The following is a 288358-nucleotide window of genomic DNA, read 5'->3' on the forward strand; positions in this document are numbered from 1 at the left end:
AAGTTGATAAAGAAATTTACAGTAGGATGCAAGTTAAACAGGTACTAATCCCTTTGTGGAACTATAAAGTTGGTACGTATGATGATGACGATTATTATTTTCCTCTTATTTCTCATATCGTGCATAATTTTTTATTCTAATTATATAAGAAATCTTTTGTCTTCTCTTTAAACTTCCTCTTCGGTGCGATCTGATAAATAAGAAATTAATAGGTGTAGCATCTGATAACCATGAATGATAAAATAAGTTACCATAATGAAAGTAATTTATTCGTAACTGTATATTTATACTACAAACTATGATATATATATATACATATGTATTTTATAAAATACATAATAACTTCATGATATCCTTGCAGATTGAACACTAATTTAATGTTTAACTATGTCTGGATAGGTCCTTGGCAGTCAGAGAATTCTTGTAGAATTTATAAAATTCTAATTGCATAGTTAGTTGCGCAATAAATTGATTAATTTGCAAGATATATGAAAACTTTATATAAATATATATATAAATAAATACTCATGGTTCAAAGAATTATTGACATTTCTCTACCAAAGTACGTCAGTAGTCCGTTGTATCGAAAAATTAGTTATTTAACGAATGGAATTAGGTGCCTCTATAAATGACTTGGTAGAAAATGAAATTCTACAATTGGTTTCTACTGATCCATCAATATTTATATCTATATTGGCTCCGTCTTTGTTAAAAGTACAGTAGAAAGTTCCAAGATACCTAGAATTTATGCGAATAATAAATAGACCTATGTATAAAATTTATACAGTTCTATTTCTGCACTATCTCAAAATATTTTAATTTCTTTCTAAAAAGGCCTATTTTTCAGTCTACATGAGAATAGAATTATCACGCTTCGTTCGCTCTAAAACGAATGCCATTTTCTGAAACATACAATAGTATAGCAAAGCCGAAGTTGAGCGTAAATCGGCAGTAAATTTATTGTACCAAACAATTTTATTTCGGCCAATTAAACCTTAAAATAGGTGCGCCTTTGAATCGACTAGACCGTTGAAACGGCCAATATTGCACTGTGTGACTCGTTCTTAGAAACAAGTACCCAGTACTCGTAGCGGTACTTCAGCATTTCAATGAGAAGCTGTTCTTAAGAAGTGAAGGAAATACTTAATGATGCTTTTCGTTATCTCGGAGAAATATAAGGGCCTAGTAATTATGGTAATACAGTACCTTTTTACCGATCTTACGTGTGATGCAAACTTTACAAAATATACTAATATAAATACATTATATACATAAAAATAATATCTTTCATCGCTTTCCTAAAATAGATAACCGTACACCGCGGCGATTCTTTCATACACGGTACATTAAACTAATGAAACGCAATTAATTTTTGTTCGAAACATTGCACACTTATGCCGAGATAATTATGAATCGACCGGGTTAACATCACAAGATATTCATCCAATTAATGTCATGAAATTAACATTGTGTAATCGATTTTGATGATAAAACAGACATGTTTACTTTATGTGTTCACGGCGTTTGACGAATGAAATAGAACTCTTTTAGTTGTTCAGTTTTATGACCAGTGCCATACTTGAGATTCATTTCATGTCTCTGCGTGTTTAACGTGTTGTATCGATTTTCGCGGCTTTTCCAACAAACGCGTAGACATTATAAGTTTATTAATTAAAACCACGAAACCGTTCCATTACGTTAAATTGACAATATTCGATACATCTAAAAATTCAATTTATTAAACGATGAATTACAACCCGTATAGATAGAACCGATAAATGCAATTAGAAAGGGGTGGAGTGTGTTTGGTTTCAGCCGCATGTCTAGCACGGTCTCGCAACGCTTGTTGCATCTGAAATAGTATGTAGGGTATAATGTGTCTATAGTACGAAATTCGAAGCTGGCCACGGCATTGTATTCGCTGCACTTGCTCTAGAATAGTGCAAATGGTGATATAGCGAATTAAGTCATGATCAGCTTTCGGGCATTGGCCATCGTTTATTTATGTGCGCATACTCGTGACACATCGTACATGCTATCGACGGATATCTGTCTCCGCGACATTTCGCTCTTTGATCGAGCTTCTTCAGAGTTCGTATCCTTTTATCGAAATTCGAAGGATTTTTCGTATTGTCGTATTACTTGAGGTGAGTGAAAGAAATTGATTTCTTTTCTTCCATCTGTCTACCACTGTGTAACGCTTGAATTGCGAGCATTTGCGTACAAATAAGTCGATTTTCAAATAAACGGACTTCGTTAAGCGCGATAACAAAATAGAGTAAAGATTACGCGTGATTAAAAAATCATAAACAACGAGACATGGTGTGTTAATAATCGGTTTTCAGTATCGATGAATCGAACAAGTGTTTGACATGGATTTTCGAAAAAAAATTATACACAATTTTGCACTCACAAGAGACACTTAACGAGTCACGGGTTTAAGTATATCAAATTATCGCGTTCAGCTTTGTTTATAATCATCTATTGTTATCTGTTAATCGAGTTAACTGATGACTCGGATCCTTAGTTTTTTAAATATAATAATTTCTTTATTTAAGAATCCCGTATCTTTTTATGTGTAGTTTTATTTATACCGCAAATAAGTTACGTGATATTAAGGTTTGAAGAATTAAAATCGATCTATTTGAAATAGAGTTGCCTTTGTGAACATTCACTCTCGTGATTAGGGAAATTTCTAATTAAACGAGGATTCGATTAGGCTAAAGGGTTGAACCTCTGTCACCAATTTTATGTTCTTTATAAATTGAAACTGTTAGTACATATACATTTCTATTTTTAATTTCGTCAACGCTGCATAAAACGTTGGAAAGTACTGCCCCGATCGTCCAATTTGTGGAAATGTTTGACTGACTTTCTTCCTACATCGTATCTCATAAATCGACTAAGAAACTTTCCTACAAACTCCACTTCCGATAAATCGTTAAACGATCGGTAGGTAACTTCCGATTAATTGCAAGATTCTTGTTAACTTTTTCATCCTTGTGCCTTGAAAACTTTCCAATAACGCGTATAGTAACATTCTCTGATAACATTTAAACGTTTGGAGTTACTTTTACTGAGAGGAAATACACAAACACCTAAGATACTCACAGTGAAAAAAAGATCGATACATAATATCCAAACGATCGATATTAAAATAGAAGAATAAAAAAAACTAAAACGAGTTAATTATCTATCAGTGATAAAAAAATTTCCTCAATATACAGTTTACCTTTATGCTAATTTCGTTAGTTACAATGCATCGTAATTTCACTTTACGGTAAATTTTCAAAATTCTTTTTACGTAATTTATTTTTTACAACAGTTTCAAAGAAGAAAGGTTACTGTACTTTAACGATTTCTATCACTGTACATTAATTTGCAACTGTTTTTAATTATATTATTAAATCTCGTGTCTTTGTTACAGGCGATCATCTTTCAATTACTATGGACGTTGATATAAAACTCTCTAGAAGCAGCAATCAAGCTTGGGGCTTTCGATTGTCCGGAGGGGCTGACTTTAGTTTTCCGATGACTGTTGTCAGAGTAATATATAGCATGTACTTTACTCTAATCTACTAATATTCATTGCAATCGTACAAGAATCGCGCTAGTAAGTCGATTAATAATTCTCATACGTGTTAAATACATCGTGTTTTTCGATTAGAAGCGTGGATCGCGCCACAATTCGATAATATCGTATATTTGGAAAAAACTATCGCGGAAAATATTCACGTTTTCTGCTTTAGAGATTTTTATCGACATTGCATTCGTATCGGATCGCGTGACCTCGTTTTCCTTCGGCCTGAATCCTACGGCCGGCCCAGCGGAACATCGTTCTGAGAAAAGAGGAAATCATTAATCGAATCGTAGATGAGAAACTGCTGGATATTTGTGAATCTCAACAAATTTTCGTCGGCGGTAGTTTCGTCCTTGGCTTGCATTTCGCTGTTACCTCGAGTTTCCACGGCGAGATCTCTAATAGCAAAATTCGACTTCGCTATAATCACTTTGATAACACATTTTCTCTGAAGCTTTTTTATTCGATTGCAAATCTTGTAAGTTGTAGCAGTTGCTATGATGGTATCTACAACGCATGTAACAATATGTGACTGTAGTAACGTTTTAGTGAAAGTATGCAATGTTCGAATAATCATTGAAATTTAATCAAATAAAACGTCTTCTTTTAATTAAAAGGTATCTCTCGGGGGATTGGCCGATCAAGCTGGGTTAAAAGCTGGCGACATAGTGACTAAAGTGAATGGCGAAGCTATACAGCATTTGAGGCACTGCGAAGTTCGTGAACGCCTTGTCAATTCCGGAAATGAAATCATGTTGTCGGTCGTGCGAAATCTGAAATTTAAACGAGCCGTTTAACGAAAATATTCATCAACACGCATCTCGCTGCGCGATACCGATAATCATTCTATTTTTGTAAACAATACGATGAGGATAAACGTTTTATTATTGACAGTCAATTGTACACAATATTAATTAGCTACAGGATACAATCGTATCAATATTCCTTGATCAATATTAAACTCCAATTTTTACGATCTACAAAGTTTTGTTATTATTAAAGTATATTGGTAATCATGCTCGATAAATCCGTATCATTGTACATACCTTGTATCAACATTTTACCATACCACGGTGTTGACTGGTAATTGCAAAAGAATTTCGAAGAAGAAATAAATCGTCAACCTACTCAAGAGTAACCGAATGTTTTATTTTCGATTGTATTAATCGATGTTACCTTTAATTTGAAACTGTAATAAAAATATTATTTGTTGGCTATTTTTCATGATGGTTCTGGCATCGGTAATCAAGGTCCATCGAGACAAGCTTGCAACATCATGTTGTCGTTACGTGTCAGCGATTGACCCACATTGCAAAATACAATTTGTCAACTATTGATCCGGCCTCCTCTATGATCGTACATACCTTCTCTGGCTATGAGTCATCAGTCCGTTAAGGTGACGTTTTAAAGTACAATTAATCGTTCTATTCAAATGACGGATCAAGACTTTGTATTGTATTGCGCTTAAGAAGAATTAATACCAAAAGGTCCCAATTGCATATTTTATTTTTATATCTTTACTATTTAACATCAAATTTATAATTGATAATCCATATACGCCGTATATTATCTAGTTACATGACATCGAGAATGCTTCTGACAGTTGAAATATGTAGAACAAGCGGAATATTGCAGATTGAAAAGATTAAAATGTAGAGATCGAAAACTGATGAGTATACATATACGTATAAATTTTAATATTTACATCTAGCACAACTGTAGCTTTCATTTTACTTTTTATCTTTATTGTATAATTAGATCGTCATAATTTAGTAAAATCGTATATACATACATATATCTTCCTTTTGTCAAGAGAAAGGCAACAGGTGATGGATTTCGTATTTTTAGTTGGAGTGGGATATACGTAAATCGGGGCAATGAACTTTGTGGTGAACTTGTAGTTCGAAAATTTTTTATATTACTATCTAGATAATTCTTTTCTTTTTTTTAATCTAACAAGTTAGTTGCAGACAGAATATGGTAACAAACATTTTTTCGACAGTATACTGTCTAGATTATCTAGAGTATTAGATACGGTAAACCGTACGAATGAACTGAATGAATTCGTGTATCAAGTTGAATAAAATATTCATATGGTTTCTTTATTTAACATAGGCACCTTCGCGAAACTCAATGATACATTAACATATTAAGAATACTGTAATTCCATGCAATACGAATATTTCCTTCGAAAGTTTAGAAGAAATAACGGGGAAAGAACGTTTTCCGATTATCAAAATAACGAAAAGAAAAAAAAAAGAAAGAAACGCAAGCGTGTAAATTATTGTCACGTATTAAAATTCACGTGTTAATGAACAAACTCAGAAGTAAATGTATCAGTGATTTTTTAATAATAGAAACACGTGATAGAATAAAGTAAATATTAATTGAAGAATCGACATAAATTTTAAGTGTGAAAATATCGTATCGATATTGCAGAGGTAAATTTTCGAAAATAATCTTTTATAAGACTAGGTTTAAACGTACATATACATATATGTATGTATGTATGTATTAATAGTGATATTTACTGGTGTTACAGTGCATTCAATCTATAGGATATGATTTGAAAAACGGGAAAATAAAATGACTAAAGATAAGTTATAGATATATCACATAATTTAGTCTTGTTTTAATATATTAAATGTTCGGTATAATATATGACTCTCATACTATATGTTAAATCATAACGTAAACAACATACACGCTAAACAACTCCATTTTGACGTATCAATAATTTACACGAAAACTGTACATTATATCGCTTCTGTAGGCATAACATTCACTCGCACTGTAACAGACACACGGAATAATTTTTATCACACTTCTTACACATTCCTACTCCAATTATAGAGTCATTGAAATTGACAATTCATTAATGATTAGAAAAAAAAGAACATTCGAACGATAAAAGGAACATATATAAAATACGGACTACCAATATAAGTAACGATCACACGCGAACGAATCCTGAAGTGTTTTCGTCTTCGCAAAGCTACGTTTCTACCTTGAGGTTGGATATGTAACTCTGACAATATGCAACACTGCGAAATCGACAGAGGCCTTCCAAAAAATGAGTATCCTTCGATGATACAAATGGATATTTAGTAAACAAAAAATTTACTAAAATATCATGCTTGCGACGCACCGCCTAGCCAAACGTGTTTAAACTTCGCCTTTTAACGTCATTTATTTAGTTCCAAGCCTCGATATATCAATGTGTGTGTGCCAGTGTACAGATCACTGATATAACACACAAGTCAGAATTTTTAACAACATTAATAAAATCGCAATGATATGTTCATTCTTTTGATCCGTAATTTATGATAATCGTTAATATACATTTACGATATAACAAGAACTTGTCTATTCGAAATTATAGAGACACATATTATACAGACGTGGCGTTTCTTACAAATATTTCCTAAATCTTAATTGTTATACTCTGAAACGATAGCTTTGCGCGAAGAGGAAAACGATTACTCGAATCTAAACGATGTTACAAAACATTCAAAATAAGCAAGATAAGCAACGAGAAAATTAATTCCCGTTACATCTAATCACTAATCGTAATAATTAGCACGCGCAACAGCATTTGAAATCGTTGCGGTATCGAGTAATAAAAATCACGATTGGCCTTTATGTATAAACGTACACTTTGGTTTATGAATACATTATATAATTACACGAACGACTCGATCTTGGTCGGACGAGTCCATAAATCGGAGACAAGTTCCCTGTAAACGCGATCTCAAGACAGAACTGTGTATTCTTTATCCGCATTTACGTAATTATCGTGGAATCATCTGTCTCGCTATAATTGAAGACCTGTAATTTTGTCAAAGAACGAGATTCATATACACACATCCTTAACATCTTATAAGCATTTTTCTACTCACTTTGTTACTTATGTATTTACAGTTTCATATCTTATTTACTAAGAATTTAATAAGCCATACTCGTATAAAATTTGTATAACTATCAATGTTCCCTGTTAACAAAAATAAAAATAACGTCGTTTTCTTATCGCTTAAAATACTGCAAACGGACATATCTACAACATATTATAATTACACGTATAATGAGAAAAATGAAAGTAAATTTTGGACAAGCGACTCTTTGATCAAGCAATACATACTTTGATAATACGCATTTTAGTTTCAATACGTATTCAAAATTCAATTTCGCGTTTTTACTTGTTCCATCTCGTTTCGCGAAAGGCTTTGTTTAGATTTTTGAATAAAACAATGTCATTGTCATTTTATGAGTTCTACGAACGAAAAAAGAAGGAAGAAAAGAAGCGTTTAATGAGCGAACAGTATTATTTTATCTACTTCGATAGCACCGTCATTTCATCCTTCGCATGAAATTCTAGTGGATTACGCAATTTTATATATTTCCGCTGAAAAATACATTGCCGTAATTAATCGTCGATATTATATTTATACGTAAAAGCATAAAATATGTCACAAGCCACAGGTCTTCAATTCGCAATAGAATTCGCACACGAAGAGAAAAGAAGCTTTCTACGATCCTATTGGATTTCTCATATTCTATCGTTCTTCTTCTTCGTCCTCTCTGGACATCAAAGATCTGCCATAGTAAGTATACGTACAATACGATCAGGTACAAGAGTAGCATCTCGGGGTTGATCTGTTTTTAGAGAGGACGAAGCTTCTTGATCGTCTTAAACTAATCACCTTCAGCCTCCTTGATTTCTCTGATTTCATCGACCAACGTATAAAGCGTACACGATAATCTTGCTAGAAATAATTTTTATTCTTTTAAGATACTCGAACGAACGTAGGACGAATTATTTGCATTAAATTTCGACTTGGAATCACATGCAAATAAATAAAACTGGCAAACATTTGACACATACGATTAACGATCCATCGAAACAAACGAAGTTTTACATATGGCTTTGAAGAACTTTTTCTTTATATTTGTAATACTATGAACCATCGATACAAAGAACGTGCCGCGATGATCAATATTAATGAATAAATTAACTCACGATGTTTGTAATACCTAGTATCGAGACGAAGGTGTGAAGCTCTTCAAACGTATGACAGTGATCATCATCTGCTGCTCCCTTTGACATCGTGTTCTGTTTATTCTTCGTTCTAAAAAAACAGGTAGAAACTATCCGTGTACATTTGTCTCCATTTCATGTTTCCGCGTCCATCGAAGTAATGACTACTGGTCCGCCTGTTCCCTAGTTTCTTCGGTATCGGACACTGACAGCGTCCTATCGTGATTCGTGCAGTTGTCTGTTTTACATTTGGATTCCGCGATCTCGAGCCAATGTTGTTTATTCTTTCTAACACCTTCGACCAGTGGTTCCAATTTATCCGATAATAAAGCGAATGCCTATTTACAAAAGGTCACTTTATATTTAAGGACGTTCGGTTTAACAATAGCAGGAAATATTTGTAACGTGTTGAAACAACAAGAATCCAAATACTAATTTATCGAAACTAACAGCGTGTAATTAATTCAGGCAAGATGAGATTATTACGAAAAGTAGAAAGCATTGCGCTAAACTAACATAAAGGAAATAAATAGAAGACTATCGTATATTAATGAAACGAGACAATAAAGAAATCATAGAAAAGTGGCAAGTCAATTTCGATTCTAGTGAAATTATTGTATCATTTTGTCATCATTAATCATTATCAAGTAACGTTGTATTTACTATAGTAGGTAAATATTAAATTCGTGAACCTTCTCCCCCATATTTAATGTAGTGAAATAACGTAACGTGAAAGCAACAAAACTGTATATAATATTGCAGATGGATATAATGCTAAAACATATTAGTTTACGATTTAAAAAGACAGTATAATTTTTTACAACATTTCTGATTTTGTGAACGCTACATTAATGTTAATATACAGGATGATCCACGCGATTGATTCGAGTTATAACTTCCTTACCAATGAAGTTACAGAAAAGTGTTAAAAGAGAGAGACGAATGGAGAGATGAAAAGAGTACTACACATTCGTGGGACCATGTTTGTTTTTTCATTTAGAACTGCAATGGTGAATGCGCAATCAACAACTGTATTCTTTTTCTAAATGGAAATTTATATCCTTTTACATAGACAGAGTCCTCTTATTTGTTCTACGTAGAAAGCTACTGGCATACAATGGTGAAAAAATTAGTTACTGAGATATTTTAAAAAAATGTCTTTATCGAAGAAGATGCTCAAATGCTTCTCCATTGCACTGTAAACATTTCAGACAATACTTTCCAATTGTTTCTATAACTGAGTTAAGGTGATCTCCGGTTATTGCTACACACTGCAATATTATCCGTTGCGTTGCATCCGCTGCAGAATTTATGGCATTTGAAGCGATGAATCACTATGAAGCGTTCGAGAATCTCCTTCGATAAAGATATTTTTTTTTAAATATCACGATTATTAATAGTTTCTTTAAAACTGTACTTATTGAAGTATTGACTTTTTTACGTAGAATGACAAGAGGAATGTATCTACGTGAAAAAATGTATACGTTTCCATTAAAAAAAAATAACGTAATTGTTGATTGCACATGTACCATTTAAGTTCTAAAAAGAACATGATCTTTTTCTTTTAATATATTTCTGTAACTGCACCGGTAATGGAGTTATAATTTGAAGCAATTGTCTGAATTACCCTATTATTATATTTCTTTTACTGGTGTATTAACTTAAATGATCGATAATATGATTTAACGATAAGTTAAAAATTGTAACAAATATGATTGCTTTTTAGATGGTATTTTGCTATTGTCGATAGCGTAGAAAGCTAGTTACCTCGTAAATAGGGAGGCATATCGAATCGATGAAGCCAACTTGCATCATTGGCAGTTGGTCCTCCTTTTCCCGGTTCATAATGTCCTGCAATATCATATGAGTAACGGTGCTATTTTTGAATCATGAATAATTAACTAATTGTAATATGTACAATATTGTAAGCAGAAATAACTTATAACTGTTAGTAGTAGTAATAATTAGAAAATCATTAGTTATAAAATAATGTATTATATCATGCTGGATTAAAATAAAACAAAATATATTAAGTAGCAAATGGTTTATCTATAAAAATTTAATAATGACTTCTATCAAATATACCTTTAGTTGATACCACAGATTTTTATTAGTAAGAACAAGAATTATTGGTTTACCATAACATGTTATTCTTACTGTTTTGTATACAATTACTCAAAAATCAAAGAATTAATCGTCTCAATTTTAAATGTTACGTATCATTAGGTCTGATTTTCTAGTACTTTAATATTATATTATATTTAATAATGCGCGATAGAAAAGTTCATTTCTCTACAAAAACTTCACTTAGAAAGATACATAATACATCTAATGCTGTTATTTTAATTACTGTCTTTTATAATTAGGTTAATGTCTACATTGTTTCCTGTTACTTATAACTACGTTATAATTAAATACTAAAATTTAATTTAGCGATACATACAATAGGAGTGATATTGAGAGTCCGCCTTTCGATATCTCCTTGTTCAAAAAATTCGCTGCTAACTAATTCTGCCACTCTCTTTTCAACATCCCAAGGCTTAGTTATGGCTGCCAAATCACAAACGGTCATCAACATCCCTCTTAAAAGTTCTCGCTGATCACTGTAAGCCCAATTGTAACTTCCACCTTGAGCTAAGGTAAGGAAAGCCCCTCTTCTTCGGAAGTAAACCGCTAGATCGGTAGAGAGGATTGCTTCTTCGAGAACTTTTACCACACGAGAATATTCTTCGGGAGATAAATTTGATAAAATTTGATTTCCTTGACTACTTAATATCATAAGACACTGATCAAAGTGATGATGTTCCATCGTTGAAGTTGAGTAAAGCTGCGCCAATGGCGATGATGCTCTGTTAGTCAAAGATTTTCCCCCTTTGTATTACCTTAATTTTTTACTGAAGCAAAAATATGTTTTCTCCTCGGAACGTTTGTACTTACTTGATTTGGAAAGAATTATTCGTGCCCCGGTGGTCCAGATCGTGACACAAACAAGCAATAATTAACGCGAGACATTCAATTTCTCCAAAAATTTTCCACCATTGCGTGGCCTAAAAAATAATACAAATTTATCGTTCGTTTTTAACATAATTCCATTCAATTTAAACTTAATGGCATTACGTTTACTTACAGTTAGAATGGCAAACATCATCTGCGCAACATTGAATGCGTGACGCCAATTGTGATATGTGACGTTTCGGTAATTCTTTTTTACACTAAGAAGCCAACGACAAAGAACGTCGTAGTCGATATGAAAACGTTCTACGAAGTCAAGATCCAAAAACATTCGAAGACAAGCTGTTAGAGTTTGATTGTCTTCCATATGAATGTCATCGAATTTAAAATCGTGCAATTTAAAATACGCTGCAGAAGGCACTCTTAAACCCTAGAAGTGGGAATCGGATTTATTTTGTGCTATATAAAGTACGTGAACGTCATTCAACAGTAATTTTCGAATTCTTTGAAGAAGAAATAAAAGAAAAGTCAAATACGTTTGATCTTTACTATATCCAGTTTATAAAGCTAGACTTACCCTTAATCTTTGTGCATCTTCCAATGATGCAGAAGCATGGTAACTGAGCACTTCTAACGTGACACTCTGTTTGGCCATCGCTATTACAGCTTTCTCATACCTAAAGAAATGATTAAACAAAATCAATCCTAGGGAATTCATTCGTTCCAATCGATTAATTATCAAACGGTTTCAACAGTTTATTTCTTGCATATTTACATGTGCGTATTGTGAATTCCCATGCCACAGAAAATAGCAAATGCCTCGACGAAGTTCTCGTCATTCTTCGTAAAGAGAAGATCGTCGAACTTGTTGATGAGTTGAATGACGCCGATAATCTGACCCGATGAGTTCTTGATGGGCATGCAGAGAATAGTACGATGTCTAAAACCAGAACCATCATCTACTGAAGGATCGAATCTTGGATCTTCGTAGGCGTTCGGTATATTCACGGTCTAAGGAAACGCAATAAAATATTTTCGGTTATAAATTGTGAAATCGGACAAAGTATTACGATAATACATTGCTCTGTTAACCAGTGCATTTACCTCGCCTGTAGTAGCGACATAACAAGTGATGCCGACATTTATAGGGAATCTGCCCTCGAATGGACTGCGTGAACAAAACCGAATACATATAAGGTTTCCGAGGAAATTGAATTATTGCTGGTAATTGAGTGAAGAGAAATGAGAACGTAATTACAAACTTCATTCACCTAGTGCGAGAATCTGAATCCTCGCCGGTGAGGTCGTTCGCCTCGAAATCAAACACTCGTGAGAAACTGCCCTTTGATGCCTTATGCACGAGAAGAACCTGTACAGAATATTGGATTTTACATTAAAAATGTTCTCTTCTCTGTATACGATACAAAGTACGTATATACCCGAGAAGGAGAACGCGTTTACCTGTACTCGTTGACACTGTATCAAGGATTGCGTATGCGTTAGAATCCTTAAAACCATATGTTCTATCGTGCTCTGCTCTTCGAAAATCATCCTAGCCAAGTCCAACAGAACCTACACAGTAGCGAATAAAACACGCGTTTAAAATCACCAGCTTGTATCAAAGGCACAAAAGAAAATGGAAAGACCATAAACACGAGATTATAAATAATCTATGCATTATTCCTTATATTGTTTCATTATTTGTTACTCGTTACACGCGTGTAATTTCACCAGTTACAGAGTATTCCGTTTCTTCATCAACTGACCTGATTTCTTTTCACTTCTAATTGACTTTTTTCATACAGCTGCGCATTCCTTAATCCAATTCCACAGAATTGCAAGTATCCAGCGAAAATCTTTTCGTCTTGCGTAGTAAATTGACTTTCACCACCGAGTTTGTTGATAACTTGTGCAACTCCAATAACATCTCCGTTGCAATCCTTTATTGGCATACATAAAAGGGCTCTGGTTCTGTATCCCGTTAATGCATCAATTTCACGATTGAACCTCGCGTCCTAAGAACATATCATATTTATTAACATATAAGGAATAATTACACGATACAATAAATAATGCTTCGGATAGTCATTTGATTCGAGGAATAGCACTAATTTTCAAACCAGTCCTTGTGCAAACGTATATATACACAGCTTCACTCGAATTATTCGAACGACACACGTCTTTTATACATCTCTTTGCTTCTACTATAAAAATTACGTAAGAGTGCTTTGCTATTGTTGACGCATACGATTCTTTATTGGAACAATGAACACTGTCTTCATTGTACCATTAGTTAGAAATTGTACGTGTCATAGATTTCAATTATTCGAGAAATGTACATCGACTATTGATATCGTTCGTACAATTGTGACCACTAACACAAGTTTAGATGTATAGTAAGTTATTGGATCGACGCAATAGTAAACTATAAACAGATTTGAAATTTTGGAACTATATTATATTAGAGAAGATAGAGGAACAAAATTAAGAGCTTCTAAATATGTAAATATCAATTAACCATTTTATACACCTTGATACAGAGTTAAAATTTTAATATTTTGTATCGATCTAGCAGTTAAATTTTATCTTGCAATACACGTGAAATCGACGAATCAATTCTCCATAGAGAAATAAATTATAGCTGATAATTCGTAGATCTGACGTCTAGGGACTAATAATTGCCGTAGTAAAATCACTTATCGTTGGTAATGTTATACAAAGAAAGTACAATGGAACAACGATAAATAAATAAAATAAGATCTTTTAAATATTGATATATAAGTACGAAACTCAAACGCAGTTCTTGATAGTTATTAGTTGCGCGGTAATTAAAACTAAAATAAGTTAAGTATTTAATTAAACTTAGATACTTCAGAAATACGACGTCTTAAAACGTTATGAGTAATTGATTATTAAAGAATTTAATGGAAACGTCGATAGTTTGAAGTTGGAGAACTGTAACGAAATAAGATTTCAAGAACTTTAATAATGTGCTTTAGCTGTTACCAGTTTTCATTGGAATAAGAAATACAACTACGTAACTTCAGAAAGGTAATAAAATGAAATAAAATTCATAATTGGAAATAAACGAAATGTAATTTTAACGAACATTATTATTCTATGGTATTTTATGTTATTTAATATTTAAAAAAAGGATTAATTTGTAATATTTACACATATTGCGTTACTTGATTTACATATAATCATTGATCCTTCTATTTCAATCCTTTCTTAGGTATTGGTAATTACACTAATTAATTATAGATTAATTATGTTAGTATACTTCTTAAGCTCATGGTACGCGAAATATCAGACGAAAGAATATTTGATAAGCATACAATACTTAACAAAAAATAGAAACATTTTAAATTTTCAAGACTGAAGTCCTTACAACGAATGCTCTCTGTGAATTCTAATTAGTTTTCAATTTTTACTAGTTTGACATTTTATGTATTAATATTGTAATGATGCTGATTTAAAATATTCAATGTATTAACGTGTTTCGTATAATTTTCGTTTTTTTCATTCAAATTACTGCGTCACGATTATATTACGGAGCATAGATTTATTACACTAAATAATCTAAATTGATTTTTTTCTATCCTCGAGTTTACAATTTATTCAGATATGGATATTCGGTAATTGGTTTAGCGATTAAGTAATCTAAATAGGATTTGAAACCGATATATTTCAAGGTGTTAGAAATGAAAATGTCGAATAAAACTGTTGCGCGGTTCTAGAATATTCAAAACTGTGGCAATTAATGCCTCTGTTCTCCTTATCTTAGAAAGTAAGAATGTTACTAATCGCAAATATGTTTGCCGTAGTTATTAATACGTTTCGCATCGTCTATCGAAAATACAAAAAAGAAGAGTGAGAAATTAAAAACTGGACAAACATTACGTGGCGGACTAAAAATTTTGACACTACAGTAGAACCCGAGCGTTTATCGTATGTTTGCATTTGGATTTACAAACACAGATTTTTGGATTTGCCAAAATATTATGAACGCTTCGTTATACAATAAAACCGTATTACGCCACAACTGATGAAAATATTGGGGATACGTCAGACGTAACGCACAATTTAGTCGGCTACCAACGCAACTTTAACCTGCGCAAAATTTATTGGCGTTTGCTCAGTTTTCCTACATTGTACCTAAAAAAGCAAAGATTAGGTAATCCATCCTTAAATAACAATTAGAAACACAGTTTCACTTAAATTATTCTCTGATAATATATTTCTCCCAAAACATTGATATTTAATAAAATACGTCCTCTCTTTGTTTCTTTTATACGTACTTAACAGATAAATAAAATCATAGTGTATAAATCAAAATATTATATAAATAAAACTACGGATCATGTTATTGTTAACTGTATACAGTTAAAAATATGAGAGAGATCCAGAAAAATGTTCTAGACGACGCTTGTAGAATTTTCGTATAAGGCACAGGAAGGCTGCGACTAAATTTTCAAATGGAATCTTGTAATCCCTTATCATTGTCTTTTATTTCTGTAAACAGTAAATTTTTTCGTTTCTCCGATTGTGAAATACTTTCGAAAACACATATATAGTCAGTCTAATATATTACGTTATCTAATACCTATCTAATATCGTCATACAATCTTGTACTGGTTTTTGCAAAGTAAATAGTAAATCCCCTTGCCTTGTAAGCGTCTGGTATGTTAACAGGTTCTCCGCTTTCGGCGACGTAACCGACAATTCCCGTGCCCCACGGAATTTTGATCTCGTCCTTTTTCTCCATTTCGAGCAGTGTCGATCTCGAACATACGTCAAACAACTTGGACACTAGGCATCTGCTTCTCGAGTATCCTGTTCCACGTTGCTCGGAGCTTCCGTTTCCCGTTTTCCCTGAATTTGCATTATCAGTCGAATGGTTCGACGAGGAATCGTAATTTTGCGAAGAAGGCATGCAACCGCCGCCTCTTTCGCCTTGAACAAGGAACAGAGAACCACGATCGGCATGTAGCAAGGTGCTGACATTCTGCAAGATCTTGTGACACAGCGATCTCACGTCCAACTCGTTACAGATATCCTTCACCTACGAGCAAATTCGTTGTCATTGAATATTGTTCGATGGAAGCCAAGCATCGAGGAAAATCACGCCGAAACACCATTTTCTCTGCAACGATACTGTTGTACCCAACGTACTGTTGTGTACAAGTTTTTCAAAGCAAATAGAATTCTGTCCCTTCTATTAGTTACGCCTTGGTAGTCTTGTATCAAAGGCGTCAATTAATTCCTACTACTGGAAAACTCAATTACCAAACTTTCTAACGTTGCTCAGTAAGTAAATTGCAAGTTTTAGAAGAAGCTGTCGATGAGTCGAAGATAAAGAAAAACATCGTTGAAGTGCCGTGTAATTACGTCTGTGCACTATACCGTTCGTTTAAAAGTATCCAACCAGTTGATTATTTCTAACAGTACGAAACTCGGGCAACAGGAGTGAGAATTACAGACGAAAAGGTCTGCGATGAGTTTACTCTTTACCGCTATCGTTGCGTAGATAGGGTAGAATATTTAATAAAATTGATTTTAGAGACCAACATGAAAAATTAACGTTTGTGCGTGTGTAAATTTTATAAATTGCTTTGACAATTGCTTGTAAATGCTCTGTGATTGATATTTGATGCATCGACAAATCGTACATTTAATTAATAAATATACGTCCCTGGCAAGTCTTTTAGCAAATTATTAAATTTGTTATCTTATTATTTTTTATAATCATTAATTTACTGTTATTAAAAAGCAGACATTTCAGTGTTTACTAGAAATCAGACAATTCAACCGGATACACAAAATAAAGTTTATTTAAGAATATTTAAGGATATATCGCATTTATTCTAAAAAACATATGTAACTTCACTAAGCTTCTTCACATCGTCAATAATATAAACAATCAATAAGCAAACTTGTAATATCAAGTGACGAAGAAAAATGTAGTCCTTGCAAATGGGTCAAAAGCACAGCTTTAAAGCGGCAAAAGGTAGACGAAAATTTCATTAAGCAATGATTTTGAATGATGTATCATATAGTGCACATGTACCTAAAAGCGAAGATCTTTTGTAAAAGACAAAAAATCTAGTTTTAAAGGACCTACTTTTAAATTTTATAGTACGTTTGGTACATTTTTTCATGTCCCTCTTTCCTATAAAAATGATTAATACAAAAGTGCAAATCTTTAATTGCCAAATTTTAGCATATTACTACTTTGATACCTTATCCAGTCTTTTAATTATTTCCAGGTGCACTGATATATTTGTACAAAGAACAAAACACACGATCGATGATCGATGTAACAAACAATATACTTTCATTTCGCAAATATATCGTCGATCTCTAATTCCTTAAAAAGGTCTGCACCTCTGTTAAAACATATTCATCACGTAATGCACCGTTCGAAACCATTTCACTTTTTATCTTCTACTGTTTCAAGATCATAGCTTCGCTCACTTCTGTGGATTATTCTACATACAACATTTTTATACTCCAATTTACCGTTAACACGTATCTTCGGCGATACTGTGAAAAAAGAAAAAGTTAAATCCTATCGGGATTTTGACTTATAATACAGAAGAATATTATCAAAGAATCATTTGGTCTAATTTTACTTGCACTGTACGTTGCTTTAATTGGTTGAAATAAAGAGTTATACTGCGTGCGTATGAGATACATATATCTGAAGTTTAATAACGTTTCAATAATTTTCCGTACGACAGCAATTAATGATTAAGGGAACAGAATCTTTCAATTCGGAAAGCTAAAAATTGTATAACTATAAAACGTTACGTTATACATATATAAAATTAGAACTGTTTAGAAGCTGAAAGGTTGTCGGTGTTCCGCGAGGAAAAGGTGTTTCAGATCATTAAACGAAGACGAGTAAGAAGAGAAAATCAACGAAAGCAATTGGAGCACGTACCAATTCAAAAATGAGATCCTTCTCATCGAGATGCCTCAATTCGTGTCTGGACCGTCTCTGAGGTCTGCCCGCGTTTCCCGAGCTAACCTGCTGACCTCCTGGTTGGCCCGAATCCCCGGGCGAAACACTCAGAAAGGTGGGCGTCCCGTCGATCGTGTTCACGATCGGCTTTAGTAAACCACCGCGTTCGAACTCGTGAGCTGAGATTTTTCGAACAGGCGTTGTGGCACCTGATCCGCCAGAACCACCCCGGCCGGAAGATGACGTGCCACCTGCATGGGTGGGACTGGATAGCTCCATGCAGCTGCTCGACGATGATGTTGGCGTTGCGTGTGAGACCAACCACATATCTACCGTCTGTCTCGTCACTTTCCTGTCGAACGATCCAGGTTACAATCTTAAATGAACAGTGCTTACAGAAAATACACTGTAAGTGCCAAGAAACGAGTTTTTCAGGAGCAGAAGAAACCTTATACGTTAATGTAGACCAAATTCGTGAAAAAGACAAGTGTATCTGTATAACCTGTGTGTGCTATCTATTAGTTGTAGAGAAAACTCAATATTCCATTATTTAGTTCCATTTATTAGATTATTTAGAAAAGACAAGGAACAATTGATTAAAGTTTATCGACGCTTATATATAGCTTGCTCTATACAGGCAACGTTGTGACACCATTTTCTAGCATTATTAATAACTACTTAGAGATGGAAATTACACTTGAATTCTGTAGTAGAGTATTCTCATTGATATATAGAACACTTTCCAATAAAGAGTCAAATTTTTCAATTTTGGCACTTACAATGTTTGCACTCTTAAAATGCCTTGTTTATTTTATCATTATAATATCATGTGACAGTTACTCTTAGATTTTGCGCCTGTCTCGTCACTTTCCTGTTCAACAATTCTCGTTACAATTTTAAATCCTTCACTTGTTTATTTTATTATTAAAATATCGTGCGATTTAGTTAGTCTAAAAAAATTCGCGTTTATCGTATTAATCGACCCGCGACAGAATAACGAAATATTGTAGAAATATTGTATAAGCCAATTATTATATTATTTTTTCCCTTTATCGATTTCACTTTATAAATTCTGTTTATCATGTAATCCTTTCCAATTCCAAATGGTAAACTATTTCTTAACACTGAAAACTAGATAAGATGTTTTTTGCCGGTAACTGCTACTTGTAAATGTAAATTTATACACATGGGTAACTGACCGTACGGCCTGCAAGACTCATACTACTTGAAAACATCGTATCGTCAGTTGACAACATTTATCCTCCCTTTTTTTTTGCAAATTAACGCATTAGTTTACGACGAAACTTATACGTTATGGTTTCATTTTTAGCCACATTGCTTTAGATACGCGTAAATTATTGTCGCTCGTACTCTTAATAGCTCTTTAAATGAGTACAACAAGAATCAGATATTAGGAGAAGATTAGTGAAAATTATATCTCTACGAAAGCAGCCAATGAACATTAAGAAGCAACAAATGAATAATAGATGCCTGTAATTTGTACCGCTCCATTAAAAGTAACATATTTGGAATATAATTACACGAATTATTCTTAATTGGTTGATAAAAAGAGTATTTAGGAATAATAAGGCTGTTCTTAAAATAAAAAAATAGGACGGTAATTATGCCTCGAGTATTTAGTCCATACGTTATACGGGTAACGGAAAACGCAATTTATAATACGCAATTTAGCTTTACAGGAGGTTCAGATAAAATGACAATTTAATTAATACAATTAAGTACGTATCCGAAAATAAATTGCATCCTTGATTCCATTCTACATTTTTATAGGAATATAATTATATATTATTTATATGTATTAAGAGCAATAATTCCATAGAAATATTACACTAAAGTTAGACAAAAAAGAAAAAATTCATAAACACAAAGTATCGTTTATTGTATCTAATATGTAGATGGAACTAATGTCACAAAAAAAATGTTATAAAAAATTATGTAGGGTTATGCATTTAGTGTTTTAAGGCTTTAAGATAATATCATATATTTTATGATTTCTGATTCATATTTTATGATTAATCATAAATATCGTATATTTTACTCAATAAGTGATCACGAAGACTTGTAATGAAAAAATATTAAATATAATGAATATAGTAAATTCTCAAAAGATTAAAGCAGGTAATTCTGATAACTGTAATCGAGTTATTGTTACTTTGCTTTTCTATCGGAATCTGACGGCCACCTTCGGTTTTTGACATAAGATGCCGCAACATTTCTTCTCGAATTCGGATAAAGCGACAAATTTTACGTACTACACTTATTTAAGCAACTAGAAAAATACGGCTTGAAAGCAAATGATCGCGAGCGCATAAATTTCGCTAAAGAGTATATTATAACAAACTACTGTCACTTTCTATAAATCTATGATCAATGCTAACGAATCCAAATTTAGATTAATATCAAACTAAAAGGTAAAACGAAAGTTACTTGGAATACATAGCTGCCAGTGTAAGACACGATGATGAATTGATAATATCGCATGGAGCTACTTGAGTAATAAATAAGTTGGACAGTTACCAAGTATCGAAGGAAAATGTATAGCAGCAAAATATGTAGATTTATTGCGAGAAAATGTATTTGCATCTAATGAAAAATTCATAGAACACGGGATATATAAAAAGTATATGTATTAGCTGTGAAGATTGTTAAAAAAGTGATAGAAAGAAAAATGATATATCGTTGGTTGTTTGGCCATGCAGTATTCCAAACTGAAATGCTATTCAGTAATTACCGAGACGAATTAGATATGCAAATATCGGAAACAACTTGATACCATTGCTTATTACTACTATTTAACAAAATCTACCATTATTATTTATCACCCCGGTAATTATAAAATGCAACTACGTAACCGTCATTTTATCACGATTTTCTAACGCTGCGACTTCCTTCATGATAAGCTTTACCTTCGATTCGAGCAAACATGTTGTTCGTTAATTTTGCTATTAGCCCGATATTCAATAAAATTATTTCCTTCGCTATTAATTCGGGGGTTGAATATTTTTATTGTTATTATATTTATGTATTTAATACCGTATCAACCTTTGTTTGCATTTGTTTTCATACTTAATTTTATTACACGTTCTTTTTCCCGTTATTTTATTCAAATGCAAAGTCTAATTAAATACCAACGAGATTCTACAAACGAATTGACTACAGTAGCAAGAAGACAATCAAGTACAATTCTTAGGTACATTCGCTACCAGCGTTATATTGGGTCGTAACATAAGTAAGTTCCGTTAAACTCAAGATTTTTCTTTATTTGACCGAACTTACTTGAAGGTTTCTTGTAGGCAACGCTGTAAACGCAAAAATTAAAACATGTTTTTTTTATCGTATAACGTCCTACATATCAATGGGAACACTGTAGTACAGAATTTAAGAGCAATTTCTACTTGTAATAATAATGTTGAGTTTTAAAAAAGTAAAAATTTCTAATAGTGTTAAAAATGGTGATGCCACAGATACGTGCAACATCGCTTCTATGCCATTAAGCGATGAACATGACCGAATACTAAATACTATCAATTTCATAATTCTTACTCGGAATATTATAAAATATGCTTTTGTAATAAAAATTTTGTAATAAATATTGAAAAATATATTTTTTGTTTTTATACATGTTGTCGAGGTACAAAGAAGATCGGTACTTACCATGCCAGCAAATTTAAATGAATGACACATTTGGTTTTCTCTGCAACTAATAAATGACACATACAGACTTTTCTACAAATGCATTTCTTTTTCTGACGAATTTCTACTATATTAGTCCAAAGAATAGAAAACTTTATGACGAATTTGGATTGTCGTACATTTAAGACCGTACAACGATCAGAACAAATTAAATTTCAAAAATGATTTGAAGTCAAAGAAGATACTTCACTCTCCTATAAAATTCGATGTCTGCCACTTACACTGTTGCCTACAAGAAGTTCTCATTTATGTTACAACTCGATATACTTGGTGTTACAAGATTAATTTAGATTTAATTCTACTTATACTGCGAAATAAATAAACAATGCAATTGGTGCGTTTGATTAACAAAAAGGAATGCACTGCTACTGTTTACAAAAGTATATTGTACAAAAGTACAAGGAATAAAACGTATCCTTCGGTGGACGTTATGGTGTACCATGTACCTGCTGTACTAGCAAACACATTAATAATAATAAGTCACCTTTATCTTTTGATAAAGAACTTTCATAGACGCAATGATTATCAACCCGAACTCAATATCGTAATAACGTATCTCAAACTATATGATCATTTTGATAACAACCTGAGAAAGTAGTCGTTGACGAAGTCGGGATGTTCGTCGAGCCAAGCCTCCATGCGGGCGTATTCCGGGTCGTAGACGGCGGAAGTCGAAGAATAGTAACCACCGGCGGACTTTCCATCTTGCACCTGTTGCAACGTACCCTGACCAGCCATAGCAGTTTGCACCCCTTGCATCCCCTGCACACAAGGAGCTGCCGTCTCCGCCGTCATCCTCGGTTCTTCGATGCTCCGCAAGTGCAGGCCTACTTGACAAACCAACTATCATCGTTACGTATTCTTTTTTGCGTTTCGATTCTTAAACTAAAAAGCAAACTAAATTTCGAAAGCAGATTATTTCATCGTTGAGATTTCTTCGTTGGGAAACATTGCAAGAAATCAATGAAAGACACATCCTCTTGGCAAATAATGCAGGTTGAATGCGTTCGCGTGAACAAAATGAATGAAATAAAAAGAAACGAAATTAAAATATAAGCTTTCCTATGGCGTATCGAAATTGCTATTCTCAGATTTTGTTTGCATACATTCAACGATGCAATTCTGTTTTCATACGGTAGATAGCTTATCGAAGAAAACGTTGAAAAATACAGTGCATATGAAATAGTAGAATAGAAGATTGCCGATGTAAAAATCCAATGTAAAATAAATACTAAATTGGTTTTAAATAAAAATCTTCGATCAAATTTTTATTTTATTTGTATTCGTTGTAGTACAATGTTTATTTCATACGCTTGTAAGGATCATTATATGTAAATATATCAAGTAAATTATCCTTCATAAGGAAAATAATAATTTCATCAATTCAAGAATACAAGACTACAAAATAATATGTCCTAATTTAAATACGAAATGGAAGACCAAAACTAATGTATCTATTAAAGGTGAAATTGGGGAAAATTCGCCGTAATTTGATGTATTGAAAGGACTTTCGGAACTTGATATTGCCACTTTATTCCGCGACAAATAGGTTTTCCATAAATGTAGAGGGGAAAAAGAAACAGAATAAAAAGAAAAAAGCGGCGGGTAATTGAATTGTCCCAAAAAACTGAAACCAAAGTCGAAGAGCAAATACAAGAAAAAGGTACCAAAAAAAGTTTAGAGTATATAAAGAGATTAAAAAAAATACGTGCTAAATCAAATTTAAATGTGTAAAAAATGGATTGTGAGAAATAATAATATAAATAATAATATAACGTTCTGGTGTAAATTCTATCTGGAAAACAATTTAGGTGAAACAATCACTGCTCACAGTAAATTATCAATTACATTGTAGTATAAACAAAGAGTAAATAAAAGATAAAACATTTTTATATGTACAAAAAGATTGTCTCGAAGCCTCGCGATTTGGAAGTTTGCGCTACAAGAATTTTCTCTCGGCAAATACATTATTTATAATTTCGCATTATACTGCAATAACTCATTAATTAAAATTACATAGACCTTTCTGCTTTAACGTGTTGCTCTACATGTGTAGGTATTAATTGATACAACAGAGAGATAAAGAAATTTTAATATGAATAAATATAAATTTATGAATATTTTACAAAAGTACGTGATAAATTATGTTTAAGATTATGCATGATAAATGCCTATGTTGCTACGTGCAAATGCATATGATAAAAAATTCTGCCAAAATATAAACATCCGCGAACATGAACGTATGCACTCATAGAATGAGAAAGAGAAGAAGAAAGAGAAAGAGAGAGAGAGAGAGAGAGATAGAGAGAGAAAGAGGGAAGGAGAAAGGTAAGTTAGTAAGTACCAGATTGAGATCTTTTTAATGCTGGCAATTAGCGTCCACAAATCCTTGGGACGATTTGCAACAGCGTGCACCACGCAAACTATCATAGCACAAATGAATATATTTTATGAGAAACGAAACGTTGAGGTATGTTGGTATATTTACACATATTTACAAAGGATATATTGTTCGCAGTATACGTTTGTGAATTTCTTTCATACCCAATAAATTTCGAATTATCAGACTCACATGTTAGTCGTTTTAAATAAAATTCCACGCACGACCTGCTGAGTACAATGATTTATTCAAGAAATCTTGACAGATGAAATTTACTTCTTAATTGTGGAATTGATTCAATAATACGTAGTAATTTGCTATCATTACTCGCCAACTAATTAGTTTCGCGGTGTCAAAATGTCACGATACGGGGTTTAAAGGACTCATAGGTAGTCTTGAACTTCCACACATTTTTAAATAGATCGTTAAATCGAAGTTAATATCCATATGCAGATTACGCCGCAAATCTCACCTGTCAAAGTTATTTCAAAGTTACATAGAAGCAAATGTCTCCTTCTCTTCATGTTCTATGTGATTTTGATGTGAGAAACTGGTCTCTAGAACAATGTTTAAACAAATCTCACGCACTGTTAATATTGTATCCTTTGTAATTATAGGTGTTCTAATAAACAGGATGTCGATAACTTATTCTATTTAGGAGATATTCACTTGTAACAGGTTATGCAACTCATCATGCATCGTTATAGACAACATCGTGGTCACTTTCTAAAACTTCCCATTGAGATTCTGAAGACTTACCCTACAGTCATCTTTAAAGAACAATAAAACTTATTTAGCTTATTCGCGAATTACACTTTTTATTGGAACAGAATCAACCTATCACCATGAACAACCTCTTTAGAAACCAATTCGTAAATAAAAAATACACGAGAATTCTTCTCTCGGGTAATATATCACGTCACTCAGTTCTTTGCATTTCTACCACGTAACGTCATATCGTGTTGATTCCGACGCAATTAAATACTGTTTAGAACGTAAGTACAAAACGCAATGAAGAAGGAACTTCAACCTTAATTTACCGTAAGATATGTTCATTGTTATACCTTAGAAATAAGAGATACTTGGAATAGATTTTATAATAACTGCGAAAATTACATAATTCGTAATCTTTCTTCTGAAAAATATTTCGAAATAGATATAACGTATTTTAATTTCAAGCAATTAATGAGGTATCAATTAGTACAACCTTGCACCTGTATTGTATGCCTTATAACAAACAAGCATTTTCTTTCGTCATCTGATTTTACGTTACTTAAATCATAAATGAAAGTCGATAAAATTTCTGACAAAATTCGACAAAACTTCTAGAATTTAATAGGATTTTCATGCCATTCTTTTTACGATTAAAAGTTTGCAAGTTGCAAACTTCCATAAACATGGATACGCATTTTGTCGTAAAACAAGATTATGTACAGTGAATGTAAAAAATATTCGTACACTCTTTAAAACGCAATAACTTTTCTAAAATTAGATCAAACGACTTGAGGGTTTTTTTTTTTTTATAAATTAGAAGAATTAGTTTGCTAGACAACGAGTAAAAAAAATTGTTAAAAATTGCAATCGGAATTGCGAAGAAAAAGGTCACTTTTTACAGATTTTTAAAATCTAAACCTGTAATAAAAAAATTTAAATAACACGTTCTGTAAATATATTTCTTCTATTACACGCTGAAAACATCGAAATCGATTGATGTAGAAACAAGCGAAAGGCATCGAAAGGTGTAGATTTAGTAGATCGAAAGTCGTGAAAAGCTGCGGCTTTCACCATTTTTAGCCGTTTATAGCTCATAGCAACGTTAACCGATTTCGATAAAATTTTCTATATGTAGATACATATGACCAACATAAAACGATAAAACGTACTTTTTAAATTTTCATTTACATTCCATAGACTCAGATAAGAAAGTCGTAAAAAGTGATCTTTACTATTTTCGTCGCTTTTCCGACCGATTGCAATTTCCTTAAAATTTTTTTTACACGTCATCCATCTTTTACAAGTTATCATCGTAAATTAATTCTTCCAACTTTTCGAAGAAACTCAAGTGGTTTGGTCCAATTTGTAAAAAGTTATTCTGTCTAAAAAAAAAAAAAAAAAAGAAAAAAAGGAGCGTACGAATACTTTTTGAATATGCTTCCTGTGTTGTTTTCATGCGTCTTTGAAACTTAATTTCCATACGCTTCTGTTCCACTATATTTTCATACGCCAATATAAAAAAAAAACATCTACCAAATAAAGTAAAACTCTTTTATGTTGCAATAAAATAAAAACGTGTCAACGTGCTTTCTTGTTTTCACGACTTCTTACTCGTGATCCTTAAAATGTTTCCGATACAACGTATGGAGACATGACGGAGTTGCATAAAGTTTCAAAGGCTACGACAAAGTCAAGAAATGGACCATTATTCCGAAATATCTCTGTCCTTCCGAGCATTTATTTTTTGAGCACAATTTTTTACAAGAATAATTGAAACGTTGCTTGAGCAGTTTGCATGAGATTTTCCATTTTAATCCAGTGGCTACAAATAGCTCTCATAGATGAAAACCATAATAAAAGTATGATATAAGTAAACCATTGGTAATTATATCAGAAATTTACTTAAAACGCAACGAAAATATCGGTTGATTATGTCTTCCACTTCCGATCAAACTTCAGAACGACGGCGAAGCTGAAAATGACATAAATGAGAGCTTAAAGGTACTTCGCATCTGCTTCAACGATCAAATGACAAACCTACGTTGGTCTAATAATTCTCAAAAAAATTGGAAGGTATTGGAAATCAAATCAGAATTTGATAGAATTTCTATAAATGCCCAAAGAAATAATTTTTCTTCAGAAATACTGTCATTACATATGTCATGTATTCACGTTATATTATATTAGTTACAACGGCTGGTGAAAGTATTCGAATACTTGTGGATATGTTTTGTGAATACGATACATTTTGAAATTCCACTATCATCGAAACCACACCTAATTATCACGGTTATATTAGTAAAATTTTTAACGATCTCGAAAATATTTTTATATTATAAGTAAGATATATGTTACAGAAATGATGGAAGTATTTAAACAAGCAATCATCCACGATAATGATAAGTCTCGGTATCTAGTGTGACCATCTTTAACACTCTCTATACGCTGACTATGGTGACTATTAATACTGTATATTACTGTTTTACTGGATATAAGATTGCAGTAAATACTTTGCAACTTCTAAATATATTTTCAGTTTAGATTCAAATTTTGGCAATGTACGACTGGCAGTCGCATCTCGTTATATTACTATTATGCTAATAAAATATTAAAATGTTTTATACGACACGCACAATATGCACATACAAATTTTCTATGGTATGTATGTAGGCCTATATAAGTAAGATCAAACGCATAAAGTATTAATTAACCAAAATAAAGCGTTACAGAGCTTCTAGGCTACCTTTCGTTGATATTAATTTGCACACAGAAGTTTTTGTTATACGACGACCTCGTTAAATTGTCGAAAGAGCAACGAAGATGGAATATAAATTGCAAGATGGTAGTGCAGCAGCAATGCCGGAAATTCCGAGACGGCATGGCGTCGCGATTAAATTTATATTCATTTCACGATCAACTGACTCAACTTTTGAAACGTTCTGCGCTATCAACACAACCGTTACAAAAAAAGGCACAAATTATGATATACTAGAGGTTTGCATACAATTCTATGTGATGTCAGTTGCAATAACCTCCCAAAATTTTCTTTTTTTTTCAAATTTATACTATTTTGATTATATTCTAAATAGGAAAGTGACGTAAATAAAACGATATTTGAAATTACACATTTTCGAGAACAATCTAATGTTCTACTACGAACATCTGAAATACAGCGAAGTTTCCTAACTATCCACTTCGTAACTTAAAATTATTATTTCAAATTTTCACTTTTAATTTTAAGTATATGTTGAGTACAAATACGGCAGGTTATTAGAAATTGCACGATAAACTCTATATTACGAATATCAAACACTTTTCAACTATTTGAAACTTAAATATTGAGATATTACGTAACTAATAATAACACAAGTTACATGTTTTGGCAATAACTCAAAAATATGTATATGTGCAGAATCTTTTTAGTTATGCATGAATTGTGAATACAAAAGTATTGACAACGGATTCAATTTACGATTCAAATATTTTATTTGCTTCATTTAAATATTTGTGATTGGCATATTGATAAATGCATAGTCGGCGAGAGCGCAGTTTCAGAATTTAGAACAGATATAAAGGAAATAGATATTTACTAACAAGGAGATGGCAAGAACTGCGTAATCTCGAAACAGTTGGCTGTATGTACATACCTCAAGTTGACGATAAAACAGCCCCAAAAATATCTGAGTATATAACTCTTTGTTTTCCGGAATAAACCCTTGTCGATTATATTTACTTTTGTTCAATCCGAAATTAGCTAAATTTAAGTATACTTGTCAAATCTTCAAAGTCGATTATCTCGAAAATAAAGCCTCGGATGACAAAATATTGTACCAAATCTTTTTTTTTATGTTCTACATGTAGAATCACATCCTGCTCTGTTTTACTACGGTTAACCGTGCCATCCATATAAAGCACATAAAATAAACTGCAAAAAACCAGAAATACGACGTTGCGAACGCAACGATTCGTGTCTTTTCATGCTCAAGTATTATACGTAGGTACAATAAATTTTTATGACGTGATATGTGCCATAAAACAAAATCGGAGTATACGATATAAATTCGATACCGTCCTACAATGAGTCGCATGATTTTATAGTTAGGAAAATTTGGAAATCTTAATCAATTTGATACGAGCGAAGAAAGATCGTTCGTTAACGTAAATAATATTACGTGTTCTACACAAGAATATAAGAATAAAAATATAAAAAAAATGGCAATTTGATGAAAAAAATGTTCGGTAAAAAATATCTGGAAATAGGTATAACGGAAATATAACGTTCGGCTTATGTTGACTCAGAATAATAGAAAATTATAGTACGCTTTTATGTGTCTATCAATCTTGAAATTTGCGTCAAACAAGGAACATGAAATTACCATCGTTCCGGCAGCCATGAACGTTGCGTCGCAAAGAAAACGAAAGAAAGAAAAGATACGATATCATAGTTGACAAGGTGATTTATGGCGCCATGAAACTAATCTCATGGCTTTTTAAGATATCGAAAAAGATTGCAAATAAACCGTGTTACTTTGTTCTATCGAACAACGCGAATAAAGAATATAGTTAAAATCGGGTAAGTGGCTAATACGATTTTACGAGTAATTAACTTATAGTTTAACCGAATACGAGAAGCTGCTTACAGTAAGAAACGTTACTTACAACAGCAGATTCCTAACCCGCAAATTCCGAAAGTTATGAAACTTAGAGTATATGTAAAGAATATATAGGTATGTATTATGCATTTTTCCTTCCTCTTTTTTTTTTTACTATCCAAATTTACCCTAAGGGAGTAAAATTGACCCCTGAGAATCCGTCCAATTCCCGCTTTTGCGATATAACTCGCGAACTGTAAAAGATAGAAAACAGGTTTTCAGGCAAAAGCTACTTCTTCTGATTTTTTAGATCACGGATTAGCAGATATTGGATTAGGAGCTGATAAAGAATTTATCAAGAGTTATAACGCAAAGGCAGAAAATAGCCGGATTTTCAGGTGTCAATTTCACCCTTAGAGTGAATTTGCGCAGCAAAAAAACAAGAGAAAATGCATAATATATACCTATATATCTTCTACTCTATCTCCAAAGTTTCATAACTTTTTAAATTTGTATATTAGCGATCTTCCCTTGCTACTTTCGCGGACTTCACTGACGTCCATTGGAAACATCGAGAAATAACTATTTCGTATAGGAGTTAGTATTCACGTCTGGCATATGATAATAGCAATCGATATTGCATGTTCGTCAACAGCAGTAAAATACTTTACGATACTTTTATGCCCCCATGATATATGTACGTTTATATGACTCTTACTATACAATCCTATTACATATTTATATACTTGAAGATATTATTCTATATTGTATATTTTAATATAATAAAATAAAACGCAACTATTTAGCACATAGAAATAAAATTTTTCTAGGTAAATCTTCGAAACTGATATTGTAGAATATAGCCACACTCTTTGTTATGCTATATATCTATACATAGTCAGTAACTTTCCTATACATATTCAATTTGCAAATAGCTTAACAAACGTTAAGAATATCATTAAATTCGGTCGTGAATGACTCTTAATATCATTCATACACCTTTGCATATAATATTCATATAATACACATTCTTATAAGTATCGAAATACCGAACATCGAATTACAAATATTTAAGTGAAAGTTATACATGGTTTTACGTGAAAAAATAAAACCAAAATGTAGAATATGATTTTCTTCTATGATATTCTATTTTCGAGTAAAATTGATTCGAAATATTACATATTTATATACTTGAAGATATTATTCTATATTGTATATTTTAATATAATAAAATAAAACGCAACTATTTAGCACATAGAAATAAAATTTTTCTAGGTAAATCTTCGAAACTGATATTGTAGAATATAGCCACACTCTTTGTTATGCTATATATCTATACATAGTCAGTAACTTTCCTATACATATTCAATTTGCAAATAGCTTAACAAACGTTAAGAATATCATTAAATTCGGTCGTGAATGACTCTTAATATCATTCATACACCTTTGCATATAATATTCATATAATACACATTCTTATAAGTATCGAAATACCGAACATCGAATTACAAATATTTAAGTGAAAGTTATACATGGTTTTACGTGAAAAAATAAAACCAAAATGTAGAATATGATTTTCTTCTATGATATTCTATTTTCGAGTAAAATTGATTCGAAATATTACGTCTTAATTACTTAATTACGTCTCGGCTTAAAGCATCTTGCTGTAGATTAATGTACTCTCTACTTACGTTTATGTTTATTACGTTGGATAATGCGAAGCACAAAATGGGACACATTCAGGCATGATAAACTTTGTTCCAGATTAGAAACGGATGAGAACATTTTCTATACCGCTTAATATATAACTTTGATTCTAGAATTGACAACAATTCCTATAAACGCTTATGATACCGTCGCTTTGCTTCGATATTGGCACAACTGGAAACTTCGGAGGAGGGGCGTTTTAAACTTTACGAAGAAACGTCTGTCGGTTCAGCAACATTATAAGGCTGACTTAACGCAAGATACGCCACTACTCGCGAAAAGAACACAACGCTTCAGTTGTAGCGTTAAAAACGACTGAAGATGAACACGTGTAGTTGTAAAACTAAGGCCATATTGATAGCAGCACAAGTAAGTAATTTCGCCTACTGACGTATAACTGATGGAATTATACATATACATACCGCTTTGCATGATAAAAGTAAAAACATAATATATACCTTCTATTCGATAAAAAAAAATTTGAAATACTTTAAGTTGTGCCACTATCAAAGCAAAACAGCGATATGTTCGATGTTTGTAATTCGTTAAAAGTACAATTTATCTATGGCCGGGCATGAAATAGAGCGAAGCAAAACAAAAAGCATCAACCATATTTAAGGCAATTTCTTCTCTATGAATAACTTTTATTTTATGTTTTCCATTTTTCATTTCTCGTAGAGCTATTTTTCTTTCCTGATCGTAGTGTCATTGTATCTGCACGCCGCGTATTTGCGAAACACACGAACGAACCACCTTTTATAAATATTAATTCTGTTACTTTTAAAGAGACGTAGAAATGTGATATTCGTATAAGTGTACATTGCAGTACTAAAAATGTCAATGAAACGGCGCAGTGCTACACATGGAAAATCGTAGTCCTTGATTGTGCGTGAACGAAGAAGGTACACCATTTCCTTAACGCTACCAGATCGTAACTCTTCATTTCGCGAGAGACTAGCCGGCGAAGCTGATGAAAACATTTCACGCAATAACTTGCGAAGATACAGAGGCCCGTACCGAACGAACCGACTTCATTTCTCCCTAAGATACATTAAACCGCAAACATTTGTAGAAAAAGGGAACTAACTTGATTTCGCGCCAGTTTAAATTAGCGCTATATCAAACGGCTGTGCGCGATTCCACGCGGCTAATCAGTGTATCAAGAATTCTTTTCTTGGTCTTCGATAATACAAAATCTTAAGAGAGCGACATCATGGGAACAGATAGCATTAATCGAGTACGTACGATTTTACACGAGGAAGGTAATTATGAAGAACAATGTATCAACAATTGAGTACATTGTGAACTGTAGATAAAAAAGTAATGAAACTGTAGAGAAAATAGGTTACAAGATCACGATTAATCTTTCCACTGTTTGTTTCAAAGAAATTACACATTTAATGTAATTCACACAGGGTGTTTCAGAATACTTAACTCGAAATCTAAAGCAGATATGATCTTACATGTGTGTATTTAAAAGTTAAAAAAATGAAAGTATGTAATACAAATACAATTTCTAAAGCTACGGATCGTTACACTTCAGCACTATTCGTTTAAAATATTACTTTCGATAATGAGGAAGTTATTAAATAAATATGTTTACGTACGCGTGTGTATATAAGTGTAATCCTATGCCAATGTACGTGGTAAAACTCGATTATTTTGAAAGGAAGATTTCTCCGCCGCAAATTATCGTAATCTTTGTAAAGACTTGATATTTACATTAGTTTCGTAAGCCGATCATGTCGCCGAGCTATCGACAGGCAGCAAACTCGAGAGTTATGAAGGTGTGTGATTTGTGAGCAAGCTGAGAGTGCCCTTGGTAATTAAGTTGGTTGATTGGCTCTTGGAAGATCCACTTACCTGAGATGAACCACAAGACCTGTTTCTTGTGCGTAGGCACCTACGTACGTACATGCGTATCGTCACAAAAATTCATCGCTGACGCATTCAAGATTCGACGAACGTTTTCCTAACAAAAAGGATGCCATTGATACAAAGCTAAAAGTTACACGAATTTCTTGACGTTTCCTTCCTATTTTATTCAATATCATACAACTTTTCAAAATCTACGTATCAACCTTAACGCTTGAAGAGTGATTAACGATTAAAATAAATACACTTGTCCCTAAGTTTCTTGTCGATACTTTCCCAAGATCCAACATATTCGTACACTTTCACAATCGGTACTTTCCTCGATTCCCTAAAGTTGAAAGTTGCTTAAAATGAATTTAGTATAAGAGTGAACCTTTTACATACTAAAAAAAGAACAACATATCGATTACAAATGGAGAAATATATTTTGTACTAAAATTACTACTTCCACTTTTTTCGTGTCTCTTTAAATTTCGTGTCTCTTAAAAATTATTTTAATTTTTTGGAACAACCGTACGATCCTTTTTTTATTAGCTGAACAATCTTATTTTTGTGGTACCAATTCACTTTCGCTATTAATTTTAAGTAACCTTTAACTGCGCTCAACATTTTTAACTAGGAAGAGCCTTCTGGCTGCAAAATAGATTTTCAATCTATTTCGCGTGTCTTTCTAATTGTTATTATAAAATCAAGTTTTATACATCTTTTGAACATCTTAACGCTCAATTCTTCAAATTATTTTTTACAGCATTCAATAAAGCATGTACTTTCATACTTACAATGTAATTACAGAAACTGCGCATTGACACGCTGTACTTGTTGCACTGTATGGTACTATATCATTGTTGGTATATGTAGTTACGATATTATTATTCAATGTGAATATTATGGAATATATGCGGTTGATATGGTCAACGCATATATTGTTCCAAAATGATGGAGATTAATGGATGATTTAATTCAAATTTATGTTCCAATAAGTTTATTGTTTCTATAATCGAATTTGCGAGAATTTAAGATATAACCAAATAAATGTTTTAATTATCAATATGCACGTTCTTGATATCTCGTAATTGCATGTATTTTAAATGGATGAAACTAAAAAACGTATGTAGATACGAACCGTTTTATCAGTGCAATTTCAGTAGCAGGATATTAAATCAGTAATTTCACTATGCTTAATTACCAGTGTGTTTGTTGGCATAACGAAAATTGTTTGTCACATTTTCTGAGGTTATTATGATTATCATTATCGCGAACAGAACATATTCTTTAGCAACGTGCCGTATGGATATGTAAAAGAACATAAGCGTTAACAATAACGAGTCCCGAAACCTCGCTAAAACCGATGGTAATGTCTATTGTTCCGTCGAATTCCATTGCAGTCGTAAACACTACCTTTCTTATAATGGCTACATCACACATGCAGTCCATATACGATAAGCACATCATAAGAGCGGTTACTTTCGTGATTCGATCGTTATTTAGCATTCGATCGTTTATTTAAACGATTATTTCTTATTCGATGCACGTCCAAAGTCATTTGGACACGCCAATATCGCAAAAGGAATTCTTTGAACCGCTCGCATGCTCTATTATACCTATCAGTTTACTTGTAAAGTTAATTCATTGTGATCGTTTAATCGTTATCGATATTTAATCAAAATTTCATTTATGTATTTGGATAAGAGATACGCTTCTGATAGGATGTGTATATTAAAATTGAATTTAATTATAAATGGTCTAAAATTCTGTATAAACGTTTCAAGAATTGTTTCAACCTCTAGGATATCTTTTATATATATATATATATATATATATATATATATAAGATATATATATAAAATATATATATATCTTTTAATTATCTTTGAGTTTTTAGAATTTTCAGATGTGGACATTTGATAAATTGGTTTAACAATGTTGTGACCGTAGCACAAAGACGTTTATTTCACTGGAGAAGCATCGATAATAATTGCATAGATGCAACTGCGTCATCTGGAACAATATTTCGAAAATAAAATAAGTTTGAAAAATAATGGTAAGGTATTCAAAATATTCGTATGGAAATGAAGTATCTATATATTTTGAAAGCTACCATGGCCATTTATATGACGAGAAATTATCTAAAAAGAATTTCATTTTATCCTTTTATTCAGGATTTAAGCACACAGTTCTATTAATTACATAAACCTATAAAAATGATCATTTAGGATTTATTTCCTTATGTACACACTTCTAGCCATTTATTTTAAGCACGCCATCCAATTAAGAGTTACTGTGTATACGTGCACCTAAAAATCATATACATGGAAATACTCGTACATCGGTCTATAATATCAGCCTATCCTATTTCTGTTGTATCCTCATTACTACCACTTCCGTATAGTTCACAATGTTTTATTGTAACATTAATATACCTATATTAATATTATATTACACATTTCTACGTTATAATAAAAAATTGTTAGAATAACTTTTTAAGAACAGATCTCTTTCCTTCATTTCCTGTTTCGCTACTAACGTCGTACAAATCAGTAACGACTTGAAAAAGATAAGCGAATTACGTTACCCTTAATTTTACAATTGGAGTTAGAAACGGTTCGAGATTGTGAAAAAGAAAGGTACCAAAGACCCTGACTGCGTCGCGCTGAGAGATTTCAAAAAATTCCCTCGCAAAGAAAAAAGTGAATAGAAGAATAAGTTGTGTGCACTCGTTTTCTCCCTTGGACTGATACAAAGGTTACGAAGGTTTATTACCATGTCGCGGCATCCCCTCTCGGTGTAATCGGGATCCAAAGCTCGACGTTGCGAAGGATCATGAGGCGTGCTAACTCATCCGTGATGAGTTCTCAAGCGTTCAACGTTGAATTAGCATGGGACTTTTTGCAGTGGGAACAAACCAGCAACGTAGGAATTTTACCCGGTAAACCGTAGCCGTGTTTTTCCACAGGTTCCGTCGGCTCCGATTCGCGCTGTCGCATCGGGATTATTCCGTCCTTTTGTACTTTAACCTACAATATGTCCCCGACGAAATGCATCAACAGGAAAACGGTTGCATACAAGCAACGACTTCAAAATCTTAATTACGTTGTAATTCTTTATAGCATCATGTAGCTTGTACAAGTTAAATACGTATCTTTTAAATCCCACTATGTTTATCTATCGCTATATCATCGTGTCTTATAATAGTCCGTTTGTAACGATTAGTGCTTTTCAGGCCTCCGATCGAAGTAAAAGATTGCGACAAATTGTCATTTTTGTTCTTTTCAATGGACAAACAAAATTTCCGTTGCGGAGGGTTAAACTCCTCTTTGACCTATTTATAAAAATTGATTTATTCGAGCTTTGAAAGTAATTCGATCGGAATTAATGATAGATCTCGAGCCAGACGATAAACTATCGTGTAGTGTAATAATCACACCTATTTCCATTGTTTCATTCTTATCATTTGCAAAGGATTAAGCATATCGATGATTTTTACGAGTGAACGGACGAATATCTGAAAATATCTTGAAACCTATAATCGATAAAGATACTACGCTACGGCCAATGTTACGGAATTTAACACCGATATTAATTTCTTTCTAACGTAGTGTTTTATACATACACATATACATACGTGCATCTACTTCAAAACGCATCTAATACGTATCTAAATCACGTATCCAATACCAAAAACAGACATCGTCCTGCCTTGCCTTATATTATCATAACAACGATGTTTGGTTTCTACCGAATGACGCGATGTTGTTTGTAACATGCCGGCAAGAACAATAACCAGGATACTTTCGATCGTCGAAGCATTTGGCTTTGCTTCGACGCACCGAACCCCACCTTTTCCAGCACGTTTTGCATGTCCGTGCGTATGCTCTTTTCTTCTGCTGTCCCGCTGTCGCTCTTTTTCTTGTTCTCTCTCTCTCTCTCTCTCTCTCTCTCTCATTTTCTCCTTCTGTTAATATGTATACGGTCAGACACGCGCGGTGTACGCGTATGGATGTGAGCGGATGTTGCACATCAGAGAAAAACCGTGTGTCGTCACTGTCATACGACCATCAGGCAAGAACGATCTCTGTCATATGCCTCGTGTACAACATACACGAGTCCTCATCAATTTCACTCGAATCAAACATGATGCAATATCGACGATATGAGAGAAACGATAATTTATGATTAGAGTAGAGACATTCAGGCAGGTTAGCTCATAATTCACGATTATATATGTGGATTATTCCAGATTTGTACGAAGGAGACTATTTTCAATAAATATCATGATACATTGCGCGATCAACTGGTTTCTAAGTTACTTACGAATAAGCATATAAATTTAGTAAAATGCCAATGAAATTTACCGAATATTCTTCTATCATATGATCATGACGACAAAAAAAATGTACATATTTGAGTATGATTCAATCGAAGTTTCCTTTGAGATGTTATAAGAAAAGTAAAGAATGCGAAGGGGATTGTAATTTGGCGTCCAAGTTTATCCGATTCCCGTTTTATATCTGTTTTATATTCGCCCTTTGGTTTTTACGTATGAAGAAATTTGCAACAAGAAAAAAGAAAAATAATAAATCAATATGAAGCGACGTGATGATTGATGGATTGAAGCGAAGAACAATGAAAATGAACTTCGTATAGAGAGGAATTCAATTTCTTGCCATTGTCAGTGTTGCGTCGATTGACGGGATTGATGAACATTTTGAAATAGGATACATATTATGCGATAGACGATTACATTCGTTGTCAATCTACTTTTCTTCTGTATCACATACTAACTATAAATCCACTACCACTTCTGTCATATTTCGTATTGTTATCGCTATAGCTTTCTGATCAATTTTCTATAATATTTTTTTTATTATTTATACGTACAGAACAGACTGATAAGGTTTGGCCAAGAAAAAAGAGAACCAAATGCTTCATATCGTAGACTGTTATACAGCGTGTCCGAGATTTTTTCAGCTAAACGTTGTCGGTACATTCTATAAGTCAAGATAAGAAAAATCATCATGTAAGTGTAATTAACATAATACAAAATAGCGGTAATAAATGTGCGGTACAAGGTATGAATTGGTGAAAAATATTTACATCTGGCAGTACAGTTAGAAGGTATCACGATAACTTCTCCACTCCAACTTGCACGAGTTATGAACGAGATCTTCAAAGAGTAATGAATTTTTTGTCGCTGTCAATCTTGACAGAAAATGGACTCGTTCAAGTATTATGATACTAGATGTAAATATCTCTAATCTATTCATATTTTGTCGAAAAGACGTTACTGAACGTTATAAATCTTTAAAAATGGCACGTGTTTATATGACACTTTTTAGGAATATACCTTTAGAATAAACTTTTAGAATAAACTTTTAGAATATACCGACATCTTTCAACAGGGAAAACCCGGAACAGCCTGTATAATGGAAAATAGTTTGTTAATTTTCACACATTGTTACAACTCTCGACTCTCTTGTAACACGGCACTCTGAAAGCACAATTTCGATATAACATGGTGCAAAAATTGCGACAGCCCTCCTATAACACGGCTTCCATACAACGTGAAACGATTCAACCATGTTATAGAAATAGTTGACTATATTTTACTAAAATTATGTAACTCTAACCGCGATTGTCTTGGCACGCAAAAACAGTGGTATGTACCTATACTTCGTGCCAAATTTAATGCATTATTCAAGTCGTATTGTTTTTTATCAATCGATCTAGAAATTACTACAAATGGGTAAAACGTTTAATTAAAGCGGACTACAGCAAGAAAACAGGATGTCTATTAGGACGAGCAAACTGGTTGCACAACTGAAGTTGCTTTCTGTATAGTAAGTTTCGCCGTTCTGCCGATTCAAAATAAACGTCCATTACCGTGCTACCTCATTATCACGCCATAACCAGAGTTCGTCTCCGTTAATAGTTTTGGAAATAATCCAGAATGGTATGTGGTAGAACAGACGAATAAATAGTTTTTGTACCATAATACTCGGTATGATAATTCGCTAGACACACATGTTTCTTACATAAAGTGCTTCAATTAATATTTTTATTTCGAGTCTGGAAAGAATATCGACTTGTTTCAACAGAAACTGGATTCTTTACGATATTGGTTTGCCAAGTTTAAATTTTATGCGCGATTGAAGTTTTTCAAAGAGAAATCTACAGAAAAGAAAAGAAAACAGTTTCTGAAGTTTTGTACTTCATTTTCTCTTCATTTAATCTAATCGATAGATCTTTCAATATGTTTACCACTACGTTGATTATATAAATATTAATTTTTGTGTTAATTAATGGTAAAAAACCTCGCAACGTATTTATATGCACAGGTAATGCAGTACATGAGAGAATGTATTGTTAAAAAAATGTTGCACCCATCCATGTGAACCAGTTACACGTTCGTGTAAGGATAAAGGCACGTATGGAACGAAGCCAGTATAACCGATCGTTAACCATGATTACTGACGGAGACGCGCATTAGTTATAATTAATAGTACACGCCATTTTCTAGACACCACAGGTATGGACATGTCTCACTGCAATCTTCGCATACTCGTATACTACGTATTGCCGCACAAAGCTCGTCGATCTTAATAAAGACAGATAGGACGACTGGTAATTTCGATAATACCAGATTAGAATGGGAATGGCTACGCATAAAATACAAGACAAGCTTTAGAGTGTACAGTGCGTAAAAACATTCATAATAAAAAATCCTGTGCTTTTAACTTGATATTTTACGTAGGCCTGCTTCTGTAAACAAAACTTATCTTTATTTTCAACAGTAGAAATATTATCCGAATCATTAAAGTATCATATCTCTTGATACGTATGATTACCATTTTTCTGCTATTTTCATTTCGCAATCCTCTTCCGACCATTTTTTTTTTTTTTTTTATTTTCTTACAGCCACTGAAACGCGAACGTTTCGGACTAGAATCGGAATCTCCTTTGAAAAATTTATGATGTCATTTTTAACGTGCACGTACTACCGCATTGTCACTAAGAATAAGATGAATCGTTTCAGCAACTTCTGCAGCATTTTTATTCAACATATATGGAGCGTTTCGGAACATGTGGGATCAACTTCAGGAGCTGACAGAGCACACGAAAACAATGAAAAAAGTTCATGTTATAAGCACGTGTCCTATTTAAACTTGTTTCGAAGTCGTAGCCAGGTTTGCGTTACGATAATCCACGGAAGCGTATCTTCATAGAAACTTGCTCGAAATGGCTACCTTTGCTTGTATTATTCGACAGACACCCGGAATTATTGAAAGATTGCGAAATTCTTTGACACGACGACTACAAACTTGCGTACGAACCGAGAGTGATCATTTCGAGCACCTCCTATGAGCACAAGCTATCGCGGATTACTGTAACGCAAAAGTGGCTGTAACTTTGAAACACGATCAAATAGGGCACATGTTTATGTGAACTTTTCTCATTGTTCCTGTGTGCTTTGTCCACTCCTGAAACACGTTGTATCTACTGTATTGATCAATTACAAATTTATCTTTATATGTACCGACATATACTTTTTACTTTATCGCAATTAGAATGCTAAACAATTCAATGCTAATGCACACTTTTTGAAAGTAGATTCGAAAATTCGAAATAGCTATCATTTAGGAAGCTTTAAAATTTTACATTCCAAAACATATTAATCCACTTTTTGCCGTTCATTAGGCTTTCCGTTTTATATGGAAAAGGTTCTCTCGGGGACGAACAGGCCATCGGGGACTTTGGGAAAATTCCTGGTGGGCGGGTAGAGATTTGGGATCGCTCTACATAGGATTTAATTAATGAATTAGAAATGGAGAGTCGACGATGTCGGCAATCTCCCGGTAAAAGTTTTAATCCACCTCTGGCTTCCCTTATCGGTCATATTTTGTGCAGAATCTTTTACATAAAATGTACTGCCATCTATCTGATACTATTTATCAAACGAGTGATAACACTCGTTTCATCGTCGAAATTGTTAGACTGTCCGTCGATTGATCATCGATTGTTGGAGCACTGTTCTTGAATTACCAAATTATCGAACACGTTGATTCATACTCCTAAATATTTCTCGTTTCCAACTAACGACAACACCAACGAATGAATTATTCTCGACGACTACGTCGCTTGTGAACAAAATTTCTCAGACTGGAAGAAATTTCGTGAATTTTCCTCATGATCGCTAAATCGTTTGGTTGATTGCGTGGAATCCAAGCATTACCCGTTACCGCTAATGGTGACAGTGCCAGACGCATTATGGTGCTGCCGGTGTTGGGTGGCGAGGAACAGTAAGGTAGCAAACACGAACATGCGACCAAGCGGCCTTCATTCGCTGCGACTCGGCTTGGTGGCGCCAAGCTGACCTATCTGTTCCACCAGCCACGATTGCTCGGTTTGATTGCTTGACTTCCTCGAGAATAGCTGCTTGACTACGCAACGTTTATCTTCTTCGTTCGTCACCAACGTGGAATAACGAAACAGTGATCATTAAGTATTCTAATTTCCTGAAAACTTCCAGCAACCTTCCGATAGAGATACGTGCGTATATCTCAACTGACGTTGCCGCGTGTTTCTAGCTGATATTTACGTTGTTTCTATCTTGGCCATGGTATTTTTGTGTAATATAGAAAGTTTAAATTTTAAAGGAAATTGTAATTGGAGCAGATCGATGAGTGAACCGCTCTGATTTCTATGCGTACGTATAGGGAAATGGTAATAGCAGAAACGAAACGTAGACGTAGACGTTCGCTTCATTATTCTTACATTTCTCATTATTTTGTTTCTCATCGCTAGTTCAATTAAACTGTTTTCGCAGTGGCTTGTAAAAATAGACGTAAACAAATTTAAATACCCGTTCTCAGATCAAACGCGAGAACGCCTTCTTGAATGAGACTCGAGTAAACGAGTCGGTGAATCTTCAAGCAATTTTATGTAAAATTTCTGTTTTATTTCCAGAGAGAAATAAGATTTGTGACCAGCGTAATTTAAAAAATGATAAAAACAGTAACCTTATTTGCAAAATGAATCGTGAAAAAATAACTCTTTACGATTAGCTTTGCTCGTCAATAATACGCCCTATTTTAACATAATTTGTATTATGATCAGTTTGAATGTATTTTATTTTATTTTATTTTACATAATCCTCCCCTTTCGCACAAACTTTTGAACAAATTTCCGGTTTTTATAGTCGGTTACATAAAATATAAAATTTTCAACAACTACGTATATACTTTTGATCGGTTTGGTTCGAATATTTTGATAGAAAGTAAGAACACAGTTCTTAACTCGATAAAATAAGTTCTTCAATCGAATTATCTTCGCACGGTATTTTACATATTTTACTACGCAAATGGTAGTTTCTACTGCCGAATTTTAATCCGAGTCTTAAATTATAATTTTAATTTTGAAACGCTTCGCTTCTACTTTACTTGCGAGGTTAGTTTGCTTTCGTTATTCCTATCTACAAATTTTTATCTTTCAATTCATTCTCACCTTCTCTATATGAAAATGCAGAAAGAGACGATTCCACATAAACGATGAAGATTAAAAATTAAAAAGAGAAGAATAACCGACGAACAGAGATACGTCATGAGTGAAAATGTACATTTAGGATAATGAAACTTTCATGGATGGATGTCTTCTAGTAAATGACTTGCAGTTTCGATCTTCGCACAAAGCATTCAAGTACGAAGTTCAATAGTTACTTGCCAACTATAGTAAGCGCAATCGTAATGGGAAGATAAACGAAAATCGACTCACTGTCAGTACTAAATTACGCTGGCGCCTGATAAGCATTTTCGACGAATAAACCGATTTCCATAAAAGCCGTTCATTTCTCTTTCCCTTCTTTCCTTTTTGTTTCTTTTTTGACCTATGTAACTGTTTCGCAATAACAGGACTGCTCCTTTCGTACAATAGCATACGCGAAACGATTACGATAATCGATCGGAAATCAGACCGATCTATCGCTGTGAGTACTTTCTATCTGATTACTTGATCGTGCGCGCTGTTTCCTCTAATCATCAGGTTTCATAATGCTACATAGCACAGCATAATTATTTCGAAAAATGATCGGCTACTAGCGATATGTATTGGCGTGGTAACATCGAGGTCGTGCAATAAATATCAGCATCAGCCTTGTTTTCCTATCGTGTCATTCGATTTTTTGTGTTTCCCACCGCTAAACTACGCTTCCGGGAAATACTCTTCCCTGCTGAAACTAGTACGTTATCGAAATTTTCACCCGTAACAGATAAGATGAGACCTTTCAGGAAATAATTTTTACGCTTATGATAATATGGAAAATACCCAATCTAACCCGTATTCCGTATAAATAGGACCAGTTGCACGTGTATACAACTTAACTGCGTTATTTTTAATAAAGTAATTCCTACGGATCTTTGTACTATCTACAAGGCAAAATGGACACCATAGATAGCAGCACTGTGGGTAGCCTCGCTTAAAAACATACATTTTTCAATAGTACTCGTAACTTAGCCTATTAACTTTACCTATGTAGAATATACATATTTTTATTCATACATAGTTTTATGTATGTATCAAATATTTTTTCTCGGAATTACGTATATCCTTTTCGTAGGGTCGCGATCGCTGACAATTTACAGGAAGATGATTATTGTTAAGAAGATGTCTTAAAGTATATGCCATTATTTTACATATCTCATTGACTGCAATCGAACGCATATTAATTATGTCGACGAGTAAAATGATATATTGTGTTCATGTTTGTATTAAATCAATTCTTCTGTAATTTCATTTGTGTGCTATACTATCGTTTCTTTCGTATCTATTCCCGTTTTCTCTGCAACATTTTATCATCGTCGTAAATTAAGATGTTGGAAGAAACAAGCAGAAGAGAATACAATCACGTTGCATTCGTTCATTTCTAGAACGTTAACTTCTTAATCGATTCTGTACAAATTTTTGATAAAATGTATAATTCAGTTCAATACGAATGATCATCGAGGGAACATGGTCTGAGAAGCGTTTCGCTGAGAATGAACAGCAATGTCTATTATACATACAGGGATGGTCTATCACGTTATATCGCTATACGACGAAATGAACCGATTCTCGTAGGCGACTGTACCAAATTCATCGCTGAAATGATAGTGCTTCGGGTAGTTGGTGCATATTAACCGTGCAGGCACGGAATGGTAACCGGAGATACTTGGTGTTTATATTACCAATTAATTTCGAGTAGCATAATATGTAAGAATAGTAATTTCCCGTCTCGCGTAATGACTCTCGTTTGATAATATGTATTTCTACATTTATCTCTGAAACATCTAGTCTGACATAGCATTATTATTGCACGAAGATAATGAGCAAAGTAGGCGTCGTTATATTGTTCAGAAGCAGAAAAAGATCTGACTGAAGCTGTTAGGTACTGTTTAATGGTAACAACAAATTTTCGGAATACCTGTATATCATTCCAATGCACTTTTAGACAAAAAAAAAAAAAGGAAAAATTTCATCGAAGAAGATACTCCGCGACTCCTGATTGTATCTGGATGTAATTCTTACTATTCGGGACTGTTTGTTCAAACGCGTTCCAACATCTTTAAACATCATATCGTATCAGAAAACCGGTGTATACCTAAAACCTATCTAACATACCTCAGCACATTGAATACGCTTATACACCGGCTATACACCGTTAGCCACAAACATTAGTATTATAACGAAATAAAAGATTCTTATTGGTCTTATTTAATTGCACAAAAACGTTTGTTTGGACGATCCTGTGTCGCTACGGCTTTATATCCGGAAAGACAGTAGACACGTATAATCGAATTTCGTCGCTCGAACAAAGGAATGGTTTCCGCCGGTTTGGATCTGCGACGGCGCATGATTTCACTGACAGTGACAATGCGTGGTTCGGTTGGTAGCGATGGTTGGATATCGAAGAACAGTAAGCCAGCAACAAGAGCATGCAACCGACCGGCCTTCACTCGGCTTGCCTCGGCCTGGTGGCGCCAAGCTGACCTATCTGTTTTCACCAACACACAACTCGCCTTTGCACATCGGCTTGCCTTGCTCGACTGGCTGCTTCGCAGGAAAGTGCAGACGTGCTCGCGCAACCATGTTTTTCTCTATATATCGTACGTCCGCTCTCACGTGTGCGTGCTTCAAACGATTCGAGCGCGATGCGCCTCGTAATCGCACCAACCTCAGTATCGCCAACTTTTTTTTCTCGATCTGCACAAGGTCCATCAATTACCTCCTATACTCTCTGTGTCGTTCATCCGAGAATGATTTTCGCGCGAGCTTCCTCCGAACTCGTGACATTCTTTTTAGCCGCGTTTCTTCTCACCCACCCCCGCTCTTTTTTTCTTTTTTTTTTTTTAAGGCCTATAAACATCCGAGTATCTCCAAGCTCGTTGCACTGTTGTCGGTTGGATATTTTTTCTACTCTTTAACATATATGTAGAATGACATGTTAAATCGTCAGTATGTTACATTCGACACGCGATCAAAAAAAATTGCAACTTTTTGTAAAATGTTTCTCAAAACATGTTCTTACTAGATGTGCATCAAAGATTATTTATACAGTATATGAATGTTGATACGAATGAAACGTTGGTTATCGTCGTAATATCGAACATAATATTATTGTTTTCTATAGGACTTCGGTAAGGAGTAAGAAACGAACTTAGTATCTCAATCAGCGGAAGTCCATGTCTTATGAATTTTCACAGATAAGGGCGGGAAGATAAATATTTTACAAGCATTTCATATTATCGATAAGTGGTAAAATGTCATTACCGGATATATTTCGCAACAACAACAAGGCTTTACATACTTTACCGTTACAACGCACAAGCTGATCGTGAGTACGCCGTGTACATCAAATTATGTTTTACGAGCGCTGCGACCGATAAGAATTTATTTACAATATGGTAGAAAAACCTGGCAACATAGATACGAAACGTTCATGTTCAAACGTGAAATTTACGACAGTGTTTCACGTCTTCGGAACTATCATTTATCGTAAAAGCAAAAAAAAAAAAGAAACATGAAAAAATATGTTGCTCAGTTATGTTACATTAAATATATGTAAAACTAATTTGCTATGTTTTTTTAACGTTATGCAAATAATTCATATGACAAGAGTGTCTCTCACGGTTTCATCAACAATGAAACATTGAACGAACACATGGGCATATGTTTCTTTTACTTTGCGAATAGAAAGAAGAAAATCATTATGAATGAGCCCATTACGCAGATTGTCAAGTGTGACACACTTATGTCAGTAAACGACGTGTACGAATCGGTTTCTCCCCGAGGCAGTGTCCTACGGTCCGGAAACGGAGCCAGCGAATATCGCTATGATTGCAACCGTCTCGCGTCGATCTTGTGTCTGCGATCGTGACAAGGTCGGAAGGATCCGAAAAAGGACAGAAAAGCGGAACGAACGGATGAAGAAGGATTTATCGCATCTCGTTCGTCGATCTCTCTTCGTGTCCGTCGGGGGCCTCCCACTCCACCTTTGAGTTTATACGAACAGGCCACCGAAACCTGCTTTTCGACCGGTCGCCCTCATCATCTCCCCTCTTCGAATCCCGGTAGCACCGGTCTTCTTCTTCTCCCGCAAAGACCACGGTACTTCGTCGTCGTGTCAAGTTCAATGCCACCGTTTTTCGTATCTTGCTCCCTTCTTGTACGTTGCTTTGACTCGTTATCTCTTTCTTTCACCTTACAAGTCTGTCTCAATTGCACCCTTGCCCTAATTTCTCTCTGTCCCTTCTATCCGTTACTATTTAATTCCTCGATAATTTTTTACTTTTATACGTACTTCTATTTACATTCTCCTTTATCCTGTCCATGTAATTCGGAATTTCCTGGTATCTCTTATCAAGTCTCGTTTAATCAATCATAGTTTTTTTCTTATCTTTTCTTGGGAAAATCCAGATGCGTCGATATAAATGTAAATGTAAACGTCGGACACGATCTTTCGGCTATTTAATTTCTCTCATCGCCCTTTACGGGCGAAATAATTTTACCACAAATCGCTTTTCTCTCTTAGCCACTGCTGTATCCAATTTCGAATAGCACACCGCTGTCGGTTGCTTTCCCCGTAACGTTTCTAGAGCATTGCCAACGGATCTTTATCCCAATTCTGCATCCAATTTTTACCCTTCCGCTCCCGAATTGTGCTCATATTTTTCCTCCGATCGCAATTTCTCGTACGCAATTTCAGCAATGCCACGAATCTCCTGTACACGTTGCAATCGCTTCTGTTCCGTCTGTTCGCCAACGTGTTCGCTCGTTTTCTCTCTCCCTCTCGCTTCCTACACGGTCTTCCTGCTTGCGTATCTCTTTCTCTTGGAATCTCCGTTTTTGCCAGTTCTACGCACACCTCCTCGTTCGACAAACTGCTTATATCTTTTTCTCGGAGTGCGGTTCTTTCTCTCCTTCCGGCTGACTACCGTGCGTCAAAGCCTCATTCGTACGTCATTGATAGCCAGCTGAGCAGCTGCCGAGCTACCGGCTACCATAATCGCTCTCCGCCTGCGATTCGTCGTCCCCTACATTCGCGTTCGTGTATACGTTCACAACAGCCGACCGAAAGCGGTGGGGTGCGAAGGAAATCGAAACGACGATTCGAGAAGAACGCGTTCGCGTGGCGCGCCCGGCCTTCTCGATTGCGATAATGCGTTACGAAATGGCCAAGCGTTTCCACCCTCTTTTCTCGCTGTATCTTCCCCGCCTGATTTTATACCGGTGTCTCATATATATGTATATATTTTTATCTATTTTATATATTTTGTATGTATAATATAAATATATTTTTATGTATTTTATATATATATATATATGTATGTGTGCGCGTGCGTATATATATATGTATATATAATCATAATATTATAATAATAATAATATATTCGTACCGGTCGCCTTCGACGATTTCTCGCTTGTTTAACCAACTGTCAACCGCGACATGTCAAAGATCGTTTACTTGCTACAACGTGTCAAAAGAGCGTAAAAGAGTGAAACGTGTCGGGAGGTTAGAGCAGCGACGACATAAAAAGGATGGCGGAGACGCGTACATAACGGAGTGTTGGTTATTCGGTGCTTTTCTCGCGATTTAAACAGATCTTTGAATGTATTTCAATGATAATGAAGATTACACGTCAGATACTCGAAGCTAGATGAAATTGTATGAAACGAGCCTCTTAAAGCCTTTTATCTTAATCTCGGATCATGCATAGCTGATTAAAATTTGTTAAGGTATTTATCAACACACGTTTGTTAGCCTGACCTAAATTCGTGTTTACGATTGCTCGTAAAATGAAACGTCGACTTACGGTAGACAGTGAAAATTCTCTGGAAAATGAATACAAAAATCGCTTCGAGTAAATAAAACTTCGAGTAAATAGCAATGACTCAGAATTTTTCCGTAAATCGATGGCAGCTTATTTTTATAGAATAGAACTAAGAAATAAGCATTACGCGAAAGCTTTTCAAAGAATTTCAAAGTTCGCTGTCTTTTATATGACACGCGCTATTTCTTCATCCCTAATGGAATATCGAGTATTTAAAGGATTTCAGTGATTTACAACGAGCGTAAGCTCGTTCGTTAATTGAACGAAACAACGAGCTTTAGATCGTAACAGATACTCGAAGCGATACACATTTGCGTCGACGCAAGATTTCAATCGCTCGATTTCTGAACTCCGTGTACGCTTCTTATCGTTTCACAGGCTGTTAAAGATTCTTTGTTCCATATCTTGTGGCGTTTTGTTGGGTTTTCCTAATACGCGATATCTTTTAATGTTTCCCAAGGACGTAATTCAATGACTTCTTCGTAATTGTTGAAAATCTATTGACGTTACTGAAAGAAAGTTTCAAATTTCTATGTCATTTTTTTCATCTCGATTATTCGACTGTATTATTTACATCCCTATCATTTCCATGCTATGTTTCGTCTCGCGGTGATTAACAACGAGACAATGTCACGAGTATGTGTAAAGTAAACACTTGTTGCGGCATGTTCTACAATCAATCCGGAAATGATGATAAGGATGTGAACTTCAAAAATATAACGATTGCAACGTTTCATTAATGCAGACAGTCATCGTTTCAAACATCTTTTATGATATTAGACTATTTTACTCTTTTGCTTAGTATTAATCGTCCTTGCGCGGAAGATCATTGAAATTCTCTAAAGACCTGCTACTCAACTGGGAATGAAAACCTATAGTATACCATTTAAAAATTCGAACGTAATCTTCAGAAATTCTTCACCTGTGGAACAGCTATTATTGGAATGTTATTATGAATAAACTACCTTTATTTGTGTGCTGTACAATTTCTATAAATAAAATCTTCTTACATATAAAAAGAAGATATTTGAAGCGACTAAATTTATTAGGATATCGTATATACGAATAAAAATAGAGAACACAAGTATTTCGTTGGCGTCAAATTGTATATGTAGGAAACATTTAATTTTCCTATTAGTTAAATAGTAATTCTACTAAAGGGAAAATTTTGCACTTTTTTCAGTAAATATCTCAATACGAGAGATTATAATATAAAACATAAAATGTTATGTTCAAAAAACAAATCAAATTCGCAGAATGAAAGAAATACATAGAAACTGTCGCGTAAAGGAACAATTCGAAATATATCTGGTCGAGAAGGGAAGATCGTCAAGGGACGTTGACGAGTTTATAAATGAGAACGTTTCTCGCCAATTAATATAGAAAAGTCGTTTAAAATAGTTCGTCGATTATTAATGTAAAGAGCGAATATTACGACAGAGTGCTCGAAAAAGATCGTTCATTTCAGAAGCAAATACACAAGGACTAGAAATAGTTACGAGATATGTAAACGGCTATAAGAAAGATTTTATTAAAATAAAACTCAACCTATTCGAACACCATGTCCGCAATCATCTGGTAATAAACCGGATAATTTCGTTCGAGTTCGTAGCATGGACGTGTATAGTGCCCGCAATTCATATTGCTTTAAGATGCCACTAATTGAAAACCTTTTACGATATAGAATGATCTCATATGGCGCACCGTTGAACGAGTCTTATCAAACGTTATGTATAAATCAGAGATAAAGCTGATGAGAACAATGAAAGAGCGGAAACGTTTAGAATCAAACGGAGAAGCACTTGGATAACTGAAAAAAAGACTGAGAAGTTGCTTTTAATATTTCAGGAACTAATCATGTTCGATCGTTTTATCGTATTTTCTTAAAGCGAATCTTATCTATATAACTAGAAATATATATATATTTCTATCTACAAAGCAGTGATGCGGCTGTAAAACCCATGTAAGTAGACATTGCAATTTAAAAGGAAAGATATAATTCTAAAGATTCCACTAACATCTTTTTCTAATCACAATCGAAAAAGAAATATCGCTTGTTCCAATTGCGTAAATCGCTGTTGATGTATATTTAGTGCAAGAATCGTTCCTGTATATATATATATACATATATACACATACTAAAATTTCTAAAAACATTTCTCTAGTCGCTTGATTTTGATCCTACTAGCTACGTTTGAGCAAAACTAAAATCTAAACTCTGGAAGCATAATTTAACAAATGTAGAAAGCTAACGAATAAAGCTGCAAGAATGGATTAATACAAAGTTCTTTGTAAAAGAGTTGATAAATTTTACGATGCTACGTCTTTGCTCATTGATGCTAAAGACTATGTGACAAAATATGAACGTATTAAATCATGCACAACATACGTTATAATCTAATTCAAAATTAAGAAACGCTTCCATAATTAATTATTTATCTAATTTTAAACGCGTCTAGGAAACGTACATTTCTACAAATTTGAACATTTGTTTATGAATGTTGATTATCGCGCGCCTCTTTCGTAAACAAAGGAACGTGAAACATAAAGTCTAACCTGCCGTGTAATCATACTCGTACGTGTACTTGTTATTCCGCATTTAAACAAGAACTTAGATAATATTAAACTGCCACAATAAACTCGTCTGAACACAATTTTTAAGTTTCTCATTCTTGATTTCGTGCAGACAGTTTTCATATAGCTTGCTGCTTTCTTATAAAAAATGACGTAACTGTACGTCAGAGATATCTAGCTATAACTTCTAGAGAAAGAAAGAGAGAGAGAGAGAGAGAAGAAAACACATCCTTACGTCAGTGGCGAGCAGCTATAGTTTATGAAAAGACAACTCTACGTTAGTAACTGCGAATATGATAATACTCGTAATATATAGGTCTTAATGCATACGTGTCACATATACCTTACACTTTACATATTTACGATAAATTCGACAGAACGCAAGACGTTTCTTTTAAAAGCATTCTAAACTTTACGATCTAGTTTTCATAGCTCGTAAAGATACAGTCATCATATAAGTTCCTCTGACTTTTTTCAATGTTGGGTAATACGTGAAAAGAGATCTAATACCGTGTATTACACGTTGCAATTGAAATAAGAGTAATGGCACGGTTCGTCTGGTTCTCACTTAGTAAACGGCTGCTGTCGGCAAGACAGTGCGTATGTTATATGGCTTGCTGTGAGAATGCTTTTTTTTGTCTATATGTATAATCGTTGACTGTCTGACACGAGAGTTATCACAACGGCCTACCGGTGATCCGGAGCGGCGTCGTCGTCAACTTACGGAAATGTGGCGCCAAGATATTCGTTACGTACATACAGGCTCATTTCACGTAGGTATGTAATACTTACGTACTTACTTTGCCGTATTAACGTTGCATATCTTTCAACGCACATATTCTCGGTGCGTAGCCAACTTTCCATCAATGTAATAGTTTCTATGTACAAGCGATACATTCGGGTAAATATATAAATCGTTGGTTGTATTTGTACAAGGTATCGTGTGTTTAAGATTAAGGCAAAGTTTGATTTTTCTGATTCCGCGACGCGCACACCGTGTAATAAGTCCTAGATAACTGTGTTACTAGTTTTGTTGAAGTAAGTTTTCAGAAATATGGAAATTCTGATGTAAATAATTTTAGCGAATGTTTCCACGCTTGTATGTAACGGAATATACTAAGTACTACTATAATCTAAGTAGTGCTACATTAAGTAAAGCTCTGATCTAACTTCGACAGTATGAGAATTACAGGCGAGGAAAGAGGAGGGAAATAAAATTGAACATTAGCTTTTGGAAATATTCAAAATAGAATTACAGAAAATTCGAAATGAACTTCTTAAAGGATATATCTTTTATTTATTTTAACGATAATATCCGAAAAGTGTATTGTTTAACGAAGAATACTATAATATGTCGAGAAATATTTAAGTGTTCGAACAATGGAAGAAAGGATTTTTATGTTTTTCTGTAGTCCCTCTATCGACATAACATACGCATACTATGATATCGGCAAAGCATCTATAATGTTTATTGAACTATAATTTTCTAATACATTATATCCTGCTGTCATTAAAACAACACGCGTGTGTTACATAATTATGTAAAATTAATACGTATACATGCGTGAAAAATATTCTTGTAAACACGGCTGTAGAATATGACTGGTAAATGCGAAATAGAAAGTTGCGATAGATAAAATAAGGAGAGCTTAGCAAGAAAACAAGAAGTAGCAGAAAAATATTTTCTCGGAAGTAAACGTAACAAATTTCTGTTTACTGTGCCGTACACATTACACGAGTATACGTATGTATACGTATGCGAAGAAGGTGTATCGCGGTGATTTACAAGTTGAATCCATTGGTAGAAGAGTCGTTGTAGTCGAGGAAATACGTGGCCGCATTGGTGCACGTAGCGATGGAATTTTCATTCAAGCCAACAATTAGTATTCTAAATGTTCTTAGCATGGACTTTCAACGCACGTCATTCAGATTCCTACTAAACTCACAATCAGCTCTTATCAAATCACAGTTATAGCATATGCGGAATAACAAGTTCACCTCTGAGTTTTCGAGGTTCTCTGACGAACATAAGTCGCATAAAATACAACTAAAATAGTAACTGATATAAAAAGAAATCTAGTAACTTGATATCGATTTACGAGAAAGATACTGTTGGACGTAACAGATTTAAACGACAATTTAAGTTTCAATAAAATCGTTTTTAACGATTCGAAGCCTGATACTTTCGAATAATTACGCGGTATTATCTTTTTTTTTCGCAGAGAAACTCGCAGAGATAAATGTATGGAAATACAAAGCTCGATATTATAATTTCGTTCGATAAATCATTTATTTTCGGAAATTTTTGATACGCGTGAGAGGACGTGGAACTTCCATGCGCGAACAAGTACAAGTACAGAAATTGTAATTACCGAACGACGAATATGCACGGCACAACAGTCAGTGATAGTTAACGCCGACAGGCAGACGTTTTGCGACATCGCAGTATCATTATCGAATATCGGCTTGCACTTCGTGATTTATGCGATAATTCGACTGCCCTGTGATTTACAGATTTAACATATTACGATCGGTTTCGAATTCGATTTCTCCAGCTCTGCTCGACTAAATTAAAATATCAAACCGGCGAGTAATAAACCACAAAACCGTAAGTAATTTCACGAGTCAGTGAGTGCAAGTCGCTTTTCAAACATGAAAATACTCAAGAAACTTAATAGTAAATGTAGAAAATGGTATATTTACATTTGGGAAAAGAAGAAAAGAATGTATAGTCTATCGCGTTTGACGCGCAGGAAGTGTATGTTAAGTCTTAAAAAGTTGAAACAAACTGCTCGATCATTTCATCTTAAATGGAGCTTCCTAAGCTGGAAGTTTCTCTGAATCATGTATTTGGATTTTATAAGCGCAATCAAAGTGTTACCAGATCTAAATAGAACCGATAGATATAAAACTATAGAAATAACATAAAACGAAATTATAAACCACTCGCCAATATTAACAAGAACACGATTATTATCTGGATTGCTTCTCACTGAGCTGGCAATGAAAAAGCATATTACCATAAAAAAACAGTAATGCTTCCTTCAGTCGAAACACTAACTTTAATCTCGTATCAAGATCCTAGTATAACTACATAAATATTATTGCAAAAGAAGAATAAAAAGATGTAGAATAAATGACTAAGCCATATTCATAAACAAAATTCATAATACAGAACTTTTATCAACCAAATATCCTGCTGCAGTATGAATAATATTAAAATTATACATGAATATACAAAATGGAATCATCCTGTTGTAATTATCGCTATAATCAGAAACAGTCAATCATTCACTATATATATGCGAGATCATCGTAAGCAAAATGTAAACTAAAAGATACATCGGAACCTGTAGATTAAAATCCAACTTCATCAACATAATCGAAACACGATTTGGTCGAAAAGCGGAAAGTTTTAGACAAAATAATTTTTGCCGAGAACTTGCCATATGGTAATTACTAGCAAATTTTATGCGTATCTACTTTAAACCATTGATTTATCAATTTCTGTTTTCATGTAACGAATCAATTATATTAATAGCATTTGAGATATTCAAATTCGTATTCTTTCCTCTTCTTGCCTCTTGTCCACTGTCACCGTCTCGATAATGGAAAATCGATAATCGAAAACAGAGAGTATAGAAATTTAATTAATAATTCGGCTTCTATATCGCACAAAACACTTGTTTTCAAAGTAAAGAATTTCGAACCTAGGAAACAATGAAATTGGCGCTTGAATTAAACCATAGTAGACAATGGAAAAAATAAAAAATCGACGAGGATAATATAATACATTGCTCTTGTTTCAGTCAGTTCCGTTAATTTCAACAAAGCTTCGGCATTAAAACTTACAACGAACGAGGAAGAAGAACAGCTAACTAACCTTGTTTCGAACTCGCCTGTATATTATACATATTCAAATTCGATCGCTACGTAACGTATGGACCGAAAGTACATGTGTCGAACAATTTTGGCCGTTAGCATGACATTGTTACCGAGTACGTAATTTCATATTAGGAAAAGAGACGAGAAAGAACAATAGGAATAAATCTAACCTTTATAAACGCGTTATGCAAATTGTTACCGAGTTGAAACGAAGAAAAGGAATTTTCCAACACGCGTTGAATTTTGAGCGTGGCGTAACGTTGAACCGAAGCATCTGCCGCTTCAATTCCACGCCGACGTACCGTCTGGCTTGACGGTATCGACAAGAGAAAAATAAACGCGTTCACGTAGCGCGGACGAAGCGAGCAAGAATCGTAGTGGTTCGTCGTCGAGGTCCACTTTCGGTATGCAAGAGGAGAACGCGGCACGACGCGTGTCTATATTAAACTCGCTCGAAAGTCGTGTGCGTGCGTAAGCTCTCGGTAAGCCTGCAAGCACAACCAGCCTTTCCCGTTTAACCCGAATCAGCCATATTCTTAATGGCAATGCTCGATTTGATATCCCTCGTTCAATTCTAATTTCCCTTTTCACCATTCATGTTCTCTCTACGAGCGAAGATTTGAAAACTAAACATTTAAACATTGTGTTAGATTTACGAGAAAAGAATATGACTACCTCGATAATACATCGACCTCCGACATCAACGAACGAACGGTTCAGATTGCGCAACGAAATGGCATTGGTAACGTTCGGGAAGATTTGACCTCGTCGCTCGAATTTTCTCTTCGTTGGCATTTCTTGCAAGATCGATACGTACAAACAACGTCAATCAATTCCGCGCAATGACGATACGGTTTGGGTAACCTGAGAAACGAAACAAGTCTGTGGCGATTTCTTTAATTCGCAAAAAATCCGACGTAGTGGACGGAACATTGGATTTCATTGATTTGTAATTTGCAAGAAAATTCGATTAGAGGGAACGAACGGATCATCGAAGCAGCAGCTACGAAATCAAGCTTCAAATTCGATTTCGTTTCATTCATTTTATCGGCCGTGTCTTTCATCGATTGTTCTTCAATTTCGTATCAGCTAGCAAACACAGGCCGATCTACGTGTTCAGAATTTTTAGCCTACAATTTCTACGGATGACTCACAACTTGGAATCACAAACTAGTTAGTTGGAAAGCTTCCAATTTATTAGGGACACCTCTTCGGGAAAATCAAAAATATACGACAAAGAAAACATTAAGATAAAACGTTCATCACCAGTCAATTCTTAACTATGCTTATATTTTATTCTTCGTTCTAACGACTTTCCTCTGTTCCATAATTATCCTGCATCAGTCAACGTTTGCTTTTAATTAAAATTATATTCCTTATAATTTATATACGTAATATCTTAAAAGAATCTTTTTTCAATTGTAACGAAGATACAAGAATACGGATTCTAATTAATATACGAGCAAAAGACATTTACGTATCTCAAAATTTATTGAAACGGTCTTTGTGGTAGAGTAAATGTGAAGTGAAAGAGACACATATTGAACAAGAAGACACTACAATTATCTGAAACATGACAGATCTTCCCATGGAAAAGATATATTCGTAGCTCCACTAATACATATTCATACGTAACTTCCAGCTTCCAGCATTTCGTGGAAGATAGCGATAGAGGATTATGTTTTTTAGCTTCGAGGTAAGTTTTTAGTATTTTCTAGAACTTTTTTTTAAGTACTGCTATCATTGACTAATTTCTTTATTTCTCATTTGTTCTCTCACATATTTTTTCGAGGAATTTACGAAGGAGACACTATACGGTTTTTTCCAAAAACAGAAAACGAGACAAGCAAATCTTTAATTTTGTTGTTATATTTATGAATAAATACTTCTTAGTAATTGTCCTCTACAAAACAATGCAGTACTTGCAAGGAAAAATATTTAAAAAGCGTTGAGGATTGACATTAATAGAAAAAGTAACAAATGGGCACATTACAAATGGAAATAATATAAGAGTGGGTCTGACCTTTTTTGCTCAGTATGCCATTAGCCAACTCACTTACAAACGTTCAGATTATGTGATTAATTAAATTTGAATACCACTTTTTCAGTCTCGTTGTCAATTAAGATATTTTGTCCTTTGTTTTCGAATCGCAGGATTATTTTTATTTTTCAAGTATTCTATAAGTGTAATAATATTACGATAACCTGTAGAATGAAATAATATTAATATTACTACATTTTCATACACTACCTCGTAAACTAATTCATTTAAACGAAAAAAAAAATAAAAGATAAAATTGTAAAAATATTAATTAATATTTAATTAACGATGGGATTTAATGTTTATTTTAAAGGAGTAAAGCTATAAAATAATGTCCAATACTATCTGCAATATGTAGAATGACATTTCATAAATTATCTTCGCTACCGTGTTCTACAGCTGAAAATGACACGAAGATAAATGATTTTGCATAAAGAAAAGATCATAAATCGCTTGGAAAATTCATTAGGAGCCAGAAAAGTGGCATCACCGTCTATCATATACAGAGAAAATAAAGATAAACGCTCTTATCATGATTTTCTCTGTTTTTCAGATATTTTGAGGAGTACCTATAAACAACAAGAACAACAATCAAACATAGCTAAACAATGGCTTTTTATGCATCAATGCAAGTTAGATTTACCAATGTAATTGTTGGCATGTGTCAAATAAATTCAATAAATTCGATATTGATCGTAAGATTGTATCGACACACACGAATAACACTTGGAAATGCAAAAACGTACATACATATACGTATATCTATGTAATATAACATCAACTGAATTTATTCAATAAGCCAATTTGTTACTCAATATATACTTGACTCGGCAAATCGATATGAAAAAAAAGGAATGTCATTTTTCTATGTATATCCTATCCCGTGTTACGTTAGAAAAATCCATAATTACTTTAGCTTTCTTTTTTTCTTGTTCTCTTCACGGTCTATATTTTTTATCATAATCTTTTAATAAAACTTGTATGGTCCTGCGTTTACACAACATTTTCATCTTACTCTTACCTATGGTACGTATTTAGCAGAGTATGTGTAGAGAATCGTCGCGTGATATCCTGTATAGTACGCTTATATATTAATAAAAGTTGTTCATTCTGCTTGCATCTTAGCAGCAATGAGAAAGTTGCTGCTTTTCTGTAACTCGTGCACAACTAAAAACATTAACGTGTGTAGTTTTTAGAAATACGCAGAATGCTAGCCAACTTAAACTTTGGAGCTTCTAATTAAAGAACTTTTCCAACTTCGCATCTCATGCCATGGTATGGTATATAGGAACACACGTGACCGACGTAAACTTTTTATCTATCTTTTGTTTTAATAACGAGATAAAAGACAAAAATAAGAAGGTCGTGTTAAATCTGTTGACTTCTTCCTGAACCTTTTTTTATCTTCTACAACAACACAAAGGGAGTGGAGACCACGGAGGCACATCCACGTAAGCATGGATTTCTCTCATGGAGAATACTAATCTATACGGCATATTACGTATGTATAATACCTTAATAACGAAGGAAAATGAGATTCATAAGAATTACTCAAATTTGTATTACGACTACTAACTAAGCTCTATGCACGTTTTAATAAAATACTTATTTTTATAACTGTTGATAATTATACTCGTTAGATAAATTGCTATGCAAATTTGACCATACTCACAATAATTTTCAAGGTCATGTAAATGTTCCTACAGTATTTTGTACAAAAATTATGCATGTACATGCGATATCAAGGTAACTTCGAATTGTTTAACAAGTAATAACTGGAGCGCGAATTTTTATGTAAATTTATGTTTTTGAGAAATAGACAGAATCTCCGTAGAATATTTTTTGGTCTATCAAATAATACAGGAAGCGTTACATTTTCGATATATTACATATCGTTTCATATTACCTATATCCTGTGCAATATTGCACTTTCAAATTTCTTACAAGCGCAAGGAATCCGCAGTCTAGTAATAATTCTTTTGCGTTATTATACACACCACACACGTAATATGTGTATATAGATATTTAAAAACGTTAATTAACAAATTATTTATATAAAATAAAAAATTTGTTTCTTTCTTCCACAGTATTATATATCTCTATAGCATCCGACATTTGTAGGTACAGATTTTTTGTAGAATGCATTTTGCAGAATTTAATGGCTTATAAAGAAAGAAAAGTTTATGACAAACGTACGTAAAAGTATATCTAGGAACTAGAAAGCCAAACGCGATAACGACAATACGTGCCTCAAAGTTCTTCAGATTTAACTATAAAATATAGTAAGCAGAATTCTGGTACTACTCTAGATCATATCTTGGTACAAAAATTTTCTATCAGGACCATTATTCTTTCTTCTCAATGTTACCATTGTGAACGAAGAGAGCCATATTTGCAAAAATTAGTTCCAATTAGTATTCTGTGATTCTTTTACTTCTGATTACGTTCAATCATACTGTTTATATCCGAGGTAAATCTTGGAAAATAATCGAATATACGAAAGTCTCAACAAATTATTAACGTCACTCTCTATCTTCAAGTACGTTTCTATGTGAAATCAACAAAATCATGCAAGTACTTGTACGATCGTGTAACAAATGCTGTGCTTTGTAATTAAATGCGTTATAATAAGGCGCAAAAATAAATAATCGTGCTATAACAAAACAATTAAATATAAATCTATTTTATCAATTTCTCTAAAAAAAGAAAATATATATTTATCATTGAAGATTGCAAGCAGTTACATCTGAATACGTAGCGCAACCCGACCTGTTAGGTAGTCAAAAATAAACCGATTATAACATATAAAGTTGCAACTAACTTCAACAAACGGAGATATTTTCAAATATTTTCAAAGATACCCGATTCGCTAACAGACTCTAAAAGAAGAATACCACCTGCATATGTAAATGGAAAATTTATATACGGATAAAGAGCTTAAATGCTTTAAGGTATCAGTGCATCGTGTACATGCTATTTTACATTTAAATTTAAAAGAGCGTGGGTTTGTTATACCATCCGATCGGGCTTGTAACCTTTGGGTATTACGTTTTCTTGGAAATAATTCTGGGGATTGAGAAGAAAATAAACTTGGAAAATATTTTAGACAACGTATCATAATATAAATACATTTATACGTCTGTGCAAACGAATACAAAACATTTTAACTCTAAGGGATTTACTTGCTCCTAAACTATCGCTTGCTGAACTGTTTGATTCTTACTTCCATTCAACTTTTCGACGTTATCAAGAAACATAACAATCCTCTAACATTTACCGTGATCCGTAGCTCAAGTTTATTCATTGAATAAAGCGTAATAATCCTTTGAAAAATTATTTCTTCTTTTACAATTATCGCATTTGTATGTACGCGTCTTGATTTTATTCGTTGCATAAGATGTGATAATTCTGTGGAAAATAATTTCTTTTCCTTACAATTATCATTGTCGTCGTTTTGTATTGTTTCCTAGAATAATTGTGATCGATGGTAACAGCGCTATTTTCGATAATGATTTCTTTATCTTGTCGTTATCAAGAAATTTCCTGTCGTTCACGCTGCACTCGATTATGTGTAACAAACAAATGAAGGTGAATACGACGCTATTTCTATAACATTTTCCTATTCATAGTTGGCAGTGATTAGGCGATTATAGCGAGCGTTTTAGACCAATAACGACGTTTATTTCTTCATTGCCTAAAGTAATCGTCGCCATATCATAACGCTGATTCCAAGAAACAAGAAATCCTTGTTTGTGTATTCAGTATGATTTTAGCTAACGTGGCCATTCGCGAACATCAACGCGCTGTCAATAGATTTAACAGTCCTTCAAGCATCTAACTAACAGCTTTCTCTATTCCTGTAATACTTCTTTCCAACAAAAATTCATGGTGAATACAAAATGTTTCGGTATTTTTTCCTGAGCAAAACTTTTTTGTTATGTTTAATGCGTAAATATGGATCATTAGATGTTTTTATTAAAAAGTTAAAAAAAGAAAGAAAGAAAAGGAAAGGAAACATCGATACTTGGTAGATTTATTTTGACAGTGCTGTACGTGTAAGTTCATTTTCCTTTGTTTTGAAATGTTGAAGTGTTTGCGTTTCCATCGATTGAAAAATCCTGATAAAGTCTATCCACAATTAGTTTATCCACGTCTCTGTGTGTTTAAACAATTGAAATACAACGTCATATGAATTGTTGCTAGACGATAACAAATTGCAATATAATAATATTGAAAAGACTAAATTCGATTAAGTTTGCAAGCCATGATTGTTTAAAGCATTATGAAAACATTCCTTTTTTTATTTTATAAGATTACAAGCTGTACGTATCTCACAATAAAAAATACAATGAGCATCTGCTACCAACGTTTTTCCTTCTATAGAAAAAACAGACATTAATATAATTTTTCTTTTTGAAAATGTAAATTAAAAATTCGCGATAAAAGGCCAAATGTAACGACTTACTTAATTCAGGCGATAGCACTACTTTTACTTTGGATTATTTTTTGTAAGAATACTGAACGATTACGTATGATTAAGGAAACTTTGTTTTATCCAAGAGTGAAGACGATAAAATTGTTCGGGGAAATCATTAAAATTCATCGAATTTCTTGTTCGGGTAAACGAATCGGAAACGAACGTGCGAAAATTCTATTACAGAGAAAATATTATTTGCCGAATTTATATCAACGAACAGATGGCAAACAAGCGAAATTGAAATTGTGCTTCGACTGTCACAAACTTCCGGTTTTGCTTTCGGCCCGTCTAGCCAACTGTGTTGGCCTAGAGCAAATATTTTCGCCACAAAATGATAAACGATGAAGCAGCTTTTTCGCGATGGTGTCCACAAAAAATGTCAACCTTTCCGGCAGGTAGAACCGCAAACAGAAATCATACCGTTCCCTGCTAAGTTTTATCGAGGTAAAAAAAAAAATAGATGATAAGAGCTGTATTTAGGGTACAGACATTCTAGGGCAACGAATTCAGAAAAAGTCGAAGTAATTGCAGCGATGCGAGTATCCAATTACGATTTCATTTCAAGAGAGTACTGTTGCTCGAAACCCGTTCAAAATTACTCAAGCACGTTCTTGTTATCCTTTTCTAGTCTCAAGTTGTATCGCCACGTACAACGCTACAATTTTAATTAACTAATTGTAAGGTAGTAACGCATAGTACTTTCGATGTTGCTCATACGTAATTATGCACGTTTACTTAAATTATAACACGCGCGCGCGTATGTACAATATTACTAAATATCATAAATATTTATTAAAGAAATATTTGTATAAAATATCATAAATATGCATACAGTACGCGAAACAACACTTTTGATGAAAAAAGATAGAATCTTGTTATCTTATGAATGAATTTAAGAAGAATGGATGCAATTTTAATTTCGTTACGTTAATACATTCATTTTTGAAAAATGTGTGAAACAACAGTTACGTAAAACAAGATATTGGTTAATTTAAAAGTATTAAATTTTAGTGCCTCGATAAAGGAAATTCTTCTTCTTTAAATAAAATTATTTGAAGCGTCCTATTACTCTGTTCTCAGTAATTCACGAAACTGATCACTCTTTTTTGTTTGATCTGGTTTCCTTCTTTGGCAATTTCATACACGTTTTATGACAATTATGGCGCGGCTTTGTTTATTACGAGAGTTCTAAGAAATTGATGAATTAAAGAAGAATGACAAGTAAACATTCGTACCAAGTTTTTGAACTTGTTACAACTATTACTAATTGCATCATTTTCTTAAAAATACCTGGGATATTGTTGTCTCAATTAATTAGTTACGAGCTCCTCTGCGAACTTTTGTGTCTTAGTATTCTTGTAGATTTGCGTATGTTACCAAAGGTGGTCGAACGTATTGTTAAAAATTTTCATCGCAATCTAATCGAGTAAAATGTTATCTTTACTTCGGATTACTCGAATATTGGTTACAAGATACTAGATTATATTACGTAAATGTGAGAGGTGCACGTATTATACTCCTGTTAAAAATTACATCATTCGCAAATGTTATCTTTCAAATTTATGTAGCCTCTTCATTTTTTGTTGTTGTTTTTTTTGTTTATAGATAACGAACAATTATCGGCAATTAAGGCAATTATCCCCTACCTATTCATTTTATCACATACAACTAGCACGATTTTATAGGCCTGTAAATAATACTTCATTTATCGTCAATCTGACATTTATTGCAGCATTATATATGTACTATGTATAAGACACCTGTTCTCTGATGAATTCGTCTTTGATAAAAGACATACTATATCGGGGATTTAGATATCGTTCGCTAAAATAAAGAAAGACTTACTTCTACGAAAGACGATAAGTATGCGTATAATATTATAGGGTGACTTATTTTACTAAATTCGTTTTAAATTTCAAATTGTATTGAAGATAGATATTTAACCATATCAAGCGCTAAAAAAGAAACTATATCGGAAAAACTACAACACTACATAGCTAACGCAATATTCTTCTAATTAATAATAAACGTAAGATAAGCAAGAGCAAGACAGGAAGCGATCATCTTAAACTGTAAAATGTAGTCTGTAACGTAATGTGTGTAATAATGTGTGTTATGTAAAATATTAAAAGTGTAACCAACATCCACATACATAGAACTGTTGAAAATTACTTTCTTATCACATCTCTGTTAATTTTGCTTCAACTATTTGTCTCTCAAAATGTGTTTTTAAGCATCGCATCACAATATCTGTGCGAGTGACGATATCCTAAAACGTAATTAATAATTACATATGTATCTCGCAAAGCATTCTTATTTAGAATCTTTTCATTCTGCAAAATCATATAAAGATCGAAATCATGAAATCAAAATCGAGACAATGAAACTCTTTCTAATATTTAAATAACCACTCCGACAAACTTTCCCTAATGTACACATCGCGCAAAAGGTGTACGAATCAGAATTATCCCATACGTCTCCCCATTGATTGAAACAACAGTCGAATGCTTTTTATTCACGAACTCATTTACCAAGTTTCACGATTGTTGGGGGAAAAAATCCTCTCTCGATACGTTATTGACGCGTGATACTTTGCATATCATACGGTTGAAACAACATTGAAACGAACAATAACGTTGATCGACACAATGATAGTTAAGCCGTTGATAGGGGTAAACAAGCGATTTAGCGAAAGCGTATCGAGGAAGCAAATCGAATTTTCTATAATTTCGAGCGATAATATCGTTATTCTGACCGAACATCCGTATCAAGAGAGCAATACGCCTAATCACGCGATTTCATTTTCTTCGAATCGAACGACCGAGCTATCGACGGGGCTGCCGCAGCAAGAAAAAAATTAGTCGCAGGTAGTGAACGCGGTGATAAAATTCGCGTCCACTGTGAAGATAGGCGAATATGAGATTTATTCGGTGACACGAATCGCGATAGGGGAGCGAGTTATCGTAAAGAGGCTATGGGTTTTCGCGATACCTTCTAGTAACCTGTCGAGCTATTACGCTATTACGACCTGGGGGCCACTAATGGGGCCCATGCTGTGCACGAAGGAATCACGTTACGCACGCATGCAGTTACGGTCAGCCGTGTGCACGGGTCTCTCCGCGCTCTGCGTAGAGCGTACAGCGTGTAGAGTAGAGCATAGAGGAGCACAGAGGAACGCGTGGCTATGCCATGCACCGCAGTTCGACTCACGGCTACGTTTATTGCAGCGTGCACACAGCCAGCCACCGGTGCAGCGTTCCGCGGGGAACAAACGTCTACACGAAATACAATACTTTCGTACGTGCCATTCGAGCAAGCCTCTGCATTTACAGCAGTCCATGATACGCCTTCGTTCCTACCAAATACACCAAACTTTTCCATCGAGACGATACTATATACACGTCCGAGCCGACGCGACACGCTGACGTTCCTTTCTTTTTCTACTATGTAATAGAAACGCTCGCTGCTCTTCTACGAGCGGATCTAATTTATTACCCGTGCGATTGCACCGAGCTATTGATAACGGAGCTGCGACAACTACGTCGCACTACGTACACGTTCGTTCATGCTTCTTATCTATCGACCACGCATTCGTCTCAACTGACTTTTTTCCCGACACGTTCCTTTCGCTGCCAATGATTAAAGAACACGTTTTGTCTCGCGCGACTCATTTACATTTTTTTCTCCCTGCGTAGCGCCAGTCAAAGAAACCAATCTACGTATACTAGGCGCTCGTATCTGGACGCTTTCTTTCTCTCTCTCTCTCTCTCTCTCTCTCTCTCTCTCTTTATCTATCACTCATTGATTTTTATACAGAAACAGTATTTAAGACAAGTATTACAAACTTACGACGAACTAACAATTGAAAGTAATATTTATTAGAAACGAATGATTTATTATAGGAAATTTATTAATATTATTAGAATTGAAGAAAAATTCTTCGCCCTTATCCCATAAGTGTAACCACCCTAGTATTCCTAGCAGTTTATAAAAATCTCTTCGTCTGATCCGTAATTTAAAATTAAATAGACCGATGATAAAATATCGCAACACCTTCATAAGTTTCATCATACAAATTTTAATCTTTCCATTGCAAGTGGATGAATGATTTTTCGTGTAAAAAATCAAACTCGCAGTAACGTTATGCTACATGTAATTACGATAGTATCGATTAGATAACTAGATCATTACCGGTACTGTCACTTGTAATTTACATTGTGTTTTGTCAAACACAAGCAAATGCTTGGATACTTTTAAACGTTAGCACAACAGCGGACATAACACTTTTGGACAGGAAGACTGCTTCGCACGAGTATTAATCTATACGATATCTTACACATGCACACAACTTCGTGTACACGTACGTGTACGTACGTGAGCAGATGGCGAGCGGAAACAAAGAAATTAGTACATCCGTGAAAAGAAGAACACCATTTCTCGGTCAAATACTTTGAAAAGAAAAGTTTGTCCAACGACGTTCAGTTAATGAATTGTTGATAGATTTAAATATTGAACATTAATTATACAGAACGCGGTCGAATAATGTCTGGCGTGAGATAATTTTTTACGAGAAAGTAAGAAAAATATGGAACACAGAATAATAATACAGAACAGAGAATATAATTATCTCTGTCCGACGCATAATTTTCGAGAAAATCGAGTTTGAAAATTTATCAAGTGTACTCGAATCTGGCTAATTCCACATTGGACAGGAGTAAATAAATAATCGACAGCGGGTTAGTCTACGTAAGAAAATAAGTAAAAATTGTAAAATGAAATATTTTCACAAGACGCTCCGTTTCCGAGAAAAATAAATTTGAAAATTTATCATACATGTGTAACAGGCCGATTCTTAACTAAACACGTTCAAACTCTGTTTTCTTCGCGATAAAGCCGTAAATAGAAGTATTTTGTTCCACACTCCTTACTTGTTCTTGGCTGTAGAATTTATTTCTGCCATTATTTATTTCTGTCCAGCCTGGAATTACCCAGGTTCAAGTATATTTGACAAATTTTCAAGCTCGGTTTTCTCCAAAACAAAGAATTTTATTCTACATTCTCGTCTTATTTTTTCATAAGGAATCACATTATGCCTGTCTACAATGCGATTAGTTATATATATAACGTTATTTTTGCCGAGTTCCATCCGGGGCTTCTTTAAATTCATTCATAATTAATTTTGACTGAAGAGAAGTAAAGATGGTCAAAACTTCTACTATCGTTACGGTTTGCATAGCTAAATATATTTGAAAATGTAAAGAATATAGATGAATTGAGCGTACCGTATTTTCATATAGCAAGAATTCGAAGCAAATTTAACTTGGAAAATAAATCTTAGCAAGATATACTCGTACAAACTCATGTCGAATTAAAATCGAGTTATATTATCCGTCGAAAAGTGAGACAATAGCGACACGATTCAGATCATCAAATATTATGCAATTTAATGTAACAATTTCAGCATAGCAATCAGTTTGAACACATTGTATTTCGGACATGCATTTATTATATTTCTAGATAAGAACGTCCACGACGTCAACAAACAATAATTATTTCCGTAAAGCGTGCATTATGTTCAGACAACATTTGACCTCGTAACAAGCAATCTTGTTCTTTCGTGAAATTCTCTACTCTTTCGGAAAGAAACATATCATTTCATATGTGTCGTGAAATTTTCGCTCGCAAATATTATGAAAATCTTTTCTAACAGATACTAATGGAAACCTTTTAGTTCTTTAAACACTGTCTAATACAATGAATTCTTCTCTGTTTGCAAAACGACGTGTCTGTTCTTTTCCCTTTCTTTCTTTTTCCTCTCTAATAATAATGCTATATAGAAGGGGCCTTTTACAAACAAATACGAAAACATTATCAACTGACAGTCACTATACATGATGGAGAAATATTGTTCTTACATCTAACGTTGTCGGGCATTAACTGATACTATAAACACTGTCTTTGAACTTGAACGGAAGCATCTCACTATCGTCTTGTGTCTGAACAGGTACTGTACACCACTAACTTTTATAATCGCGGTACAAACGAAGTATGCGCAAAATGTACAACTACAATAGCCATTCCAATACGAAGAAATGATTGGACAATGTAGTATAACATTGATAAAAACGTATTACAGTCGATATAGAATAGCTGGAAACATCATCGTCTCGGTTACTTTCGACAGCTGTTTGTTGTCCGTAACCTCGAGTGCGTTTATCATCGTTCGATCTAGGCCCTATCGGTATTGTACGTTTGTGTCTTGTATGTACCTAAACGCAACAAAACACGTATCGAGTTAGCAAAAATTTGTCGTATCGTGAATCTAAATTTCTCGTCGTATCTTCCTCTACGAGAAGATCGCAAACGTTATTCGAAAAACACTTTTGACTTTCCTCTCGTTTTTCGTTCAAGACGTGTTACGAGTTCGTTACAATTAAAATCCGAGGTTCTAAAAATAAAAGAGGTAACAAAGAAAGTCGAAATTCGCCGAGAAACTTTCATTCACCGGGAATTGGTTTTAAAGTAGTTAACCCTTTGAGAGTTAGTGGTTTCAGTCCCGCAATTTCGTCTTATTTCTTTCAGCGATTCTCCGTATTTAAAACAAAATTACTTCCAGCTCTTTGCTTCTAAAGCTTTTTTCAGCACAGTCTCCAGCAATTACTTTGATACTTTGCAATATTACTGTCCTTTCCGGTTTTCATTATTCGCATCTGCGCTACGTTCTTCCTTCGGTATGTACTGCGTATAAATGCGTATACTGTTCTACTCTGCACATTTTTTTCTGTCAAGTAAAATATTGCATGTCATTTATGTTGCGTGTGATGCAGTTCGATAATTGAACTACTGAGCCAGGGTCTAAGTAACGTAAAAGAAACATATTTTTGAAATCTCTATTACCAACCATTATTTCTAATTATTCTTACGTATAACGGATCTCTCTCTCTCTCTCTCTCTCTCTCTCTCTCTCTCTTTTGTTCATAGACGTATCGTTTCGTACTACGAGCTGCAAGAAGTTAAACACGAAACAACGGTGTACACGAATAAGAAGGAAAATGGAGGTGAAGGAAGGAGCAAGACGAAGGAGCAAGATGAAGAAGCAAGAGAACGACAGTGAAAAGAAGAAGTAAAAGAAAGAGATGGAGAAGCAAAATCGGCAACTCACATTGATCGAATATCTTAAGCATCGCTTTCTTCAGCTGCATAATCGTGCGCTGAGTGTGGCGGGGCGCCTCGACGAAATGGAACAATCAGGTTCACAAGACAGCGTGGTCGTCATGTAAGAATGAGCGCTGCTCTTCTCGCACGCAACTCGTTTCTTCGACAGAGCAGTCCATCCTCCGGTCACGAAAACCGCGGTGTCCTTCAAGGAGCGACCGTGCGTCTCGCAGGACGCTCGGTCGTCCGGCAGCCCGCTATTCTCCGCCACGACCGCATCCTTGTTCCTCGATGCCTTGCGCCGCTTCCTTTTCTTTCCCCTTTACCCCTTTCTTCGTCTTTCTGTGCCGCGCGCGCGTTCTTCTCTGGAACCCGTGTGCTCGTTCCCTCTCACGATCAAAGCTCTCTTCTACTCTCTACCCGGCGTTTCCCGTTCCACACGAAACAACTCTGCTATACACACGCGTTACACGCGGCTCTCTACAAAAGTCGACTATATCGCACTCGTGCGTGCGCGAACTTCGGGGAAGCACTCTCGTCTCGTCACTTCCGGTGCGCTGGAATCCGTACGATGAATGAACTGGCTTGTGTTGTAATCGCTCCCACGTTGCGGACCGACCTCTCGGGGCAAATTTCCTTCGATAACATCCACGTGCCTCGACGGTTCGACACGCACGGAGTCTGGCCGCCGTTTCGTGACGCTGGTAAACAACCAAGCGAATAATTACTTTCTGACGATCGATATGCCGATCCGATGTCGAAAACGTCGCTCGTCGGAGACGACGTTCAATCGACTCGTACACGAGCTGGAAGCCGACTGCTGCGCCTCCGATTCGCGACGTCCATCACTTCTGCATCTCGGGGAAGATCGTTAATCGTAAAGAATGTTCAACGATCTATCAAACTGTTCGTTCGAAGACGTGGCACTAATTGTTAACACGGCAGGGAAAACGAAAGAGCAACCGGTTTTCGCAAACAGCGTTCGATGGATTCAACACCCTCGAGACGAGCGCCGTATCTTCGTAGATCCAGTCAACGATATTCGACCGACTACCTCGTTTCCAGAGCTGCCGTCACGCTCGTCTCGCGATTACCACGTGCGCACGAAATGCGATGTAAAATACTTGGAACGATCGAAAGTCCATAAGGAATTAGCGCAGCGCGCTCTGCCCCTCGACAAACAGCTGACTTTCAAACGTATCTCGTCCAACTTCTTTTCACCCCGATCTAAAACGCTTATTCTACGTTCGACACGGAATATAGACGAGAAACGAGAGATTTACGAGCGCACTCTCCTTCCCGTCCACGTTTCCCTTCTTCTTTCCTTTTCTTTTTTCTTCTTTTTTTCTTTTTTTTGCTACGTCAAACAAGGATACACGAAGCGTACGCCCTGTCTTTGACAACCCAAGTCTTTCAGTCGATTTCAGCTGTCTTCTCTTTGTTCGACGAGCTGCGACTTAACCTTATCATTTCGGTACGCGCACTGTTCCAACAGAGAAATCGAGCATTCTCCTCGTCCACTTCGTTGGCGATTTCGAAAGCGAGACAATTTCAATCGCGATTCTTAACGGTACTAAAATTCGCAGTTCCGAGCAAACGATTTTCCTTCTATCGAATTCGACGACTTGCCGCGAATCGAAACGTTGCACAGAGCACTTGCCGATCATGAGCGGGCGCACATGGCGTACACGACGACGGTGCACGCGCGCAGCTTGTTTACTTTCTCACTTTTGTGTCACCAGACTTTGATCCCAATTCGAACGTCAGCCGTTCTCTTACGCCTGTCGATTCAATTTTCACCGCCGAACGAAACGCGTTTGGGACCGACGCGGTGAGAATTTCGCAACACGGCGAGGTTGTTTTCGTTGCGCGCTGAATTTGACGTTCGGCCGTGCACGGCAACGCGTTCGCGCTTCGACGACGGGCCAGGCTCGTCAAAACCGCGATTCTCTTTTGCTGATCTTCACACTCGGACGAATCGACTCTTTCGAACACTGATCAGCGTGTGCGATGGAAAAATGAATTCCGTACGAGGCAAACCACTCTTGGACTTGCACGAGCGAGAAGCAAAAAGCCGGCCGTTACTGACGGAAGACGTTTCTTTTTCTCCTCTTTCGTTGCGTTATGAATAACGCGCGTGACGCGCAAATCGCACGTAATGCCTCCTGCGCGAGTTTAACCGCGACTGCCGAGTCGAAGCGAATCGAGTCAGTCACGGTCTCGAGAGCCGAACAACCTAGAGAGAGGGAGACCGGGATGGATAGAGAGAGAGAAAGAGAGAGGGGAGAGAGGAGCGCGTATAACCGACTGCGATAGGCGGTTAAAAAGAGAGAGAAAATCGGGAGTAAGAGTGGGGGAGAGAAAGAGGCCGCGACAATTGTGCCAAAACGATTGACAGAGACGGTTCCCGAGGGCATCGAGGGGAAGAGGAGAGAAAACACGTAAGTAAGAAAGAAGAAGGGAAGATGGAAAAATTGGTGGCAAGCGAAAAGAAAGGAGGAAAGATTTTGAAAGTTATAGAAAATTGAGGAATTCGAAGCAAACGTGTATATAATATGAAATTTAGTATCAGGTCGGTGACGCTATGAAAACGTAACGCTCTTTTTATAGTCCTTTTCTTTTTAATCAAAATTCTTGAAAGAAAAGCGTATGGGAGAAATATAGGAGCGACGATCAAGAAAGATAAAAACGCGAGTAGTTCGTTCGTTCGATCGAATTAATGCGTTTCTACTTATTTACTAGCATTAGATTTAGTTTCTTCGAGATTCTTGCGAGCAATTACAAATACACGGCGAACGGTGCGAGCTAACATGTCGATAGCAATTACGAAACATGTCAATTTGCAATCTGATTATCGCCGATAAACAAGAGTATATAGGATAAACAAAAGACAGGAGATTAACGATACAGAAACCAATAATCATTTAATGCGCGAGAGTCGATGTCCAAGAAAATGGCAAAAAATCAAAAGCAGCAAAAAATCCGATTTGACCTTTATGCGAGTATTTAATGTGATTTGAAATTGCGGAAATTTACCGCGTTTTAACGCCGTTGTTTTGCTATGTACGTAGGGGAAAAATGTTTTCGCGCGAGAAACTTATTGATTACGGATAATACGAGCTTTCCAGTTGCAACAACCGGAAGCTTGTCTATCTTTGAAAATCCAGCTGCCGATAAAATAGCAAAGTGCACTGGCGTCACCAAAGCAAAAAAGAACGATGGCTTCGAAGACAGGCGACCAGATAAAAAATTGTTATCTATTCCGTTGGTCGACGTGTTGTGCTTACATCGACTTTCGTCTGATAACCGCGCGCACGTTCATCTATTTACATAAGTAGTGGCTTAATAAGTGGCTGGTATGAAAGGAGAGAAATTGAAGGTGGAGAGAAGAGAGGATTTTATGCAAATTACACCTGCTTTTTGTTTTACCACAAATACGCGAAAAGCCGGTCAATTTTTCGGCCGCTCTTCTTTGACGCTTTTTCGAGCGAATGATTAACTTCGCGAAGACGATCCTGCTTATCTCGTGATACGCGAAAGACGAGATCACCAGTGTGAGAATTTGTATACGTACTTCGTACCGGTACAATTAAATTTGTTCGCCGCCAGGCGTTTCGTTACGCTGCGGTTGCGTAAAAGAAAATAAATTATTACGATGAAAAATGCAATTTATAATCTGGTTACATATACGTAGGGTGACTTTATGTATTGAAAATACAGACCAGTTTCGCTAACGATATCTAATTAGGCTCGCCGGCGTTTGGAGGCAAATATTAGACTGCAGTTTTAACGAAGCAAGTGCAATAAACTTTATGAAATTAACGACAAACGCGTCAACCGATTCACACGTGGTTTCGTGTATACCTTCTGAAAGAAAGCTTGTAGGTACATGTTTTACAAGTAAATATTTTTTTGCGTCAGGTATCTTTCTGCTTTTCCACCTTCCTCCTCCCACACTCGAATAAACTGCTTTAAACTCTGCTGCTTTACGTTGGCGAGTTATTAATTAAACACTTGCTTACGCCTGACGAAATAAATACGATGGTGTATAAAGGTTGAGCACAGCATTGAGTTTTCAATGAACTCTGCCTAACAATCTTTCCATCGTGCCACCGTAGGCCGAAATAACGTCACAGCGATTAGTCATCGTTAAGTGTTTTCACGCCAGAAAAGTTGCGATACTTTTCTATTTTTCCTATTTCGCCCGTTTAGTGTGTTAAACAAGAAGCTAACGAGTCCATAGTTAGACTGATCTATTTGAATTAATGAATGTTAACCGCGGTAAAATTACACGTGAAATCGAATCAAATCTTAGACAGTTTTAAGAATTAAATAATTTCAGACTTTTCGGAGCTATTGGTAATTTCTTACAATTTATAACGGAACGAAGTCTACGGAATACGTGGTGATGCCACGTTATTTACAGAAAGTATTTGCTTTTGTCCTCTCTTTTACTCGACAAATACGATAGATCGAAGTTTCTTGCCCTAGAATAATGACTTTCTAAAAATGACAGTGATACTTGCTGATATAGAATTAAATACGAAAGACCCGTGTCCTTTGTACCGAAGATATTTTGTTACCTAAATCAAAATCGTTACAGCTCGTGAAATATTTAAAAACAATTAAACTACGAAAATCGGATCTACCATAATTTGTAAAGATTCATCGTAATCACAACATAATTCCCTTTTCGATTAAACTTCCACGTTGTATCTTTTGTTGTTAAAATGTGGAGCTGTTTAAAAAAACTTTGGAAAATATTCAATTTCATAAATCGATCATTAGAGTAGATGCACGAGTAGAAACGCATAAATAGAAGCGAAAATTTAATAATACCAAATTCGTATACTGTTTATAAATTCTGTGGTAAATAAATGTTTATTAATAGAATAGGAATGAACGTAAGTAATCGTCGTTGGACGGTGCACTGGGAATTTAACGAAGAATACTTCGCGTGAACCTGCAGGAATCGTTTAATTAACTGAGTTTCGAGTTCTGTTTCATTACATGGTGGTCGAAAAATTTCTAACTATACGTGACGCAAAATTTCTAAGAGATAAGAGAAGGAAATGGAAGTTTAATGTTCATATTATTGTTATCTTGCGTGCATTATAATCCCATATTTTTACATGCCTTAAATAACGTCTGCTCGATAAAATAATTATCATTATCAAAATGTTTCGCCCGCTTTGATATTTTGTCACTCGGTATATACGTACGTACATATTATAGAAAGAGAACAAATGTTTTGGGCCTTCATTTTTTGTATCGAGTGAACTTCACTAGTCGTAAGAGAAAAAAAGCTTAAACATATGGTAGCTTGAAGAAGACGAATGATGAGAACGAACGGAAGAAGGAAAAGCGCAGAGGGACTCGTGATATCGTCCACACGCGTGAACCTGTATACTTTCATTCAAAGAATAAAGTAAAAAAGAGGAGAAACAATAAAATACGTGCCGAAAAAGAACGAGAAAGAGAACAAGAGCGCAAGACAGAGAAAAAGAGAGAGAAAGAGCGAGAAGAGGTGAAAGGGAAGGGGAAGCGAAGAAAGAAAACGACAGCTAAGTTGTTGGCTATTCCGTCACGTTTTCACGCGGTAAGCACACGACGCACGCGCGCGAGCGCCAGCATAAGCACAAGCGCAAGCGCGGACGCGAATGCGAGCGTGCGAGTATTACCAAGGGGTCTTCGTGTACCTACACGACTTTCCTCGATTATGCAACTGATGAGCTAGAGCCAGCTATTTCGGACTACCGTGCTGATATCGTTGATTATACGTGGGTCATATAGACCCCCTCCACCTTTCTTTCGCTCTTCTCACTTGTCGTCAGTGAAACTTTCTTTTCTCCGCGTTAATATTTCAAATCCTACAACAGGATATCATTAGGCGAGTTTATTAAACGTTACGTTGCGTGTAACAGCTGCTAGAACGAGACGAGTCATCAGTTCTTGATCCGATGGAATCGAAAGTGTTGATAGATACTACGCAGATGATAAATTTCGATAACTGCCGTTCTTGCGAACGCGCGTTAACGAGCTAACGCCGTTTTAATGAAAGCCTGTTGAAACGTACGATTTTCTGACTGCGCGTGAAAAGACTGGTTAAAATAGAACGGACAACGAAATCAGAAAGTAATCCGAAAATCTGAAGAACGACGAAGGAATTGCAATTACACAATCTATTAGAAGATTCCCGCGGATGTCGCCGCTTTTGACGACTGAACTAATGAAAAACGGCTGGAAGCGCGGGCGTGTCCGGTCGTACTAGCACTGAAATGTCGGCTGCAGATCGGGGATTACCTCATGTTTCAGGAAACGTTGCATTAACCTCTTGTCTCTCTCTTTTCTACTCGACTACACGAAGTACAAGAAAAAAAGTCGTCAAACGTGTCTACGATTCTTCGAAGCAGCTGTCCTATTCAAACGTATAGTAGTATTCAACGTATTTTAATTACGTTCAGCTTCCTTTTGCTTCGCAAAAGTCTGGCCCGCGAGAGCAAAGTTACATGCAACGAAGATTTAATAGGATCATTGCATAATTAATGTGCACAATCTTTTCAGCGAGAAATATCTCGAACAAACGCGTAAACGAGTCACAAAGTTCCTGGAAAACTGTGATTACATATGTATAATATAAGTTGAGATAAGTGAGCAGATGGATTCTTACCGCGAAATCACATTTCAAATTTTATGCCAATAGAAATATAAACGTGGAAGAAATTCCGCGAAAAATCTATGCTGCTGTCTCTATTCTTGGATGCGATCCAAGAATGACTTCGTCATGATCTTTTTAAGAAAATTTAAAAATTCTATTACATGTCTTAAGGAAATATCACCTACGTCCTATTTACAATTCGTATTAGAAATTTGATCTACATGGACTGATTATTCTTGCTACGATTATACCGGAGGAGCTCTGCGTTTTAAAGCTGAAACCAAGCTTCTTCACGGAACATTATCAAGCATTGTCCTTTTGCTGGAAAAGACCTTTCATTTGCGAGCTAATGATTTATAAAAGAAACGCGATGCAAACAGTTGTAAAAGACATAGTTAACATCGAAATTATCGATATGTATAAATTATTTAATGCGAAACGTGTCTCGTAAAAGTTGCAATATCGATATTCAAGGAAGCAAGAATGATATCCATAAAGCGGATATTGTAACATGTTCCGATAAGGACATTGTAGGCTTCGGAGAAACATTACAATGTCTGACAATGAGAAATGAATGAATGTTCCGGCAAAGTAAAAGCGTTTCGTTTGAAAGATAAATTTCATCGTGGCGCGGAGTCTGACGAATACGCGATTTCGAGATCCATCTGGCGTGCTCGCTATTACTCGACATGACCAAAGAGGAGGAACGAAAGGAAGAAGATTTCTCTTCTGAAGTCGCGCGTGTCACGACCGTTACCTCACGACGACCGGCAGTTGCAACTCTCTAATCGACCGGGTACTCGTTAAGGAATTCTCTTAGCAGCGATCTCGTAATTAACCCGTGCATCGTTTTCTCCTCCTCTTACTGCTAAGCTTGCATTTTCGTGTCACAGTCTTAAGTAACATTCCCATTTTACACTTCTATGGTTCGCAAACAAATTTCTTTCCTGATAACGCAATATGACCATTCATTCTTTCCTGTATTTCAAAGAAAAGAAAAAGAAAACAATAAATAAACAAATAAATAAAATCGTGGCAATTTTCAATCAAGATTTTAACGCATTCTATTACTGTGATATAAAGCGCTTGGTAACCTTCAGCAAAGTTGGTTTGGATTGTTAGAAACTTTTTAAATGATGGAAAAAGAACGCGAAAGAAAGGAAAGTATCGTATAAACACTAAACTGATAAAATTTATTGGGTCAAAAAAGGAAAAAGAAATGATAATGATAGTTTTATCAAAAGGTCATAAAAAGTGGTCAAATTAGATAGAAAAATATATCAGTTGAGTTAATGATTTTTTTTTATTTAACAGACATAACGGTATATGACGCAAAAATGATTAACATAACTAGCGAAGCCTAGATTAATCTAATCTAATCTAACATTAATTTCTTGTACTAAAAATTGTCTGTATGATGAATGTTACAATATATCAAACGAATCAATGAAGAATCAAAGAAAAATTAATTGAGTCTTGTACCCACTTTTTACACTGCTTTTTGTACCAGTCGAACATAATTTATCATTCTGTACACTAATTGTCGCTAATTGGGGCTCGCTATGCGTAATAATATTACGAGACCTATGTTAATAAAACTTCGATATATTTGAAATTTTCAAAGTTAATTTGTAGTTTGCACAAAATGTGTGCATATCCAATAAGGAACGAAAATCTCTACTATATCCTAACTTTTTAATTAGATTTAATATATGCTACATAATTCGATATGCTATACGATGTTCGCGATGCCTAAGAAGTTTTGATCATATCTGTGAAAATGCTATATAAATAAATCAGCGTATATATGTATACAGACAAGGCAGTGTTTAGAATATTTAATCATTACGATATGATTAAAAATATACCGTTATATATAAATAATTATTACCCTATGTTATATCAACCTTACATCCATTTGACAAAATTACAGAGATATTAGTTGAATATGTTTGTCGATTGCAATTACATATTATAATTAAACGAATAAAATATGTAGCACCTTTGAAAAGTTACTTTATATGTGAATACTTTATATACATATATTTTATTAGTACAAAAATAAATTATAAAAAATATAAATAGTTTGTGCATTTAGAATATATTAATAAAACTAGTTACAATATATATATATATATATATATAATAAAATAATATATATATATATAATAATATATATATAATAAAACTAGTTATAATATATATATATATATATATATTATAAAAATCACATTCGCATAACAATGATACATATATATTAGAAAAATCACATTCATATACCATAATAATCAATATATCGCGAAAACTAGTTTCATTAATATATCCTAAATGTGCAAACTATTTATATTTTTTATAATTTACTTCTGTACTAATTGCAGATATAGTATTTAGGCACCGTAACAGATACATTTTAGAATTCATTTAAATCTACGCTACATATAAGGACCCTTGACAAGGAAAAAATGTACTGTCCCATTTTGATTAATATCCTTTTGAACGTATCTCCTGCATGGACAATTTGCAAAGTAATAGGGACAATTGTAACGATGAAATGATATAGCTGTTTTCCGGGATAGGTATAAACTCTTTAATTCAAAGAATTTCTTGGTCAGAATTTCATTTCATAATCTCGACGGCTGGCTTTCAACAAGATCCTTCCTTCCTTTGTCGACTTTGATCCTCGCAGCTGCGCTTCTTCGAGCAGAAAACGCTCGAACGGATATGTCAATTAGGACGCCACTAATTCCCGGAGGTTGTGACCTTCCTCTCTCGGCCCACGTACGGGCCAAAGTAATAACATAACTTGTTTGGAACACGAGATATATCGTAAGACAGGATCGGCAGAAAGAGAGAGGGTAAAAGATCGGTCTGAAAGCGTGCCTCGAACCACGCTGCCATTGGCATTGACAAGCGTGTCAATGCCGCGGGAACGCTTGCCTCCATTTTCTGTCGCTGCTAGCTCCAACAAGGTCACGGTAGTTTCTTCGTATCATGATCGAAAGGTCATCTGTCATTTTTCATTCGTTTCGCTCGAACTTTTCGGATTGTCATATGTTGTATTATACTTACATTAATCATGTTATATTTGTACGTATTTGCTCCAAATGTCGCTCCTTTCGTGTTTACCTTCGTTCATTTTGCTCGTGTTACAGCGCGAGATTTTCACATTTTTCGTTTTGCGGATAAGCAAGTTTGTATATAAAATACGATAAAAATGTACGTATGCGTATTCATTCATATAGCACGTATATTAATTATTGATTCCATGTAAAAGAGTATGTTTAAATACATATGTGTATAAATATTTCTACGCAGAAATAAAATATTTACAATTGCACGCAAAAGTGTTCGTACACTTGGCGACGCCTTTTATGAACATATCGTGTCTGTTATACGACACATTTTGAAATTGCATTGGCACCATAATGGCGTCCAACTGGCATAATTATATATATTGATAAAATTTTAAACGATTTTGGAGATGTATACACGAGTTACAAGATGTTTCTTTTTTTATCTTTATCTTATTATAATAATTTTGAGTACTTGTCACATCCGGTAAATTTCTGTAGCAGGTTTGGAAAGTGTACCACGTAGCTCTTTTTCTCGGCAGAAAGCAGTCGTGCAGAGAATTTATATCAACGTTCTGTCATTACGGAAGAGGGTCCTTTGGATGTTTTTTATGGAATCTTCTGGGTAAATTAACCGTGTAGAGATCCTTGGCTGTTATTGTGAAAATACGTCAGTCTGGTATTATATTTCCTTAGGTGGGTTATTTCTTCGGCTATCGTTGGAATTTCTTCCTAAATTCGTTGTCGCGTATGTGTCACGGTGTGTCAACTATTGTTCCAAGCACTATGGATACGAGGTATTTGATATAAGTGTATTTGCAAATCTATTTTACGCAGACTACAAAATCACGTATATATACAGTAATCCATAATATTAATAAGTCTCTGTATCGAATGAGATCATCCTTAACGCTTATTGCATGCTCAAAGTGACTATTCGTATTCATACTATTCATATGTATACTATTAGTATACATCAATGTATTAACTTTGTCAGATATCAGTTTGTGATAAACAAACCTTGCAATTTCTGTGTAGATTTTCAGCTTCGATTCAAATTTGTCCAATATTATCGTGGCACTATAGCGTCTTATTATAGTGTTAATAAAACTTCAAAATGTTTTATATAGCACACACGATATACGCACGTAGGTAAAAGTTTTCTATACAAAGTGTACGAATACTTTCGCAAATCACTGTACATAATATTCGTCAATAGGATTGGTTTCCCAAAAATTATCGTTTCAATCAGTCCTTTCTTCGAATTACTACAGACAACTATGAAATTCGATATCGAGAAAAATTCGATGTAATCTTTGAATAAATAATATCTAGATTTCTGAACAATGAATGTTGATGCAATGTCCGAATCTTCAACGTTCTAAACGTTTCTAGTTCAAACAATCCTGCTTTTATTAGTATGGTGCAATCTGTTCCGAATTGTTTCGTACACGTTCCAGTTCTTCGATGCAGATCTGAAACGTGGAAATGTTGCAACAAAACGCAACGTACATACCTATTATTAAACACACGATCGAATCCGAAGCACTGCAAGTTATGTGATTTAATAAACTTCGTGAAAGTTAAAATTTAAAAACCGTAAACAATTGTTTTATTTATTTTTGTAACTAGAAATCGTCGCATACCATTAAAATAAATGATTTAGTCTCGGTATAATTCTATGGAAGTCTTGCAATTTAGGATCAGTAAATTAAAAGGAAAAATATATCGTTGAAACGACGATGCATTGTTATTAATTTTGTAAATAAAACTGTGCGTGAAATCTTAAATTATTACCTTTTTATTATTTTTTAATTATTTTTTAAATACCATTTTGTACTTTATAGAAATGATTAAAACTATCGTTATATCTTTCTAGTATTTTCTTAATACATTCGTTCAAAAAATATAGACCAACATTCCTCATTTCTTTAAAAATAAACTCCTTTTATGTTATACCTAGTTACATAATTATTCCGTATTGAAAATATACATATAGTTTCTCACTATAGCGTTGTACCTATTATTATGTATCTTATCTATCGTCTATCGTAACATATATTTTGCTATTTATTGAAATATTTATGTTGCATATTAACCGTGTGGTTTTTAATGCTCGTTTATTTTACGTTCAAGCATTGCCTATTGAATTAACATTAACATTAAATCGAAATAAGCGTCGATATAAACCATGTTTCGAAAAAATACGAACGAAATATATAGCTTTTTGAAGAACAATTATACGATATATATTAATTGTAGTCCACATTATATTCGCAATAATTTTGGTTAAAACGAAGCGCGTAATTAGCGAACGTGTGCAAATAAAAGTCGTATTGCAAAATTATTATTATTGCAAAATCTATCATTAAGATATATGAAACGTACGATCAGTTATATGCTCCAATCCCAAAAGACCTCTGAGAGTTTGCGAATTAACTGGCCAGGGTCAATAAGTGGGGGTCAAACGAGCACGGCTCGTATCAAATTAGCCGGTCGCGGAGAAATTAACCCCCGGGCCAATTGCATGCTTCGCGGCCGCAGCCCTGTCAGATGCGCGACGAGGACGAACAACCAATCGCTGCAACGTTACATTAATCGCCAACGTTGTCTCTTTTTTTCAATCGTATCTTTAAACTCGTGCAAAAGCTATTCGAACGACACAAGAAACCGTCGTGTTTTACTTTATAGGAATTTCTATCGCGCAACAGTACAACAAAAGTTACCTTTTTCTCCAGACGATACTGTTTTACATAACTGCGTATTATTTAATATGTTTACAATCTAAATGTACTCTTTATCATACTTGAACTCTTTACGAACGAATACATCATTATTCCATGTTATCTTTGTCATTAATGCATTCAATCAACTGCGATATTCAGTTTACTGTCGCTGGATGGTACTTCAGATTGGACGTAAGAAACTGCCACCGAAGAGGCATAAACATTAAGAAGACAAATTTATTCTAATGATAGCAATACTGGATCTAAGTAACCGGTAATATGGAAAATCGCATTCTCCCTGATTAAGTATCGATTAAATAATTCCTTATCGCGCCATATAATATTCCAAACGAGTTCTTTGTCTTAATTTGACAATTTGAAAAATTTGAAATGTAATCTGCCTTGTTTCATCGTCATCATTGGTTTTTTCGTCGTAACTTTCTTGGCATTTTTATTCGTTACTGTGACTAAGAGTTAAGATAGATTCTCCTTGTCGCTCTCCTCGACTAACAGTAACAACTTGGAACCACCAGCTCGCAATAATTGCACTTTCGCAAGAAACCGAGCAGGTGATGCGAATGTTCTCTTGGCATTTAGTTTTGCCGTTAAGCACGGATGTGAAATGAAAATGCGAGTAGGAAATAATATGCGTATACATATGGACTTACCGGGCTTCCTGCGCGAGCTCCAAAGCACAGGAGGATGCGCGGAGGCGGCGACGGCAGCGGAGGGGTTACCGGCGGAGGCAGCCAGCTTGACTGCGTTCCGCGTACCTAAAACAAAATCAAAACAACGTTCATAACCGTGTGCGGTTAAGCCCTCGATTCGATACATATTTTTTGTCTTTTTTTTATTTATTATATGAAAGTGTGTCGCGCGGTTGCTCGAATAGTAAAATACGGTAAAGCGTCATTTTCTCCTTTCTTCGCGTTTTCCTTTTTCCGTTCCACTGTATCAAGGAGGAAACGAAACACATACAAACATATACATACATACATATATACGGTTGAACCTTCGAATTAATAAAGAGAAAAGAAGGAAAGCTTTCGGATGGGAAGAATATTTTGTTCCGAATCATAATTATTTCATGTTGATAAATTATTTTACCGTTAAAGGTATTTTACCGCTGAATAATGCAATGATCTTTTTACTCCGCGTCTCTTTCAAAATTTATCTAAAAGTTCTTCTTCAAATATCGTAAACGTTTCAATGCATCTTTACGGTTGTGTCGCTTGGGACGCATCTCCCGTTTCACTGCGATAGTTAACATAATACATTTTGTTTTCCAGCTGATTCCAATATTCGTACAACAAAACATGTTGATCGAACGTTGGAATGTGTTGGTAATAGATGTTCAGATAATGAAGATTTCGCTGTACCTGTAACGTTAATACGTACTAGGTATCGTTAACTATAGCGATTTGTAAGATTGTCCGACGTTTGTGGTTATGCTACAATGTGCACTAACGGGGCGTAGGTGAAACTACGATGAGGTTTTGAAAGGTTGTTCAGAAAGGTTGAAAGAGTTTTGTTGAACCATGCTTCTGGTGATGTTGATATGTACAAAATGATGTTAAATATATGGAATGTGGGTATATGTATACATAATCCCATGACGCGTGAGGATATGGACGTTACTGGCGGATTTTCAAATGTGGCGGAACTGGGCAGAAATTATTGTCGCGGAAGTATACCATCCGTAAAGTGATATTTTGATCGACGTGATGGTGCTTTTATGGTTTGGACATGAAAGGTCGCCGTCGGAAAATAACCGTGAATTTTCCGAACTCACGGCGTTAGCGTGCGGCAATTAACCGAGAACAGAGCACAATGAAAACGAACAAACGAAACGTTGATTTTATTCATCTTGAACTATCCCGCACTGGTGAATAAAGAAAATAATTGGCAAACACGGCGTACCTATTATACGTCGCATTGAATTAAGAAAATATCGGAGAATTTATCGACGTACAAGTATAGATATTTTTTAAATAAATTAGGGTATCGCTCGATTTAGATATATTTCCCTCTTTTTGTGTTATGAAAATTGATATGACAGAGACAAAAGAGTCTACCCAGCCTTCAACAAACGTGCATTTATCATTTTTGATAATGAAACATAACACGAGCCAGTGTGTCGGATTACTTCGTCTTACATTCGCTTTAATAAGCTTTATTGACGATTCTTGTAACGACGATAATCTGACGATGTCTGAAATAAGCGGTTCGTCGTTTTTGTTTCTAACGATATAACAAGATCGTTTTACTTCATAAACAAATTTCCCTATCCTCTTGCTTTTATCTTTAAGGGCCTGCGGTGTTGCGTTATAAGCGTTACAAGCGTTAAAATTATATGCTAATGTAATGGAAATTGGACGACTCGCTTTAAGAATTAATCAATATTACACCACCGATACATAGAAACTAAGCGTAGTGCTCTCTTGTAGTTGTACATAGAGCACTGGAATATCCGAAGAAAAATTATTTGCGATTCTCTATGCCAATAAATTATATTCAATCTTTTAACATTTTCATCTAAAACAATCGTTTAACGTAACATAATTAAATTTATGGATCGAGTTAATTTGGTAAATGATATAACACAACTCAAGAATAAAATCAACTCTGTATCCCACTGGTAATATTTCAGTGTAAAAAATTAAGGAAAGTGTATCTACAAAACCAATGGCAATACGTAAGAAGGATTAGAATCGACTTATTTACGGGATAAGCAACACAAAGAATCAGTGGCTTTAGTATCGTTAATTTGGTAACCGAATGAATTAAAGCTTTGAAATATGTGGGTATATTGTAGGTCAAATGCATAGTCGTTTATTTAGTCCGACAAATGGTTCTGTAAATGACATTTATCGTTAATATAAAAGTGATCGTTATCCAGATACAAACAGATGTTACTCTTTCGTTTAACATGCGAAAATTAACGAATACAGCAGCCATAAATATAACATATTTCGTCGGGGGTCGATAAGCAGTAACAATATATAATATAGATAAGAGACATGCTACGATTATGTACAGAGAATCGATACAGACAATTAATTATATTAAAATAAATTATAGCTGATAAAATCATCGTATTGATTTTCTCCTGTGGCAAGTTCAGAGTATTATAAAATTAACGATGTACATTTACAATCATGAAATATACTCATGACATTCATTACAATCATGAATGATATAAGATACAATAATTTACAACGATTTCTACTAAAATTATAATCTTTATCGCGAAGCTCACATCCTCAAAGTTTCTCTAAAGAATATTGATAATTCATAGTGAAATTGCTAATATGTTTAGGTACTTTTGCCTCCTTAGAAAATTACCATCTATTGTTTATTAAATAATAGACACGAGATCCGGTTCATTTAATAATTTTAGAAATACACATGAGCCGCATATTTGCAACATAGATTAACTGTATAAATAAAACAAAAAATAGAGAAAATTGATGAAATGTACTACGAGATAAGCGATCGATTTATTCTTAAAGTTTAAAAAATTTCAAAATCTGAAATTGACCTCGGCCTGTGAATGGCTCGTAACTAGATACAGACCAATGAAAGCACAAAATCGACTTAAACAAAAATTGAGGGCGGCTTCCTAAAGTCTTCTTTGTCAGCGAGTAATTAACAGATATTTCTTCCTTTGTTTTTAAATGCATTTCAAAATCGTAACCTGTCTCGCACTTAAGAAAGATTCCGTGTTCACGCCTGATTCGCACAAAATATCTCACCATAACGAGAAATAACGTGGAAGTTGGGAAACGAGCATCGCAGGAAATTACACACAAAACAGTAAATGAACATCGAACTTGACGAGAAGATGACTTACGAAAACAGTGAATGCTATCGTCGTTTTCAGGACTCGATGCGGAGGTATAGCTGCAGGTGCAAATGCAGAAGAGTTTCCTCCTGGTGTCGCGATTGGTGTCGCGATTCGTCTCGCAACGACCCTGCCGATCGAGTGCCATAGCGATCGGCAACACACCGCGTCGCAGCACGTTTACCAAGTTGAGGCGAGGCAAGGCGAGTGGAGCCGAGTCGAGTGAAAGAAAGAGGGTGGAAGTAGGTAGACTAGCGAGAAAGGAGGTGGAGCTGTTAGGCGAATTCTCTCTACTCATACGAGGATTCAGTATTAGCAAGTAGAAAGGAAGAGCGGACGTGCGTGTTTCGATACGATTTCTCATCGAGTCATCCTCCTACATCCACCAACTTGCTGTCCCTACGCGCGATATCGATACGAGGCTAGGTACCACTCGAATTCGAATTCACAACGGAGTTCATCGCCGTGGCAAGACATACACCTCTTCGTGCCTAACACAATCATTAAGAAACGCGACCGTTAATTAAACGCCCTGTGATTACTAGGTCCAGTTGCGGAGCTCATCAAGCTAATGGCCGTTATTATAATTACGTCGATGCTTAGACGAAATGCTATTTTTGGTGTCGTTCGTGCGCAGCTTGCCGATACAGGCTGGGAAAGCTACACGACAAATTATTTCCGATTACGAAGAAGTAGCAGATGGGAGTCTAAATGCGTCCTCGGAGCATTGGCTGATGTATCCGTTTCCGTGACAGTAGGAGACTTCCAAAAGTTTCATTGCGTCGAATAGAGTAGAATATTATACATCGAAGCTCGAAGGATGACCCAATTAAATCTTATCGCATGTAACTTTCTTTTACAGAGTTTAGTCAAGAGTAAGGAATATATAGTAGAGATGATTATTAATGATAAAATGGAAATTGCGATAGAGACGTTGTTGATCTGTTTCTCCAACGTACTTGGTTGAAGTTAGTCGAATCACAAATTTTATTTTCGCTTCTTCTTATTAAAAATTCTAAAAGAATAAATAACGTAAAGTAATGTAAGTGAATGTTAACGTAGTTTTTATCAAAATCGAAAAAAGTATCTTTTTAAACAGTTAACCGCGGAATTTAGTTTTAGAAATCTCTCACGGGGTTAAGTCGTGCAGTGCGTAAATAAATACAAGCGACGACGAGTATACGCGTTAAACTCACTGAAATAAAGTTTTTGTTTGACGTGCATACTCGTGAAACGCAGTCACGAGCTAATCCATAATGCATTACTCTAATCGTATCATCTTTTAATTTTTTTCTAAATGTCTGTCATTTATTATCTGAAGCTTATTATTCTATCCTTTCGTTTAATTGTATCTATTTGCACAAAGAAAATTTGCATTTTAAAACGTTTATGACGAATTTTAATATGATACAAGCAAAATATTAGATCGTAATGTATTTGATATCTGTCTGGGCAATTATTCACCTAATTTGTACGAAGAATGATATATATAGTATATCGTTTATTGCTTTACGTAAAATTGTAGGTGTGTTGATTTATGTTCCTCGATCCCTTGCCATCTTTTAATTTGAAATAATATTGAAGGTTCTTCGCTATTTTCTTTGCAACGCTACACCAAATACATACGAAATTCAAATTAATTAAATAAAACGCAACGATACAGCAGTATTTTTCGAAAATAATGTTGAAAACATGATATCTTGCTGGCAGAGGTCTTCCAGTTTCAATGACACAGTTAGATACTTCGGCTAATACATTTACTTTTAACTTAGTTTTTAAAAGTCATAAGCATATTTATTTTAATTGAAAAAGAAAAGGCGGGTATTCTATGTGTTAGAGTCTAACATTCGTATATTTCAATAGTATTTTCTAGAGAACAACATGATTCTATCTGTTTATGTTACATATCCTACAAAGCTTTTAATTACATCATCATTTAGCTTTTCCACAAAACTAATTAGAAAATTAAGCGATTAAAAAACAAACCTCGATGAATGAAATCAAGCAAAGAAAATCAAAGATCCAATCAGCAAATATTTGATGAACGTGAGAAATAAAATTATTAAACATTGGTATTAACTTCTTGTTACATTTACCTATAAATGAACGTACTCCGATGAAATTGCACATTATTTGTTCATGTAAATTTTGCTCGTTTTTTATAACTTTGATTATAACATATCAGTGGTATCAAGATAATGAGAACACAAAGAGCGCGCAGGACTGTGACTCGCTGTAATTTATCGTTGACATCTTTCATTGTCGGTCCTGTTTCATAAAATAAAAAGAGCGTGCGACACACGCTCAAAAGTTGAAAAACACGAAATAATCCAATTTCATATTTCGCAATTTTGTCTGCTTTTCCTCGGTAAATAAAGGCTTTAAAATAATTCGTATAATATTTAAGTCTTCATCCAGCGTTGATTGGATTAACTTTTCCTATTGTTTATTATTATTGGATTATTGCTATAAAAGCTTTCGCGTATTGCGTCATCCATCGTAATAAATCTGACGCGCAGGAATCGCTGAAACTTTTAATAATTTCAGATTGAGAATCTAAAGAGATTTCTACGTGATATCGTTACCAATCTATCGCGTAAACATGGTAAAGATGGAAAAATAATATGACAGGAAAGTTTTAATTGAAACATCTTGGCCTTATCCTCTGCAATTGTTGTAGTCAGTGAGAAGCTACTATCTCAAGCAAAATTGTTCAAGATTCTGTATATATGTACATATTGAAGAACTTATTCCGATTCTGCAGCAATCCTCGATGTCGTTTATATATGCAGAAAATCACTGTAATCAGTGACGGATTTAACCCTTTGGGTGCCTAATGATAATAACCATTTAGGGGCCCCTAAGCTAAACCAAATTTTGAGGAAGCTTATCCTGGCTAAATCGATGTTTGTTAAACCGATAAGTAATCGACATGTACGTTTAAAGATCGTTTGGCTGATCTGTCAGAACATGATATTCACTTGGACAGAGAATATTGATTTCATGTGAAGTAATTAAGATGCACTGGCCAGTTCAAAACTGCTTTCAAAACACCCATGGTTAGTCTCGTTGGAGGATTCAATCGTTTTTCACGTACTCTAGGAAACGCAAGAATCCTCCAAAACACTGTTCAGAATGGACCCATCGATCGCTCGATGGGCGTCTCGAATATTCGAATGACTATAACGTGCTGATTCGACAAACATCGTTTTAGCCAAACTAAAATTTTCATCCCCGGTCTTTTCTTGCCAACAAATATATTTTAAGTAATTCTGACAATCTATTAATCTGCTTAACAAGCACTTTTGGATACCGTAGAGTACCGGAGCCCGACACTTACAGCGTCATTAACGTCAAGATAAATCCGCCCCTGACTCTAGCACATGGAAAGCACGTAACTAATACCAATGCTTCTTGCGACGATGATACTCTGATATCTTCTTGCTCGCTTCTAAACGATCCTTCGTTTTGCTACAGGTGGTAAGGTGGACTCCACTGATTCAGAAGCTACATGTGAGTTTATATCGTTAAGTTACTCGAAGGGGGTGTGGAGAAACGCATACTTCTCCAAATCAAACCCGATACAACGAAATCAATTGCTGCATTGAATACTCCGTGCTCCACGCCTATTTTAGATAATGAATTAATTGCTCAGTTTGTTGAGCACAGTGAACCCTCGTATAACGCGGCGGATATGCCCCGTATTATGGGAAACGGAGTTACGGGAATCGCACGTATTATACACGCACACAGAATTCGACCGAATAACACGTAAAAGCTGGCACGACGTGATTTCTCGCGGGAAAATAAGGAAGAGACATGGAATAAAATTTGTTTCGTTCAACATGTTACGCAACATGTTATTCGGCTCCACCTTGTTTAATTAATATTCAATATTTAAGTTTATTACTAATTTATTAATTTATCATGGTCGGATAAAATTTAAATTTTCTTAGTCCTGCCCAGTCGGGAACTAGTCGCGTTCGAGTACATTCGATCGATTTTCCAACTCGATTTTCTCCAAATCTAAGTCGTGAATGGACAAATTTTATTTCATATTTTTTTCGCGTCATACCAGCTTCTACGTATTTTTCGATCGGATCCTGTGTACGGACTGCGAGTGTGAATTATGCAATTCAAATGTGTTCTAAAGGGTTTTCAATGTAATCCTTGTTTAATTTAGACTAATGAATATATACAGGGGGGTTGGTAACTGGTGGTACAAGCGGAAAGGGGGTGATTCTACGCGAAAAAAGAAGTTGAAAATATAGAATAAAAATTTTTTAAATTTTTTTTTTTTAATTTTTCCACCGAGACAACGATCTACAGTGAGATCCGCAATAACGTACCGCACGCGTACCGGCGAAAATTCAAAGTCGATTTTCTCGAAAAGAAAGCCTCAAACGAAAAATTTTTATTCTATATTTTCAACTTCTTTTCTCGCGTAGAATCACCCCCTTTCCGCTTGTACCACTAGTTACCAATCACTCTGTATATAATAATAGACGTACAATCATCTCGAGGTAGACGTTTACACGACGTACCTTTCGATAAAATCTGAAGATTGGTGAATTCAGTGGAAACGCGTCACTCGACGCTCCGCGATGATGCATCGTAACGCGTCCCACTGTTAGAATACCACGAGTTTGCTTCGAGTACGAAAAATTCAAAGCTGTTTGATAATAGCTGTATATAATGCAATAACTACGACAAGGTGATTGATGAAAGAAAACTTATTTCAATAAGCGTTCGAAACGATGACTAACCACTTCAGTACGTTTCTATGAACGATTAACGTGTGACTCTCTATCTGTCTTTGTAACTTGCTGACTAATATTCTGTTTGTTACACTCTACAGAAAGAAGTCTAGGCGTGTAAAACCGATCCAACGTTGAAGGAACTTTTCTCTTATCGAGTATCATTTTCATCGCTTGTAAAAATGCATTTTTCTTCGTTGATCACTCTACCGTAGTTGTTTCATCATTCGTAGCTGTTACCGAACATTTCTAAATTTTTCCTACTCAAAGTTACACGAATGTCATGGTATTACAAGCTACTGCATTGGTCTTAACCTCAGCTGTGGTGGTAAAAGTATACAGTCCTATCTAAAGAAACACGAACGACATGGAAATCTTGGAAACTATGACTCTGAGAATAATTTCACGATTACCATCATGGATTTGCGCCTCGAAATTAAATAACGTTTCCCTCTGACGTCTTTTCTTATCCTATAATATGTGAAATATCTAAGGTGGTCAAATTAAGCGAGACACCCTGTACGTAGAAAATTAACGTACGAATATCTGAATTATCTAGAACTTCGACATTTATAGGTCACAGGACTGGATGACACGAAAATCATCTTGGAAAACGACTGCAAATAGTAATTTCAAAATAATGTGTTCTTTATAACTGATGACTCTTCGTTATAAGACTATCACTTGCTTGTTTCAATACCGTGTGCTATACAGTGGAAATTGTGAACCGAGGGAACGTTATTAAAAATTCTACAAAGTTAAAAATAATACAAAATCTTGCAGTATCTGGCGATATGGTTACTGGATTTAAGCGTAATTAATAATTAATAATAAACGAATAGAGTATAAACATACGTTTGCTTTTAGGTTATATGGCAAGTTATATATGGATTTTATAGCATAAGTGACCCTTTTCGTCTGTTCCATAGACTCTGGTAGCCTTTAAAGGGCATGTTAGGGTCGTTCTCCCTTCATCGCCTGTATAAGGTAAAACAGTTTGAAACATTTCAAAGGAACACTTAATCAAAAGGAGTCGTTTACATACTATATAGCGTGTGTTTAAAAAGCCAGCAGTTCTTTTTTTTTTTTGTCAAAATCATCCTCTCGTTTAGAAAAAATTAAAGTCTAAGATCGCGTGACTTAGAATTCACTTCAGAAACTCCTCATATCATTACACGTGTTGTAAAATCGCTATTTTGATATTTCAACGATTGCACATAAAAGATACAGTACATTATAAAAGCGCAAAGAACATGATTGTGTATTAAGCAGCAAAAGATTGCGTTTAGAAGAAGAAGGGACAGGCAAATTCCCGAAACGCACGTCGAATTATAAAAATCGTTTACCGATGATTCTTATAATAGCGGACGAAAGCCAACCAGTTAGCTGAGGCAGAAAAATATTTGAACAGAAACGTACGTGTGCCCACTGTTGGAAGATCGAATTCTTCCGTGTCGAATTTCCTAAGTAACATTTAACCCCTTCGCATCGGAGGATGAAATATCTTGCTACGCAATGTCGTTCGTGATATACGCTTTGCACGAGATATCTTGCAACGCAATGTCGTTCATGTGATGCTTTGTACGAGATATCTCGCGATGCAATATCATTTGTGTGACTCTTCGGACGAGATATCTCGCACGTCTTTTTATTAAAACTTCAGATATCGCATCCAATGATTCGTGTAAAAGTCAATCCGTAAGACGTTGAGTTTGTAAACGTTGAAAAACGGGGCTCGAGATATTTCGTTCAAAGCATCACATGAACGATATTGCGTCGCGAGATGTATATTTCGTACAAAACATCGTACGAAGGACATTGTGTGGCAAAATATCTCGTCCGAAGCGTATCATAGACAGACATTGCGTGGCGAGATATTTCGTTCTCCAATGCGAGGGGGTCAAATGAACACTTTTACCTTTAGAAGCATATACAGCGTGGACTAAAAATCAGTCGCCGCGATTTTTCAAACACTTTGGAGAAAAAAATGTTTCGATAGTTAATCAGCTTTCGATCGACTACAAATTACAATGTTAAGAATTTCGAAAAAAACCTTACTTTAACATATTTCTATATTTTTAGATGGAACACTACGTTCTCTTTTATGTACCGTTCGATCAGTTTTTGATTCTTTATAAAAAAAATATTACGGTACTTGGATCGACGAATTATTGAAAAATATTTTAACTTCAACGTTGTAAAACTTATGATATGAAAGACGAAGAGAAAACATAAAGAGCGAAAAGTACTATGCTATCTTTCCTCGTCTTAAACAAGATACGTTATTTTGTCCGACTATTGCAAGTACCAGAAAAATGGTGTAGATTGATGTTCCACGACCACCCTGTATGTTTTACTACCAATCTAAATTTTAATCAATTTACATCTGATGATAGAGTTAGAGCATGAAACAAATCGGATGGTAAATACTGGAAATACCCAACGGAGCATCGAGTTTGTGTCATAGTACTGAAAATTTCGTGTTTACCAATGGAAAGATAAATAAACGCGGCTATTCAAACACAGATAGCGTAGAATCCTAAGAAATAAAATGCAGGAAAAATGTAATCTACAAGCAATTTCATCTTTTACATTGATAATAACAGCAAATATACATTATGCTCTATGTACCAAAGAGCGATAATGCGAAACATTATCGCCGTCGCAATCGTTGGACATCAACGTAATCGACAGAACATGAAACGCTTCGCAGCGAAATCATTAAACCATCTACGATACTACAAATAAATAGAAATTTAAAAAACGTGTTATAAACAGGATGAAAGAACACGTTGAAGCAATTTTTCGAAAATTTAATCGAGTCTATCTGTCATGATAAAACTTGTCGCAGTTCTACAAGCTACATCTTTCTGCAACTTATAATTACATTTTGTTTCGTATTGTTGCGCGATTTGCTACACGACATGATTTTTGTACGCTATTTATCTACAGACTTTTACACCGTACTGTCATACCGCAAACTAATCAACAATACGATCTATATGCTTTTATATACAACGATATGAGCTCATACGGGGATCGACTCTCTTTTTAACAGGCTGACGCCGGCGTGCACCGCCGGTGGGTCACACGTGCCTGTCCCGTGGGGCAGCGTGCATTGTCGATGGGTCACGCGAGTTTGTTCCGTGGGCAGCGTGCATTCGGCCGTTGACGAAACGATCGCCCGATCGAACAATCGATCTATCTGGTTTGCAGAGGTATCTTCTCTGATACGACTAAAGTCCTCAACCTCATACTGTCGCAACGATATACGATAATTTATAGCAACTGACAAGTTCTGTATTCGTTCAGAAAGTAACTGGAAATACCCGTCTACGTACGGCAAGCACGTAAAAAGATGGAATGTACTCATAGAAGGTTAATTAGTTTCATTTATATGTCGACTAAAATCATAGGAAATTTTCTGTTTAAATTGTTTAAATAATGAATATCGTCGTTGTTTCGTACGTTTGAAACGATGACGCGATTTGAAAATCCCGCCGATGACGAAACGTGGTCTGTCGCACTTCTACGCTTCTTGAATGCTGAAAAAGCTCTTCCAAAAGGAATTTATAGTTGAATTACAGCAATTTATTGTAATAAAATTATGGATGATTCAATACCGTTTAGTTTAATACTGTCTCTCATTACGCAGAAGCTTACGAAACAGCTTCGTTACAAATGATTGACGGCATCGATCGATTCACACGATAATTTTTTTGCCAAATTTAAAGAGTTTTTGGACTGGACACAACGCTTCGCGAGAAACTATTGTTATGTAAACTCACAGTGGAAAAGTGTATCGTAAAGGTAGGCATACAGAAACTTGTGTAACGTTACGATAAGTGCTGAAACGGGAGTGGTGATTGTATGGGTAAATAGCTAAGTATGTTTACTAAAGTTACAAAGGAAGGAAGCTCTTTAAAATACATTTACGTTATTGTTATTTCAAAAGAGATATGATTTTCCGAATGGTCGTCGCAGATATGTTGCTTTTAACTTCTGTAAATAGATTTTACTTTGCAATTGCTAAAAAATTGCATTTCAGCATATTTATCTATAAATTACCATGAATTTAGTTACACATTAAGAATGATTTATATTCGCAGAAGTTTTCGCTAATAAATCGAGAAAATACATATTTCATAGATAATATTTCTTATGCGGCATAATTTTCCTTACATCGCATATATCATCCGTCACAAAAAAAAATTGACTTATCTTTTGGATATTGAAATTTCATGTATATGCATACTTGTTTTTGACTTATTGGACTTGATAATTTAGCCTGCATTCGCGATTATTTATTTCTTAATATGACTAGCAAGATTACACTGTAGTACAACGTTGCTCGAGCAAAGAGATATACCAACTCATTCAAAACAAATCGAATGAAATTGAATAGATTATGTAGCAAAGTTGAGTAACTCTAAATTTAAAAACGATTCCCCTATACAGAGTACCTTTGAACATCATAATTTGTAGATGTAATCATAAAATATTCATTGAACACTTTTTCACTGCCTCGTACTCAATGACAAATATAATCGTTAATATTCGAGAATATAATTCGTATCGAGATGAATTCGCAGACTATAACCATCAATCATGCGGTAAAGGAAAGACAGTTCCCTTCATTATTTCATTAGTAAGTTACGAACTGTAAAAGTCAAACCAGTTTCGCAAGTAAACGTGAATTACATCTACTCGTATCGAAGGCCATACAAGGATGACTTTATTAAACAAAGATTTTTAATATTTCCATTTTATATTCATTTTATATTTAAAATATTTTAATATGCAGTATTTAAATATATTAAGAAAGGACTTCCTCTGTGTTCTCGAAAGAAATCACTTAAGTTAAGAAATTACAGTCTAACTTTACCCAACATGTAATACGATTTAACTTTGCCTAACAATAATTTTCAATATTTCGTTGAAAATTGATCTTTCAACGTCGCTTATACGAAACAATCGCAGTTGTTCGAGAATAGCTTCCAATAACGTTGTGCCAAAACAGTTCGGCATTCGAGGTATAAGCGTTTCCAGAGCAATCGGATGAAATGGTCAAATATCTGAAATAACGAAGCAAGAGTTCGTCGTTTGGAAGAAAAACGCATAACGATCGTCCACTTGCTCTCCATTTATTAACGAGTTGACCAGGATTAATTTGGCGGGCAATCTTTGCGAGAAAATAGGGTAGCGGTGCGGTTAACTTGACATTTACGGCAGCCAGGAGGATAAGTCCGTGAGCTTTATTCGAATATTGAAGTATTACGTTTTAAACGCTTTACATTTTAAATGCATCGCACAACGTAGAAAATGAAATTTTCGAGATTTTTAGGCGAAAGGATTTCGTTTTACATTCTCGCGCGTGGAATAACTTCCTGTCGATTTTTTACTCTTCCTCTCGATTGTTTATTCTTCCTTTCCTTTTCGACGACGTCATTAACGACGTGTAATGCTGGTTATTGATAGTTAAATGGAATAGTAGAAGTGTTTATTGCTTTGGATAAATTTGAGGAGGTCCTCAACAGCCTTCGTATTGCGAAAGGATTCCTCCAATGGTTTGAGAAGTTTGGTCTGATTGCAGTGAGATTGTTATTCTTGTTCAATTGGAAGCTTGTTCAGGTGGTATTATTCTCGTTCAATTGGAAATAAAGCAAAGATACATATAATTGACAAGTTTCCAAACTTTCTCTAAAAAATGAAACCACAAATACAAGTTCGTTATTCTTGATTTTCATTCTATTTTGAGCCATAGAATCTCCCTCGCTGCAATTGTATTTATTAATAACGAATTTATTGCTTAATTTTAAAATTTATGTCATCATTTCGGGAAACACCTTGCTCTGTTCTTGTCGTGTTTGTATAATAGTATCGTCACTTACTGGTAAAATAATATATTGTTTCTCGTTTTCTTTTAATTCTAAACATAATTATTGTTGATAAAGTCGACGGGACAGTGTATTCTTTCCACATTTTACTGAAACTAGGAAAATAATCTCTTTCACTCCTGATAACAATACTGTAATACGCGTACGTGGAAAAAATAATATTAACAGCTTGACAAAGCAGGTTTTAAGTTTGAAAAGCAGTTATATCTATAACTTCGAAAAGTTCGGAATCCAAGATTTATCGAGTCAAAATGCCGAAAATACAAAGGAATATCAACGACTACAACTTGGAATATTTCGGTATCTGAAATTTCTTTAATCCTTTAGAAAATGAAGATTATACTTTATCTTTAAGAACAGAATATATTTCTCCGTATAATCAAAGATACTTTGTAAATATACGGTTATCAAGGAGTACATATTCATAACGAATTTTCAAAACACGTTAAAAAATGATGATCTAAGATTTGGTACCTTACAAGTTTAAAAGGGATAAATAAATTTTTTTCAGAGTAAAAAATCCTGTATTTGCCAGTAACTAAAATTCTTTTTGTTTTAAATAACATGTTAAGTATACGTAGAAAAATCGATTTGGAAGTACATTAATTATAGAAATCTACGAAAAAATTATTCTATTACGACAAAGGATTATCGTTAATATCAGCGAAAATCTGTACGCCAACACAAAACTTTATTGACTCTTTCACAATAGACATTCGATATGCATACACCTTTCTTTCATTCGAATGAAATATTCACACGCGTGTATCATATGTGAACCGACGTATCTATATTTTCAAATATTCTTGCCTTGATCCATATTGTCTAATATACATACATACATGCATGCATGCATACATGCAATTTCCATTCACCGTTGCAATTCAAGGATATTGTTGTGCACATAAATTATGTATGTACTACTAAATTAAAGTAGCGGTCATTAAGTATGCTTGCAAGAAGATACTATTGATTATAGAATATAGAGTGACCTAAGGCTAGAGCCTGATACATCATGCAAGCTGTTAATTTATATATCAGGAAGTATTCCAGATAAATATCAAATGAGGGGAACGTAATTTTGCATTAATCGAACCAGCGATTGCGATTCTCCGTATAAAAAAGTATTGATCCGTTTACATTAAAAAAAGCCACTGGTATTCACGTCTTAATTAGGAAGTCTCATTAGTTACTTGGACTTATGTTCTTACATGGTACGAGACTGAAGTTAATGGATCGAACTTATCTGTCACTTGACGCGTCACTAGAATGACGTAAACTTACAGATAATCGTCTGTGAAATAATTTGTAACGAAATTTATTAATAGGAAAATAGCCGAGTAAACGGAATAGTAAATTATTTAGAAACAAAGAAATAACGCGAAAGACAACGTTTGATATTTTATCACCATGGATGTACATTCTTTGAATCGTTTCACAAAAATTCATCTGTAGGACAAAATTGTCATAATCATGAATGAGATGGCATTTAAATATGGTAGTTAAATTCGATTCACTGCCCTACAATAAGGGAGTACACGTAAGTAATTAAAATCCATGGGGTAAATATTTTAAATAATATATTATAGTAATTAACCACCGATGTGTCGATGTATTTTATCAGCAGATTTGAAAGTTCTCGAATTACCAGGTATCAACGTGTGATTTCAATTTTCTGTTACAGATAAAAATTATAATTAGTTACGATTAAAGTATATTAACGAAATGAATTAATTTGTAACATTGAACTTAGTTCTACTTGTTTTTAATAAATTAGTATAATCCATAATTTATAATTTGCTTTGAATAAAATTCCAGCCAGCGTTACCAGCTGATTCATTCGACAATATAGTAGGAACGATTAAACGTATGTCATAAGCATAAAAATTCGTCATATGCATAAAATTATGACACAACGTTATTACATAAAATTATCGCGCAATTTATACCCATTTGCAAATCATACGGTTTTAAGTGTTGAAAGATACGCCGTTGGTTAATAAATATAAATCAAGTTACAGATCCTGTTATTTCATCAATGTATATTAATTTATTGAACCGATGATATAATAAAAGGTTGCGTCATTTAACGAAATCTAAATTATTGCATAATGATAGTTCACGATTAGCGATAGGATCACGTTATAAAGAGAGATATGCAACATAACCATCGGCGTCATTCCATACGTTTAATCAGCTTAATGTATTGCTACTTTGGTTTTCCCACTAATCATTAATATGAATAGTATAACACGCTTTCTAACTTTGCAACTAGAAACGATGAGAAGATCCGGTAATGATGAATAATCGATATTACTGAGCTCCTAAATGTGAATTTTCATAACCATCTTCCCTGCATCATGCAAATGTATACATTGTTTTATAGATACATACACATTATATATACTTAAGAGTATTCGGAGTTTTACTTATCTTTGATAAAATGTACTTTTATTACATTTTCTTATATACGATATTTTAATTATTGTTTCATTGTCATGATACGATAAAATTGTAAGTAAGTTACGAATATGCAACGAGGTATCGAAATCTGTAACAGTGAAATAAATTGCGATAATTTTTCAACAAGATTTATAACGAATCGTTCCAAAGTTATTTATATTCAAGCTGTTTATATAATTTTTAAGCGGAGCAGAGCAGATTGTATTGTAATCAATTTAAGCAATAATTATTATATTTGAAATTTGAAAATTATTATATTTTAATATAACTAGGTAACAATGGGTAAATAAATAAGCCAAATAGTTAAATTTTATTATTTATTGACTCCATAGAAAAATGATAAGCATACTCCTAACACTCATTTACATTTCATACAGATCGATACGAATGATGTTATTTAATTTCATATTTGTTACAACATCGTTCAGCTACACTTTAAGCATTAAATAATTCGGAAAGAATAAAAACAATGAAATAAGAATTACAACGAACAAATTATTATACGTAGAATAAGGCAATCGAACGAATATTCTTACACATAAAGCTTTCGTTAAAACCTACAACTAAGATACATAACACTCTGATTTTGCGTAGCTAACGTAAATATAACTGACAAATCCCAAACAATTTTTAGGTCATCAAGAATATCAAATAATTTCATTACAATTTTTGTAAAGTACCATTAGCAAAAGGTAAATCTTAATGTCATTAATGGGACTACGAAAACAAAGCAAAAGATAAAAATTATTTGCACGAATTAAAGGGAAACGATATAATATATAACATAATACAAAATAAAATTAAAATACGATATAATAATTAAGCTGTAAGCTGTAGAGTTCGCTATTCTCCTGATTTAAGTCGTTTTGACAGAAGTTCGCGATTAACTGGACAGGAATCTTCTAGAAATCTGTCTATCTGTGTGAATCCGATTTATGGAATTACGAGACACACGCGAGATGGAATAACAACGAATATATAAAAAAAAAATAAAAAAAGTCAATAACAAGTGCAGGCGAACAAATATTTAATTTTATTATTATATACACACGATGTAACTATCATTTACGAAATATCCATTGTAACATCGAACAAACGGGCCCTTTATAACGCAACGTTCCAAACGAGATAATAATTCTTAAAAGCTTTAACGATCTCGTAATAATTTATCAGATTTATCTCGTTCTTCCGTGTCAGGAAGTATACGCGTATTAGCCGGCTATTCGTTGTTAATTCATAAACTTTATATAGCAATAAGCTGTAACAGTCTGCAGAGTATAAATTGGAGCAGATAAAATGCCGCCGTGAAAAATTCTAATAAAAAAGTTTGAGAAAAAGTCGAGCAAGCTGACAAGCAATTTCACAAGCAAGATGACGCGATACTCGACTGCTCCGCGGGATAAAAAAAAAGCTTACGACGGTTGAACGTACGTTCAGCTATTACTACTGAAATCATTGGATTTTCCAAGGAATAACAAACTGTTTCCTCGGTCATGGTTTTCGCTAGAACCCGGGAACGTTTTCACGACTAACTCGCTTTTTTCTGGAGAATAATGGGCAGGAGAAGAACGTCCCGACGATGCACGTTGCGACCGCGTGTCTACGCTGTCTACGTATCAACCGCCATCTGAAGAATTCAAAAGGCTTGAGAAGCCGACAATATGGGATAAGCTCTGGCCATTAGCATTGCCACTACCATACTCAACGATCGGCATTGCGACGAGAAACGATTCACTATGAAACGGGACCTTGACACTTGCCTATTCACCAATCTGTTGCTCGTTACTATAACGCTGCTACTTTGACCGTGTCTCCGTTCTGAAACGCAGAAAATCAAGTCGATTCATCGACGCCAGGAAATACTATCATCTTTTTCTTTTTAACGACATTTTGACGTGATGCACGAAAATGCCAATATTTTACGCGCTTACATCGACGAACAATTATTTTCCATTTCAAAGTCCTACGATGCCTGTTAGATGACACATTGGTGGCTCTTTGTATCCCGGTCGTGTCGCACGTTGTAGCACGTTGCGCAGTACCGAAACTCTTACGAAGAAGCGAACTGAAACGTTCAGGAAAAGAAGTCACGGAACAAAGCGCAACGTGCTATTAAAAACACGTTCGACGCCCGAAGAATCATAAATACGTCGATACAGCAATTATGAAATTTCATTTACTTGAATAGAAATCAAGGAAATTGTCGGTTGATTTAAGTGTCGATTTGTTTTAACGTCTGAAAGTCCCATATTACTTTTGCTGAATTGCGTCTGAACCTTTTAACATAAACGCGTCTGTAGAGTCAGATTCTTTCTGTACCTCAAGTCATTCATGCCTCTTCTCGGATTCTACCAGTGCTCCGTATGGTTCAGACTGAGAAGGCACATTCATAAGCATATTCTCTTGAGTTTATGTAAAGTTTATGTGCGTCCGCGGCATCTATGCCACTCATAAGCGAATCGTTAATCTAGCACACAATGAAATACAACCTTTTATACGTTCGATCACTACTTTTCTTTTTAAACTTTCTATCTGGTATCTTAGTAAGATACGTATTTACAGCATGAAGAAGCATTGGTTAGTAGCAGAATTGGATATTATTGTATTCGGATGAGATATAGGAAGCTAGTAGATGCTCTACTATGTTGATTTCATTTTTCCGATTATTTTTCTCCTCGTTGTGCATTCTATTAACATGTTGTACCAGCGATTTTCAACCAGTGCGCCGTGAGAATGTTTAGAACGTGCAATAACTAACAACGGACAATCTCCCTGATTTCTATCCAAATAAATGAAGTTTCATATCAAAAAAGGTAATTATTCTATCAACATGTTTACGGTTGTTCGGGTGTCGAGCGTGTTTTTAATAGCACGTTGTATCAATAGAGCAGTCAAGAGCTAATATAGAAGCACTGACTACTTTCTCTATAGATCGTCAAATAGAAAAATGTCAATAGCCAAACTGCCATTCGTTGTGAATGTTCTGTTTCGAATCAAATATAATATATCGTATTGTGGGGGATAATTCAATACCAGTCGGGAATAAGGTTCTAAAGCGCATTTAGTACATTTCGAGATAAATCGATTTTTAGGTTACACTGTAATCGTAATGTTGTGATCCAATAGAACAGCTAGGAATCGTAATGATACATTTTATTTCAGTATTTATCGCAATAAAGCAAAATAGTTAAGGACGATGATAAAAGATAGCAAACAATAAACGATAAGTTCTTTATGAAAAAGAAATATATTTCAATTCAAAACTTCTTAACTGAAACTTGGATTTTAATTAGCTTTAATTAGATGCGATATAGACCCTTCTTCCGTAGATTTCAAACACCTAATATGCTTCTTGTTTTCAACGTTACATCCCTTTATTACTGCAATGTCTGCAATTTGCGTATACTAAAATGATCTACAGAGCCCATACACTATACTGTACTCTTAACTCAATTTTGATCACAATGTGCTCTAGACTCCTTTTCTCCCCGGATGGTGTTCAATTAGTTTACCGCGCTTGACACGAAAAAGATTGAAAAATGTTGAAAATCGGTATATTATATGTACGTACATATTATACAGTGAGTGTGTCAGTAATCAGGATACAATCGACGAGAGAAGGGAGCTTCTACACGAGAGAATACGTTGGAAATATAGAATGTATGATTTTGCAATACATGCATGAAATTGGCAAAGTGGAAAACAAAGCCATGAACGAAAATAAAACATTTGATTTCGCATTTTTTATTTATTTTCCCATGTAGAATAATCTCGCTGATTGTCCATTCGTACCCAGTTGGAAATTACTCAGATATAGACAAAATTCGATTTTCTGGGAAATGAAACGTTGTTTGAAAATATTATGTTCTACGCTTGAGATGTTTCACGTAGAATCGTCGAAACTTTTGACAATTCTACTATAATTAGCCGGACAATTTTTACATCTATATAAAGCTCTCTACCAAGAAAATCTCGATAATCCGTGTCACAGACACAACTACAAAGACACAAAGACGTGAAAAATTAAATTTTACGTCTGGTTGGAGGCAATTTAAACGAAATCAATCGAAACAAGAATAGTTACAACATATGTATGTATATCATTGTACATGGGAAATAAAGAGAAAGGAAGTATCGGACGTTAGAAAGTTACACAGTTTACCGCAATTTATCGTAGGAGTTTTGTCCGCCTACGCACCTAAACGGTACATCGAGTCGTGGATGGAATTGTCTAACTTGTGAAGTAATAGATATTTCATTACGTCTCCGTGGAAAAATAAATACCATAAATTTGAACTCGATAATAGTAACATAAATTTTCCAAACGCAATAAATATAAAAGTGTATATAGAATACATATACATACATACGTATACGGTGTACACACCGTATTCTTTCGTACGAACGTCGTTGGACTTGTGATGAAGAAAACTTAATTTTTTTCCAAAGTGTTCTCGGTAAAGGTTTCAATGTATTTCTATTTAAATAACACATCTTCAGCACACATCTTCCTTATCGTTGATTTATTACGAATTTCAAGTAAAGTCCAATAAGGCATAACGAGACTGAAGTATTTCTTAGGAACACAATTTTTCTTTTCATTTTGGATGATCGTCACGGCTGATTCATCCGCAATGAAAGACGAAAGACGGGGTATCGGCACCCAGCTCACTGGTTGAATTCATTTCATTAGTCTGAAATATCCTCCACATTCACTGAAATGTCAAGTAAAACGAGTGAAATAACAATATTAAATACGAAGCAAAAATCTGATATAAGTGTATTCGACACTTATAGAAACTAGTTTGCGCTTTAAACTTTGAATTGATTATCTTATAGCAGCTTAGCCGTAAAGAGTTTAGTTCTAACAAGATAACGTCAGAATATTTCTTGTTAACTCGCAGCGTGAAAGATTAAAGCGTAGAGAGAAAATTATTTAAAGCGAGTGTTTAAGATTTTATGTTAGTGTTAATGAAAAGTGCATTCTTCAGAGGATCTGCCTCTGAGAGTCATAAATATATCCTACAAATTACTATGCAAACATACAATTAATATACGTTGTTGGATGCGTCATAAAATTCATAATATATTGCCAATAATAGAAATTTATAGTACAATACTACAGATGAACGATAGTTGATATAAAAGTCTCTACAAATTCAAACGTACTATTTAGTTATCTTCATTGCATTAAATCGAACAACTTTTAAATGAGAAACTTATTTACATCTTTAATAGTTTGAGAAATAATTTCGAGTATATTGAATTGATCATAGATATTACATATATATATGTCGGAGATGAAGGAACACCGGAGCCTTTGGAATTTTGGATAATCCCGCAACATTGTAACCTAGAGTCTACTATAGCTGTAATTGAACAATTGTAGTTATTCAATCCGATTGTAATTGTTCGAGAGTTGTGATAATGAGCTTGGGCTTGAGGCGACAGTCAGTCGCCGAACGTAGCCGCGGTCACGAGATGAACGCTTTGCCTAACAAAGGTATGGAGTAATTCTATAGCTCTCCTTAAAAGAAATATTCGTGGCGACACGCGACAGTAACGGACATTCCAACGGTTTCTGTCCCGTGGCTCGCCACACGCAGACCCTATTCTTCGAGTAAGATGATTGCCAGATGTCGATGCGTCTCCGCAGTACATGTTCGGCTAGCCCGAGGGCCCGTTATAAATCTTAAGGTTTAGTTAACTAAAGTCCTTCAAACAGACAAACAGTCTTTGTCCCAACTACGGGAAGATAGGGGAGACATATTTTTCAACGAGCGGCGTCTCCCACTAGCAACTTTCCCTCGAGGGCGGCTAGCATCTTTTTCTAACCACCGATATGGAGATTGACCAATTAGCAGCAACGTCAATTTCCCTTACTTTCTAAACGAAGGCTTTTCTCGACGAATCCGATGATCTCGTATCCTTAGACACACCCCATTATAGTTTTCCTCCGTGGCATCATCGGGACGGGAAAGACATTCTCGCTCGCGATCTCATTGATGAAAGGAGTAACTCTTTACGATCAGTGAATATTACGCGTCCGACTTAGATTTTGTGAGTACGTTCATCTATCATCCCGTCGACCGCGGATTCGTTATTGAACCTAGGATCATTGTCATTAGTTTCTCGAGTACCTAACTACCGCGGTTACTTGTCCGGTTCTATAATAATCGTATTTGCACTAGTCAATGTCTTCTCTATTGCATAACGACAACGTGTAACCCAAACGAAGATTCGTTTCACGCCCCTAACCCTAATTCTAATGTAAACCCGACATATATATATATATATATAAATTTTTTAAAAATCTTTGCAAAATTCCTTACGACGTTAAAATGACAATAACATGTTTTATCTAAAATGTGTGAATATGTGGAACATTTAGTTTCTTTAATTATCCACTTTTCATTGTTATTATAAGTTCCTTAACTAGAAGAAAGAAGATAAAACATTAAATTCTTTACGTTAATATAATATAAATAATTTGGAAATAAAGCTTTTATAAATATAACTCTAGATTTTGCTTCCGTAGTTCAATTCTCAATAATTTTATTGTTTAGTCAGTAAAATTTCAGCTGATGTATTTTCTCATAATGCGGGCTTAATGACTAGTGAATAACTAAGATCGTTTCTTTTAAGAAAAGAAATGTTATTTGTAAGATTAAAATGTATACAATAATAATATAATAATAAGTAACTAAATTGCCCCGTATCCCTTTATATTATTAACTTTCGCTATGTTCGTAATAAATAATTATGGTGGCAATATTAGAGAAACAAAAGTGGTGGATAATAATTCATTACGAGCATACATTGTATTGTAGTTTTTTGCAATGAACGTCGATCTCAATTATCGAAGAGGTGGAAAGGACGACTGTGTCGTCGAGCTTAATGATACGCTGTAAGTTCTGATATTCTAAATAGAATAAACGAAGCGGAACATGTTACGTCACGATGGAGAATACTGTAATATGTCACCGTACATCCGCTAACGCTACAAGTTAGTGGGCGTATTCGTAATGAGAGTACATTTAAACGAATATTCGTGTTTATCAATGTCCAGGAAGCTCGGGCGTTTAATAACTTTTCGATTTTTCAACGATTATGTATTTTTTGTAAAGCTGTAAAACAGCATAAAACATATATATTATGGAGGTATAAATAGTAGAGTAACGTTAAACGCTTGCCTAATACTTTATATTTGGGAATTTAAAAATTTACGTAGTTAGATGTATCAAACGACTTAATACCATAAATAGTTACGTACATAAGTACTTACACGTTGACATCACACAGTGTATGTATATATACTTCATATATATATATATTTATATACATATATTGAAGTACATAATTTGTACATATCGTACATTCATTTGTCGGTTTTGCTTTTAGTAATCAGATTACCTAATGACGTCAGTACAAGCATGTCTGAGTCATCAAAGTGTACGTTTCCTATTACGAAACAACATTCCAAAATATTTAACTCCATCGGTATATCCTAATATGTACTTACTAACAATAGTTGAAACAAAAGTTTTCACTATAAACGTTTTTTCCACTGGAAACCGCATTTCTCATAACATCATGAGTCATACGTTAAAGTTAATATCACAAGATAAAGTCGTAAATATCCGGGAAATAGAAAAAAAATTACTTGTTAGGAATTGTAACACATTTCTCAATTAAAAAATTTAATGCTCCGACTTGTTTGCCCCAATATTTGTTACATAACCTAATGTGTCGAAATAAATCATTATTATCTGATGCAATGTTAACGAAACTTATGCATGTAATTACCTTTCAATAATATCTGGACATTTCGTTCTTCTCGACAAAAAGTATTTTAATTACAAAATTACGGATAAATTGAATCGTAACAGTTTATTCCTTGTGATTATCACTATGTGTAATAGGATATCGCGAGATTAATTCGTTACAATTTATATATCTTGGTCAAATTTAAATACTTTTAGCACAAATTGTCCAAAGTTTTTGAATTTCTACTTATGAACGCTAGTATGTATACGTATAATATGATGTATAATATAACATCATTTATTATGGAAACAGATTCACAAACATTATTTTTATACATTTGAAAGAAATAATTTATTATCTAATACAATACATACCAATACGTACATATATGTTTTGTGTATTAGAATGTAGTAATTGTTTATTGCAAATGCAGTCAGAATGCAGTCAGAATGCAGTTCGAATTGCTATATCCACGAAAGCTTCTTGATCGGAGACTGTTCCAACTAATCTGTGATTCCTATTCGACTGTGTAAACTTATCGTCGTTTTCAATGTTTACGTCGAAAAGGATTCAACGCAAACACGATCCAAAGCAACGAAATCCACAATGTAAACTGATTTTTTTTATTATAATCAGGTATTAGTCAGGGTATATAATATGTAGTAGTATAATTCTTCATCAAATTCTTTATCGGCACCAATTTTATCTAACCAAATTTATCTCTAAGTTTAGAGTTAGAAGCTACATGTGCCGAATAATTGCACCTGTTTCGAAATTTTGCGGTATGTTTGAATAACTACTTCTGCTCATGAACGAGATATATTCTTCTATATATTCTTCAACCTTCATTATTGATCCGTTACTATCGCACGTTACTTTTACGTAAAATGTTAGTTTCTAGTAGCGAATTGTGAAATCAATTATGTACACCGTGGATTTCTATGTATTTATAGAAAACTTGTAAGTGCAAAATTGCACAGAATACACGTGGCACGAGAAAATATATAGAATATCCAAATTACAGTGCATTTTATTTTAATATTTGACGGATAAGACAATTTTCTACCGAGATCGCAATTTTTTAAATTTTACCTTGCTTTGTATTTAATTATACATGGATAAGAATCAGAAATATGAATCTAATAATATTATTATCGAATAAAAATTGAATTTGTACAGTCTATTAATTACGATAAAAGATACGCGTAATAACAGTACAAACATACGTAAAAAACTGCTAAGGAAAATTCTGGCGTATTTATTAAGACCTGTATCTTTTCAGAATCGTAAAATTGTGTGATATTTGTGCTCTACTTCCTACGCGAAAATGTTAAATATAAAACACCCTCGCCCCTTTCGATGGATTCAACCAGGCGAAACTATCGAATGATCGATTCGATAGCATCTGACACAACCTCACTATACTTCCTTTGAGAAGCGATATTAAAAATTTAGGTACGTGTCGATCCATCGACTCACCGACGATTCCAAAAATATCACTCTAGATGCAGCAGATAACATCCAATATTTATTAAGATCGGAAGAAAAATATTGTTTCGGAACGATTTTCACTTTGACATTAGAGTCGGTACAATAAATGTCCTCGGATAGTCAACAGAAAGTTGTGTGATGTTTGTGATAGATATTTTATCTCTGATAAAAAAAGATCCAAGGATAGCGACTAAAGAAAAAATAGAACTATCGTTATCGCGTAGTAATGAACATGTTTCTATCGTACGATCAAATTAAAGAGAAATTTTATAAACAACATCCAACGATCCATCGGAACCTACATCGCGTCGTCAGCGATAAGAAACATTTATTGCAAATACTGAAACATTATAAACATGCTGAAAAGGTGGTGAAAGAAAGAAAACGGTCTTGCAGCGTGAAGAACAGACGATGACTGATTTTTTACGATTTTACGAGCATCCGTGAAATGAAATGAGTTAGTCTAGCAGATCGTTAAATTTGTTTTAATATAAATACCGTCATATTATTTAGATTACAATTATTTGCACAGCATATAATTTCCCTCTTTGTACTAATTTAATTTCTTTAAAAGATATTTCACTATAATCAATTAAAACGATTGAAACCTCGATTCTATGCTTCAATATTCACATTTTATTGTTTTATCGGTTTTAAACCTGCCCTACAGCTAGTAAAAAATGTCAATGTTTTAGCAATTTTCAATATCTACAGTGGCTGCAAAAAGTAAATATTGATATATTATTACGATCATTATAAGATTTATATACTAATTAATTGAGTAGAAGTATATTAAGGTTCATGCCATTCGATTTGCTACTATGAAAACGAAATACATATAGAAGCAAATAAAAATAGCACCTCGCTACAAGATAAAACTACGTGCGGATATTTTCTGTACCCACTGTACATCCATTTCTCCTTGCTGAACCTTATCTCCTCAAAGGATAGTTAATCTTGTTTTACTAGCGATCAGAAGAGTCTTAATTCGAACTACAAACAACTCTTATCCCCAATCATAATCGAATCAGTCGATCGACATTAACCAATCTAACTAACTAACTAATCGTAAGTCTAACTCGTTGAACAAGCTGAATCTTATAATGAACCTTCGGAATTTATACTCCGGGGCTGTCCAAGTCACGTAAATCGGATAATTATTTTCTACTTTGATCTAATTTTCTAAAGTATCGCAAAATTCTCGCTTCTCTAGTAGCTTTGCCCTGTTTTAGTTATTCGACTTTAGAAAGTATCCTTTGAAACTTGAAGACACACGGAGAACCGGAAGAATAGGTTTCTGAATTTTCGAAACTATTCCACAACAATATGATTATACGAACTTACACCTGTCGAAATTTACTAACATTTATATTAGACAACTTGTTTGCCTTCTTGCACAACTGAATTGATATTATTCGCCTAACTTTATTAGATACGATTTGTTAGCATTAGCTATAATACATTACTATAAGTGGAGCTCCTAACATGATAACTTGAGATGACTCATAAATCATTTGCTTTATGAAGAGATACTTCAAGCAGAAGTTGCACGGTTTTTAGGGCGTACGATACCATAATCGATTTGTTATTACTTTGCTTTTTCATCGGGATGTGACAATCACCTTCAGACCTTCAAATAGAATGCCTAACATTTGTTCTCGAATTCCGACGAAGCGCCGAATTTTACAAAAAAGCTATTACACGAGATAAAGCGTGGAATTAATAATTGGCGAGACACATTTTCCAATTAATCATTTTAAATTATATACACTGCTAGGCAACAGAGAATTCTCATTGGCTTCGTGAAATAGACCACCGACACTGACGAAATTCCTGTGGTCACCAGATCATTCGATCGTACTTAATTAATAAATCGTTAAAATATGGTATCAGCACGATGACTGTCCTGCGCGTAATGCTCGGTAGTCGCGTCATGTCCAGTGCTCATCTGGTGACCGATTATGCCGCATCAAACATTCAGGTTTCACCGGTGCGGCATTGGTGGTCGATTTCACGAAGCCAATGAAAATTCCTTGTTATCCGGTGGCGTATATTTTCCGAAATAACTAATTTGAGTATATTTTTCAAAAGATTAATTTGAAAGTATCTCGGTAATTATTAATTTTAGACCCTGTCTCGTATAATGTTACTTTACGTAGAATTTCATGCTTTATCGGAATTTGAGAAGAGATATTGGACAGTTCATTTAAAAAACTAAAAGAGATCATCCCGATAAAGAAGCAAAATGATAAAAAAATGTCCATATGTTCTCTTGGAAAGCGTGCAACTTTTGTTTGATACATTTTTTTCGAATTATTAAGAGCGTCATGTTACGACCCACTCTATATAATCATATCAAGTTTAATAGTAGGAGGAATGCAATTTTAAAAGAAAATTTTACAAATCACGAGTTACATAATTATCCTGTTTGAGGTAGAATTGTAAAATTGTAAAGGAGAACCTATAACTTGTAACTTGTCAAGTCATTAATATTGTTCATTGCAAATCACTGTGGTCGAGTGATCAAATTCAGTAACTTCGATTCGTGTTCCAACATTCGACGAGCATAAAACCGACAAATTCGCTATTATTTCCCGGCCTTTAAATCAACGATATAAATCACCAGCATAAAACATCGGCCCATCTATCAGAACGTCATGTCTGCAATAAGAGTTGCACATCGATATTTTTTTGCTACATTTATCACTCTTACCAGTTTTGAAATCCCATCAATATCGTTCGATAAAATAGTGCTTGTAAAAAATAACATTCTAATAACATAATTCTGAACTTACATTTGCAGAATCTAAAATTCACGAGTCTTCCCGTACATAAATCGCGTTTACGGACAATTTTCGATTGTCGTTCGACTAAAAAACTTACCTACACTGCAACTTTCTCGATAGTTTTGTCTCATCAAAATAGCTAATGTGCATAAAACTATGCATTTGCATATTTATTCAGTCACCCATCAACTACGATTTTACGCTAGCTACGTGATCAACTTCAAACCGAATGATCATAAATTTTCAACAACTCGGTCGTCTAACAGAAAATTGTTCCACGTGAATACAATTTTCGTACGAATATAGTTAATCAACGATACACAACAATTTTTCGACCAAACGATTTATACCATCTCGTTAGCCAATATTTGTATGGCCAACATGTTGTGTAAACTACTGTTTCAATCAACCGCTAATTACCATTTTACAATGTACTTACAATCGACACCGAACATTGTCGAATCAAAAGTATAGCACACAAACGGGCAACATGTGATTAAATTTGTTTTAGAAGATTCCATTTGATCGAAATTCTGTTTGAACGAGAGACATTGTAAGAGTCGATCGATAGAGTCGATCGTGTAGATAGAGGACCAAAAGTTGTTTAATGTAAATGCAACTTTAAGTGCTACGCAATATATCGTACGTGTATATGCCGACCAATCATAATCAACAGATAATTATGAAAAAGAAAAGCTATAAAAAGAGGTTCGGGGAAGCTATAAAAGTTTATATTTCAAGCAATTGCAGGACTAGTAAGAGTTGGATCGAAATACAGAAACGTTAAAAGCGACAGATGTTTCATCATGCTGTAAATTCGATGCAGATTCAGATCTCTGAATTTCTTTTCTTTACATAAGGCACACTGCTTCGAAAGTTATTGAAGGTCAGCGATACGTTATGCATGAACGTGAATTTCCTTTTCTATCGATTGTAATAGAAGAGAAAAAGAAAGAAAAAGAGAGTGGCAGAGGTTATAATAATAAAAATGTATTATCCCGTCAAGAAACATCGATGACTTTCAGTTCTTGGAAAATATAGCGGCGATAAAAAATAGTTCTTTACCATAATATTTGTTCCTCCGTAATAAATATTTTCTTGCTAAAACATTTTCTTTGATCGTTAATCCTTTGGCATTTGAAGATGCGTATACGCGATATTCTAACTTAATAAATTACTATTTATTTATGCGATCAATTTATCCGTACTTGGTTAAGCTACTTTTAGTTTGTAACGCATTATGTCTTTTTTAGAAAACCAATCGAGAAAATATATTAACGATTAGGCTAAAAATGATTCCACCTTGAAAGGGTTAATAAAGGATTAATAAATCTTGTATATACATTTCGTAGCATATTTCAATTTTGTGTTTGATAAAATATATCGAATTCTAGAGAAATCTATCGGATCTTTTTATTATCAGGACGTTAATTCGTTAGTAATCGATACATAGAAATTCGAATTCAAAGTTACATGTATATTTCTATTATATGTTTAAGCTTTATCGAGATATTTGACTCCCTCCCCCTTCCTCTCTTTCTCTTTCTCTTATCTACTTTTTACTTTATCTAAATGCTTAGCCTGGGTAATCGATAACCGGTGTTGTTACTGATTTATCGAACTGAATTGTCTCTTGACTTGTTTGGATAATCAATGTTCTGTCGCACCACATTAAAGAGTTCAAAGACTACTTTTACGTTGTTGTACAGTAACGGTTAATTACATACAATTATGCGACAGCTATTTTAACAATTTTTATACAATTATCTTGATAAACTGATTACACGTTTTATTTTTCCTATTAAATGGATTACGACAGCTTCTCACCGAGCCGGTTTTTAAATCCGTGTATGATAGCTCGTACGTTAGTTTAACGCTATTTATATCGTAAGATCGTAAAAAAGAAACTTCTTAGCAATAAACATACAAAAAAGACTTCTTTCGTAACGTAAGATATAGTAACAAAAAAGTATTTTAAAAAGTCATATTTAAAAAATTTGCTACCACTTACGCCATTAGGAGATTGTACTCGAAAAAAAATCAGTCGAATATCTAAGAGCTTGTTTCATTCTTTCGAAACGAATTTCCATCCAAGAATGAATTCTTTCTTTCACAGAGCATGATATTTCACGTTTACAGAATATTCCATAAAAAACCAGAACTTTATAATTGTAGGACTTGTAAGTACTAAAGTCTAAGAAAAATCTCTTCCGACGAAAGAAAGTTTCACAATTCTAAAATAACAGATTTTTTGTCTTGCGTATGAATCATCGAAGATAAAGTAGAGCACAGTGAAATTTGGATGTGTGTAGAGACAAAAAAATTAATGACAACGAACTTTGGCTATCTTCAAAATTCAGTCGTGCCAATTAATCATCAAAAATGTAAATATTCCGGTTTGCAGTTGAAAACAAAAAGCTGAAATCCGAATTCCTAAATATACCAAACCAAAGGAATTAATTTGAATTTCTAACTTTTCCAATGGTTAGTTTCAAACGTACGTTTAGATACCTCAGAGCGCTTTCAGACAATCGATGGTATTGTTACTACTTCGACGTTCTCAATATTGTTAACAAATATTGACAAATAGTGATCCTTTCAGATGACAACCTTGAAATGTCATCCTATTGATAGTCTGAGGCCACCCTCATTGAAAGAAACGTTATCATAATGATAGATACGTTTCTCAAGAAATTAGTTCAGGCAATTAATTTTTTACTTTTTTTATATCTGTAATTCGTTTGAAAACGAAATACGTAACTATTGTATACGAATTTCAGATGAGAAACATCATCAAACTTAAGGGACCGAAACAATCATTGAATGAGAGAACACAGAGATTTTGAGAGAACGCAAAAAGAATGGAAGGAATTAAAAAAAAAAAAAAAGAAAATAGGTAGGTACATATGTAACAACATTTTTCAAATAGACATCTTCCGTTTTAATAATTTTGAAAATGGGTTAATGTTTCTTTACAAATATTTATAACAAATGACACACACCTAGTACGTAGCAATTTCTACTTTAATCGGATCGTAACGTTAACTTCTGAGCATCGTTAATTTATGCGAAATTGAGTACAATAAGATTAATTAGCTCTGGTAACTGGCAAAACTATAACTCTGTTCCTAGTGCGGATAGAAAAAAGTTGCGGAGAAAAATTTTGGATCTTTTATCAAACTCTATCTTCGCGTGGTGCGATTTTTTTGCGAGAAGTGCATCGGTGCGATTCTAAAGTGCAATTCAACTTTTTTTTTCAAACCATACCTACGATATCTTCTGCATCTATTGATCGTGTCATTCTGAGCAGAAATGTATTGGAGTAGGTAAAGTAGAAAATCTGTCAATGCTTTTCGAGAGATATAACTTTCCTTTGAACGTATACAAGAAACGCTCAAACTTCCATCGATGCATTCCAAACATTTTTCCACTCGTTTCCTTACATTTTAGTCATTATAAAGTACATTTATCCACGCTCAAACCATTCTTCTTAATTCGTTTTTTCATCTCATCTATTGAAATAAAAGGTTTAGTATACGCACTATTTAAAAAAAAATTCTACAAGCAAAGATGTTAAAAATCTCGTAATCCTCTATCTTTAATACGAGAAAATGAGATTTTTACAGTATACAGATTCTGAAGTTGCGATATGGTTATGTGAGAATTTTAACGAGTATGATTACTATCTTACCTTACTTTAGCGCATGCCTACTCCCATAATTACTTATCTATTCAGATACTTACGTCAGAAAAAAACTACACCAGCTAAATACGTGAAAGTATGGGTTTGCCGACGTATAACCATTAAATTATTATTATTTAGGATGTTATCTACGTAAAGAGGAATTAATTGAAGTAATTAACGATAACTAGACTGCGGATGTCTGTGCGCGATGTTTATGAGGAAAAGTTGGACAATGCGTAGAGCATAGATAACGTAGGAAAACGTCCAAAGTACAGTATTCATCATTATTAGAAGGTAAAATACATTTTTATTTAGATTCCACTTTTTTAGCTACGTTCGTAAAAATATGAAGTTGGAGGAAGATACGTAGCCTAATGATAAGAAAGAAAATAAATATTTATCTACACATTCTTTTCCATAAATCAGCGGATGCTCACTTATGGACATTAAGACACTCGTTATTTTATCTTATTGCATTACATTTATATATATAAATATATATTAGATCAATATCTAAACGTGCAATTACTCATATACAGGATGAATCACTTAAGACAAGCCACTTGAATAATTCCTTCAATTTTCAAGATAAGGAGAAATATTCGAAAGAAAAATTGGTGCATTTGTCCAATGCTTGTTTGTTTTATGTTTATCAGAATGTACACTACGTATACTCTGTTTGGGAACCATTCGCCATAAATTTTCATTTTTCGCTCATTATTATATCTGTTACCTTGAGTTACCTCGAGTATATTCAAAAACGCATAATTTCATTTGAAAAGACGATGGTGATCTTGACCATCACGCAATAACCCTATTGAAATCAAACAACTTTTATTTCTTACATTTCTCCTCATTATCAAAATTGGAAAAGTTTTTCGAGTGGCTCGTCTTAGCTGACTCACCCATATATATATGCCCTCATATATACAGGGTGGTTGGTAACTGGTGGTACAAGCGGAAAGGGGGTGATTCTACGCGAAAAAAAGAAGTCGAAAATATAGAATAAAAAATTTTTTAAAATTTTTTTTTAATTTTCCCATCGAGACAACGATCTACGGTGAGATCCGTTATAAAGTACCACACGCGTACCGAGCGAAAATTCAAAGTCGATTTTCTCGAAAAGAAAGCCTCAAACGAAAAATTTTTATTCTATATTTTCGACTTCTTTTTTCGCGTAGAATCACTCCCTTTCCGCTTGTACCACCAGTTACCAACCACCCTGTATATATATGTCGGGTTTACATTAGAATTAGGGTTAGGGGCGTGAAACGAATCTCCACTTGGTTTAAGACTAAATCTATGAACGCGTTTCTAATATATCTCTAACTGGATTCCACATTTAATTCCATATTTAATTCCACATATTTTGTAGCTGAACCTTTTCAGGACGTTCCGCGGATTTAATTCTGTGGGGAAAAAATGTCATATGAATATGGATCGCTTGAAGCTTTATTACAGAGTTACAGCAAAAATAGGACATATGAAGGGAACAATACTGCAGCCGGCTACATCGCTCGATTTCACATCACTAGATTTTTATGCGCGGATAACCTTGAAAAAAGGCACGATTAAACAAATCGATATGTGTGGTGAACTGATGCGAAGAATCGATCGATTTGTTGAGATGAAACAAAATCAAGATGAACTAGTTGGATAATAAATTCAATTTTTTACCGCTGCCAGTCTCCTGTCGGCAGGAACATTTCGAAATCGAGTATCAACACCTAGCGATTACATTCATCGCCATCGTATTTTTACATAACGGCAAATCGCTTTTGCTGTTCCTTTCGTACTTGTTCCTTATAACTATTTAAAAAACTATTTAAAAAACGACCCATGTTCGTATAACATTCCTTTTATTCGTACCTGTAAAATAATATCGAGAATTTACCGAACTTTCTTTCTGTATTATTATCGAGAAGGAGCTGCCATTAAAAAGAGATAAGAATAAAATTAGAAAAACGTTATTCTTCCTTATTTTAAGATCTACGGTACACAAAGAGGTGATCAATTGTAGAAATGAGCTATCTGTTCGAAAACATTCGCGTATTATTACTTTGATAGAAGAAGTACGTAGGTGTATTGCATTTCAAAAGCGATCAACCTAACAAAAAACTAAGATCGTTTTATACGGAAATGGAACGAACCCAGTAGGAGATTAACAACATCAGAAACTACGTCGAAACTTCATCAAAATTGAAAGAACTTCGCGGAAACAAACTTTTTGTATTACTGTTACAGAACCATAGTTGAAAACATAAAATAAGAGATGGTTACTGTTACGTCCCGTAACACTCTACCTAGCCAAGGCCACACACCGCGGGCAATATGGCAACCAGATGTCTTCGGATACTCGCAGCGTATCCTCCATAGTTTCAAGTACCTTCCATAAATCTCATAGATTTCCTAGAAAAGGTCCTTCAAACCAAACGTCTGTTTCCGAAGAATTTCTAAAGACTATTATCTACCCCGACTGGACAAGGGAAAGTTAGTTTTTCTCACGTACGCTGCAACTTTCCTCCCACTAACCACTTTCTCTCGAGGGCGGTTAAGGCCCTTCGTTTAACCAATTAAAAACGAAGCCTATTCCCTCACTCTCCTAAATAACATCGGCACCAACAAATCCGATGGTCCCGTGCGCTAGACACACCCATCCTTAGCTTTCCTCCGAGACAGCATCGTCTCCCAAGACAGTACTGATTTTACATCCTTCGAACGGTCAACATCCTTCCACCGGGTATACACACCCGCAGATCAGTCACTCACTCATCTCGTACATACGCACCAGCGTAACTGCCTTCGTTATAAGTTGTTGGAATAAACGGTGAAATATAACTTACTCTACTGTGTCATATTCATTTAACCACCTCTGTTATCTTAACCGAAACAAGGGAACGACTACTTCGCGGCGTCGATTCACCGAATCGTAGCGAGAATTTACGCCTCTCGCTGACGCGTTTTCCTCGCGACCGCGTCTCTTCGCAAACGGTCGTAACAGTTACGATGCGATGGATAAAAGCAGGTAAAGATGCCAAGAATTACATAAACATATCGTGAATTGGCGAGTACAAATTTTAGGTATATTTAGCTTCCACGCATATAGAAAAGTCAATGAAAAACTGAAAGGAATGTTTCGTTACGATAGCATTTGTAGTATATGTGATAACGTGTAATAATTTAGTGCTATACAAATTTGACATAAACAGAATCTAACACGACAGAATTTCATTTTTATGCAAAACGGCGATTCGAAACACACGTCGCAGTATTGCCCGAATGATTAAAAAAAGCAAATTAGGAAATAATAGCGAGACGCAAATGCCAAGAAAAAGGAACTTGCATAAGAAATTTGTTCGAAGATATTAACAAACTTAATCGAGAAAGGTACTGTTACTAGCCGAAACAATTACATTAACAACAACATAAAAAATAAACTTTTTAATATACAATTTGAAATTCATAAAAAATCGTATACTTAAAGTTCCAAGCTTATAATCTTTTAATTCGTCAAATAAATTGTGTAGTCAAAGCTGTATTTATTAAATACTTTCATAATAAACGTAAAATACAAAAAGCAGAATTCAGAAGTTCACATATGCTATGTAGCCTTTGTGTGTCCATCCATCACGTTCTATACACTGCATGCAATCTCCTAAGAGTTCAAGCGCCTCGTGCCATATTCCTCGGGTCAATATACGCAAAAATAAGCTTCGTTATTTTGTCCAAGTTTATTCGCTTCGTTTGAATGTGACTGAGGTGACATTAAGCAGCATCTTACGAATAGTTTAAGCTTTAGAAAATAATCTTTTATACGCCGGTTTTACGCCCTACGAGTGTCCTCTAAAACGTACCAGCAACCTATTGCTTGGAACTAAATACGAAAGACGAAATGATCTTGTAACTACAGACGAAAATGATCGGTAATGATTTTCGATATTAGTATAATGTAAATACATATTGTTACGTATCTCATATTGTATATATTGTACAAATCACTTCGTGCAATATACATGTCCTTTTTATCTACTGATTATCAAAACGTTATAGCGCACTTCCGAAAACGGTCAAATATAAATAACATAACACAACACTTGAAAACGTGGGGAATTCGATAATTCCTAAAACGTTTTGTAACCAATTTTTATTGACACGAACACGGTTGTTGCCAAATACGGTTGCCAGATCTTTCATATTGTCTTACGGAATATTGAAATATATATATATATATATATATATATATTGCCAGCTTTAATAAGTGTCCAGTGACTTATGAACAGGAATATGCATATGTCATGTATATAGATATACGTAGCTACAAGCGGAGAAACGACTCAGTTATCAATATTGATAATGTATCGAGAGACAAGAAATACATATCAACCGCAAGATCGATTAAAATTATCAAGTATTTTCCCACTCGAATGTTCGTATGACAACAATTGCGCATGATGTGTATTACTCATTTAGGTATTACATACCTAAATGAAAAATGTCAAAGAACTCGATTGTACGACATTATTCAAATACGCAGGTTACCCAAGCATATGGAGGATACCTGAACATCTCCTTTGTTTTTAACGAGCCTCTTCCCACTTAGAATTGGTATATTTTTTGCTTTCCATGAATTTAATTTTCCAAAAATTCGTAAAAAGCTGAGTACTTACAGGTGAAAATTTAATATCCGCATCGTTTGCTTTGCTTTTACTTAATTTTCCCAATGATCAGCCTCGCGCCATTATACAATGGTGTCTGATTGTCAGTATAAATGCGCTTAAATATCCTCTTTATCTTTAATGATGTAAGAAATGTTTAAAGGAGAATTTAACATTGTTTTTTAAGGAACGTTCTTCTTTTTACGGGTATTATTTAAAAAACAATAAAAGCCATCGCTACTTTTTTAAAACATTTTGCTCTATTGCATCTTATAACGAACGTTAAAATACATTTACGTACGTTTAAGTTATATTTTCAGATCGACCTTCAACATCGAAGAAGTGATTAAATTAAAGCGTGAATTTATTATGTGTTATAAATATTCGAAGCGAATTTCGTTGGCAATGCAGTTTCTAAAATAAGCAACTAAGGATCACGACGCTCCAATATCTTTACTGGATTATCTGCACGAGGTGCTGTCATATGCAAAAAAACATTTCTAAATCTTTAGATTAGATGCAATGGACATATACATATCGTGTTCAGTATGTTTATCAAATGTGATGTCATTGGATCTCTTTTCATTGAAAGTTAAAAGAAGAAGCAATCTATTATTCCAGAGGACATGGTGACGTATTATAATTAAAGCTTGTGGTGCTGTCATGTTAGGAAAAATTGAAACTTGTCACAGAGACTCTATCACAACCGATGAAGATCACTTCGAATGTTTATAACGTAAACAATTCAAGTGTCCTTAGTCAAGTCGAGTTCACATATGTACCACTATAGTGCTTGACAATCTGATTAGTTTCTTGATGTTCAAGATCATCTCACGGTTATAACTCGAGTATGCTCGAATATATTTTGACTGTGCACAGAAGACTGTGATAGATAAGAATATGTCTCGTTATAAAAAAATCTTAAAAAATATCAAAAAAATAAAAAAGAAAAAGGAATTGCTCCTTTTCACGTTCCTCTTGCGAAATCATTTAACGATACCTATATGCTTTCTACACATTTCTCATATTATTAAAATTTATAAAATAGCAAGTATCGAAGTACGCTATTTCCAAAAACAGCAAGTACCAAAGTGTAATAAATTGTATAGAATTTGAAGTCAACAACGATAAATTAACCGAATGAGTTACGCATAATTAAAATCATCTTATTAAAATTATGATATATCCGACGTATAGACGTCTCATAAGGCAAATGCGATTTCGCATGAGACGTAAATGTTTCATCTATATTTATCTAAAGACTATGACAGTCAGAAAATGGATAAAATCGTTCCATCAATATTGACAAATTTATAAATCAACTACCACCTTTTTCGTATCTATTAATTATTTACACTGAACACATTTCTATCCAATTTGTACCGATTTCTAAGTTCATCTTCTACGTACAAATAATACAAGTATTTATACATAGTCTTTAGTATTTTCGTATCTAGATATATGTTCTCACATAGTGATTAATTAAACAACGCAGAAGTCACGTATAAATAGCATTCGCAGACGTAGTATGTTGAAAAAACAAGAGTACAAACATTATAAGAAGCAGATATATGGTTGAAACGTCGTTTTGTCCGTTGCAAAAATTCTGCGTTGACTAAATGCATTAATTTAATTGATGCGGAAACCTTTGACAAAATATGTCCAGTTTAAGTAAAAAAATTCTCTAAATGGAAAAGTATGCAACGATCCATAACAATTGATGTCTCTGTTCTTTAAAAGCTATAATTCTATAAAAACTGTTTTTCTCTTAACTATAAATATCGCGATGCAAACATACCGAGCTAATAATAATTATTCTTTTATTACCAGCTTGCGCAGCTCGAAAATATTCGACAGATCATCAAATGCGATACCTGCTGACAATCGTCAATGCATCTAACTTCAACACAGATATTATTTAGAGATAAGGGCGAATCATTCAGCTAGTCAAACGCAACGATCTGTTTTTCATGCACCAAATTCGCGATTGTTATTAGTTCACGCAAATGCAAGTAATCAGTTGAAGATTTCTTGCAAATAACGCTATAAGTGGAAAAATGTTGTTTTTTATCGTGTAACATCCTACGTACCAGTTGGAATACTGTAGTATAGAATTCACGAGTAACTTCCATTTGTAAATGATGATTAAATAGCGTTAAACAGTGACACAGGCAACATCGCCTTTATGTAAATCGCTGTAAATGCCATTTAAGCGATAGATTTACGCTCGTATACACTAAATATCACCATATGCTATGAAGCTATGAATACTTTCAGAACTCTTCAGGTTTGGCTTCGCGCTGACTTTAATATTGCAACTATTTTTTTCAAATGAAAATTTATAGGGCAGTCCGGTGAAATGTGTTGCATGGTTGTAGGTGCTTCACAAGATTTGGCATCGAGTTGGTGATGGTTTCGTTAATGAATACGTAAGGTTAGAATGGTCAGTGAGAATCCGGCTGAAGGCAACTTGCCTTCTTCTGGTTAGTGCTGAGACGTTGAGTTACGTCTTGCGCGCTACGCTTATACGGCGGTTGCTGAGCCATAAACGGATCTAAAATTTGTTAGTAGCCTTTTGACAACAATTTAAGCGCCATGAAGAGTAGGTTTGATTTCTTTGAAATGAGTAAGCTGGTGGCCTCTTGTACTCTTTCGTTAATTCATTGTCTGTATTCCCTACGAAATTACGATTTCAGAAAAGATAATATTATTCATTCAGCTTCTTAGTATTTTTTCTTTCGAAAAGAATTTTTTTTAATAATTCTCGTTACTCTGTCTTTAACAGAATTCTGTTCAAGATTAAGGTAAATTTGCTGTGACACATCGATAAGATTGTTCATGTTTTCTCAGTATATTCTGTAACTATTCCTGGTGCATTATGCGAGCCATGCGATCTTCCTAAATAGTTGCACAGTTGCATGTAATTGAGTGGCCATTCTCCTGATTCGTTTAACATTGTTATTCCGTTGTGTCAGTGATGAGAGGCATATATCCTTGCGGGAAAGGTACAGCGTTTGAGATTCTTTAAATTCCTCCAACACAAATATTCGTTTACTATACTCGAGTGCTTCGAACGCGAATCATGTACGTTTCATTGATGCTGAATGTACTTAGTGTCACACGCTTTATTAATGCCAGAAAAAAGAAATATTAATACGTTTCCCAGATTCACGTAATCAGATGAAACACACGTGTACATGCTAGGTACATGGTCAATCATTAACGACTAGAGGAAGACGTTTCGCTTTAGTTTTGTTTTCTCCTCGTTGATCGAGGGAGGTATTCATTAGAGACAGTCATTAGGTATGTACATGTTACTAATTGAAGATTCAAAACCATAGAGGCATTTAAACTGGCAACTTTTACTTTTAAACGAATAATATTGAAAAGAAGAGACACAAACTCGCTCGCTCGCGATATATTTCTGATAAGTTAAAACCAGTTCCACATAGTTTAAACATTTTATTTAGTTTAAACAGTTTTCTGTCCTTTCCCCGACAACTCGACGTTCTCGCAGGTTTCAATCGTTATCTTATCGATGGACATTTCAATTTTCTCTCTCGCTTTTACCATCGTATGGAATATATCGTATAGTCAGCCGACTAACATTAACGCGGCGCGGCGCGCACATGTCGAAGCTTTTATCGAGATAGTTAAATCGTATGAAGATTAAAAGTTTGCTTTAAAAAACGGCTCGAATTCGCCGCGGAAAGTGATTTCACGTCAGACATCCGGCAAGAAATCGGTACAGGTAAGCGGACAGGTTATGCGCAGACAGGTAAGGTATGATTATCAATAAAGCTAACGAGTCAGTGAAGGCAAAGCCGCGGCATGAGCTTGCTGCACGCAACTATCGACCATCGATGTAACAATATCAATTACTATTCCCAACTCGTTACTAGCCTATGCCACGTAGACGATAGAATGATTCGTCGAAGATGATAAAACGAATGCGACAATCGTTTAGGTTCACGGGAAAGATAGCCGTGCTTTCACCGAAAACAAAAGCGACAGCTAAGCGTTGTCTACCATCGAGTGAAAGCGACATTGCTCGATGTTATCTGGAGACTCGCTCCGTTGACATTCCCAGTTGGTAATCGAAATTGCAAAGTTTCGACTTCGTTTGTTTCTGTCCTTAAGGAAGACTGTAAATTATTGTCGTGAAAGATCAAATATGCGGATGCTAAGAATCACAATAGAAGGAAAGAAAGACTCTATTAATTTCGAGAGTACTTTTATGAAATAAGTAGACCGATAAAAGAATACTTCTTTGTTCTTGTTCTTTTCTTTCTTTTGAAAACATCTAAATGTCAGCTACAAGAGTACATAACGAAAAGTCCATTTAAGGATTTGTATGCCACCTTTAATGGACCTTTCAACCTTTAGGGTGATCGTAAAATCAAATGGATAAAAGCACATTATGTCTTCCTCGATACCGCACAAATTTTGTCTGAAACATTTTTTTTATCACAACGAATAAGAAAGTAATTAAGAAACACCCTGTATACGCGTGTAATGTTTTCATTCTTGTTTCAAAGTATACAAAATGCTTAACACTCTTGGATACATTAAATTATACAAATTTCAGTTATACAAACAAGAGACTAGTAATCAGGATGATAATTATCGATCTTGTTTCATTAATTGATTGATTCTATTAATTCATTGTCTAAATAATTTTAAACACAGGTATTACGAATTGCTCGTTTGCAAGATATTGCGGTTCATTTTTAGAATAAGTATATAATATAGCAGCCCAGATGTTTAGATGAAACAGGACCTAGAACTTGTATCTACTAATGATCTTCTTTTAAACTCTGTCGGATTTACGTAACAAGGTTGCTGTCACCAATTAAGAGAAATGGAAAAGTACGAGAAAAGTAGACGAATAGTAAGCATCGTTACCTTGGCATATCGAAGATAATTTTTTCAAGCTTGTGCAATTGCGAATCGCGAAATTTATCTACTGCAGGTATGAGTAAAATCAGTAGAAAGTATCAATGTCGTTAATTAGAATAAATTATAGAATTTTCACAAAAGATAGCTTACGTTGATATTTCGGGAAAGAAGAATTTTGCAGTATACTATCGGTAGACATTCAAAAACAAACTATCAAATTTCAGATTAAAAAATTTGTCCTCTCGAACGCATGTCGATATTGTATAATGTTCGTGTAACATTAACGTTACGAGGATGAATTTAAAAATTAATTCTCAAAAATTACAGCTACTAACGTTCAGAAGCTACGCGAATACATAGTTTCCATAGCATAAGCCTATACTACTACCTAAGCTTAAAACTACCTTCGTTTAAAAAGAAAAATAAAACAAATATTTCGCAGAGTCCGTAATTAAAGCAGACGAAGAAATACGTAATCTATACAAATTTAATATTTCATGTGTCAACACAAATAGAATAGTTAAAGCTACGTACGTTTTGTACAAAAAGAACTTACATGTCTGGCGTAACGTGAATTCACGATTTTCGTTTTTCGTTGCACGTATCCAGTTTTTCTTCTACGAGATCCAACAGTCCAAGAAGTCTCGTATTATTAGGTAGTCTCTTTTCGTAGCTGGTTTACATCCTTGGGAAAACATGTGGCCACTAAGACGCGATCACTACAATTTCGTTTTATCGACTCTTTTTAAAAAGTTCATACCACTGATACCTTCGACGTCGCACGAAGTCGTTGTTTCTTTTCTTCGTTTCATCTTACTGTATATTCTCACTAGCTGTTGAACGACGAAATAAGATACGTTGTCTGTATACGAGTAACTTCTCGGATATGTATTTACGTAATTGAATTTTATGGAGCAACTGCGAGCAACGATTACCAGCAGCATTATGTGCTCAACGAAGACGTTTCTAGCATTTAACCGCTAATTTTTAATAATTAATGGTTTGCGATAAACAATAGTTTATTTTACGATAACTTATCGCTAATAAGACATTCTCAATTTGTACGTGATGAATGGAAATAAACTACTGCATAACTGCCAATGAAATAATACCATACAATTGGTTTCGTACCTTGCCAATAGCAGAATTTATGGGGGGAAGAAAGATAAGGAGATAAGCAAAGTATAGATTGACGTAAACTCTCATTGTAATCGATTTTATCGTAGTATGTTTTACAAGCGCATATGACATGTAAGAGAAATAAAAATCTTGAGTAAACCGGTGGATAGTATGACACCTATGTGTCTATCAAGTGCATCCTATTAATTTGTAACATTTCGAACTTTTTAAGACCATATTACGATTCTCTTATTACAGTTGCTTCTCGTAAGTAGGCAAAATAGAAGGTGAAAAGGTTTAACTATTTTCTATAGGACAATACGATGACCCCAGTGAATGTAAAATTTGTCACATTTTTACCGTAATAACATAACTGTAAATGTTTTTAATTTAACATATATTTTCTGTGGTTTCTTTTTTATACATTTCTTTAAATATGTACATTCATAGAATCGAAACATTTGCATTCGGTAAATCATTGTATTGTATAAAAATATCCTATAAATATATAAATTGAAAATATCTTGAAAGTATCATTGTATAATAATGAATATTTATACGAGAATTACGCTGAAACATCAAATGGTATCTCGCACGAACGTAAAGTTGTAATTTCAAGTTAATAAAATTACTTCTATCTATAACGTATTTCTTATACTTAGACAAAGTACGTCTACTTTGCGTAAAATTCGTCTTATCTTCAAATGCATTGACCGAAGTGAACTGCTATTTGTTTTGCAATAGGTACCCACGTTGTATCAATAATTGATTAGATGTAAATATTTGTATACTTCGGGAAAAGCGATAATTCTTCCCGTTTGCACTTTGCACTTAAATCTATCATTCAGAGATTTTGGATTATTTATTCAATGAAAGGAAGATTTCTTAATGAAACAAATACGAATGGGGATTCGAGCTTCTACACACACACACGCACACCGTATTTTAAATTAATATCAAAAGAACTTGAATTACAACTATTAATTTACATTCACACGGATAAAAACAATGAATAGCATGGAAGTCAAGCAATAAAAGAACGAAGTGTTATGAGAATCATACAGTGTAACAGAATAATTTTGTCTTTGAATATTATATAATCCATGAAGTTATTAGAAATATACCAAGTAAGAAGGAACGAAACATTAAAAAACAACCATATTAAAAATAAAAAGACAATGGAAAAAAGAGAATTTCGCTAAAACGAAAGAAATAACGAGCCACGTTATTTTTGGCTCGTTTTCTTTTCTAAAATCGTGAATATTAGAAAATTAGATCGAATATTTTGAATGGCAATAATAACGATACGCTATGACATTTATGCAGCTTGGTAGAGAGATATCTTGCTATCTCATCGTTGGCAGTTACATTGTTATGTCTTGCATAATCAGACGAAGATTGGAAAGTTATGAACGGCAATGAAGCTACGGATCGTATAACACGGTATCGTAATCCATGTATAAACCGATAAACACGAATATCCTTCTAGAACATCTTTTATTGCCGAAACATACGACTGATCTTTCTTAACGTAAATCGAGATAAGGAAATCGCATAAGTTGTTCGCTGCTGCCACGCGTGGAATTGCCATTTATCAAAACGAAAATAGTCCGAGTAACCTTTTCAATGGATCTTCTTACCTCGCGAATGTAGGTAAACAACATTTTAATATTCTGAACAAGAAAGTTAATCACGCGCCCTTAAAGTTTCCATAATTACCATTTTTGGTGCTGCGCAGTCTTCGCCGGCCAGAAAAATATATTTTATTAGCTGTAACGCCACAACCGAATGGCGTCGCTGACGTAACGTGGCCTGCTACGCAAAACGTACACCGCTACAACGTACGACGTAAACCGCGTGCTGCTGACTGATTGTGGCTAAAAAACATCTCGAGACATTTGACGAACTGATTTTATGCTTTCCGCGACTTTGAACGATTTTCTTACGATTTATATAGTTTTCTATCTCTTAAACGTTACATGGAATATTATTAATTTGATAATAAATGCTATTGGGAATACAAAATAACGTTTGACGATTCTATGAGAGGAAATAGCTTCACGTATGATATTTGATACCGCGGCCGGAAATATGAAATCTATCGTGGATGCGGAGAAATAACAGTAAATTGCTTTGTTGGAATAAATGACAAGGAAGTAGTTATGCATACCAAACAAATTTTAGCCAGATATAAGAAATTTCCTTATTATTCATTCTATAAGAGAAATGGTACGGCAGAGACCCTTATTTTTCATGCACGAATCCCTCGGCTGAAAAAAGGGGATTTTCGTAAGTCGGTAAGCATAGTTTTTAGCGTTCAACGTAGATAGGATTATATCGCAGTTTACAATGACCTTCTTTGAATTTTGCTTCGCAGTTCTCAATACCATTTCCTAATACATACATATTATCGTTCCAACGATCAAGCAATAATGAACGATAAACAAAGTAAATCTTTGATAAATCTATCCAAGTCAGGCGATGCGTGTTAGCGATAACTGAAATATTGTTCGTGTTTCGGTGTCTCAGAAATTGCGTTCAATTTTTAATGAAATTCTTCCACGATACCTGCGGTAACTGATAACAAATCAATTTCAGCTTGTTAATTTAATCATAACAACGTTCTGTATCATCATATTGTAGTCTATCTTTTAAACGTGTCAAATTTAAAATGTTACAATCCGTATCAGACCACATGAAATGCTAAATTACACGTTGCAGGCTCGTGCATTCGTTATTGTGACGTTAGACGTTTACGTTATTCTGAAATACACGGAAAAAATGTATGTATGTATGTATATGCATGTATATATGAATTGAGTATGAAGTATGTATAAACTAATTTGATTCCCATTATTATTGAAAATATACTATAGGATACTATAGGATAGGTTACTATAGGATACTTATTAATATATTAATAAACTGATAGTTAATATATGTGAATTATCATATTTATGCTGCAATATTAATTTCTAGTTTCTTACTCAAGAAGTATAAGTAATTGTGATTCGTAGATAAATATGTTTCAATCAATTATAAAATTTCTGTAACGACAATATTTATCACTTATTCTCCCGCTTCCTATCAGTTTCATCAATTTCGTATTTGATTTTAAAAGAATATTTTAATGATTACAAGTTAAGATATCTGTAAAATTTGAATTCGGATCGGAGAACTGATGTTATGATATATAGATAGTGAGTTCTGCATTATACAACCATCTAATACCGTTACTTAGCTATAACACTACGCGATGTTTTATCGTGCGCACTAACCTATCTTTTATATCGATCATCATCGACCACTGTTTTGTAATATCGTCAACAAAATATGACACGAAGCCATCGTGTGATCGATTTTTCCGTCGAATGTCAAGCCTCATGATTCTAATTGCATTCGCCGTTTCGATCATCTAGTCGAACGACGCACATCACTATTTACCTTCATTGTGGACAATCTTAGTTCGTCGACCGCAACATCAACAACGCGGTAAGATCGACACGTATGGTTACGTTACCGCCTGTTATCCGGAGGTTTGGCAAAAAGCTGCTTCTCAAAGCGTGACTAATATCGACGATTTTCGTACAAGGCGAAAAGCTTACACAGAGACGAAACAGGCGAAGCAGACGAACCTGCCGCACGACCTGCACTGACTCTCGTCTGCTTCAACGACAGAACCTGGACTCTCACTATACGACCGCGTGCTATACGCGTTGCACCCAGGGCCGTATCTTCCCGATCATCGTTACATACGATTCGTTTTCTCATTAAAATGGTAAATACAATGGTAAATACAAATGATCCTGGAAAAAATTGATTCGCCATCCATTTCGGGCGAAATAACGATGTTATCTTCTCGTAAAGAAGCTCTGCACACGTTGTACGAATATTGATCGATTGACCAAAATATTGACTAACGGACGAAATTTGTATTAAGTTTGCAATTTACGATCATTCACGGAGATTGGCGATATTTTAGAAATTCTGACGTTTCTTATGACCACGATTAATCAACACGATTATCTTATTTGAACCATGCTTTAATAAAACTGAAGAGGTCATTTCAGGAATTACGTAACACAAAATACAGCCAAGCTTGTAGATATAGCCGGCAATCAATTACTTTAGTCAAGCTATCTACCTAGGCTTATTGCTTCTTGGAATACTTAGCATAGGGTCACTGTAGGAGTTATTCATTTACAGAAATTGATCATAGCGCGCATTACGTAAGTGAAGCGTTTATTTGAATATATCGAAAGCTACCATATAATTGTTTAAATATATACGGCGCTTCGAATATACCAATATAAAAAGAATTAAAGCTAACTGATACGATATTATTATTAATTCAGACGTTGTTCTTATATACCTTGAAGATACCGATACTTTATTTTTACAAATATCGAATATCGCTAGTGACAGCTATCGCGTACATATAATTTAGAAATTTAGAAACGAAATCGTAATCGTAGTAAAATACAATACGTATCTAAAATAATCAGGGAAAAAAGAAATTATTTACAAGTTTCATTTACACTGACCATTTGTCGAAGAGGGAAGATAAAATCGGAAGGAAAATATACGTACAGCGAGTGATACATTTAAGTTGAAGTAGTTATAAGCTGTAATTTAACGTGTGTTCTTTACTCGCCAAAAGAAAAAACATTATATTACATATTATATAGATCTTATATTAATATTGAATAGAAAGGTAGAATTCAAAGACAGGAAGGTAGCTAATTATAGAAGTACAGTGTAAGGTTAATTATATCTCGCTGCATTATTATGCAGGGTGTTGGCATCCATTCTTGATTCGCCCCTGACTATAGCGCAGCAGTCTAGAGTCTAGACTCTAGACTACACGCCAGTACACGCCACGCTACTCTCTGTCGCACAATCATATGTACAGTGCCGCATATACACGCATCTAGTGTCCATATACATATGTAGTTCATACAGCTGTATAAAACGCTTATAAAGAAAGAGTACGGTTTATTCCCCCTCCACTATGTATTGCAAGCTACGATTCTGGAAGACTGATAAAGGATGAAGCGCAGCATTTTTTGGAAATGTGCTTTTCAAAAAATCGACGTTAAACTGGCAGTTTTGCGATAGGCGTATGTAGATATCTTACGTACTGAAATATAAAAGAAACGAATGTAATTAATCAGGTATAGAAATTAAACAAATACGTGACAAACGGTAAACATCAAAAAATGAAAGCAGCATTAAGCGACTTAAACGGTACTAAAGGAATAAAATAAGGAAACTAATGTACATGTTCGAAATATTATGTTTCATTTCCTTCATTCTTCGACGCTTTTTTATGATTCATATTTTTCTTATGCAAAATATAGCAGAATATATGTATACGATATGTTACGTATATATTATTGTATACATATGCATATATACATAATTACTAACAGGAACATACCTTGACCGAAATTTCTTCTATGTACATAATAATTACATAATTAAAGAAAACTAAGAAAAGTAAGTCTTCATATATTTCATGTTTAGTATGTATTTATGAATAATTCATTTAAAAAAAAAGTCCAGTGCGGAATTTAAAAATAGGAAGTGTTAGATAAGTAAATTATTATATCCTAAATAATGGTAATTCGAACAGCGGATTAATTCATCTTTCTTGATTAATACGTTTAAGAAGAAAGTGTGAGATTTTTCGTACATTGAAAGTTGGATGGAAGAGATCTGCTTTATCAACACTGACGTACAAAATCTCTGATACTCGCATGCAACGCTCTCAACCGGAGTACTTCATAACTATTATGTGATCTTGACCGAACATTTATCAAAAAATGATAATTTGCTTTATTTCAAAAAGATGAATTTACCGATTTAAAGCATATTTACTCTATCAAAGATAATCCAAATTATTGACGATTAGCTATAAATAATCATCTTTAACATCACCCGAAATCACGCATAAACTACAGCTAAAAAATTCAATTTCTTCGACAATTACACTAGCAATGTAACTAGGGAAAGAAAGACTTCGTGACATAAGAAAGCGTATTCTGTTTTATATTTTCTTCAATTGTCTACATAAACGTAGTTGTAACCAATAATTACGTAAATATAACTACTAATTATAAGTAAATTTGCGTCCTGATATTGACAACTTTATTTCTTGTTTTGCTAAAATAAAAGCTAAAAAGAGAACAAAAGAGAAATGGAGAAAAATAAGAAGGGAAAGGCCCGAAAAGGAGGTACAAAGGTAATGGAAAAACCAGAACAAGGTAGGCTATCATAGTTCCTTATTGACACTACCGTATCGATCTCCTCTCTGACAAATAATGCTCTCGTTTCGCAAATAACACGTAACTGAAGCACGCGAATATATCACAGGAATAGTCACAGCCGGTGCGCAATATACACGTGACATATAGGTAATCGTTAAGGCCGTTTGCTTATTGACAGATAAAAGTAATTGGTAATGCGACTAACTGTCGTCGTTCAAAGATAACGGTCGTTCCTTAGGTTCTACTCATCGTTCTATTCGGTCCAAGGTGTAAGCAAATGCGTCTACCTTACTGCAAAATAATGTATATTTATGTGCCTCGTTGCTTCTCCCTTGCGATCTGTATTTCGTTCACGATCTCAACCATCTTAAATTACAAGCATACGTCTTGTAGAACGTACGTTATATTCCATTTTTTCCTCTATCCAAGCGTTACAACGTATATAACGAAAATTCGTTAATACGAATACGAGGAAAATGTGCTAATGCGAATACTTTAATTGAAAAACGATTGAAAAACATTTATGCTGCCTAACTATTTCCGGAATATATTGACGTATCACATAACATGTAATGATGTGTATCTACATAAATAGTTTGGTTCACAAATTTGTTTCACAAACAATTTACCTAATAGGAAATATTTGTTTGAAAACATGCAGTTAATATTCTTGAAACATTTCGTTACTTTTACATGCAGTGTGACAAGATTCTTAGTTGATGCTGAAGTTGAAAATTCCGTGTTTTATACTAATTTCTACGTGATCTTCAAGATTACAAATTGCGACATTAGAAACGTTAGATACAACCTAACAATCTACTATTCTCGATACGAACGAAATAGAATGGAAGAAGCAGTTCGCGATTAAACGTTGCCTCAAATGTGCAACAATATACAGGCCGAGACATATATCCGCATTTTCATCGCGAAAGGAGATTGACCTCTCTCGTTTCGGTTTCATTTACCTTTGACTTTCTTGTCTGCGACTGCCTTTCTCTGAATTTTCGTCCCGTTCCTCTAGAGAGCTTTCCTTTACAGCTGAAACTTTTCTCTAAAAAGGACACCAGCGTTTAACAAATTGCTTTCTACGCGTCTGTCACCGATTTACTTCCTCCTTCGACATAGAATAGTTGCGCTATTTCGTGCGAAGTTAAGGAAATTATTTGTAACTGTAGCAATGCGAAAAATATTTCGACGTCTACAATTTTAGGAAAATAAAGAAAAATTTTTCTTTTATTTCGACTACGGACTAAATATTATGCCATTGCATATACGTTTGTTCCGGAAAGTATCATACATTACGTAGTAATATGCCTGCTTAAATAGTAGAAACAGTTCAGGTTCGTAGACAGTTTTTTAAATTGACGTATACATATTTTTACACATTGCACGCAATCGGTGGGTTCTTCTGTTTTACGTAAAAATGTTAGGTCTATTAAAAAGTTAAAATTGTCTAATTTTAACTTTTAAAATATTTGTGTTTGGAATCGAACAATTTAAGAGACACTTCAACGACTTTTTTTCTTTTTAATTTTTCACGTGAAAGACGAGAATAACATAAACGGGGAAAATGGTTTACAAATCTTTATCGATTTTCATACGCTGCTATTTTTGTAACATTAAATATTTTTCAAATTAATCGTGTTTAGGTACAAACAGCTGAATACTTTTTAGGGAAATAAAGAGAAGAATACAAAAACGCGTTTATTACTGCGTAAAAAATTCTATAAGCCGATTAAAAAATATGATAACGGTAGTGAATTCATTTCCGCACCACCGGGATTGCTGTGGAATCAAGTTCCATGTGCACTTGTGAATTCGAATCAAATTCAACGTCCAAGGTTTACTTCGTGGGGTTTGAAAATTGCTCGTACGATATAATGATTCGTTCATTATATTTGCCAAGTATTCTCTCTTCACAAGCTATCAGTTTCAAAAATTTACTTACAGTTACTCGATATAGATATCTGATATAGATATTTATTATTAGATATTTGAATGAATAAAGTTCCTGCATGCGTTGATGAAGTTTGAACACTTCAAACAGTTTTGAGTCTGTATTCGTGATGAAAAATTCGAGTCGCTTCGAACATGATCGAAAAAAAAACGTAGAGAGCTTTTAAAAGTATGGAAATTCTTGAAAGTCTCGAAAGTTTCGAATGCCTAGTAAGTTAGAAATAATAATTAGATCGTTAGGATCAAAAAGGTATTAATCGTTTCCATGAATTCATATATCAAACTTAGAAAAATTATACAGAATTATCGTCGACAGATACAGATCCCATAAATTTTATTTAATTATACGACGACTTATAACTTATAGTACATTCAAAATGATAGACACGATAAATAATTTTAAGCAAATCGCGTTTACGTTCCAGCTTTCTTTAAAGTATCGTTCCTTTCTTTCGAGATATTTCTAGAAGGCTGAAAAGTTCGAAACTAGTCGACCAATTGTCGAGCCTATTTACCACATACTTGAACCCATCGTTACACGTAAGGCACCACTCAACATTATCTAATTTTATGTAATGAAATTTTTGTCTACCTGCGAGATTCTTATCTGCCTTTTATTGACTTCAATTTATGATGCATAAAATTTATACGAGACTTGTTTTCAACTTATGCTGCATAATTTAGTCCAGTTGCGAAAGACATCTGTTGCTAGTTTTTTGTGTTTGTCACAATGCTGATGACGTACATAGGATCCGATCGAATAACATGTAAGTATAGCAGACACAAGGCGATTTCTTACGCGCAATACAATTGTTTCATACGACCCTTCGTTTTCGAGAAAATCGAGTTTGCAAATTTATCAAGTATAGTTGAACATGGCTAATTGGAGACTGGGCAGGAGTAAATAATCGACAGAAGGTTATTTTACATGCGAAAATAAGTCGAAAATGTAGAATAGAATTCGTTCGCGAAACGCTTTATTTCGAAGAAAAATAAATTTGAAAATTCATCATAGATCGGATTCTTAAGGAAACACGTTCGAATTCGATTTTTTCGGAAACTAAGCCACAGATGAAAGAAATGTAATCCTATTCGCTCGGACCTTGTCCTATGGAAATATTTTCAAACTTCATACAACTTTATACAATGTTCTCGTAAGAAACCTAACTAGAAAATACCAATTTTTATATTATGCATAAAACAAGCCTTGGTAATTATCTATATAAATATAAATTAAAAATTAAAAAATATCTATGTAACTAGGTGTTCAAGTGATATGACAGAGTTTTACACGTGTTTAAACTTTCGTCATATTATGAACATTGTTAAAAATGTTTTTCCTATAGCCTTGTGTAGATTTAGTTTTTGTGGAAAAGATATTTTATTTCATCATACTTTCCAATATGCGTAAATGCTTCTGGAAATTTAATCAATTAAAGTGCTAGCTTAGTTAGCAGCTTCCCGCTTCATTTCACAGTCGATTTAACGGGCGTGTAAATTGAGAAGTCACATCACTTATCGCTTATTACAATCGATTATTTTAAATTCTATCATCGGCAACTAACTTGCGTGCCAAATTTAGTACGAAGTGACGTTTTACTAAGTTATGAATTAAGTATATGAATATAAAGGTAATCGTTATCTTTCTTCGCTTTGTATGGAATATTTGTAAAAAGAAATTCAATTTTATCTTGAATAATGGTTCAGGTATTTTTTTAGAAGTGTCTACATCTTTCTAAATTTATTTATTCGCGTATTTGATACGTATATAATATAATATAATATAATATAGGAAAATATATATGTAATATATAATATATAATCATGGTATTTATACTAATTGTTATAAAGAATTAATCGCAAAACGTAGATTATTTTAGCCTATTATGCTATTAGTGGCCCGATCCTAACGTCTGTATCCCATAACATATGAATTAACTTAAAGATTCCCAAGGCGATTCTAGCAAACCTTTCATTAACTCCGTTTTTTTTTCAAAATGACCTTCAGTTCGTTTTATAAATAAACATACGATTCCTTCTTCAGAATACGTTTTACAATATTTGTTGAACTAATATATGGAATATGAATATTCACTGACCAAGCTCCTTAATACAACAGATTTCACCTCGAACATTTTTTGATAAAGTCAATGATTCTCACCCTGTATAGGTATATGTAAATCAAGCCGAATCCTTGGTTGTAAGGCTGAATAGAACATATAAAACATATTCTTATATAATCTAAGGTGATCACATTATCACACTGTTCATCTTGTATAATTAATTTTTTGTTAGATAAATATTATAAACAGGCTACATATATTCTTTCTGAACAAAATAAGAACACGTAAATTACCAGCATGGGACGTTACTAATCTCTGATTTCGCGACGATAAAGATAGATGCAACACATTATTTTTCGCGTGTGAGAAAATACAAATTGAACACCTGTAATTGAGTCATTGTACGATATCTGGTTCATCTAAATCGTTCTTCGCCAAAGTCATTCCAATACATCGTTAACCAATATCAATGTTAGTCACGAGTAGTTTGATTTTATGATTTTACTGCACAAATATTCTGTAAAAGGTACACGAAATAGACGTATAACACAGGTATTTTCTCACATACACTTTGTAAAGAAAATATCTACAATAATTAGAGTTTACAAGAGCTTCTTAATATTTTCGTCGTTTGTACGTGCATTGTATTTGTACATACAAAAATTATTAAACAGTATTTTACAAACTGTATCGATCAACCTACGTATCATACGCATTTGTTGGACCTGCTATTACTTTAAATAACAACTAATCGATACCAATAACTAACAATATTATATAACTATTTTCACTTAACTATGCCAGTATTTTTATATGCATGTATAATACATATATTATGATGCTTAAATATAATTCAATAATTTAGATCATCGTTGGATATCACCGTTATTTTTGGAGGCGCAAGAAAGCTTTATTTAGAAGAGTTATATGATACAGAGGAAGCTAAACATTTGCCAGTAATATGTCTTCTCTGACAAATTTTCGGAAATTTCAAGGCCGTCATTATGCCGTTAAACGGTATAGGATAGCTTTTTTTCTTGCTGGTATAATCGTGGATGTTTATGACGATTTAAACCATCTACAATGCAAGGTTATTCGACAATAAATGAAGCAATAAAACGAGTCCCACGTCACAAAAAATCTTTGTAGTTTGTAGTGGTGTTCGTTTTTATCAGTGCAACATTGGAATCGGTGGACTTGTTATTCCTTATTTCACATGCCGCCACGATTTTTTGTTCCATATCTCATAACGTTGTTAGCTCTTTTTCGACATCTACCGTTCTTCGAAGACCTAACTCAATGAATTGTTCACCGTCTAAAAGACCTGTTGATATTAACGAAACGAAGTTTCTTACTATCTATCATGATATGAAGCGACAACATAAGTATGAAGTAAAGACTTACAATGCAGGCACTTCAATATTGCGTCGATGCAAACGTACACCAAGTCGAGTTCGCCTCGTGAAACTCGTTGCTTCACTCCTTTATTTATCATCGATTGTCCTTGTGTAGAAATAGCAGAGTATTACGTGCCATTTAAAGAAGATAACAGTGACTTTGACATTTTTGCAATTCTTCATTCCACCAAAGAATTATGTGGGGGAAGGAGCAAGTCATTGCCCCTTTCATACCACATAATTTTCCCAATTACGGTTTCCGCATGTCTCCAAAATATCAAAAATATTCTACGTAATTAGTATTATTGAAACCATATTCCAAACGAGCGTCTAAATACGCGATATTATATTTTGTTCAAGAATAAATTTTATAATCCGTCGGTGTTACGATGTATCTGTGCATATACAATATTTTCCCATTTCCAAGAACATGACTCCGGAATTTTTCTCCACGAAAGTAACGCGTACAAAGATTTTGTGTACAGCTATATGAAGAGTGTCCTTGTTAATGGAAAACGGCAATTCTTTAAGCTATTTCCCAGAAATCATATATAATCATTTACCTGAAAAACAAGTGCTTCAGAATAATAGGATATGTTGAAGAAAAACGATAATTTAATTCGAAAACAAATATCTTAATCAAATTTTAATAATGTTATACATTTCCACGCTCTTCCTATGACTTCCAATAGCCTTTTGGATAGACTCTTATATTTTTATACAAATTTTCTAAGATTGGAATTTCAGCCTTCTCAAATAAATCTTTAGTTCTTTCGAGAAGGTAAATTGTTTCTCATCGCAACATACACGCGTCGTCAAGTACACCGTTAGAATAACTTTTCACGTTTTTAACGGTATACACAGCCGCATTATCCTGCTGAAATACTAATCTTCATCCCTTTATATGTCTTGCGTTATTTCCTCGTTTATGATTTAAACCATAGCTTTTCTATTTCTAGGTCGAATATTAGTCTTCCCTTTATTGCTCCCAAACCGTAAAACCTATTCCAACCTTTACTTGGAACTAGTCTGGTACTGTTAGTCTCTCGAACTGCTTTGTATTATGCGTCTAATATATTAAAAAATATACGATTCCATCTAAAAAAGCAAAATTGATCTCCTCATGACATTTACGCACCCACCTACAGAGTAACTAATAACAGAATTATTATTTAGAATATGCTCCGTCCCCCTCGAAGCCATTAAGTTTTCATCCGAAACATTTGTCCATATAATTAATAGCATCGAAGATATTTCAGCTGAAGCTATTAAGTGACTCGCTCTGCCTGTCACTCATTCACTTTTGGCTTGCAGTACATTAAAGTAATCGCTATCGTTGCCTCCACATTTATATGCTTCTTGTAAGATTCGCGTGCCTTACATGACATTTTCGAATTATTTTTAGTCGTAGAAAATGCTGGCGACGTGTTTGTGGAAATCTTTCAGGCTATCTTCGTAGCAATTCAAAGATAAGCGATCGTGGAATGAATCTGCTTGTGATTACATAAGCAGAATACAGTATTGTACTTTTATGAGATTTCGCGCGATGTAGAGGACGATTATGTTACATCAAGAGCGAGCGAGACAAAAGAGCGGCAAGCAGCTTTCTAGTCTCGCACGGCTAATTTGTTAGTCAGTGACGGACTTCTGCCAATAGAAATTCAAACTATTTGATTTTTTATTAGATCTACATAATACTATTACCTATAGATTCTCCTAACAGCTATGAAAACTATATACGATTAAGCTCCAACTATCTTTACTTACAATCGAAGAGAAATATCTTAACACGAGAATGATTTTGAATCGTAACAAGTATAAAAAGGAAGACGAAAGCAGGTTTTCTGTAAAAAAATTTGAAAGTCGCTCGAATTTGTGTGCAACTGTATGTAGTACAAGTGAAATCGTATTGTCATTTACTTTCATTCGGAAAACTTTACGCATCTATCGATAGCATTTTTACAAGCTTCCGTTAAAAAAAGAAAAATAACTATTTTGATTTTCGTTATAGGATAATTCATATCACAGGATATCTCATTTTAATAGCTTTTATAAACACATTCGAGGTATTGTAGATACAATAAGAACGTTTGCTATTAGACATGAGACTGACTGCGAGTTACCATTGCATTTATCGTAAAATAGTTGCGTAAGAATTTATCATACAAATCATCAAAAGTTTCATTCATTGCGATTATGCGCGTCCATATATTTAAAAAACGTATTATAAGCACAGAGTGTTGAATGTAATCTCTGAAATTAAATGTTATCTCGTGATTTATCAGTATTTTCATATCTCTTCGACTGCATTGGAATTTATATCGATGCTTAAGAAATACATATGCAATATGTATGCACATGTCGTTAAAATATTTTCTACTTCTACTCGCGTATTCCAATTGTTTTAAATATCCGAATTTAACATTATATATTTCGCTCGTTATAAAACTTATAAATGTACGCGTTCGGATACTTTCGTATACTTATCTGTCTACTTACTCTTGTGTATCATTCAATTAAGTGTTACATTGAAACTGTTGATATACTACAAAAGTAGAAAATATCTATCGTCGTGTGTCTTCGTAAAAATATATCTATTCCTTGTACAAAAGTGAACGCATGTCGTATACGCATACTGAATACTTTTACAAGAAGTTATTAAATAATCAATTTCTGTTTAAAGTTATGTCAACTCGAACGATACACAAAGATAAAACAAACTTTTAATAATAACATCATTTATCATACAATAGTAAGTAATAGAAAATATACAGTTATAATTTCTTAAAAAGTATCTTATTAGGAAATAAGATAATATATAAGAAATTCAAATGTAGCATAATTGCATATGATAATTGTATATAATATGTGGCATAATTCAGTTATAATATGAAAAAAAAACGCAATCATAATTTAGTAATGCATAATAATAAAATATAAGAAAGTTATGGATTTAAAACAATAATTGAACATTTATTTTCATTTCATAGATTTTCAATCACAGATGTTAATAAAATCGCAGTAAAGCTTATCGTGTGAAATACTCGCATAATAAAGTCATATAGAAATACAGCACTAAGCGTCATAATTTTTACATCCTGAAATTCGCAATCTTTATCAAAATTAAGCGTGTATTTGATAAAGTTGATCGATTTACGAGACATTTGTTTGATCAAACATGGAAAACGGTACTGCAAACAAAAGAACGTTATTATAAACATTGTTATATATAATAAATAAATCGCATTGGTGTTACTGGAAATCTTACTCTTGCTATTTAGCTTACGTCCTTTTATTGTTACATGCTATATTTTTATTCACTGATTATTAACTATGCATCGTAACAAACAGTTGAAAATTTTCCTAAAAAGGAAACGTCTTTCAGTAAAATTACTAAATATGGAAAGTTTACAACAGAAAAAAGATTTCTTTTACGTCCAAATACAAAGATTTTGTTATCACAACGGAATGCTTAGTAAATATATACTTTATTTGCAAAAGCTGATTTTCACATTATAAAGATTTAAATGAATAATACGACTGTACTGTGAAAGATAACTTAAAATATTTCAAACATTAAAATCATTCAACTTTTTAACACAAACCGATAATTTGCAAAAAACTACTCAACCTATAATTTGAACCGAGTTGCTAATAACTTATTATATTGGTTAATGCGACAGTAACTAATCAATTTAAAAAGTATCACAGATTTATCCTTAGATAAACTACGAACAAACATACGTATATCCGTTCGTAGAATTATTTTAATTAATATTATATAATATATAGACAAAAAACGACCTTACGAGGCAGTGATATTTAATTTCAGTTTCAAGCAAAATACATGATTGTATTTCAACGAACCAACCAAATGTTACGTTACCAATCAATGCTTTGTTTTATGTGTTTTCTATACGTACGTATGTGCATGTTCCTCTAACAGATTAAAAACCAATGTATTTCCCGACGAAATGTACAATATACCGATAACGGAGTGAATAACTTCGATAGAAATATTCTGAAAACATTGCACCTAAGTATAACTATATTATTTATTTAAAATATTCGAAATCGAGCATTAAATAAAAAAAGAAAAGAAAAGAAGATATCGAAAGACATATTAAATCTCTCATAAAAATTGTTACCAAGATATAGTAAACACGTTGGTAACCAGTTAGAATCTTCGTTTACAGAAGTACAAGCTCTTGGAAATGTGTGTATGTCTCTACACATCGAAGTCGACGAATCGATCAATATCGAATAACTTCGCATTAAAAGGATTGGTCGTCAATCACTATTCTGCAACCGTAATTTACAGAACATAATAGGCAATCGTAATTTATACGAAGTACAATGTAAGAACAGAAAATAATGCTTTTCAGCAAACATTGACGAGCAATTTTATTGGTAATAAACGTCCTTCAGTATTGAAATTGAAAGAAGTTAAACGCAATTCTTACATAAGTAAGATGAAACTAGCAATAAAAGTCAGATAACTGATGTAACTATGTTTTAACTTAAAAAAAAAAATATTAAATGTTTAAACGCTTGATAAATATTTGACAGAATTAGAATAAAATCGTTGAAGTTCCATCGCTCATCGAGACATAAATCTAAATTTGGAACATTTATTGTAAACAATTACTAGAAATGTGAAATAAGTATTTGTAGAGATATACGTGTAAATCATATTTCGACATTGATTGGTAGGATTCAAGATCGACAACCTTTTATCGGAGAATAAATCAAGGAGAACGTGAAAGAATGCGATCGATAATGATATTTTAAAAAAGATTACTGAAAGTGGGTAATGTGAAAAAGAGGAGGAAAAAGATTATGTCAAATGAAACAGCTATTCTGATATTATTTGTCAATCGATGCAAATAGGAAAAGTAAAGAAAATGGGCAAGCGCGTTTCGCATAACTTAAGCGACATACAGAAGCAAAGACGAATAAAAATAGACAGGAAGGAGAAGAAGATTCAGAATAAATTGTTATTTTAAAGAAACAAGCAGAATATAAGAATAACATGAGAATATAGCATCGGAATTGTTAAGATTTTATCTCATAATAGAAAGAGAGAGAGAGAGAGAGAAAATGCGTGGATGAATGTATAACAGAAAAATATATTTAAAAAAGTATAAGTATATGTCACGTAATGTCACGCTTATGTCACGTAAAATTAATGATAAAAAAGGAGTAGTTGAGCAATAACTTAACTTGACTGTGCTTTTATAATTTTGTAGGCTTTTATTCACGAAAATGATTAAGTATAATATTACAATGAAGTAGCGAAGTTAAAATAGTTGTTCAAACCACGGCCAAACTGTACACAAAACTCAAGACTCAAGACTAAAGACTAAAGACTAGTCTGGTGGTCGAATGCTTACAGTTTTTATATGTTGCGTTGAGGGACAAGGGGAGGATCCTGATGGAGGGAAAGTGTAATGTTGGGCCATGTGCAAAGGTCAAGTTAAAACCTAACGGTTCGCTATCAGGTAGTATGGAATGGCGTGGATTTGGGTACGGTCGTTGTCACACTGACAGCGTTACTTTACCAAAGAGCTTCGAAGCCATGGGTCTATGGGTATTTATACAATTACGGAAAACTGACCTGTCTGTACCCCGTTGCATCTGTGCAAGGCATGTTCCTAGGAAACTATGAGGTTGAGAGACCCTTCAAATTGATTTAGTGCTAAACAATACCCAATGGCTTCGAGGACTAAGAAAACTAAACTTTAGAAAAGATGTGGAGTTTTCTTTGAAGTGGAACACACTTCAACAGGAGTAACATTTTGCTTTAACTAATTTCGCCTTACATAATCACTTTATATTCTAACATAACATAATGAGAATCGCTTTAATCGAAATTTTTTCATTGTTCCATGTATCCTTTACAGATACATTCGTGTACCTACGTACACATCTACAACATCTGCGCACAATTATATTTACGCATAATCGTCTTTCATTAATATGATTTCTCGAGTGAGCTTATAAGCCCGACCTTGAATAATTATAATAATTTAAGAGACCGAACACAGACCGATTAATAAATATGTAATTAGAACCTGACGTTACGAATACAATATATGGAATTGCCATAGCGTAGAAAATTCAAAGGTGATCCTCCGACGAACGTCATAACCGGCTACGACAGGAAACTCGATAATTAAATATGAAAAGATGACTCACCGATCGATCTACCGAGAAAGGTGTACCTTCGTGTGCGCCAATTTTATCAGGAACGTACGTCCGCGATCCTTGATCGAAATGAGGAGAGGGTGCAATCAATGAATACATTTATACCGCGCACTCGAGGCAAATTTCCTGCGTAACAAACGAACCACCGTTTCCGGCGGAGAAACCGAGCCCCAGAAGAAAAAAGCGGATGCGGGTTTCGTTGATGTTTTTTAGCTGTCTATAAACGCGGTTTCACGGTACTTCTGGCCCGAATCCATCCGATAACGTTGCGCCGCCGCGCGATAACGATATGCGTTCTATCCAGTATTATCTAAAGTGCTTTCGCGACGAGTTCGCTGCACTCGTTGACTCACCTATGCCACAAATGTTTTCGGCCTTTCCAAGTTCGTTTCTATGTATCTGGTATCGACACATCATACAACGTTATTCCAACGAATTCATATTTACTGTTTTGCAAGGAATTTCTTACACGTTGTTATTTCTTCCGTTTCGCATGTTCAGATATCAATCATATGTCAATTACATATGAATAAAATATAATGCATTATTCTGTGAACAAAATTACCTTTAACAAGCAAATACTAAATATGAATGTTTTCGTGTTCGTTACGTCATCATTCTCTTGATTTTGCAGAAGTTGAAATATTTTTTCATTCGCGAAGAATCGTTTCCCAGTTATCGATTTGAACGTTTCTCGTTACGCAAGGTCCCTGGTTTTTCCTTTTAAAACAGCGCCCGACGGAATAGCTCAGGAACTGATCAACTTCAAAGCCATTTACCCATTTTGTCGATTTGACAATCTTGAAATTAGGAACAAAGGATATTTGCATTGTGCCGGACTATCTTCAAAGCAATTTTATTAGGATTAAAATTCATGCTTCGAGGAAGCGTTTAAAAAACTCCGATTTTTACGGATACTTTTAACATTGAACACATCAACGTTCCCCTTCAAGCTTTCCTTTTATAAGGACATTTTATGAAACAAAATTATTAGAGTGGTATATATGAAATATCGTTTCTTTTTTTTTTCCTTTCAAATAAAACTTTTACCGCGGGTAATTTCTTCAAGTCATATACTTAATCACAGTAATTCCGACATAATTTAATGCACTTTCCTTACGACTCACTAATTTCATTCTTTCAAATTTATGTATAAAAATTACCAATTCCAGAATTCAAAATTCTTGGAATCGAGCTGTTACAGCGTTTTCATCTAGTTCCTTTTAAAGTAATTTCGGCATTTAAAAAATCCTTCAGGTAAAATTTAACCTTCCACAAATGATACATTTACGCTTCCAGCAACTTTCATGGAATTTTTTCCAAAATTCATGCGAGAAGACTACAGGGAATTTTCTCATTAACACATTTTTTTAATAAGCTTCTTATATTTTACTAAATCTTTTTAACCTTCAATGCACATAATTTCTAGCAAATTTCTTCCTCTCTGACGTGGCTGATAATTGACAATAAGACAAAATTGAACGGATGATGTTATTAAATGCAAACCTCTGAATAACGTTAAATCTGATAAATTATTGAGATGGAAAGTTATACATATTGCACAGAATTTGCGCAAATCCACGAAAGTACGAGTGGGATCTTCATATTTTGCAATAAATTTTTTAAACAAATTTTCATATCTCACTATTCTATTGTCGGCACTGTTATGTTAGTCCTAAGTATGATCAAGAATACGACGACACTTTTCATTTTCAACAGATGCATACGCGTGTGTATGGCATTATTGATTTGGGTTCAAGAGAATCTATGATAGCAGCTAGGTAATATCTGCCATCGTACGAGCTAAAAATGTTATTAAAACGTCACTGTTGGTTGATCAACCGCATATTATTGATTAATTAATTTTATCCATCTGTTGATCTAAAGAGTAAGAAGATAGTCGTTAATTCATTTCTTTACCTTTTTAAAACAAAGCAAATTCAAATATAAAATATTCGTCAATTTAATTTTGCTTGGCACTTGTTTTCTATATTTAACTTTTACATTTTTATATTATTAAATTTCTATTACCTTATTTGTATATTACTAAGTACGATCTTTGTATGCAAGTAATTCTAATATCGTGTCTGATATAGCGTAGTTGCAAGACGATATGAATATTTATCTACACATAATCCGAACGTTCGATTTCGTACAATCACAAATTTAATAGAAACTATTACATGGTAGAGCACGCAGAGAGATAATGCGTGCGATGCCGATGAAAACCACAAAGTAATCTAAGATGACGTTCGCGCTTGTGGACGAAACGTTTAATGTAAATTGAAATATAAAATATGTATGCGCATTGAAAGTGTAAAAAGCCTTAACTGGTACTATAATTTTTTTTATATAATTAGCCTTCTGAAATTACACAGGGCGCTAAAGTATTCGTTCACGCCACTGTTTTTTCTGTCAAACACGTGTAACCAACTAAAGTGTCAGACTTTGTGCTTGATAATCATCGCACGTACATATACGTATTAGAAATTTCACGGTAGCGTCGTAAATCAAATCGTCCGACTTTCATTTCCGACTGTTTCGTGTGGCCACCGTGTTACGCCCAGGATCCTGGCGTCTCGATGATTCGGCAAATTTTATATTTCACATGCTAGGCCTACCGTAACTAATTTGCCTATTCGTTAAACGTCAAAGACGTTAATTCGATATTACAATTAATTTAAACTCACATAAAGCTTGAAATTCATTTTTCTCTCCCAATTGCTTACTTCTACGCACGATATGAAACAAATTTATATATTCTGCTGTAAATCCTGCAAAAAGTCACATTGCAATTCTACTATAAAAATCGAACGTAACTATTCAGTTGGAATTTATCACAAAAACAATTGCGCGAGTATTTATCCAGAGATAATAACAATGCTTAAATTGCAAATAGATCTGCAGAAACATTTCTCGCTGTCAGCTAAATAACGGTTACGAGGCTAATCGAAATGTAAATTATAAGGAGGGTATTATGTAAAGGCTTCGATTTGAACTTGTGAACTGAAACAACTCGCGTTTAGATTCTTAAATGATTTGATAATATAAATGTAGGCGTCGGAATGTCGTCTACGCGAATGGACGAATTACGGGAAGTGCAGGATAAAAGTGTTCTTCGAATGATTTAAACGGCCAACCACGTATGAAACTGAAAGACGACAGTCTGGAAATAACCGTTCATATTGTGCAAACAGCGAATCGGCGATCGTCTACTACAGTGGAGAAATAATCGTCCGGATACACAATGCACGTTGCTTGTAACCTTGCACTTGTAACTTATAACAATGGTGTACATATACTAGAAGCATTCTCTTCCTCATTCCCGGTACTTTTCATCTTTCAATGACTACTGCTATATTTTTATCGTTTACTTTCTCTCTTTCTTGTTTTTTCTCTAAGCAATCATAACCTATGTATCTTTTTTTTTTAATCTGATCCTATATATATTAAAATATCGTCACCTTTTTATAAATAACGTTGTAAAACGTTATTTCGTAGTAAAATAGTAGATTTGAAGATTACTTTTTTTACAAAAATTTGCAAATCTGTAAAAGTAAAACTGACAACGGGTTTTACTTTTGCGATAACCGGAGCATAAAATGTGTAATGGATGGAAACTTGTGATATTGCGATTTTGTAATTTATAAGAAACGTAATAAAATAACTGGATCATTGCTATATATTACGAATGAAATTTATCATCAGTCAGTTTATTATTTAAGTCTATATTCCAGATGTTTATGCTTCGTGCGAATGGAAACAGTAATAATAAAATTTAATTATTATTGCTCGGACTATAATATACCAGAGTAAAGATAATTCTAATCGAATGCAACACATGCGCGGTTTGTAACTCGCCGATCATATTCGACTAACTACTAAAATAACTTGCAACTGCGTACGATTGTTCCTTACTTAGCTTTTCTTTCGTGTTCACTATAAGTAGTGAAACAAATAAATGACGGAAAATGTAACGAACAATGTCAAAGTAAAAGTTCGCAAAGAAATTGTTGAAAGCAATAATGTCATCAGCATCATTTTAAATAGAGATCGAAACAGAGCTGTACTTACATATGTTATAAGCTATATACTAGCGCACGTATATTTTGAAATGTCAGATAACTCGATTGAAACGAAGCATGGTATCCTAATATAATCGATGAGAGCGAAACGAATAGGTATCGTGTGACATTAATCTAATTGCAAAACAAGTTAATTGATAAAATTAAATATATCGCGTTTCTAATCACATAACGTACTATAAATATACATTTATTACGATATAAACTAAATTTAATTTAAGTTAATTTAATTAAGATTTACCCAAACGACACAAGTCATTCATATATTTTGTATAAAAGGTTTCGTTAAACACAACAGTGCAACGAGATGAATTTCTAAATGGAAAATAAAAACATAGTCGGAATGTGCATATAGCAGCAGAAGAGAAATAAAATAAACTTGAAGCTTCCTGGAGATAGCGCTACTCTCCACGCGATGTGACTTTGAACCACGTGTGTTTCTACGAAAGTGCAAAACGAAGCAAAGCACTCAAGAGTCGTATTTAAGAACACGTTTTTGTAATAGTGCATTTCATGGCCATCGCGAATCGTTATTGTCGGCAATCGACAATTTTATTGCTTCAATTAAAAGATCAATTACGGAGAAAAAAATTATCGATATACGAATCGATCGATAAACGCATTTCTTCGCTGCACATAAACAAACAATATTGTTCGAAAAAATTTATGGGTAACAATGATAATATAGTCTTCGTGCGTTTTTTATTCAATTAGCAAAGTTTCAGTTCGATCTAATAATCATTTTTCGAAGCTATTAAGCGAGTAAGCTCGGTTAAGGTTATTTTCGATAACGGTATTCTTTAGCTTACGGAGGTTTTGTTATGATTCAATTCGACTTTAATGAATTGACGACATTTATAGGAAACAGTCAGGACAACAAGAAAGGCCAGGAAAGTGCGTTGCACTTTGAGCAGAGATAAACAAAGGAACTAAAGGCGCGATCGAGGCAGTTTGTATGTATGTAGTTGCGAATCGACGTACCTTTCGAAGTAACGAAAACGAGGAAAGTTACGATGGAGAAGTTGCTCCTTGCCAATAGGATTCCTCGTTGAGAGGACCGGATCGACTTTCACGATCCACGCGAAATTCTTTTCTGCTTGGTTTCTTGATGTTTTCTCTAACACTTTTCGTGTTACAGGTGTGTAATCGATCGTGTACGATCTGTACAGGGCCGTTTCCGCGGCTGTTTGAATTTCGAAATTCGAGACGCGCCAATTCTCGCAACACGAGGGCGAGAAAGAGGAAGAAACGACTAAGTAAGAAACCATCGACGCCTCTTATGGCGCAACGAAACGCTCTCACAGCAATCTGCTGGATAACTGACGAGCCGTATCGCGCTCGTTCCTCGCTACTCGAACTGCGACACCTGGCGCCCTGAACTTTGAAACACTTCTAATATCGAAACTGCTAAAACAAGTGATTCACCTGTCGCCAAAGTATCTGATGCATCACACTTTTACAAGAATTCTTTTATTGCCAGAATCCTTCGAAACTGTTCGTGTTATATATTTACCGAAAGCTGATTTTATTTCTCAAATATCGTGAAGCATATTAAACGCCCGCGTTCTGACTACTCTTTTACACAAATAAAATGAATTTGAATTTGTTGTGAAGAGTAAATTTAGCATATATCGAAACATATCGAAACATGTCGAAACATGCTTATAGAATTACACGTATTTCTTCTTTCTTTTTCCCCTTAAATAGGTTAAGAAATGTACATAATTTGTAACTTCAAAATATTTATTTCATGTAATATATTTTATCTTGAATTCAGAGAGAAGTTAAGATGCAATTAATCTAACGGGCATGTTTGAAAATATAATGGATAACTACAAATGACATTGCAGAACTTTGTAGGACTAGATGTTTTAACTTCTCACGGTATATTTTGCAGTAAAGGAGATGCTATATATCGATGACATAAGTTTGCACTTTGCTTTACGATGAATTATGTTACACGCTGTTATATAACTACACACGCACTGTAACATGAAAATTAAGTTATATGAACAACTTTGCAAGTAATTTGTGTAGATTGTTAAAAATTTCTTGTAAAAATGGAATTATTTTATCATTGTTAAAGAATAAATTTACTAATTGTCAGTAATTTCTATAGCATTTGCAAGCAAAATCACGGTCAGCACATCATAATTAGAAACACATAAATAAATGTGACAGTCAATTATACTTGAACATTATAATTTGCAAACATAATGTGTATCGAGAAACTTTTACGATTATATATTTTTAAAAATGAATTATTACTATGTTTTGTAGATTTAACAAAGGTTAAATTTAATTTAATGTTGAATTACCTTACAAAGGTTAACTTTGCTTGTTTTAACAGGACTAGAAAGTTTTCAATGAATTTCTTAAATCTAAAGATAAACTCTATATTTAATATCTCAATTTTCAAATAAATGACAGCAGATTCTCGTTCATACTATACGTATGCGCATAGTATGTATGTATGTATCTTCGAATATTTTTACTCCAAAACTATATTCATATTCTACTTTTGTATCTACTTTTCTTTCATATATTTTATATATATGTATCTAAATTATATTTGTATTATTATTTATATATGCAATTATTAATTATCAAACAATTTAATAACACTAATAAATAAATATCAAATGAAAATTTTAAAAAAGCAAAATAATTCATATAGTATGTTGTAGATGTCGACACCATCGAGTATTTTCTTTAACGAAACCAGCAAATCACGTTCGAGAATTGAATAAGAAAGTTTGATCCTAATGTTTATATCCTTTATTGGAGTATTGTTATTGACATTTTGATAGTTATAAATTTTTTTTTTTTTTAATTCTTTATTTTATCTTATCGGTTCAATATTACGTGATATATATCTGTAAATGTCGTTTTGCGTTTCGGTGTAAGCCGTTAACAAAATCGGAAGCGTCGTTTTCCGTTTCTTTCACAGCTGATTCTACACTTGATGATGTTTGTTCGATTCAGTGAATCGATATTTGTACAAATAAAGTGGGACTTTATTTGTGTCATTAATTAAGCTACTAGAATTATATTTTTCGGCTTTATTAAGAAATTAAATAACCGAAATGGAGTCCGCGGGACAAAATCAAGTGCAAAATGCTTCCAATAATAACGATGGTTCTGAAAACAAGGGAAGGTGAGATTACATTACACGATATTTCTTTCAGTTACACATATTCAATTTTCATAATTTCATGATATTCTTGAGGTCATAATTTTACAATATATTTTCCATTATTTCTATATCTATATGTTGAATGGAATTTCTGATTAATAAATATAAACAAATCTTTGTCTTTTGTAATTTTGATTTCCTTGAAGTAATGAAACATTATTTTCTTGTAGTTGTTTGTTACTCAGATATGCTAGTCAAAATTCTTTGGATGAAAGTTCACAAAAACACATACCCCGTGAAGGTGGAAAAGATAAACCACCATATAGAAATCATCATCATACAAATCGGGCATTTGATGTTATTAATGAAATGCGAAAGTAAGAAATATATACTGCTTATTTTATCGTATATGTATTGTATTACTATAATATAAAAGATATGTCATAAAAATCCAAAAAAGAGAAAATTACATCAGAGCCTCTTTTTGGATTATTTTTATCATCTATATAAAAAATAATATAATAATAATAATATACTAAAAATAATATAATTATTTATTAGGAAGAATTTATTATGCGACGTAATTTTGGTGGCAGACGGGGGCTTAGAAGTACCTGCTCATAAAATGGTTCTGGCTGCTTGCAGCCCTTATTTTTATGCTATGTTTACAAGTTTTGAGGAACGAGATCAAGAAAGGATAACGTTAAAAGGTGTAGATTATTCTGCACTTGAATTACTAGTAGATTATGTATATTCTGCAGAGGTTCATGTAACTGAAGATAATGTACAAGTATTATTACCAGCTGCAAATCTTTTGCAACTAACTGATGTTCGAGATGCTTGTTGTGATTTCTTACAAGCTCAGTTACATCCGTCAAATTGTTTAGGAATTCGTGCATTTGCTGACCTTCATGGTTGTCTAGAATTATTATCACATGCAGATAGCTACATTGAACAACATTTCTCGTAAGCACTAAAATATTGTTATTTCTACACAGCCAAAACATCTTTTTACTTTAACTATAAATATTCTATTACATATAGGGAAGTAGTGGATGGTGAAGAATTTTTAACATTAGCACCACAACAAGTAGCTAAATTAATTTGCAGTGACTGCTTAATGGTACCTTCTGAAGAAAAAGTGTATGAATGCGTAATATCATGGGTACATCATGATTTAGAAAAAAGACAAGCTGATTTAGCACAATTAATGGAACATGTACGCTTACCTTTATTATCTCAAGAATATTTAGTACAACGTGTAGAGGAAGAACCACTTCTTAAAGCAAATTTACAATGTAAGTGACAAAATATATGCCAAACATAAAGATGTGACAACTTTTATTGTCATAATTTAATGTAAGAGACTAAACTATATAGATTTTTCATTTTATTATAGGTAAAGATTTTTTGATCGAAGCTTTAAAGTATCACCTTCTTAAAGGAGAACAAAAATCATTGTTCAAAACTCCTCGTACAAAACCTAGACAACCTAAAGGTTTACCAAAAGTGTTATTAGTTGTAGGAGGACAAGCTCCAAAAGCAATTAGAAGTGTAGAATGTTATGATTTTAAAGAAGAAAAGTGGTACCAAGTCTCTGAGTTACCTACACGTCGTTGTAGAGCTGGTAAATAACATTCCATATTTTGAATGAAACCAATGTATAATGATTCCCTATAAATTATTATATAATGTTTAACATATAAGTTTATTTTCTATAAATTATTATATGAAGTTTAACATATAGGTTTATCCGTCCTTGGTGGCCGTGTATATGCTGTTGGAGGATTTAATGGATCTCTTAGAGTACGAACAGTAGACATTTATGATGCAGCTACAGACCAGTGGTCACCTTGCCCAGAAATGGAGGCAAGAAGATCAACGCTTGGTGTAGCAGTTCTTGGAAATTGCATATATGCTGTAAATAGTTTATATATTACATATATGCAATGTTGTTAATTTTGTTTATCAATATTTCTTTGTTATTTTAAAATACTAGGTTGGTGGATTTGATGGATCAACTGGTCTTAATTCTGCTGAAGTTTATGATCCAAGAACACACGAATGGAGGTTAATTGCACCAATGTCAACACGTAGAAGTAGTGTTGGTGTGGGTGTTGTTAAGGGACTATTATATGCTGTAAGCTTATTAATAAAACTAAATCAATTAAATAATGAGACGATATAAAAATGATTGCAAATTACATTAAATACTTAAAATTGAAAATTATTAATTGTAGGTTGGTGGTTATGATGGGATATCCAGACAATGTTTATCTAGTGTCGAATGTTACAATCCGGAAAAAGATCAATGGAAACCAGTGCCTGATATGTCGGCACGTCGCAGTGGTGCTGGTGTTGGTGTTTTAGATGGTATTTTATATGCTGTAGGAGGACATGATGGTCCACTGGTCAGGAAAAGTGTAGAAGCGTTCAACCCAGATACTAATCAATGGACTCCAGTTAGTGATATGGCTCTTTGTCGCAGAAATGCTGGTAAATACCTTTATTTTAGTTTAAGTTATGAGAATTGATGGAGATATTCTCACAAAGTATAAAATTCCAAAAATATATTAATACTCTTCATTTTCTCTTATAAGGGAAAGTTATAAAGTTACAAAATTCTTTGTATTTTTGAAGATAAAACAAAATTCATAAGATAATATGGAGTCTGCTTTTATTTTTGAAAAAGAAATGTAAACATTTTGACGCATAGATATCTATATGACAAGTTAAATTCTTTTTTACAAAAGTATGGAAAATATTTGTGTTCTTTAGGTGTAGTTGCGCTAAATGGTCTTTTGTATGTGGTCGGTGGTGATGATGGATCATCCAGTCTGGCATCAGTAGAAGTATATTCTCCAAGAACGGATACTTGGACAACTCTCCCAACTTGCATGGGAATTGGTCGCAGTTATGCAGGAGTAGTAATAATCGATAAACCCATGCCGTCTACAACATCGATGTGAGGATTACAATCCGCTGGGCACATATTAGAGCAAAATACAGACCCGGGTGCCGAAACGTCGGATCAATCACGGGAAGCCGGGCCCAGCGGTATCCAAGTCCAGAATTCAGACCAGAATGTACTTCAGCAATATCGTGGTGCTGGGCATAACTGCCAAGGTCTGCGTTGTGTATGTCAGCGATATGAAAATGGTGAGGTAGCTGCTGCAATTATGAATCAGAATAGGAATAATCAAGAAAGAGATGACAGCTATCAGAACATAGGCCGTGGTTCACGGGGCTTCCAAAATCGACCTGGTGGCTCGGTTCAAATGCACTCAAATCTCAATCCAAACTATCAAAATCCAGTAGATTTAGTTCATAATTACAATCGTAATCGACAACTACAGGAACCAGAAGAAAATATTTATGAAAGACTGGATAATGACGACGACGACGACGATGAAAATACTGAAAATAATAATGAAGTTGCTCATAATGAACCCACGGTCCAAAATAATCAGGATGACCACACATATGAAAGAATAGACGACCGGTATTCTTGTGGTAGTAGAACGTATCCTCGTTGCTATAAATTCCATATTTTAAATCAATATATTCCAAGTTTTTTAAACGACATGGAATCTAGAAATCAGTATGATCAGCCAAGACAATTTTATCTAGATTCATCACGATTATCTAATCAATTTTGTCAGAATAGATTAGGTAGGCTAGGTCGTAACTGTTTTTCGACAGAAAATATTGCTTACGCGTCAACTGGACGTGCCATTTATCCATTCGGTTATAACTGCATGTGTTCATTTTGTAGACATATAGATACAAGATATTTGTGTCATCATTGCCATAATTTGCATAATAGATTACGTTATCAAGATGCATTTGGAAATAATTCTAGACATTACATATATCAGTTACCAAGGAATTGTCGATGCCCCTTTTGCCGCGGTGAATACTCTTATGTAAAACTGCCTGTTACATCTTGCCGACCTGCTGAATCATCGAGGACGGAATGTCATTGTAGAAATCCTAATAATTGTTCTTGCAGAGGGAAAGTTCTACCCAATTCTAACTCTGCTGCGCAATTTAGCAAATATCTTGATTGGATTAGTAGAGGTAGTCCATCAGTTAATAATCCACTGTATGCTACAGTTCATATTGGTAGACCCTGTGTTTCAGCTCTTGGAAGTACAACTGGTGGAGGAAATTTATTCAATAACGTAGATCCTGGCGCTTCGACGTCAAATGCATCAGCATCTAGTACATTATCAAATAATGAACCTAGTACATCAAACATTAGATCTATGTTTTCTTCGCATAATTCTTCCACTACGCATCCTTCTGTTTGTTCAGTTAATCGTTCAACAGAACGTCAACATACGTGTGACGATTCGTGCATTAGAAATCAAAGTGGAAGTGTTACTGGCATTTGTCAGTTTCTTGGTAGATGCGAAAGAGCAGAATGTAATCATGGTAGATTATCTGTGCATTGGTGGTTCATACATAGGTGGTTGCCAGCTTGGAATCCTCATTATTTTGATAGAAATATGGACACTGTTCCTCCAATGGAAGAAGAACCTCAAGAGCAGCAAGGAAGTGATAGTGATGATACTTAATTCCAGAATTTCTACTGCATGATACTCTTTATATCATCAAAAAACAAAAATTTTGTTTATATTTTGATATATGGATTTGTTGTCATGTATTAATTTCTCATAAATATTATTTACCATTAGTCATGAAATATGATTACTAAAGTAATACAAGACACAATATCTTCATTGTATTCCTTTATTTGTAAGAAAAGGATAGTGATAAAACTGAAAAGTGTTATATTTTGTGATATCTGATTAAAAATACGCTTTTCTCAATATTAATGATATTGATCATAGTACATGTAATTTTGTATCTATTCGTCTATTCGTCTTATTAATAAATTAGTGATTAGAAAAGAAAAATATTTTAGTGAAAAATTATTAGGAGATTATCAGTTCAAATTAAAACATTTTTTAAGAAGTATAAATATTGAAAGAATTTCAATGCAATTTCAAAATTCATGCATATACTGACAATAAAATCGCTTTATATGTGCATTGAGAATTCAAGATGCTCTTACTTTAATACATATAAATATCAGTCACATATATGTTAAAAAATATAAAATAGATTAAATATAATAATGATTATTGAGGTTTTATTTCATCAATGCAACTTTATATAAACTTAGGAACTACTTCAGTTAATGATTTTTTATTCATTTATAACAATTTTAAACAATAGATGATAGTTAAAGCAAATTTTATTATTTTAATTTTAATGAATAATTTTAAGTGTTACATATTCTATATACATAGAATATATACATACATATAATATAGAGAATTATAAGAACATAAGAATTGTATAAAAATTGTAATTTTTATAATTCAATTTCGTATGTGTACCTTTTTTGGGCATCATTGTTGTACCAAAGAGAGAATGCTTTTGTCATATTTTTCAATTTTAGTATTTAAGATCTTTCGAAGCAAATCACAAACGCATTCTTTCAATAACTGAAGAAATGAACAAAATTGAGATCATTATTCGTTATTTTTAGAAAGCGTTTTATATTCAATATTGCGGTAGAATATGTTAAAGGTGGTAAGTTTTAATTTAAATTTGATAGTTATTGTAAGTACAAATTTGTAGCAATTATTATTATAAAGAATGACGTTAAAATTAATGAAAATCTTTTTATACATGCGATTTATGTCTTAGAATAGGAAACATATATTGACTTATATTTAAATACAAAATAGATATGTTATTTGTCAGTATTAAGTTGTCCTTGTAAAGTTTTACTCTTCTAAATGAATTTTCCGTTTTTCTAACACTTCAATTATATACTAATCATTGATTTCAATGATTCAGTAAGTTTAGAGATATAATTGAAAATAAATATAAATTTACTGTTGAAAGATTTAAGGCAATTATATTAGGTTTATCAAAGTAAAATGTAGTGTTTAAACTTGTAAGGACAACTTTACACATATCTTTGAATATGTTATAACTTAGAAATTAATCCTTAGGTGGGATTTATAACATTTTTGCGCCTAACATATTAATTTTTAAGGAAACATGTTGGATGAGTTTCTTGAATTATAATGTAAGGAAAAATACCAGATAGATTTGCCAAATGTATATTTATTTTTTCTATTTTATAATTAATGACTATATTAAGGCACATGTTCAATTAAATAAAATATGTTATTATACAGAATTCTCTATGTAAAATTATTTTTTTCAAATATTATAAGCATGAAGATTTAAACATCAAAATTATTATCTTCAAGTTTAAGTTTAATTACCTATAAATCGATTGAAATAGAATATCTATATTCGTTGAAAATTATATTAAGTACACAAAGCTTTTTCATAGAGGTTTTTAATCGGTATTTATATACGGTTGTTTTTAAGTGTTAAATTAATTTGTTTCTATTTCTGTTATGAAATAGAAAAATTTAATTTTTGTTTACTAATTTGAATCATTAAAATTTTTGCAAAGAATTATAATCGTAACACTATGTTATACAAATTATATTTCGCAAATCAATACTTATATAAAATATTTTTGTTGTGAGAAAAATTTATTTACAATTATTGGTTTATGTTTAATAAAAATAATACAATTACAAATAATAGAATATATATCAAAATATCTAATAAAATACTTAGTTTATCGTATAATATAGTTGTTTACTAAAATATAATTCTATTAACGTTTTTTTATTTTAATTTTATTATAAAACAATAAAAGCGAAAGCCTTAGTAGGTAAGGCGTAGATATCAATAAATATATAAAATAATAACATAACAATATTTGTTTCCTATATACAAAAATATAAATTACTTATAGTTTCGCTTACAATTAGCTTTCTATTGCAGCAAGTAGAAACATCAAAATGCACAAATTACAAGAAGCATACTATAATATATCGTGTTCAAATTGCAATACAATTAGTATACATCATGACGCTTTTGCAAGAGTAAATGTCTTTACAATCGATATACATCTATAAGCACTTTAAGAAAAGTTGATCACTCCCCCATAAGCGAAGGCCAACTGCTATCACTTTGGTGTTACAATAGTCCTAATATCGATGTATTGTTATGTGTAGTTAAATCTGATTGTTATATATTTTTTTTAATTTATCGCATGCTGAAAATAAATTAGTCATATAAAACTTCGCCGTCTTAAGAACTAAAGTGAACAGAGCTAAATTACAAATCATTTAAACAGGAATAAGCGCTGTCTGCTTGTGTGTGTGTGTGCATGTTCCAGTCAAAAGTAATTTAAATATTTTGTAACACACATATGGATACATAAATAATTTATAGTTGAGCAAAGATTTGTCCAGAGCGTCGAACTCTGAATGTCATTTGGGGTGTGGTCGTTGTGACATTTCCGTCTTGGACTTACTGCGAATTCGCACGTAAAGCCTCGTAAACGAAATTTATGCGCGCAGTTCACTGAAACTGTTTCGGGATGGCCGATGCACAGATAGATGATCCTCTTTAGAAGGTTCGTCTCTTTGTGCACCACCAACGACAATGATCTGCAAAAACGATGAATATTTCGTTTTATCACAGAAACAATGTTATTAATACTCGAATGACGATAAACGCTATTGTGTTTCTGACGTTACACAGTACGGTACACGGTTAGAGAACTTGTGTATCTTGGCACCACGGGTATTCAAGTACATATTACGGGTGTGGTTCTCATGGTCAGACGCGCTCAGATACGACGATACTTTATTCGAGTATTGGTTTAACCCTTCCTGCACTGAGAATCTGGCATTTATTTTCATCTACATTTTCGTTTGCTACTATTCTACTAAATTTATTTACTTCTACATTAACGATTTGAATCTTTGCAAACAGCTTTCAGATCATTTGTTTATTTTGAAGAAGCTGTTGGAAATTCTCGGTGCAAAATTATATGTTGTATAGGCAAAAGTTGCTACAAAGCAATAAACAGAGATTTCTAATTCGAATCAATAGTTACAATGTCTGAACTCGCTTGATGCTTAATAAGTGGATGGTAAAAAATTAAATAAAGCCTTTAAATTGTTAAGTTTCTATAGCAAGCTTCTTTTGTGTTATCTAGAAATTTGTAATTTCAATTCCCTCAAATTGCATTCGATAAGTAATTAGCAAAAGTTAATGTAGTATCGCTTTTTACGAAATAATATTTAATATTTCTACGAACGCAAGATAAATCATTGACAATTTATTAACATCGTCCAAGTATCTTTATTTAACTTCAAACAATGTTCATTTTCGTTAAATTCTTATGTTTACGCAAGATATCGTTTTGGCTGCACTTATCGTATTGACAGAATTCCATAATCAGCGACGATGTTGAAGACTTATCGCAATCGTAACACATATGATAAATGTTTTCAGTGAGGTTACTTTTAAAAACGTTATTTAACATAAATGCACGTTGGAGAATACCATACATGAATGGTTATGTACCTTGCCAGTGTGAAATTAAAGCGAGGAGAAAGGCTACGTTCACCTTTTCTCTGATATCGATAATGTTTGCATTCCGGTCAGTAATCAAATTTTATATTCTGACTCATGTACATTTCTTAAGAACGTATATATAGCGATTACTGTAAAATGTAATATCTATGTTAGTACAATTTTTATACGTTTCTTGATCGTGTGATCCGGATGTACTATAATACTATATGTATAGTAGGGTATAGTAGAGTATTTGACCATAATCAAATATAGTTTCGGAACACGTACGTTTAATATTTATAACAGAAGAGAAGCACAAGTTTCTTGCGTCAGAATTGTTAATTCATTATGATCGATGGTCGGAACGATAGTTGAAGTATGTGGGCGTTGGTCCTATGCTTGTCACCTTCGAATTCCAATCGGTCTGAAATAAACAAAAAAAAAAAAAAAAGAAAAAATTAACGATTTACTAACGAACAAATAAAAAACAAACGAAAGAATTGGCGATGGAACAATCGTATATTTCTCTGTACATGTTAGAACAGAAGTCGTTCACTGATACTCCATTATATCGGAGTCTTTCTTTTGTACGAAAAACGATTGTTTTATGTTGCAGTTAGATGAATCTCGCATGCATTCGTTAAAATCAGCCGGTGAACGATGACATGCTGGATTCTATAGACACAGAATAATAATTTATCGCTACTGTTACGCGGCATAACCATGCCGTGATGTGAATCACGGAATTGTCGTGCAAGTGTAATGTGTAACCGAGAAATTACGAAATCTAGTCTTCGTGCCACGTGCACGCGCGCACCCTTTCTTTTTTATTCTCTTTTAATGAGGTCCTGGTTCCGGTTGCACTTATAACGTTTTACGCGATATTTAATTGTATTAAAATAGGACACGTAATTGGGAAAATTCAAGATACGATATCGATGAGTCGACACGCATATCTTTTACTTTGTCGTTTAAATGGATGTCCTCTGTGGCTATATCATTTTACTCTTGGTCAAGTCAAACATCTAATATCTTAATTATTGACATATATTTAAATTTATATACTTCGTAATTAAAAATATTAATCTCCTTCCTCCCTTGAATATAATATTAGAATATTTACGACGTATTTGATTACCTTCACGAGAGACACTCAAAATGATTCCCCATTCAATGTATGGCTTCGTTGGATTTTTATTTGTGGGAATACTTGAAATTCATCGTATACTCAACATCTATCGAAGGTGTTGAAATGTGTACTTTGCCATAAGATTGAACGAGACTTTCGACAAAATCGAGGAAAAAAAGACGTCTCTACGCATGCATTGAAACGCAGGGAAGTCATCTTGCGCATCTCTTACGTGAAAGTAATTAGATACGAAATGATAGAACACAAAACTCGCTATATATCGTAAACAAGATGAAATACGACATATGTTGACATATCAACTTTCTTTATTGTTTTTAGGTGCTGAATCTGCCCCTCAAATATTGTTCACTTATTATGAAACACTGTATGTGTTGATATCAGGTAAAAAAAATTCTGTTCCTAAGCTTCGCACATATAGTGAAATTCTATATCTATTGCATTTGATATTTATTTTATTTTTATATTTTTATATTTCGTTTCATTCTTTAGTTTCGGTATGGGTGGTCTAATACCAATAGATTTAGAAGTAACTGTATTTATATAGAAGGAAAATAAATATTTTTTCAATCTAAATCTTACAGAGTTGTGTGCAAGATTTAAGATTTTCTCGCGCCAAGTCGTTTCTTGTGTATTTCGAATAAATTTCTTTGCAAAGTAGAAAGTAGAAATTTTGACGTTTTTTAAATGAAATGAAATTCTTTGAGATGCATGCTCGTAAACGAGTTTAACATTGAAGAATATTATTTTTTTTATTGAAGAATTTATTTTTCATTATATCGCGTCCATTCTAAGATTTTAAACAATACACACTCGTACCATCTTTGCTACTTTTAGTATTATTAAGTATTTAGTGTTATTAAAATAGTAGAAATTAAAAAGATATAAATAATAAAAATAAATAAATAAATAAATAAATAAATAAATAAATTTCATGGAAAATAAAATCATCATAAAATATTTAAAAATTTGGAAAAATCAGTAAACAAATTGAAATTTAAATTTCCAATTATTCGTTGATAAGATGTTTCGAATTTTCGTACTATTTCATAGTTTCACTACCTCTTAGAATAGTTTCATGTTTCGTAAACGTTTTGGAATTCGTAAATAGGTGATAACATGAGTAACACAAGTAAAATCTAAAGAAACATCTAAAGCCAAATGAACAAAAAGGAAACGACAAGTACTGCTTACACTATTTCACGTTGTTGTATAAGTAAAATTAATCAAAATGCAAACGAAGTAAGAAAAATATGAAATTGAAATAGTATTATTATATTGTATAGTATTTGAGATATAACAAATGTCAACTTCCGCTGATAGATTTTTAAGATATTATAGATAATTGTTTTTGCTATTAAAATTATTTAAAATGTCGAATAAGAGAAATTGCAGAGAATAAGAGGAAAAAAATGTATAAAAGTTTTATTCCCACGTAATAGAATTTCGTAATATTTATGTAGATTTCCAGAATTTTACCCGTCACTGCATATCTGCGTTGTACGTAATGGAAAGTGGTCGCAATAATTCTCGATCTCGTTCAGAGGCTTCCTTCTTCCAAGGGTAAGGAAAGGTGTTTGCACGTGTCCCTCGTACTACGTTATATTGCAATCGTTTGCAAGTTGTTCATTGTTGATTGCACAAGGAACCGAGCGAGGTGCATATACCTATCACGGGCCTTTGCGCAGCAGGCATCTGGTCCGCTTTCAGGTTTTTCTACGGGGTTACCATCGTATGTAACGGTACGTGTCCTTTCCTCTGGCAATTTGCTCTTAACGTTGGACCACTGACTAATTTCTTATTGCGCACATAAACTATTATGATAGCTATACAGCCTCTAAAAATACCTGTGAAAGTTTAGCGTTATTAATAGACGTTAAAGAGCACCTAAGTTATATTAAATTCAATGCTTTATTACAGTATACGAGTCTTATCCGAGGACGTATCCTGTATAACATAAAACACAAATATACCTGTAATCGAATTTCTCGTCGAAGGACCACATTTGTGCCAATGCAGATCTGTGGTTTGCTTATACTACTCGGTTTCTCATGATCGAAACTTTATATAATTATAATACTAAATGAATTACATAAGAGAGGAAATGATTGGTATTCACACTGACTGACGTTAATATCTTTTTGAATGATTCATAGCATTATTTTACTCCGTAAATTACATACACAGCATGTCAAATTCTGCGACGAATTGTACAATTGTTCAAATATGATTTTGATAAAACATTGTGATAGACGTCGAACAGACTTTAATATTTATGAAATTAATTACCGATTTGTTCGATTTTACGGCGCTCACTCGAATCTTCTATTTCTCCTTTGATATTATCTTAAACATTCTCTTGCAGTTATACATATGATTCAATTCTCATCGAATCGATAATAGGAAGTTAAAGAGTAAACAGTGCAAAATTATTCTGTATTGCGCCTATACCATACATCTGACCCCCTTTCATTGTCAGTCTTTTCTTCGGGTTCACTGGCGTGTGTCGGTTCACGCGGCATGCACGTTCCTGGTTCTGACGTTTTCGATGCATTTTACGCGTACCGCATTTACGATCCTATTTTATTATAGTATTGTTACCGTTTCAGAATTTTTAAGATACTAATCGTGTAAATTTTCGCAACTTATCTTTTCTTATCGTCAGATGTTTGCGACGTTAAAATGATCAAAGTCAGTGACACTGAACTCTCGTTTACCGCAATATTCTGAATAATAGGTTCGATAACTGCCGCGTAAAATCACATCGAATCGTAGATTTACCATATTCGGTGGTTGATCATTATCATGCAATTATTTCAGTCGCTTATAAAAGACAAATTACCATAGTTTGTAATTACTTGGAGAAACTATATTTATCTGATGCTTAGTATCTAAGATCAAAGTTAGGGGCAAACGATTGCAATCAGAATGGTCTACTACTGCTGGCATTGCTAATCTCAATCTCGATCAATACTGCAATTATTTGAGGTCTTTATGTTGAAATAAAACTTTCACGGTTCTATAAATCGTAAAATAAAAGGGAGATAAAAGTCTAAGTGTAACTCTTTGTCATCACGAAATATTTTTCGAACATTACGGTCGTATATTCTGAAAAAAATTGTTGATTTAAAACATCTTGAGATACAGTAGAACCTCGATCAATCGGGCATACTTCGGATAATCGAAAACTCAGATAATACGGAAAAGTCTGTCAGTGTCCGTAAATTGTATAATAAAATCATAGGAAAGATTTTGATGATGTAACGTTGTACACGTATTTAAGTCTAATTAATTATTTGATCGGTTAAAGGTTTGACTGCTTTCACGATACATATGTACACTTTCGTATTCCTCGAGTTGAAATTTCGGAGAAAGTGAAGTTATGCTGAAGTTCGAAGTATCTCGAATAATACGGAACTCCGTGTAACCGATACTCCGCTATATCAAATAAATGCGAGGTATTTTTCACGAATTTTTTTATGATTCGTACGCTTTTTAACATTGAAATTACCGACCTGTATACGTTTTCAAATATAGTGTATATAGATGATTATGAGCAAATTGCTACAACGAAAATAAGTAGGTATATACAGGGTGGTTTAAATTTCCTGATACAAATAAAGTGAAGGCGATTCTGTGAGTTGAAATAAAAATGAAATTGCGTTGGGGTTTCATTTTAGCAAATGACAAATGAGTTTCGAATCTTGTCAAGTATACGTGATTGTGATCGTCTAATTCCCAAGTAAAGATAGGAATTTTGACAATCGATGGGACTTTATTTCACGTGCGACAATAAGCGGAAAATGTAGGATAAAAATTTGCTCGAAGCTTCGTTTCGAAGGAAGCAAAGTCTGAACATGTTCGATTAAAGAACTTGTCTCTTGCTCGCATATTTGATGAATTTTCAAAATCGATTTTCCCGAAAACTGATACCCGAAAATTGTATTTTTATTTTTTCATGGGGGATCACTTTATGTCTGCTTGTACGTGTTAATCGCTCGGATCCTATACATTTTATATTGTAGTATATAACTTCTAAATTGATACGACGCGATAGAAAAATCTATGTTTTATATTATACGCAAAAACTCGTAATAAATGTTTATTATTGTTATCGTTAAAGCTTAAGGTGTCCTTAGATAAAAATAACAGAAATTCGAAAAACAGTTATATTATTCAAATTAGTTGTGATCAATTGGCAAATTAATACTCGTATGTACAAACACTCACATGATAGGTATATTATTAAATCTGAAATATTAGGTAGCTTTTAAGTATTTATACCGTATGAATTAAATAGATCTGTGGAATAAAATTCAAGATATTCATCTCATTTTATTTACCACCCAAAGAAACTCGTAAAAGTCATGTCGAGTTATTAAAAATATCTACCTGATTAATATAGTAATATACGATGGACTAAGATTCGTGACCAGTATTTTTTACGTTTGTATGTTTATAGCTTCCTGCAATAAATACGCCTAAGGCAAAAGAAGTCCTTGTAGAGTGGGTGGAGCAGAAATTGACAGGAAATTGTTTGGTCGTTGATCGAAGTCGATGTTTATCGGGCTTTCTTTGGCAGCGTACGCGACGATGAAATCGATTACTTGGTGAAACAGGTCATTACATTCCTCGAAACAAAACCAGAGGTAGCAGTTATAAGGCTGATTGGTTTGTCAATATGGGTTTCTGAAACTCATTAATTATACCGATTTATTCCAGATCATATCCTGGTCTTTCAATATTACTATTTCTTTACGTAATTCTAAGTTAATGCGTGTAATACGATCTATAATTTATCACAACCCTATTTGCATATCATTATTGCCAGCTAGTATCGACAAAATATGCAACGAATAGAGAAAATACCTATTTAAGATGTACGTAACGAAAAATCCCCTTGTTAATGCAGTACTTATAACGCGATCAAAATTATTTTCATAAAAATGTTCTGCTACGATTTAGTTACAATTTTAGTAAAGGCGATATTTTTACAAAATTCTTAAAAAATATGAAACGAACAACCGAATGTAAAAATTATCGGGCAAAAGCGATTTATACGATCGTATGTTTTTACAATTATTTGCAATGATTATAGTGATCATTACCTTCGAAAATCGTTCGCATTAGCCTGTGTTCTTTTATATCCGTTTATAGCTTGCTAAATAGTAACATAAGTTCTTCCTATCGTACATTCAATTTCACGAAGTGATTGTACCATACGTACGTGCGAGATGTATCTAAAAGATAGCAAGGCCGAAGTCGTATCTCGGGAACTACTGTCACTGTAAAAATCCGATAAAACGAGTCGAGACTTGTATCTCTATTTTCAATTTTGATATCTCTAATTTCAATTTGACAAAAGTTAATATGCGCAAATTATATTGTTTAAAGATTCATACGAGTATGTGTGTAGTAGCAACGTATAATATACCGAAAATAGATCAACGCTATACAATCAAAAATTCCACGCTAAATTTCATAAGACGTAATCTAGCAATTTGAAAAGGGTTATATCGTACTATTTCCAATATATTTTCTAATATATTTTCACATATCTTTGGCACGTTTAATTTTACGTCAATTTCGTATACGTTTCACATATTTGGACATACAAAATTTGCACGAACATCCGCAGCTTAATCATTTGTAACTCGTTGTTCGAAATTTTGATTAGATTAAGCGTGTTCTTGCTTCTTCCTTTTACTTTTTTAGTTCTATAAAGCAACGAATCAAAGTAAAGGCTTCACTTTCTCGGAAATAAAATCTTACTGACGCGAAATATTTAGAACACGGGCCTCAGGTATACGTTTGAAAATATAATTTCTGAAATTACGACGAAATACGAAAAATACCGACGCGAATCATTAGCTTTTAAGGATGTCAAGATTACGATTGCCTCATGACGAAAGCGAAAGAGAAACCGAGGAAATCTATCATGTACGATTCTTCAGTCTTCTATTTACTTATTAAGTAACTTGGTTCAGGCACCAGCAACAAATAAATGTTCAATGCGGAAATTATGATCAAAGTGGTAACTGTGGGATCTGTATAAGCAACGATTAACGAGACATTTACGTTGCTTTAAGTAATCAGTTGTTCGATATGAAATGTACATATCCCAAGAGAAACGGAACGCCATTGGCACGTACTTCGTAGAAAAGGCATAAATTTCGACAAATCAATTTGACAGTGTTTCTTTGTGCAAATTCGTGCGATAAATTGCATATTGTTCGATGTTTCCTAGTGAAAATGGTTAATTTCCAGAAAATTGTGCTACTTGCTCCACAGCGTTGATTCCTTGTAAAATAGCAATTTGAACCTCGTCAATGTAAATTCAATCTTCTGGAGTGAAAAGAATAAGAAATGAAACAAATTTTTAACATAAGGTTTATCATATAGGTGTTTAGTGCTCGTTATATAATTCTATAACATGACGACAAATTTTTATTAAACCGCATTTTCTTTACACAGAACTCTTTGCACACTGTGCGATGAAAACAACAGCGTTGTACTCCTTAATTCAATTTTGAAAGTACTTATTAACTGCATTAACTTAAACCACTTCTGTATTTAAATAGCGCGAAGCACTTGTCTCACGTAATTATTGTAGTTTCCAAATAATTTATACGAATGACATTATACTTAAGTAAAGATGTATCGTAAATAAATAGTAGGTATCGTAAAATTCTTTTTACGTGTGTAAAGTGACAAGTAGGAAAATCATTCTGCACATTTGTTTCATTGTAACTACATGAATCATTATATCTGTTTTTATCGAATCGGAACTTTCTCAAACGAATAACAAATCTATTAAAATCGTATTTTTATGTCACCCCTTACGTTTCATGTTCTTTCGCATAAAGAATTTTATTTTCTCCTGCTATTATTGCTGTACATCTAACGCTGTCGTTGCTCGTATACGGCTTACTTATCACAGTAAGAGAACAGAGAATAATCATGCACAAACGATTTCACAATATAAGCATTACACAGAACGCTTTTACACGGATGAACAAACATTTGTCAATTGATTCTGAGAATAAGTCATATAAATATTGCCACTTCAGAATTCTGCGGAATAAAAATGTATTTTTAATTTTTGAAGGTAAGAAATACGCACCTGTATTAAGAAAGTCTTTGCGAATAAAATGTAAAAGATACGAAAAAGGTTAAAGCTTCGGTTAGCTGATCGTAATTTTCCTTAATGACTTTCGCTGAGGATATTTCCTGCGCATACTTGCCACGCGAATGAATTGCTCGATTTTTATTTGTCTCCTCCTCCCTCCGCCTCTTAGGAATCTACATTTGCATTTAATAGACATGACAGAATACATAGGTTGTTTATGCTTGAATAATTCATATTTGTACTTAAGATTGTTCCTTATTACGTTTACTTTCGTGCTTTAAATACGTTTCATTATTTCTGCTTCGGCTAAAAGAATGAAATAGCGTCGTTTAAAAACACTTGGTCGCAAATGTATTGATTTTCCTAGCAAGATTTACAACTTCAATTTCTCAATTGAATATACGAAGGGATTCGGTGTATTCTTTTGGAAAAAAATTGCAATAGATTTTCCAAAAATTCTGTAGAAGTTAGCAGGTATCCTAATTCCATCAAAGATATTAAATTATCGCTTAAAAATTCGTGATTGCTTGTTTAATAAAAAATGAACCTGAGTTTTTAAATAAAAAACAGACGAATAGATGCTTGAGTTTTTACATATTCTAAATTACTATCCACCATAGCAAAGAGGATAGATTACGATTATTACTTTATATTTGCCAAAAATGTTCTCAGAATTTCGATTCTTGGTACAGTATTGATTCTCTCCGTTCTCACATTTAATCTTTTATGTAGCCAAAAATTCCAAATATACTACGTGAAATTAACTATCTAATTCGCGGATGGTCTATACTAAATGTATTAAGGACAAGTAATACCGAACTACGTTATTTTTTTTCTCCATAAACCTTAAATATATTCGAATTGATTCCAAATTTTTAAACGCTAATAAATTGATCATTGAAACGTTACTTCACAAAAAAATAGAATAAAAGATATATTCTAGGGAAGATTCTACGGCATTAATTATTATTGATAATTCCCTTTTAAGCTACCTGTATCCATTGCAACTGAGCGGAAATACCATGGAAAGAAAGAGCCTTGAGACGACTGAAACCGAAGATATGTACATTTCCTTGAACATATATTCGCATTACCTGTTCAAGTTAGAAACCGCAAATAATGGAACGCGTTCTTTGAAACTAGGGACGAGCATTTAGCATCCGTGGATAGACACGTACAGTATCTTGGAACACAGAAGGTGAACGTAGGTGGGCCCGTTGCAGATTCCGATACAGTTATACCGTTCTATGTGCAAAGAAATGAAAGGTTCTGGAGCGCGATGCATCTAAAGGATTCGAGAGGAGAAGGCACCTCGAGAACGCGATAAAAATGTCCCTCGACAGAGAAGAAACACGCGAATGAAAAAAGACGGTTGAAACGATGGTAGACGCGTGATAGGGTTGTAATAACTGCTCGTTGCCATACAGTTCAACCTCGTGATACCTTCCTTCCCCTCTGGCTTTCTTTCTTCTTTTTCGTCTTCATCTGGCGCCCGAACGTCGAACGGCGTGAATCTTTGCTCATGTTGCGTAGCCGCAACGATCCGTGAGACCAAATTGCGAGATTAGATGCAAGTAAGAGAGTCGTTATACATATATATAATGGGAAAGGAAACGATGCCTTTAAACAGTTTAAACAGACCGATTACGTTTAACCGTCTCGTCGCGCCGCGTTTACGGCCCTGATTCGAATGCTTTATTTATGCTGCAAGAACAAGAACGCGGATAGTACGTAAGAAAACGTTCTTTTTGTGGGAAATTCTCTTCTTCTTTCTCTCTATCCAACTCGACCCTTACCGAATAAATGATGAACGATCTGCAGGCAGAGATAAGAGAAAACGTAAAGAGTAAAATTTGCTGATTAGAAATATAAAATATAAAAGATAAAGGAAGAAAGATATAGTCGATATAAAACATACGAAATGCTAAAAGTGATTTCATGAGATGCGAAAGATCAGTATCACGGAATAGAAAATAAAAGTAAAAGAGCGAAAAATTTGCTTTGCTTTTTAGATTTGATATTTGAATGCACATAGCATTGATATGCAAAGTATATATGAATGCCTATATAGTACATGCGGCTGAACTGCGCGGACTAAAAAGAAAGTAATCGTTTTTGAACATCGACGAATTTATAGAAAACGATGAGAAAGAAAACAAACAGATGCTCTATTAAACGATCTTCCTGCGAGAAGGTGAAGCAACGATCGAAATCGAAGGTAGGGAGCAACGAGACAGAAGAGAGGGACATCAAGGAACGGAAAGTGAGAGAGAACTTACAGGCCGCGCTACTCTTCATGATCGAGGGACACCTCTCTTTATCCCCATTCTCTGTAGAGTTGGTTAAAGTTAAAACGCTTCTCTTTCAGTTGTCGCTCGCCAACGTAGCGTTTCGCGCGGTGTCACGCACGCCTCTCGGCGATTTCGACGAGCTGCTCGTGTTTCGCGCACGAGCAAGCACGTGTTTCGTCCTCTGCGAATGCATTTCCACGGATTTCTTCCTGCCCGATTCCACCGGTTAATCAATCGCGTTTTACCGTGTCACGTACTTCCGTTTTTCGTTTCTCTCTCGTTCGCTTTCAGCTCCTGCTTTTCGCCCGAAAATCGATCGATTACCAAAAGTGAAAGCAACGGATGAGATTTTTGTTTCGATACGTGTTGGCCGTGTTTCCGTTTTAAGTTTGTCGAGCTCCACGAGAATCTAAAACGCATCACTGAATCCGGTAAGTTGACCGTCGAATTTTTCGTAACAATGTATCTCGGTGATGTCGATGTGCCACTTACGATTAAAAAGCTTCTTCGACAGTGCCGAATAAGATAATCGATATGTTGGGTAAACATAATTTTTAGCGTCGAATTAACCTCATAATGTAGCGGTATTCCAGGTGCTCGATGTGAAAACGAGACATACTCGAAGCGATGCTCGATATTTCTGTTTATTTAGAAAAATTTCTCACGCACTTTTATGTCTCTACGGCCACGTATGTCAAGGTACTGCATCTCAACATGTAGGAGCATACATATGTTTCTGTTCAACTTTAAGTTCAACAGAAAGAAACAAAGAGTTAAAGTTCAATTTCACTCACTGTTCTCACGAATTACAAATTTTATCATACGTATCTTATACGTTTATCCTGCGAACCCCTCGTTTCTAATACGAAGCGAGTTAACGAGAAATATTTACAGACATCGTGAACAGGTTCTAATCCACGTTCCAGACTAACTCGTATACCCTTGAATCATCGAATATTTCAGATTAGCAACAGCCCAAAAGCATTCCGCCTCGAAAAAACTAGCATTTTTGTAATCACATCGGAAACTATCATTAACAGAGGATGTACCATACTAGTGTCTTTTATTTAATTAATCGCTAACACAATAAAAGAGAATAGTACCTTGAAGACGATAATGAAATTGATAGGTTGAATTTAATAAGTGTATAAGAACGAAAAGGAAAGCAAAGCTATCCGTTTTAACAAACCGGACAGTGGGAGCACGATTTATTTTTAGGTGAAAGCACAGTTTACATACTCGATTTCGAAGAAAGCGATTCGATGAGCGAAAGTGACGGACGGTCAAACTTGTTCGACTATGGTCGAATTTTATCGGTTCCCCGGTAAATCAACGGAGTCATTATCGCTTTCGCATCTCACAGGCATCTTCGGAAGACACGTGGTACACGCGCGCGAATCCCATTCTCGTATGAACAATTGCGTGGCCACGCATACGCCGACGCGTTCGCATAATTTTCTTTCATAAAGATATTAGACGACACTGACTGTCATTTGAAGTATACATATATATTTTTAAACGGATATACAAATGTTATCATCGCATTTTATTCATTTTCACGGCTAGTTAAGATTATTTCAAATAAAACACGTGCTTTGAAAGTACATTTCAGATTTATCGTTCGTGTGTTTATTGCATCTACTACTTGCCTCGATTACTCTTTTAATTCATCGTTAGCAACATTTGTAAATTATGAACACGCGCTTTAACGTTTTGTCTTTAGCCATTTTTCTTTTCTTTTCTTTTTTTTGTTGTAAGAACGTGTTATATAACTTTAGCGAATACATATATATCTGGTAAATAATATATTTAATTGTACAGTAAATGTAAATTTTTAATTTTGTGCTAATATGTGTAATATATATATGCCTTACATTATAACGTATAATGTGGTTATTTTAATGTTAAGATGCTTTCCATAAATGAATGAAATATGATGTAAAAAATTGTATTACCTTATATAAATGAAATTTATCTTTTTTATATACCGTGCATATAAATATATAATATATGAACATTTATGTATTCGTAAATAATTCATTTTATTATATATAGATATCACGAAGTGCAATAAACATACGTTTCCTGAGTGAACTATAAATATAGCATAACTTATAATTTATATTTTATTTACGTATATTATTATAGTAAACAAGTTAATATATACATATAATCGTTATCATTATTTAGACATTACTGGGTACATTACTGGAAAGGTGTAACATATGTATGTAAGTACACATGTTTATAAAAAAAAAACAGTTTATAAGATAGAACGCGTTAAACAATTCAAATGAAAAAGTATAAGTAAAGCGAAATCAGATTTATGTAAAACTTATTGCGAGAAAAAACGTGGGCAGGAAATTTTTATTTGCAATGATATCGTTCAATGACATAATTTTAGCGAATGTCTGTTCAAGTAGAATAAGGAGGGTCTTAGAATCAAGGATACAATCGTAGTTCTCCGAATGTTAAAAACAAATTGTCGAGATATTTTCAGAAGCAAATAGGTGAACGTGTTTTTAAGTTTCCATGAACTTGGATAGCCTAGCTTAAAATACTACGATCCTGCTTACGAAGTATGGTTTTATGTCTCGTATAATAAAATAAAGCGACTGATGTTGCGTATGGGATCAAGTAAATATAACGCGAAAGTAAAGTAAATGTCAAGCAAGTCGATTAAAGTAAATACACTTGAAGTTCCGAATATAAATATTATATATATATATATATATATATATATATATATATATATATATATCAATTAATTTTTATGACATTATTTCATGCAACGCGAAAGTAAAGTAAATGTCAAGTAAGTCAATTAAAGTGAATGCACTTGAAGTTCCTGATAGAAATATTATACTAATAAATTAATTTTTATGGCATTCTTTTATTGTTCGATAATTAATGTTTCCCTTATGAAATTTTCAATCAAAAATTGACATATTTTCTTTATCGCTACTAAGTAATGGTTTGTAGTAACTCTTTTCTTATTACTTTACGCGTGCACTATGTCAACATTAAAAATCTTACATTTACAACATATTTCCTATTCATATTCATATTTTTAACCATATTACACGAAACTCGTTCGATTACCTTGAAATAAATTTTCTCGGTACTGTTTAATATATATATTCAATATGTATATCACGCAGAAGTGGGCGACCAGATATTTGCTCGAAACTCCATTTTTGAGAAAACGGAATTAGAAAAGAAGAGACTAAGAGATTTAATTCTTATCCAGACACGATCAAACTTCATTTATTCGTAAACGAGATCTTGAAAGAAAAAATGTGATTTATTTTCTATCTATTGATTATTTACACATTATACATGGAGTTGGATATTAACCAAATTTACGTACATGTACACACTTAACAAATTCTCAAACTCAATTTTCTCAAGGACGAAGCGTTTCATAAGAAAATCGTATCCCACATTTTCGACTTATTTCGACTTGTTTTCGCGTAGACTCACTCTCTTGTCCATTGAACCATAAATCGTGATTAATGGAAGGGAATGAAAGTGACTTGTTATTATGGATAGGTGTATTGACGTAATTCCAACGTCGTGATATGACATATTATTATCAGATTAGGACATTGAGGTTTTATAAATTGATACTGCTAATTGTACGTCATAAATATCATTTGTCTCATCACGTTACTTCTCGACAAGTATCATCGCTATACAATTATTTATTTTACTTAAAGTCGCATCAGCTACTATGGTCATTAGCGATTATTTTTATTCCAATGATATATTATTTCTATTTTATATTTCGCTAAAGTTATATTTAATATATAATGTTATTAAGATATATAGAGGTACTAACACTGACATTATCTTGGATCAGCATCTGTGTACTTACCATGCCATAATTTACGTATAATTGATTATCGATTAAAATAATATTTTAATTCTACTCTGTATTTGGATTAACGGGATAAAAGATCGCGTATGTTTGTGTATTCTCTACGAAATTTACAGTTTGGAATTAAACTTGTAATTACTCAAATTTCTCAAATGCTTCACGCAATGACGTTTGTAGCAACGCTATTTCCTTCGAAGAAATAGTCTAAATTATTAAAAGTCTAGATACTTCAAAACACAATGTCGTCAATTGCAAGCCAATTAGAAAGGCACGCGGTTTGTACTCAATATCCATGACTACATTGTCTTTTGAGACTTGTCGTATTATGAGTAACGGTGCGTAACCTATTCATTAGATAGGTCTCACCTCAGGTAATTTGAGTACTTTGAGTTGTTTCTACCGCGGTATATGCTAATTTAAGATCGTGATACGTCGATATTTGAAAATTATGATTATGATATATTAAAAATTTGGATATATTAAAATACCCATTATATTATATTATTATATTATATTATATTGTGTAATATCTATAAAATATTATATGTAATAAAATATCTATTGAAAACAGTATATATCCTGTTTATACTATATATTAAATATTAATTATAATATATTATATTATATGTATATACAGGGTGGTTAGTAACTGGTGGTACAAGCGGAAAGAGGGCGATTCTACGCGAAAAACGAAGTCGAAAATGTAGAATAAAAATTTTTCGTTTGAGGCTTTGTTTTTGAGAAAATCAATTTTGAATTTTTGCTCGGTACGCGTACGGTACATTATTACGGATCTCACTGTAGATCGTTGTCTCGATGGAAAAATTAAAAAAAAAAAAAATTTTATTCTATATTTTCGACTTCTTTTTTCGCGTAGAATCACCCTCTTTCCGCTTGTACCACCAGTTACCAACCACCCTGTATATTAAATTTCTTTGTCGTATAGTAACAACTAAGAAAACATTAATAATCGCTATATTTTCTATCAATATATAAATATTCCTCTTTCTTTACTAATTCTTTACAAATTATTAACACACGCAATGAAAGAATATTATTGATATTAATTAATTAAAGACGACTTTGTAATACGTGCAAAATACACATATTTGTATGCAACCGATTTCTTTGAGTGAATTCTAAAAAGTTGTTCGAAAAATATAATTTTTATAGCTTTTGTTATAGCATAATTTTGTCACTGTCGTTAAAGTGGCATGTCTAATAAAGCATCGTGAGCAAGGCAAATGAATAATTCTTTGTATCGTTAACCTACATATTTCCATAATTGACATTTATAATATTTTTCATAAAAAATCAAATTATTATGGTACTATACGACATTCTGTTACGAAATTGTTATATTTTTCCATCCAGCTTGATTTCCATGACCATTCCGTTTTCTTGTCCTTCGCTAATGATCATCCTGTATTTCAATCTTTCTTACGCTTGAAACAATTTTTCACGATTATGCTTTATATTTTCCTTAAACAACTTAAAGGTAGAAATCACCGGTGTACGTTTACCAGTGGTATTTTCAATGAAATGTTACACAATACATTTATTTATTCCCTGCATGTAAAATTGTGGACTTACGCTTGATAATGGTTCACGCTTCGGTGAGCGATACATTCGCCAAATATTGATATTTCTTTGTCATTTCAGGTCGATCTCGCGGCAACACAAGCATCACGTGAGAAAAAAGAGGAAGGAAGAAGCCATTAATCTTCGCCGAATAATCTTAATCGCGTTATCTAGAAAAATTTTAACATTTCAAGTTGCGAATGATCAACCTATATTTCAAGTATCGACTATGTTGTCTGATTTCGTAAAACGTAGGATAGCGTTAAAAATGTCAGTGAAATTGAAGCGTGTTTAAAGGAATTTTTCGAAGGTGATATAACACTTTTAAGGAAAGATTATAGCTGAATTTCGATGAAATCGATCGCTGAAATATTTAACGTACAGTTCATTTGAGATCTTGAACAGTAATCACGAAATTCTTCGTTCCTGGTTGATCATGAAGTTTATGGTAATGAGACGTGATTTTGTACACGATCAAAATCACGATCATCAAAGCTGAAAGTGTAAAACTGAAAATTCACAATCGAAGGACGTGACTTTGTATTTCCTTCTAAAGTGTCGTCCTGATTCTACGGTAAGTTGAGATATATTGAATATACATTTGAATAAATAATTTTATTATTTTGACCTTGAAACTTTAATCATATTTTTGTACACTTCTTTCTCGAATTTGATTTTCTGCAAATATTATATAATTTTATTATCGAAAATTCTGCACATTTGTGCATTACTTTTAACGTTTAATATTTTAGTATCGTAGTATTATAGAAATATGGCTCACTCTATATAAATGAATACCTATTATAGTGTTCGTACATCAGCTGTTAAAAAGTAACAATAATATACGTATTCGACTTTAAATCGCGTTTTCAGTTTCGGTAACATGTTACAGAAATAAAAAGAGTCCGAACAAACTGTCGAATTAAATAAGAGCTGGAAGATTGTTTCAAAGCGATTGAGAGAGTTTCTTTGTTTGTTTGAAGAATAAAAGTAAAAATGTCACTGGTCAACTTTACCTTGCCGTATCAGTCGGCGACGCCTACTCCATTTTTCTACGGTGGACAAAACGGAGGACAGTCGACAGTGAACAACCTTCGTTTGAATGCCGTACTTCCGCCTGCGCCCGCTTCAAATTTTAATGACCAAGAACCTTTCCAAAACGAACCGTATATACCGCCCGCTGCTTATCAGCAGCAGCAGCAACAGCAACAACAACAAAGACAACGTCAGTCGACCGTTAACCGACAAAGAAATACAAACACGTTCGTCGAAGATTCGTCTTTTTCATCGACACAGGACAGTCGATATGCGAATTACAATCAAGATTTTCGAAGAACGCAACCACGGCAACAGCAGCAACAAATGAGACCTCCTCCGTCGCTCTCACAACAACAGCAACGAGTTTCGGTAGAGAGGGATCAGGATAATTTTCGAACATCGAGAATGCCAGAGCAGGAGAGCTATCCTGATAGACCTAATGGGTAACTTCGCAGGATTCATAATATTTTATTATATACATTTCGTTTAATCGATTTAATTGTAATCTCTCGTATTTGGTGATTTTTCGTTTAACTTTACCGTTATTAAGTTATTATCTACACTCTCCGTTGTCGGTGTGAGTGTATGTGGTCAACGATTTCTTAAATTTCGAAACAAAAAGGGGAAAAAGTGGTGTGAACACGCGGTCGCCAGTTGATGGAATTTTAATTTAACGAAAATGTAGAAATTTCGGTGTACGTTAAGAGAATCATAATTAAAAGAAAATTAATTAAATCGATTATATTACACGGTGACGTATAATTCCGTTCTTTTGAATTTCATATTTTTCCGTCAATTAATTAGATGGCAATACGTGTAATTAAACTCAATGTGCTATGTAGCGGAGTACACCAATATTTTCGTTTTAAAGCATCGTTTGTTGCCGAACCAGCGAAAGCATTTCGTATAGCAACCTTAATTGCTCTCGTAATTATTTATGTAACGATCAGCTGAATGCTCTCTTGTTGCTTGCCATGCATTCCTAATGAATTTCTGACGAATATCTGACTCGTGTGCTCGCCCGTCACTGTCGTTCCCTCGTCCGGTCAATTATGTCATCGATCCGTACATACGATATAGCTTCTTTCATCCTGCGTTCATCCTCCAGATATGTATTATTAAATATGGAGCACAATTTTTTGTCAAACTTAATAACAATTATCGTAAAAGGACGTCATTTATAGTCCCTTTTTTCAACTCGGTAAACGCGGAAAGTACGCATTCCTGCTATCCTTTTAATCTTTTTTACCGGCATTAAGCTTGCATTCTTTTGTAATTTTCACGCTTCTTTTCATACTTTTACATTTTCTTATATTTTATTTCGTATACAACTCAATAACTTTTCTCGCTTACGTAATATTTTTTCATATACACACACACACACACACACACACACACACACACACACACACACACACACACACACACACACACACACACACACACACACACACACACACACACACACACACACACACACACACACACACACACACACATATATATATATATATATATATATCATAAGAATCTCTGAAAGGTTCGTCGAACCCGCTAATGTGTTAAAATTGCACATCAAATTTACTTCTTATATCGTAATTTATAATTATAATCCGATAAAAGTGCCAAGTATTTTGTTGTTCAATTTTTGTTTATTTTGTTAAAGGTATACGAGAGTTAACGGTGAAAGTGGACCTGGTACAAAAACTTCGATTCACGCTGTTTTAGACTATGATGACGACTTCGACGATTACTACGACGACAAAGACCCAGAGATACCAAGGGACGCTCACGTCACACCCATTCAAGGTCCAATCTTTTTAAAGAATGGTTCGGTCCCCGTAGTGCCATTGTATTCGTATCCTCAACTAAACAATGGTACATTTGTACAGATACCGGTAAGTTTGAAAACAACATCATGGCATATAATCATTTTGCATGCAACGCTTTAAAAACGTCTCTGGAGAATGAGAGACCTTCACTTAGCAACTCTGTTGCCAAGTAGAACAAGTATAAGGACATTCGATAATTAATCTTTCAAAATATTTATATGATCTCTGTTGAATTATTTACAATATTATATGTTACGATGACTTGAATGACGTCTTGTTACTGACACCTGTAAAAGTTTCTTACAAAAAATCTCCGGCGTTACAGACATGACGCTAATGAGGTCGTGTGTAATTTGGCTTTCTCCTCTTTAATTTTGTTTTTGTAAGTGCTCTTTAAAATTCCCCGTGAACTTTCCTCGGTTAATGAAACAATGTCATTTTACAGCTTTAGACGGAGCTTTGAAACATGATATACTTTAATTTCGAATGCACGAACTGCATACACGTAGGTTTCGATAAAAGATAAATTAAGGTTAAGCGAAAATCTGAATCGAAACAGTCGTAAAAATACGAAGTATATCGTCGAAATGTAATTCGTACATTATGTCATACTATTTAATTGTGTATGAAGTTCATTGTGTTTAAAGTATTCGTAGCAATTTATCAAAAAAGTATTTCAAGTTAATATGAACAGAGAATGTGTAGCGACTAAAAGAGAGATAAACGTAGCGTTACTTTAAAATATCTTTCCCTTATAAAAAATTCAGGTCATCTTGTGTTCTTTTACATAACACTGCATGTTCTTTTTCACTGCAAATTTTTTGATAATGTGTGTTACGTGTATGTGTTTATGTAGCTTGATATGTTACAATATAATCTATAGAGTAATTTGTCCAACTTACGAATTACAATACAATCATTCAGTTTGAAAAGGATTGACACCAAGTTGATATAGTATCAAATATTATGGATGAAACGAGTTCAACTAAATTCATATCCGAAAGTGCTTTAATAAAAAACTATAAAGGGTCAAAAATTCATCGTAAAGTAAGCTGAATTATATAATACTATTTGACCGTATGATTCTTTACAAGCATTGACTGATGAACGATTGATTACTTACTGATTAGAACTTACTGATTACTTACTGAATACATCTTTAAATGTGATACTACTAATGTTTTTAATTATCTAATTTTTATTTTACAATTATCTATAAGATTATTAGTAATAAGTACTGGACGAAACGCGTTTGATTTTCTCAATCACCCATTATTTTGTTCTTTTGATCCAGGATAGCTTAAAATTTCCTTCGTCAGACCAAATTGAATAAAAAACTAATTCTTCATGTAATTGTTCAAGTACAAAGCATAAAACACGAATCATTATTTTTGTAGAAACCAAAATATGTGACTGAAATATGTATAAGCGCGGAGCACAAATGACTCGACACCTGAAGCCTGTTAATGATGAAAATGATATTATTTCGTGAAGGAATAACAAGGCAGCGTCTTTCGTGTATTGTTTAATTCTCATTTGTATTTTGATTTCCAAAATTTTATAGGACAAAGCGTGTTTGCATTTTTCTTACTACAGTATACAGTTGCTTTCAACTTTTTCTAAAAGTATTTGTCACAAATATAACGATGATGTAGTTGGTTTTCAGTTTTTACTGATTATTCAAACGTCTTCTTTATTGTTCTTTGATTATTTGGTATTTAATTACTCTTTATATGATTAAGAATATATTTACAATAATTATATCTTTTTGTACAGATAAATAGCTTTGTTTAAGTTGAAATCGTATAAAATATAATTATAAATTACAACGTATAATCATTAAACGTTACGAGACGCCGACTGTTTTAATATCATTTCGTTCATGCGATTCTTACGAATGCCGAGTGACAATGGTATGGTGTGACTCATAGGCTGTTGAGCGGAAGAATTCGTTGTGAGTAGAAAGTATACTGAGCTGTTCACGCACGAATTACGAGTATGGAATATATAAGTAGATTTCGTCAAGCTTAGATACAACTTTCAACAAATTTGTTAGATAATCGCGATCTCAGAATTAGGTCGCACGTTTGTCTCAACCTTCGTGACTAACGCGCTTTTCATAAATTCCAAATATCTGGCTCGTCAGCAGTTCACTAACTATTACTCGAAACGTTTCAAAAGTAACTTAAACTTTTAATTACACCTAGACGAAACGATTCAAACAATGGATTATCCATAATTAAAACTCAAAATCGTTCTTTACGATGAAAAGATCGTTCCGTCAGGAAGACGATGGATTTATTAAATAACGACAAAGCGTTTGCAGTTTATTAATTCAGAAATGTTTACCATGATCTCTGCTGGCAGTTCTTTGTACAATTTGTTCCTTGAGAACGTCGCAGTCCAAGACTCGTACTTGAAAAACCGTGACTTGTGTTCGAGGATCGTTTGAAAGGTGATCGAACGCGGCCGTGGCTACAGGAACATTCAAAGTCTATATCACTGGCGTGACATTTTCTTGGAAGCACCCATGACCCCAAATATCTTCCCTAGAATCTCGCAAATGTACGATCGGTCGAGTGCATGTACTTCGCTTACACCTGCCCAGCTGTTTTGCACGTATTTCCTCTTAGTTGTGTGGTCGTACATTTCTGCAAAATTGCGCACCGTGCAAAGAATTCCCTGGTGCAATACCAACTTTAAGGTCAATCGATGTACTGGCATTGAAACAGTAACCCCTTGACCCGACGTTCCGTTTCTTGTTAATTTGTTTAAATCGACAAACCAATTTATCATTACATATTTACTTGCGAAAGACAAACGGTAATTTTCCGTTATCTATTACCATGCCTTTGGATAAATTTATTCTTCTTGTGAAATTGCTTGAAACTTTTATATACGAAATCAATATGAAATTACTTTAGACTACTAGATAAAATCAATACTATTACTAAGATAACACTACTACACAACACGCAGTAGATGAAATTTGAATTTACAAGCTTTCCAATTTCTAAATTTAATGTTACATCCTAAGGCGTCATTAAATGCTTGTTGTATTATTTAATAGTTTTATCGAGAATTGAACATTTTATTTAAAAATTTCTAATTATGTAAAGATATATACTATCTCATCTATATAATTGCGATCTGAAAAGACGACTTACATTAATCTTACTTAAGAATAGTTAATAGTGTATGACATAAGAAGAAAACAAATTTTGTTTTCAGATAATTAGGAATTATTAATAAAAATGATTATTACGTGCGCGAATGAAATTTTCTAGGCAACGATTCTCCAACAAATATCTGCCGTATAGAGATAGAACGGAACAATCTAATGATAAATCTCAGATCTCCATTGTTGGATATTGGGAAAAAATGTCGAGCTGGCAATCCGGTTTTTCCAGTCTATTCGAAATTAAAATCGAGCATGACTCTTATATGACGGAAGATACAAATATTTCTCTATATCCACGTTAACCGCGCTCTGTTAGTAGTTAATAGCTTTTTATCTGTAACAAACATTAATCTTCAGCCATTTTCAAACAGTAGTCTCTTTTACTTAAAGTAATGAATGTAGTAATTGCAAAATCGTTTTACTCCACTCCTTGTTAACCGAATACGGTTTATATGACGTATGAAATATGGAATTATATGAAATATGATTGAATACAAAGTCACTGCAGTGTACAAAGTCATCCTTTTACTAGTTTCCATAAATTATTACAATGGCATTTTGACCAGTTTTTCCTTCATATTATTCTCTATAATCAATCTTATTATTTATAACGAAGTATAAGCTAATACAATCGTCCTTTACGCCAAGTTTATGCTTCTCTGTTATGCTGTCCGCTATTACGCTTTGGCCTTGCAGAGGTACTAACATTTAGCCTACATAGTACGTGGAGCAATTCTGTAATGCATCCAGTATTTAGAAGATTAAGAGAAGATAATGCTCAATTACAAGTTGATCGTTTATTATACTCGAATCTCGTGATATATAATTAATCGTAATAACACGCAATAAATGTCAATACGATGTCTCTTTTCTTCTTTCTTTATTTTGTTTTTTTGCTTCGCATAAACGTGTTAAAATCGATTCGTGATCATCGATTGTGAAACGTAGCGATATAACGATGTAACGCTGTAACGACTCGCAGCTCGTATTACAGTTCGGAAGCGTTGTGGTCGATGTCCTCGGTCTGATCACTGAAAGTTAAAAAGAAATATGTTTAACCTTCCACGCTCATTCCACAGTTCCACGTGATTCTTGCGTCGTTTTACGACTTTACGACTTCGTGCGGGCTGTTTTTGTCAGTCGCCGTAATTAAGGTATTCCACTTCATAAAAGTAAATTGACGGATTTAGCTCAGATATGCGGTTCATGAGTGAGATATGTAGTTATTGAAGATAAATTTAACACCGAAATTAAGTTCCTTGTTTGCAACTATGACTGACATAAATATTGTTCAGGTCTACTTTTAATCATTAATAAATGCTTTTTTACATACGGTTCTGCTAGCTTGTATCTACTTAAATGTTTTCTTCCTTTTTTTAGCGAAAGCGGGACTATAATTTAATTGCGCGACCTTAGTTACGAATTTGTTACTTATACAAATTTTTTGTGTATATAGGTACAATATTATAGATAGATATATAGATATATAGAATAGACGTAGCTATTATATTATCCATTAAATAATATAGCAGTAAGATGTGTGTAATTTATTATTATTATTTATTTTATTTAAAGCCGCGTAATTTGTTGTCCCGTCTTTGAACGGCTATTCACATTTATAGTAACTGTAAAATTGTAAAAGAAAAACTGTAAAATAAAAAGAAACCAAATCAGCTACTCGAATTGTGCAATTTTGCGTTATCTTTTAGTATGCGATTTATATAAAGTAAAATTATCATCGAGTTTGTCATATTGAAGTATTCCTGACTTACGAAGTAGCAAGCGAAATTGAAATTAGTGACCGGCAGCATTTCGAAATACGAATAGCTACCGATTTGTGTTAATGACAGAAATCGTTCAATCGACTCAAAACTAATGCGATTAAACTTAGAACGTGTTTCTAGTATTTGCTTCATCACTTGTCCAATATAAATGTCTTCATTCGAATGACGAAATATTATAATTAGTACCGATGAACCTATATTAAGATTGACAACTTGCATTTATTATTTATTCATTTGAAATTGCTCGTTGACGGTACAACATTGCAGTGATATCTGCACATATTGTTTAAAATAAGCTCGTGTGTCTCTGTACAACAAGTAGATGTGCTTTTATCAACCATGTCCATTGAGTGTCAGGTGGTTAACGTTAATAGCTTCATCGATCTTTTCTCTTAACTGTTTGCGTGTATCAAGCTTTTCGATTAGACATGTTCTCGACTTCGTAGCTCCAAAGAGAAGAATCTGAGGAGGATAAGTCAAATTAATGTGGAGGTCGTGTCACAGTCTATCTCTATCTGACTCTTCCAATCTATCGATCAGCAAAAGTCTCATTGAGCAATAGTGTTACGTCTCTGGTAACACAGTCAGGTGGATCATCGTGCTCGTCCATAAACGATGTTGTATTTCTAATGACGCGCTATCTAAGCACAAGGATAACCAATGTTGCAGAAGATCTGTTTGAGATACTCCTGTGAGATAGTCCTTAAAGAAATGAGATCCGATGAAACGAATGTCTGCTAATATATATCGCACATTTGCGGAAAATCTGTACGTGAAAATACGTTACTGCGTACGACTGTGGTACTCTTGAGTATATTTGATGTGTTGAAGCGTGGGGATTTCTTCTTATTTGTACCATCGTACCAAAAATATTTAAATTTGTCTACATTAATACTTCGATGTATATCACCTTATCTCGATAATGAAGTTGAATCGATTCATATTTATTGTATAAAATATTTTTTTTTTATAGAAAAAGACTTACCAGACGTGATGGCGAAGTTTCTCCGCGTATTGGTCATCTTATACGTTTTTCAAACATTCGTAAGCGGTACAATAAACTAATTTATTATATGCATATTTTTTATACGTAGACTAAAAATATATGAAAGACTATCTAGGTATAAATATGTATTTCGATGCTTTAAAGTAAACTTTTAAGCAAACGATGTTTCACACAGATATAATTTAATGCGTTAAATAATAATGACGCATAAAATACGCATCTGTGTTGTTTTTTCTTAACAGTAAAATAATCTTTAAATAATAATATTCATTTTGTACATTCCTTATAGTATGACTAACCGGAATTCTTTGTCTTACCTTTTTCCTAAATTTTAAGTGCCTTATAAATTGATCATAGGATCTATGATGCTGTCGAAACCTTACAACAGCCTTCGGGCTAATGCGAAGTACACATATCTATGACAACGACGAATATTTCGCGGCGATATATTCGCAGCGGTATGTTTATATGTACTATACCCAAGTATTTACGTGACAGTCTATGTGTTTGTTCACGCCAACGCAAAGCAAGAAATTTCTACTAACACTGCAAATATGTAGTGTCTTTTTTCACGTTGGAATTATGTTGCTTTTCTCTTCGCTGCTGTTCCTTTGTTCCTTTTAACACGCAACAAAATTTGCTACGTAATTAATAGAAATTGCTAGAGATCGTTTAGTCAAATGATAGAATTGTTTAAAGGCGACGAAAGTGTGAAAATGTTTCTGCATTACAATTTAAAATATGGTATCTTTCGATGTAGAAAGCGAGCAGTGAGATTGAGCCGAATAGTAAAATCGACTAACTCAAATGTTGAATTAGCGCAAATCTTATTCATTTAGTCGTTAGTCGGTTGACAATAGCGTATTGTCAATATTTATCCACATTACGAAATGTGACTGGCAACTGTCCATTTCAAGCCTTTATTTAACTGCTCCGCTTTTCTAAGTAGAATAGACAGGCAGTTCAGACCTCTCAAATATACCTTCAAAAACTACACAAGTTACAATCGTACTAAAAAGAGAAACTAAAGTTTATTAGCAATACGAAAACGAAAACTTTTTAACAGATTATCCGTTATTAAGTAGTAACTTATAAACTTTATGAACTATTTTATTGCAATTACTTAAAAATGGCATTGTTTTCTATAAGTGAACAATACAAATTCATTTGTCGTTTCACAAGTAATTTTTGTGTAAATAATGAACAGCATTTTTTACTAGACATTCTAATTCATTATTTACGTAAATAATATAAAATTGAATTTAATACAACATTCATCCCTCATTAATTTCGTACATTCCTACGGAATAATGAATAGTTCAAAAAAGTGGTAAATTTATAATTATGTTCAACATTGTATGTATAAATACGTGTACATATGAACATGTGAAATGTATATATGATTAAAAGTGTGTAGTAGGTATTTTTGCTTATTTTTATTATTATTTAGAGATATTGTTGGTTTGTTAGTGGAATCATGAGGTTGGCGTAGAGCAAAGAGTATCGTGATGAACAAATATAAAATATAAATATTTAAATTTTATACTTAATGTTTGTAAAAAACCCAGCTACATGAATAAAACAACGTTATATGAGAGAATTTTCTAAACATTGGCAATGTTTGGAAATTTTTCAAGAGACTGATGGTACATTAAATAAATAAATGTTTTATTATAGTATGCCATAAAATCAACATATCTTACTTAAATTGAGTAAGTCATTCAGTTTTATAACTGTCCTTACGCAACCGACATGTGATCTTCAGATTTCATCATGATTACATGTTCATTAAGATAAATAAATGATTTAAAGCACTTTTGTAATATAATGTTAATAAAAATTGCATTTTTCATATTATGTTACAAGCTAATAGGAATAAAAATTTGCATTATATATTATACATATAATCTCACGTTAAATGAAACCAACCTTTTTATCATTAACTCGCATAGTTATTGCCAATAAATTTATATTGCAAAATCTTGGAGCTTATTAAATCATTCAGAAGTATACAAAATTCATTTTCTTTCTTTTTTCAACTAATTGTATTTAATATTATTACATTTTAATATTTTATATTCCCTGCGACACACACACACACACACACACACACACACACACACACACACACACAGTATTCATAAATTGCATGTATATTAAACACACAAGTAAACAAATAAAATTAATGGAGAAAGTTTCGCTTTGACAATATTTTCATTCTGTCGAATTTATTTTATTTCGTTGCTTGCGTTGCATTTTGAATACAGAAAACAGAATATTAATATGTAAGCATAAAAATTGGCTTCTTTTGTAAAGTGTTATTAGTGGGAAACATTTATTTGGTACTAACAAATGTAATAAATAATTATTTTCTTTACGCAGATTTCTATTTCATATATTGTTTCGTACAAATAAGATTCGAAATACATACAAACAATTTAAAATCTATTATATATGAGCAAGAAAATATTAGATGGCACAGAGATCTAAAAATATTTTTTCATTTTTTTTTTTATCAAATCACTTTTACGTTTATTTCCTCCTTTCAGCAATTACAGATCTCTATGTCATATAATTTTCTTCAGTATAGTAGACTAAATTATTTTATAATCCAATAATTAAAGCATACGCATAGATGTTATATTTCTTCCTTAGACAGAAAGTCGAGCTTAGCATATGTTTCATTTACTCATATCAAAATCGTATACAGTACAAAATGGTAATTTAAAACTAGTAAGTTTTGTGAATATCGTAGATATAAAATAAATAATATTTATATGAAAATAATTTATCACAAAAGATTATAGAAATTTAAGAATGTGCTATCGTATTGTCCCGATAAGAACAGATCATTAGAATTTAATTGAATTTAATATCCTAATACCTCTACGAGCTTATACGACTTTTTCTTTTCGATTTCTTAACTCATATTAAAGTACTTTCATATTCAGAATTACCATCTACATACCACTTAACTATTAATCTAACGCATTAAAAAATTGCAAGACGAGTACAGTGAAATAATAGAGCTATAAATCAATATGTACCATAAGTGTCATTTTATCTGTTTGCTTATCACATGTAACTTAATTTTTTAATTCAATTCGTGTGAGAGATTGCAATTCACTGACGTAGAAACACGGCGTGATTCATTTCTGGCGGGCAATGTATCACGTTGCTCATACTTTCCTCATACATACAACGTTCCAGACTGACTCGAGTCACTGAATGACGCCTACTGATTCTTCAACGGAGCCGTGAGTGTAGGACGATAATCATTAACGGACCCGATTTCCGGTACAAATCAGCAATTCTATAATTATAATCATTCGTGGCGTTGATCGTGAATGTACGCGCGTTTATGTAAAATTTACAATACTTAAAATAGTTAAATAATTCAAATCGAGGATATATCGATGTTGAAGCAATTCGTAATTTAGTATTCACTACAAAATATATTCAATCCAATTATTAGTGAATTATTAGTTTTGTATCATTTTTATATTGCCTTTAAAAAATTCTCTATTACTTTTGAAGGCTTGAAATGACTTTCATCGGATACATTCTTTACTCGTCACGATGCACTTCAAGTACCATTTTCATCATACTAAACAAATGTTCTCATCCTTTTAAACGGAAGTATAAGTAACTAGCTGCTATTCTTTTTTTCTCAGATTTCTTCATAAACAGAGAACAAAATTTTTAAGCCCAAATGTTACAACTACACATATCTTCCCTTTGAATGTAAGACGAAAATAGAAGCTTTCAATGAGTTTAAAGCGTAGACATAGTTAGAATATACAGATCTGATAAACATCGCTGATATATAGCTATTTTCACAACTTCAGTTTCTATGTAATAACACTGTTCCTTTAATTCTATTCATAGAGTAGAATGATACAATTTTTGGTATTGTTTTGGAACACGATGTATATACTGTATGTGCACACATCAATGTACAGTGTACGATAGTGTACACATCAATATCTTTTAAAAGTATTCAAATATTATTACTACATATCGGTCAAAATGTCCGGGTATTTATGAATGATATAGTATGTGTGTGTATATTTGTATGTTCAATTAACTTAAATATAGTTTAAAATGTTTTTTTCATATATCGATTTTCATATATAAGTTTATTTGTGTGGACTATGGATAAACTCCAAAATACACCAAAATGCACAGAAGTAAATGAGAATTTTGATTTTGTATAAGTTAAACGTTGTGCAGCGATATAGATATAAAGTTAGATATTATTAAATATTAAATTTCACTTTTACCACATTCAGATACCATACTATATTCACAAGGAATCGCATAGTGTCCGCTTTTATTTGATCAGATCCTGTATCTTCGTCCTGCGATCTTCGTATGCACATTTCGATTATTTTATTTCAAGTCAACATTTGTCGCGCCGAGACAATTGTTTCCTCAATGAAGACGTCCTTGCGGTTGATCGTAGGTGTTTCCATGACATTACCGAAGTGTATTTTCCGTATATCTTTACCATCTTTATTCTACAAAGCATGTAGTACGAGGACGCGTAGGCCACATACTATACAATTTACAAAATATGTACATGTCGTACCTCGTATCGTTATTGCGCAGGTGTTAGCAAATATTCTCTGATTGAAGACGTCGTTTCACATTTCTTTGATACGAACCTTGATTGAATAGAAATAGAAACGACCAAAGGGTGGTTCGTTTGGCTCGTGTCTACAATGCGAGCGTGTACAACGATCGAAATGGTCAAACACGCCCTAGACTCACACGAGGCGTGGTTGTTTGATGTCGATCATTTTATGCGCATATCTCCGTCACTCGTTTATATCCTAACTATTTAGTATTTCTCCGCTCGTATCTTGAATTTCTGTTTTGAGAACTACAAGAATTTTATATATTCTATAGCAGTATTTTCTATATTTTATTTGGAAATCTTTCGCGACGAAGTAAATCGCATCGTATCACGTAACGTACGAGTCATTACGTTCATATTGAAATTGCATCTTCTATTATATCGACTAATATTATACTGCTCCAACTTTTTAGAACAATCTTTCTCGAGCCGTATACCTATTTACTGTAATTATTAAGTAAATATACAACATAAGTTTAATCGACATTAAATAATCTTCGAACTAGCCGCGCCTGTTTAGTTGTGCAATAGAGGTTTGTACTTGCGTGATGTTTTTTAGAAATGGAAATATTAATATACTTTAAGTTATAATAGATGTAGAACATGGAAACTCGAGAACTGTATACAAGAAATAATTGACCATTTTCTCATATTTGTAGCAACGAATAACGAGATTTGCGATGTTTATGTAGTTGACAACAACTTATAGAATAAAATATTGCGAATTTAAGACACATTATATTTTTGTTATAGATTCTTTGGACCGCACTTTCCGTTGCTCTGGGAGTCGAATTGAGGGGAGATTTGGTACGTGGTGTACCGTGTATTAAAAAATATCATCAGCTGTTCTGTCCAACTGCCGGAAACACATATCCAATGTAATACCTGTAACAACAACGTAGTAATATTTTACGTTTACGTTATTATCTTATTATATTACCTGCCACGTATTTAGCATGTAACTAATAGGTATTTGTTATGACATAAACGACGTAGTCAGAGTTGGATGTAAAATAAAAGAAGATTCATACTCGTTTGCAATATCATATGTCATCGCATATAATATTCAATATTTCGTAGTAACATTTAACGTGATACTGCAAAAATAGTATTTAACGTAATTAGTTCATAATATTACATATAACATTATTAGCAATACAATTAGAAATAGTAGAAGCAAGGCACTTTACAGATATCTTCGAATCTTCAAAAACAACTTCGTTTACTAATTATCGATTTTTCTGTAGAAAAATTAAAATTTTTGTAGAAGCCACTTCAAAACTGAAAGAAAAAGTTTGGCTGACAATGAGTCGTACTATAATTGAAGCATTGAGAGCAAAAGTGGACTTTTTTTTTTTTATTAACGTGGAGGAAATCCGCACGGACACCAGGCCGCTGGGGAAAAGCGGCGTGGTAGTGCCGGACTCCAACCGACTAAAACCTCCACGATGACCGTCCTGGCTGCGATCGAAAGGGGCCCGGGAACCGGTGTGAGCGATACACCCCCCCCCCCCCCTCCAAAAAAAGCCAACACCACACGGAGTTCCCAAGCGGTCACCCATCTAAGTACTATCCGTGCCCTACGTTGCTTAACTTTCGTGATCGGACGAGAACGAGTGCTTTTTTTTTTTTTTAAACTGTTTATTAAAACCCAATATACAATTATAAATACATTATAGTGTTCACAATAAACGGTGAATTTATATAATGGTATCTTAGGCAAAGGTACCGATACGCAACGGTACTACGTAGCCATGCTGTAATATGTGTCGACGCTTTACATTTTTCGTGTTGAATATATCTTTTGGTTTAAGCCGCTGGAGGAGCGGAGCTTCTATGTGATTTTGTTTTTACTTGTTTTTATTGTCCTGGAAACTGGGTCGCAAAAACAGGACGCTCGCAAAAACAGGACGCTTACGAGAACGAGTGCACTCAACGTGGTATGAGAGTTGGCTAGAGTAAAAATGGACTAACTTCGACTCAACAAGCTGATTCGTTGTCTACAATAAATGTGATCACAAAATATCCAGCGCAACAGTTGATTTCGTTATGTTATCTGTGTTTGATGCAGACAAATCGAGTTCTTACATGTTTATACAATTAATATAGCTTATTGGAATAAATGATCGCTATAAACACAGATTCAAAAAAAATGTATCTCCGTCCATTTCATGTCATGCTTTCAATGCTTCAATTAAAAGTAATAATATTCATGGATCTAGTTTACAACTAGTTTTCCCACACCCTGAACTTTGTTACGAAGAATTATATTAGATTTCCTATACAATTACGTTTCGTTTCATGCAACATATTTCTCGCATTGAGAATTTTTCATAGGTGTTCATAAGATAATGAAATTTAAAACGATAAAATACTTTTTAGAGAACGGATAGAACGTTTTATTGACGAAAATAAGGCGTTAATGAAGAGAATGTACGGTGACTTCGAAATGAGTTCAGGATACGGTTCTCCGACAAGAGAACCCAGTCATCGGACACGTAGGAGACGAAAAAGTAGAGAAGCTACAAAACATGATATCCCCGATGGTGGACCTAGTTTTCGCGACGAACTGGATCCGGAAATGGAGGCTGATGGTGACTCATTTTTTGCTAATATCAGAAAGACCAGAAATCCCCGACAATCTCCTGGAAAGAATCGAAATGACAGTGGCAGGTACTTTCTTCGAGAGCTTGAGTTTATAGGTCCACTAAAAATCGCTAATGACAAGATATCACTATTCCATAAGATAATAATTCGAATTGATTTCTTTTTCCTTCTATCGATGCAGTTTTTTACTTATAGGAAGTTCCACTTCTTTTCTGGCCAAAATTTATCAATATATCCTATGTGTATAAGCAAGAAATAAATATTATACAAAATAGGTCGTTTTAAGCTTCGTTATAAAATTATAACAGAACACGACAAAAGGAAAAGATTTATAGCTTGCTTATACCACTGCACCTTTTCGGATGTACAACTTGGAACATGAAAAAGTTTATCCAAGAATTAATGTTGACTCACTGTCGACTGGTAAATTACATTTTTTACCATCTACATTCTTGTATCCATTGGCGGGAACAGAGGATATTTTAAAATTGTGTATCAACAACGAGTAATTATGTGATTGTCTCTCTATAGTTTGCATTTTTCTTATAACTTTTTAATAAAGCTCCAAACAATTTATATTTACGTAACATTTTTCTATTGTTTACAATTACAGGACAAATGAGAAATATTAGCACGAAAACAACACTAATACTATAGTTGTAAATAGAAAAGAAAATTACCACGACAAATAAAAACGTGGTAACATTAAGTATTAAACAACTGAATATTTTTCAGAGTCGATGCATGCGAATCGAAGGTGGAAATTGTAACTCCTTATTGGGCCAGCAACAGCGCTGGCAAAATTCGTGCCATTGTGAACACACAGCATTTCGAGCAGGCCATTCACCAAGAAGTTTGCTCGTAAGTGTGCTTTCATACGCGACTTTACGTGAAATCGGAACTTTTCTTCAAAAACTTTCCTCTTGCAGGAAAACTCAGACAAACCGCTGTACTGGTGATTGCGGTTGCGAACAAAAGTATAAGTGGCACCGACTACTTGCGTACGACCCCGACAACGATTGCAAAGGTATCTTCATGGACTGGTTCCTCTTCCCTTCCTGCTGCGTCTGTAGATGCGACCCGGTTCCGAGCAAATTTTCCTCATCTAACAGTCGAAATTAACATGACTTTTTACGAGCAAGAGTCTCTTACACTGTCACGATCGAACTTGTGATTCAACTGCGATTACAAAGAAAGCTAGAACACTGTACGCAGATTGATATTGTCTTCGAAATGAAATTGAATTGCGGCAAGAGAAACTATCATCCTTTTGCTTTAAGCAGGTTTCAACAACGCCGTCGTTTCGATAGGATGAAACTCCGCCACATTTATTAAATTAAGCATAATATATATGTTTAATTGACGATTATTACATTTCGTCGCTAAGAAAATCCGCCTTATTTATGAATATAGTACTAGAAACTATTGGAGGAATTTCTACTATTCCCTTCCTACTGAGGAGCGTTTCTCCCTTTCTTTGTCGGATTATTAGGATTAAGTTATATAAAGAATTAAATAAACAGATATAATAGATTATAAATTAGAATAGATATCATTATTTTCCTGCAATACTTTTTGGTAATGCGAATTAGGGAAAATTTGTTATATTATTAGTTGTTTATTGTTATCTATCTTCATTGTAAAATAATACTTATCAGTGATAAACTACGGATGTTTATGCATTTATGGGAAGTTTCAAGATGCAAACATGTACAGAATGCACATAACACACAGAAAGATATTGTACGTACAAAGTACCGAAAATAAAGTGCTGCTCGTCATAAAAATCTTCAAGTTCCATGTTTTCAGTTGTGTTTATAGAGATACGTATTTGCATAAACATTCACAGTCTAGTGATATCGTATTTAATACAATTTTTGTTACTAATTTAATGATCTATCGAACATCTATCAGCAGTGTAAGATCAAGGCAACTAATTAATAAGGAAAGGATAGCAAAAAGTAATATGAGAAGGAACAGATGCATATTAACACATATATTATGTACTATATTGGCTGTAAATTATAAACAAATCAGAAATAATTATGAAAAAAGGGTGTCCTTTGGTCATCTGAATTATGTGAATAATATCACAGCCCGGTTTAGCGATACATGTAACTAATATAAGTATAGTATGTCCTACTTAAACGTATACACACCATCGAAAGAGCGAAAAAAATGTTTTACGTAAAAGTTGTTTGGAATACGTGAATTTTTGAAATTCTTATTTCCAATGATTTGAATATTAACGCGATTTGTTATGTATTATAATATTGATGTCACTTTATTACGTATTTCACAACGAATTCAATAATGTTCAATAATATTTTCTCAATAGTTAGAGAAATGATAGGGTGCATCCATTTAAAGTAGACATACTGTACGTATAATAAACTCGCCATAGTTTTATAATTAGCAGCTGTGTATTTACGCGACTCTTGTTTATTTCAATTTTCGAATGACAATTACAATAATTTTTTGCAACTATGTTTTTATATATTATATCGTGTTATGAACATTATCGATGTAATAATGCTCGAATTGCTATTGTGATAATAGACAACAGCGTTAAAAAGAACAATGATATTTAAAACAGTAGACAAACTATAATACCATTTTCGTAAACCTTTTAAACGTAACGAAATAAGATAATCGTAATAAGATAGATTCGAATTTCAGTCAGTTTGTTTAATGGCAACGTGACAATACTAATATAGTTCATATATTGGCGATCAAAATTTTTCAGTTCTATATTTTTATAAATACGTAATACGCATTTGTTGCTTTCTCCTGTTAATTACAGTCTAGTTTATCAGAGAGAATTTGCTTGTGATCGGCAATTTCGCTATGACCTTCCCTTGCAACTAAGATATCCGACGCCCTCGTATCAATTTAAAGCAGCATTTAAATTTTGGTGTATCAAGGTGCTGTGTATTTCGAATGTAAAAAACAGGAAAAACTCGTTCCATGGTACCTTCGGTATGCTTTTTTATACGATAGACAAGATAATTACATTCGATTGAAAAGAGGCTTTTCTGCTGCGCAACCTTCGCGTTTTGTCCTCCATCGTTCACGTCGACATTTTTTTCCCTCCTTTAGTTTAATTGTAAGTAAATAAGTAGATATGCGCGGTCATTTAGTTGGAATGCGTATCCTGTTGTCACAATCTCTTTCTGACAATCTAGAAAATATAATTCTCAGTAATCGACGTTGTTATTTCTTTTTCGTCGGAGTAGTTAGATCATTATATTCATTACCCGTGTTTCATTGTTTCTTCTAGGATATGTATCTTCAAAGTCAAATACCGTGTAACGAATCTATATAATTACTAGCGTGTATAAATGTAATTGCATAGAAACGTTAAAATACGAATTAGAAAAATATTTATTAAGTTATGTACGCGAACCGCAAACAACGAAATCCAAACATACATATGTAACACATTATATTCCTATATTTGGTAAAATAGAATTTTGTACATACGCGAAATAAATTCTGATTATTATTCCCTGGAATTTTGTGCAGCGAAGAATTATTGCAATTATTGCGTGGAACGTCTAAAATATGTGATCTAACCGAGTTTCCTGGTCCTATATAATGGCTAACACAAGAAAATAATAATTTGGATCATTTAAGATATGTAGGTAGAAAAGGATAGAAGAATGACAATTTCCATGATCAAATAAAAGAATCGAAAACAAGAATTAATTCTAATACTTCTTAATTATTATAGATATAGAAATATAGCTTTTTATATTATAAATATAGAAATATATTCATTCTCAGTGTTATTTTATTGAAAATTACTAAACGTTAACTGTTATAAAATTCGATATTCAAAAAGTAGTAACTAGACTGCAGGTGTTTGTACGTTTATGAAAAATTTTAATCTATATGTGCAAAATAATAGATAACATACAAATTATAGAAAATATTTAAAATAAAATACGAGTAATATATACGAGTAATACATATATATACGATGAAACAAATTTCTATGTCTAAATTTCATTTCTTTAGTTACGTTAATAAAAATATTTGAATTTATATAAACATTTGTAATCTAACGATGATATCCCGACACAGGCTGTCAGTTCTTCATTTTACGAAAGTTGATGTAGATTAAATCGGGTTCTTCTTTCTAACAATTGTGAACACGTGTCTAACCCTACTTTTAAAAAAAATGTAATTAACCAACACAAATATACCTCGATGGTATAAACGACACAAACTTACGATAATATGATACAAATTCTATTTAGAAAGCAACAAATATTCAATTCCTAGCAGAAATAGCATTATCATAACCAAAAGCGACCGATGACGAATGATATTCCATTGTAAACGTCGAAGAACGTAGGCGTGAGGTATTTCGGTTATTTCGACCTCCGGTGCAAAGGGATTATTTGGCGGGCAATTGATTGTGTGAAAATCACGTATCAACATGGTGATTTCGGAATGTGCATTTCGGAGAAGGAAAAAATCCGCGTTGAGACGTGGGCCAATCACAGTATATCGCAAACTTCTTTCACCGAACGATACCAGCTTATTCTATGTGGGAAGGACATCACAGGAGCATAAATATTTTGTTTGAAGGATGTAACTAGACTGCGGATTTTTATGCTTTCATAAAGAATTTGAAAGTGCGATATTACGCGGAATACGCATGATACGAAAAAATATATAAAACATTGAAATTACAGTGCTTTTTATAATATTCGTTAGGTAAGACAATATTCTATGGAGATTTTATTTCTCTGATTATGTTATGTATGTCTGCATACAATAAAAGTATAAAATGATAACGGAGCCATTTTTCGAAATAATGGTCAAGCGAACATTAATCTCAGTAATAAATAGGTCGGATATGACCAATTCTTTGGCACCAGATATCGTGCCACTCGTGGGGAATTTTGATAGAAAAAGTTTCTCGGATAGGAATTGAGAAGCGCGTGTTAAAAAATTAATATGAAGATTCGTAACGTCGATTCTGTTTAAAGGAATGAAAGCTTACCTTGATACTAAGTAAATAAAGGAGTTATTAAAAATGTCGTTTTGGCAACACATTTCATCGATATATAGTTAAAAGTGTAGGTAGAAAATGTAACGTCGATCAGATTAATGAGATGTCAATCGAGATTGGGATAACCTGTACGATGATTCTTAGATTTGATGTCTATATACATTCTTTTCTGTTATACGTTGTCATTTGAAATAAATATGATTTCATATGTTCAACTACGTTCAAAGAAATAAATATGGAACTTTTATCATCAAATAACATTTTTATTTTCATAACATAGATTGTCATAATGCGTGATCTATTGCTTTTTTTATAGAAAATAGTAGCATAAAAATAAGGAGATTTTAGGACTATCACCGAAAACTGTGTGAGTCGATAAAAATATCTCGTAATATATACAAAATAAATGTACAGGCAAAGATTTAAACGACAAGGGAATGTGTAAATTCAAATACAGTGGATTTTATAATTTTTATAAATTACAAAGGACGACGATTGTACTTTATCCTAACAATAAGAGAAATGATCAACAACGAAAGCAAATTTATTCACAATGCGCAATCTAGTCTACAAATCTAATTAAGTAATAGAATTTTAATGGTACATATATAACAAAATGTTAATTTAATCAGACATTCGCTAAGCGCAGAATGAAAGAAAAATTTTGGATTATCCTATACATTGGACGGATATCTGATAAGCTAATTTTTTTTACTTGTTAGTAATTTTTTTTAACCTTAAAGTAACGTCATAACGAAAGAAATTGCAAGTAAACGCAAGATTGAAAAGACACATAGCAACGAATCTTAGCCCAAAATTAGATAAAAACGAGAGAAAGCAGTTTATTTATACAGATTTGCGTGTAATATGAAGAATATTTCAATCAATCGATCAAAGAATTCTTACTAATCGTGACGCGAGCGTGTGATCACGACAGGCAGAGGATAATTCAAATTAATAATCCTTTATTGTACAATCACGCCATACGTGTTGAATTTATATACACAAATTGTACAAAAGTGCTAATTTTATTTAAAGTAGTTTCGTACGAAGGTATAGTAATTAAATAGACGATTAGAAATTAAGTAAAGCTTTCAGCACAGTTACGCAACTACTGTAATATATGTCAACCGTTCTACTTACAATTAGTACGCGACTAACGAGGTATGCCTAACTATAAAATCTTAACGAACTGATCCTGATTACGTAGAACCATTTTAACATGACACTATTCATTATGCTAATAAGATTTTAAACTGTCTTACGCTTCCAGAACAGCAATTCTTTTAACTAATTAATTGATAGGTTGGCCAAATTGTTTTTATAATACAAGAAAATGATAAGGACATAAAGGTGACGAATAGTCAATAAAATTTATTTGCGGAACATTAATTGCGTTTCAATTTAGGGTCGTTTAAAATGGCACTCTCTCGGATAATTGCTCTCTAAAAGTAACGATTTTTATTTACGGGCTTGAATGACGCTTTGTTAAAGGATACCGTATTTCGATTGGAGAGAACGATAGCCGATAATGGCTAGAGCAACGACGAACAGCGATTGCGTAATCGACGCGCCCGTCGCGGAATTGCAGAGGTCAGTACTACAAATATGGCAGGACTCGATTATGTGTCGACCTGAAGTCATTGTAGTGCTGCAAGGACCATCGGTGATGTCTCCTTCATCGACGTTCAATGTAGAACACTGGCGTATTACTACTCGTTCGTTATTTTCTGCAAGCAAAAGTACTCGTTGGAATTTTCTCTAGACAATTTTGAAAGTATAGCTGATTAAATATTTAAGATATTATATTCAAGTATGAACGCAAGCAACGAGAAAAGCAAAAAAGCAATCCTGTGATTTATGATTAAACTCATGAAATTTCTATTAATCTTTACTAATACATGTTGAATTACTTATGCAATATGTATCTATATTTTTTGAAAAATACGAACATATACTTATCAAATCTTCAATTAATAGCTTTAATACATTGTAATATGTATTATATTTTTCAACTAATATTGAATAGTCTTCTTTCAATTTCTGTAAATTGAAAAAAAAAATTAAATTGTTAAAAATTAAACAATTCAAAAATTAAATCTGTTAAGTATGTTTGCACAGTATCATTGCGTTTGATCGTTTCAAAGGTGCATACTTTCATATCTGATATCAAACATAAATATCTTGAAAACTATTAGTAAATACAAGTATTATATACTATATACATAATATATTATGTAATATATTATGTAATATTAATAAATACAAACATTAGAAAAGAATTAAACTAAAAAAATTAATTTAAATTAATTCATTGAAACTTTACCTTTAAATTAAAACTTACAGAAGTATTAAGTTTGGAAGGCGTATTAAATAGAAGTAAAATATTTTCAGGGGACGTATTATTTAGTGTAAGCAATTTTTACGTGGGCGAATGCTAAATACATGAAAGGAAACCTCATACTTTTAAACGGAAACATATTTTTTTAACGTATTGATCGATGTTGGTGTTATTATTCATAAAATCATTAAGCTATTAATAAGATTACCCAGCTCGTGAAAGGAACATTAGATTAGGAGATATAATAATTTATAACACTTATATATAATATGTGTACTTTTTAAAATGACAAGCATATTTTTGCTAGAAAATAATACAGAAAGAATGAGACAAAAAGAGAGAGAAAGATGAGACTAAAGAGAATTCTAGACTATTAGTATGAAATGAAATCTTATTCGTCTTATACATCAGCTACGTGATAAATTAAATTATGCACACCTCGAAACCATTCAACTTTTATTTGAAATATTTTTCGTTATTGTCAGTAATTTCGAAAATATTCGAGATGATTGATTTGAAGAAAATATCCTGTATATTGATGGATGAGTTTTATGATGGCATAAAATCATGAGATTATTAGTTTCCGATGACAATGTGATATTGAAGCAAATTATTGTCAGCTTTGCAAGATTTGCGTACTACGTAAGAGAATACAAATAGATACATACGTAGTATACGTTTGAATAATTTCCGGATCGCGCTTGTGTGTACACATAACAAAATATGCTATATGCGACGTTTCCTTTTGTGTTTCTGTTAAAACGTAGTGTTATTTGAACGATATGGTGCAACAGGTTGTGTAACACTTATGATTCAAAGTATGTGACGAAGTGGACTGAGGAAATAATTACGGTATTGCGCATTTAAATAAATTCAGATTCCTTTATAAACTGAACATCGGAGTCTCGGAAACGAGCAAAAGACATTTTAATGGAGCAAATAATATCTAATCTATCTTTTTGATTTGAAACACAAGTAAAAAAATTATTGTAGCTATTGTTCACTTCGGAAATAAACAATTTAAAGCTCGAGATATTCCAGAACAAGGAATTATGTTAATCGATAAAGCATTTTTTATGTATTCTACTTACTTCTAGAATTTATATTTCATTACAAGATATTCTAAAATTTCGATAAAGTCTGCTGAAAAATGAAAATCATGCAAATGTCTATGCAATCAAACGATCGTTATTTATGTTGTTACTACAAACCAAATGCATTTTATTTTATTAAGTAACTTTGATTTTCTAAATGTTGTTGGCGTTATCAGTGAACATATTCATTTCGCATAATTTTTCGTGTTACACAAATTTTACTAATCTCTCAGTTATCATGCATGTATGAATATCGTTAATCCTAAGATTACGGTCACGTTAGTAGGATTAACCTTGATATTCAAAATTTTGCGACGGTGAATGATTTTTCTTTAACACGGGCGCGGTTTTGACCTTGACAACATATTATTATCGTGATTATAGTGTAGAACGTAGCAGCGCGTGCTGTGACTCACGAGTGAAACATAGTATGTCGTGGCGATTAAGTTGGAGACGATAAACACTAGATTATGATGTTCTCTAGTTTCACGCAATATATACACATATATCAAATACGTCATCCAATGTGAGAACATCGTACGTAATTGAGTAATAAATTGCTATGCTTATGACGAAACAGGATGTCTTAAAATATGAGCACATCCATGCAAATTCAAATTTCAGTCGCACTATATCAAGTCATTGATTGTAATAATTGTTATTATTATCACAAATACATTTAAATAATAATAAGTGTCTATATGCAGAATGGAAACGACGTGTATGATCAGTTAATCAATACTCGGCTACAAGAAAAAATGAATTGTCTATGATCTATTAAACATATACATATTTATATGTAAGTAGACATTTGAGTGAAAAATACAACAGTAAGTGTTTTATTAAATAGGAAATATTTTTACGTACGTAAGGTAGAGTAAACGTAGTTGCGAATAGTATAAATACAAAATTAATAAAATTTCTACAAAGAAACTTTTAATCACTTGCAGGTTAATTTGCAATTATATTATGAATTAAAAATTATATTAGACAGTACACAATTTTTAATTATTTCGTTTTAGTATTTTCTAGGCTACATCAGAAATGTTTTTTGTAAAGCAATGTTGACAAGAAAAAATTATTTTTTAATAAATTACTCGTCAAACCACTTACCTCTTCTCACAATTTTCCTGCATACATGTTTTACCGGTTCGTAAGATCCAGTTTCGCAATGTTTCGTATTAAACGCCGTTTGATGTTCTGTAATGTTCAGTGGATCACCACACAGTATATTATTATTGGAAGCGCAATCCCAACATCGTAAAGCTAAACCTATAACATATGTAAATACATTATTAAATATCAGTAAATATTGCATATGAAATGCGACAAAGTAAAATATATTGTTAAGCAAGTTTTCTTGCGTTATATCTTGAACGGTACTAAATCTCAAACATGATTCTTAAATATACGTAACATTTAATCAAATACGATTTTGGAGTATTTTCACATTTTTAGCTCTATTTTTATTATATATTTTATTTATTATAACAATCAAATATTTAGAGAACTTTTCTGAGAAATTTTATGGAATGTTTTGACGATTGCTCGCTCTTCCCCGTCACCCCCCATACTATAACGGCAAATGACGGAATAGTTAAGAATGGAATTGCTCTATACAATTTGTATTATGTCATCGATACTTACAGATTATACGTATACATTAATCATCTGATCATCTACTAATTGGATATAAAATATGTTGCATATAATTCCCGTAAACTTACACTCTGTTTAAATAATCACAATAACAATTAATATGATTTTAGTTATAATGATTTATATTAATATTAATATTGATATTATATACTATAACATATAATATTAATGTCATATATTATTATATAATGTTACTTTATTATATCAACTACTCGTACTCGGTTTATTATTTTACTGTGTTATGAGCATAACGTAGCGCGACATATAATAAACAAACAAATGACAGTAATAGGCTTAATATATCTGATAAGACGATAATAATGAACACACTAACACGAAAACAAAAGCAATAATTAAAATCGTCAGTAGAACAAGCGAGGACACAAGAATAGTAATGATTGAGTTTAATGAGCAAATAACGTAACATTCCACCGTCATGCCAAATAAATCATTACCTTTGTTACTCGACATTAGTTTACAAATTTCACTTTTCTGAATATTTTAAATTCTTTATAGCTTGTTTCACACGAATCGATACATTTATATCGTATTTATGAAACAACTTGCCTTTCTTATTTCTTTAAATTACAATTCGTACAATTCATTTTCCAATTATTTTTTATAACTATCCTTTAAGGATAAATATAAGAGCCTTTCAATTTATATTCTACTCATAAATTTTCTGTCGTACCCAAACTATCGTTATTTCTAGCGATATCACGAATTTATTGCACTTCAACAATATATTATTAGATAATTATACGATACGTGGTTAAAGAATAATGCAAATATACGAAACGTTAACTTATTCACTTCGCCTTAATTTTATATATCAAAATATTTAATGCGTATTACATTATATTGTTATATTAAGACGTATTCTACATATTACTAATTGTTTTACCTGATTGCGAAAGGACAACCAGACCGAAGATGACCAACATCCATGTTAATCTGGAGGACATGTTGATTCAATTACTTCTCGGATCTGTATGGCTGCCGAATTAATCTAATCGATGATTACTTTACACCGTGAGTGATACAGTCGCTTAAGATGTCAAAGGCGATATCATGTGTATCCAGGAATAGATAGAGAGAAACTGCTAGCGTCACAGACAGTGTTCACTTCGTTACTGAAGAGGCAACACCCCCTTTTTGCCGAGAACCGAGAACATACACGCGGTCTCCTTCTTCCTTGCTCCCTCTCTTCTTCGAGTTTCTCCTCGCTTCTCGGGGCACGCGGCTAACACGGTCCAGTCCAATAACATATCGCATGTAATAACTCCGTAACCCCTCCGTGGATCATGCAAGCGCAAGGAAGTAGGAGTCAAGAGCAAACAACGAAAGGAACCTTTTAACAGAACGCAACAGACGAAACGCTAATTATATTCCAGGAGTGAGAGGGAGAAGGAAAGAGAAAACAACATTGCTCGGGACCCTCATTGGACTCATTAGGACAATTACCGACCGGTTAAACGCTCTCTAGGGTCTTTCGAGGTTTAAGATGGAAACTGGAATACGCAATTGTTTAGAACTTGAAGATTCTCAGATTGAGATATGGAAATCTGAACGAATTAACAATTAAATAACGTTAAGCTTTTCTCGTAGAACACCACGTGCTGCAATATTGTTAATCTTTTATTACTAAACATGTACGAGTATCAGCGACTTATTATTATTGATCATCCAGTAATTAACACTTAGCCAACCGCGCGCGCCACAGCGAGCTATACGTTTCTCATCGCGTTCGGACAAGCCAACCTATATGCTGTCTATCGCACATTTTTCAAAATATCGAGGATTAATAGTCACTATTTAAAAAACAAAGAAGTCTAAAAATTATTTAAGTGGTCAATTATATTTTGTGGTAATGATTTTATGTAACGATTTCACATATTGTTTATATACAACATTAAATTAAAAGTATATATTAAAAGTATAAAAAATATAGGTAGAATTAAAAATATTATAGGTGACTAAAGATAAGTAACACAACTAGAACGTGAAATTAAAAATTCACAATGCATTTTAATATTTTTTTATAATATGGTATAAAGACATTAGTGTATTTTATTATATATTGTACTTTATAAGAGCAGAAAAAGTGGCACAATTAATTGGGAACAATTCCAGGTAAACAATAACTGATAATAACAAAAGAAAAGAAAAAGAAAACGCGTTGCAAAAGTAAAAAAGGGAGATCTCCCTGTTTGGTCGCAGCAATATATTGTATTTTACAGACGGGAGATCTCCCTATTTGGTTAGCTAAATTTTAAGATTGATAAGACTCTTGATATATTCGATTGAATTGTAAATCGAATTCAATGATTTTATTCCTGTTGCAATGACTTTAAAGTTTCATTGCTACATCAGTTGCATGAAAAACTGTTGTGTATGTTCTCAATCTATTTTAAATCCAATTGGTTACAGATGCCCAATAACAGGATTGTAAAGTGAATTTGCCGACTTGTTAAGAAAGACTTGTCAGGGGTCAGAAGATCGTTTAACCCTGCCTGACATTACCGAATTGACTCGAGCATTTAACCCCCCCTCTTCACCTAGATGCGTCAATACGTAAAGATGTGTACATCCGAGCATACACGATTTCATAAGTGTTGGTTAGAACATCACCATCATCGATACAAAGGTTACATCGAGTAGACTGTCTCCCTGTTCATTCATAAAGTCATTTAATTTCTGACTTGTAAGTCAACAGCCTTTTCCGGCCAATCAACATCGTCGTACTCTCTTTCAGAAATTAAGCGTATATGATGTGAAAACCAAGAAAAAAATGCTTCGTTACGATTATTAAGAAAAAGTTACTCGCAGAGTAAGGAAAGTGAAACAGATGTAAATCTGAAACACTTTTCGACAATTTTAACATTTTTAAGGAAATAAAGATATATTTCGAAATTCTTGTAAATTTATATATAAGATTATTAATAATATCAAGCAGTTATATGAAGCATAGAGAGAAAACAGTTTATTATTATATTAGCACTCTGCTGACTTCTTGTTATTTGATTGCGCTATTAATTGTGAACTTATGATTCCGTTACATTATCCCGCATTGTTATATCGATCGAACATCGCTTATAAGTATAAACATCTTTTAATTAGTTTCCATTAGGTTCTATCCAGTAGCAACTCTAAACGTCTATATTTAATATTAAAATTATAGCAGATTATCAGCCACAATGCAATGAAATACCGAAAAAGTTTCATTATTAGTAAGTCAAGAACATAACCCAAAATCGGGCTTGTAGAAAATCGAGTTAAGCATATTCTATCAAGAAAATACTACGAACTAACAGGGAGTAAGATAAATATTGCAACATCAAGCAATAGGACGAAATATAATATAATGTAATAAAATATAACGAAATACAAAATATCGCAAAATAATATAAAGCAATATAGTATCAGGAAACACAATATAACGTAATATAATATAACGTAATGCTATATAACAAAATACATTACAATGTGATACATTATAACGTAATACATTTTCACATAATACCATATAACGTAATACTCTACAACGTAATAACATATATAAAGTAATACATTATAACGTAATACATTATAAAGTCATATTATACGTTATAATGTTATACTATATAACATTGTACTATATAACGTTATACTATATAACGTAATACGTTATAACGTCATACTATATAACGATATACGATATGTGGATATAATACATAACATTATACGGTATAATGTAATATTATATAACGTTATACTACATAAATGCAGTACGTTATAATATTATACTGCATCACGTTATACTATATAATGTAATACATTATAACGATATGCTATATAATGTTATACCATACAGAGTAATACGAAATAACGTTTATACTATATAATGTTGTACTGTATAACGTATTACGTTATTATGTAATACTATATAACGTTATACGTTATAACGTAATAAGTTATAACGTCATACTGCATAATGTTACACTATATAATGCAATACGGTATAACGTTATACTATATAACGTTATAGCACATAATAAAATACATTATAACGCTACGCTATATAACGTTAAATGATATGTCGTTACACAATATAACGTAATATGCTCTAACGCTATATTATATAACACAATAGGTTATAACGTTATTCACTAAAACGTAATAGTGTATAACGTTATACTATACAACGTAGTACGTTATAACGTTATACGTTGTAACATATAACGTATTACGCTATTACGTTATACCATAACGTTATACCATATGATGTTGTACCATATAACGAATTACGCTATAACGTTAGACCACAACGTTATTCCATATAACGTTATACTATACAACGCAAAACGTTATAACGTTATACCATTTAACCTACTACGTTATAACGGTATACCATATAACGTATTACGTTATAACGTTATACCATATAACGTATTCTGTTATATCGCTAAACCATATAAGGTAATACGTTATAACGTTATACCATATAACGTAATACGTTATAACGTTATACCATATAACGTAATACGGTATAACGATACACCATATAACGTAATACGTTATAACGTCATATCATATAACGTATTACGTTATAACGTTATACCATATAACGTATTACGTTATAACGTTATACCATATAACGTACTGCGTTATAACGTTATACCGTATGACGTAATACATTATAACGTTGTATCATATATCATAATACGTTATAACGTTATACCATATAACGTAATACGTTGTAACGTTATACAATATAACGTAATAGGTTATAACGTTATACCATATAACGTAATACGTTATAACGTTATACCATATAACGTATTACGTTATAACGTTATACCATATAACGTATTCCGTTATATCGCTAAACCATATAAGGTAATACGTTATAACGTTATACCATATAACGTAATACGTTATAACGTTATACCATATAACGTAATACGTTTTTAACGTTATACCATATAACGTAATACGTTATAACGTTATACCATATAACGTAATACGTTATAGCGTCGTCTCTTATAACGTAATACATTATAACGTCATACCATATAACGTAATACGTTATAACGGTATACCATATAACGTAATACGTTATAACGTTATACCATATAACGTAATACGTTATAACGTTATACCATATAACGTAATACGTTGTAACGTTATACAATATAACGTAATAGGTTATAACGTTATACCATATATCATAATACGTTATATCGTTATAGCATATAACGTAATACGTTATAACGCCATGCCGTATAACGTAATGCGTTATAACGTTATACCATACAACGTTATACTATATAACGTAATACGTTACAAAGTTATGTTATATAACGTTATACTATATAACGTAATACGTTATAACGTTATACCATATAACGTTATACCATATAACGTTATAACGTTATACCATATAACGTAATACGTTATAACGTTATACCATATAACGTTATACTATGTAACGTAATACGTTTTAAGATTATACTATATAACGTATTACGTTTTAAGATAATACTATATAACGTAATACGTTATAACGTTATGTTATATAGCGTTATACTATATAAGGTAATGCGTTATAACGTTATACCACATAACGTAACACGTTATAGCGTTATACCATATAACGTAATACGTTATAACGTTATACCATATAACGTAATACAATATAACGTAATGAGTTATAAGGTTATACCATATAACGTAATACGTTATAACGTTATACAATATAACGTAATACGTTATAACGTTATACCATATAACGTAATCCGTTATAACGTTATACCATATAACGTAATACGTTATAACGTTATACATTAAAACGTAATACGTTATAACGGTATGCCATATAACGTAATACGTTATGACGTCGTCCCTTATAGCGTAATACGTTATAACGTTATACCATATAACCTAATACGTTATAACGTTATACCATATAACGTAATGCGTTATAACGTTATACCATATAACGTAATACGTTATAACGTTATACGTTATAACGTTTTACAATATAACGTAATGAGTTATAACGTTATACCATGTATCGTAATACGTTATAACGATATACCATATAACGTAATACGTTATAACGTCATACCAAATAACTTAATACGATATAAAGTTATACCATATAACGTATTACGTTATAACATTATAACATATATCGTATTACGTTATAACGTATTGCCATATGACGTAATACGCTGTAACGTTATTCCATATAACGTATTACGTTATAAAGTTGTACCATATAACGTAATACGTAATAACGTTATGCCATCTAACGTATTCCGTGATATCGTTATACCATATAACGTAATACGTTATAACGTTATACCATATGACGTATTACGTTATTACGATATAACATATAACGTACTACGTTATAACGTTATACGTTATAACGTTTTACAATATAACGTAATGAGTTATAATGTTATACCATATAACGTAATATGTTATAACGTTATGCCATATAACGTAATACATTATAACATTATACCATATAACGTAATACGTTATAACGTAATAACATATAACGTACTACGTTATAACGTTATACGTTATGTTATATAGCCTTATACTATATAGCGTTTTACCATATAACGTAATAAGATATAACGTTATGCCATATAACGTAATACGTTATAACGTTATGCCATATAACGTAATACGTTATACCGTTATACCATATAACGTAATGAGTTATAACGTTATTCCATATAACGTAATGCGTTATAACGTTATACCATATAACGTAATACGTTATAACGTTATACCATATAACGTAATACGTTATAACGTTATACATTAAAACGTAATACGATATAACGGTATACCATATAACGTAATACGTTATGACGTCGTCCCTTATAACGTTATACGTTATAACGTTTTACAATATAACGTAATGAGTTATAACGTTTTACCATATAACGTAATACGTTATAACGTTATGCCATATAACGTAATACGTTATAACGTTATGCGATATAACGTAATACGTTATACCGTTATACCATATAACGTAATACGTTATAACATTATAGCATATAACGTATTATGTTATAACGTTACAACATATAACGTATTACGTTATAACGATTTACCATATAACGTAATACGTTATAACGTTATGTTATATAGCGTTATACTATATAAGGTAATACGTTGTAACTTAATACCATATAACGTATTACGTTATAACGTTATGTTATATAGCGTTATACTATATAAGGTAATACGTTGTAACTTAATACCATATAACGTATTACGTTATAACGTTATGTTATATAACGTAATTCGTTATAACATTATACCATATAACGTAATACGTTATAACGTTATACCATAGAACGTAATACGTTATAACGTTATACGTTATAACGTAATACCATATAACGTAATGCGTTCTAACGTTATACCATATAACGTAATACGTTATAACGTTATACATTAAAACGTAATACGTTATAACGGTATACCATATAACGTAATACGTTATGACGTCGTCCCTTATAGCTTAATACGTTATAACGTTATACCATATAACCTAATACGTTATAACGTTATACCATATAACGTAATGCGTTATAACGTTATACCGTATAACGTAATACGTTATAACGTTATACGATATAACGTATTACGTTATTACGATATAACATATAACGTACTACGTTATAACGTAATACGTTATAACGTTATACCATAGAACGTAATACGTTATAACGTTATACCGTAGAACGTAATACGTTATAACGTTATACATTATAACGTTATACCATATAACGTAATGCGTTATAACGTTATACCATATAACGTAATACGTTATAACGTTATACATTAAAACGTAATACGTTATAACGGTATACCATATAACGTAATACGTTATGACGTCGTCCCTTATAGCGTAATACGTTATAACGTTATACCATATAACCTAATACGTTATAACGTTATACCATATAACGTAATGCGTTATAACGTTATACGTCATAACGTTATACCATATAACGTAATGCGTTATAACGTTATACCATATAACGTAATACGTTATGACGTCTTCCCCTATAACGTTATACGTTATTACGTTTTACAATACAACGTAATGAGTTATAGCGTTATACCATATAACGTAATGCGTTATAACGTTATACCATATAACGTATTACGTTATTACGATATAACATATAACGTACTACGCTATAACGGTATACGTTATAACGTTTTACAATATAACGTAATGAGTTATAACGTTATACCATATAACGTATTACGTTATTACGATATAACATATAACGTACTACGTTATAACGTTATGCCATATAACGTAATACGTTACACCGTTATACCATATAACGTAATACGTTATAACATTGTACCATATAACGTATTATGTTATAACGATATAACATATAACGTATTACGTTATAACGTTTAACCATATAACGTAATACGTTATACGTTATGTTATATAGCGTTATACTATATAGCGTTTTACCATATAACGTAATAAGATATAACGTTATGCCATATAACGTAATACGTTATAACGTTATGCCATATAACGTAATACGTTATACCGTTATACCATATAACGTAATGAGTTATAACGTTATACCATATAACGTAATGCGTTATAACGTTATACCATATAACGATATACGTTATAACGTTATACATTAAAACGTAATACGATATAACGGTATACCATATAACGTAATACGTTATGACGTCGTCCCTTATAACGTTATACGTTATTACGTTTTACAATATAACGTAATGAGTTATAAAGTTATACCATATAACGTAATGCGTTATAACGTTATACCATATAGCGTATTACGTTATTACGATATAACATATAAGTTTACTACGTTATAACGTTATACGTTATAACGTTTTACAATATAACGTAATGAGTTATAGCGTTATACCATATAACGTATTACGTTATTACGATATAACATATAACGTACTACGTTATAACGTTATACGTTATAACGTTTTACAATATAACGTAATGAGTTATAACGTTATACCATATAACGTAATGTGTTATAACGTTATACCATATAACGTAATACGTTATATCGTTATACCATATAACGTAATACGTTATAACGTTATACGTTATAACGTTTTACAATATAACGTTATACGTTATAACGTTATGTTATATAGCGTTATACTATATAAGGTAATACGTTGTAACTTAATACCATATAACGTATTACGTTATTACGTTATGTTATATAACGTAATACGTTATAACGTTATACCATATAACGTAATACGTTATAGCGTTATACCATATAACGTAATACGTTATAACGTCGTCCCTTATAACATAATTTGTTATAACGTCATACCATATAACGTAATACGTTATAACGTCATACCATATAACGTAATACGTTATAACGTTATACCATATAACGTAATACAATATAACGTAATGAGTTATAAGGTTATACCATATAACGTATTACGTTACAACGTTATACCATATAACGTAATACGTTATAGCGTTATACCATATAACGTAATACGTTATAACGTCGTCCATTATAACATAATTTGTTATAACGTCATACCATATAACGTAATACGTTATAACGTCATACCATATAACGTAATACGTTATAACGTTATACCATATAACGTAATACAATATAACGTAATGAGTTATAAGGTTATAACATATAACGTACTACGTTATAACGTTATACCATATAACGTAATACGCTATAACGTTATAACATATAACGTACTACGTTATAACGTTATACGTTATAACGTTTTACCATATAACGTAATACGTTATAACGTTATGCCATATAACGTAATACGTTATAACGTTATACCATATAACGTAATACATTATAACGTTATACCATATTACCTAATACGTTATAACGTTATACCATATATCGTATTACGTTATTACGTTATAACATATATCGTACTACGTAATAACGTTCTACGTCATAACGTTTTGCCATGTAATGTATTACGTTATAACGTTATATCCTTTATCATAATACGTCCTAACGTTATACCATATTACCTAATACGTTGTTAACGTTATACCATATAACGTAATACGTTATAACGTTATAGCATATAACGTAATACGTTGTAACGTTATACCATATAAGGTAATACGTTATAACATTATAGCATATAACGTAATACGTTGTAACGTTATACCATATAACGTAATACGTTATAACGTCGATCCTTATAACATAATACGTTATAAAGTTATACCATATATCGTAATACGCTATAACCTTATACCATATATCGTATTACGCTATAACGTTATACCATATAACGTAATGCGTTATAACGTTATACCATATAACGTAATACATTATAACGTTATACCTATATCGTAATAAGTTATAACGTTATACCATATATCGTAATACGTTATAACGTTATACCATATAACCTAATACGTTATAACTTTATACCATATAACGTACTACGTTATAACGTTATACGTTATAACGTTTTACCATATAACGTAATGCGTTATAACGTTATACCATATAACGTAATACGTTATAATGTTATAACATATAACGTAATACGTTATAACGTTTAACCACATAACGTAATGCGATATAACGTTATACCATATAACTTAATACGTTATAACGTTATAGCGTATAACGTAATACATTATAACGTTGTACCATACATCATAATACGTTATAACGTTATACCATATAACGTAATACGTTATAACGTTATACCATATATCGTATTCCGTTATTACGTTATAACATATATCGTACTACGTAATAACTTTCTACGTTATAACGTTTTGCCATATAACGTAAAACGTTATAACGTTATGCCATATAACGTAATACGTTATACCGTTATACTATATAACGTAATACGTTATAACATTATACCATATAACGTAATACGTTATAACGTTATAACATATAACGTAATACGTTATACCGTTTTACCATATAACGTAATACTTTATAACGTTATGCCATATAACGTAATACGTTATACCGTCATGCCATATAACGTACTACTTTATAACGATTTACCATATAACGTAATACATTATAACGTTTTACCATATAACGTAATACGTTATAACGTTATGCCATATAACGTAATACGTTATAACGTTATGCCATATAACGTAATACGTTATACCGTTATACCATATAACGTAATACGTTATAACATTATACCATATAACTTATTACGTTATAACGTTATAACATATAACGTACTACTTTATAACGTTTTACCATATAACGTAATACGTTATAACGTTATGCCATATAACGTAATACGTTATAACGTTATGCCATATAACGTAATACGTTATACCGTTATACCATATAACGTAGTACGTTATAACATTATACCATATAACTTATAACGTTATAACGTTATAACATAAAACGTATTACGTTATAACGTTTTACCATATAACGTAATACGTTATAACGTTATAACATATAACGTAATACGTTATACCGTTTTACCATATAACGTAATACTTTATAACGTTATGCCATATAACGTAATACGTTATACCGTCATGCCATATAACGTACTACTTTATAACGATTTACCATATAACGTAATACATTATAACGTTTTACCATATAACGTAATACGTTATAACGTTATGCCATATAACGTAATACGTTATAACGTTATGCCATATAACGTAATACTTTATAACGTTATGCCATATAACGTAATACGTTATACCGTCATGCCATATAACGTACTACTTTATAACGATTTACCATATAACGTAATACATTATAACGTTTTACCATATAACGTAATACGTTATAACGTTATGCCATATAACGTAATACATTATAACATTATACCATATAACGTAATACGTTATAACGTAATAACATATAACGTACTACGTTATAACGTTATACGTTATGTTATATAGCCTTATACTATATAGCGTTTTACCATATAACGTAATAAGATATAACGTTATGCCATATAACGTAATACGTTATAACGTTATGCCATATAACGTAATACGTTATACCGTTATACCATATAACGTAATGAGTTATAACGTTATTCCATATAACGTAATGCGTTATAACGTTATACCATATAACGTAATACGTTATAACGTTATACCATATAACGTAATACGTTATAACGTTATACATTAAAACGTAATACGATATAACGGTATACCATATAACGTAATACGTTATGACGTCGTCCCTTATAACGTTATACGTTATAACGTTTTACAATATAACGTAATGAGTTATAACGTTTTACCATATAACGTAATACGTTATAACGTTATGCCATATAACGTAATACGTTATAACGTTATGCGATATAACGTAATACGTTATACCGTTATACCATATAACGTAATACGTTATAACATTATAGCATATAACGTATTATGTTATAACGTTACAACATATAACGTATTACGTTATAACGATTTACCATATAACGTAATACGTTATAACGTTATGTTATATAGCGTTATACTATATAAGGTAATACGTTGTAACTTAATACCATATAACGTATTACGTTATAACGTTATGTTATATAGCGTTATACTATATAAGGTAATACGTTGTAACTTAATACCATATAACGTATTACGTTATAACGTTATGTTATATAACGTAATTCGTTATAACATTATACCATATAACGTAATACGTTATAACGTTATACCATAGAACGTAATACGTTATAACGTTATACGTTATAACGTAATACCATATAACGTAATGCGTTCTAACGTTATACCATATAACGTAATACGTTATAACGTTATACATTAAAACGTAATACGTTATAACGGTATACCATATAACGTAATACGTTATGACGTCGTCCCTTATAGCTTAATACGTTATAACGTTATACCATATAACCTAATACGTTATAACGTTATACCATATAACGTAATGCGTTATAACGTTATACCGTATAACGTAATACGTTATAACGTTATACCATATAACGTATTACGTTATTACGATATAACATATAACGTACTACGTTATAACGTAATACGTTATAACGTTATACCATAGAACGTAATACGTTATAACGTTATACCGTAGAACGTAATACGTTATAACGTTATACATTATAACGTTATACCATATAACGTAATGCGTTATAACGTTATACCATATAACGTAATACGTTATAACGTTATACATTAAAACGTAATACGTTATAACGGTATACCATATAACGTAATACGTTATGACGTCGTCCCTTATAGCGTAATACGTTATAACGTTATACCATATAACCTAATACGTTATAACGTTATACCATATAACGTAATGCGTTATAACGTTATACGTCATAACGTTATACCATATAACGTAATGCGTTATAACGTTATACCATATAACGTAATACGTTATGACGTCTTCCCCTATAACGTTATACGTTATTACGTTTTACAATACAACGTAATGAGTTATAGCGTTATACCATATAACGTAATGCGTTATAACGTTATACCATATAACGTATTACGTTATTACGATATAACATATAACGTACTACGCTATAACGGTATACGTTATAACGTTTTACAATATAACGTAATGAGTTATAACGTTATACCATATAACGTATTACGTTATTACGATATAACATATAACGTACTACGTTATAACGTTATGCCATATAACGTAATACGTTACACCGTTATACCATATAACGTAATACGTTATAACATTGTACCATATAACGTATTATGTTATAACGATATAACATATAACGTATTACGTTATAACGTTTTACCATATAACGTAATACGTTATACGTTATGTTATATAGCGTTATACTATATAGCGTTTTACCATATAACGTAATAAGATATAACGTTATGCCATATAACGTAATACGTTATAACGTTATGCCATATAACGTAATACGTTATACCGTTATACCATATAACGTAATGAGTTATAACGTTATACCATATAACGTAATGCGTTATAACGTTATACCATATAACGTTATACGTTATAACGTTATACATTAAAACGTAATACGATATAACGGTATACCATATAACGTAATACGTTATGACGTCGTCCCTTATAACGTTATACGTTATTACGTTTTACAATATAACGTAATGAGTTATAAAGTTATACCATATAACGTAATGCGTTATAACGTTATACCATATAGCGTATTACGTTATTACGATATAACATATAAGTTTACTACGTTATAACGTTATACGTTATAACGTTTTACAATATAACGTAATGAGTTATAGCGTTATACCATATAACGTATTACGTTATTACGATATAACATATAACGTACTACGTTATAACGTTATACGTTATAAAGTTTTACAATATAACGTAATGAGTTATAACGTTATACCATATAACGTAATGTGTTATAACGTTATACCATATAACGTAATACGTTATATCGTTATACCATATAACGTAATACGTTATAACGTTATACGTTATAACGTTTTTCAATATAACGTAATACGTTATAACGTTATGTTATATAGCGTTATACTATATAAGGTAATACGTTGTAACTTAATACCATATAACGTATTACGTTATTACGTTATGTTATATAACGTAATACGTTATAACGTTATACCATATAACGTAATACGTTATAGCGTTATACCATATAACGTAATACGTTATAACGTCGTCCCTTATAACATAATTTGTTATAACGTCATACCATATAACGTAATACGTTATAACGTCATACCATATAACGTAATACGTTATAACGTTATACCATATAACGTAATACAATATAACGTAATGAGTAATAAGGTTATACCATATAACGTATTACGTTACAACGTTATACCATATAACGTAATACGTTATAGCGTTATACCATATAACGTAATACGTTATAACGTCGTCCATTATAACATAATTTGTTATAACGTCATACCATATAACGTAATACGTTATAACGTCGTACCATATAACGTAATACGTTATAACGTTATACCATATAACGTAATACAATATAACGTAATGAGTTATAAGGTTATAACATATAACGTACTACGTTATAACGTTATACCATATAACGTAATACGCTATAACGTTATAACATATAACGTACTACGTTATAACGTTATACGTTATAACGTTTTACCATATAACGTAATACGTTATAACGTTATGCCATATAACGTAATACGTTATAACGTTATACCATATAACGTAATACATTATAACGTTATACCATATTACCTAATACGTTATAACGTTATACCATATATCGTATTACGTTATTACGTTATAACATATATCGTACTACGTAATAACGTTCTACGTCATAACGTTTTGCCATGTAATGTATTACGTTATAACGTTATATCCTTTATCATAATACGTCCTAACGTTATACCATATTACCTAATACGTTGTTAACGTTATACCATATAACGTAATACGTTATAACGTTATAGCATATAACGTAATACGTTGTAACGTTATACCATATAAGGTAATGCGTTATAACATTATAGCATATAACGTAATACGTTGTAACGTTATACCATATAACGTAATACGTTATAACGTCGATCCTTATAACATAATACGTTATAATGTTATACCATATATCGTAATACGCTATAACCTTATACCATATATCGTATTACGCTATAACGTTATACCATATAACGTAATGCGTTATAACGTTATACCATATAACGTAATACATTATAACGTTATACCTATATCGTAATAAGTTATAACGTTATACCATATATCGTAATACGTTATAACGTTATACCATATAACCTAATACGTTATAACTTTATACCATATAACGTACTACGTTATAACGTTATACGTTATAACGTTTTACCATATAACGAAATGCGTTATAACGTTATACCATATAACGTAATACGTTATAATGTTATAACATATAACGTAATACGTTATAACGTTTAACCACATAACGTAATGCGATATAACGTTATACCATATAACTTAATACGTTATAACGTTATAGCGTATAACGTAATACATTATAACGTTGTACCATACATCATAATACGTTATATCGTTATACCATATAACGTAATACGTTATAACGTTATACCATATATCGTATTCCGTTATTACGTTATAACATATATCGTACTACGTAATAACTTTCTACGTTATAACGTTTTGCCATATAACGTAAAACGTTATAACGTTATGCCATATAACGTAATACGTTATACCGTTATACTATATAACGTAATACGTTATAACATTATACCATGTAACGTAATACGTTATAACGTTATAACATATAACGTAATACGTTATACCGTTTTACCATATAACGTAATACTTTATAACGTTATGCCATATAACGTAATACGTTATACCGTCATGCCATATAACGTACTACTTTATAACGATTTACCATATAACGTAATACATTATAACGTTTTACCATATAACGTAATACGTTATAACGTTATGCCATATAACGTAATACGTTATAACGTTATGCCATATAACGTAATACGTTATACCGTTATACCATATAACGTAATACGTTATAACATTATACCATATAACTTATTACGTTATAACGTTATAACATATAACGTACTACTTTATAACGTTTTACCATATAACGTAATACGTTATAAAGTTATGCCATATAACGTAATACGTTATAACGTTATGCCATATAACGTAATACGTTATACCGTTATACCATATAACGTAGTACGTTATAACATTATACCATATAACTTATAACGTTATAACGTTATAACATAAAACGTATTACGTTATAACGTTTTACCATATAACGTAATACGTTATAACGTTATGCCATATAACGTAATACGTTATACCGTTATACCATATAACGTAATACGTTATAACATTATACCATATAACGTAATACGTTATAACGTTATAACATATAACGTACTACGTTATAACGTTATACGTTATAACGTTTTACCATATAATGTAATACGTTATAACATTTTACCATATAACGTAATACGTTATAACGTTATACCATATAACGTAATACTCTATAACGTAATACAATATAACATTATACGTTATAACGTATTACCATAAAACGTAATACGTTATAACGTTATACCATATAACGTAAAAGGTTATAACGTTATACCATATATCGTAATACGTTATAACGTCATCCCATATAACGTAATACGTTATAACGTCATATCATATAACGTATTACGTTATAACGTTATACCATATAACGTATTACGTTATTACGTTATATCCTATAACGTACTAAGTAATAAAGTTATACGTTATAACGTTTTACCATATAACGTAAAAGGTTATAACGTTATACCATATATCGTAATACGTTATAACGTTATACCATATAACGTAATACTCTATAACGTAATACAATATAACATTATACGTTATAACGTATTACCATAAAACGTAATGCGTTATAACGTTAAACCATAAAACGTAATACGTTATAACGTAATACAATATATCATTATACGTTATAACGTATTACCATAAAACGTAATGCGTTATAACGTTTAACCATAAAACGTAATACGTTATAATGTTATACCATATAACGTAATACGTTATAACGTTATACCATATAACGTATTACGTTATTACGTTATAACATATAACGTACTAAGTTATAACGTTATACGTTATAACGTTTTACCATATAACGTAAAAGATTATAACGTTATACCATATATCGTAATACGTTATAACGTTATACCATATAACGTAATACTCTATAACGTAATACAATATATCATTATACGTTATAACGTATTACCATAAAACGTAATGCGTTATAACGTTTAACCATAAAACGTAATACGTTATAACGTTATACCATATAACGTAATACGTTATAACGTTATACTATATAACGTATTAAGTTATTACTTTATAACATATAACGTACTAAGTTATAACGTTATACGTTATAACGTTTTACCATATAACGTAAAAGGTTATAACGTTATACCATATATCGTAATACGTTATAACGTTAAACCATAAAACGTAATACGTTATAACGTTATACCATATAACGTTATACCATATAACGTATTACGCTATTACGTTATAACATATAACGTACTAAGTTATAACGTTATATGTTATAACGTTTTACCATATAACGTAAAAGGTTATAACGTTATACCATATAACGTATTCCGTTATATCGCTAAACCATATAAGGTAATACGTTATAACCGTATACCATATAACGAAATACGTTACAACGTTATAACATATAACGTTATACCTTATATCGTAATACATTATAACGTTAAACCATATTACCTAACGCGTTATAACGTTATACCATATAACGTAATACGTTTTTAACGTTATACCATATATCGTATTACGTTATAACGTTATACCATATGACGCATTACACTATAACTTTATACCATATAACGTATTCCGTTATATCGTTTAACCATATAACGTTATACTATATAACGTAATACGCTTTATGGTTATACTATATAACGTAATACGTTATAACGTTATGTTATATAACGTCATACTGTATAGCGTTATACGTTATAACGTTATGTTTTATAACGTTATACTATATAGCGTATTACGTCATAACGTTATACCATATAACCTAATACGTTATAACGGTATACCATATAACGTAATACGTTATAACGTTATACCACATAACGTAATACGTTATAACGTCGTCCCTTATAACATAATACATTATAACGTCATCCCATATAACGTAATACATTATAACGTTATACCATATAAAGTAATACGTTATAACCGTATACCATATAACGAAATACGTTACAACGTTATAACATATAACGTTATACCTTATATCGTAATACATTATAACTTTAAACCATATTACCTAACGCGTTATAACGTTATACTATATAACGTAATACGTTTTTAACGTTATACCATATATCGTATTACGTTATAACGTTATACCATATGACGCATTACGCTATAACGTTATACCATATAACGTATTCCGTTATATCGTTTAACCATATAAGGTAATACTCTATAACGTTATACCATATAACGTAGTACGTTATAACGTCGTCCCTTATAACATAATACGTTATAACGTCATCCCATATAACGTAATACTTTATAACATTATACCATATACGTATTACGTTATATCGTTGTACCATATAAGGTAATACATTATAACGTTATACTATATATCGTAATACGCTATAACGTTATACCATATAACGTTATAACGTTATACCATATATCGTAATACGTTATAACGTTATACCATATAACGTAATACAATATAACGTAATGAGTTACAAGGTTATACCATATAACGTAATACGTTATAACGTTATACAATATAACGTAATACGTTATAACGTTATACCATATAACGTAATCCGTTATAACGTTATACCATATAACGTAATACGTTATAACGTTATACCATAGAACGTAATACGTAATAACGTTATACGTTATAACGTTATACCATATAACGTAATACGATATGACGTCGTCCCTTATAGCGTAATACGTTATAACGTTATACCATATATCGTAATACGTTATAACGTTATACCATATAACGTAATACTCTATAACGTAATACAATATAACATTATACGTTATAACGTATTACCATAAAACGTAATGCGTTATAACGTTAAACCATAAAACGTAATACGTTATAACGTTATACCATATAACGTTATACCATATAACGTATTACGTTATTACGTTATTACATATAACGTACTAAGTTATAACGTTATACGTTATAACGTTTTACCATATAACGTAAAAGGTTATAACGTTATACCATATAACATATTCCGTTATATCGCTAAACCATATAAGGTAATACGTTATAACCGTATACCATATAACGAAATACGTTACAACGTTATAACATATAACGTTATACCTTATATCGTAATACATTATAACGTTAAACCATATTACCTAACGCGTTGTAACGTTATACCATATAACGTAATACGTTTTTAACGTTATACCATATATCGTATTACGTTATAACGTTATACCATATGACGCATTACGCTATAACGTTATACCATATAACGTATTCCGTTATATCGTTTAACCATATAACGTATTCCGTTATATCGTTTAAGCATATAACGTTATACTATATAACGTAATACGCTTTATGGTTATACTATATAACGTAATACGTTATAACGTTATGTTATATAACGTCATACTGTATAGCGTTATACATTATAACGTTATGTTTTATAACGTTATACTATATAGCGTATTACGTCATAACGTTATACCATATAACCTAATACGTTGTAACGGTATACCATATAACATAATACGTTATAACGGTATACCATATAACGTAATACGTTATAACGTTATACCATATAACGTAATACGTTTTTAACGTTATACCATATAACGTAATACGTTATAACGTTATACCACATAACGTAATACGTTATAACGTCGTCCCTTATAACATAATACATTATAACGTCATCCCATATAACGTAATACATTATAACGTTATACCATATAAAGTAATACGTTATAACCGTATACCATATAATGAAATACGTTACAACGTTATAACATATATCGTAATACGTTATAACGTTATACCATATCACGCATTACGCTATAACGTTATACCATATAACGTATTCCGTTATGTCGTTTAACCATATAAGGTAATACTCTATAACCTTATACCATATAACGTAGTACGTTATAACGTCGTCCCGTATAACATAATACGTTATAACGTCATCCCATATAACGTAATACTTTATAACATTATACCATATTACGTATTACGTTATATCGTTGTACCATATAAGGTAATACATTATAACGTTATACCATATAACGTAATACGTTTTTAACGTTATACCATATAACGTAATACGTTATAACGTTATACCACATAACGTAATACGTTATAACGTCGTCCCTAATAACATAATACATTATAACGTCATCCCATATATCGTAATACATTATAACGTTAAACCATATTACCTAACGCGTTATAACGTTATACCATATAACGTAATACGTTTTTAACGTTATACCATATATCGTATTACGTTGTAACGTTATACCATATGACGCATTACGCTATAACGTTATACCATATAACGTATTCCGTTATATCGTTTAACCATATAAGGTCATACTCTATAACGTTATACCATATAACGTAGTACGTTATAACGTCGTCCCTTATAACATAATACGTTATAACGTCATCCCATATAACGTAATACTTTATAACATTATACCATATAACGTATTACGTTATATCGTTGTACCATATAAGGTAATACATTATAACGTTATACTATATATCGTAATACGCTATAACCTTATACCATATAACGTTATAACGTTATACCATATATCGTAATACGTTATAACGTTATACCATATAACGTTATACTATGTAACGTAATACGTTTTAAGATTATACTATATAACGTAATACGTTTTAAGATAATACTATATAACGTAATACGTTATAACGTTATGTTATATAGCCTTATACTATATAAGGTAATGCGTTATAACGTTATACCACATAACGTAACACGTTATAGCGTTATACCATATAACGTAATACGTTGTAACGTTATACCATATAACGTAATGCAATATAACGTAATGAGTTATAAGGTTATACCATATAACGTAATACGTTATAACGTTATACGATATAACGTAATACGATATAACGTTATACCATATAACGTAATCCGTTATAACGTTATACCATATAACGTAATACGTTACAACGTTATACCATAGAACGTAATACGTAATAACGTTATACGTTATAACGTTATACCATATAACGTAATACGTTATGACGTCGTCCCCTATAGCGTAATACGTTATAACGTTATACCATATAACGTAATCCGTTAAAACGTTATACCATATAACGTAACACGTTATAACATTATACCATATAACGTAATACGTTATAACGTTATAACATATAACGTAATACGTTATAACGTTATACGTTATAATGTTTTACCATATAACGTAATGCGTTATAAAGCTATACCATATAACGTAATACATTATAACGTTATACCATGTACCGTAATACGTTATAACGATATACCATATAACGTAATACGTTATAACGTCATACCAAATAACTTAATACGTTATAAAGTTATACCATATAACGTATTACGTTATAACGTTATACGTTATAACGTTATACAATATAACGTAATGAGTTATAACGTTATACCATATAACGTGTTACGTTATTACGATATAACATATAACGTACTACGTTATAACGTTATATGTTATAACGTTTTACAATCTAACGTAATGAGTTATAACGTTATACCATATAACGTAATGCGTTATAACGTTATACCATATAACGTAACACGTTATAACATTATACCATATAACGTAATACGTTATAACGTTATACATTAAAACGTAATACGTTATAACGGTATGCCATATAACGTAATACGTTATGACGTCGTCCCTTATAGCGTAATACGTTATAACGTTATACCATATAACCTAATACGTTATAACGTTATACCATATAACGTAATGCGTTATAACGTTATACCATATAACGTAATACGTTATAACGTTATACGTTATAACGTTTTACAATATAACTTAATGAGTTATAACGTTATACCATGTATCGTAATACGTTATAACGATATACCATATAACGTAATACGTTATAACGTCATACCAAATAACTTAATACGATATAAAGTTATACCATATAACATATTACGTTATAACGTTATAACATATAACGTATTACGTTATAACGTATTGCCATATGACGTAATACGCTGTAACGTTATTCCATATAACGTATTACGTTATAAAGTTGTACCATATAACGTAATACGTAATAACGTTATGCCATACAACGTATTCCGTGATATCGTTATACCATATAACGTAATACGTTATAACTTTATACCATATAACGTATTACGTTATTACGATATAACATATAACGTACTACGTTATAACGTTATACGTTATAACGATTTACAATATAACGTAATGAGTTATAACGTTATACCATATAACGTAATATGTTATAACGTTATGCCATATAACGTAATACATTATAACATTATACCATATAACGTAATACGTTATAACGTAATAACATATAACGTACTACGTTATAACGTTATACGTTATGTTATATAGCCTTATACTATATAGCGTTTTACCATATAACGTAATAAGATATAACGTTATGCCATATAACGTAATACGTTATAACGTTATGCCATATAACGTAATACGTTATACCGTTATACCATATAACGTAATGAGTTATAACGTTATACCATATAATGTAATGCGTTATAACGTTATACCATATAACGTAATACGTTATAACGTTATACATTAAAACGTAATACGATATAACGGTATACCATATAACGTAATACGTTATGACGTCGTACCTTATAACGTTATACGTTATTACGTTTTACAATATAACGTATTGAGTTATAACGTTATACCATATAACGTAATGCGTTATAACGTTATACCATATAACGTATTACGTTATGACGATATAACATATAACGTACTACGTTATAACGTTATACGTTATAACGTTTTACAATATAACGTAATGAGATATAACGTTTTACCATATAACGTAATACGTTATAACGTTATGCCATATAACGTAATACGTTATAACGTTATGCGATATAACGTAATACGTTATACCGTTATACCATATAACGTAATACGTTATAACATTATAGCATATAACGTATTATGTTATAACGTTACAACATATAACGTATTACGTTATAACGTTTTACCATATAACGTAATACATTATAACGTTATGTTATATAGCGTTATACTATATAAGGTAATACGTTGTAACTTAATACCATATAACGTATTACGTTATAACGTTATGTTATATAGCGTTATACTATATAAGGTAATACGTTGTAACTTAATACCATATAACGTATTACGTTATAACGTTATGTTATATAACGTAATTCGTTATAACGTTATACCATATAACGAAATACATTATAACGTTTTACCATATAACGTAATACGTTATAACGTTATGCCATATAACGTAATACGTTATAACGTTATGCCATATAACGTAATACGTTATACCGTTATACCATATAACGTAATACGTTATAACATTATACCATATAACTTATTACGTTATAACGTTATAACATATAACGTACTACTTTATAACGTTTTACCATATAACGTAATACGTTATAACGTTATGCCATATAACGTAATACGTTATAACGTTATACCATATAACGTAATACATTATAACGTTATACCTATATCGTAATAAGTTATAACGTTATACCATATATCGTAATACGTTATAACGTTATACCATATAACCTAATACGTTATAACTTTATACCATATAACGTACTACGTTATAACGTTATACGTTATAACGTTTTACCATATAACGAAATGCGTTATAACGTTATACCATATAACGTAATACGTTATAATGTTATAACATATAACGTAATACGTTATAACGTTTAACCACATAACGTAATGCGATATAACGTTATACCATATAACTTAATACGTTATAACGTTATAGCGTATAACGTAATACATTATAACGTTGTACCATACATCATAATACGTTATATCGTTATACCATATAACGTAATACGTTATAACGTTATACCATATATCGTATTCCGTTATTACGTTATAACATATATCGTACTACGTAATAACTTTCTACGTTATAACGTTTTGCCATATAACGTAAAACGTTATAACGTTATGCCATATAACGTAATACGTTATACCGTTATACTATATAACGTAATACGTTATAACATTATACCATGTAACGTAATACGTTATAACGTTATAACATATAACGTAATACGTTATACCGTTTTACCATATAACGTAATACTTTATAACGTTATGCCATATAACGTAATACGTTATACCGTCATGCCATATAACGTACTACTTTATAACGATTTACCATATAACGTAATACATTATAACGTTTTACCATATAACGTAATACGTTATAACGTTATGCCATATAACGTAATACGTTATAACGTTATGCCATATAACGTAATACGTTATACCGTTATACCATATAACGTAATACGTTATAACATTATACCATATAACTTATTACGTTATAACGTTATAACATATAACGTACTACTTTATAACGTTTTACCATATAACGTAATACGTTATAACGTTATGCCATATAACGTAATACGTTATAACGTTATGCCATATAACGTAATACGTTATACCGTTATACCATATAACGTAGTACGTTATAACATTATACCATATAACTTATAACGTTATAACGTTATAACATAAAACGTATTACGTTATAACGTTTTACCATATAACGTAATACGTTATAACGTTATGCCATATAACGTAATACGTTATACCGTTATACCATATAACGTAATACGTTATAACATTATACCATATAACGTAATACGTTATAACGTTATAACATATAACGTACTACGTTATAACGTTATACGTTATAACGTTTTACCATATAATGTAATACGTTATAACATTTTACCATATAACGTAATACGTTATAACGTTATACCATATAACGTAATACTCTATAACGTAATACAATATAACATTATACGTTATAACGTATTACCATAAAACGTAATACGTTATAACGTTATACCATATAACGTAAAAGGTTATAACGTTATATCATATATCGTAATACGTTATAACGTCATCCCATATAACGTAATACGTTATAACGTCATATCATATAACGTATTACGTTATAACGTTATACCATATAACGTATTACGTTATTACGTTATATCCTATAACGTACTAAGTAATAAAGTTATACGTTATAACGTTTTACCATATAACGTAAAAGGTTATAACGTTATACCATATATCGTAATACGTTATAACGTTATACCATATAACGTAATACTCTATAACGTAATACAATATAACATTATACGTTATAACGTATTACCATAAAACGTAATGCGTTATAACGTTAAACCATAAAACGTAATACGTTATAACGTAATACAATATATCATTATACGTTATAACGTATTACCATAAAACGTAATGCGTTATAACGTTTAACCATAAAACGTAATACGTTATAATGTTATACCATATAACGTAATACGTTATAACGTTATACCATATAACGTATTACGTTATTACGTTATAACATATAACGTACTAAGTTATAACGTTATACGTTATAACGTTTTACCATATAACGTAAAAGATTATAACGTTATACCATATATCGTAATACGTTATAACGTTATACCATATAACGTAATACTCTATAACGTAATACAATATATCATTATACGTTATAACGTATTACCATAAAACGTAATGCGTTATAACGTTTAACCATAAAACGTAATACGTTATAACGTTATACCATATAACGTAATACGTTATAACGTTATACTATATAACGTATTACGTTATTACTTTATAACATATAACGTACTAAGTTATAACGTTATACGTTATAACGTTTTACCATATAACGTAAAAGGTTATAACGTTATACCATATATCGTAATACGTTATAACGTTAAACCATAAAACGTAATACGTTATAACGTTATACCATATAACGTTATACCATATAACGTATTACGCTATTACGTTATAACATATAACGTACTAAGTTATAACGTTATACGTTATAACGTTTTACCATATAACGTAAAAGGTTATAACGTTATACCATATAACGTATTCCGTTATATCGCTAAACCATATAAGGTAATACGTTATAACCGTATACCATATAACGAAATACGTTACAACGTTATAACATATAACGTTATACCTTATATCGTAATACATTATAACGTTAAACCATATTACCTAACGCGTTATAACGTTATACCATATAACGTAATACGTTTTTAACGTTATACCATATATCGTATTACGTTATAACGTTATACCATATGACGCATTACACTATAACTTTATACCATATAACGTATTCCGTTATATCGTTTAACCATATAACGTTATACTATATAACGTAATACGCTTTATGGTTATACTATATAACGTAATACGTTATAACGTTATGTTATATAACGTCATACTGTATAGCGTTATACGTTATAACGTTATGTTTTATAACGTTATACTATATAGCGTATTACGTCATAACGTTATACCATATAACCTAATACGTTATAACGGTATACCATATAACGTAATACGTTATAACGTTATACCACATAACGTAATACGTTATAACGTCGTCCCTTATAACATAATACATTATAACGTCATCCCATATAACGTAATACATTATAACGTTATACCATATAAAGTAATACGTTATAACCGTATACCATATAACGAAATACGTTACAACGTTATAACATATAACGTTATACCTTATATCGTAATACATTATAACTTTAAACCATATTACCTAACGCGTTATAACGTTATACTATATAACGTAATACGTTTTTAACGTTATACCATATATCGTATTACGTTATAACGTTATACCATATGACGCATTACGCTATAACGTTATACCATATAACGTATTCCGTTATATCGTTTAACCATATAAGGTAATACTCTATAACGTTATACCATATAACGTAGTACGTTATAACGTCGTCCCTTATAACATAATACGTTATAACGTCATCCCATATAACGTAATACTTTATAAAATTATACCATATACGTATTACGTTATATCGTTGTACCATATAAGGTAATACATTATAACGTTATACTATATATCGTAATACGCTATAACGTTATACCATATAACGTTATAACGTTATACCATATATCGTAATACGTTATAACGTTATACCATATAACGTAATACAATATAACGTAATGAGTTACAAGGTTATACCATATAACGTAATACGTTATAACGTTATACAATATAACGTAATACGTTATAACGTTATACCATATAACGTAATACGTTATAACATTATACCATATAACGTAATACGTTATAACGTTATAACATATAACGTACTACGTTATAACGTTATACGTTATAACGTTTTACCATATAATGTAATACGTTATAACATTTTACCATATAACGTAATACGTTATAACGTTATACCATATAACGTAATACTCTATAACGTAATACAATATAACATTATACGTTATAACGTATTACCATAAAACGTAATACGTTATAACGTTATACCATATAACGTAAAAGGTTATAACGTTATATCATATATCGTAATACGTTATAACGTCATCCCATATAACGTAATACGTTATAACGTCATATCATATAACGTATTACGTTATAACGTTATACCATATAACGTATTACGTTATTACGTTATATCCTATAACGTACTAAGTAATAAAGTTATACGTTATAACGTTTTACCATATAACGTAAAAGGTTATAACGTTATACCATATATCGTAATACGTTATAACGTTATACCATATAACGTAATACTCTATAACGTAATACAATATAACATTATACGTTATAACGTATTACCATAAAACGTAATGCGTTATAACGTTAAACCATAAAACGTAATACGTTATAACGTAATACAATATATCATTATACGTTATAACGTATTACCATAAAACGTAATGCGTTATAACGTTTAACCATAAAACGTAATACGTTATAATGTTATACCATATAACGTAATACGTTATAACGTTATACCATATAACGTATTACGTTATTACGTTATAACATATAACGTACTAAGTTATAACGTTATACGTTATAACGTTTTACCATATAACGTAAAAGATTATAACGTTATACCATATATCGTAATACGTTATAACGTTATACCATATAACGTAATACTCTATAACGTAATACAATATATCATTATACGTTATAACGTATTACCATAAAACGTAATGCGTTATAACGTTTAACCATAAAACGTAATACGTTATAACGTTATACCATATAACGTAATACGTTATAACGTTATACTATATAACGTATTACGTTATTACTTTATAACATATAACGTACTAAGTTATAACGTTATACGTTATAACGTTTTACCATATAACGTAAAAGGTTATAACGTTATACCATATATCGTAATACGTTATAACGTTAAACCATAAAACGTAATACGTTATAACGTTATACCATATAACGTTATACCATATAACGTATTACGCTATTACGTTATAACATATAACGTACTAAGTTATAACGTTATACGTTATAACGTTTTACCATATAACGTAAAAGGTTATAACGTTATACCATATAACGTATTCCGTTATATCGCTAAACCATATAAGGTAATACGTTATAACCGTATACCATATAACGAAATACGTTACAACGTTATAACATATAACGTTATACCTTATATCGTAATACATTATAACGTTAAACCATATTACCTAACGCGTTATAACGTTATACCATATAACGTAATACGTTTTTAACGTTATACCATATATCGTATTACGTTATAACGTTATACCATATGACGCATTACACTATAACTTTATACCATATAACGTATTCCGTTATATCGTTTAACCATATAACGTTATACTATATAACGTAATACGCTTTATGGTTATACTATATAACGTAATACGTTATAACGTTATGTTATATAACGTCATACTGTATAGCGTTATACGTTATAACGTTATGTTTTATAACGTTATACTATATAGCGTATTACGTCATAACGTTATACCATATAACCTAATACGTTATAACGGTATACCATATAACGTAATACGTTATAACGTTATACCACATAACGTAATACGTTATAACGTCGTCCCTTATAACATAATACATTATAACGTCATCCCATATAACGTAATACATTATAACGTTATACCATATAAAGTAATACGTTATAACCGTATACCATATAACGAAATACGTTACAACGTTATAACATATAACGTTATACCTTATATCGTAATACATTATAACTTTAAACCATATTACCTAACGCGTTATAACGTTATACTATATAACGTAATACGTTTTTAACGTTATACCATATATCGTATTACGTTATAACGTTATACCATATGACGCATTACGCTATAACGTTATACCATATAACGTATTCCGTTATATCGTTTAACCATATAAGGTAATACTCTATAACGTTATACCATATAACGTAGTACGTTATAACGTCGTCCCTTATAACATAATACGTTATAACGTCATCCCATATAACGTAATACTTTATAACATTATACCATATACGTATTACGTTATATCGTTGTACCATATAAGGTAATACATTATAACGTTATACTATATATCGTAATACGCTATAACGTTATAACATATAACGTTATAACGTTATACCATATATCGTAATACGTTATAACGTTATACCATATAACGTAATACAATATAACGTAATGAGTTACAAGGTTATACCATATAACGTAATACGTTATAACGTTATACAATATAACGTAATACGTTATAACGTTATACCATATAACGTAATCCGTTATAACGTTATACCATATAACGTAATACGTTATAACGTTATACCATAGAACGTAATACGTAATAACGTTATACGTTATAACGTTATACCATATAACGTAATACGATATGACGTCGTCCCTTATAGCGTAATACGTTATAACGTTATACCATATATCGTAATACGTTATAACGTTATACCATATAACGTAATACTCTATAACGTAATACAATATAACATTATACGTTATAACGTATTACCATAAAACGTAATGCGTTATAACGTTAAACCATAAAACGTAATACGTTATAACGTTATACCATATAACGTTATACCATATAACGTATTACGTTATTACGTTATTACATATAACGTACTAAGTTATAACGTTATACGTTATAACGTTTTACCATATAACGTAAAAGGTTATAACGTTATACCATATAACATATTCCGTTATATCGCTAAACCATATAAGGTAATACGTTATAACCGTATACCATATAACGAAATACGTTACAACGTTATAACATATAACGTTATACCTTATATCGTAATACATTATAACGTTAAACCATATTACCTAACGCGTTATAACGTTATACCATATAACGTAATACGTTTTTAACGTTATACCATATATCGTATTACGTTATAACGTTATACCATATGACGCATTACGCTATAACGTTATACCATATAACGTATTCCGTTATATCGTTTAACCATATAACGTATTCCGTTATATCGTTTAAGCATATAACGTTATACTATATAACGTAATACGCTTTATGGTTATACTATATAACGTAATACGTTATAACGTTATGTTATATAACGTCATACTGTATAGCGTTATACATTATAACGTTATGTTTTATAACGTTATACTATATAGCGTATTACGTCATAACGTTATACCATATAACCTAATACGTTGTAACGGTATACCATATAACATAATACGTTATAACGGTATACCATATAACGTAATACGTTATAACGTTATACCATATAACGTAATACGTTTTTAACGATATACCATATAACGTAATACGTTATAACGTTATACCACATAACGTAATACGTTATAACGTCGTCCCTTATAACATAATACATTATAACGTCATCCCATATAACGTAATACATTATAACGTTATACCATATAAAGTAATACGTTATAACCGTATACCATATAATGAAATACGTTACAACGTTATAACATATATCGTAATACGTTATAACGTTATACCATATCACGCATTACGCTATAACGTTATACCATATAACGTATTCCGTTATGTCGTTTAACCATATAAGGTAATACTCTATAACTTTATACCATATAACGTAGTACGTTATAACGTCGTCCCGTATAACATAATACGTTATAACGTCATCCCATATAACGTAATACTTTATAACATTATACCATATAACGTATTACGTTATATCGTTGTACCATATAAGGTAATACATTATAACGTTATACCATATAACGTAATACGTTTTTAACGTTATACCATATAACGTAAAACGTTATAACGTTATACCACATAACGTAATACGTTATAACGTCGTCCCTAATAACATAATACATTATAACGTCATCCCATATATCGTAATACATTATAACGTTAAACCATATTACCTAACGCGTTATAACGTTATACCATATAACGTAATACGTTTTTAACGTTATACCATATATCGTATTACGTTGTAACGTTATACCATATGACGCATTACGCTATAACGTTATACCATATAACGTATTCCGTTATATCGTTTAACCATATAAGGTCATACTCTATAACGTTATACCATATAACGTAGTACGTTATAACGTCGTCCCTTATAACATAATACGTTATAACGTCATCCCATATAACGTAATACTTTATAACATTATACCATATAACGTATTACGTTATATCGTTGTACCATATAAGGTAATACATTATAACGTTATACTATATATCGTAATACGCTATAACCTTATACCATATAACGTTATAACGTTATACCATATATCGTAATACGTTATAACGTTATACCATATAACGTTATACTATGTAACGTAATACGTTTTAAGATTATACTATATAACGTAATACGTTTTAAGATAATACTATATAACGTAATACGTTATAACGTTATGTTATATAGCCTTATACTATATAAGGTAATGCGTTATAACGTTATACCACATAACGTAACACGTTATAGCGTTATACCATATAACGTAATACGTTGTAACGTTATACCATATAACGTAATGCAATATAACGTAATGAGTTATAAGGTTATACCATATAACGTAATACGTTATAACGTTATACGATATAACGTAATACGATATAACGTTATACCATATAACGTAATCCGTTATAACGTTATACCATATAACGTAATACGTTATAACGTTATACCATAGAACGTAATACGTAATAACGTTATACGTTATAACGTTATACCATATAACGTAATACGTTATGACGTCGTCCCCTATAGCGTAATACGTTATAACGTTATACCATATAACGTAATCCGTTAAAACGTTATACCATATAACGTAACACGTTATAACATTATACCATATAACGTAATACGTTATAACGTTATAACATATAACGTAATACGTTATAACGTTATACGTTATAATGTTTTACCATATAACGTAATGCGTTATAAAGCTATACCATATAACGTAATACATTATAACGTTATACCATGTACCGTAATACGTTATAACGATATACCATATAACGTAATACGTTATAACGTCATACCAAATAACTTAATACGTTATAAAGTTATACCATATAACGTATTACGTTATAACGTTATACGTTATAACGTTATACAATATAACGTAATGAGTTATAACGTTATACCATATAACGTGTTACGTTATTACGATATAACATATAACGTACTACGTTATAACGTTATATGTTATAACGTTTTACAATCTAACGTAATGAGTTATAACGTTATACCATATAACGTAATGCGTTATAACGTTATACCATATAACGTAACACGTTATAACATTATACCATATAACGTAATACGTTATAACGTTATACATTAAAACGTAATACGTTATAACGTTTTACAATATAACTTAATGAGTTATAACGTTATACCATGTATCGTAATACGTTATAACGATATACCATATAACGTAATACGTTATAACGTCATACCAAATAACTTAATACGATATAAAGTTATACCATATAACATATTACGTTATAACGTTATAACATATAACGTATTACGTTATAACGTATTGCCATATGACGTAATACGCTGTAACGTTATTCCATATAACGTATTACGTTATAAAGTTGTACCATATAACGTAATACGTAATAACGTTATGCCATACAACGTATTCCGTGATATCGTTATACCATATAACGTAATACGTTATAACTTTATACCATATAACGTATTTCGTTATTACGATATAACATATAACGTACTACGTTATAACGTTATACGTTATAACGATTTACAATATAACGTAATGAGTTATAACGTTATACCATATAACGTAATATGTTATAACGTTATGCCATATAACGTAATACATTATAACATTATACCATATAACGTAATACGTTATAACGTAATAACATATAACGTACTACGTTATAACGTTATACGTTATGTTATATAACCTTATACTATATAGCGTTTTACCATATAACGTAATAAGATATAACGTTATGCCATATAACGTAATACGTTATAACGTTATGCCATATAACGTAATACGTTATACCGTTATACCATATAACGTAATGAGTTATAACGTTATACCATATAATGTAATGCGTTATAACGTTATACCATATAACGTAATACGTTATAACGTTATACATTAAAACGTAATACGATATAACGGTATACCATATAACGTAATACGTTATGACGTCGTACCTTATAACGTTATACGTTATTACGTTTTACAATATAACGTATTGAGTTATAACGTTATACCATATAACGTAATGCGTTATAACGTTATACCATATAACGTATTACGTTATGACGATATAACATATAACGTACTACGTTATAACGTTATACGTTATAACGTTTTACAATATAACGTAATGAGATATAACGTTTTACCATATAACGTAATACGTTATAACGTTATGCCATTTAACGTAATACGTTATAACGTTATGCGATATAACGTAATACGTTATACCGTTATACCATATAACGTAATACGTTATAACATTATAGCATATAACGTATTATGTTATAACGTTACAACATATAACGTATTACGTTATAACGTTTTACCATATAACGTAATACATTATAACGTTATGTTATATAGCGTTATACTATATAAGGTAATACGTTGTAACTTAATACCATATAACGTATTACGTTATAACGTTATGTTATATAGCGTTATACTATATAATGTAATACGTTGTAACTTAATACCATATAACGTATTACGTTATAACGTTATGTTATATAACGTAATTCGTTATAACGTTATACCATATAACGAAATACATTATAACGTTTTACCATATAACGTAATACGTTATAACGTTATGCCATATAACGTAATACGTTATAACGTTATGCCATATAACGTAATACGTTATACCGTTATACCATATAACGTAATACGTTATAACATTATACCATATAACTTATTACGTTATAACGTTATAACATATAACGTACTACTTTATAACGTTTTACCATATAACGTAATACGTTATAACGTTATGCCATATAACGTAATACGTTATAACGTTATGCCATATAACGTAATACGTTATACCGTTATACCATATAACGTAGTTCGTTATAACATTATACCATATAACTTATTACGTTATAACGTTATAACATATAACGTTATACGTTATAACGTAATACCATATAACGTAATGCGTTCTAACGTTATACCATATAACGTAATACGTTATAACGTTATACATTAAAACGTAATACGTTATAACGGTATACCATATAACGTAATACGTTATGACGTCGTCCCTTATAGCTTAATACGTTATAACGTTATACCGTAGAACGTAATACGTTATAACGTTATACGTTATAACGTTATACCATATAACGTAATGCGTTATAACGTTATACCATATAACGTAATACGTTATAACGTTATACATTAAAACGTAATACGTTATAACGGTATACCATATAACGTAATACGTTATGACGTCTTCCCTTATAACGTTATACGTTATTACGCTTTACAATACAACGTAATGAGTTATAACGTTATACCATATAACGTAATGCGTTATAACGTTATACCATATAACGTATTACGTTATTACGATATAACATATAACGTACTACGCTATAACGGTATACGTTATAACGTTTTACAATATAACGTAATGAGTTATAACGTTATACCATATAACGTATTACGTTATTACGATATAACATATAACGTACTACGTTATAACGTTATGCCATATAACGTAATACGTTACACCGTTATACCATATAACGTAATACGTTATAACATTGTACCATATAACGTATTATGTTATAACGTTATAACATATAACGTATTACGTTATAACGTTTTACCATATAACGTAATACGTTATACGTTATGTTATATAGCGTTATACTATATAGCGTTTCACCATATAACGTAATAAGATATAACGTTATGCCATATAACGTAATACGTTATAACGTTATGCCATATAACGTAATACGTTATACCGTTATACCATATAACGTAATGAGTTATAACGTTATACCATATAACGTAATGCGTTATAACGTTATACCATATAACGTTATACGTTATAACGTTATACATTAAAACGTAATACGATATAACGCTATACCATGTAACGTAATACGTTATGACATCGTCCCTTATAACGTTATACGTTATTACGTTTTACAATATAACGTAATGAGTTATAACGTTATACCATATAACGTAATGCGTTATAACGTTATACCATATAGCGTATTACGTTATTACGATAAAACATATAAGTTTACTACGTTATAACGTTATACGTTATAACGTTTTACAATATAACGTAATGAGTTATAACGTTATACCATATAACGTAATGTGTTATAACGTTATACCATATAACGTAATACGTTATATCGTTACACCATATAACGTAATACGTTATAACGTTATACGTTATAACGTTTTACAATATAACGTAATACGTTATAACGTTATGTTATATAGCGTTATACTATATAAGGTAATACGTTGTAACTTAATACCATATAACGTATTACGTTATTACGTTATGTTATATAACGTAATACGTTATAACGTTATACCATATAACGTAATACGTTATAGCGTTATACCATATAACGTAATACGTTATAACGTCGTCCCTTATAACATAATTTGTTATAACGTCATACCATATAACGTAATACGTTATAACGTCATACCATATAACGTAATACGTTTTAACGTTATACCATATAACGTAATACAATATAACGTAATGAGTTATAAGGTTATACCATATAACGTAATACGTTATAACGTTATACAATATAACGTAATACGTTATAACGTTATACCATATAACGTAATCCGTTATAACGTTATACCATATAACGTAATACGTTATAACGTTATACATTAAAACGTAATACGTTATAACGGTATACCATATAACGTAATACGTTATAACATATAACGTACTACGTTATAACGTTATACCATATAACGTAATACGCTATAACGTTATAACATATAACGTACTACGTTATAACGTTATACGTTATAACGTTTTACCATATAACGTAATACGTTATAACGTTATGCCATATAACGTAATACGTTATAACGTTATACCATATAACGTAATACATTATAACGTTATACCATATTACCTAATACGTTATAACGTTATACCATATATCGTATTACGTTATTACGTTATAACATATATCGTACTACGTAATAACGTTCTACGTCATAACGTTTTGCCATGTAATGTATTACGTTATAACGTTATATCCTTTATCATAATACGTCCTAACGTTATGCCATATTACCTAATACGTTGTTAACGTTATACCATATAACGTAATACGTTATAACGTTATAGCATATAACGTAATACGTTGTAACGTTTTACCATATAAGGTAATACGTTATAACATTATAGCATATAACGTAATACGTTGTAACGTTATACCATATAACGTAATACGTTATACCGTCGATCCTTATAACATAATACGTTATAAAGTTATACCATATATCGTAATACGCTATAACCTTATACCATATATCGTATTACGCTATAACGTTATACCATATAACGTAATGCGTTATAACGTTATACCATATAACGTAATACGTTATAATGTTATAACATATAACGTAATACGTTATAACGTTTAACCACATAACGTAATGCGATATAACGTTATACCATATATCGTAATACGTTATAACGTTATACCATATAACCTAATACGTTATAACTTTATACCATATAACGTACTACGTTATAACGTTATGCGTTATAGCGTTATACCATATAACGTAATACGTTATAATGTTATAACATATAACGTAATACGTTATAACGTTTAACCACATAACGTAATGCGATATACCGTTATACCATATAACTCAATACGTTATAACGTTATAGCGTATAACGTAATACATTATAACGTTGTACCATACATCATAATACCTTATAACGTTATACCATATAACGTAATACGTTATAACGTTATACCATATATCGTATTCCGTTATTACTATATAACATATATCGTACTACGTAATAACTTTCTACGTTATAACGTTTTGCCATATAACGTAAAACGTTATAACGTTATGCCATATAACGTAATACGTTATACCGTTATACTATATAACGTAATACGTTATAACTTTATACCATATAACGTAATACGTTATAACGTTATGCCATATAACGTAATACGTTATAACGTTATGCCATATAACGTAATACGTTATACCGTTTTACTATATAACGTAATACGTTATAACGTTATGCCATATAACGTAATACGTTATACCGTTATACCATATAACGTACTACTTTATAACGTTTTACCATATAACGTAATAAGTTATAACGTTATGCCATATAACGTAATACGTTATAACGTTATGCCATATGACGTAATACGTCATAACGTCCCTTATAACATAATACGTTATAACGATATATACGTTATAACGTATTATGTTATAAGGGACGACGTTATAACGTATTATGTTATAAGGGACGACGTTATAACGTATTACGTTATATGGAATAACGTTATAACGTAACACGTTATATGGTATTACGTTATAACGTATTACGTTATATGGTATAACGTTATAACGTATTACGTTATATGGTATAACGTTATAACGTATTACGTTATATGGTATAACGTTATAACGTATTACGTTATATGCTATAACGTTATAACGCAACACATTATATGGTATAACGTTATAACGTATTACGTTATATGGTATAACGTTATAACGTATTACGTTATATGGTATAACGTTATAACGCATTACGTTATATGGTATAGCGTTATATCGTATTACCTTATATGGTATAACTTTATAACGTATTACGTTATATGGTATACCGTTATGACGTATTACGTTATGTGGTATACCGTTATAATGTATTACGTTATATTGTATAACGTTATAATGTATTACGATATATGGTATAAGGTTATAACGTATTACGATATATGGTATAACGTTATAACGTATTATGTTATAAGGAACGACGTTATAACGTATTACGTTATATGGTATAACGTTACAACGTATTACGTTATATGGTATGACGTTATAACGTATTACGTTATATCGTATAACGTTATAATGTATTACGTTATATTGTATAACGTTATAACGTATTACGTTATATGGTATAACGTTATAACGTATTACGTTATATGGTATAACGTTATAACGTATTACGTTATATGGTATAACGTTATAACGTAACACGTTATATGGTATTACGTTATAACGTATTACGTTATATGGTATAACGTTATAACGTATTACGTTATATGCTATAACGTTATAACGCAACACGTTATATGGTATAACGTTATAACGTATTACGTTATATGGTATAACGTTATAACGTAACACGTTATATGGTATTACGTTATAACGTATTACGTTATATGGTATAACGTTATAACGTATTACGTTATATGCTATAACGTTATAACGCAACACATTATATGGTATAACGTTATAACGTATTACGTTATATGTTATAACGTTATAACGTATTACGTTATATGGTATAACGTTATAACGCATTACGTTATATGGTATAGCGTTATATCGTATTACCTTATATGGTATAACTTTATAACGTATTACGTTATATGGTATACCGTTATGACGTATTACGTTATATGGTATACCGTTATAATGTATTACGTTATATTGTATAACGTTATAGTGTATTACGTTATATGGTATAACGTTATAACGTATTACGTTATATGGTATAACGTTATAACGTAACACGTTATATGGTATTACGTTATAACGTATTACGTTATATGGTATAACGTTATAACGTATTACGTTATATGCTCTAACGTTATAATGCAACACGTTATATGGTATAACGTTATAACGTATTACGTTATATGGTATACCGTTATGACGTATTACGTTATATGGTATACCGTTATAATGTATTACGTTATATTGTATAACGTTATAATGTATTACGTTATATGGTATAACGTTATAACGTATTGCGTTATATGCTATAACGTTATAACGTATTACGTTACGTGGTATAACGTTATAACGTATTACGTTATATTGTATAACGTTATAATGTATTACGTTATATGGTATAACGTTATAACGTATTACGTTATATGCTATAACGTTATAACGCAACACGTTATATGGTATAACGTTATAACGTATTAGGTTATATGGTATAACGTTATAACGTTTATATTATTGTTAAGTATTATCTTATTATAAATAATTAGCCATGTCACTGCGCCACGCCAGAAAAAAATTACTGAAAATTCTCAATGCGAGGATTGATTGTAAATTTTAATAAATAAAAAAGAAAAATTGTATGTTTCGTCCGGTGAATCTTTGCGTAGCCCGGGAACAATATAATCAATCAATATAATTAGTTGGACCGTAATATTCATATGGAATTGTCGTAGAACTAAGTATTTCGATTTGACCGTTAAGTGGTATAAAACATCTTCGAGTCAAGATGTTCCTTATGGTTATTGCTCCATCAGGTAAAAAGTGGGGAAACGTGGATTTTCCCATGTATTTTCATCCGCAAGCTACCAACACCCAGCAAGAGTTTTCCTCTGCGGCAGTGTCACGTAAAATTAAGGCATCGGTTTTAAAGACGAGAAGGTTGAGGCGTAACTCAACTTTATGTTCCTTTTCTATAGAACTTTATTAAATAACACAATTTTATAAGCACAGTCGCACAGCGACTGATCTGGGAGATGTTGACTGATGAGAGTTTGTAATTTCAGTATCGAGGTGTTCTCGTATTATTACGGAGGAAAGCTCGGTGTGAGAGTGTCCCTTTGAGCTAACAACGCGGATTCGTTGTTCACACTTTTCGTTAGGAAAAGTGAGGGTGACGGTCCGCGATGCCAGTTGATTATAGCCCACGTTAATAAATGAAGATGAGAGGAGGAAGCCTCCTGCCAACGTAGCTCGTAAGTGACATTGTTTATGAAAAAAACCAGCTTTTCCATTAGCCAAATATTCGATGTTCCCGTTAGGTAACTACCTGCTTTCTTCGTAATTTGTAAGAACGTGCAATAAACCTAAGGGCTGTTCCAAGGACCATCCATAAACCGATAAAACTTAAAGGAACAATAAACTAAAAGTTTAAGTTCATGGTGGGTTCTTGAGGTTATTGAGGGTACGCGGTGAGGGCCCGCACATATCTGGCCTCTAATGTCGATTAACATCACTACAGCATCGTCACCGAACTTTGCTGGATCTACGACTATAGGTCAGTCGACGTGTCTGCACTGAGTTCACTGCTTTAACTCAGTCAACATATATTCATTAACCATATCTACTTGTTACGCCGGGCCTCTCTGCCTGGCCCAGGTCACACACCGCGGGCCAGACGGACACCAGATGTCCGCTTTTCCGTACGGCATACCCTCAATATCCTTAAGCACCCGTCATAAACCCGAGTCACTTGCCTGCTAAGGTCCTTCAAAACAAACAAACATCTGTGTCCGAAGCATTTCTAAAGACTATTGTCTACCACGGCGGGACAAGGGAAAGTTAGTTTTCTCACGTGCGCTGCAACTTTCCTCCCACTAACCACTTTCTCTCGAGGGCGGTTAAGACCCTTCGGTTAACCAATTAACAGCGAAACCTGTTTCCCTCACTCTCTTAACTAACATCGGCACCAACAAATCCGATGGTCCCGTGCGCTAGACACACCCATCCTTAGCTTTCCTCCGACACAGCATCGTCACTCAACTTCACTTCTTCTACATCGTTGGAAAAGTCAACTACTAAGTATACGCTAATGCCCAACGGGGCAGTCTAAGCATAACGCGAGAGTCGGTCTCGGTATTGTCGAGCATACACTTCCTCTCCTAAATCTCATAGTGCTACGTCCACTAATACACTAAATCTAATTATAAGAGCCCTGCTCCAACGCACATATCTATCTTAGCTTCGTGCGACAAGTTGTTAATTACTTATTTCTCTACGTCAGTGTAATCTAAGTGCTGGAAACATATAATTTATAATTCTGTGAATCACAGGGTTATACAACCTCAATCACCCCTATTATCTCAACGGAAATCAGGGGATCGATCAATTCGTGGTGTCGATTGTTATAATCGTAACGGGGATTTACGACCCCCGTTGACGTCTCTCCTTGCGATTACGTCTCCCCGCGATTGGTCGAAGAAACACTACTTTTGATAACTCATCTAATTAACATATAATATATATACGCAACGAGCGTAATCATCTTATCTACAATCGTTGTTGGAATAAAGAGTACATTATAACGTGTTACCGCAGCGTTATAAATAAATTCAATCACATCTATTATCGTAAACAAAATAGGGGATCGACCAGTTTCGTGGCGTCGATTGTATATCGTAACGAGAATTTACGACTCCCGTTGACGTGTTTCCAGAGATCGGGTCCGCGAATGCTTGAAAAACATTGTACTATATGGGTGCACTCGAGATATTGATTTAGAGGAAGACTATATCAAAGTCTAACTAAGAAGCAACAAAGTTGTTTCCTCGAGAGTCTAATATCTTATTGATGTAGTCTTGAAACTTTGTAGACACATTGTATATAGGAGTAGGTATTTCAATTTACAAAAGAATTTGTGAGGCCTTCGTTGACAAGATGTATAATACGATCCCCAAGGAAGCATATTTCTGTGCAGAAATTTTAGAACGTTGCTATACTTACTACACCCATTAGTGGCAATAATCATTAGTTTAGAATATTTAGCTTTTTTCGCGCTTAATACTGCAGCTATATATCGGCCATATACCTGTGGCGTAATTCAATTAATACTATTACCAGACTATACATACAAGCAAATACTAAACATATATATATATATATATATATATATATATATATATATATATACACAATATATATGCAAGTACTATATATACAGGGTGGTTGGTAACTGGCGGTACAAGCGGAAAGGGGGTGATTCTGCGCGAAAAAAGAAGTCGAAAATATAGAATAAAAATTTTTCGTTTGAGGCTTTGTTTTCGAGAAAATCGACTTTGAATTTTCGCTCGGTACGCGCGCGGTACGTTATAACGGATCTCACCGTAGATTTTTAAAAAAATTAGAAAAGAAATTTTTATTGTGTGTATATACACACAAGTACAAGTACTATACATATACATATAGCATGTATTATATATATACAAATGCAAATACTATATATATACAAATAACATATACTATATATACAAGTACAAGTACTACATATATACAAGTAGCATTTACTACATATATATATATACTATACATGCATTCTTATATATGCAAATTCATATCTGTATAAATTAAAATAATGGGTTTCAAACAAGATATTTGTTTCACCCATTACAAATTCTAACTAGCACTCTACTTTGGATGTTTTATATTATATCTTCATGTGTTATACGCACTCCGTACATTTCTTCATCGTCTGTAAAGTTCAGAGTTTCATTAATGGTGAAATTTTAACAGATGCTCGATTACCTAAGTTATCAGTATAAAAAAAAACAATAAAATAAAATAATAAAACAGTAAGAAGTTTAATAATAAAGCAAACATAAGTTGCCAATTAAATTAATTAAATTGTACAAATCATTTGATTATTCCGCCCTGAGTCCATTTAAAGTTCTACATCTTTTTATGGCACTACCAACTAGACCTCAACGCTAGATTCAATTAGTTATTTAATTTAAGTAATATTTACTTATTTATAATACTTACTTACAAATTATACTGATCTAAAATAAGTATTAACTTATTATAAATAATTAGTCATGTCACTGCGCCACGCCAGAAAAATTACTGAAAATTCTCAATGCTAGAATTGATTATAAATTTTAATAAATATAAAAAAAAAATCTTTTTATAGCCTACATAAGACAAAATCTTAGTTTAGGTGATCATGATCGAGTAATATCGGTGTCACGATATAATTTTTGCATTAAATATTCTGGTTCTTAGAAGAGGAGAAGAGCTTCAGAACAAAACTGAAGCAATAAATCAGGGGATGAAGAAGCATGATGCCAAAGAAGAAAAGGGGCAATACGAGTAATGTAAGACACAGGTGTACATAGGTAGGCATACTAACTCGTAGTATAAGGACAGATGTAGGTACTTGTCTATACAGCTAACAGAGTTTAAGTTATGATTATTGCTATGATTTGTTTATTACGTTCGTGGTTTTCATTACGATTAGGTTTATATCTGTCGTTCTGATTTAAGTTAAGTTACGATTATTGTTATGGTTTGTTTATTACGTACGTGGTTTTCATTACGATTAGGTTTATATCTGTCGTTCTGGTTTAAGTTAAGTTACGATTATTGTTATGATTTGTTTATTACGTACGTAGTTTTTATTACGATTAGGTTTATGTCTGTCGTTCTAGTTTAAGTTAAGTTATGATTATTGTTATGATTTGTTTATTACGTACGTGTTTTTCATTACGATTAGGTTTCTATCTGTCGTTTTGGTTTAAGTTAAGTTATGATTATTGTTATGATTATTGTTATGACTTGTTTATTACGTACGTGTTTTTCATTACGATTAAGTTTATGTCCTTCGTCCTGGTTTCGTGTGTATGTATTTTTGTTTACGCGTAAGTTTTATGCTTATCGTTCTACGTTATAGCGTAAATGGAAGACGCAAAGTCGGAAGGTAAACAGAAATAAAGAATTCTAAGTTCTACTCTGCTGTTTCTTTCTTCAGGTACGTTCCTTGCTCAGACATTGTTCAGACACTACATACGCATATGTGGCTTTGCATACAATACATGTGATACGATCGAAAGTATAGTTCGATATAATCTAAAATAAATAAAATATAGATGGAAAGTTGTAAAAGTATAGTAAAAATAAAAGAAAAATCTGTAAGCTACGCAACTTGTAACTTGTCGATACACTGACATTACTATTTGGTAAATTACTACGCAAGTGTGACCGGTACTGTTTCAATGTTCCTTTGCTAGGTGTAATTTAGAAACAGAAAAATATAGAACAGTTTATAGAACATGACAGAACGATCGTTAGATTTCACATGTTACACGTCACTAAAGAATATTAATGTCTTGCGTAAAACGCTAAGAGATATTATATAATAAACGTTAGAACGAAACCGAGGTATCCCTCGTATAATACGGCAGTTTGGTTCCGAAAGAAATCTCCTGTCATGCGAAACAATGTCATACGAAACGACGAATTAATGCAAAAGTGGTAGTTAGGATCCAATTGTCAACAAAAGTACACGTACTATTTCTTCGTAAAACAAAAGAGAAACGTGTTTATTAAAACGATCAATAATTAATTTAAAGTATCGCATATTAATATTATTTACGTTCATTGGGAAAAATATCATCGACTTTTTATTCGAAACGTTTGGAGTTGCTACTTGTACTACTTATAATACTTGCAGTATATATTAGGTTGTCCAAAAAGTATCTTTCTTTTACAGACACGTGTTTTACAACGATGCATCTTTATACGAACACGAAACCTAATCCGTCGAACGTTGTGATTTTTATTTTGATAGAACAAAATGGATCATACGTAATTCGATAAAATAATATAAACCGGAAAATGTTGTGCATCCATTATTTGCTTATAAAACGAAAGAAACTTTTAGGACGACCTAATACTATAATATAGATATACATAAGATGAGATACGAGATTAGATAGTAATAATATAATATAATATAATATAATATATAACACAATACACATAATACACTGATACAGTATATACTACCATTTACCATTTCTATAGCGAAGAAATTTTCCAGTGCAAAGGGTTAATACTCCGCGAACCAAAAATGGACTAACAAATTTCATACGCAGATCTAAGGCAACGCATTACGCTTGAAACATCGAATGCCGGTGCTTGAACTTAAAAATTCTCCTTACGTTCCTTCGTGTAAGGATTTCTCCAATTTCTCTAATTCTCGAACCTGGTTACTCGAGTTATAGGAATACCGCGTTTTATGCGCGTCTGCCGAATTCTCGAACCACGTTAGAGCGAATCCGCGTGGTAAAAATATCAGAGGAGATACCTGGACACATTTTTAAGTAGGAAACGAATATGGAAAATTCTTAATATTTGGGAAAGTGCGTGCTCCTGGTCGATCGATAGGTCGAAATAAAACGACGCTGTCTACGATGATACGTGACAGACGAAATCTTTGAACCTTGCTTCGTCATCGAGTAGTTTATACCGATAAAAAGAGAACACAAGTTTCCTTGATTCGCGATCGAGCAATGCTCGACTTAAGACTCGACGATTGTCAGCAGCCTCGTTATACCTGCGGAAATAATTGCAGTTACATCACGAACGTGGAACATATACAGCTGCTAGTACAAGAGGAATCAATTTATATGCATTTTGCATCGCACAGAAATAGAGAAAAGTGTTGGCAATACGGTTCTGTGTTCCCGTTTTATCGTCCGCATTGTCTTCTCATGCCATTTCCATGCACCTTATTACAGGATGAACAAAGAAAATAAGAAAACCACTTGGGTGTGTTTGAACGCGTTTGAGCGAGTGGATGGGACTGAGGCGAATAGATGCACAACTTGTTAGTTCAAAACTTATCTAATCTTCCTTTGCACTTATAATGCATAATATTATATTATATTGTATTATATTATGTAGTATCGTGGACGAAAGGCCTGGGAAATATCGGACGAACTATGAACAGTGTCGCGAGAGCCGAGGCGCCGTCAGGCCCATCAATGTGTCATCGGTCTTTTCAAGTGCATAGTTTCGTGGAAAAGACCTACGTGACCCTGGCCACGAGCGTCTGCAGAACACGTGTGCGGTGGGCCTAGGAAAAGGGCAATGGAATGCGACAACGGCCAGAGAGGGTTAGTCGAGAAACAGAGCGCGAGTCGAGAAACAGAGTGCGAGTCGAGAAGCCGAGTGCGAGTCGAGCGGAGACGGAGGTTGCGAGTGGCGTTGCCGAGAGAGTGTGGATTGCGCTGTGTTCTGTACGTTTGGTATGAATAGTTCAAGTTAAGCCACAATCGTCTTTTCTGTCTGATTAACATCTCTATTGTCCACGTTTTGTAAACATATTACATCACGATATTACATTATATTATATTGTATTGTATTATATTATATTATATTGTATTGTATTAAATTATATTATATTGTATTATATTGTATTGTATTGTATCGTATCGTATCGTACTGTATTGTATTATATTGTATTACATTGTATTACATTGTATTACATTATATTGTATTATATTGTATTATATTGTATTATATTGTATTATATTGTATTATATTGTGTTATATTGTATTATATTGTGTTATATTGTGTTATATTGTGTTATATTGTGTTATATTGTGTTATATTGTGTTATATTGTATTATATTGTATTATATTATATTATATTATATTATGTTCCATGTCTAATCGTCTTTCTCTTTTTCTTTAATTAAGGTTTTTAAGATCGTATCACCTACAAGATTATTAGCGATCTCGCGAAGAGGAAGTTTTTCCTTAGCGCATTTTCTAACGTTTAATAAAGCTGGCGGCTACAGCATTGTGGATAATTGTAGACTCAAACGCGCTTTCTTTATATTTTTTCGATATCTTCGAGCAACCACTGATCGTATTTGGATATGTTAAGTGAAATTGTGTTTTTAAAAGGGCAGATTGAACGCTACGGAATGTCAGGAGATGTTACATGGCGAACTACTGTCTTTCGTAATCGAAACAGGAGACAAAAAGACAATTTTTCAACGAGACAATGCTCCTATTACTGTACAGCCGTCGTTACGGAAAAGTGGTTTCAAAATTTCGCAATAAAATTATTGCAATGGCGAGCATTGAGCTCTGATCTGAACACGGTCGAGGATCTGTGGGGAATTCCAGCGGGTAAACTTTACGATCGGGAGAAGTCACCGTTGGGAAATATCGTTGAACATAAAAAAAGAATAAAATCCACGTGAGCGGATATTCGTAACGTAAGTTTAAATAAGTCAGTGAATGGTGTACCTGATAATTGGATCAATAAAGGTAATCAAAGATAAGAAAAATCCACTAAATATTGAACGAAAACGTGACAAAATCAACGTTCAGTTTATATTTTCACAGCCAAAAATACAATTTTAGGAGAAAATTTCATTGTTCGCTAGTTTCGAAAGAAGAAAGCTTCGGTTTGTTGTATCCTCAGCTTCGCATTATATTTAATATAAAATTATGCAAAATATCTTGTCAATCTTTGTTTTAATGTTATGAAAAATCTAAAAATGGGGTTCACCTCATAATCGCCGTATTTCGTGAATATTTTTAATGTTGCATAATCGATAAAAATTTGACAATAACAAAAAAATTAAAAATTATTTCATCGATTTATTTGCACATAAAATTGCAAAATTACAAAAGACGGTCCTATAAACTACAACTTTTCACTCATTCCAATCTACTAAAATTACATTAGTTAACAAATTATCGTGCAAAAGGGTCCAGCATAAGATTCGATGTAATTTTAATCTACTTCCTGTCTCTAGATTACGCTATTTTTTTTCCAATTTTTTCAAATTTTCAACGTACGATAGCATAATCTTTTTTTATTGAAAATCTATTTGAATCTTCTTAAAATACCTGTATTATTATTTGATTCGTAAAAATCACGTTAGAAAGGAATAAAACATCGATTCCGATTAATCTGTTTACTAAATCTTTTAGATCTTGTTACTTCTGTAAAATGGTAATTTATTCGATCAACAGAACTTCCATCGACTAGAATAGAATCGAATATAATGAAATTAAAGCGCGAGTAACTGCAACGCGGTAATTTATGCCCTCGTTTAGGAATGAAACCGACGTTGGTTTAACACAGAATAGATAGACAGATGCTAATTAAAGCAACAATGTACAACACGTTCCGAGCTACTTGCTTATGTATGGACGTGCCAATACGTTTTTAACATTATACCTAAGTTAAACAAGAGTCAGCAACACGATCGCAACACAATGAATTGAAGAACTTGCTACAAAAATTGAGCAAGTTCACCTTTTACAGAAATCGTACTTGTTCGATTTTTATATATCTTTGTACGTTGCCGATTAATCGACGCGAGAATCAGATGAGCTCAATGCGTTCGTAACAATTCTTACACCAATTTTTTTTACATCAACAAATTTTCATCCAATGTGATCTTCGAGAAGAAGAATCAGCTACGTGCAGGACTTTTGTTCTAAAATATAGCGTTAACAGTAGCGTTAACGTAGTATTAATCTGTCAGCCAACGTGTTCTGAACGTTTGGTAAATCTGTTCTTTTAATTTCTTCTTGATGACTCAAAACGTCTTCGGACAAACAGAAATCGTATCGGTTGTCGGCAAGTAAACACATGCCAAGGAGACAAGCCGGATGTCAGGGATTTATCTAGGAAACTGTTCGAGGAAAGTGGAAAAATAAAGAACAGATGAGAAATAAAGAAGTGAAGAAACAAAATATTCCGCTTGAAGTTCCCAGTGTTTCGATGTCAGAACCATTCAAGTGCAAATATTGGAAAAGATTTGCTAGGTACATTTTTCAGAAATGTAAGAAGCATCGTTTCTCACGTTATTTGTCATGTTAATAGCTTCCTAAAGTTAAAATATTAATTGTATTAAACAAGTCGTAATTAATTCAGCTTTATTCAATTTCCTAGAATTTTTAGAATCTGCACTTTCCGATCGCCTTTTGCACCGAGCTCTTCCATTTAATTTGATTACGTTCTGCGAGTAATATTCTCCATATTCTAATCGCATTTTTCTATCGTCAAAGGATTTGAGGATAATGCAAAAGGATATTTATTGATGTGCGAAATAAATGATCTATTTATTCGAGAATCGAAGTTGACTCTCAGTCGGGTTGGTCGTATCGGCGCTCGATTTTATTCCACCGATGAGCTAAAGTGAAATTTACATTGTTTCGCCGTGTAGGAACACGGCGGATGAACGCTGCTTTCATACGCGGATGGAACGATGATGAAAGCAGCGTTCATCCGCCGTGCTTTTCGAAGCGAAACAGTGTAAATTCCGGCTTAACGTGGTCCAGAATGAACATATATCGGATGTTATAGCGAAGAGGGTGAAATTTGTTTGTGGAAAGACAACAGAAAAATCCGAATGCTAAAGGAGGCTGCCAAGAGCCGAAGAAATTTCGTTCGTTGAAAGAAAAGCGAGATTCGAATATAAAAAGTCTAAGAATAATAACAGGCTTGAGTTGAATGAATATTTAGAGTCTTCCGTGTAAAAGATTACTAAATATAATTGAAACGTTGAATTTCAAAGTGCAGTCTCGGTTGTTCGTTTAACAGAAGTTGCGTATCATCTCACGTATTTCGAATTTTATCATAATTTCATTTCTTCCGAAATTTTAACGCGAAGAATGAGAAGGTGTAAATAGTCAGGTATTGCGAAAGCAGATAAACAAACTTTCAACCGACTAAATAATTAATTAAACCCAAATACATATGCAATATTATATTACCAAAATTTTTCTACGCTTTCATTATACGATTGGATATTAATAGACCTAGTTAATCAACTTTTCAACCGACTAAATAATTAATTAAACCAAACTATCTATGCAACATTATACTACCAAAATGTTTTCTACGATCGATTATGAACATTAATAGGCCTAGTTAGTTAAATTTTCAACCGATTAAATAATTAATTAAACCAAAATACATATACAATATTATATTACCAAAATGATTCCTACGCTTTCATTATAGACCTTAGCAAAGTCCTTAGGCTTATTGTGCACTCTTAGAAACTACGGAAAAAGCTGATAGTTATATAACAGGGAAAAACGGACATTCACCTAATGGAAAATGGTGGGTTTCCCCATGAAAGAGACACCCATGAGCCACGTTGATAGGAGGCTTCCTCCTCTTATCTTCATTCATTAATGCTGGCCATAACCAATGGGTATCGCGGATCGTTACCCTCACTTTTCATAACGAAATGTGTGAACAACGAATCCGTTTCCTTCGTTCAAAAAATACCTACAAACCTAGCATTTCTCGGGAATTACATGAGAGCGTAGGTTCAGTTATCTCTCAGTAATAACAGACTCAAATCTCAAGACTTCTTCGACTACAACATATCAACATATCAACATGTCAACATGTCAAACATGCCAGCACGTCGACATGTTCGACATGTCCAACATGTCAACATGCTCAACATGTCAGCATGTTCAACATGTCCAACATGTCAAACATGTCAGCATGTTCAACATGTCAAACATGTCAAACATGTCAGCATGTCCAACATGTCAAACATGTCAAACATGTCAAACATGTCAAAACATGTCAAACATGTCAACATGTCAAACATGTCAACATGTCCAACATGTCAAAACATGTCAACATGTCCAACATGTCAAACATGTCAAAACATGTCAAACATGTCAAACATGTCAAAACATGTCAAACATGTCAAAAATGTCAACATGTCAAACATGTCAAACATGTCAACATGTTCAACATGTCAACATGTCAACATGCCCAACATGGCAGCATGTCCAACATGTCAGCATGTTCAACATGTCAAACATGTCAAACATGTCAAAACATGTCAAAACATGTCAAACATGTCAAAACATGCCAAACATGTCAACATGTTCAACATGTCAACATGCCCAACATGTCAGCATGTTCAACATGTCCAACATGTCAACATGTCAACATGCCCAACATGGCAGCATGTTCAACATGTCAAACATGTCAACATGTCAAACATGTCAAACATGTCAAACATATCAAACATGTCCAACATGTCAAACATGTTAACATGTTCAACATGTCAGCATGTCAAACATGTCAAACATGTCAACATGTCAAACATGTCAACATGTCAACATGTCAAACATGTCAACATGCCAGACATGTCAGCATGCCCAACATGTCAGCAGTTATTGTATAAGGTTATAATGTATTACGTTATATGGTATAACGTTATAACGCATTACGTTATATGGTATAACGTTATAACGTAATACGTTATATGGTATAACTTTACAACGTATTACGTTATATGGTATAACGTCTTCCCTTATAACGTAATACGTTATAACTTCATCCCATGTAACGTAATACGTTATAACGCCGTCCCATATAACGTAATACGTTATAACGTCATCCCATATAACGTAATGCGTTATAACGTCATCCCATATAACGTAATACGTTATAACGTCATCCCACATAACGTAATATGTTATAACGTTATACCATATAACGTAATACGCTATAACGTTATTCCATATAACGTATTACGTTATAAAGTTGTAACATATAACGTAATACGTTATAGCGTTACGCCATATAACGTATTACGTTATATCGTTATACCATGTAACGCAATACGTTATAACGTCATCCCATATAACTTAATACGTTATAGCCTTATACCACAAAACGTGATACGTTATAACGTTATACCATACATCGTAATACGTTATATCGTCATACCATATAACCCAATACGTTATAACGGTATACCATATAACGTAATACGATATAACGTTATACCATATAGCCTAATACGTTATAACGTTGCACTGTATAACGTTATACGTTATAACGTTATACCATATAACCTAATACGTTATAACGGTATACCGCATAACGTAATACGTTATAACGTTATACCATATAACGTAATAAGTTACAACGTTATACCATATAACGTATACGTTATAATGTTATGCCGTATAACGTAATACGTTATTACGTTTTCCCATATAACGTAATACGTTATAACGTTATACCATATAACGTATTACGTTATAAAGTTGTACCATATAACGTAACACGTTATAACGATACGCCATATAACGTATTACGTTATATCGTTATACCATGTAACGTAATACGTTATAACGTTATACCATATAACGTAATACCTTATAACGTTATACCATATAACCTAATATGTCATAACCGGTATACCATATAACGTAATACGTTATAACGTTATACCACATAACGTAATGCCTTATAACGTTATACGATATAACGTAATACGCTATAACGTCATCCCATATAACGTAATATGTTATAACGTCGTCCCATATAACGTAATACGTTATAACGTCATCCCATATAACGTAATACGTTATAACGTAGTACGTTATAACGTAATACGTTATAACATCATCCCATATATCGCAATACGTTATAACGTCATCCCACATAACGTAATACGTTATAACGTTATACCATATAACGTAATTCCTTATAACGTTATACCATATAACCAAATACGTCATAACCGTATACCATATAACGTAATACGTTATAACGTTGTACCATAGAACGTAATACGCTATAACATTGTACTATATAAAGTTATACCGTATGACGTTATACCATGTAACGTCATACGTTATAACGTTACCATATAACGTAGTACGTTATAACGTTATTCCATATAACCTAATACGTTATAACGGTATATCATATAACGTAATACGTTATAACGTTATACCATATAACGTGATGCGTTATAGCGTTATACCATATAACGTAATACGCTATAAAGTTATTCAATATAACGTATTACGTTATAAAGTTGTACCATATAACGTAATACGTTATAACGTTATACCATACAACGAATTACGTTATAACGTTATACCGTATAACGTAATACGTTACAACGTTATACCATATAACGTATACGTTATAACGTTATGCCATATAACGTAATACGTTATAACGTCATCCCATATAACGTAATACCTTATAACGGCATCCCATATAACGTAATACGTTGTAACGTTATACCGTATAGCGTAATACCTTATAACGTTATACCATATAACCTAATATGTCATAACCGGTATACCATATAACGTAATACGTTATAACGTTATACCACATAACGTAATGCCTTATAACGTTATACGATATAACGTAATACGCTATAACGTCATCCCATATAACGTAATATGCTATAACGTCATCCCACATAACGTAATACGTTATAACGTTATACCATATAACGTAATTCCTTCTAACGTTATACCATATAACCAAATAAGTCATAACCGTATACCATATAACGTAATACGTTATAACGTCATCCCATATAACGTAATACGCTATAACGTTATTCCATATAACGAATTACGTTATAAAGTTGTACCATATAACGTAACACGTTATAACGATACGCCATATAACGTATTATGTTATATCGTTATACGATGTAACGTAATACGTTATAACGTCATCCCATATAACGTAATACGTTAGAACGTTATACCATATACCATATAGCGTAATACGTTATAACGTTATACCATATAACGTAATACGTTATAACGTTATACCATATAACGTAATAGGTTATAACGTTATACCATATAACGTAATACGCTATAACGTCATCTCATATAACGTAATATGTTATAACGTCGTCCCATATAACGTAATACGTTATAACGTCATCCCATATAACGTAATGCGTTATAACGTCATCCCATATAACGTAATACGTTATAACGTCATCCCATATAACGTAATGCGTTATAACGTCATCCCATATATCGTAATACGTTATACCGTCATCCCACATAACGTAATATGTTATAACGTTATACCATGTGACGTTATACCATATATCGTAATACGTTATAACGTTATACCATATAACATAATACGTTATAACGTTATGCCATATAACGTAATGCGTTACAACGTCATCCCATATAACGTAATACGCTATAACGTTATTCCACATAACGTATTACGTTATAAAGTTGTACCATATAACGTAACACGTTATAACGATACGCCATATAACGTATTACGTTATATCGTTATACCATGTAACGTAATACGTTATAACGTCATCCCATATAACGTAATACGTTAGAACGTTATACCATGTAACGCAATACGTTATACCGTCATCCCATATAACGTAATACGTTATAGCCTTATACCACAAAACGTAATACGTTACAACGATATACCATACATCGCAATACGTTATATCGTCATACCATATAACCCAATACGTTATAACGGTATACCATATAACGTAATACGTTATAACGTCATCCCATATAACGTAATGCGTTATAACGTCATCCCATATAACGTAATACGTTATAACGTCATCCCACATAACGTAATATGTTATAACGTTATACCATGTTACGTTATACCATATAACGTAATACGTTATAACGTTATACCATATAACATAATACGTTATAACGTTATACCATATAACGTAATACGTTATAACGTTATACCATATAACGTAATACGTTATAACGGTATACCACATAACGTACTACGTTATAACGTTATACCATATAACGTAATAAGTTACTACGTTATACCATATAACATATACGTTATAACGTTACGCCATATAACTTATTACGTTATATCGTTATACCATGTAACGTAATACGTTATAACGTCATCCCATACAAGGTAATACGTTATAACCTTATACCACATAACGTAATACGTTATAGCGTTATACCATACATCGTAATACGTTATATCGTCATACCATATAACCCAATACGTTATAACGGTATACCATATAACGTAATACGTTATAACGTTATACCATTTAACGTAATACGTAATAGCGGTATACCATATAACGTAATACGTAATAACGTCGTCCCATATAAAGTAATACGTTATAACGTCATCCCATATAACGTAATGCGTTATAACGTTATATCATATAACGTAATACGTTATAACGTTATACCATATAACGTAATAAGTTACAACATTATACCATATAACGTATACGTTATAACGTTATGCCATATAACGTAATACGTTATAACGTCATCCCATATAACGTAATACCTTATAACGGCATCCCATATAACGTAATACGTTGTAACGTTATACCATATAACGTAATACCTTATAACGTTATACCATATAACCTAATATGTCATAACCGGTATACCATATAACGTAATACGTTATAACGTTATACCACATAACGTAATGCCTTATAACGTTATACGATATAACGTGATACGCTATAACGTCATCCCATATAACGTAATACGTTATAACGTTATAGCACATAACGTAATACGTTATAACGTTATACCATACATCGTAATACGCTATATCATTATAACGTATAACCCAATACGTTATAACGGTATACCATATAACGTAATTCGTTATAACGTTATACCATACAACGAATTACATTATAACGTTATACCATATAACGTGATACGTTATAACGTCATCCCCTACAACGTAATACGTTATAAAGTTATTGCACATAACGCAATACGTTATAACGTTATACCATACATCGTAATACGCTATATCGTTATAACGTATAACCCAATACGTTATAACGGTATACCATATAACGTAATTCGTTATAACGTTATACCATATAACGTAATACGTTATAACGTTATACCATATAACGTAATACCTTATAACGTTATACCATATAACCCAATATGTTATAACGGTATACCACATAACGTAATACGTTATAACGTTGTCCCATATAACGTAATACGTTATAACGTTATACCATATAACGTAAGACGTTATAACGTTACACCATACAACGTATTACGTTATTACGTTGTCCCACATAACGTAATACGTTATAACGATATACCAAACAACGTAATACGTTATAAAGTTATACCATATAACGTAATACGTTATAACGTTATACCATATAACGTAATACGTTATAACGTCATCCCATATAACGTATTACGTTATTACGTTTTCCCATATAACGTAATACGTTATAACGTTATACCGTATAACGTAATACGTTATGACGTTATACGTTACGGTATAACGTATAACGGTATAACGTTACCATATAACGTACTTCGTTATAACGTTATTCCATATAACCTAATACGTTATAACGGTATAGCATATAACGTAATACGTTATAACATTGTCCCGTATAACGTAATACGTCACAACGTTATGCCATATAACGTAATACGTTATAACGTTGCCCCATATAACGTAATACGTTATAACGCCATCCCATATAATTTAATACGTTATAACGTCATCCCGTATGACGTAATACGTTATAACGTCATAATATATAACCTAATATGTTATAACGGTATACCATATAACGTGATACGTTATAATGTTATACCATACAACGTAATACGTTATAACGTCATACCATATAGCGTATTACGTTATAACGTTATGCCATATAACGTAATACGTTATAACGTTATACCATATAACGTAATATGTTATAACTTTATACCATATAACCCAATACGTTATAACGGTATACCATATAACGTGATACGTTATAACGTAATACGTTATAACGTCATCCCATATATCGCAATACGTTATAACGTTATACTATATAACGTTACACCATATGACGTAATACCATATAACGTTATACCATGTAACGTAATACGTTATAAAGTTACCATATAACGTACTACGTTATAACGTTATATCATATAACCTAATACGTTATAACGGTATACCACATAACGTAATACGTTATAACGTTGTCCCATATAACGTGATACGTTATAACGTCATCCCCTACAACGTAATACGTTATAAAGTTATTGCACATAACGCAATACGTTATAACGTTATACCATACATCGTAATACGCTATATCGTTATAACGTATAACCCAATACGTTATAACGGTATACCATATAACGTAATTCGTTATAACGTTATACCATACAACGAATTACATTATAACGTTATACCATATAACGTGATACGTTATAACGTCATCCCCCACAACGTAATACGTTATAACGTTATAGCACATAACGTAATACGTTATAACGTTATACCATACATCGTAATACGCTATATCGTTATAACGTATAACCCAATACGTTATAACGGTATACCATATAACGTAATTCGTTATAACGTTATACCATATAACGTAATACGTTATAACGTTATACCATATAACGTAATACCTTATAACGTTATACCATATAACCCTATATGTTATAACGGTATACCACATAACGTAATACGTTATAACGTTGTCCCATATAACGTGATACGTTATAACGTTATACCATATAACGTAATACGTTATAACGTTGTAGCACATAACGTAATACGTTATAACGTTATACCATACATCGTAATACGCTATATCGTTATAACGTATAACCCAATACGTTATAACGGTATACCATATAACGTAATTCGTTATAACGTTATACCATACATCGTAATACGCTATATCGTTATAACGTATAACCCAATACGTTATAACGGTATACCATATAACGTAATTCGTTATAACGTTATACCATACAACGAATTACATTATAACGTTATACCATATAACGTGATACGTTATAACGTCATCCCCTACAACGTAATACGTTATAACGTTATAGCACATAACGTAATACGTTATAACGTTATACCATACATCGTAATACGCTATATCGTTATAACGTATAACCCAATACGTTATAACGGTATACCATATAACGTAATTCGTTATAACGTTATACCATATAACGTAATACGTTATAACGTTATACCATATAACGTAATAGCTTATAACGTTATACCATATAACCCTATATGTTATAACGGTATACCACATAACGTAATACGTTATAACGTTGTCCCATATAACGTAATACGTTATAACGTTATACCATATAACGTAAGACGTTATAACGTTACACCATACAACGTATTACGTTATTACGTTGTCCCACATAACGTAATACGTTATAACGATATTCCAAACAACGTAATACGTTATAAAGTTATACCATATAACGTAATACGTTATAACGTTATACCATATAACGTAATACGTTATAACGTCATCCCATATAACGTATTACGTTATTACGTTTTCCCATATAACGTAATACGTTATAACGTTATACCGTATAACGTAATACGTTATGACGTTATACGTTACGGTATAACGTATAACGGTATAACGTTACCATATAACGTACTTCGTTATAACGTTATTCCATATAACCTAATACGTTATAACGGTATAGCATATAACGTAATACGTTATAACGTCATCCCATATAACGTATTACGTTATTACGTTTTCCCATATAACGTAATACGTTATAACGGTATACCATATAACGTAATTCGTTATAACGTTATACCATGTAACATAATACGTTATAACGTTGCACTATATAACGTTATACGTTATAATGTTATACCGTGTGACGTTATACCATATAACGTAATACGTTATAACGTTATACCATATAACGTAACACTCTTATAACGTTATACCATATAACCTAATATGTTATAACGGTATACCACATAACGTAATACGTTATAACGTTGTCCCATATAACGTAATACGTTATAAAGTTATACCATATAACGTAATACGTTATAACGTTATACCATATAACGTAATACGTTATAACGTCATCCCATATAACGTATTACGTTATTACGTTTTCCCATATAACGTAATACGTTATAACGTTGTCCCATATAACGTAATACGTTACAACGTTATATCATATAACGTAATACGTTATAACGTTATACCATATAACGTAATAAGTTACTACGTTATACCATATAACGTATGCGTTATAGCGGTATACCATATATCGTAATACGTAATAACGTCGTCCCATATAAAGCAATACGTTATAACGTCATCCCATATAACGTAATTCGTTATAACGTTATATCATATAACGTAATACGATATAACGTTATACCATATAACGTAATAAGTTACAACGTTATACCATATCACGTATACGTTATAACGTTATGCCATATAACGTAATACGTTATAACGTCATCCCATATAACGTAATACCTTATAACGGCATCCCATATAACGTAATACGTTGTAACGTTATACCATATAACGTAATACCTTATAACGTTATACCATATAACCTAATATGTTATAACGGTATACCACATAACGTAATACGCTATAACGTTATTCCATATAACGTATTACGTTATAAAGTTGTACCATATAACGTAATACGTTATAACGTTACGCCATATGACGTATTACGTTATATCGTTATACCATACATCGTAATACGTTAAAACGTTATACTATATAAGCCAATACGTTATAACGTTGTACCATATAACGTAATACGTTATAACGTTATACCATACATCGTAATACGTTAAAGCGTTATACTATATAAGAGATATACGTTATAACGTCGTCCCATATAACGTAATACGTTATAACGTAATCTCATATAACGTAATATGTTATAACGTCGTCCCATATAACGTAATACGTTATAACGTCATCCCATATAACGTAATACGTTATAACGTTATACGTTATAACGTCATCCCATATATCGCAATACGTTATAACGTTATAATATATAACGTTACACCATATGACGTAATACCATATAACGTTATACCATGTAACGTAATACGTTATAAAGTTACCATATAACGTACTACGTTATAACGTTATATCATATAACCTAATACGTTATAACGGTATACCACATAACGTAATACGTTATAACGTTGTCCCATATAACGTGATACGTTATAACGTTATACCATATAACGTAATATGTTACAACGTTATACCATATAACGTATACGTTATAACATTATACCATATAACGTAATACGTTATAGCGGTATACCATATAACGTAATACGTAATAACGTCGTCCCATATAAAGTAATACGTTATAACGTCATCCCATATAACGTAATGCGTTATAACGTTATATCATATAACGTAATACGTTATAACGTTATACCATATAACGTAATAAGTTACAACGTTATACCATATAACGTATACGTTATAACGTTATGCCATATAACGTAATACGTTATAACGTCATCCCATATAACGTAATACCTAATAACGGCATCCCATATAACGTAATACGCTGTAACGTTATACCATATAGCGTAATACCTTATAACGTTATACCATATAACCTAATATGTCATAACCGGTATACCATATAACGTAATACGTTATAACGTTATACCACATAACGTAATGCCTTATAACGTTATACGATATAACGTAATACGCTATAACGTCATCCCATATAACGTAATATGCTATAACGTCATCCCACATAACGTAATACGTTATAACGTTATACCATATAACGTAATTCCTTCTAACGTTATACCATATAACCAAATAAGTCATAACCGTATACCATATAACGTAATACGTTATAACGTCATCCCATATATCGCAATACGTTATAACGTTATACTATATAACGTTACACCGTATGACGTAATACCATATAACGCTATACCATGTAACGTAATACGTTATAAAGTTACCATATAACGTACTACGTTATAACGTTATATCATATAACCTAATACGTTATAACGGTATAACACATAACGTAATACGTTATGACGTTGTCCCATATAACGTGATACCATATAACGTTATACCATGTAACGTAATACGTTATAAAGTTACCATATAACGTACTACGTTATAACGTTATATCATATAACCTAATACGTTATAACGGTATACCACATAACGTAATACGTTATAACGTTGTCCCATATAACGTAATACGTTATAACGTTATACCATATAACGTTATACGTTATAACGTTATGCCATATAACGTAATGCGTTACGTCATCCCATATAACGTAATACGCTATAACGTTATTCCATATAACGAATTACGTTATAAAGTTGTACCATATAACGTAACACGTTATAACGATACGCCATATAACGTATTATGTTATATCGTTATACGATGTAACGTAATACGTTATAACGTCATCCCATATAACGTAATACGTTAGAACGTTATACCCTATAGCGTAATACGTTATAGCGTTATACCATATAACGTAATACGTTATAACGTTATACCATATAACGTAATAGGTTATAACGTTATACCATATAACGTAATACGCTATAACGTCATCCCATATAACGTAATATGTTATAACGTCGTCCCATATAACGTAATACGTTATAACGTCATCCCATATAACGTAATGCGTTATAACGTCATCCCATATAACGTAATACGTTATACCGTCATCCCACATAACGTAATATGTTATAACGTTATACCATGTGACGTTATACCATATATCGTAATACGTTATAACGTTATACCATATAACATAATACGTTATAACGTTATGCCATATAACGTAATGCGTTACAACGTCATCCCATATAACGTAATACGCTATAACGTTATTCCATATAACGTATTACGTTATAAAGTTGTACCATATAACGTAACACGTTATAACGATACGCCATATAACGTATTACGTTATATCGTTATACCATGTAACGTAATACGTTATAACGTCATCCCATATAACGTAATACGTTAGAACGTTATACCATGTAACGCAATACGTTATAACGTCATCCCATATAACGTAATACGTTATAGCCTTATACCACAAAACGTAATACGTTACAACGATATACCATACATCGTAATACGTTATATCGTCATACCATATAACCCAATACGTTATAACGGTATACCATATAACGTAATACGTTATAACGTCATCCCATATAACGTAATGCGTTATAACGTCATCCCATATAACGTAATACGTTATAACGTCATCCCACATAACGTAATATGTTATAACGTTATACCATGTTACGTTATACCATATAACGTAGTACGTTATAACGTTATACCATATAACATAATACGTTATAACGTTATACCATATAACGTAATACGTTATAACGTTATACCATATAACGTAATACGTTATAACGGTATACCACATAACGTAATACGTTATAACAGTATACCACATAACGTACTACGTTATAACGTTATACCATATAACGTAATAAGTTACTACGTTATACCATATAACATATACGTTATAACGTTACGCCATATAACTTATTACGTTATATCGTTATACCATGTAACGTAATACGTTATAACGTCATCCCATTCAACGTAATACGTTATAACCTTATACCACATAACGTAATACGTTATAACGTTATACCATACATCGTAATACGTTATATCGTCATACCATATAACCCAATACGTTATAACGGTATACCATATAACGTAATACGTTATAACGTTATACCATATAACGTAATACGTTATAGCGGTATACCATATAACGTAATACGTAATAACGTCGTCCCATATAAAGTAATACGTTATAACGTCATCCCATATAACGTAATGCGTTATAACGTTATATCATATAACGTAATACGTTATAACGTTATACCATATTACGTAATAAGTTACAACGTTATACCATATAACGTATACGTTATAACGTTATGCCATATAACGTAATACGTTATAACGTCATCCCATATAACGTAATACATTATAACGGCATCCCATATAACGTAATACGTTGTAACGTTATACCATATAACGTAATACCTTATAACGTTATACCATATAACCTAATATGTCATAACCGGTATACCATATAACGTAATACGTTATAACGTCATCCCATATAACGTAATACGTTAGAACGTTATACCATATAGCGTAATACGTTATAACGTTATACCATATAACGTAATACGTTATAACGTTATACCATATAACGTAATAGGTTATAACGTTATACCATATAACGTAATACGCTATAACGTCATCCCATATAACGTAATACGTTATAACGTCGTCCCATATAACGTAATACGTTATAACGTAATCTCATATAACGTAATATGTTATAACGTTGTCCCATATAACGTAATACGTTACAACGTTATATCATATAACGTAATACGTTATAACGTTATACCATATAACGTAATAAGTTACAACGTTATACCATATAACGTATGCGTTATAGCGGTATACCATATATCGTAATACGTAATAACGTCGTCCCATATAAAGCAATACGTTATAACGTCATCCCATATAACGTAATTCGTTATAACGTTATATCATATAACGTAATACGATATAACGTTATACCATATAACGTAATAAGTTACAACGTTATACCATATCACGTATACGTTATAACGTTATGCCATATAACGTAATACGTTATAACGTCATCCCATATAACGTAATACCTTATAACGGCATCCCATATAACGTAATACGTTGTAACGTTATACCATATAACGTAATACCTTATAACGTTATACCATATAACCTAATATGTTATAACGGTATACCACATAACGTAATACGCTATAACGTTATTCCATATAACGTATTACGTTATAAAGTTGTACCATATAACGTAATACGTTATAACGTTACGCCATATGACGTATTACGTTATATCGTTATACCATACATCGTAATACGTTAAAACGTTATACTATATAAGCCAATACGTTATAACGTTGTACCATATAACGTAATACGTTATAACGTTATACCATACATCGTAATACGTTAAAACGTTATACTATATAAGAGATATACGTTATAACGTCGTCCCATATAACGTAATACGTTATAACGTAATCTCATATAACGTAATATGTTATAACGTCGTCCCATATAACGTAATACGTTATAACGTCATCCCATATAACGTAATACGTTATAACGTTATACGTTATAACGTCATCCCATATATCGCAATACGTTATAACGTTATAATATATAACGTTACACCATATGACGTAATACCATATAACGTTATACCATGTAACGTAATACGTTATAAAGTTACAATATAACGTAATAAGTTACAACGTTATACCATATAACGTATACGTTATAACGTTATGCCATATAACGTAATACGTTATAGCGGTATACCATATAACGTAATACGTAATAACGTCGTCCCATATAAAGTAATACGTTATAACGTCATCCCATATAACGTAATGCGTTATAACGTTATATCATATAACGTAATACGTTATAACGTTATACCATATAACGTAATAAGTTACAACGTTATACCATATAACGTATACGTTATAACGTTATGCCATATAACGTAATACGTTATAACGTCATCCCATATAACGTAATACCTAATAACGGCATCCCATATAACGTAATACGCTGTAACGTTATACCATATAGCGTAATACCTTATAACGTTATACCATATAACCTAATATGTCATAACCGGTATACCATATAACGTAATACGTTATAACGTTATACCACATAACGTAATGCCTTATAACGTTATACGATATAACGTAATACGCTATAACGTCATCCCATATAACGTAATATGCTATAACGTCATCCCACATAACGTAATACGTTATAACGTTATACCATATAACGTAATTCCTTCTAACGTTATACCATATAACCAAATAAGTCATAACCGTATACCATATAACGTAATACGTTATAACGTCATCCCATATATCGCAATACGTTATAACGTTATACTATACAACGTTACACCGTATGACGTAATACCATATAACGCTATACCATGTAACGTAATACGTTATAAAGTTACCATATAACGTACTACGTTATAACGTTATATCATATAACCTAATACGTTATAACGGTATAACACATAACGTAATACGTTATGACGTTGTCCCATATAACGTGATACGTTATAACGTTATACCATATAACGTAATATGTTATAACGTTATACCATATGACGTTATACCGTATAACGTGATGCGTTATAGCGTTATGCCATATAACGTAATACGCTATAAAGTTATTCAATATAACGTATTACGTTATAAAGTTGTACCATATAACGTAATACGTTATAACGTTATACCATACAACGAATTACGTTATAACGTTATACCGTATAACGTAATACGTTATAACGTTATACCATATAACGTAATACGTTATAACGTCATCCCATATATCGCAATACGTTATAACGTTATACTATATAACGTTACACCATATGACGTAATACCATATAACGCTATACCATGTAACGTAATACGTTATAAAGTTACCATATAACGTACTACGTTATAACGTTATATCATATAACCTAATACGTTATAACGGTATAACACATAACGTAATACGTTATGACGTTGTCCCATATAACGTGATACCATATAACGTTATACCATATAACGTTATACGTTATAACGTTATGCCATATAACGTAATGCGTTACAACGTCATCCCATATAACGTAATACGCTATAACGTTATTCCATATAACGTATTACGTTATAAAGTTGTACCATATAACGTAACACGTTATAACGATACGCCATATAACGTATTACGTTATATCGTTATACCATGTAACGTAATACGTTATAACGTCATCCCATATAACGTAATACGTTAGAACATTATACCATGTAACGCAATACGTTATAACGTCATCCCATATAACGTAATACGTTATAGCCTTATACCACAAAACGTAATACGTTACAACGATATACCATACATCGTAATACGTTATATCGTCATACCATATAACCCAATACGTTATAACGGTATACCATATAACGTAATACGTTATAACGTCATCCCATATAACGTAATGCGTTATAACGTCATCCCATATAACGTAATACGTTATAACGTCATCCCACATAACGTAATATGTTATAACGTTATACCATGTTACGTTATACCATATAACGTAATACGTTATAACGTTATACCATATAACATAATACGTTATAACGTTATACCATATAACGTAATACGTTATAACGTTATACCATATAACGTAATACGTTATAACGGTATACCACATAACGTAATACGTTATAACGGTATACCACATAACGTACTACGTTATAACGTTATACCATATAACGTAATAAGTTACTACGTTATACCATATAACATATACGTTATAACGTTACGCCATATAACTTATTACGTTATATCGTTATACCATGTAACGTAATACGTTATAACGTCATCCCATACAACGTAATACGTTATAACCTTATACCACATAACGTAATACGTTATAACGTTATACCATACATCGTAATACGTTATATCGTCATACCATATAACCCAATACGTTATAACGGTATACCATATAACGTAATACGTTATAACGTTATACCATATAACGTAATACGTTATAGCGGTATACCATATAACGTAATACGTAATAACGTCGTCCCATATAAAGTAATACGTTATAACGTCATCCCATATAACGTAATGCGTTATAACGTTATATCATATAACGTAATACGTTACAACGTTATACCATATTACGTAATAAGTTACAACGTTATACCATATAACGTATACGTTATAACGTTATGCCATATAACGTAATACGTTATAACGTCATCCCATATAACGTAATACATTATAACGGCATCCCATATAACGTAATACGTTGTAACGTTATACCATATAACGTAATGCGCTATAACGTCATCCCATATATCGTAATACGTTATACCGTCATCCCACATAACGTAATATGTTATAACGTTATACCATGTGACGTTATACCATATATCGTAATACGTTATAACATTATACCATATAACATAATACGTTATAACGTTATGCCATATAACGTAATGCGTTACAACGTCATCCCATATAACGTAATACGCTATAACGTTATTCCATATAACGTATTACGTTATAAAGTTGTACCATATAACGTAACACGTTATAACGATACGCCATATAACGTATTACGTTATATCGTTATACCATGTAACGTAATACGTTATATCGTCATCCCATATAACGTAATACGTTAGAACGTTATACCATGTAACGCAATACGTTATAACGTCATCCCATATAACGTAATACGTTATAGTCTTATACCACAAAACGTAATACGTTACAACGATATACCATACATCGTAATACGTTATATCGTCATACCATATAACCCAATACGTTATAACGGTATACCATATAACGTAATACGTTATAACGTCATCCCATATAACGTAATGCGTTATAACGTCATCCCATATAACGTAATACGTTATAACGTCATCCCACATAACGTAATATGTTATAACGTTATACCATGTTACGTTATACCATATAACGTAATACGTTATAACGTTATACCATATAACATAATACGTTATAACGTTATACCATATAACGTAATACGTTATAACGTTATACCATATAACGTAATACGTTATAACGGTATACCACATAACGTACTACGTTATAACGTTATACCATATAACGTAATAAGTTACTACGTTATACCATATAGCATATACGTTATAACGTTACGCCATATAACTTATTACGTTATATCGTTATACCATGTAACGTAATACGTTATAACGTCATCCCATACAACGTAATACGTTATAACCTTATACCACATAACGTAATACGTTATAACGTTATACCATACATCGTAATACGTTATATCGTCATACCATATAACCCAATACGTTATAACGGTATACCATATAACGTAATACGTTATAACGTTATACCATTTAACGTAATACGTTATAGCGGTATACCATATAACGTAATACGTAATAACGTCGTCCCATATAAAGTAATACGTTATAACGTCATCCCATATAACGTAATGCGTTATAACGTTATATCATATAACGTAATACGTTATAACGTTATACCATAGAACGTAATAAGTTACAACGTTATACCATATAACGTATACGTTATAACGTTATGCCATATAACGTAATACGTTATAACGTCATCCCATATAACGTAATACCTTATAACGGCATCCCATATAACGTAATACGTTGTACCGTTATACCATATAACGTAATACCTTATAACGTTATACCATATAACCTAATATGTCATAACCGGTATACCATATAACGTAAAACGTTATAACGTTATACCACATAACGTAATGCCTTATAACGTTATACGATATAACGTGATACGCTATAAGGTCATCCCATACAACGTAATACGTTATAACCTTATACCACATAACGTAATACGTTATAACGTTATACCATACATCGTAATACGTTATATCGTCATACCATATAACCCAATACGTTATAACGTTATGCCATATAACGTAATACGTTATAACGTCATCCCATATAACGTAATACCTTATAACGGCATCCCATATAACGTAATACGTTGTAACGTTATACCATATAACGTAATACCTTATAACGTTATACCATATAACCTAATATGTCATAACCGGTATACCATATAACGTAAAACGTTATAACGTTATACCACATAACGTAATGCCTTATAACGTTATACGATATAACGTGATACGCTATAACGTCATCCCATATAACGTAATACGTTATAACGTTATAGCACATAACGTAATACGTTATAACGTTATACCATACATCGTAATACGCTATATAGTTATAACGTATAACCCAATACGTTATAACGGTATACCATATAACGTAATTCGTTATAACGTTATACCATACAACGAATTACATTATAACGTTATACCATATAACGTGATACGTTATAACGTCATCCCCTACAACGTAATACGTTAAAAACGTTATAGCACATAACGTAATACGTTATAACGTTATACCATACATCGTAATACGCTATATCGTTATAACGTATAACCCAATACGTTATAACGGTATACCATATAACGTAATTCGTTATAACGTTATACCATATAACGTAATACGTTATAACGTTATACCATATAACGTAATACCTTATAACGTTATACCATATAACCCAATATGTTATAACGGTATACCACATAACGTAATACGTTATAACGTTGTCCCATATAACGTAATACGTTATAACGTTATACCATATAACGTAAGACGTTATAACGTTACACCATACAACGTATTACGTTATTACGTTGTCCCACATAACGTAATACGTTATAACGATATACCAAACAACGTAATACGTTATAAAGTTATACCATATAACGTAATACGTTATAACGTTATACCATATAACGTAATACGTTATAACGTCATCCCATATAACGTATTACGTTATTACGTTTTCCCATATAACGTAATACGTTATAACGTTATACCGTATAACGTAATACGTTATGACGTTATACGTTACGGTATAACGTATAACGGTATAACGTTACCATATAACGTACTTCGTTATAACGTTATTCCATATAACCTAATACGTTATAACGGTATAGCATATAACGTAATACGTTATAACATTGTCCCATATAACGTAATACGTTACAACGTTATACCATATAACGTAATACGTTATAACGTTGCCCCATATAACGTAACACGTTATAACGCCATCCCATATAATTTAATACGTTATAACGTCATCCCATATGACGCAATACGTTATAACGTCATAATATATAACCTAATATGTTATAACGGTATACCATATAACGTGATACGTTATAATGTTATACCATACAACGTAATACGTTATAACGTCATACCATATAGCGTATTACGTTATAACGTTATGCCATATAACGTAATACGTTATAACGTTATACCATATAACGTAATATGTTATAACGTTATACCATATAACCCAATACGTTATAACGGTATACCATATAACGTGATACGTTATAACGTAATACGTTATAACGTCATCCCATATATCGCAATACGTTATAACGTTATACTATATAACGTTACACCATATGACGTAATACCATATAACGTTATACCATGTAACGTAATACGTTATAAAGTTACCACATAACGTAATACGTTATAACGTTGTCCCATATAACGTGATACGTTATAACGTTATACCATATAACGTAATATGTTATAACGTTATACTATATAACGTTATACCATATGACGTAATACCATATAGCGTTATACCATGTAACGTAATACGTTATAAAGTTACCATATAACGTACTACGTTATAACGTCATCCCATATAACGTAATGCGTTATAACGTCATCCCATATAACGTAATACGTTATAACGTCATCCCACATAACGTAATATGTTATAACGTTATACCATGTGACGCAATACGTTATAACGTCATCCCATATAACGTAATACGTTATAGCCTTATACCACAAAACGTGATACGTTATAACGTTATACCATACATCGTATTACGTTATATCGTCATACCATATAACCCAATACGTTATAACGGTATACCATATAACGTAATACGATATAACGTTATACCATATAGCCTAATGCGTTATAGCTTTGCACTGTATAACGTTATACGTTATAACGTTATACCATGTGACGTTATACCACATAACGTAATACGTTATAACGTTATACCATGTGACGTTATACCATATAACGTAATACGTTATAGCGGTACACCATATAACGTAATACGTTATAACGTCGTCCCATATAAAGTAATACGTTATAACGTCATCCCATATAACGTAATTCGTTATAACGTTATATCATATAACGTAATACGTTATAACGTTATACCATATAACGTAATAAGTTACAACGTTATACCATATAACGTATACGTTATAATGTTATGCCGTATAACGTAATACGTTATAACGTTACGCCATATAACGTATTACGTTGTATCGTTATACCATGTAACGTAATACGTTATAACGTCATCCCATATAACGTAATACGTTGGAACGTTATACCATATAACGTAATACGTTATAAGGTTACGCCATATAACGTAATACGTTATAACGTTATACCATATAACGTAATACGTTATAACGTTATACCATATAACGTAATACGTTATAGCGGTATACCATATAACGTAATACGTTATAACGTCGTCCCATATAGAGTAATACGTTATAACGTCATCCCATATAACGTAATGCGTTATAACGTTATATCATATAACGTAATACGTTATAACGTTATACCATATAACGTAATAAGTTACAACGTTATACCATATAACGTATACGTTATAACGTTACGCCATATAACTTATTACGTTATATCGTTATACCATGTAACGTAATACGTTATAACGTCATCCCATACAACGTAATATGTTATAACCTTATACCACATAACGTAATACGTTATAACGTTATACCATACATCGTAATACGTTATATCGTCATACCATATAACCCAATACGTTATAACGGTATACCATATAACGTAATACGTTATAACGTTTTACCATATAACGTAATACGTTATAGCGGTATACCATATAACGTAATACGTAATAACGTCGTCCCATATAAAGTAATACGTTATAACGACATCCCATATAACGTAATGCGTTATAACGTTATATCATATAACGTAATACGTTATAACGTTATACCATATAACGTAATAAGTTACAACGTTATACCATATAACGTATACGTTATAACGTTATGCCATATAACGTAATACGTTATAACGTCATCCCATATAACGTAATACCTTATAACGGCATCCCATATAACGTAATACGTTGTAACGTTATACCATATAACGTAATACCTTATAACGTTATACCATATAACCTAATATGTCATAACCGGTATACCATATAACGTAATACGTTATAACGTTATACCACATAACGTAATGCCTTATAACGTTATACGATATAACGTAATTCGCTATAACGTCATCCCATATAACGTAATATGTTATAACGTCGTCCCATATAACGTAATACGTTATAACGACATTCCCATATAACGTAATATGTAATAACGTAATACGTTATAACGTAATACGTTATAACGTTATACCATACAACGAATTACGTTATAACGTTATACCGTATAACGTAATACGTTATAACATTATACTATATAACGTTATACCATATGACGTAATACCATATAACGTTATACCATGTAACGTAATACGTTATAAAGTTACCATATGACGTACTACGTTATAACGTTATATCATATAACCTAATACGTTATAACGGTATACCACATAACGTAATACGTTATAACGTTGTCCCATATAACGTAATACGTATTAACGTTATACCATATAACGTAATACGTTATAACGTCATATTATATAGCGTATTACGTTATTACGTTATAACATATAACGTAATACGTTATAACGTCATCCCATATAACGTATTACGTTATTACGTTTTCCCATATAACGTAATACGTTATAACGGTATACCATATAACGTAATTCGTTATAACGTTATACCATGTAACATAATACGTTATAACGTTGCACTATATAACGTTATACGTTATAATGTTATACCGTGTGACGTTATACCATATAACGTAATACGTTATAACGTTATACCATATAACGTAATACGTAATAACGTCGTCCCATATAAAGTAATACGTTATAACGTCATCCCATATAACGTAATGCGTTATAACGTTATATCATATAACGTAATACGTTATAACGTTATACCATATAACGTAATAAGTTACAACGTTATACCATATAACGTATACGTTATAACGTTATGCCATATAACGTAATACGTTATAACGTCATCCCATATAACGTAATACCTTATAACGGCATCCCATATAACGTAATACGTTGTACCGTTATACCATATAACGTAATACCTTATAACGTTATACCATATAACCTAATATGTCATAACCGGTATACCATATAACGTAAAACGTTATAACGTTATACCACATAACGTAATGCCTTATAACGTTATACAATATAACGTGATACGCTATAAGGTCATCCCATACAACGTAATACGTTATAACCTTATACCACATAACGTAATACGTTATAACGTTATACCATACATCGTAATACGTTATATCGTCATACCATATAACCCAATACGTTATAACGTTATGCCATATAACGTAATACGTTATAACGTCATCCCATATAACGTAATACCTTATAACGGCATCCCATATAACGTAATACGTTGTAACGTTATACCATATAACGTAATACCTTATAACGTTATACCATATAACCTAATATGTCATAACCGGTATACCATATAACGTAAAACGTTATAACGTTATACCACATAACGTAATGCCTTATAACGTTATACGATATAACGTGATACGCTATAACGTCATCCCATATAACGTAATACGTTATAACGTTATAGCACATAACGTAATACGTTATAACGTTATACCATACATCGTAATACGCTATATAGTTATAACGTATAACCCAATACGTTATAACGGTATACCATATAACGTAATTCGTTATAACGTTATACCATACAACGAATTACATTATAACGTTATACCATATAACGTGATACGTTATAACGTCATCCCCTACAACGTAATACGTTAAAAACGTTATAGCACATAACGTAATACGTTATAACGTTATACCATACATCGTAATACGCTATATCGTTATAACGTATAACCCAATACGTTATAACGGTATACCATATAACGTAATTCGTTATAACGTTATACCATATAACGTAATACGTTATAACGTTATACCATATAACGTAATACCTTATAACGTTATACCATATAACCCAATATGTTATAACGGTATACCACATAACGTAATACGTTATAACGTTGTCCCATATAACGTAATACGTTATAACGTTATACCATATAACGTAAGACGTTATAACGTTACACCATACAACGTATTACGTTATTACGTTGTCCCATATAACGTAATACGTTATAACGTTATACCGTATAACGTAATACGTTATGACGTTATACGTTACGGTATAACGTATAACGGTATAACGTTACCATATAACGTACTTCGTTATAACGTTATTCCATATAACCTAATACGTTATAACGGTATAGCATATAACGTAATACGTTATAACATTGTCCCATATAACGTAATACGTTACAACGTTATACCATATAACGTAATACGTTATAACGTTGCCCCATATAACGTAACACGTTATAACGCCATCCCATATAATTTAATACGTTATAACGTCATCCCATATGACGTAATACGTTATAACGTCATAATATATAACCTAATATGTTATAACGGTATACCATATAACGTGATACGTTATAATGTTATACCATACAACGTAATACGCTATAACGTCATACCATATAGCGTATTACGTTATAACGTTATGCCATATAACGTAATACGTTATAACGTTATACCATATAACGTAATATGTTATAACGTTATACCATATAACCCAATACGTTATAACGGTATACCATATAACGTGATACGTTATAACGTAATACGTTATAACGTCATCCCATATATCGCAATACGTTATAACGTTATACTATATAACGTTACACCATATGACGTAATACCATATAACGTTATACCATGTAACGTAATACGTTATAAAGTTACCACATAACGTAATACGTTATAACGTTGTCCCATATAACGTGATACGTTATAACGTTATACCATATAACGTAATATGTTATAACGTTATACTATATAACGTTATACCATATGACGTAATACCATATAGCGTTATACCATGTAACGTAATACGTTATAAAGTTACCATATAACGTACTACGTTATAACGTCATCCCATATAACGTAATGCGTTATAACGTCATCCCATATAACGTAATACGTTATAACGTCATCCCACATAACGTAATATGTTATAACGTTATACCATGTGACGCAATACGTTATAACGTCATCCCATATAACGTAATACGTTATAGCCTTATACCACAAAACGTGATACGTTATAACGTTATACCATACATCGTATTACGTTATATCGTCATACCATATAACCCAATACGTTATAACGGTATACCATATAACGTAATACGATATAACGTTATACCATATAGCCTAATACGTTATAGCTTTGCACTGTATAACGTTATACGTTATAACGTTATACCATGTGACGTTATACCACATAACGTAATACGTTATAACGTTATACCATGTGACGTTATACCATATAACGTAATACGTTATAGCGGTACACCATATAACGTAATACGTTATAACGTCGTCCCATATAAAGTAATACGTTATAACGTCATCCCATATAACGTAATTCGTTATAACGTTATATCATATAACGTAATACGTTATAACGTTATACCATATAACGTAATAAGTTACAACGTTATACCATATAACGTATACGTTATAATGTTATGCCGTATAACGTAATACGTTATAACGTTACGCCATATAACGTATTACGTTGTATCGTTATACCATGTAACGTAATACGTTATAACGTCATCCCATATAACGTAATACGTTGGAACGTTATACCATATAACGTAATACGTTATAAGGTTACGCCATATAACGTAATACGTTATAACGTTATACCATATAACGTAATACGTTATAACGTTATACCATATAACGTAATACGTTATAGCGGTATACCATATAACGTAATACGTTATAACGTCGTCCCATATAGAGTAATACGTTATAACGTCATCCCATATAACGTAATGCGTTATAACGTTATATCATATAACGTAATACGTTATAACGTTATACCATATAACGTAATAAGTTACAACGTTATACCATATAACGTATACGTTATAACGTTACGCCATATAACTTATTACGTTATATCGTTATACCATGTAACGTAATACGTTATAACGTCATCCCATACAACGTAATATGTTATAACCTTATACCACATAACGTAATACGTTATAACGTTATACCATACATCGTAATACGTTATATCGTCATACCATATAACCCAATACGTTATAACGGTATACCATATAACGTAATACGTTATAACGTTTTACCATATAACGTAATACGTTATAGCGGTATACCATATAACGTAATACGTAATAACGTCGTCCCATATAAAGTAATACGTTATAACGACATCCCATATAACGTAATGCGTTATAACGTTATATCATATAACGTAATACGTTATAACGTTATACCATATAACGTAATAAGTTACAACGTTATACCATATAACGTATACGTTATAATGTTATGCCGTATAACGTAATACGTTATAACGTTACGCCATATAACGTATTACGTTGTATCGTTATACCATGTAACGTAATACGTTATAACGTCATCCCATATAACGTAATACGTTGGAACGTTATACCATATAACGTAATACGTTATAAGGTTACGCCATATAACGTAATACGTTATAACGTTATACCATATAACGTAATACGTTATAACGTTATACCATATAACGTAATACGTTATAACGGCATCCCATATAACGTAATACGTTGTAACGTTATACCATATAACGTAATACCTTATAACGTTATACCATATAACCTAATATGTCATAACCGGTATACCATATAACGTAATACGTTATAACGTTATACCACATAACGTAATGCCTTATAACGTTATACGATATAACGTAATACGCTATAACGTCATCCCATATAACGTAATATGTTATAACGTCGTCCCATATAACGTAATACGTTATAACGACATTCCCATATAACGTAATATGTAATAACGTAATACGTTATAACGTAATACGTTATAACGTTATACCATACAACGAATTACGTTATAACGTTATACCGTATAACGTAATACGTTATAACATTATACTATATAACGTTATACCATATGACGTAATACCATATAACGTTATACCATGTAACGTAATACGTTATAAAGTTACCATATGACGTACTACGTTATAACGTTATATCATATAACCTAATACGTTATAACGGTATACCACATAACGTAATACGTTATAACGTTGTCCCATATAACGTAATACGTATTAACGTTATACCATATAACGTAATACGTTATAACGTCATATCATATAGCGTATTACGTTATTACGTTATAACATATAACGTAATACGTTATAACGTCATCCCATATAACGTATTACGTTATTACGTTTTCCCATATAACGTAATACGTTATAACGGTATACCATATAACGTAATTCGTTATAACGTTATACCATGTAACATAATACGTTATAACGTTGCACTATATAACGTTATACGTTATAATGTTATACCGTGTGACGTTATACCATATAACGTAATACGTTATAACGTTATACCATATAACGTAACACTCTTATAACGTTATACCATATAACCTAATATGTTATAACGGTATACCACATAACGTAATACGTTATAACGTTGTCCCATATAACGTAATACGTTATAAAGTTATACCATATAACGTAATACGTTATAACGTTATACCATATAACGTAATACGTTATAACGTCATCCCATATAACGTAATACGTTACAACGTTATATCATATAACGTAATACGTTATAACGTTATACCATATAACGTAATAAGTTACAACGTTATACCATATAACGTATGCGTTATAGCGGTATACCATATATCGTAATACGTAATAACGTCGTCCCATATAAAGCAATACGTTATAACGTCATCCCATATAACGTAATTCGTTATAACGTTATATCATATAACGTAATACGATATAACGTTATACCATATAACGTAATACGTTATAACGTTATACCATATAACGTAATACGTTATAACGTCATCCCATATAACGTAATACGTTACAACGTTATATCATATAACGTAATACGTTATAACGTTATACCATATAACGTAATAAGTTACAACGTTATACCATATAACGTATGCGTTATAGCGGTATACCATATATCGTAATACGTAATAACGTCGTCCCATATAAAGCAATACGTTATAACGTCATCCCATATAACGTAATTCGTTATAACGTTATATCATATAACGTAATACGATATAACGTTATACCATATAACGTAATACGCTATAACGTCATCCCATATAACGTAATACGTTATAACGTCGTCCCATATAACGTAATACGTTATAACGTAATCTCATATAACGTAATATGTTATAACGTTGTCCCATATAACGTAATACGTTACAACGTTATATCATATAACGTAATACGTTATAACGTTATACCATATAACGTAATAAGTTACAACGTTATACCATATAACGTATGCGTTATAGCGGTATACCATATATCGTAATACGTAATAACGTCGTCCCATATAAAGCAATACGTTATAACGTCATCCCATATAACGTAATTCGTTATAACGTTATATCATATAACGTAATACGAAATAACGTTATACCATATAACGTAATAAGTTACAACGTTATACCATATCACGTATACGTTATAACGTTATGCCATATAACGTAATACGTTATAACGTCATCCCATATAACGTAATACCTTATAACGGCATCCCATATAACGTAATACGTTGTAACGTTATACCATATAACGTAATACCTTATAACGTTATACCATATAACCTAATATGTTATAACGGTATACCACATAACGTAATACGCTATAACGTTATTCCATATAACGTATTACGTTATAAAGTTGTACCATATAACGTAATACGTTATAACGTTACGCCATATGACGTATTACCTTATATCGTTATACCATGTAACGTAATACGTTATAACGTCATCCCATACAACGTAATACGTTATAACCTTATACCACATAACGTAATACGTTATAACGTTATACCATACATCGTAATACGTTATATCGTCATACCATATAACCCAATACGTTATAACGGTATACCATATAACGTAATACGTTATAACGTTATACCATTTAACGTAATACGTTATAGCGGTATACCATATAACGTAATACGTAATAACGTCGTCCCATATAAAGTAATACGTTATAACGTCATCCCATATAACGTAATGCGTTATAACGTTATATCATATAACGTAATACGTTATAACGTTATACCATATAACGTAATAAGTTACAACGTTATACCATATAACGTATACGTTATAACGTTATGCCATATAACGTAATACGTTATAACGTCATCCCATATAACGTAATACCTTATAACGGCATCCCATATAACGTAATACGTTGTACCGTTATACCATATAACGTAATACCTTATAACGTTATACCATATAACCTAATATGTCATAACCGGTATACCATATAACGTAAAACGTTATAACGTTATACCACATAACGTAATGCCTTATAACGTTATACGATATAACGTGATACGCTATAAGGTCATCCCATACAACGTAATACGTTATAACCTTATACCACATAACGTAATACGTTATAACGTTATACCATACATCGTAATACGTTATATCGTCATACCATATAACCCAATACGTTATAACGTTATGCCATATAACGTAATACGTTATAACGTCATCCCATATAACGTAATACCTTATAACGGCATCCCATATAACGTAATACGTTGTAACGTTATACCATATAACGTAATACCTTATAACGTTATACCATATAACCTAATATGTCATAACCGGTATACCATATAACGTAAAACGTTATAACGTTATACCACATAACGTAATGCCTTATAACGTTATACGATATAACGTGATACGCTATAACGTCATCCCATATAACGTAATACGTTATAACGTTATAGCACATAACGTAATACGTTATAACGTTATACCATACATCGTAATACGCTATATAGTTATAACGTATAACCCAATACGTTATAACGGTATACCATATAACGTAATTCGTTATAACGTTATACCATACAACGAATTACATTATAACGTTATACCATATAACGTGATACGTTATAACGTCATCCCCTACTACGTAATACGTTATAACGTTATACCATATAACGTAAGACGTTATAACGTTACACCATACAACGTATTACGTTATTACGTTGTCCCACATAACGTAATACGTTATAACGATATACCAAACAACGTAATACGTTATAAAGTTATACCATATAACGTAATACGTTATAACGTTATACCATATAACGTAATACGTTATAACGTCATCCCATATAACGTATTACGTTATTACGTTTTCCCATATAACGTAATACGTTATAACGTTATACCGTATAACGTAATACGTTATGACGTTATACGTTACGGTATAACGTATAACGGTATAACGTTACCATATAACGTACTTCGTTATAACGTTATTCCATATAACCTAATAAGTTATAACGGTATAGCATATAACGTAATACGTTATAACATTGTCCCATATAACGTAATACGTTACAACGTTACACCATATAACGTAATACGTTATAACGTTGCCCCATATAACGTAACACGTTATAACGCCATCCCATATAATTTAATACGTTATAACGTCATCCCATATGACGTAATACGTTATAACGTCATAATATATAACCTAATATGTTATAACGGTATACCATATAACGTGATACGTTATAATGTTATACCATACAACGTAATACGTTATAACGTCATACCATATAGCGTATTACGTTATAACGTTATGCCATATAACGTAATACGTTATAACGTTATACCATATAACGTAATATGTTATAACGTTATACCATATAACCCAATACGTTATAACGGTATACCATATAACGTGATACGTTATAACGTAATACGTTATAACGTCATCCCATATATCGCAATACGTTATAACGTTATACTATATAACGTTACACCATATGACGTAATACCATATAACGTTATACCATGTAACGTAATACGTTATAAAGTTACCACATAACGTAATACGTTATAACGTTGTCCCATATAACGTGATACGTTATAACGTTATACCATATAACGTAATATGTTATAACGTTATACTATATAACGTTATACCATATGACGTAATACCATATAGCGTTATACCATGTAACGTAATACGTTATAAAGTTACCATATAACGTACTACGTTATAACGTCATCCCATATAACGTAATGCGTTATAACGTCATCCCATATAACGTAATACGTTATAACGTCATCCCACATAACGTAATATGTTATAACGTTATACCATGTGACGCAATACGTTATAACGTCATCCCATATAACGTAATACGTTATAGCCTTATACCACAAAACGTGATACGTTATAACGTTATACCATACATCGTATTACGTTATATCGTCATACCATATAACCCAATACGTTATAACGGTATACCATATAACGTAATACGATATAACGTTATACCATATAGCCTAATACGTTATAGCTTTGCACTGTATAACGTTATACGTTATAACGTTATACCATGTGACGTTATACCACATAACGTAATACGTTATAACGTTATACCATGTGACGTTATACCATATAACGTAATACGTTATAGCGGTACACCATATAACGTAATACGTTATAACGTCGTCCCATATAAAGTAATACGTTATAACGTCATCCCATATAACGTAATTCGTTATAACGTTATATCATATAACGTAATACGTTATAACGTTATACCATATAACGTAATAAGTTACAACGTTATACCATATAACGTATACGTTATAATGTTATGCCGTATAACGTAATACGTTATAACGTTACGCCATATAACGTATTACGTTGTATCGTTATACCATGTAACGTAATACGTTATAACGTCATCCCATATAACGTAATACGTTGGAACGTTATACCATATAACGTAATACGTTATAAGGTTACGCCATATAACGTAATACGTTATAACGTTATACCATATAACGTAATACGTTATAACGTTATACCATATAACGTAATACGTTATAGCGGTATACCATATAACGTAATACGTTATAACGTCGTCCCATATAGAGTAATACGTTATAACGTCATCCCATATAACGTAATGCGTTATAACGTTATATCATATAACGTAATACGTTATAACGTTATACCATATAACGTAATAAGTTACAACGTTATACCATATAACGTATACGTTATAACGTTACGCCATATAACTTATTACGTTATATCGTTATACCATGTAACGTAATACGTTATAACGTCATCCCATACAACGTAATATGTTATAACCTTATACCACATAACGTAATACGTTATAACGTTATACCATACATCGTAATACGTTATATCGTCATACCATATAACCCAATACGTTATAACGGTATACCATATAACGTAATACGTTATAACGTTTTACCATATAACGTAATACGTTATAGCGGTATACCATATAACGTAATACGTAATAACGTCGTCCCATATAAAGTAATACGTTATAACGACATCCCATATAACGTAATGCGTTATAACGTTATATCATATAACGTAATACGTTATAACGTTATACCATATAACGTAATAAGTTACAACGTTATACCATATAACGTATACGTTATAACGTTATGCCATATAACGTAATACGTTATAACGTCATCCCATATAACGTAATACCTTATAACGGCATCCCATATAACGTAATACGTTGTAACGTTATACCATATAACGTAATACCTTATAACGTTATACCATATAACCTAATATGTCATAACCGGTATACCATATAACGTAATACGTTATAACGTTATACCACATAACGTAATGCCTTATAACGTTATACGATATAACGTAATACGCTATAACGTCATCCCATATAACGTAATATGTTATAACGTCGTCCCATATAACGTATTACGTTATTACGTTTTCCCATATAACGTAATACGTTATAACGGTATACCATATAACGTAATTCGTTATAACGTTATACCATGTAACATAATACGTTATAACGTTGCACTATATAACGTTATACGTTATAATGTTATACCGTGTGACGTTATACCATATAACGTAATACGTTATAACGTTATACCATATAACGTAACACTCTTATAACGTTATACCATATAACCTAATATGTTATAACGGTATACCACATAACGTAATACGTTATAACGTTGTCCCATATAACGTAATACGTTATAAAGTTATACCATATAACGTAATACGTTATAACGTTATACCATATAACGTAATACGTTATAACGTCATCCCATATAACGTAATACGTTACAACGTTATATCATATAACGTAATACGTTATAACGTTATACCATATAACGTAATAAGTTACAACGTTATACCATATAACGTATGCGTTATAGCGGTATACCATATATCGTAATACGTAATAACGTCGTCCCATATAAAGCAATACGTTATAACGTCATCCCATATAACGTAATTCGTTATAACGTTATATCATATAACGTAATACGATATAACGTTATACCATATAACGTAATACGCTATAACGTCATCCCATATAACGTAATACGTTATAACGTCGTCCCATATAACGTAATACGTTATAACGTAATCTCATATAACGTAATATGTTATAACGTTGTCCCATATAACGTAATACGTTACAACGTTATATCATATAACGTAATACGTTATAACGTTATACCATATAACGTAATAAGTTACAACGTTATACCATATAACGTATGCGTTATAGCGGTATACCATATATCGTAATACGTAATAACGTCGTCCCATATAAAGCAATACGTTATAACGTCATCCCATATAACGTAATTCGTTATAACGTTATATCATATAACGTAATACGATATAACGTTATACCATATAACGTAATAAGTTACAACGTTATACCATATCACGTATACGTTATAACGTTATGCCATATAACGTAATACGTTATAACGTCATCCCATATAACGTAATACCTTATAACGGCATCCCATATAACGTAATACGTTGTAACGTTATACCATATAACGTAATACCTTATAACGTTATACCATATAACCTAATATGTTATAACGGTATACCACATAACGTAATACGCTATAACGTTATTCCATATAACGTATTACGTTATAAAGTTGTACCATATAACGTAATACGTTATAACGTTACGCCATATGACGTATTACGTTATATCGTTATACCATACATCGTAATACGTTAAAACGTTATACTATATAAGCCAATACGTTATAACGTTGTACCATATAACGTAATACGTTATAACGTTATACCATACATCGTAATACGTTAAAACGTTATACTATATAAGAGATATACGTTATAACGTCGTCCCATATAACGTAATACGTTATAACGTAATCTCATATAACGTAATATGTTATAACGTCGTCCCATATAACGTAATACGTTATAACGTCATCCCATATAACGTAATACGTTATAACGTTATACGTTATAACGTCATCCCATATATCGCAATACGTTATAACGTTATAATATATAACGTTACACCATATGACGTAATACCATATAACGTTATACCATGTAACGTAATACGTTATAAAGTTACCATATAACGTAATAAGTTACAACGTTATACCATATAACGTATACGTTATAACGTTATGCCATATAACGTAATACGTTATAGCGGTATACCATATAACGTAATACGTAATAACGTCGTCCCATATAAAGTAATACGTTATAACGTCATCCCATATAACGTAATGCGTTATAACGTTATATCATATAACGTAATACGTTATAACGTTATACCATATAACGTAATAAGTTACAACGTTATACCATATAACGTATACGTTATAACGTTATGCCATATAACGTAATACGTTATAACGTCATCCCATATAACGTAATACCTAATAACGGCATCCCATATAACGTAATACGCTGTAACGTTATACCATATAGCGTAATACCTTATAACGTTATACCATATAACCTAATATGTCATAACCGGTATACCATATAACGTAATACGTTATAACGTTATACCACATAACGTAATGCCTTATAACGTTATACGATATAACGTAATACGCTATAACGTCATCCCATATAACGTAATATGCTATAACGTCATCCCACATAACGTAATACGTTATAACGTTATACCATATAACGTAATTCCTTCTAACGTTATACCATATAACCAAATAAGTCATAACCGTATACCATATAACGTAATACGTTATAACGTCATCCCATATATCGCAATACGTTATAACGTTATACTATATAACGTTACACCGTATGACGTAATACCATATAACGCTATACCATGTAACGTAATACGTTATAAAGTTACCATATAACGTACTACGTTATAACGTTATATCATATAACCTAATACGTTATAACGGTATAACACATAACGTAATACGTTATGACGTTGTCCCATATAACGTGATACGTTATAACGTTATACCATATAACGTAATATGTTATAACGTTATACCATATGACGTTATACCGTATAACGTGATGCGTTATAGCGTTATGCCATATAACGTAATACGCTATAAAGTTATTCAATATAACGTATTACGTTATAAAGTTGTACCATATAACGTAATACGTTATAACGTTATACCATACAACGAATTACGTTATAACGTTATACCGTATAACGTAATACGTTATAACGTTATACCATATAACGTAATACGTTATAACGTCATCCCATATATCGCAATACGTTATAACGTTATACTATATAACGTTACACCATATGACGTAATACCATATAACGCTATACCATGTAACGTAATACGTTATAAAGTTACCATATAACGTACTACGTTATAACGTTATATCATATAACCTAATACGTTATAACGGTATAACACATAACGTAATACGTTATGACGTTGTCCCATATAACGTGATACCATATAACGTTATACCATATAACGTTATACGTTATAACGTTATGCCATATAACGTAATGCGTTACAACGTCATCCCATATAACGTAATACGCTATAACGTTATTCCATATAACGAATTACGTTATAAAGTTGTACCATATAACGTAACACGTTATAACGATACGCCATATAACGTATTATGTTATATCGTTATACGATGTAACGTAATACGTTATAACGTCATCCCATATAACGTAATACGTTAGAACGTTATACCATATAGCGTAATACGTTATAACGTTATACCATATAACGTAATACGTTATAACGTTATACCATATAACGTAATAGGTTATAACGTTATACCATATAACGTAATACGCTATAACGTCATCCCATATAACGTAATACGTTATAACGTCGTCCCATATAACGTAATACGTTATAACGTCATCCCATATAACGTAATGCGCTATAACGTCATCCCATATATCGTAATACGTTATACCGTCATCCCACATAACGTAATATGTTATAACGTTATACCATGTGACGTTATACCATATATCGTAATACGTTATAACATTATACCATATAACATAATACGTTATAACGTTATGCCATATAACGTAATGCGTTACAACGTCATCCCATATAACGTAATACGCTATAACGTTATTCCATATAACGTATTACGTTATAAAGTTGTACCATATAACGTAACACGTTATAACGATACGCCATATAACGTATTA

General features: G+C 32.6%; 7 protein-coding genes and 1 long non-coding RNA gene across 17 annotated transcripts; 4 read left to right on the plus strand and 4 right to left on the minus strand.

Annotated features, from left to right (window-relative positions):
* The first annotated feature begins 1749 nt into the window (after nt 1-1749).
* LOC117159654 (PDZ and LIM domain protein 4) lies at nt 1750-4718 on the plus strand. The gene is made up of 3 exons (XM_033339671.2): nt 1750-2147; nt 3428-3546; nt 4198-4718. Exons 2-3 carry the CDS (start codon nt 3448-3450, stop codon nt 4375-4377), a joined length of 279 nt encoding a protein of 92 aa, XP_033195562.1. The 5' UTR covers nt 1750-2147; nt 3428-3447; the 3' UTR covers nt 4378-4718.
* Nucleotides 4719-5661: 943 nt separating this feature from the next.
* LOC117159653 (dual 3',5'-cyclic-AMP and -GMP phosphodiesterase 11) lies at nt 5662-148125 on the minus strand. 9 transcript variants are annotated; one of them, XM_076618969.1, is made up of 18 exons: nt 128270-128486; nt 124263-124539; nt 82131-82235; nt 38395-38504; nt 22835-23075; nt 18514-18886; nt 16237-16632; nt 13334-13582; nt 13029-13139; nt 12839-12936; nt 12672-12735; nt 12343-12578; nt 12145-12244; nt 11743-11997; nt 11553-11662; nt 11059-11464; nt 10383-10466; nt 5662-8953 (listed from the first exon to the last, which is right to left on the minus strand). In XM_076618969.1, the coding sequence occupies exons 4-18, from the start codon at nt 38501-38503 to the stop codon at nt 8780-8782; spliced, it is 3006 nt and encodes a 1001-aa protein (XP_076475084.1). In that variant the 5' UTR covers nt 38504; nt 82131-82235; nt 124263-124539; nt 128270-128486; the 3' UTR covers nt 5662-8779. The 9 variants fall into 9 exon arrangements, 7 of the variants coding, with proteins under 7 accessions (XP_076475084.1, XP_076475083.1, XP_076475085.1 ...); XR_013058545.1 differs by lacking the exons at nt 38395-38504; nt 124263-124539; nt 128270-128486 and adding an exon at nt 85316-85454 and having other exon boundaries at nt 5662-8343; nt 8612-8953; nt 22835-23078; XR_013058546.1 differs by lacking the exons at nt 38395-38504; nt 124263-124539; nt 128270-128486 and adding an exon at nt 85316-85454 and having other exon boundaries at nt 5662-8343; nt 8598-8953; nt 22835-23078.
* A 1427-nt stretch (nt 148126-149552) lies between these two features.
* kel (kelch protein) lies at nt 149553-153042 on the plus strand. The gene is made up of 9 exons (XM_033340940.2): nt 149553-149959; nt 150169-150315; nt 150500-150904; nt 150983-151236; nt 151338-151565; nt 151686-151858; nt 151938-152078; nt 152179-152434; nt 152717-153042. Exons 1-9 carry the CDS (start codon nt 149889-149891, stop codon nt 152905-152907), a joined length of 1866 nt encoding a protein of 621 aa, XP_033196831.1. The 5' UTR covers nt 149553-149888; the 3' UTR covers nt 152908-153042.
* Nucleotides 152975-156161, plus strand: LOC117160283 (uncharacterized). The gene has a single exon (XM_033340941.2). It carries the CDS (start codon nt 153118-153120, stop codon nt 154516-154518), a length of 1401 nt encoding a protein of 466 aa, XP_033196832.1. The 5' UTR covers nt 152975-153117; the 3' UTR covers nt 154519-156161.
* Nucleotides 156162-157395: 1234 nt separating this feature from the next.
* LOC117160285 (uncharacterized) lies at nt 157396-162509 on the minus strand. The gene is given in 7 exon segments (XM_076618687.1): nt 157396-157497; nt 158702-158806; nt 158809-158837; nt 161045-161180; nt 161182-161287; nt 161289-161331; nt 162419-162509. Coding segments are annotated over 7 exon segments (612 nt in total).
* An 844-nt stretch (nt 162510-163353) lies between these two features.
* On the minus strand, nt 163354-166832 carry LOC143302710 (uncharacterized). 2 transcript variants are annotated; one of them, XR_013058434.1, is made up of 4 exons: nt 166684-166832; nt 165713-165905; nt 164669-164845; nt 163354-164249 (listed from the first exon to the last, which is right to left on the minus strand). It is a non-coding gene; the product is annotated as an uncharacterized LOC143302710 (long non-coding RNA). The 2 variants fall into 2 exon arrangements; XR_013058435.1 differs by lacking the exon at nt 165713-165905.
* Nucleotides 166833-169035: 2203 nt separating this feature from the next.
* Nucleotides 169036-194043, plus strand: spz3 (Spaetzle domain-containing protein 3). Its single transcript, XM_033340948.2, has 8 exons — nt 169036-169411; nt 174523-175015; nt 175425-175922; nt 177146-177377; nt 188675-188799; nt 190304-190594; nt 191264-191389; nt 191458-194043. The coding sequence occupies exons 3-8, from the start codon at nt 175438-175440 to the stop codon at nt 191648-191650; spliced, it is 1452 nt and encodes a 483-aa protein (XP_033196839.1). The 5' UTR covers nt 169036-169411; nt 174523-175015; nt 175425-175437; the 3' UTR covers nt 191651-194043.
* Nucleotides 194044-196077: 2034 nt separating this feature from the next.
* LOC117160286 (UPAR/Ly6 domain-containing protein crok) lies at nt 196078-201839 on the minus strand. The gene is made up of 3 exons (XM_033340947.2): nt 201550-201839; nt 200100-200258; nt 196078-197281 (listed from the first exon to the last, which is right to left on the minus strand). Exons 1-3 carry the CDS (start codon nt 201608-201610, stop codon nt 197040-197042), a joined length of 462 nt encoding a protein of 153 aa, XP_033196838.1. The 5' UTR covers nt 201611-201839; the 3' UTR covers nt 196078-197039.
* Between the last annotated feature and the right edge of the window lie 86519 nt (nt 201840-288358).

This window comes from Bombus vancouverensis, chromosome 5 (assembly GCF_051014615.1).
Source record: "Bombus vancouverensis nearcticus chromosome 5, iyBomVanc1_principal, whole genome shotgun sequence".
NCBI lineage: Eukaryota > Metazoa > Arthropoda > Insecta > Hymenoptera > Apidae > Bombus > Bombus vancouverensis.

Coding starts and splice junctions, on each gene's coding strand:
- LOC117159654 (XM_033339671.2), top strand. CDS start 3,448: ATGGACGTTGATATAAAACTCTCTAGAAGCAGCAATCAAGCTTGGGGC. Junction 3,547..4,197: donor TTCCGATGACTGTTGTCAGA/GTAATATATAGC, acceptor TTTAATTAAAAG/GTATCTCTCGGGGGATTGGC.
- LOC117159653 (XM_076618966.1), bottom strand. CDS start 85,454: ATGGCACTCGATCGGCAGGGTCGTTGCGAGACGAATCGCGACACCAAT. Junction 23,079..82,130: donor GAGCTCGCGCAGGAAGCCCG/GTAAGTCCATAT, acceptor TGGTTTGTCAAG/TAGGCCTGCACTTGCGGAGC. Junction 12,937..13,028: donor TACAGTGTCAACGAGTACAG/GTAAACGCGTTC, acceptor TATTCTGTACAG/GTTCTTCTCGTGCATAAGGC.
- kel (XM_033340940.2), top strand. CDS start 149,889: ATGGAGTCCGCGGGACAAAATCAAGTGCAAAATGCTTCCAATAATAAC. Junction 149,960..150,168: donor GGTTCTGAAAACAAGGGAAG/GTGAGATTACAT, acceptor ATTTTCTTGTAG/TTGTTTGTTACTCAGATATG. Junction 150,316..150,499: donor GTTATTAATGAAATGCGAAA/GTAAGAAATATA, acceptor ATTATTTATTAG/GAAGAATTTATTATGCGACG.
- LOC117160283 (XM_033340941.2), top strand. CDS start 153,118: ATGAATCAGAATAGGAATAATCAAGAAAGAGATGACAGCTATCAGAAC.
- spz3 (XM_033340948.2), top strand. CDS start 175,438: ATGTCACTGGTCAACTTTACCTTGCCGTATCAGTCGGCGACGCCTACT. Junction 190,595..191,263: donor AATCGAAATGACAGTGGCAG/GTACTTTCTTCG, acceptor AATATTTTTCAG/AGTCGATGCATGCGAATCGA. Junction 191,390..191,457: donor ATTCACCAAGAAGTTTGCTC/GTAAGTGTGCTT, acceptor TTCCTCTTGCAG/GAAAACTCAGACAAACCGCT.
- LOC117160286 (XM_033340947.2), bottom strand. CDS start 201,610: ATGTCCTCCAGATTAACATGGATGTTGGTCATCTTCGGTCTGGTTGTC. Junction 200,259..201,549: donor GGTTGTCCTTTCGCAATCAG/GTAAAACAATTA, acceptor CATATGTTATAG/GTTTAGCTTTACGATGTTGG. Junction 197,282..200,099: donor CAGGAAAATTGTGAGAAGAG/GTAAGTGGTTTG, acceptor TTTTGCTTGCAG/AAAATAACGAACGAGTAGTA.